This window comes from Balaenoptera borealis (genome assembly GCF_965194805.1).
Source record: "Balaenoptera borealis genome assembly, chromosome: 6".
NCBI classification, from domain to species: domain Eukaryota; kingdom Metazoa; phylum Chordata; class Mammalia; order Artiodactyla; family Balaenopteridae; genus Balaenoptera; species Balaenoptera borealis.
The window spans coordinates 28,915,038-29,123,230 of NC_138863.1; the positions used below are offsets into that span (position 1 = coordinate 28,915,038).

The window sequence follows — 208,193 nt, forward strand, 5'->3', positions numbered from 1 at the left end:
ATTTTGAAAAGTGATGATCTGGATGGACAAAGTTCCTCCTAATTCCTTCCTAAAAACTCTTAAAATGTCCCTTGGGTTTGTACCTCCCTTCAATTCTCAAACTCCCCTGGCTGTTTGGATTCTCTTTGCCAGATAGATAGATAGATAGATAGGTAGATAGATAGATAGATAGGTAGATAGATAGATAGCAACAACCTCTTAGATGTTTATTCTAATTTTTGCCTCTCTTTGGTCCAACCCATTCTAAAACCTGCTGGAATGCAACTGTCCTCAAGTGCAGAAACCATCATGTTACTCCTCTGATCAAGAATTTCCTATTGCTTACGATAAAAGTCCACATTCTTCACTTTAATATCAAGGTCCCTAACAAATGCCCTCTCACTGCAAGTAAACCCCTATCTCTACCCCTCTCTTTAATCATCAACATTTCTCCTTCCTCTCTACTCTCCACTATCTCCTAAGTAAAGTTCGTTTCTTCCTCTTCTGTGGTTTTCCATGAGATATCCCACTGCTCGAAAGCCCTATCACATCTCCCTTCCAAGCCACACCTTTCAAAGCGTAGGGTTTTTTAGATTATAAATTTAATGTGGTTGAAAGAACTAGCTATGCACTTAGACACCTTGTTTCCCTGGGACAATGGCTCCAGAGCCTGACAAGGAGGGATCATGGAGGACTGAGGAATGCTTGTGTAGGAGCCCCAGACACGGCAACAATGGAGCCCAACGTCCAACCCTCGCCCGCACCACCCCCTCCTTGGCAGGGAGCCGGTGTTGGCCAAATGCAGACATTAGTTCTGCAGGGCTGAGAAGGAATAGAGGATACTTTCCTCAGACAAGACCAAAAGCTGAGAACCATGAGCAGGGGAGCAATTTAAGCTAAAAAGGTACAGGAAAAGCCTATGCTCAAGCCCCAGAAACACCGTATCCCAACAACCAGTTCTGAGGTCAGAGGGCAAGGGTCACACAGCTGAGAGGTGTGAGGCGAGAGTCAGTCAGCAACAAAGAGTCCCTGGGAGCTGATGGTGTCTTTTAATGGTGGTGGTGGGGGTGGAAGGTATGTGGTGTGGGACAACACCCAGCCCCTTCCCAAGGGCAGTGACAGGGAACACAGTGACGGGAGGCTCCCTTCACGCTCTTGGCCTCTGGGGACTAGAGTGCTCCCTTGACATAGACAACCCTTTAGTCGGCCAGGTAAGCATTTATAACAGGGATTATTCCATCTACCTGATAAGGGAGCTTAGCTCTGTGAGACTACAGGCCAGATCTGTCTTATTCACCACCATGTCCCCAGAGTCGAGCAGGCCGCCTGGTACCATTTCTAATCAGTTTGTAGCTGCTGAGTGGGTAAGGTAGTTGAGAAAATTAAATGAAATCATATAGGGAAAGGTGCTATGGGCTGAATGTTTATGTCCCCTCAAAATTCATGCGTTGAAGCTCTAATTCCCAATGTGATGGTATTTGAAGATGGGGCCTTTGGGAGGTGATAAGGTTTGGATGAGGTCATGGGGGTGGAGTTCCCATGATGGGATTAGTGCCCTTATAAAGGGAAGAAGAGACCAGCTGCCTGTCAGTCTCTTTCTCCTTGGCCATGTGAGGGTACAGTAAGAATGCAGCTGTCTACAAACCAGGAAGCAGGCTCTCACCAGATACCAGATCTGCTGGTAGCTTGATCTTGAACTTCCGAGCCTCCAGAACTATGAGACATAAATGTTTGTTGTTTTAAGCCACCAGTCCATGGTATTTATATTATAGCAGTGTAAACCGGCTAAGAACAAAGGGCTTAGCCAAAAGTGAATCACATATTTTGAAAGGCTTGTTTAATGACATTAATTTGTGAACAGATCTAACTTGAAATTCCACATCCATATCTCAACAATGGGTAATATTTTTGCTATAATGTGATATATGTACTCCTAAAAAAGAACTTGTGTTCTGTAAAAGCCCATACCCAAAATAGCAGCACTTTTGGGAAAAATAAGATTGAGGCAGACCGACTAACACTGAGGTAACATTGTAAACAAAGTACTAATAAAACAGTAATTTCAATCAAATTTTAGTATTTTATAAATCAGTCATACTGTTTTCTTAATAAATATGCACTACAGCAAATATAAGACTTTAAAAATGAAGGTGGCTTGACGAAATGGATGTTCAAGGAAGTATTGAGTCTGTAGATAATGGTACAAGGCCAAAATACAAAAAGATTGGGGAGAACTGTGCAAATAATTTTTTTTTGCTCTGTCTTAGAAGTCAGTAATCACTTCTAAGACAGAGCAGGGTGGACGGACCACTACTGTATTCCTCTGTGACTTGTTGCATTGAGCTAGGCTAATATACTTTGCATCCAGCTGCCATTACCGTGTGACACAAAACATTAATGTGCTGGCAGAAAACTCTGTGAAAAATCAGTGTGTCATTTATGTTCTATTAACACAGTTCCCTTATTTACCACTCTTTTACATTCTGAAAACATGTTTTAAAGCAGAACAGACAAGATTTTCACATTTTGAATAAACGTGGACTGGAGAATTATTTCTCTTGACCATCATGAGTTTTACATTGAAGAAGGTTCATAATGGCTTATAGAAGTCTTTTGTGTGGCCTACAAAATATTTTTAAAAGTTTTGAATTGGTATGTCCAATATTCAAACATTTAGAGATTTTATGTAAGAAAGTGGATTTGCTGCTCCTTATTCCTATGCGGCAATAATTTGGCAGCCTGGGTAGAGGCTGCCTCCATTTAAAGAGTAGCTCTATTCATGTATTTTATTTTACCTGCATGATGCTGTAGGCATTGGGGTTGGCAAGACTGGTTATACCTTTTATTCTCCAGGTCTCTGCTCATATGCATGTGTGTTCATAAGTTGGATATTTGTAATTTAAGGAATGCCCGCATTTTATTTATATCCACAGTCCTTTCGTAGATTTTTCGTTACACTAAGATGTATACTCTTTAATTTAAAAGTGACCCAGATCCATACTAAACAGGTCACAGGTAAGTGAGATAAATGAATCCCAGAAATAGAAAAAGAAATAATGAGTTTTATAGGCAAATCAAACATTATCCTCCTAATTATCACAGTTAGATGCTTAAGAAAGATCTGTTGATCATCTTTGAGCAGTGAGTATTTTAGTGTATTCTTTTAAATTTAATTTGACTTGATTGCTGTTATTCTTGTGGAAAGACAAGTGTATATAATGGCAATGTAGTTTTATTAGTTGCCTCCCACACAATTGCTTTAAAATAAGCTAATTCTTCATTGCTACACCTTAAGGTTCTGTTATTATTATTATAAACACACACAGAGCATAAAGCCTTTAATTTTTGTGCGACAACTGTCTAATAATTATTTTTACTGTTGATCTTGTTATTGAGATGAAATCAATACACATTTACATAATTAGTTTTTATTTTTCAAACAAGACGATGAACACTTCTCTATATTAATCTAGAAGATAAAAACTGGCACTGGGCTACTTCTCAATATAATTCTTATGTTTAAAATGTTTTGCCTTGGAGTTTGGCATTTCTTTATATGTGATTCTTTTTTTTTTTTTTAATTAATTAATTTAATTTATTTATTTTTGGCTGCGTTGGGTCTTCATTGCTGCACGCGGGCTTTCTCTAGTTGCGGCTAGTGGGTGCTACTCTTCGTTGCAGTATGCAGGCTTCTCATTGCAGTGGCTTCTCTTGTTGCGGGGCATGGGCTCTAGGCGCGCGGGCTTCAGTAGTTGTGGCTCGTGGGCTCAGTAGTTGTGGCTCGCGGGCTCTAGAGCGCAGGCTCAGTAGTTGTGGCGCACGGGCTTCATTGCTCCGCGGCATGTGGGATCTTCCCGGACTCGAACCCATGTCCCCTGCATTGGCAGGCAGATTCTTAACCACTGCGCCACCAGGGAAGCCTATATGTGATTCTTATGGTATGTAAACCGCCCCCCCCCTCCGCCACCAAATAGAGTGAATAATCAAGAGCCCTGTTTCTGTGTTTGACCATGGAAGGGTTTGTATTATGTTTAAGCCTTATTTAAAACAGTTCCTATTCCTTGACTTGAATTTAATGGATGTGTGTTCACTGCATTAAATTCACCTTGTTCTGTTCCAACAATGATTGACAGCCTTAAGACCAGTAAGTTAAAGGCAGGTTGTTCAAAGATGGCCACTATTCCCTATCAGGATGTCAATGGTCTATAGAAGATATACAATCCATAACCTTGGTTGTAGCTTTTCAAACGAAGAGAGGAAATAAAGAGAGCATAAAAATATAAATATATTAAAATATTAATGTAGCAGGTTCTTTTCTCCTTCTGATTTTCTTTGGTTAAAAGATTATTGACACCAATTTGAGCAGTCATCTAGCATGAGATAATTAAGTGGATTATAACTGAATTTTTGCAAGTCATTATTAATTTAATACCCTACCAGACCTGGAAGCTCAACTTACTCTTCCTTTTGGTGTTATTGCTAATTAGTTGTGTTTTCAGGGTCAGAAATAGTCAATGCAGTTTTTTTCTGTCCTTCCACCACTGAAGTGTTATATAGATAAATATTTTTATAGAGTTTAGTTGTTGATTCTATAGGATAGTTGATTTACAATGTTGTTAATTTCTACTGTACAGCAAAATGATTCAGTTCAGTCTTATATATATATATTTTTTTCATAATCTTTTCCATTATGGCTTATCACAGATATTGAATATAGTTCCCTGTGCTATACAGTAGCACCTTGTTGTTTATCCATTCTATATATAATAGTTTACATCTATTAATCCTAAACTCCCAATCTATCCCTCCTCTAACCCGCTTCCTACACACACACACACACACACACACACACACACACACACACACATACCCTTGGTAACCACAAGTCTGTTCTCTCTGTCTGTGAGTCTGTTCTAACAAGAGTTTCTACTCTCACCTTTGGTAATTTTATTCATGATTATTAAATAAGTTCTTGAATAGATACATGACTTGCCAGTAAAACATTAAAAGAAATCACTTTCAAGGAATTTCCAGCTGGGAAGGAAGCCTGTAAGCGTGCACAGTACGCTGCTCACTACTGCAAGTCTTCACGACCGCAGGGACACAGCAGACACTGTCAGTGACCACGAAGTAACCGTGAACCCCAGGCTTCTGACACGCTAGCCTCTTCGGAGAGAACACTTGCACTGGGGGTTAGGAGAGCTGTTCTGCCCTTTACAGTGTAAATATTTAGTCCCCCGCCTCTTACCACAAATGGTTTGGGACAACTTACAACAATATTGCAACAATAATAAAGCCATAAATAGAAATAGTCAGGACAAATGAAAAGAAAAGAGAACCAGAAATGTGCCAAGTCTGGGGTTAGCAGAGTGGCTGTTGTTGAACTTGAAGTCAGAAGGACAAGGTTACCACCTAGGGTCCATCCACATCCTGGTGGCCTTGAGCAAGATGCTACATCTCTTTGCACTGTGACTTCCTCAACTAGAAAGTATAGGGATTACAATTCTTAGATGATTTGTGAACTATCATCCAGCTTTAAAATTCCAGGTTTCTAGGATTTAGGGCTTTCATGAATCATTCAGCTGAATATAAAGAAAAAAATGATTTTAGGGCTGAGGGTGTATCTTGTAAGTCTAGCCAGTTATCTTGCAGATGAGGGTACTGTTGTTTGTGGTGTAGACAGTGCAGGAGAATGCAGAAGTGTGGACCCTGTCTCCTCCGGTTGGGGGAAGGCCTCAAATCTGACCATGCTTTCATTTCCACAGGGATAGCCTGTGCAGTTAACCCCAAAAGAACAATGTCCTCTGCTTTGCTCTGATCTGCAAAGTCTCCTTTCAATTTTAGATGCAACTGATTTTTCAGATTTATTTATTCATTGACTTAGATATGAATATCTGACATTTCTTTTAAAGGAAAATTCCTTTATAGTTTTTATACAATGTACATAATGTTTTTATATTACAAAGATATTGTAAGTGATACGGAAGAGTAAAGGCAGAAAGTAAAAACAAAAAAAGGAAACAAGCAAAGAAAAACCACACTAAATCTCACAACCCAGAAATCAGAATCATTGATTGCTCAGGTAAAGATACTCTGAGAATAGATAAATAGAAATGTTTTTATAACGCTGGGTCATATTATACTTACTATTTTAAACAGGAAGAATCCATTTTAATTTAATTCAAATTTAATACAAATGAAAAGAAACTGAAGTGAAACAAAGGGAATTACTGAACTTAAAAATGAATGCTTACTCCCAAATATTTGTTGTGGGGAGGAGACCTCTGCCCTAGTTTATCCCACACATCTACGTTCACTTATAAGGAGGTACAGAGACCAAAACATTTAATGCTGAACTCGTTCCCATCACTTGATTATTTTCTTCTACTTTGATATTTCAGTGCAACCCATGACTATACCTTAGAGTGTAATTCCAGTTAAACTTGTGTATTTGGACCACTGGTACCATGGGGAAAGCTACCACCGAGCCAAAAGGAAAGAAAGCCCATGTGTTTGTGTTTAATGTCTGACCCTCAGGGAGTTTCTAGAGAGATGATATGGTGACCCTGAGTATAAGCAGTGCCTGGCACGTGCTCCTTTGCACAAACAAAGTTATTTACTTCCGAAAACTGGCGAGAGGCAGTGTGATCAAACAGATGTGCTGAAGGGAGCCCGAGGATCTGCCCCCCGTGGGGCTCTGCCCGATCTGCCCCACTCAATAATTCAGTGGTTTCCAAGGCAGAGAGGACACAGGAAAATCTGTGACAAGAAGACGAATGTTGAAGTCATTCTTACAAAATCTCTATTTTTAGTGCATGCTTTACAATGTACGTAATATATTACTGCAGTGAAACAAGTATATATCACTTACAAAGAAATGAATAAAAAGATATACTTCGAGGGTGCAGGCTTAAAATTTTCTTTGAGGTAGGTGTGCCCAGTCAAGGCCCCTGCATTAAATGGTGGGAGCAGTGCCAGTCTTTCTTTGCACCTCTGTCTCCTGATTTGTAAACGGAAGCTCTTCTCCCTTTTCTTTCTGCCCCCTCCCTTGCAGAGAAGTTGGGAGAGCCAAGGAGAGCACTGTTGCCCTAAAGAGCAAAAATTCCATAAACATTCTGCATTAACTGGGGTAATTTAATTCAGATTAAAAAATTGTTTTACAGCACTTATTTTAGTTCATATGTTAATGGTCTCCATTTCCTATGTTTAATTCATGTTTGTGGGCATTATCCCAAATATATATTCTGAGTTCAGTTAAGAAGCCAAAAAAAATGTCTAGGAGAGGCTTTTCACTGTACCCGACAGATTCGTATTAAATCCCTGTGTCTTAATATATGATTTAAGGGGAATAACATAAACGGACTCTGAATTTCTCCCATGTAGCTCATTTACAAAAGTACCTCGGCTTGCTAAGAATTCGCCTCTTGTTGGCCATTAGAACACTTACTAGAATATTTATTAGTTATTAACACAGAAAATGTGTTTGCATGTGTGTGTGTGTGTGTGCGAGCACATACTGAGAGAAACATAGCTCTCTAGGCACTTAATGGTGGGGCTAGCTTAGACTGTAATAGGTAATAGATGAATTTTTAAAAATAACTAAATTCAAGAGTGAATTGATGTGAGAGTCCGGAGTAGAGCTGATTGGTTGACTGGGGCAAAAGCGGAGAGAACCACCATGCCTAACATATCCTGTGTTTCTGGGATTCAGAATGCAATCCCCCAGTAAATCCAAGCTGTAGAACTAGTTATGCCTGACACCATGGCTGTATCAGTTTGCTTGGGCCCCATACAATGCACAACACACCGGGTGGCTTAAACAACAGAAATAATTTTCTCATAGTTCTGGAGCCTGGAGGTCTGAGATCAAGGTGTCAATAATGTTGTTTTCCTCTGATGTCTCTCTCCTTGTCTTGTAGATGACTACCTTCTCTCTGTGTCTTCACATGGTCTTCCCTCTGTGTCTATATCCTAATCTCCTCTTCTTTTAAGGACATACTATAAGAACATATACAATGTAAGGACATACAAGTCATATTGTAATAGGGTCCATCCTAGTGATTTCATTTCAACTCTCATTTTACCTCTTTAAAGACCCTATCTCCAAACATAGTAATTCTGAGATACTGGGAGTTAGGACTTCAACATATAAGTTTTGGGGGGACACAATTCAACTCATAAATAGTGGCCAAGGTCAGCTCAACAGCATTCCAGATAAGTTACAGATAAATTCACACTGAATAGTAGCATTTTTGGCCAGGACTATCTTTATACACTATTGTGAAATGCTTTATTGTGTGCTGTTAAATCAAGTTTGTTGCTCACCATGCCAGAAGTGGCCCTACTCCAGAAATGAATGAAATGTTTCCTGTGTCTTTTCTGTAATGAGAGATAGAGAGAAAAGAAAATTGGGGATAGTGCTGTCAGGTGCTATTATGAGGTATTTAGGAGTGCCAGTTTTAATTTATTTGTAGGTTTCATTTTCATGGAAAGAATTTGATTTCTACTTTAACATAAATTTGTTTTATTTTCCTCCTGAACTTGAACTCTTTAGAATACAGAGAAGAGGGTCAAAATACAATTGGTTTGCTAAGCTGTCACACAGATTCTCTTGCTAACATTTGCAGTATTTTCCTTGACTGACCAAGCACTTTTCTCCCTGGAAAGTAAACAGCAAACAGCTATCTATGAAATGGGTCAGAGCAAATATATTTGGTCAGGTGCAGGATAAATAGATCGTAGATTGACTAAAATAGCCCTAAACAAAACAGAACAAATCTCTAAGCCACACACATCCAACCTGAAGACTTTCAAAGGCAAAACAAACAAACAAAACAAAAACATCTAGTGTATTCATGACTAGTTCATATTTCTATTTAAAGTATGTTTCTTAAAGTTTTTTTCTCACAACTGTAGATGACCAGAGCAGCAACCTACCAACCCAAAACCGTGAGCCTGACAGAATTCTTACAAACTCTGATATCCCATGATGTCACAGACCAGAGAGGTGGTCTAGAGATTCTGGAACCCGCAAAATCACAGAGAACATAATGGAGTGATTGCTGCCTCAAGAGATAGGAGGAGAATAGAAGAGGTTGATAACTGAGTCTGGCATTTCAGATAATGATGAGTATTCTTTTAATAACCAGGAAAGAATTTGAGAAAATATATTTGTTCTCACTCGCCCCTGCTGCAGCAGGGGTCCCAGTAAAGCCTTGCCTGAATTTCTTGTCTGGCCTCTAGTCAATTACTATTGATTGGGCAAGGCCAAGAACGCTGGTCGGTATCAACTCAACCTCCCCATGGAGAGGACTGTGTGGTATGGAAGATGCCGCCTACCAACAACCAGCAGCAACTTGCCAGGCATGTGAGAGAGCCAAGCTGGAAGCAGATCTCCAGTCCCAGTCAAGCCTTCAGATGACTGCAGCCCCAACCAACATTTTGACTGTAATCCCATGAGAGAACCTGAATCAGAACCATCTAGCAAAGCCACTCTCAAACCTTGTGTCACAGAAACTATGTGAAATAATGTTTACTGTTGTTTGGGGACACTAAGTTTGGGGTCATGCAGCAAGTGTATAACCAATATTCCAACAAAGCCTAAAACTCCTCCTGTGTCCCCTTCTTCAGACATGTACACCACATTCTAATTTCAATAACTCACATAAGAAATAATGAGGACCCTGTTTAAAATAGTGGCAATAGATGTGGCAGGAAATGAAAGGACTAAATAGAAATTAAGGAAGTATATGATAGACTTGGTGATAGGCGGTGAGGAGGTAGAGAGTGACAGGAGTTTAGGATGAGAGGCTTGTTCATCGGTTCGTGTTTTACTATGCTCAATTCCAAAAGGAATGAAAGAAAAATACAGGCAAATAACCTTTAATGAGCTAGGTTTTCATACATCACTTTGCACAATTTCTTCACAGGAATCAGATTTTAAATATCATGATTGAAGAGGGAAAATAGCAAGAGGGGCTTACCTTTATGGTAGATCAACAATAATCTTTCATGCTTTCATAGTTCTGTTCCTACCCTTGAAATTTCCCTTATACGCGTTATCTCATTTGCTGCTTACAACAATATTGTGTATTAGCTCAATCAGTCTTTATGCAAATATGCAAAATATTGTGACAGAAGACCCAAATCAAACTGGCTTAAGCTGAAAAGGAATTTTATTACTAAAAGTGTAGGAATAGGTACAGCTTCGGGTCAGTATGATTCAGTCCTCAACAAAGCTGCCGTAAGGATCCATTTCTTGGCTCTGCTTCATTGATTCCTCTGGGCTGGCTCACTGTTAGCCTCTATGTGATATGGCTCAGTGGCCTTTGGCTCCTAGTATGACAACACTCAACACTCAGATTGATAAAGCTAGAGCAAGTCTCTTCAGGTAGCTTCTAGGGAAGTCCTGAGATTCAGTTCACATAATCCAGGGAAATATGAAATTCTGATGGGCCACGCTTAATTCACATGCTTCAGCTCTGGAGCTGAGAATGAATGAAGTCCATCCTGAAGCTCATGGGCTATGACTGGAAAAGAGGTAGTTCTCAGAGGAAAATCAGAGTAGGATTACCTATGCAGACAACTCAGGATGCTAGAGGACCAAAAATCAATAGCTGGCCTCTAGAACCATTATATGTAAAAGCAGGGAGCATATACCTGATGCACAGTCATTATCAAGAAAAAATGTTGTTAGGTCTAAATGTGAAAACCGCAGCAAAAAAAGCACCTAAGCTAGAGTTAAAACCCAGAGAGCCTGCGTGTTAGATTGATTCGTGCCGCTTCTACCCTGCCCCTGCTAAGGTGGGAGGTTAACAGTCTCACGGGTTGCAGATAGTGGATGCTTGCCCTCCCATCTCCACCCCATCTACCTTCTCGTTTCAGGGCTGGGTTGAATCATCCTGTATTCTAAATGCTGACAGTGGAGGTCATGGCCATACCCATATACTGTTATCTCTGAGCCTCCTGTGACTGCAAAGATCCCTGAGACTTGCAGAATAGAAGCAAAGTTGAAGGTGGGGAGTTGGTTCCAATGAATCAGGCAGCAACCTGGCGAGAAGGGACACCTCCACCCGAGCGCAGGGATCGGAACGGATGGCTGAGCAATGGATATATTGTGCATCCTTCATTAGTGCTGAGACTACTTCTAGCTTTGAGTCCCAGGGAAGGGAAATTTCCTTCTAATCCCACAGCGGGGAGCACAGTGTCAAGCGGGGATACTGCAGCAGAGTTGCAGCAAAAACTCTGAAGTCGTGTGGGAAAGTATGTTTCCAAGGAGGGGCCAAAGTGATTCTTCATAAGCGAGTGCTGGGAAAATATGAGTAAGAGGTGGATGAAGCAGGCAAGGCATGATCACTTAGTCATAGCATCACAAGAACTCTACTCAGAGACCTTACAAGATTATCCAGTAAATGCCCTGGCTCAGGTGGGTCAGCTTTGAAACCATCCAAAATACCCAGTCTTCCATGTTATGGTTAAAGGAATTTGGAAAGGAAGATTCCCTAATTTGGAAACGTGTTCTAATGCTGAAGGACTGTTTCAATTGAAAATTCTTTCTTACATATTACTGTACTCCATTTCCTGTCTTTAAAGAGAGCTAAATAATTTGAATACAGGAAGTGAATTGAAGGATCAATTTTTCGTGACTGTTTGACCTCACATTTTGTCACCTGGTTTTTTAGTGCCCTGACTTTTACATCTATAAATCAGAAATCATAAGTCACCTCCTTTATGGGAAGATAATGATGAGAAGGTATGCTATAAAAAAGTATATTGAGCCTGAAAGACAAAAAGTACTATTTAAACAAGTGTATTATTAAAATCTCCATTATTACTAATTATCACAGTTATAGTAATACTCCTATATGCAGGAAGAAGAGAGTAATTTCTAGTTTGAGCAAAAATGTACACACACACAAATTAAGAAAAGATGAGTAGTAACACTTAGCTGTCACTGGATTTTGCATTTGTTATAAGGAAACAATTGGGAATTTCTATCTTTTGGAATGTGTATTTGTGTGTGTGGGGGGGACTGTACAAAGAATTTGAAAAAGAATAGATACATGTATATGTATAACTAAATCACTTTTCAGTACACCTGAAACTATCACAACATTGTTAATCAACTATACTCCAATATAAAATAAAAAGTTAAAAAAAAGAATAAGCAATATTTTGCATTCAAGGCCAAAGCCGTAAATTGGGGTGACTTCAAGTTTTGTTCATTAATTTTCATACCTTTCTTACGATAGCCCCCAGGTTATTATGAGAGGTTAAAACTAATCTTTTATTGTCTAATTTGGGAGCACTTTCTGGTGTGGATGATCATAAATCTCTCAAAAGGAGTATTGCTCACTTCTTTTAAGAATTAATGGTGATTCGTGTTTTACTATGCTCAATTCCAAAAGGAATGAAAGAAAAATACAGCCAAATAATAGGTGGGATAGTCATGCATCATACCCACAAGCATTAGGTTTTTCCCAGCAGAGACGCTCAAAAGAAGTCTGGCAACTTTTGTAGTTGCCAGCAATTTCACGGTTACTGTCTGAAGCAGAAAGGGCACATCATCAGATTCTTCCTTCTAATGCAATCTTGTCTTCCTGGGATTTGTAATATTTTTCTACTATGGATAGGGAATATTTTTTGAGAGTGCACAGTCATGTTAAAGTAAATACCCTGGAGAAATACTTTCAATTAAAATTCAGAAGGTTTAAAAATCCAGGCTAGAAAGGATTTCCCTGACCTACAAAGCCTAATAAGATTTTTCCTTTCCATTTCTCCCTCCTCATCCTCTCTAAGTGTGTGGAGCCGTCCTGCTTTCTTACCTGGTGGCCCCATTTAGCTCTGCCCTCTAGACATTTAAGTCAGAAAATGGCTTTAAAGAATGTTTTGAGAAAACCTGACATACTGATCTACTCTGAAACTCAATGAATTTTTTTTTTTTAAGCTGGAAAAGAGTAAGAAACCACAAAAGCAAAGCAATAGTAAAATCTTTTAGTCAAGGAAGAAAAATCTGACCAGGAGATGAAGAGGTAGAACTTGTGGTGATTAAGGGGATTAAAACAAGAAAAGCTTGGAAAGCATGGATTTTGAGGCCTGAAGAGGGCGCAGGTGCCACAGGTGCAGCTGCGGCACTCCTGTTGGAATGGCCCTATCTTCTGTGGGGCTCGGGGCAAGTCATTTACTGTCTCTGGGACTCATCTACCAGGTGGGATATGGATGCCTAGACTGTAGAATTTCTTAGTGTGTTACACATAGTACACTACACAGCTTGGGCACATAGGTACTCACTTATTTGGAGTTATCATTGTAAAAAATTAAATGCCTGGGTAGGAAGGAAAGAAAATATCTTTTTCTGTAATTGTGTTCTTATCAGGATTATGGTGAAAAGTATAACTATTCAACTGAAATTAATAAAACATACAGTTTAGAAGCAAAAAGCAGACATGTAGCAACTGAAATGAATTTAAGGGGGTAATAGTCCATTAGAGATCATTCTTGCTCGGAGGCAGGGCTGGGACGAGGGTGAGGCAGGAGAATAGCCCAGGGCAAAAATTAAGAGGTGCTGACCCTGCACTGCCTGGTGCTGAGTGTAAGTGCCTCCTTAAATTTTCCCCCCGAGTTTCCCCTCCTGCCTTATTCTAGTCCTTGTCTTCGGAGACATCCCGCCTGGCTTGTTGGTAACTGCACCTTGCCCTCTCCCCAGCGCTTTCTTTCACACTTTCAGTATCTGGAGAAACAACAGTCACTGCTGTCAGACTTCTTTAACTTCCCCAAGAATTCCAAAAGAGATCATTACAGGATGTGGCGTGTGAAAGGGAACAGAGGTGCAGTTAAGACTATAAATTTTAACTGCAGAGATGATCTCATGTTCAGTCGTCAAAGAAGTATATGGAGGGACTTGCTAAAATTTCCACTGTTGAGGGTTACAAGTCATGACCTCATTTCTCACCCTAGAGCCTTAGTATAAGCGCTAAGAATAGCAAGCAGGATCTTTTTTATTGGCTTGTCAAGAACACCACTCGGGGCTGGAAGACCCATTCACCTTCAAGAACAAGCAACAAAAGGGAGTTGGATGGAAGTTGGTGGACAGCCTCCAACATACGTATTTTTCTTAGACATTGTTTTCCAGAATGTCTGCAAAGTTACGGTACTTTCATTATTCAATTCAGTCAACCCTGTTTTCAATCTAATCATTCGTAAACATAGCTTGATAATAACTAGCCATTTTACTCTGGATTAATTGGTATTATTTGATAAAATCACATAAAGCCAGTTCTTGGAAAATGTGATATAATAGGATGTGTTTAGCTATAAATAACAGAAAACCTGCTACAAGGACTTTTAGCATAGGGGTTAATTTGTCTCATGCAACAAGATGAAGAGTCAAGCAGCTCCTAATATTGGTTCGATTCCTTAGTTCTCTTGGTTTTTTGCTCTTAATCCCAATAAGGCTGGGCAGCTCCAGCCACTGAGACAGTATATAAGGCAGAAAGAAGGAAGGACAGTGGAAAGATGGCACACTGTGGCTGTCCCCTTTTATGGGGAAAGCAAAGTCTTCTCCAGAAGCCCATACTCGCCCCATGTTAGGGTTGAATTGTGTCCCCTTAAACAAGGTATGTTGAAGTACTAACCCCAAGTACCTCAGAATGTGACCTTATTTAGAGATAGGGTCTTTACAGAGGTAACCAAGTTAAAATGGGTCATTAGGGTGGGCTCTAGCCCAATGTGACTGATGTCTTTATGAAAAGAGGAAATTTGAACACAAAGATGCGCATACAGGGAGAACACCACGTGAACAGGAAGGCAGCCAACGCCAAACCAAGGAGAGATACCTGGAACTGATACTTCCTTCATAGCCCTTGGAAGGAACCAACCTGGCCAACACCTTGATTTCAGACTTCTAGCCTCCAAAGCAGTGAGATAATATATTTCTGTTGTTTAAGCCACCCAGTTTGTGGTGTTTTGTTATGGCAGCCCCAGCAAACTAATACATTCCACAAGACTTCTATTTACATCTTATTGGCCAGAAGTGTGCCCCTGGCCACCCCTAGGTACAAGGGAGGCTGGGCAAATATGTATGTAGCTGAACATGGTCCACCCAAAGCATTAGGATTCCGGCAGCAAATTTAAAACGGAAGTTGGGCATTGGGTAGATAAGCCAGAGCATTTTCCATAGGGGAGAGAGTATTTGCTTGGTGGTGCTAAGATGGGTAGCTCTCCCTCCAACACAGCTCAGAGATTTGAATTAATGCTTTGGCGAGCTGACCGAGCAGTGGCAAGAATACAAGGGGTCTGCACACTAGCACTGACGTTGCCACTACTTGCTATATGGTTTCAAGTTGCTTTAGTAACTAAGCTTCAGCTTTTTTATCTGACAAATGGGAATAATAACCTATACTCTGAGCATTTTAATGCTAGATAGAACTGTTGTGAGGACCAAGTAAAATAGCAGATACGAAAGTACCTTTGAACTTACATATAGTATGTTGTAAATAGTCTGTTCAGATATAAAAGGATAATTAAGGAGGAGGTAGTTCAGCTTCTATGTCTTGGAAATGAAGGAAAGTTGAAACAAAACAGACTTCTCTTAGAAGTTAGAGGAAGTGAAAGGGGAATGGTGGTTCCTCTAAATCTAATTCTTACCAAAAAGAAGGCACCAATTGATGAAGTGGCAGTGACACCACAGGAAACAACCCCATTATCTCAGAGTAAATTGGCAGGTGGGTGTAGCCAGATGGTACTGGCTCTAAGCTTCAGGAAGCCATTTTTAACAAGTTCAGAAAAAGAGAGGTGATGAGTCCTTGGCCTATAACAGTGCTTCTCAAACTTTACATGCACACAAATCACCTGGGGATTTTGTTAAAATGCAGATTGCAATTCAGTAGGTCTGGGGTATGGCTTGCCCTTCTGCAAGTCTCAGGTGTTGTCAGTGCTAGTGGTCCAAGGATCACACTTTGAATAGCAAGATCTACATCACTGAAAAGGAAGCTGAACCCAAAAAGGTTAGGAATTTTTCAGAACTGAAATTCTGACAACATATTGATGAATGACTCTACTAAGGAAAAAATTGTAAGGAATCTAAAGATACTGCCTTGACTGTCTTAGGGTAGCTTCAATAAGCTCAGATTCTAAAAGAATGTGTAGAAGTTGGAAGGAGAGACATATAATCAAGGAAAATTATAAACAAATGGTATAGACTTGTCTAGAAGGCATTAGAACAGAGTGAGCTGTTATTTAAAAGTTATTTTAATGTTATTTTAAAATTAGTTAAATTTTAAAAAGCAATGCTAGTGTACCCAGGAGATAGACCCATAGCCAAGAATCCTGTTTTCCTTAGTACCATGTGTATCCTTATAACAATCTATTTGGGGGTTTACCAAAATCCCCTCCTGGGTCAGATTGTATGTTGAATCTTGACACCATTTCTTAGCAAAATTCTAGAATTAATTATTAAACCAATAATTTGTATGGACCCAAAAGGAGAAGCCACAATACCCCGGAACCACCATCTATGCCCCAAGATGGAGTCAGGCCAAATAGCCCGGTGTCCTTGTTTAAGTGAGTGATGACCTAGCCAGAGGTAGAGGGACTGTGGACATAGTACATCTATGCAAAGCAGCCAATGAAATCATTCATGGTATCCTCATGGACAAGATGAAAGATATGTGTGATAACCAGTCCACTGACTTTATAGGTCCCCTAAGTGGGCTCAACGTGGAGGGTAGTCTCTAAAGGGTTCAGCATCCTCATCTTGTCTGTATAAATTGCCCTCAGAGATTTGAGGGAGCAAAGCACAGGGCAGTGACTAAGCATGCAGACTTAGGATTCAGATTTGGCCTATCACTTAGGAACTATGTGGTCCAGGGTTGGTTACTTAACCTCTCTGTACCTCCGGTTTTTTATGTATATAATGGGTATACAATTAGTACCTAATTCAGGGTATTATTATGAGCATGAAATAATACATGTAAAGCACCCAGAACAGTGCCTAGCACATGGGAAGCTTCATATATGTTAGCTGTTATTATTAGGCCTATCCAATTTGTAGGTGACATGGAATTGAGAGGAATAGCAAATGAGTTAGGTTATAAAATCAAGAACCTTTTAGATTTAGATTTTTTGACAGAAAGGAAACCTGAGCTGAATATAACAAAATTTTCCAGTGAATAACCATATATTCATCTAGATTCTACCATTACCATTTTGCTATACTTGTTTTGTTACATGTATATCTAAATATCACCTTTAAGTAGTACAAAACACATTTAAAAAATTTTATTGTGATATTGTCTTTAACGTACAGGATATTTAGTAGCATATTTCCTAATTTCCAAACACATGGGGACTTTACAGTTATCTTTTGCTGTTGATTTCTGGCTTAATTCCCAATATGGTAAGATAATCTATTCTGTATAGTTTTGCTCTTTGGAGTTTGCTGAGACTTGTGTATGGCACAACGTATGGTCTATTTTGGTAAATGTTCCATACGCACTTGAAAATATGTTTTCTATAGGCATTAATGCCATATTCTCTGTTTGACAATTAGACATCTTGTTGATCAAATTCTTTATACCCTTACTGATTTTTGTCTGTTTGTCCTATCAGTTACCAAGAAAAATTAAACTCTATCAGTATGATTATGTATTTTTCTACTTTTCCTTTAATTCTTCCATTTTACTTTATCATTTTGAGACTATATCATTTTGAGGCTACATTAATAGCTTTAGAAGTGTTCTCTCTTTTTGGTGGACTCATAAACTATTCTTTTTATGTCTAGCTTATTAACTTAAAGTCTAATTTCTCTAATCGTCTCATATTTGTACTAATTATTCTCTTTTTTCTCTCCTTTCCTAGATTAATAATTGTATTCCTCCCCCTTTATTAGCTTGTTATTTAATATTCTTAAATTATTCTTTTAGTGGTTACCTTAGAAATTATAACACTTCTCTTTGATTTGTTAAAGTTGGATACACATTTGAACTTTTTACATGTCCTGGGACCATGCAAGGGGTATGAGAATATTTTAACTTCAATTACTTCCCTACTTTTGTGCTATTTTAATTCCACATAATTTAAAACCTCATAGACCTTATGATTATTGTTTTATAGAATCAATATTTATATTCACTCTTCCCCACCTCCCCATCTCCATATCTTCATCTGGCACCATTATCTTTCTGCCTTCAGAACTCTCCTTAGTAATATTTTAGGGTTGGTCTGCCCCCAGCAATTTTTGAAGGACATTTTCACTGGGTATAGAAATCTAAATTGACAGTTATTTTCTTTCAGTACTTTGAATATGTCATTCCATTGCCTTCTGTTTCCAATGTTGCTGTTGAGAATAAAGAGTTCAATCTTATTTTTGTACTCTTGAAAGTAAAATACCGCTTCCTTAAATGCTTTTCAGATTTTTTCTTTGGTTGTCAGCAGTTTTTCTATGAATTGCTTAGAAATAGTTTTGCTGTATTTATCCATCTTGGGGTCTATATCTCTTTGTAGTCCGTGGTTTTTGATGTCTTTTGTTTAATTTTGGAAAACTCTCAGCCGTTATCCCCTTCTCTCCTGTTCTCTCTTTTCTCTTTTACAGAATCCAGTTATACATATGAGAGAATGTTTCATGTTGTCCCCTTGCCATTTGTGCTCTTTTTCCTTTTCACCAGTTTTGGCATCCCCAGGCTTTTGCCTGAATATTTTCTTCTAACCAACTTCCAATTCTCTCTTTATCCGTGTCTAATCTGTTGTTAAACTGTGGATTAGGGTTTTGTACAGAAACAGAACCAACAGGAGATATACATATAGATATCTATATCTATATCTATATCTATATATCTTGTCATTTAATTTTGTGATTATATTAATGACAGTTATTTTAAAGTATCAAAGGAAACCATGAACAAAATAAAAAGACAACCCATAGAATGGGAGAAAATATTTGCAAACGAAGTGACCGACAAGGGATTAATCTCCAAAATATACAAACAGCTCATGTAGCTCTATGTCAAAACAAAAACAAAATGAAACAAAAAAACCAAACAACCCAATCAAAAAATGTGCAGAAAATCTAAACAGACATTTCTCCAAAGAAGACATACAGATGGCCAAGAGGCACATGAAAAGATGCTCAACGTCACTAATTCTCAGAGAAATGCAAATCAAAACTACAATGAGGTATCAACTCACAGTGGTCAGAATGGCCATCATCAAAAAGTCTGCAAACAATCAATGCTGGAGAGGGTGTGGAGAAAAGGGAACCCTCCTACACTATTCATGGGAATGTAAATTGGTATAACCACTATGGAGAACAGTATGGAGGTTCCTTAAAAAACTTAAAATAGAACTACCATATGATCCAGCAAGCCCACTCCTGAGCATATATCTGGAGAAAACTGTAATTTGAAACAATACATGCACCCCAATGTTCACTGCAGCACTATTTACAATAGCCAAGACATGGCAGTAACCTAAATGTCCATCAACAGAGGAATGGATAAAGAAGATGTGGTACATATATATAATGGAATATTACTCAGCCATAAGAAAGAATGAAATAATGCCATTTGCAGCAACATGAATGGACCTAGAGATTATCATGCTACGTGAAGTCAGACAGAGAAAGACAAATATCCTATGATATCACTCATATGTGGAATCTAATATTAAAAATGATACAAATGAAGTTATTTACAAAACAGAAACAGACTTACAGATTTTGAAAACAAACTTATGGTTACCAAAGGGGAAATGAAGGGTGGGAGGGATAAATTAGGAGCTTGGGATTAACATACACACACTACTGTATATAAAATAGATAATCAATAAGGACCTACTGTATAGAACAGGGAACCCTACTCAAAATTCTGTAATAACCTATATGGGTAAAGAATCTGCAAAAGAATGAATATATGTATATGTATAACTGAATCACTTTGCTGTACACCTGAAACTAACACAACATTGTAAATCAACTACACTCCAATAAAATTTTTAAGAAATTAAAGTGTATGTCTGATAATGGCAATGTCTGGATTTCTTATGGGTCAATTTCGACTATCTGATTTTTTAAATACTGGTTTTGGGGAAGTTTTACCTTTTTATGCCTCTTTCTTTTTAATTGAGTGCTGGACATTAAGTATAAAAAATTTTGCAGATTAGTTCAAGGTTCTGAATTATATTTTTGCAGAGAGGATTTACTCTTTTCTTCTGAAGGGAGCTTGACTAGGGGCAGACTACTTTACTCCAATCAAGTATTGTGATATGTCAACGCCAGACTTCAGTCCTGGTAAGGTATAGCCTATTTCTGTCCTCCACACCTTCCCTCCCTCAACCTCCTGGTCAACTCTAAACTCTAATATTTATACTTCCAGCCTTTTGAATTTACTGAATCCTTTGCTCATCTTCCTTTTCAGTTGTGTTTTCTGCTCAGCTTCATAGCCTCTCAGCTTTCTCTTAGGTAATTACTTCCAGTGGGATAAAACCATGCTGATTTTTTAGTTTATCTCTTTGGGTCTCCTTTCTTTCCAGGATCTAGGCTTGATGAGTTATTGCTGCATTGTTATTTCGTAATATAATTTTTATATTTTGTCCAGATTTTCCAGGTGTTCTTTGGCATAGGGGAGGGCAGGGTTTATCCAATACCCGCTAGTCGACCTTTGCTGGAAGCACACATGATAATTTTTAAGCTCTTTCTAATATACAGCTAGTGCTGAGAATATTGAGTTTAAGAGTGCTCACTACCAGAAGTGATGTTGAATCTCACTTTCGCTTAGATTTTAGCTCAATAATTCCTTATTATCTTGTCAGCTCATCAAGACTTATATCCTAGCATTTTGGTTGTTTTTACATGGAGGGAGTCTGACCCAATAATCTAGTCTGCCATATTACTTATGTTACTTTTTATTTAAATCTCTCTTCACTTAACATGTTAGTTCCAGAAGGACAAGAATCATATCTCACTCATCCTTATAGTCCCATTCCCCAGCCTAGTGCTTGACAAAATAGGTACTCAATAATTGTTGAGTAAATGAAATGATGTGGCTTTAAATGAGACCACCTGGGCACATCTCAGTGGGTCCACCAGAACTGAAAAATATGAAGCTCAGTTTTGCCAGTTTAAAAACCAAATGACTACATTCACAGAAAGAAGATTCTCCGAATTGGTTCACGCTAGGCAAATTTACAAGGAAGTAGTTTATAAATAGCAACATACCTTGATCAGTGCTTAATGGGAGACACAGCTGGAATGATAATGGATACCTTCTATATTTCTTCTTCCCTTATTCTTTGGTACTTCTGTCTTTTCTTTAAGGCTAATAGTTTTCTGTATTACGTTTCCTGTGTTTTAATGTCTTTATTCATACTTCTCCTCTGGAAGTAGAAGAAATAATAAACAAGTAGGTAAATAAATAAAATTGATACTACATGTTTACAAAGGGCAATCTTGTATAAGTCAGTCCACTCAGAAGACCAAATTACAGATCAGAAGGTTGCCATGGTAAAGACAAGTCAGAAAGGGGAAATTCAAGGTTGCCAAATAACTTACTTTCAAGCTACTAAAGTAGATCTCTTTCTATTCTAAGTAATCTTTAAAGGTCATTTAGCATCAGGACATCCTCTACCCCAGGTCATTATAAAAGAAACTCAAATTTAAAAAATTCTATTCTCCAGCTTCCTTTTTGCTAACCTTCCCAGAAAAGTCTGTTATTACATCACTTTGTGAAATGTTACAATATTCAAGATTACAGTCTCTCTTAAAATGTAACAAATGTAACAGTGGCTGTTTCCTGATAGACTATGTAGTACCTTATTTAAAAATATACATTATCTGTGAATCACTCTGTAAAGTGGGTTCTTTGACAACATATCTCATATACTTTATGTAGATTTTGGTATTTAAAAAAATTTTTTTAAATTTATTTTAATTAATTAATTAATTTATTTATTGGCTGCATTGGGTCTTTGTTGCTGGGCATGGGCTTTTTCTAGTTGCAGCAAGCTGGGGCTACTCTTTGTTGTGGTGCAAGGGCTTCTGATTGCAGTGGCTTCTCTTGTTGTGGAGCACAGGCTCTAGGCATGAAGGCTTCAGTAGTTGTGGCACGTGGGCTCAGTAGTTGTGGTGCACGGGCTTAGTTGCTCCGTGGCATGTGGGATCTTCCCAGACCAGGGCTCAAACCCGTGTCCCCTGCATTGGCAGGCAGATTCTCAACCACTGCGCCACCAGGGAAGCCCAGATTTTGGTTTTTGTTTTTGTTTTTGTTTTTTAATTTATTTTAAATTATTTATTTATTTTTGGCTGCATTGGGTCTTTGTTGCTGCGTGTGGGCTTTCTCTAGTTGCGGCGAGCAGGGGCTACTCTTCGTTGCAGTGTGTGGGCTTCTCATTGTGGTGGCTTCTCTTGTTGCAGAGCACGGGCTCTAGGCACGTGGGCTTCAGTAGTTGTGGCATGTGGGCTCTAGAGCACAGGCTCAGTAGTTGTGGCACACGGGCTTAGTTGCTCCGCGGCATGTGGGATCTTCCCGGACCAGGGCTCGAACCTGTGTCCCCTGCATTGGCAGGCGGATTCTTAACCACTGCACCACTGGGGAAGTCCCCAGATTTTGGTATTTTAATTACAGAGAATTTTGCCAGGAGCCTTAGATCTTCTTTTTTCTTTCAACCATATTTGACATCATTTGAGGTAATGCCATTTCCTCCTGCTTAGGTCAACCTAACAGAAGCCAGCACAAACAATAGTGTCCTAACAATACCGGAGAAGGAGTAATATTGTTTTTAAATATTACTGAAAATATTTTGTATGCTCTTTTTAAAGTTAGTTTTAAAAAAATTTGTGCTTATCATAACAGATACTAGATTCTCTATAGGGTGATCAGACACATGTTCCCTAAGAATTTATCATCTCAAAAGGGCAATGATGCACATGAACATGTGGAAAGGACAATAACACTTAAGAGGGGTTTAACAAGAGCATCCTCAAGATCAAGAATTGATGTTGCAGAAAAGCAAAGGATAGGTTAATGTATGGCACAGAGGAGTTGGGTTGAATCTCACATTTGGGCAAATTGGGTGGAAGGAGTGAGCCTCTCTGAGTTATACTCACTGTTGGTCTTCATCAAATGGGATTTCCCTAGCTTCCCAGCAAAGCAGAGGAGCATGTCATACATGGGGACTAGCTTGGGCATGACCAAAATGTGATGACGCTGATGATTGCTTAGAACAATTTTTGAGCATTGCAAAGCAGTAGGGGGAGATGATGAGAGCTGGGAGAGGGTTGTGAAGCATTCTGAGGTGAACACTGAGGAATTTCCTCTGCCCCCTCCCATTTGGACTGCATAAATGGAAGTTTAGGGCATTTGCCTTGCTTACTCCTGAGAAAAGCAGTAACCAGTATTAAAAACTATGACTCAGCTGACTCTTCTAACCATTCAGATAAGCATCCTTCTGGTAAAGCAAAGTCGGTGAAATTCAAATGAGCAACCAGTCAGCAAAAAAACTGCTGCTGACATTATTAATCTTCCAAACTACCCAGATCTATCATCCACATAAAAACTTATCATTGGGCACTTGTGGAATAGGTATCCCTCACTTAAAGGAATGGTCATTGTCAGCAAAGTTAGCGGTCCAGACTTTCTATCAAATCAATCTTATTCTCTCATTGATTTCCATTACCAAATCTGAGATGCATTCTGCTGTTAAATCCCATTAAATGTGTACCAAACCCTTTGGAAATGGCATGTGTAAAAGAAAAATGATAATATCCTGATAAAACATTGACAGTGATATTTATATATTAATAGTAATGCTGTGCTGTATTCACCATGTCACAATAAAAATTGTTCAGGATGAAACATAACACAATCCTACAAACTGCCTCACACACTGCAAAGGACAATAATCCCTAAAACATTAGCAACTTAATTTCTCACTAGCTTCACAACTGTCTTGGCATTTCTATCATTACATAGCCAAAGGAATTCTTCTTTTTATTATTTAAAATCTTTTCTCATCTTCTACCAGTCTCTTTTCCAAAATCCTTGTCCAGAAACCCCTGAATAGCTTGTGATGCTATTCTCAGATGGGGAAAATTAGCCAGCCAGACTCAGTCATAGTGGTTTATCCCAGTGCCTGCTGGGATTTCCCCATCATTGGAGCAACGGGGCATCTCCTGGAAGGAATATTGTTGAGGGAAGCAGTGGACCTGTGAAAGTAGGACTAGATACTTCAAATGCTTTTTCTAAGTTCTGAGATACAGCTCTACCATCTGACATTGTTTACAGTGGTAAACATGTCTGTGTTTACCATTCTATTTTCAACCTATGCACTTTGCATAATATATGTTAAATGACCAAATGTTTTGCATAATATATGCCGAATGACTGAATGTTTTGCATAATATATGTTGAATGACTGATTGAATTTAGATGATGATTTTGTTTTTCATTGGAGAATATTGACACTTCTAAGTGCTCGTAGCTCAGGCTGGAAAAGTGGCTACCGTCATTAATCTCCATAGGAATTATGCGCCATAGGTCATAATGGCATTAAATGTCCAATGTTCTAAGGTCTGGACAGGACATTCCTGACAGTGAACTTTTGCTGAATTCTTGAGTTCCTTACCTTTATCATTGCGGTGAGTCAATTTTTTATTAAGCAATAAATAGCCTGCCTTCTTGCATCAGAACAACATGCCCATCACTGTTGATGCACCCCAGGTATTCCCCTTAATCCTTTTAGCATAGCCCACTGCAATGCAAAGTCAACATTCAGGGTTGACTTTACCATCTGATTAAAAAAATAAATGTTTTGATTAAACTATAACATACCCACAGAATTCTGAAGAGTCAGTGGCAAGATTGGGATGTTTTCTGGAGATCAGCAGGCTACGTGCCAAGAGTTTTTGGTTAATTCACTGAGAAAAGGGTTTTGCTGGTGGTGGTGTTTGTTTTTTTACCCATCATGTCCAGAAACCTCAACATGGAAGAATCTCAAAATTGAACACACCCAGGGAGTCAGACCCATGCTCACTGAACTCACGAGGAGCACACGTACAACTAAAAGGACTTTGTGTGGACAGAAACAACCAGAACTGTCACAATGACCACCAGGCTCCTGTGGTTGTAACCAGCACATTCTTTCCCTGCAGGCAGAACAAGTGGGAAGCCAAAGTATGAGCTGAAAGTAAGTAGAGAATGAAAACAAGAAGAGATGTGTATTCTCAAGGAATATTTTGTCCAGGACATGAGAGGCCTGAGGAAGCTGCCATTTTTTTTTTCAATCATGAAATAACTCTCTGGTTGTATGTATGTATGTATGTATGCATGTCATTGTATGTATGGCCACATACCTTTCCTTTCAGATTCTAACTGTCTCTCAGAGAGTCTTCGGCATTCTTTGGCATCTCCATCTCCATCTCCTTGTCACTCTGATTTTCTCTGATACAAACAAAGCCTGCTCCCTAAGCTCACACTTTGTTCCACTATAGTAAGATTGTAAAGAGAAGAAAAAGTCAATGGTATATGAAATTATTATTAATGATATGGCCACTTATAAATCAATCCCCCATTCAAACATCTCTTTTAAACATCTCCCCCCCCACACACACAATGATGGTGAACATTTACAGCACAATGCATATACATTCAGTTCTATTGCAAATCTTGCAAAAGGTGTAAGGTCAGTGAAAGTGAGGTTGGTAAAACTGGCACATGAGGATCTATGGAGTTAAACACATGAAGGTAAAATCAACTGGGCTGATGACTATATCGATACTACAGAAGAGAATAGTTTGAATATCAAAGAATTAATTGAGACCCTTGGGAAAACTGAAGAAACTCTGAAACATTTTTACAAAAAATGACCCTCTTTTTTATTATTCTCTGAAAGTCAAATATGAAATAAAGCATGTTGTAAGGTGCTTCACAATGCGTAGGAGAAAATTAAGCCAACAATAATCATCTTGATTTATTATTTATTCATTCTATAATTAGCACATAGTTGTACTTATCAATTTTGTTCAATATAGGATAGAATAAATGTGTTTTAAAAATGTTGAGTTTTATTTTCAAGACAAGTCCCCAGCAAACCTTTTTTCACTAACTGCTCTGAAACTTGGTCTGTGTTTTAAGTAGATTTACTTTAAGGAGGCTTTCCCAGTGCTAATCACAATAGGATATTAAGGACTTCCTGCACTAATGACACAGAACTTTTCTAGTAGTAAGTCTGATGTCTTGTTTCTATTTGCATATTGAATTTTTACTATTTTGTTCATAAAATATCCTCATTTCTCAGTTCTTGGGGGGTAACTTGTTATTTACTCTTAGGTGTTTCCTATAGGATCACTTCCAAAGGGTGATACTTTTAAAAGTATCATCAGTATCTTCTAAGGCAACACATGTGGAGGACATAGACTTTGGAGTCAACTTGGAGCCAGACCTATGTTTGAATCTGCTTTTGCCACTTAAGAGACATATGACAATGGGCAAATTATGTGCCCACTCTGAACTTTGGTATCTTCATCTGTGAAAATGGAGCAGTAATAGCTCCCTCACAAGATTGTGGTGAAGATTAGATGTGAACACGTGTAAATGCCAGGTACAGAGAAAGCATTCAGTATGCAGTAGTTGTAGCAGTGCTCTTTATTTTTGGTTTGTTTGGTGGCCAAATTTCCCTTGTGATCTTAATTTGTTGATTATTTTGTATATTCGGATTCTTTCCATGTGCTTTGCAATGTGAACCTAGGGTCTCTAGGCTATTAAAAGTAGCTAAATGTGACTAATACTGAAAATATGCCTTTAGGAGCGCCTTGTTACATAAATCTCTCAGAATGAATTCTAATCTATAAAGCTTTGGAAAAACTCATAATGAGGTCTTTAGGATTTACATTGTAAAATTTTGGTTGAGTTCTTCTATAAGTTGGATGGCTGATATTTACATGTGAAAAACCTCAATGGAAGCCTCCCTCTCCACACCCAAGCAATTTTTATAAACAAGTCTTGACTTAAAACCAAGAAACTCAAGTCTTTCACCTTGCAGAGAGCCCCATGCAGAGCACAGTCTTGGAAGTCAGGTGGTCCTGGATTTGAACCCCTGTTTGGCTGCTTCCTGGTTGTGTGATCTTGACCAACTTAGTATTTCCAAGCCTGGGTATCTTTATCCATAAAGTTGGGGATAATAAAAATACCTACCTTGGGGCTGTCATGAGGATGAAATGAGACACAGCATATAAAATGTTTATGTGCCCATACAGCTTGGCACATTGTGCTTAAAATCTTCAAAGTTAACAGGTATGTCATATTTTGTTGAAAATGGTAATAGTGTAACACAAAAAAAACAAAAAACAAGTTCAGTTGAGTCTCAAATTATGTTCTTTGGTCTTGCTCTGCTTTTTGCCTCTTGCATTTCCTACCTTTAAGATCCTTTCCCTCCCCTGGGTGGTGGTGGGATGAATTGGGAGACTGGGATTGACATGTATACACTAACATGTATAAAATAGATAACTAATAAGAACCTGCTATATAACAGAATAAATAAAATAAAATTCAAAAATAAATAAATAAATAAGATCCTTTCCCTCCCCTATTACTCCTGAACATGTCTTCTGCCCCAGTACTTCTCAGTGGTCTCTTCCCCATCCCCACACACAATCAGGATAGCATGTTGGGTTGCAGGGGAAGACATTATTCCAAACTGGCAAGAGGTTTCTACCTTCTTCTTCTCTGAGACTGGTATATCCCCCTACAAGTCTGATTGGTTCAGATATTATTTAATTTACTCAGCTAAAGTCAGGAGGTAATGATGGCTAACATTTAGTATTCACCTATTAGCACCAGATACACTATGCTAGGTGAGTTAACAAACATTATTTTATAACATTTTGACTGTTCATAACAATCAGGCAAGGCAGATACCACTTTTCCTGTGTCTGAGAAGGGTAGCCAGAGGGTCTGAGCCAGTAATTTGCTCAAAGTCACACAGTAGTAAGTGGCAGTATCAATGGCCATAAGGATCAAGTTAATGCATTAATTGGTATGTGATGGCTCTAAATGGTTTTCTGCTTCTGGGAAAGGCCCACGCAGACTTCTCATACTGGCACTTATATGTGTGCTATCATAATATCACTTTAATCGTGTAGGACTTTTACCCTTTTCATACCATTTATCCCCTAGCACCACGAATGTGTATAATACATAATACTAAATGTACCAAGATCCTTGTACATTCCATGCACACACACTTACAGTACATTCACCAATTATACACATACACTGGATGCTGGAGATCTGACCAACAGAATTCCAGACATCAAAAAGCAAATAAACTAGACTTTTCTCAACTCAATAATTCCCATTTAATTTCCCCTGGCAAATACTGAATTTCAAACTGTGTTTGGTCTATAAAGTAGAACTTTCGAAATATTGTGATATGGAGTCCCACATAATCAGAAGGAGAGACAGTTGAGAAAGGCGATTAAGGTGGATGTGTTTCTTCCATTATGAATTGAATTTAAGTTTCTCATTTCAGAATAAGTACCAAATTCTGCAATGATTCCAAAAGTGGAAGTTCAGCTCACACTGCATTTTGGGGAAGCTTTAACCACACTAACCATTTAAGGTCAAGCAAACAAGCGGTCAACCCTCACAACGTGCGTAGTTCAGCTAAGAGATAATAGGGTCTCTATCTATACATCTCTATATGTTAGCGCCATAACGCAATCCGGGTCCTCCTCTCACCACCGCAGCTAGGCAGACGGACACCCTCTCTCCAAGCCACATGGGAAGTCTCACGTTTAAGCCCCCAAGCAAGTTGCCGGCTCCTGCCTACACCCCGCGTCTACAAGGATTCCCTTTATTGTCTTTAACACACTCTCCAGCAAAACGTCCAGTTCCAATCATCTCCAACTGCGAGTGTGACCCCCGCCCGGCCCCCGGCGCCGGGTCAGAAGGCTGGGCGGGCGGGGCGGGGCGCGGCGGCACGCACAGGGGCGCCGGCGGGGCTGGGGGCGGGGACTGCGCGCGGCGCGCGAGGCGGGGGCAGGCTGCTGTTTTCGCGCATTCCCCTTTGTTCTGCTCCATTGTGTGGCGCTTCCTTCTCTGGCGCTTCTTCTCTGCACCCTGGCAGCCTGTGGGGAATTCGTGAAGGGGCTTTTGGTGACTTTTTCTTTCTTCCCCCCTCCCCCCAACCCCCCGGTTTATTTTTGAGGAAGTGAGGAACTCCTTTGCGCTGCCCCGCCCTCGCGGTTCCCTGTCCCCGGGTCTAGAAGGGAGGCGGAGTGGGAAGCGGCTTGCCCTCCTCCCCAAGCCGGCTTCTTCGTCCTCCCGCCTCGCTCTTCCTCCGGGAGGCATCCTAACCCCGCATTCTGGACTTTCACCTCCTGACCGGCCGCGTCCACGCCAGAACGGCGATACGCGACCCTCTCCCCTCTGAGGGGCGCAGGCTCCGGCCGCCTGGGGCTCCACCTGGCGCCCAAGGGAAGGTCGGAGGCCGGCGTGCGGCCCGAGCCCAGTCGCCTCGGCGTCCCGGGAGCCGGTGCAAGTGTCGCCGCTACCCTCCCAGTCCCTCGCGCTCGCACTCCCCGGCCACCGCACGGCCTCTTCGGCCCCCTTATATAGCCCTCTAAAAATAGCTCGCCTCGCACCGCCTTGTAAGGCAGCAGGGAGATTCGCAGCGTGCCAATCCGCGCCCGCCGCCAGGGCCAAGCCCCGCCCCAGGCCCTGCTCCACGCTGCCCATTGGTCCTCAGTGACTTCATGAGCCCCCTGTTTACCATACATGGTCACACGCGGCCTAATGGACGCCCTCCTCCGAGATCCCACGGCTGCGCGGAGAGCCGGGCGGAGGGAGGGAGTTTGGGGAGGGGGAAGAGCAGGAGGAGGAGAAAAGGAGGAGGGGGGGGGTGGAGAGACTACAAACTAGCAAGGGTGGGGGTGGGGGTGGGGAGGGAAGGAAAGGGGGGGAGAGAAGCGATCGCGAGAAAAAAAAAATGCCACCTCCCAAAATAAAGAGCAAAGATTGCATTAGGAGCGAACAGCGCTGCAGAAATAGATGGCAGCTTCGTGTCAGTGAGTTTGCATCCCCCTTCCTGATCCACGAGCTGGAGTGATTAGAGCCCTGGAAGGGAATTGTTACTCCCGTGAAGTCCCCTTTTCCTGGCAGCCGTCTGCACTGTACACGCTGGATGCCTCTCTCCATCCACCCCACTCAGTCTCTCCTCTCTCACCTCCTCTCTCCCTCTCTTCTGCATTGATTTTTTTTTTTTTTTTCCTTTTTAGTTGACTGAAACAAAACAAAACAAAAGGGCCACTGGATGTCTGCCTCCTTGGGGGGTGAGCCAGACAGACTGACAAACAAACAGACCCAACTGTGTTCGGGGGAGGGTTTCTCCTCCCGTTTTGCCCGGCAGCAGCAGCATGGACGTGTTGGCTAGTTATAGTATATTCCAGGAGCTACAACTTGTCCACGACACCGGCTACTTCTCAGCTTTGCCATCCCTGGAGGAGACCTGGCAGCAGGTGAATGATTTAAATTACTTGTGTAAATCGTGTGGTGGCGGCGGAGACGCAGGGGCTGCGTTGGTGTGGGCTTGGGGTTGAATTTTGTTTGTTTGTTTAATTCCCCCCCCCCCCTTTTTGGCTGTCTGTTGTTTAAAATGTTTTCGGAAACAGTCATATGCTTACCTCTCCACCCACCCCCTAACCCCTTAGTGTGCTGAGCTGAGCGGCCGGTCCGAGCTGCCTGCGTTTCAGTCACCAACACACATCCTTGCGCACACGTTGTGCGGCTCACTGCCCCCCAGCAGAGACCTGCCTAACTTCTGGGGTTCGGAGGAGCCGGGTGGGAAGGTGGTTTGGGGCTTTACGAGCCATTACAGACAGGTACCGCGTCCCTACATGCAGGAGCTCTACCTCCTTGGTACCTTAAATCCGGTTCATCTCTTTCAACTGGTGCTAACGACCGTCAGATGGGGGGGAGGGGGTAGGAGCAAAGCGGAGTGTTTTCCTAGTAATTAGCGAGTATCAGTAAAGAATAGGAACTTGATTTTGAGATTAGAAGGTGGGCAGGAGGACGAGGAGCCCAGTGATAAAGGATACTCAAAGATATCTAGGAAGAGGATGGGAAGATGTATCTATCTCATGCTGACCGTGCATTGTAGGTTTCCCCAGTGCGGTGTCTTCAGAAGGAGAACACCCTCTGTGGGTGTCCTTGCTTCTCTTTCGTTTGGTGTGCCTCTCCACTTGCACAACCTCCGACAAAGGGTGGTGTGTGCTTCCATGCCTCTGACTTTGTTTTAGAGGACTAGTCAAGAAACTCCTAAGATGCTGAAGGGCACCGATGCCAAGTTGGCTAGGTGTCCCAGTGAGGGGGAAGCGGGGCTGGTGACAAGTTCACTGGGCTTTGTGAAGTGGAATAAAGAAAGTGCTGGTTAGTGGAAAGTGCTAGATCTGCTGCGGAAACAGTGGTTTTCTCAGTAAGGATTAGGAGCTGCTGAGGGGACATTCTGCAGGAAAGATGGTGGGTGGGGATGGAGGGACACGAACATTCTTTCAGAATTCTACAGTGTGCATCGTGGAACGTGCAAGAAGACAGTTCGGATTTGCACATTGGAAGTGTGAACGTGCACAGTCCGTCTGGGAGAAACGTGCTTGCCCTTGGGGAGGGCGGCAAGAGGCTTGGTGTGTGGCTGCTCATGTAACTTCTCTGCTCCGTGACAGCAGCTTGTTAAGGCTAATGAACAGCTGAATTTCCTCTGCCAGGATCCAAAGCGGGATTTGCCAGTTTGAGCCTGGGATGTAACAGTTGCTGTTTTAGTGAGTCAGGTTTGGCTTTTGGTATAAAGAGCCTATCCTGTGTACCATTGTTGCTAGTTGCTGTTCTCCCCTGATTTTGAGGCTGGAGTTTCTCCAGGTACTGGCCTCTGGTGTCTGTGCTTCCACACATACATTCCTGCCCAAGGATGCTGGCAGATGTGTTTGACTTTGTCTTTCTCTAAACGCACGCACAGCTCACATGTTTCCAGCAGAAGGCATTTCTCCAGTGCATCCTTCCCCCCATCCTCGATGAGACTATCTCAGGAAGGGTCTCAGTAGAGCTTTTTCCTCCTTTTATTTCACATGCTAATTAAACCAAAAGGTTGCCAGAATTTCATTTTCTGAAATAGTCTTCATTTCACACTGTCAGCCCACTGGTGTTGAATGGGTTGCCTATTAACAACTGTCTAGACAGGTTAGGGAAGAGAATCTGTTGATTTAGTCAGCCTGCCCAAGGCAGCCCTTGTTTGTGACTAACTGTTAAGCAGGGTTGGAGGGAAGAAAGTTGGCTTTATCTGTTACAACGTTCCCTCCTGATGAATCACCCAACTTTGTTTTGGTTCAAGATTTCACAGTAGTAAAGCCTGCTTTGGGGGAAGGCCTCTCCAGAGGAAACCTGCTTTTCTAGATCTGGTTAGAGCATCCTTGAGAAAGTCTAGATCTGTAAAGAAACATCATTGGTTTGATAATGAGAAGATGTATTGGATCTTTTGTTTCCTTAGAAGCCTTCTCCGCTTCCCACCCACCTCATCCTTCATCTCACCTCCTTCAGGGCATCTCTAGCTTAGTTTGTATCTGTGGGCAAAGAAATTTTCACCCCCCTATTTCTTGCCTTAATCCTCTCCTACTGCCAACTGCCCTCAGCTTAAAACCCTTTGCCAAGCTCTTTCAGAGGCATGCTCATAATCCATACTGAAACATAACTTGTGAGGACACGGTCCTAAATGAGATATCATTCCAAGGAGCTTTCTTCTGTGGACTCTGTAGTCATGGATGCTTTCTGTAAAGGTGATTGTGACTCCAAGTTCATGCTGATGACATAACCTCCAACCTCTGTCTCTTCCTTCCTCCCTCTACCTGCCCCCTCCCTCTTGCCTCTTCTGAGTATAAAGGAGGGGAGTGTGGTTATATGCAACTGTTGGTTCTAAATCAACCATCACATGGTGAAATTTTAAGGCTCCTTTGCTCAAATCAGCTCAAGAAGGTTGCTACAAAGAACCCCAGGCAGGAGGAAGTTTCCTGATGCTCGGGGGTAATCAAATTTTAGAGGTCAAATGAGGAGCAGTTATTAGATGTAGTCCTGAAAGCGAACAGTGTACCTTGAGGAGATGAGCCAAGTACAGAGATTCCAATAGTCTGATTTGGTTCGTAAGAAAGAGTGGCTTGGATGATAAACTCAAGAACAGCTGTGCATTTGAAAATTAAGGATGGACTCTTTGGAGATTTTATTTTAAACTCAAGTCTGAGGTAATTGTTCTGCTTAATAGTCAGTGAGCTTGTCATGGCCCTCCTGTCACAGGGGTCGTCATTTTGACATTGGGTTTTTGGGCAATAATGTCTTAGCCTCATACGGCTCCAACTATGAAAACCATTGTTGGTGTAATTTTAAAATCCACATGGACATCCTACATTAACAGCTCTCCATTCCTGGGCCCTGACTGCATACTTAAGCATTTGGCCCAAGTAACATCATCCTTGCCTGTCATATAACTGTAAATTACACTGTGCTTATGTGGTCTATTATTTTATGGAATTCCGCTGACGCACAACTCTTAAGGCTACCAGCCTTAAGCTCTTTGGAAACTTGCAGGAAAATTTCCAAGAGCTGTCTGAGCAAAAGTAGGAAAAAGTCAAAGGTAGGACAGAAACTAAGAGTAGCGTATAGGGTACCACTTGATGATGGATAAAGGGGGACCCATTCATGAGTTTTGTTGCCATTAGAAATCATGATTTTTCTGGACTCACTGCTGATTTGGAAAATAAAAAAGGATTTGGTACAATACTGATGGTTATTTTTCTTTGGGAAGCTACAAAGACTTTTAGAATTTGGATATATTCTTTATACCTAGACTGCTATTTCATGAGTGCAGGTCAAGTAATGATGTTCTAAGTCTTATTTGCACTTAGCTTTGCTTCATGCCATTGAGGAGCATGGTATGTTTACTTGAAAACTCTTATGGAATTATGCTTGTTGTTAATGCTGATTCATAATTGGCAGATGGGGTCAGTTTCAGGCCTCCTTTTTGCTCAGAGAAAATTTTCCACTGCTACTGGAAACAAATAAATAAATCATAGAACATTCTTCCCTCCTCCCCCATTCCCCCATTGTTTTAAACTAATGGCATACTTGGCTACTGTAAGAACTACAGTGTCCCCATAACACTGCAATTTCATCTTGGTTTCAGGCACCCTGAAACACTTTTTACAAGGGCCTTTGGTATGAAGCATCTCTAGGGGACAACTTACAAAAATGGTTGCCTGCCAAGAACAGCCTCATGGTGCAAGGGATGGGATTTGATCTGTGAGCTACATTGCTTCTCCTACGTTGGGATCTTGCCTTTGCACTGCCTTCTACAGGCCCGAGCAGCCGGGTGCTGTCTCAGCCAGAAAGACAAAGCAAACTGTAGGGTCCCTGCATCCGCAGGTTTGCCTCTGTCCCCAATTTGCAGAAAACCTTGTCATGAATTAGAATTTCTTGGCAACAGCACCACCCAGGGAAATTTGTAGACACAAAGGAGCCTTGCTAACCACACTGAAAGGATAAAATAGCTGGCTTTTTTTTTTCTTTTTTGTATGTGACTTGTGTGCTCTTTAGTTACCATAACTCTATTTTTTTTTTTTTAAATTTGAAACAGTGACTTGATAGATGAAAAAAAAAATCAGAACTGCCCCTGTTCTCCAGATTTTCTAAATAAGGATGCAGTCACTCAATAAATGTAGCTTTACAAATGAAAGCACATGTGAATGCCATCTATCACACAGTTGGCCTTTCCATGTTCTTTTTAATTTTAATTTCCATGTTCTTTTTAATAGATACATCTTTGTGTAGATTTAGGGACTCTCAAACATTATCACTCAGTCTACCTGTTTGCAGTTCGGTATTTTAAAGTGAGTGAATGTTACAACGCAGATGTTTTTACTACATCTGTCTTTAGTTGGGGGGATAAAGGAAGTGGTGACTTCTTTGTTCTCCATGAAACTCCCACCCCCACTCCCTACCCTGAGGAGGATGTGATGTTGGGGTCCAATCCATTTAAAGGGCAGAGCAGAAGATGTGACACCTCACCCTGAAATGATTTATGTATGGGGATGTCAGAGACCTTCAGCGTTCAAAATGTGCTCTTCCTCTCTCCCAGCCCATTCTAAATATAAATGCCAGTGGGGGCTATTTGCCTCTCCACTTAAATGGGAATAGTTTAGAGAAGGTCCTAATGGAGCTTTCAGTAGCCATTCTCTTATAAATCTTCAGATTCTTCTCCCTTCAGAGAATTCCTGTATTTTAACTTTTTGAGTACAAGAAGGCAATGCAGTCTTCTTTAATCACTGTGTGCTTATTTGGGAGAGAAGACAGTTTTCCTCTGGCCAGTCCGGACTGGCTCATGTTGATAGGATAGCTGGCCAGATGGGGTGGCAGACACCCACTATCTCTGCAGTTTGTCAGTAGTGTGCAACGGGTTTTAAATCACCTTTGCTGGACTCCATGATTCGTGGATGCAGAGAACGCCTCTGTGATTCCGGTTCACTCAGTCTATCAGTTAGCATGTATGTTTGGAATTGGGATTTGCTGAAAGTTTAGGACAGCTCCCCAACGTAACCTGAGCGGTGCCAGAAGGGTGAAGGGTGGAGATTTATCTCCCTACAAATAAACCCCTTTGTTTCCCCAAATTAGCTGAGTGCTTGCTTAGCATTAACAGGTGGAAATATTTTAACCCAAATTGCCAAATCTTACCTAGTACAGCGATGAGGAAGCTCTATAAGTACTAATGGTGTTAAAGTCGGTGGAACAAGATACACCATCTAATCGTTAATGTTACATGCAACATCCACAAGTGAAGAAACACTCCTCCGCCCAGTTACACTGTGTGCTCATTTTAGAGCATCCACATGAGAAGCTGTCCTAACTCAGTGTTCCCCAAATCAAATATTGCATGACTGGAACAGGCTTTTACCTAAGATTGGTCATGATCTTGTTGCTCTCCCTTCTTGTTCCTTGGCCTTCGTTTTCTGCTGCTAATTTGGAGAATCATTTCTCCTGCCTCGAATCCTTTTTGTTTTCCTCACTTGGTATTTTGCTGTGACCCTGAGAACTTGGTCCTGCTAAGTGTATTGTGTCCGTTGCACTCTCCATTAGAGCAGCTTCCAGCTGCCCCATCCACCACATGCGTGACATAGATGTGGACAGCAGGGGGTCAGCAGCAGCTTTGTGATCAGTCCAGAATCAGCCTGCTTGAGGTGGTGTGACTTCTGATTTCATAGTGATACCATTCCTGACTGAGCATTACTGGAACAGGCTTTTACCTAAGATTGGTCATGCCTCTGAGCTGGTAGAGGCAGTCAGTCACACCTTGTGGGCTTTTCTCTGTTTATATTAAAATATGGAAAATATTTCACAGTCAGTACTTCATTCCTTTGCTCTAGTTATGTGCAAAATACTGTTTGGGTGATGCGAATTTGAATTGGATATAGTTCTGCCCTCTATGAGCTTGACTGCAGTAGGGGAGAGTGAGCATGTCCAGAATTAAGTAATACAGTATTAGAACAGGATTGCCGAAAAAAAGGAGATTTTAAGTCCAGTATTTGAACACTGACCCATGCCTCTCTGTACTTACCCACCTCGTTACAACCTTGCTTATAAAACATGCTTGAGATTTACTAAGTTCTCTTAGGCTTTTTTAGCTAATGGTGTAATGGGGCTGGTGGCCCTTTTAGGGCAGATGAGTCGACAGTGTGAATGAACACACATGTCCGTAATGGCCAGGAAACAGCATCCGTGTCTGTGTCATTCGGAAATGATTATAGGTCATTAAAATAATTAATGCAATATCTATTTCTGAATATGGGTTTATTGACGTTTCCTGAGGTCATATTGAAAGTCAGGCCCCAGGCCTTGTACCAAAGCTAGACCCAGAGAATCTTAGAATTTCAAATCCTGAAAGGGTCTTGGTGTCTTTAACTCTAAAACACTATGCTAGGACCAAATGATTGTTGAAGCCAGATGAGGCATTGAACCTTCCAAGGTCACCCAGCTGTTGTTAACATGGATGGTGGTCCCAGGCCCAGTACTCTTTCAGATGCCCAAATCAGTTTGCTTGCTTTTCATCACACTGTTCTGTATATACTTTGAGTCACTTCTTATCTTTCCTCCTCTCTCTTTCCCCCTCTCCCCTTAAAGGGAAGCGAGAAAACCCCCATTTTACCTTGAACAATACTAGTGCACGGAAGTTTGGAATTGTCTGGGCCCTAAACCAAGCTATTGAATATCTTGGAGAAAGCTTATGTGTGTAATTTAATCTCTTTTCCATTTTTAATAATGTGTGGTAACCTGGAAAATGTACACTGTACTGAAAAAACAAAACAAAAGCCCCCAATTACAACTCCAGCCTTATGAAAAAAAGTACTGTCACTTAAATGATAACAAACGGAGTGAGACTAAGGAGGGTGCATTGAGATGTATGCGGTAGGGAGTTGGATGGATGATAGAACTGGGGTTTTATGTGGAAAGCGTCAAATGCGAAGTTTTGAAATGCTTTGTCTCTGACAACTTGCCAACAAAGGGACTGCGTGAAACTGTAGCAGTTATCATGTGCCAATTCAGAAAAATCTCTTTTGAAGTGTTTTAAAATTTCTTGAGAGGGTTGGATGGGCAGTGAGGTGGTAATGTTTCACAAATTTAAACAAAAAACATTGCACATTGTGATAAGCAGTTGGGAAGACAGTCAACTTCTGTGCGGTTTTTAAAAAGTCCTTATGGGGTGGGAGGGTGAAGCCAAGGCTCAATTTTCACAGTGTCCCTAGTGAGGAGAGGAAACGCAGGGCGCTCTTCACTCTGCTCAGTGACTTTTGGCCCTTCTCCACCCAATCTCTAGTGTAGTTATGATGGTGAAAATTCTCTCTTGGAACTTGGCTCACAGATTGGTTTCACCTCTAAGATCTTAGAAACTGAAGATTTCTTCCCAAATGGAGACTTCTTTATTTCTTCAAAGCTGTAATCTACAACTCCAACTCCAATATTTTCCTGAGTTTCAGGCCCACATTTTTGAACTGGCAACCTGGGGCTGACACTTAAGGCTTTTGAGGTTGTCCCATGAAGACCTCAGCTGAATATGTCCCAAAGCTTGAACTCATCAACTTCTTTCCTCCTTTTCCTGGCTTCCCTGTTTCTTTTATTGAGTTGACCTTTCTTCTGTGATCCAGGTTTGAAGGTCCAGCCATCTTTGGCTCCTCTCTTTCCCTTCACTCTGATTGGTTGAAAAATCCCATTGATTTGGTTCTTACAGTACTTCACCATGGTCTTCCACTGTCTTCTTGCTCTGCCATTGCCTCAGGGCAGCCCCATCACCTCCCCTGGACTGACTTACTACCTCCATCACCATGTTTCAAACTGTCAATGGAGCCCTCTTTTACATACGATGAGGCCAAACGTCTAAGAGTCACGATGTTCCAAGACTGGGTCTAGGTAGTAGTCACAAGTTTCCCCCTTTGTTACCATGTGTGGTAACTGCCATCCAAATCAAATGACTGTACTTTTCCTGCTTCTCTCTTCATTTATGTCATTTCCTTCAACCTTTTCCTTTTTCTTCCTCTTTGAGTCTCTTTGTCCAAATTCTACCCATTCTTTAACTTTCAGATGGTTGCCACATCTTCCAGGAAACTCCCTCCCTTTCCCTTGGCCAACAGTAATTGCTGCTGTTTCTATACTCTTTTCTTTTTTTTTTTTAATGTAGATTTGTCAGATTCTTCCGGCAGGTCTAACAATTTTTTTTTTAAAAGACTTTATTTTATTTTTTTTATTAACCCATTAACTTTAATTAATTAATTAATTAATTTATTTTATTTTTGGCTGTGTTGGGTCTTCGCTTTTTCTGTGCGAGGGCTTTCTCTAGTTGCGGCAAGCGGGGGCCACTCTTCATCGCGGTGCGCGGGCCTCTCACTGTCGCGGCCTCTCTTGTTGCGGAGCACAGGCTCCAGACGCGCAGGCTCAGTAATTGTGGCTCACGGGCCCAGTTGCTCCGCGGCATGTGGGATCTTCCCAGACCAGGGCTCGAACCCATGTCCCCTGCATTAGCAGGCAGACTCTCAACCACTGCGCCACCAGGGAAGCCCTCTATACTCTTGTGTAGAACTTTTTACTTCCTCATGATGCTTTTCAGTTTTGTCCTGTAGTATAGTTTTTCTTTTCTTTTTTTTCCCCATTGCCTTATTTTTCCAGTTAGGTTGTATGATTTAGAGCAGAGTCCATGCCTTGGTTATAATTTTGATAATAAACTTTGAATACATAACCCTTCAGGTTCTTAGAAAGCCTTGCACCTGGTAGATACTCAATAGATATTTAGGGCTTATGATGTGACTTAAGATTTGACTATGTCTGTAGTAATGGTTCACAACTGTGGCTGCACCCCAGACCAATTAAATCAGTATTCCTTTGGGTGGAACCCAGGTATCAGTGTTGTTTTGTTTTTGTTTTTTTATAAATTTTATTTATTTATTTTTGACTACATTGGGTCTTCGTTGCTGCGCATGGGCTTTCTCTAGTTGCAGTGAGCAGGGGCTACTCTTCGTTGCAGCGTGTGGGCTTCTCATTGCGGTGGCTTCTCTTGTTGCGGAGCATGGGCTCTAGGCGTGCAGGCTTCAGTAGTTGTGGCACATGGGCTCAGTAGTTGTGGCTTGCGGGCTCTAGATCGCAGGCTCAGTAACTGTGGCGCCCAGGCTTAGTTGCTCCACGGCATGTGGGATCTTCCTGGAACCCGTGTCCTCTGCATGGGCAGGTGGATTCTTAACCACTGCGCCACCAGGGAACTCCCTCAGTGTTTTTTTAAAGCTTCTGGGTGATTCCAATATGCAGCCAAGGCTTTGAGCCATTAATCTATAGAGGGTTAATATCAGAGATATCAGAGTTGCAGGTGGCTACTACTTATATGGAAATATTTCATTTCTTGTATAACTTGGAATCTAAGTGTAATAGAGGTTTACAATAAAGCAGGACAGTGGTGGATGTACTTCATCCAGCTCCCTGGTTAATAGCAACTGTCCAAGTGTTGTTTCATCTTTCTTGTTTTACTTTCCCTTACCCTAAAGTGTTTCTCATTTAGCTCACATTTCCTATGACCCACTAGAGGTTTGCTTAACCTGGTCAAATTCCATTTCTGGTACCTTTGTGGTGGTGGGCATTAAACTCCAACCATGCCGTGCTTCAAATAATTCATTCTCAGCAGGCTCTCGACCATGATTTTCCACTTACCTCAGCCTGCTCTGTGGTTTTAAAGGGATGGATGCATGCACGAACATTTGTTGGATGATGCCAGATAGGCATTAGGTAGCAGCTCTACATATTTCTTCCTGACCTCACTGTTTGCAAATAGACTCTGTTTATAAAGAATTTCAAAGGACCCATGTTTCTAGTAAGAGGAGCAAAAATAAACTGTGGAAGAATTGCCGCTGAGGACATTCAGGCAAGGAGGCTGCCTCCTCGTCCATAGAAGGCTTTAGCTCTTGTGGTAATGACTGTGGGCATGTGGCGATGTTCACAAAGAAGCCTTAGAAATGCCTCTATTTCAAACTGTGATGTTTGCAAAAATGTATGTACTGTAGCTACATCCTTTCATCTATAAACTGTCTTTGATGGGGGTATGGTTGGCAAGAGAGAACATCATGAGAGGAGCTCAGAGCTTAGGGTTGAAGGATGTCTTTTGGAAAGCTCAACCCAGCCGTGAAAATGGCAATTAGCTGTGGAGCAATTGCTCTGCAAGGAAGTGCCCGCCTGCTCCTGACCCCGCTTTCACACTCACCTTCCAGAGCCGAGGTAGCAGGAATTCAATGGAGTGGTCACAGTGCTGGCTCTTATTTTTGGAGAGGCGGCAAATTCGCTCATCACACAAAGGAGTGGAAATAGATTGCCCCATCCCTACCTTTTGAGCTCTTAGTGTTTGTTCATATGGCCACTGTAGACCCTGTTAATAGAGCACAGTTCCTGCCTAAGGGGTGAAGGGTGTCTTCTGTGAGGGGGCCTCTGTGCAGAACCGATTCTCCATGAGCTCCCTGAGATGCTGCTCAACGGCAGACCGCGTCTCTGGCTTTGCTTTCTGTGTTCCAAGATGGCTCGGCCCTCCCCTGTGCACTTGCCTCCCTATATCGAGGTTCTTGCTTTCTTTGATATGGACCAAGATATGATTTCCTCTGTGACGGAGGTGTTCATGTTGGCTTGTGAGAGTCTAACAAACATCTGTATTGAGCTTTTTTTCTTAAGGGCTCAGGGTGTTTTGCTCAGGATCTCTTGTCATTGGCACATTCTTTTTGTAACTAAGGAACAGACAGGTATTACAGAATTTCCCGTTCAGAGGTGAGAAAATTGGGGCAGAGGAAGATGAAGCAAGTTGTCTTAATGTGGCCGCAAAGCAAATGAGTTGCAAAACCAGTGGTGGAACACACTTCCCTCTTCCTTCTTTCCACTTGGCTATTCTGCCTATTATCATAATAAGCATCATAATAATATCTAATATCTGTCAAATATTTCCTAGAGATGATCTCATCTGAGCACTTTATGTGCATCATTTCATTTAATCCTCACACCAACCCTGTGAGATACATATTCTTCTTATCCCCACTTTACAGATGGAGATGTTGAGGTTCGAGTTATTAAATGACTTTGCCTAAAGTCACACAACTTGGAAGTGGTTGAGCCAGAATGCAAACCTGGGCAGTATGCTCAGGACTCCGAATTTTTACATTTATACTGACTCCTAGTTAGGCAGGAGACACCAGGGCAAGAGCCAAAGTTCATGGCCTGGGACTCAGTGGAACTGTACGGGTTTGAACAGCTTTCTGGTCTGCTTTCTGGGCCTTGGTTTTCTCATCTGAAAAAGAACTGGGTTGTGCTAGGGCTCCTAATGTCGTAGTGTTTGTAGTAGTCAAATTACACGAGGCGTTGAAATCAGGCAGAGCTGGAACCTTGAGAATGTCACCTAACGTCTCTGAGTCTCATTCTGTCATGAGTGGAATGGAGTTAATAATGCCTAGGTAAGGGCAGGCCTGTTGGCTCTCTGGCCCAGTGTCTGGTACATGGCATCCACTCAACAAATGCTCTTTCCTTCCCCGTTTTCAACCATCCTTCCTCCCGTTAAAAACAGTGCAGAGTGACACAATGCTCTTTTTCTAAATAGTATCACTGGTCTCTCTAAGATCCCAGTGATTTTGGAGTGTCTAAGAGAAGGTGAATGATGAAAGGCCAGGCCAGGGAGAATGCTGGGCATTGGACATGGTGTTCCTTTATCCATCCCACAAGAGAGCTCTCACGAAGTCACTGGTGCTTAGAAGTGGGGAAATACTAGCAATATCCATTGCCCCCCCAAAACTCAGCCTCCTTTGATATCCTTGGAATTTGCTTGACTTGCTCACACAAATGTCCAACTCGTTCCCTTTCTTTCCAGTCTTACTTCTGACTTACTTCCCTTAAGTTTTTCCAGCATGCGGTTATTTTTCTTTACGAGCCAGAATTAGGCACATATACTATAATATAGTGCTGGTTACTACACCTGCCTTCTCTGCCTTACCTGATGACTGAGCTTACAGCAGCTTATGAGAGTGAATCTGGTTTTATGAGATCTATAAATATCTCCGATAGGATTTTTATTTCATTTCCCCCCCTTCAAGTAAGACATAATGGAAGCAATCACATACACAAGGAATATTCTTTCTGTGATAAAGTGGGTGTTTTTGAATTGGCCTCTGAAAAGCAATAATTTGATGTGTTTGTTCATGTTGGGAGTTTTATGGGGGAGGGGGAAGGATCACGCATACGCTGCTATAAAACTCGAATGTTATTTCCTCATGTTGAAGGTTTAGCCCAGCACCTATGGGGAGATTTATGTCGGAGATGCCAGCCCTGTGTGCAGACTGTATTTCCTCCTCCTGAGGAGTGTGCATTTGTGTTTTCTTAGACACATAGAATCCAGGGAAGGAAAGTCCCATTGGCTGGCAGGAGGGGGCTCCCAGAAAGAAGGTTTCCAGTTCTTTGTCTCATCTGTTTCCAGCTGCCCCAAGGGAGGATGTTCTCATCCTTCTCTGCACTTCGTGGATTTCCTAGGAAGATTTCACACCACTTCACATATCTCAGTGAGATTTTTTTCCCTTGGTATTTCCCTTTTTAAAAAAAAGAGTCTTAAACTTATCCAATTTTTAAAAATGTACTATTCCCCAGTACCAAGTATGGAAAGGATTTTCCTTACCTTGCTCTTTGAGGAGTGTCTAGAAGGAACCTTGAACATGTAACTTTAAAGAATACATTAAAAAAAAAAAAAAAAAAAGCCATGCGAGTTCGATGTACCTCGTTTTTCCTGTCTGGAAAATGGAAGTCAGGAGCTCCATTTGCCATCTTACTCAGGACCATTGTGACAAAGTTAATTATGGATTTAACAATTGTTTTTGAAAAATTGAATATCTGACTCTGACTACTTAGGATTTTTTAATTTATTTTTTTGGTACAACCTCTCCTTGCATACATACATCTTCCCCCAGTTCTCAGAAGCTTTGTGTTTAGCTAGATGATAATATAATTTGGCCTCTGAAAGAATAACCCATGTGAACTTAGTACACCTGATCCAAGGGCATGCAGGATTTTTGCCTTAATGTCATTCCATTTTTTCTATTTAACTTCATCTCAGTGTGTAATATAATCCTATCATTTTGGCTCTGCTACCTACAAACACTATTCCGTGCTTATCATCAAATAATGTGACTTCTCTGGTCCTCAGTTTCCTCATGTGTATATAGTAGTGTAGAGTTAGGAATAGTCAGCGATCAGAGATACAAACAGGAAGGTCCTGGGATAAACTGGCTTCACGAGCTGTTTTATTTGGCCAGCATACATATTTCAATTTCTTTTTAATTGGAATGCTTTTAGACAGATATGCACTCTTCAATTAACCTTGTCTCCACTATTTCTACCTTGCTTATTAGTTTCTGATTTCTGGCCAGGTGAGCATGCATTTGGGTTTGTGACCCTCAGACTGGCAGCTCTCTAAGTCACCTTCCCCTCCAAAACGCTGTGATTTGGGGACAACCTTTATATATTTATCAGTCTCAAGCTGGCTTGATTACTACTCTTACCTGGAATCCATTTTCATTTCTTTTTAGATTTCTCTGCCTTGTTGAATGTCTTTGTTTGGGATTCTGTTTTATAAAGCAGATTCCAAATTGCTTCTCAATTTCTCCTAGTCATCCAGGTTCTGTTGTAGATCATCGAAATCTGGGTTGGAAAAGACCATCTGGTTTACCCCTCTCCCCGCCTGGGCTGAGCAGTGTCTGCAGAGCATGTTTATTACTTATTGGTATTTGCAACATTTTCCAATTTGGAAACTGACTCTATGTTTCCTGAGCTTGCAGCCTCTTCTTGGTGGAAATGGGAGTGAAATGGGACAATACCAAACAAAAAGTTCTTTTGGTCTAACAGCCCTCGTTAACAAATGACTGCCATTGTCACTGTTTCTTTTGTCACTCCTGAGACCCAACTGGTCAGTGGTGGGAAAAACTCCTTTTTGTGGTAGAAAAACATGTAACCATTTCTGAGGTTTCTTAGTCTTGACATAGAAGCATGTTGTACAGAACCCCATTAACTGCTTTAACTGCTTATTTTGTGTGGAAGTAGATTTTATATGACTTGTTTCACTGAGGAAGTGATGCTTTTTGTGTGAAGAACTCCAGGGCATTATAATAAAGTACTTTCCTGAGAATCAAGTAATTTGCATTTTTTCCTACGCTTGGCACTCAAATACTGCCAGCAAGGCACTTGGCCTTCATTTTCTAATGCTTTCAGGATGCTGGTCTACATTAGGGGTGTTTAAAAAAATTTATTCTTTTGTATTGGCTCCCTGATATTACTAAGGATATCATTTAGTTTGACCAGCTGGTGATTTTCAGGGTCATTCTTTTCCTGTTAAAAAAAACCCCGTCATTCCATTAAATTACTTGATGCAGGGTGTTTCTCCTTTTCTCCAATCTCCAATTACTTTTTCTTTCTTTCTTTTTTTTTTCTTTTTTAAAAACTCTGAGTGTTAAGTAAAGGTCCAGGTTCATTATCTTGTTAACATATATATTAATTAATTTTTTTAACTAATAGCTGTTTATCTTACTGCGTGAATTGGCAGCTATTAAAATATTTCTGAAAAAATATCCCTAGAAAGGAAGAAAGAAAGAAAAGAAAGATAGAAAATAAGGAAAAGAAAAGGAAAAAGGAAAGAAAGACATTATGTGGGCTTCAAATGTCCTTGCACAGTTCTTCTGTGAAAGAGAAGCAGAATGCAAACCATTTGTCTTCCTATCCAGGATGTGCCTGCCTACATTTTCCTCCTGTTTTTGCATTCATGATCTCTTTTTTTATGCTCCCTATTCATAGAGACTAGGATTTTACAAATATTAGAATTTGAGGACCATTAGACATTTCACTGCAATCTGTTTTCTTCTCCTCAATTTGTGGGTAACCTGCCTGAACTTTAGAGAACATTATTTAAGTCCAAGCCAGTAGTGGACCATCAAGAACTGTGAGCCCCCTTTCAATATTTTATTTATTTATTTTTCAAATTTTTATTGAAGTATAGTTGATTTACACTGTTGTGTTACTTTCAGGTGTACAGCAGTGATTCAGTTATACATACATACACACACACACACACACTTTTTCAGATTCTTTTCCATCATAGGCTATTTTAAGATACTGAGTATAGTTCCCTGTGCTATACAGTAGGTCCTTGTTGGTTATCTATTTTATATATAGTAGTTTGTATATGTTAATCCCAAACTCATCATTTACCCCTTTTCAGTATTTCAAATGCATTCTCATGTTAACACAATGCGTGGTATAGCATGGCTCAAGGCAGTGCTTCTCGAAGGGTGGGCTGCACTCGTGGGCTTCATGAGCACAGCCTTAAATAACAACAGAACCACCTTGGGAGGCCTTACTATTCCCTTTTTAGTTTTCTTTCAATCCTTCTGACTAACTCAAGGCGAAAGACTCAGCTTTGTGGTAGTATGTCTTTAAGGCTTGATAATCTTTTCTTCTCCTCCGCCTTCTCTGTCCTGTCCTCCCTCCCTTCCTTTGTTCCTTACTTCTTGCCTCTTTTTCTTTCCTCCCTCCCTCCCTTCCTTCCTTCCTTCCTTCCTTTCTTTCTTTCTTCCTTTCTTTCTTTCTCTTTCTCTCTCTTTCTTTCTTTCTTTCTTTCTTTCTCTCTCTCTCTTTCTTCCTCCCTCCCTCCCTCCCCCCTCCCTCCCCCCTTCCTCCCTCCCTCCCTTCCTTCCTTCCTACCTTCCTTCCTTCCTTCCTTCCTTCCTTCCTTCCTTCCTTCCTTCTGACAACAGATCCCAGACCCAGAGATTTTGACAGGCAAACATCCAGCTAAAAGTTAATAATATCATTTTGGCTTTATTGTTTTTAATTTTATGATTATCTTTTATTGATGAACATTTACAGGAAGAGTATTTTAAAATATATTCAGCCTTAATACATAGTGCCTTAGTGAGGCAATTAAAAATGTAAATAATAGGGAAATGATTACACAGATGGAATGCTGATTTGGTAAAAATGTATGAAGGTGGAATGAAATGAAGTTTGAGGAATGCTGGTGTGGTAGAAAATCAGGGGACCTGGAGTCAGAAAACTGGAATTATGCCTGACTTTGTAAGTATAAACCAGGGCAAATTGCTAAGCTGCATTTTCCCATCTGCAGTGTGGGGTTTATAATAATAGGATTCTTATAATCAAATGATATATGGCTGTGAAAGTGCTTTGTAAACTGTCATATGCTATATAATGTTATTGTTTTCTATTCTGTGACAGGGAAGGCTTTAGTTTCAAACCTTAAACTAGCACTCCTTGTTGACTTTCTTCTTCCTTATGATTTCTATTTAGTGTTCTCAGCAGGGATATAATAGCTTCTTACTTGTTCAAATGGGGCTATTACTTGTGCCTTAATTATGGCACTTTGAAAAATCTTCCTATTGGTTTTCTAGAAGTGGGGACATAATTTCTAATTTCTTTGTGTGTGTGTGCTAGCTTTTAAATAAATTTTGAAAAAGTAAACTTAGTATCTATAGTATGTCAGAACTTCTAGATTAAGATAATACATTTAGCTTAATTGATTTTTTAAGATAAATTTTTAAAAGTTAAAATATTTTACCACACTCATGAAACAATTGTGTGCATTTGTGTGTGTATGTGTGTTCGTGCCCAAGGATGAAGGAAGTTTGGATTTTGTGTAGAAAGGAGAACCCTGGGGACAGTTTGCTTCTGAAAGTGGAAGTCTGGGTGGCTAAAATGACTCATTCACAATGTCTGTCACATGTTGTTAGATGATAAGAAAATGGGGACTTGCCTGGATAGGAAGTCCTAGACTTACCGGGACCTTTCAGCTGACTTACAGGGAAACCCAGCTTCTGCTACACAAGGATTGGAGTGACAGAGCAGCGTGCATGCTGTCTGGGACATGGACTTTTATCCTGCCCAAGACAACCCTGGTAGGAGGTAACTGTAGATAAGAAGGGAGGTTGATCTCTCTGACATGAGGACCACACTATGTTGGTCAAGCTCCATGAACGCTTCAATTCAGGATGCTCAGATCTCCATGCTGCTTAAGACAGGTGCCCTATTGACAAGAATTTGGGGGCCTGGAGTGTCAGGTCCAAAGGCCCACTCTCATACTGCCTCATCTGGAGCACTGGTGGAAATGAAGGTACATCTGGATCACTGTCTATGAGGCCACTTAGGGTTTTAGCCCATCCCTGTTTTTGGGGGTTGAGTAGCTCTGTCTTTCTACGTTCCTTCAAAGCGAAGGCTTGCAGCTTTGATGGTCCTGGGGAGCAGCCCATGTGGAGGCTTGGCATGGGCCTCTCTTGCTCTGCCTGCCTGGGTCAGATGGCAGCCACGGCCCTCCCCTCACCCTAGCTAGAGTTGGAGGGGGTCCCCGAAGCTCACAGCTGCCTGTTTGCCCTGGCTGCAGATTTTCAAGGGGAAGTGGCGATGGAGAGGGACAGGAATCTACTTCTGTAGGGGTTTGTCAGGACATACCTTTGGCTCAACCTCCCACATGAGAAATTTGATTCTGGGGTCAGGAATGTGACAAAACACTTAGGTATGCAGCTGGATTTTTGCCATCAATGTGATTTGCAGGGAAGTGTGACCATAAAATGCTTGAGATCATGAATTGGATGGACTCCCCATCTGGAGAGCCATACCTTTCCCTGCAAAATTAAATATTTATGTACTTTTAAAGTTTAGTTTTGATTTTTTTAAAACAGGATAGAAGCGCACTCAACTATTAAGAAAAAAAACATGAATTGCTTCAGATCTAGTGGTAACATTTTCAAGTTTGCAACAAACAGCTTTATTGGAAAACATTGTTTTGTTCTTTAAAGAAAATCAAACCCATCCTAAGATGTTTCAAGACCCGGCTGATGCTATAGTCCTGGCCCGTGAACACCATGGAAGCAGCAGAGGCTGGGGCTGGCGTTGGCACATTATATTATCAGAGAGCTTTGTCGCCATCTGTTACTCCGTGTCCTCTCGCTTTCAGGTTCCTCCACTGTGGCTTTCCCCGTCAAGTGCTAACTTATTTCATTTTAAAAACACTTTTTATTTTGAAATAATTATAGACTCATAGTAAGTTGCAAAAACAATACAGAGTCCTGTGTTTCCCCCAGTGGCGACATCTTATTCTATAGCTATCAGATGACTTACTTCATTTTGAGGCATTTGCTCTGAGGGAGTCAGGCGGGTGTGGTAGGAGGGAACACCTTGGAAAGCAGGGTGACATCCTTTTGGGGCAAAGGGAGCTGTGGGCAGGGGGCAGAGGGGGAATCGAGAAGGAATCCAGGCCATCCCCTCCCCAGCCGCTTTGTACCTGGGACCTCTCAGCTGTCAAAATGAAAAGCCAATTACCTTCTGTGTAAATGAGGAAAAAAAGAAGTAAAACTGTCTATTTGCTGATATGCATAACATTTCAAATAAAAGGATATACATAAGTACTTATTGACAGTTTTGAGGAGAAGGAGGAGAGGGTGCTGGGAGATAGAAAAGGGAGATTTTACTTTTTATACCTTTTCTGTTCTGTTTAAATGTTTTTGACCTTCACGTATGGTCATTACTTTTAATTTTTTTAAGACAATCCTGGTGATGGAGTGATGGGCCACTTACATTTTCCTCGTGTTATACATATATATATATATAAATATATATATATTTTAGTCTTATGTTCATTTAAAAAATACCAAGCCTCTTGAGAAGATCAATAATTATCAACAATTTGGACTGTTGACAGTTGTCTATAATTATACCATGATTGCCGTTATTTTAGTGGGGCTCATAAATTAACCCCATCTCTCCCCTCCCTAACCTATTTGAGAAAACAGATACGGGAACCAGAGAGAGAGAGGTTAAATATCAGGTCTAAAATTGATAAAACTGGGTTTGGACCCCGCTGGGCGGTGCCACGTCACTCTGGCTTCCCAGTATTTACCATAGCCCTCCCGCTGGTGGCCTGCGGGCTGACCCGTCCACGGGAAGCGTGTGCTCCACAGAACAGCAGGTTGCCAGCCTTGCCTGCCTACCTGGCCCCTCCGTGCTTCCCCCGCGGCAGGTGGCAGAACCTTCCAGGAAGAGGTCAGGGCAACAAGAGAGGAGCATGGGCTCCAGTATGTTTTCTTTTCTTAATGTTTTTTCTCCCAGTATCACTGATCACTTTCTTTCTTGGGCAGGAGTGAGGGAAGGAAGTAAAAAGAAGTTTGGAAGCTTTACTTCCAGGATGTCCTGGGAGATATTTACTTCTGGAAGAGGGAGCCCTGTGGAAGGGCTGGAAGAGGGAACCCTGTGCCTCTGGAAGAATTCCAGAGGAGGGCAGGGAGAAGCCCAGCACAGCAAGGGGAGGGGCTCAGGATGCAGAAGGAAGACTGGAAGCTGCAGTGACAGTTTTACATTGACCTGACTCAGGGGCGGGGCTCAAGGGTCCATTGTCTTAGGCCCTTGTCCTCGAGGAACGCTGGCCGGAAAGGAACGAGGAGCAGTCAGGGAAGGGGAGTGACCCAGAGTGTGTTCGGTTCTAGTGTGTCCTGAATTCCCCCGACCTCACCCTGCAAGTAAAAATGGAAAGAATTTGAAGACTATAGGCAGGTAGCCTTAACAGAAGAGTGGCGGAGGTGGAGAGATGAGAACAGAAGAATCCTGTGTCTCCAAAACACTCTGGTTGTGGAGACGGCTTTGTCCCTTACCTCTCCACCTGCCCACTTACCTCTCCGTGGCCACTTCACGTCAGAACAGAACTCACTCCTAGTCCCTGAAGTCAGCTGGCCCTTGCTGATCAGAGTTTGTCATCCACCAACAAGGGGTGAAGGAGTCGGAATAGTCGCACTCGTCTGTAATAAACCATTGGGATTCTTGAGAAGGAAGTAGAGAATGCTCAATTCTGAAGTTGTGCTTCATTTCTCCTCTGTGAGTTTTGTTTGGTTCTCTTTCTTTAGGATTTTCTCAGTGATGTCTTGTCCATGAATAGTTGTTAGTTGTTCTTCTTGTGAAGTCTGAAACCACCTATATATCGCCATCTTAGTGATGTCACTCTTCTGGTTCTTTTTCTTTAATTTATTCATTTAATTCCTCTCTTTCTCCTTCTCTCCCTTCCTTGAGGGCTTTTGATGTGCCAAGCATTGTGCTAGGCGCTGAGAATGTACTCGTGACCCAAACAGATATTGTCCCTGCTGTCATTGGAGCTTAGAGTCTAGAGGTGGACCCAGAAGATAAATAGATACATATGGATGTATGCATTGTGATTGGCATATAAGGAAAAGAACAGGGTGTCAGGAGAGAACATTTGTTCAGTGACTTTCCCAGTCACATCTGAAATAGTTAAGGAATTTTCCTATTCATCTCATAGCTTTTTTATATACTTCCCAAAATGTTCTTCTCAAACCTTTTTCCTGGAAGTGTATAGTTACCACTCAAAAAGGAAATCTAAAATGGAACAGACATTTTGGGTTGAGGATACTTACAACCTTTAGACACCTGTATTTCATGTATTACTAGTCTCCTCCTGGGTATATAAATTCTCTTCTATGTATGCAGCTGGAGTTTTAACATCGCTAAACAAAGAGGTTGTCATGCTCTGTATCCTATATGTATTGTTACTGTTTGAGTAAGTATATTTTTGTTTAAAGGGTTTTTTTTTAACCTCAACTCTTTTTTCTAATAGATTTATTTTATTCCTTTCATAGGAAAAAAAAACGAGGGAAGTAAAGAAAAGGAAAAGCTAATGGGTCTTTTCATGTCACACAGCAAATTATGGCAGGCAAGAGATTTTGACTAAGCATGTCAGTTAAGGCTTTACTGATATGTTACTATACAGCACTTCCTTATAAAATCTGTATATGAAAAAGCAGTAGGTAATTTATGGTCATCAGTGGTGGCAGTTTTAAAAATATACAGATACGATGAACATTCTGTTCCTTAAGTTCTGCCTCAGGATTGGTGAGCTGCCATTGCATCCTGTTGAGTGATGTGAATAATATCGATAAACATATCGGGTCGTATTTGTCTGATTCTGGCTTGGTACATAGCTAAAGGGAAAAAAACCTTTCTGGGAAGAGTGATGCTTCTTTAACAGCAAATGGATTGAATTGATGTAAGTATGATTTGCAACAGGGGATGCTTAACCTTCTATCTAGAATCAAATGCCGGAATTAGAGACGCTGAAGACAACAGTGACTTTAACAGCAGTAAGACTTTTGCTTGATCTGCGTGATTGGAAGAAGGATTTGGGGATAAAGATGTATCTGAAAACTTAACTTTGCTTACCTTTAACATCTGCCAGTTTTCAGCCTTGCAGTGACAGTTACTGGCATTACCGAGGGATGGTGGCAGGGTACTGGAGAGACCAAGGTACACCTTCGTGTGAAGGAAAGCATGAAATGAACCTTGTTCATCGGGTGTGCATGAGATTTGTTGACACTGACTTGGTGATGGAGGCAGTTGAATTGGGTCATGTGACCTGTGAGAGGGAAGCAGTGACTCCCAGCTGGTTGGGAGTCCTAAGCAAATCAGAAGGGACACAAGCATAGGGCTGGTGGTTTCATTTCCATGTAGGTATAACAAAAGCTCTGTATTTTCTTCTGGTGAAAACATTGGAAAATGTTCATTTTGGTACTTGTAGGTGACCCAGGAAAACAAGTTAAAAGTTAGCTACAGTGGGATGCTGTAAAACTTGTGACTCAACATTTGTATGATGTTTTTGAAACTTTTGCCTTGGGTTAGCCCCCTGGCATGACTTTTTGGAAGTCTGCACTAAACAATAACTCTTTGTCATTCAGACCTAGCTTGGCTACCTGTACTTCCTTCCACTATGACAGCTCCTTGACCAAGGGCAAGATTTTTATGGGGGTGGGGGAGGTGCTATATCAATACTGGCTTCATCTGTAGAGCTTAAAGGCATTTGCCTCCTGAGAGTTAAGACTTTAATGAGGCATCCTTTCCCTTGGAGCCAGCCTGCCTTTCTGCCGTCTTTGCTCTCCACCAAGGCAGAGAGCAAAGCCTTCTGTTATGATATTGCGGAGTTAATAATGCTGCTCTATTGATTTTATGAGGCTCTCAGTCACAGGGGAATGTATGGGGGATGGGGCCAGCACTCACAGTGCGCTTCCTCCAACTCTCTTTCCAGCCCTGGAGCTTTTGTTTTGAATCTGGAAGCTTCCAACCAGGGCTGGATTTCCAAAGGTCAAATGTGCCTGCACATTTTGTCCTTAATGAGCTAGCTTTGCCCTGGAGCCCTCTCTGAACTTGCCAGCGTTCAACCTGAGTGGTAGCAGCAGCTTCATGACCAGATCCAATTGACGTTCCACCCTTGCGAGGTGCCAAAAGGAGCCACCTAGGGTTATTGGCCAGGAGAATGTGGTCATAAATGCATGTCTACAGGAATGGGCGAGGTTTCCTCTTTGCTTAGAAAGCCAGAAAAACATCAACAGAAAGGGGCTACAAAGGAAAAAAACACATCCAGGCACTGAACCTTTGGTCCCCTCACCAACAAAACAGCTGATGGTTTTAATGAGGAAATTTCACTTTTTTTAAAAAGGGGAGATAATCATCTTCTTTTTTCCTCTTGTTTTTTCTCTTTTATTCCACATTTTCTTGTCTTCCTCCTCTTCTTGCTTTAAAGGTGGCATACACAGGTCAACTGATATCTGAGGAAATGATGTTTCTTTTACTTGATGATGAGAATTTCTTAACTCAGTATTGATCTTTTTGCCTTGGCTACCAGGAAACTCAGGGCTGAATTTAATTCTGTGCATGATCCAGTAGCACTTTTTTAAGCTAAGATTTCTTTTTGGTAATATTTATCTTCTTTTGTTCTCATTTTAAGGTTTGTTATATGTACGTCTTAAATTAGTATGAATCTGAAACGGAAAATGCCTTAGATGACTTTGTAAAACATTTGGGTTCAGGAGTATTACTTGGTAGCATTAATATGACCATTGGGCCTCACTAGTATCTTTTGAGTTCTTGATCTTTCCCTGAATTATCACTGAGGATCTAGAGAAACAGCCATTGCTGTTTAGTAAGTATACTGGTAAAGCTGAACCTAGAACAAACCAGCAACGTCATTGTCAGCCAAAAACTGTTTGCATTTTCTAGGCCCTGGGGATGCATTTTTTGCTGCCCCTTTACAGATACCCCGTGTATCAGACCCCCTAGACTGCTCACCCTTTTCCAAGCACACAGTGGGGCTTTCATGTGTCTACATCATTGCTCATGTTGTGTGCTCTTTCTAGAATGTTATTGTTCCCTTTCTACATTTGACAAAAGCTCACTTATTTTCAAGGTCTAGCTCAAATGTGACTTCTTCACGGGGCTTTCACTGACGTCTCTAGGAGAGTGAGTTGGTTCCTTTGCTGTGTTGCCATAACACGTTGTTTGTCCTAGCTATTGGTCACACATATACCCTGTTCTCTTTAATTGTATGTGTTTCTATGCCTCTGTCCTTACTATACCATGGGCATCTTATAGGTAGATATTGAGCCCTAGGATTCCCCGAAATCTCTAGCAAAGTGTCTGATGTAAAGTGGAGGCTCAGTAAATAACTGTTAAATTAATTTAAAAGAAGTACAAATACAGTACCTGCCCCTGAAAGGCCAACAGAGTTCAAATGGGTATAACCTACATATCGTAGCAGAGTTCTTCCTCTCTGGCCGTTATCCTGCTAAGACAAAGCTACCAGTCTGATCCAGTCACCCTTGCGAAGAGCACAGAATGATAAGTAATAGTGGCTCCTAATCAAGATTTTTTAAAAAATTCATTTAGGAAGAATTTATTGAGCAGCTGTTGATTATACCGAGCACTGTGCTTAGCCCGAGGGAGGTTTAAAACTTGGTGCCAGACCTCCAGGCTCTTGTAGATTTGTTAGCGCTTACCCTCTCCTGCTTGACTTTTCGTGGTGACATCTCTGCAGATTTCCCTTTCTTGTGTCAAGATTCTTCTTGAGAGCAGGGATTCCAGCTGCGTGGTGCTGGGCAAGAGTAGCTGAGCAGGAGACGAAGGAAGGTGCTGCTCATTTGTGATTTCCTCCAGCTGGGTCTCTCCTCAAATAAGCAATTTCTTAGGAAAACTTGGTGGAAGTGTTTACCACAGTTCCCACCAGTCTCTGCTGTCATATTCTTTTCACTAATGTGTATTAGCCTCCTGTAGGTGTTTGAGTTTGTGAATCCTGACCTAGATTTATCAGGAAGGGCATTGATAACTACTAGAGGAGGGGATCCTTAGAAACAACACCTGCCTACCCCAGCATCTCAAGGACAACTATCTGGCCTTGTTTCATGGGACCTCACCTGCGAGGTTGGGCAGAAATTGCAGTCCAGAATCTGAAATCGAGATACCTGAAGACTCCTATAAACAGAGGGATCAGAATAGTAAATTTCATCTTCATCATGCCTTGCTTCCTTGAGGCAAGCAAGATTTGGTCACGAGAAACCAAGGATCAAAGAGGAAGTGACTTCAGGAAGGCCACAAAGCTAATTACATAGGAGGAGCTGAAAAAAGTCCTCCTGACTTTGGTCTGTGTTCTCTCCGTGACACCACATTGCCTTTGATTTTATATACCTATAAAAAGTCCCAAAGTTAAAAGATTTTGATATCCCAGATTGATTAGGTACCCCCTCCCAATAAGATGCTAAATTACTTGATTTTTAATAAAGATGGTCTTCCACAACTACACATTTCTGAATGGCAATAATAGTTCTTTCTTCTTAGTTTACTACCAAATGATTATAGATAAAACCACTTTAAAATTAAGGTTTAGATTCCATGTAGGGAGCAGGGCTAAGTGTCAGTTTTGCCCTTGTGTTGATTTGCTGCCCAAAGTTTGATGGATCCCCTTGGTTAGAGGTATGTCACCTGATAAGAGCTACTGGCATCCAGGATTTTTACACAGAAGTGAAATGCTTGCTGTTCATCTGTTTTCCATTACTACTATTTTTCCTCCCCTTCTTGCTGCTTCTAATCCTTCCATGTTCTTTTTCAAGCTGCATTTTCTATTTGAATCTCGAACAAAAGAAATGAGCGATTGATAATACTGGTGTTGAAAATGGGCTAAGATCCAGTATTCTGAAGGGCACTGGGTTGGGGGGGAGTGTTGAATCTGGTTTAGTGAAATATGCATTTTTATGTTTATTAAAACTAGGAAATTTGTTTTCAAATGTTGAATGACAAATTCAAATACCCCCTTTAAAAAAAGTGTATCACTTACAGTTTTCATATATTTGGTATTAATCCAATAAACAAGTAAAATTAGGTTCTTAGTAAACTGTAATTATAAATTTTCTCAGTTCAGATCTTAAAAAATGATACTGGTTCCATTTCTTTCTATCTCAGTGATGACACTTGATGTTGACAGATTGGAATGACAAATACTATTTACTTTTAACAATCCAACCAAGATTTGGAACAGTCAGAGAAAACTCAGAAATCTCTTAATAAAGGCTGTTGTCAAAACTAAGACCTCTTTTTGTTCTCACCAGGAGAAATTACATAGAAATTACATACGTAGATGAAAAGTTTGTGAAGTGAAATTTGGGATCGGGTATTGTGTTTACAATTTGGAAAGATCCTGAACCTTTTTCAGGAATCCTGTTGCTTCAAGGTTACTGCAGATGGTTTGTTGAATTTTTTAGAATGTTTTGAGATCGTGGTAGAGGGTTCAGATTTGGACCAGAAAAAAAGCCTAAGGGAAAAAGGCAAGAAACTTTTGGTTCTGTTTCTGGTCCATAGTGTGGCTATAGAAGTATGGAAAACCCAGTTTTCTTTACTAGCTTGGGTTCCCCATCAATAGGATGGGGATTTTAATCCTTGTTGTCTAGTTGGTCTCACAGGGGGACTTTGAGGTTACATGAAAATATTGACAACCATTTTCAGAAGCTTTTCACAAAAGAATTCTCTGTAAAAAAAGGTATATGTCATTTCATATGGATTGGATTGGAAAAGTCCCAGTTTCACCTGGCTGCTATAGTTATGATTTGTTCCCGATTCTGTCAGCCTGTTTTCTAGAGAAAATGGAAGGTTTCTGTAGATCTCTGATTCAGTGAATCGTGGGTTCAGAGCTCAGAGTATGCTTTTAAGAACAGCACAGATAAAGCATCCCTGCCTTAGCAAAAGTGATCCTTTCATTCATATAGTTGTTTGCAAATCCTGATAGTGGGGATGGCATTTTAATTTTATTTTTCCAAGAAACACATTCAAGAACTCAATTTATATACACTAATATGTATAAAATAGATAACTAATAAGAACTGCTGTATTAAAAATAAAATAAAATTTGGAAAAAAAGAACTCAATTTATTGAAGATCAAGCCAAATATAAGCAAATTTTATGGCAATTGCAGATATAGACACAACATCAAAATATCTCCTAAATTAAGGCTGTGGCTCTGCTGGGGCCCACATTCCAGGATTCTCAGTAGAGAAAACATGTTTTCTTTATAGGGGAGTTTTATTAGCAGCAATGTTCCGGTATGTGGTTCAGGTTAATTAATGATGTAGTCACACTGGTGTCTTGCCATGAGTTTTATTCCAGTAAGTAGGGCACTAGGAAGTCTCATTGGCATATCCTGTCATGCCAAAATGGAATCCTTAATTTGGACCATTAAAATACATCTCAGTGAGGTCTGTCAGCAAGGTAGTTTAAGAATTTTTAATGTGGATACTACCTTACACTGTGAATTCATTCACCATAAACTATTAAGTAGCATGTGCATTGGTTTCAATGAATGTATGCCATTCTAGAATATTTTGTTGGCTGAGATGATTGAGACGATTGAGACCTCAAAGACCCAGACCACCCACAAGCTCTGGTAGAGTTGACCTTCAATTGTGTAAGGAGATTTGTACTAAGAACCACCTTTTCCCCATGAGAGTTTCTATTAATTTTAAATCACGGTGGCGTTTTAAAACTTAATTTTATGTTGTGCATATGTAGCAACCTTCCTTGGAGGTTGAAACAACAAAGCAACTGGATTGGAAATTAGATTTTCCCCCTTATGCTGCTAATGTAGTTCTTGTTCCATTGGGATTTCCCTTTGCATGGGCTGATGATTTCTTTGAAACTGTATGGAAATTGGTTCAGACAGGAACAAAGGGGAGAGGGGATGGCATTGATGATTCAAATTAGTGTCTCTTCTTCAGTGAGAGTCTGGTGCACCTGAAAGTGCATGTCTTGCGGTACCAGGCGAGCCACCTAAGGTTAAATGAGATGCCAGAGCTACTGGAAACCAAACTTCAGGGCCTCAGCCCTTGATTCCTCCCTGTCCAGTTGGGTTGAGTTGTTAATTTGAAATCTGCAACATCAGAATGTGGTTCAGAAATGGGCCAAGCACAATTTTTCTTTTCTTTATGCGATGGAAAACCTTCTCTTTCTTTCTCCTTCATCTTTTTCCAGCCATCATGTGAAAGCTTCCTATTGCCTAACATAACAAACAGGAAAGGGAATGACTTTGTGACTCTGGGAACAATGACGGGTTTAGAGAAAGGCATCCGAAAGACATGAAAAAGAATCTACATTTCATTGTCAGTGGCATGTGCACACACACGCATACATGTGTTCATACACACACAGGGACCCTGTACAGCTTATATTCAATATTTTCACCCTTAGCTCTTGCCTAGTTTAAACGCCATACCCTCTTAATTGGATTTTGGCTTCCTTCCAGGTTCAGTGTTTGAGGGCTCTGTATCCGTGAAATAATGATACTGAAATAAATAGCATCTCTCAGTAGAGATATCTTTTTATGTAGAATTCTTAAAGGGAATGGAGAGGAACGAAATGCTTTGTGTTTAGGAATTTATGGGAAGGTCACCAGAATGGGCCAAAACAGGAATTTCCAAGGACCTCACCTATGTAAGTGAAGTGTGCGGCTATTTAGGATGACAGAAAACATGAGTCCTCCCTGCCTGCGAGATTTGAATGCACTGTTTCATCGAAATATCAGTGAATGTGGGATGCCCATGTTGGGAACCAAATGGATGTGACCCTCAAGTGCTTCAGAGACCAGTGGCCAGAGTTGCCTTTCTCAGGGAGGTCCTTTTGGGTAATAGAAATGGGAATAAATGATATAAGATGGTTGAGCCTCTATCTTTAATCTGTTCCCTCAGGGCACCAGTTAACAAGAACCTGGTTGCGGAGGCCAGGAGAGGGTGGGTTTGTTCATCTGAGTGACACTTGGAGCACATGATGCAATACAGACTCCTTAGAATAAATGCCCTCTTTGCATCTGTTTGAAATGGGCAGGTGTGAGGACCCAAGACTGATCTCTTTGTCTTGAGCAGAGATTCCATCTTACTGAGTCTGATGAGTATGAGTCAGTGAGTGCTTTCTCGGTGCTAAAATGTGAATGGAGGAGAAACATCGATGGAGCCCTCTGACCTAATAAGGTAGACATTTTAGGATAGCTTTCCTGGCTGGTGAGACCAGCTAATGTCCTCCCTGGAATTCCGGATTGACTAATGGCTTCATTGATTCATTTACCCATTAAACTAGTATGTTTAGATGCCTTTTCCAGGCCCTGTGCTGGGTGTGGAGATTCATTGGCACATAAGCCCAGGTCCCTACTCTGCTGGAACTTCCCTAATAGTAGGGAAAGATGGACAATAAACATGAAAACAAATAATTTAGATCTTTCCAGGGCTTGGTAAGTAACTAAAAAACAAATAAAACAAGGTAGTCTGAGGGAGAATGAATAGGGTGTTTGGGTTAGTTTATCTAGGCAGATCAAAGGACTCTCTGAATAGGTGGCAATTAAACCAAAACATAACAGATTAAAAGAAAACAGGTATGCCATGACCTGGGGAGTCTGGATTCTGGGGTGCAGGAATAGCAGGCACTATGGCTCTGCGCTTGGTGTGTTTGTGTGAATGGGAGGGGGGGTAAAAGGTGAAGAAAACAAGACTGGTTCACGTAGGATCTGATTTGCATGGCGAGGAAGTAAGTGTGATGGCAGGCCATTGAAGGACTATTGGCAAGAATTTGAGCTGGAAGGGGTCTTTGAGAGGGTGGTTCACTCACTTTGCGAGAAGGAAATGAACTCCCTGCTCAGGGTTAGTAGTTCAGTGGGAAGGGAAGAGGCAGTGTTGGAAAGGGAGGTGTTGAATCTGATTCCCAGGCCAGGTTCTTTTTACCAATACAAAATGAGAGTTGAACAGCATCTTGTCCACTTGTGTTTATGGCTTCTCTTCCTGGTGGTTTCTGGAGGCCAGAGGAGAAAAGATGAAGTGGCAGGAGGAAGAAGAACGCTCTCTGAGATGAGGAAATGGCTTTTACTTCCTACACAGGGCTGCCCTATGGCCTTGTAAGAATCTAAATGTGCCTCTCATTTGGGAATGCTGGGTGTATCCCAGACAGTAAGCATTTAAACTTTTTTTTTTTTCTTTAATGAAAAACATTGAAGAGACAAGTAAATATCACCTGTAATTAAATATTAAAATACTGCTGAAGCCTACAAGGACTGTTGTTGGTTATGTATGCATACATATTGTTTCTGGTGTTCTTTTGGTGAAGGAAGAAGAATTTTGGGCTTGTATCATGCTCTTCGACCCATGCCTGACCAGAATTGTGATCAAATGTGTTGACATTTTGACTGAATTGTTTGTTTGAGAGTTGCTTCATTCATTCATTCATTCATTCATTCATTCGACAAGACAAATGTTTGAATCAGGCCATGAGTCAAAAACAAGTCCGGGTGTCTTTGAGGAGCCCATATTCTAGTGAAGATTATATTTAGATGCTGGCGGGCTCATATCCATGGTGAACCAGAGAATTCATTTCATAGAATCTGTAAACCTGGGTTAGTGAGTGTCTTAAGCTTCATGAGTGAGGCCATGAGGTCCCTGTGAAGAGGCCAAAGACCACCTTCTTCTGGGTTTTGCAGCCTCCTTCCTTTCACCAGCCAGTTGGGCAGCAAAGCCATTGGTCTGTTCCTTCGAACCTGTTCTGAATGAGCCATTCCCATGTTTCTTTACCCTGCCACCACTATTTCATGGCCTCCTGGAACTCCAGACTAGTAGGTTCCTGAGAACCCCCATCCATTCACCTGGTAGGTGAGAAAACAGCCCAGTGAGGTCGATCATGCAGCCGGAGTCCCCTGCTCACTTAACCTTTTCCACTCAACAGCTTTGCTTTACATTGATAATTATTTGGTGTTTTTATCTTCTCTTTCCGTGCCCTTGATATATTTATTTCCTTCTTAGATGTGTAATGAAAAGAACACATTATATATTGGCTATAGCATCCATAGTGTGTGTTTCAGGCCCTGTTATAAGCACTTGACACTTGAGAGTGATTGAACTCTCACACACTTCTGCGTTGTAGGTTCTTCTGTTATCTCACTTTACAGATGAGGAAACTGAGGCAGAGGGGTCAAGTAACTTGCCCAGCAGTGATGTGAGCTAGTAAGTAGTGCAACCTGATTTTGGACCCAGGCAGTCTGTCTCCAGGGCCAACTCTTAACCCCCTTGCTTCTGCCTTTCAAGGTACACAGGGCCCGTTTCCTTAACTGGGGTGAGCAGCACAGTGGCACACCCACACAGACACCTTAAATATTTTGGGAAGTTGATTCCAAGGACCCTGAATTAAGTAAATGTACAGCCATCTATGTCAGGAAAAGCGGCTTAGGGCTTGGTTTCATTATGTCTTTGGTTGTCACTTTTCGAAGTCTGATGAGCAAAACAAACATTCCTCTTAGTGCCCCTACGTTGTCTTCAACATTCCACAGTGGAAGTTCTTAAACTCTCTTGGTTTTGAAAAGATCCTCTGTGATCACTAGCCACTAAATTGCATCTGCCACTGAGGGCCCCGATGGGATTTGAACCTGTTGTTCCTGGGAAATTCAAACTTCGAGTGGGTTTGTGTGTGTGTGTGTGTGTATACATTGTACACCTGGGCAGCTGTGCTTCGGGGTGAAAAACAATCATGTATGTATATGTATTTTTTATGGGAGGTAGAGGAAGGATATATTTAATTTACCCGACTGAGAAGGATATAACAATGGTCCAGAAGGGAGTCAATGAATTGAGCTTGCTTTAAAAAAAAAAAAAAAATCCCAGTAGCCTGAGTCAGCCTGTGCAAGTGATTTGGGAGAGGAAGGGGAGATGATGTCATGGGTTCGGCATGTTCCGATCTTGGCCACTCAGTGCAGAGGGGCCCGGGGAGTTTGGGGAGGGTGTGTGTGTGTGTGTGTGTGCAAAGTTCACAGGAGCGGGTAGGGGGGTGAGTAAGAGTGGGTTGTAAAACAGGATTAATAACCCCTTGTCAGACCTTTCCCTGTTACTGTGTTTTGCAGTAATTTTGGTTTGAATGAAGGCTCTCTAGCCAATTAACGTTTATTTGTTTCCTTTGGCAAGACCCGTTGGGGGAAGGGATGAGATTGGTGAATTTAAAATTTTTGTTTTGTTTTTGCATTTTGGAAGAAGAGGCAAGTAATGTGAGTGCGGGTTTTCAATGAAGGCTCCCCTGCCCACCCACCCCCTCCCAGCCCCAATCCACCCCTTTAAGAGGCAGGAGGCAAGACATGGCCAGCTGGTGCCTTGCACTGACACAGGTGCAGAGGCAGTGGGGGGGTGGCGAGCCAAGAATAATTACAGGTTTCTGAACCATCAGGCCCCTCCTGACACAAGCGCTCATCGCAAAAACTGCTCTTTATGGAGAATTAATGGTGAAGCTGAGCAACTGTCAGGGTCATTGTTCTTGCAAAGCATCACTCCTCGGGGGGAGGCCTTCTCCCGAGTCCTTGGGCTCTCATGAGTTGCTGGAGCAGGGTGCCCTTCTTCTCGAGCAAGGACTGCTTGGCCCTCTCCTGCACAGTGATGGGCTTTTCCTTTGGGGGTGTCTCTTGTGCATTTTGTTTCTTTTTTAAACCACACTCTCAGCCCAGATCTGGGTCTTTGCTCTAGCGTAGGATGGTTTTTCATTGACTATTAAGGCATGAACTTTATTTCGTCCATGGAAGTATAATAACTGAAGCAGAGACATCTAATGAAACTTATTTTCAAGCTCTAAAGTAACAAATGGGGTTTCCTCCAGTGTGTGTCAAGCTAAATGGAGACTTAGCTGGGAAGTAAGTTGATAGTGGACCCCAGCGTGTTCTGTGACCTAGCTGTGACGAGCAGTGGTGTCTCTGCACCACTCAGAAGTTGAATTTAGTTATAGTTCAGTGGCCAAGTGAGAGCGAGTGACCCTCCTTAAGGGCTGATGGAGGGTAGGTGCAGTAATTGTAGGTAGAGGCCAGAGTGATAGACTTCTCATTGGTGTGTTCTGAAAAGTAACATATGGAAAAACAACCCTGAACCAAGATAGGACGGCCTCTTGTGCATGGGCCACCTTATCCCTAGTGGACACTGAATTTTAAGGGTCACAGACACTGTGAAGGAGGAAAGAGCTCTTCCAGGTTGTGGGAGGCCTGGGGGACAAGGAGCACAAGACCTGGGCCCCAACTCTGCGCAGGTTACGTGGCTGTAAAATTCGCCTTAACTCTTAATTCGGATTTGAGTTGTTTGGTGTTTGTTGGTTTGTTTGTTTTTAATGTGCTGCAACTAAGGAATCTCTGGGAGATGAAAGGGGTATTTGAGGCTGTCTATTTCAAAGACGTCACCCTCTCCCCAGGTCTTTAATTTTGTCTCCTTTCTCCCCAGCCTCCCCAAAGGAAAAATATACAACAAATATTTTCTTTGTATGTTGAAAATCATTGGGGGAGGAGAAACACTAAAGGGGTTTTTGGTAGAGATTTCCCAACTTTCATGTTTGTTTAGAATTCAGTTAATTTGCATAGCACTGTCTCTCAGAATTTACGGATTACTAGAGGGAAATACTTAATTTGGTTCCAGCTCTGGCAACCAGCTGATGTGAGAGACAGTGGGAAGGAATGGCATTTACACTGGTTGCAGTACTCGGTGGTTTTGCGGAGTTCAGCAGTTCTGACAATGATGGGTAATACTGTTGTACCTCTGGGGTGTGCTATTGATGTGGGTTCTTTTTTTTTAACCTAATAGCTAAAAAACGCAGTAAGAGATTTTCACTTATACCATATACTTGCTCACCCACAATTTCTAGACAGAATTTATTCTCTCCTAACCTTCCACCCAAATATTTTCTGGCAGTGAAAGTCAAGAAAAAGTGAATGTTTGTTTAAAATCTATCTCTAGGTCTTACAAGTTTGATTCTTGTCACTGGTTCATACCTCCTCTCTGCCACGAGTTAGGTTCACTGTTACATTTCTCCTCCTCAGAACTGCTTTGAAATGTCGAAACCCAGGGAGATGGGCAAAACGTTGAGGTGCCTGTTATGTGAGGTTCTCGCATAGGCTTACTGAGTTTATCAATTATGGTGCTTCCTTTCCCTCCCCCAATCCCTCAGAAAAACGGTACCAGAACTCTGGCCATGCTTTCAACTTCCTTTCCCATCTTTCAACTCTGACCTAATTTAGAAAGACTAGAAATGTGTCAGAACCATTACATCATACCATCCTTTGAAGAGGGGGGAAAAAAAAAATCACAAAGTTCCCATAAATATCAATCTTTGCAATCCTATAGAGTTTTCAAGTTGGCTTGGAGTTAGAAGAATAAAGATTTTGCCAAAAAGTGTGAAGTGTGAACTTAGTTAATAATATGTTAGAAGGAATGAGTATTTTAGAAGATTGCTTTACAAAAGAAGCACAAATTACCCTACTGTCAGTAGCTTGTTTTGTGTCACTTTGAATTTCCATTCTGGGTTGTGTGTGAATTTCAGAGCACAGAAAAGTAATTAAGCTCTGGGACACTCCCAGGAGAAAGGTAAGAGGTTCGTCTCCCTGTTTCTATACTTCAGACTCTTTGGGGACTGTGGCACCATGGTTAATAGCACATGACAAAACCACACATAACAAATGTCAGGAAGGGGCTCCCATGGGCAGCCAAGTGCAGTTCACCTACGTGTGCAGTTACCTGGGTGAGCATTCTTTCTGGGAACCAAAATTCACCCCTTCCTTGCTGGAAGCATCGGCATCATCATTATCATCAGCATCAGTAGGTCAAGGTCTGATCTCAGAAGAAGCATGACTTTGCAAGTTTCCATGAAGGAGATTGCTGGTATCTCCCCATATTTTTGCCTCTATGTTCTTTCCCCAATTTGTTTGATCTCTTTGTTCTTTTAACTCTTGGATATTTTAGGTGAATGAAATAGGTAGAATACTTGGAATGAAGGGCAGCTGGCTAAAGGGAACACAAAAGACTGATAATTGATTATGAACATAGGTAGTAGTGTAGGTGGCACTTTATTTCAATGACTATATTATTCCAGAAAGTAATCATTAGCAAAATGCCATTTCTTTTATTTCTTCTATTTCTTTTTTGACTCACTAACTCAAGTATATGTGGATCCAAAGACTACAAATAACTACTCCTAATGACACAGTTATTGAGTGGTGGCAAGAATATTGGACCAATGGCTTTGTCTTATGTTCTAATTAAAAGACAGAAAAAGAACTAGAACTTTTTATGTTTTAAAAACATGGGTATAGTTTCAGCGGTGGTGATGGATGGGGGTTGTGAGGTAAGCTTATTTTTTAGAAAGTTCTTACAATGGTACACCACTTCAAATACTTAGACATATCTGCCATCTGAGATAGCAAAGGTAGAATTTAGCTCTAAAAGATTATTTTTATTGTTTGAGACCTATGTGATTTAAACAATATGGTCATTGCTTTTAAGGAGATCATAATCTTAATAAACCAGACATGCTACCAATTTATGGACCCTTAGATTCATTCTGGAGACACCGTTTAATTGTCCAGGATTGAGGAGGGTTGTCTTTCAACACTTGACAGCCAGCATATTTTCTTAACTCTGTGTTTCCTAAACCAGGCTTCCTGAAAGAGATAGACTTTATGCTGAACTTTGGATGAAAGAACGATTAGTGGGAGAGAAAATGAAAGATTGTGTCAAGCATATGGGCATGAGGGGAAGTTAAGGAGAGGAAAAATAGGTGAGGGAAACCCTTTAGGGGAGGGTTTTAGGGGAAATGGCAAAAGTGCCTGGAGATATTTGCAATCTTGACTGGCAAGTTTCATGTAAATTATGATGAGATAAGGACAGGTTGAACAAGAGCCATTTGGTAACCTTGGCATCATCATGCCCGCATATGACCAAGTTTCTTACATATTTCTTGATCCGTGAAAGTAACTACCTCTTGCCAACAACAGGGAGATTTTGGTGAACTTAATTTGTCCTGCAAGACTTGGATTATCCTGTTTTCTGTCAAATTCTGCCTGTGGATCCTATCGTAGAAGTAGCAGGTATGGCAGTAACAGGTTTGAATTTTTTTCTTTTTTTAAAACTAGGTCTTGGATTATCATTTTAATAAGCATGTTTCAACAAGAAGGCTATGAAGAGAATGGAGAGAGTATTTTAAAATATTTCAGGGTGATCATTTCAAAACCAAGTGCAGGTGATATTTGTTAGGAAACTAGAAGAAGCCATGCATTTCAAAATTGGGATATCGGAGAGCCTTCACAAAACTCATCTGTGACTCATAAATAATAAGAAAGTCACTTTGCACTTGGGTGCGTTTCCTCCCCATTGCTGACGGTAGTGGAGTTTTGAGAAGGTGGAGGCTGATCCAGTGGCTCAAGCCCTAAGTTGTATTGTTAGTTCAGGCTGAGGAAAGCCTCATTTCTCCAAGGTGGGGTACCAGACAGCCATGATTTATGTCATTAAATTGACATCTGCTGACTCCAATTTGGAGTTTGCTGGCTAGTGTCATTGGGACAGAGTAAATCTCTGGTTCTGGTGGACAAACAAACATTTGAACTCTGTATCGAAATTTGCAATCTGGAGACACTCCTAGTGTGCCGATGGGCATTTCTTTTCTCTCTCTCTCTCTCTTTTGAAAGTATTTAGACTTACAGTATGTTGCAAAATTTGTACATAGAGTTCCTGTATATACTCTTTGCAGCTTCCCTTAATGTTACATAATCATAATACAAGTATCAGAACAAGAAATTAACCTTGATAAAATACCATTAACTAATTTATACACTTTATTTGAATTACATTATTTTCCCACCGGTGTCCTTTTTCTCTTCCAGGATCCAGGCAGGGATCCATTGCATTTAGTTGTCTTATCTCCTTAGTTTCCTGCAATCTGTGACAGCTTCTCCTTTGTTCCTCATGACCTTCATACTTCTAAAGAATACTGGCCAGTTATTTTGTATAATGGCCCGCCCTCAATTTGTATTGGTCTCATGTTTTCTCATGATTAGATTGAAGTTAGGTACTTTTGGCAAGAATGGCACAGAATAATGTTGTGCCCTTTTCAGACTGTCATGTGCGGGGAGCATGATATCAATATGCTGCTAAATTTCATCATATGGTGAAGGTGGTGCATGCCAGGTTTCTCTACTGTAAAATTATTATTTTTGTCTTTGTGATTAATAAATGTCTTGTTGGGGGAGTGCTTTGAGACTAGGCAAATATCTTGTTTCTCATTATACCTTCATCTATTAATGTTAACATCCGTTGGTGATTCTTGCCTGTACTCATTACAACTTTGTTGTTTGACTAATGGCGATTTTCTATTTTAATACTTCTATTTCAATACTTCTATGTTTATTAATTGTAATTTTATTATAAGTAGGAGCTGATCTATCTCCTCCATTTATTTATTTATTCAACCATTTATTTATATCACTATGGATTCATGGATATTAATTGTATTCCGTGGGTTAGAATCTTTTATCATTATTCGTTTTTGTTGCTCACATTGCCTAGATTTGGGCTTTGAGAACTCCTTCACGTTGGCTCATGAGTCTTTTTGACATGCCTCCATCACTTTATGAGCACTTCCTTATCTTCTGATACGACCATATATTCTAGTCTCATCTTTATTTTCTTTGCCTCAGCCTTTCAATCAACTATTTCTCCAAGGCACCCTGGTTCCCTTTATTGGATAGTGATATTTAGAAACCAAGATCTTCATGCCAGGTGTGCTCACTGCTACTGGAGTGTCTTTGCTTGTAGACTCTTCTCATTGACAGAGCTAGGAAATACATGTATATATACACATACATGCATATACACATTTATTTCTATATATACCTCTGTGTGTATATGTAAAATTTAAAATCTCTGAGTAAATACTGATACCTTATATTCCAATTAAACATCATAGGCATTTCTTAAGGGAGTTCTTATAATTATTTTTCAAAAACATTGGCGATAAACTGTCTCTTTTGCTTGGAAATAATCTAACATTGAAATCCTCATCCTTAACATTTTAATCTCCAACACTCCTGATGAGTTTCTGGTTGACCAAGTCTTCTTTTCTATCTAAGCTTCATCACCAGCAAATATTACAAGAAGTAGATTTCTCAAGACAAAAGTATTCCATAATGATTTCAGAGGGCTACCCAGCACATTCTGATGGGTACTCATGCTTCTCTAACTCTCAGACGGAATAAGAATGCCTTGTATTAGGATTGCAAGTGATGGCCTCTCTTAAGTGGTCCAGATTTTCCCATATTTTAGTGATGGGAAGTATCTCCATCCTTAGATAATTAGTGTGATCCATGTGTTCTGGGATTCAAACTAGGGCATACTGGGTAGGTTATTTTTTATCCTCCCTGAAGAGTGTGTAAATGCATTTAAAATATCTCAGTTCCTTAGAACTCTGAATGTGAAGAGATCTGAGCTTCCTAATAATCACAACAATTTCTTAGTGACTTTTGATTCTTTGAGCTAAAAATATGTAAGATGACATGACATCCAAAAGCTCTATCCATAGACACTGGTGACTGTGGGTGTGAAATAGTCCTTGTGTGTGTGAGGCCGGGAACTGCCTCAAGGACCTCTTATAACCCATGATTCAGCTGATTTCTACCTGAAACATATCTGTGTCTCAAAGGTCTGGTTCTGCTCTTTGGGCAAAGCTAAAGGAGCATTACAATTATGTTCTAGAAGACATGTATTGGTGGTCGTTTCTAGGATTGCTAGCCTCAGCCTAGTCCAGGTTAGGGTCAGCAGGTGGCTTTTGTAGAGTGGAGTAGAATAGAATGATCAAAATAATAGCATAAAGTTGATTTTATCTTTGTTTGATAGACATTATGTACCTGATGGGTACCAGACACTGTACTTGGTAGATGATGGTTTAAAAAGGGAAGGGGAGGTTTAAGGGAGGTTTCAGGGCTAATATCTTATAATTCAGAAGTGAATTGGCTGGGGCTAACACTGAGGGTTTCAATATTGGAAAGAAGTAAATGATAATTTTTAGCAATGAGATGGAAAAATGGAAGGGAAAATCTCTGAAACATAGAATTCAGAAAAGGGGCAAATAAGGATAAGACAAATTCCTAGACCTGAGAAGGTGGTAGTACTTGTTTCGGATATAAAGTGGTGGGAAGCTACTCAGCAAGAGCTATTATTTAATCAATAAGCAAAATATAATCAAACTTAACTTTTCCAATAAGCTTTACTTGATTAATACCTCCATAATATAGAGTACAGAATTCATTGTCCACTCATCCCCTAAGAACTTATCAACATACTTTATTGTTATGTTATTTGGTACCACTTTGCTTATAAATTCATGTAATTTTTAGCTTGTAATTGTTTATTCTGCACCTACATCACATGGATCTATCACAGTCTTCTCCTTCTAACATACAGAAAGCCTTGCACCTTGCTGGGAACACAGTAGTTGAGTGAACACGTGTGACATGAGGGTTGAATGAAGATTGGAACCATTCATTAGTTTATCCTATTAAAAATCAATAGTGAGACCCAAAGGTGATTCATTGTTAAAAATCTGCTTTTCTTATTCAGTAATGCAGAGTTTTACCAGAAGGCTGATTAAAAACCAATCTTTTGAAATGTCACCAAAATAAAATCCTTGACAGATACAACACAACTCGGTATATCGTTAAAATAGATTCTTAACAGAATAAAAACCTAGAATCAGAACACTGGTTGAAAACATAGAAGCTCTACAGAGGCAGTACATTAGGAGCTAGTCACATTTAAAATTTGCCATCAGTGTTTCTTTGTTGAAGCCCCAGAAGTTAGAGCAAATTGAACTGATAATATAAGTTAGCACCATGGTTTTCTACCAGATTCTGGAAGAGTAGGATTAAGTGAGGAGAGCTTTTAGATTATAAACTTAAAATCCGCTTTGGCCATAAAAGCGCTTCCCCCATTACAAAGACTTACATGCACCATGGATGAAGATTTGTTGAAACTCTGAACCTTTCTGTTTTTTTTGGTTTCTTTTTCCTCACTTCTTTACCAGGTGAAAACTTTATATTGAAATAGATTGTGTCTTATCTTTAACAATTCAAATAGCTATGATTGAACTTATTTTTATCATGGAGTCAGAGATGTCAAACTATTATAATGGGACTCATGCTCCTTGCCACACAGTATGTAGCAATTGTATTTTGAATAACTTGCTGTAAACAATGGGGGTTTTGTCATGTGCATCAAAGGTTTTATACAAGGCGTTCTTTAGAACAGTGTCCATTCCTGCTGGTTAGGGAATCCATTCCCAAGGCAGGGCTTGCTGTTGGTTCAGCTCATGACTTAGTTTGGGTGGGCATGGTTTATTCTTCAGGTCAAGTTGGAAAATTGTCTTATTTTTGTGACTTGCTAAAGTCTATTTGAAAAATTAAGTTGGACTGTGGGGAGTCTTATCTCGATATGAAAACCTTGTCTGATTCTATTTGCTTCTTGCTTGCGTGGGAACTCCTAGGGAGGCTTAGAGCATCTCACCTGCTGAATTGGATTGTGGAGCATGAGACCATTTTAACATTAAATGTTCTCAGGGAACTTGATGGTGTGAGATAGCCCTTCTGGGCTTCTAGTTCCCCATTAACTATAGATGTGACCCTTGTGAACCCTTCAGAAGTGTCCAGGGAGGAAATAACAAGGTCAGACCTTTCAACAAGAGAATTTCAGATACGAGCCATGAAACATTCTCTGTTCCTTCCTGTATCTTCTTCCTCAGCCTGTCAACATGTGGTCTTATGGTGTTCTTTGCTTCTGATGGCTGTTTCTCTCCCTCCCTCCTTCCCCTCTGCAGACATGCCTTGAATTGGAACGCTACCTGCAGACGGAGCCTAGGAGGATCTCGGAGACCTTTGGGGAGGACTTGGACTGTTTCCTCCGTGCTTCTCCTCCCCCGTGCATTGAGGAAAGTTTCCGGCGCTTAGACCCCCTGCTGCTCCCTGTGGAAGCGACCATCTGTGAGAAGAGTTCGGCAGTGGACATTTTGCTCTCTCGGGACAAGTTGCTATCTGAGACCTGCCTCAGCCTCCAGCCAACCAGCTCTTCTCTAGACAGCTACACAGCCGTCAACCAGGCCCAGCTCAACGCAGTGACCTCATTAACGCCCCCCTCGTCCCCTGAGCTCAGCCGCCATCTGGTCAAAACCTCACAGACTCTCTCAGCCGTGGATGGCACAGTGACGTTGAAACTGGTGGCCAAGAAGGCTGCACTCAGCTCAGTAAAGGTGGGAGGGGTGGCGACAGCAGCGGCAGCCGTGGCGGCAGCTGGGACAGTTAAGAGTGGACAGAGCGACAGTGAACAAGGAGGAGTAGGGGCTGAGGCATGCCCCGAAAACAAGAAGAGGGTTCACCGCTGTCAGTTTAACGGGTGCCGGAAAGTTTATACAAAAAGCTCCCACTTAAAGGCCCACCAGAGGACTCACACAGGTAGTGGTACAAGTTGGCCGCACGTGGTTTCTTCTTTTTCCTCCTTTAGCCTCGTGGTGGGAAGGGCTTCTCTCTGTTCCGACAAGTGGCATCCATGCCAACTAGGAGGTGTAGAGAGGCAGGTGGGCCTGGGTGGGGAAGCAGGTGACTCACTCGCTACCTTAGGATCTCCAGGTGTCCTGAGCACAGGACATGGGTTTGTCACTCACTGGCTCGGAGACACTTTCAGAGGCAATGCCAACCACGGTGTAGAATCAGACACTACTGAGGATGCCTGAACAGGGGCTCTGGTGGTGTGACTCACAACCGTACGTGATATGTGCACTTGTCACTTTCCTGACACTTTTCATTGTTTTATCAGTGTCGTTCTGTAGTTTGGATCAACACTGGAATCCGAGGAGGTACATTTGAAATTCACAGTTGAACAAGGTAGCCAAGGTGTCCCTATTCACTCTTTTTCCAGCATCCGTGATTTTTCATCAAAGTCACCAACAGCAGGAGGGTTTCAGAGTTCATTAGAGGTGATCATTCTATAATTAATTGGCATCTCCTCTTTTGCATTGTTCTCTGGCGCATGCTTTAATGGAGAGATGGCAGAATTGCTTTTTAATGAGCTTGTTACTGAGAAGTTGCTAAAGTGATTACATTGCTATGTGTGTGGTAAGGGCGCTGGGGACCGGCGGGGACTGTATATTTTCCTCAGGACTTCTGTGGTGACTCCCAGGAATCATGTTGATCTTGGGAGTGATGGGATAATTTGGAAGAGTGGGGTTTGCAGAGAAAAGAGTGAGATTAGCATTTTCCTTGAATCTGGTCTTTGTTCTCTGGTTTGAGTTGGAAGCTTAGGGCTGGTGTCTCTTCTTGGGGTTAGCATCGTAGGAGCAATTACTGTCATTGGGGGTTTTTTAATGAGTCCCTGACAGTGTATTGCTGGTATGGTTTTTGCATACTGCGTGCACAGTACAAGCTGGACAGGGAAAAGCTCCGAAAGTATAAACAGCAGAATCAGAGTGTTGTCAGGGAGAAATAGGTGATTGGATCTAGGCTGGGAGATGTGTTGGTGAAAGTTCTTTTCGGGCTCACTGCTTGTCTTCCAGGTACTCTGTGGTGGTTTGTGGACTGTGTCACCAAGGAAGTGTACAGTGCAAAGTTCATTGGCTGGAAAATCAGGAAAACCTGGGTTCTATTCTAATGCTATTACTAACTAGCTTTGTGACCTTGAGCACATCACTTTACCTCACTGGCGGCCTCATTTTCCACATCTGCCAAACAATCTGGATCTTAAGGCCCCTCTCAGCTTTAATGTTCTGGGGGGAGGGGGTCTGCGAAATGTCTTTGTGCAGGACAGAGGAGCTTCCCTGAGGTAGGAGTGCATAATGTGTGACTAGAAGCCATCACCACCGTGAACCTGGAAGGTACTCCCACGGGAGGATGAGCGTGGACATTGCTTCCTCACACCACAGGACTTAGGCATGCTCTCCTCTAATTCCGAACTGACTTTCCCTTGTGCCCTCACTTGGTTCATGGGAAGGTCCCCTAAGGTAACTTTTGAACCCGTGGCTCAGGTTCGGGTGCCACTCAGGGTTCCCACTGGAGATTGGGTTCAAGTCCTTCAGTCCACATACATCAAGGCGAAAGCTTCCTGCTATTTTCAGCTTTTTTTCCCCTCTCTCTGATATTGTCCTGGAGGTCATTTTTATTTATATGTCTTTCTTTCTCAAGTCAGTGAGTAAAGTAACGAGAAGACATTGCAGTGCTCCCAGGCTCCAGCCATGACTCATCTCCTGTTCCCCGCAGGAAACCAGAGAAGGCAGGATGCGGCAAGAAGGCTGAGCTTTGTTGGGGGTGTGGGATTCATGCTTATGAGCGCATTTTTTCATTACTGACGTGAGACAGGCAATGTCCCGCCTAGTATGGAGACTGGACGGCTCTGGGGAAGCAGAGAGTCTTTTTTGGGGGTGAGTCCAGGGCATTTTCTTCTTTTCCCTCTCCCCTCTTTCCAGTGGATGTGTTAGAAGGATAACTCTGAGGCGTGATGCGTATTTTGTGCTTTGTTTTTTGGGCATTTTCTGTTCAGAGTGATTATCAAGGTGGAGCTCATTATGTTTCCCAGCACCTGCAACCCCTTGCCTTATAGTGGATTAAAGTGGAAAGACTCCTCCCCGTGGGGAATTTACCCAAGAAGGCACCATGCATTATTAGAAAGGCAGTACTGCAGAGTGGTTAAGAGCAGGGCTTTGCAGTCGGGGAGACTTGGGTTTGAATTCTGGCTCTACAACTTCCTAGATTTATGACCTGGATACATGATGTATCTTCCCTGAGCCTCAGTTTCCTCACCTGTAAAATAGGGATAATTTACCTCCTAGATTGTTTTGAAGATTAAATGAGTAAACATATGTAAAATACTTGGCAGATGGTAAGAGCTCATTAAGGATAGTAATAGGGTTGGTTGTAGTTGTGACTATTGCCGATGATATTGATTAGCAGTGATTTTGTGCAAAAACAGCTTTATGTAAACTAGAAATAAACCACTTAAAGTTAAATGCCACCAAAAAACAAGAAGCTTTTCTTTCCTCACTTCCATAATTTCAGGGTAGGGGTGATGATACAAGGACATTATTCATGGAGGGTGAAATTGGACATGCAGGCATTGGTCTGTTGAAGTTGGCAGTAATGTAGAGCATGACTTTCCTAAAACAACACATGAAGCAATGGCCTCGCACCCTCCAGAAGCATTTTGCCGGTAAAACCTTCTGCAGAGACAAGCATGGAGGGAAAAGTAGGTGCTATAAGAAAGAGAAACAGACAGGAGGGGAGGTAAAAGTGGAGATGGGGGATGAGGAGAGGGAATCTGAATTAATTTGGATGAAATGGATGAGAATCAGAAGTATTTATTTGGAACTGGTGTGAAGGGGGCACATGGGGAACTGAAAAAAACAAAAGTGATAATTTATGTGGTGTGGATGAACTAAGAATAATGAAAAAAGCATGAAGGATGGAATCAAATTAAGTGCAAACATATCAAGGAAGTAGACTAGTAAAAAGCTTGAGGGCCAAGGTATAGGGTGATGGGAATTCAGGTTGGAGACGAGTCTGCTGCTAGAAGTGAACGGAGTAGGGAGAGCCGCTGACCAAATGTTGAAATGAAGTTTAAAAAAATGGACTCTGGTTGGATTCAGGCAAGCTGTTTTAACACAGGGCTCACTTTAATTCAGTGAAAATATTTTCTTATCCATCAGCTGGGGAAGTGTTTTCGGACATAAAAAGAGAGAGAGAGAGAGAGAGAGAGAGAGAGAAAACCATCCAGGAGAAAGATGGGAAATATTGGCATTTTGTTCTCTAGAGTTATATATATGATCTATCTCTTCTACATGGTAATATGTTGAAAAAGAGACACACTTGCAAATGTGAAATAAAATGTGTGGGTCTCTGTCTATGCATAAAGAAAGACAATACTTTGTTGGTAACATGGATTTCCTTGCATTGAAGAATTTTTAAAAGTGTTATTCATTTAATCGTTATACAGATAGGATTTACTGAGCTGGAAAAGATATGCTTCTTCTTCCTCTTCTTTTTTTTTTTTTCCCTTCTGTGGCTGTTTTTTGAGGATGCTGAATCCTTCAAACTTTTTGCCCTGGAGGATGTTAGGCAATGAGGTGGTTTTTCTTTTTTTCAGGTAGCAGATGTTCAAGTTGGTAGCTAGGGCACAAATACTGGTTGCCCAAGGAGGTGAAGTGAGGGATGGGGGAGCCAGGCTGGGGGTGGCAGAAGATGAGGCAGGGACTGGGACAAAAGGAATATTGTGAAGTAGCAGAATCTTAGTGAAAGGAAGCATATAAAAATGGACATATGGTTTATTCATTGGGAAGAGCACTTAGTGCTGGCATGAGCGTAAAAATGTCCTTTAGCAGCCAAGCCATTACAGACCTTTCTCTCCCACTCTGTTTTCTGGTCTTTGTATAATATATTTTTCTTTCTCAATAAGTCAACCATTATGTTCATAGTTTTATTCATCTTCTTGGAGACAGCTAAATAATTCTTATATTTTGACGCAGGGGAATCCCTCACTTTCAATTTAAAAAAAAACCCCACTTTATTATGCTTATTTTCAGCAAAAATCAATTTGTTAAAATGTTAGTAGTTTCTATTCAAAATGAGAAAGAATAATATTCTACATTTCTTCTCGATCACTACTGAGTAGGAAAGGAAGAAAGTCTGTGATTGAAATGGTGCTTTGTGTTAAGTGAGCAGACTTTTCTAATATGGAAATTCATATAAAAGCATGTCCACATTTACACTATTAAGATGAGTCAGGTTGGTAAAGTCCGGACAAAGGCCAGCAATGGAATCTTTGGTTGTTCGTCACAGAGGAGGGAGAAAAGAGGCCACGTCCTCTCTTGTGCCACTTGGAGAACTCTCTATAGACTGGGGTTGCTTTAGCCTAATCCATGGGTGGTGATAGGACATTCTAGATTTTGCACTGAAAAATATAAAAGTATGCTTTCTAAGTGAAAAGATAAAACGAACGTGCAATTTACTTAGCATTTTATATCTGCTTTGGGGTGGTCATAGTGAATCAAGATGTGGCACAATCTCTAAGTTTAATTAGGATTTAGGGAAATTGTTTTTAAATGGAAAGGTGGGTAAAAACATTACAAACAAAAAGATGAGTGTAGTATTTAAGAGGCAAACAAAAGTGCTTATTTTATACATATAATGAAAGTTCTTTAAAGTTTGAAATATAATTTATTTTACTTATTCAACAAATACTTAAAAACACTTGCTATATGCCAGGTATTGTTCAGAGTATTAAGAAACAAAATTCAATTGAGTACATTTTAAAGATCTTACTGGCTTTATTCAGTGGTTCATGAATTGGGCAGCATCTCATCTAACAGACAGAAAGGAGCTCTGAAGCACTATACAAAACAAAAGACTTTTATAGACAGAAGGGGGCTGGACAAGGAAGTTGTACCGGCAAAGAGCTGATTGTTTGTGGCAAGGTCACCTTCCTTTAGGGGATGACAGGGGTCTATCAGGCAAATTACCTCACTAGTGCTGATCAGGTAATTCCAGATTGACTGGTTTAAGATTCCATTCTTGGGGCGGGTGAACCTATATTAAAATTGTAAGTTTCAGTTTGGTGAAGTGGGGCTTAGCACAAGTGACTCCATTTTGGGCCAGTTGTCTCTTTTTTTTAACAATTCTGCCCTTCTGATCCGACTCAGCCTGAGAGATGTGATCAAAATTTAACGCATTAATGCCACTCCCAGCTACTGCTCTGAAGATCTCACAGTTTTTGCTGATTCTCTGTGTGCTATTCACAGGTCATGACTTAAGGTTCACACTTTTTAAGTTGGTCATTCTCTTCATCCCTTTTCTGACATTTCAGTCTTAGGGTATTACTTGCTTGGTGGTTAGTGGCCATGAACATGCACTTAAACGTGCATTTAAAGTGCACCAGGAAGACTACTATGATTATTGTAAGCAAGACAATTCCCAGTATCTGGAGTGTACTTCAGAGCCATGCTCCCCAAGACCCAAACCAATCAAAATCAAATACGTCAAGGAAGACCTCGTTGAAGGAGTCACTTTTTAAAGCCAAGTGGTTTATTTAGTGATTTTATGTAGCTGAGTTTCAGCTTCCCCAGAAGTGTTAATCCAAGTGCAGAAAGTGGTATTGGACGCAGCACAGACACCTTATTGTTCAGCTAAAAGATAATCAAGGGCTATCCCATTATCAAGAACAACCTTGGTCAGAGAGTCTAAGGAATTTTCTTGGGCAGCTGTTGCTTTAGCAGTGGATTCTGCAGTACTTTCAAGAGTTAAGGAAGGTTCCTGATCATAGTCTCATTTGTACTCACTCCTAACCAGGGAAGTAGGTGCCTGCCAAAGGAAGCGAACCCTGAGTCCTGAAGCCTTCTGATAGGTCCCTTCTAACTTGACAATGTAAATCAGGGGAGTTGACCAATGAGGTGCCTCAGTTTGATTGTGGATGGTTAGGGGCACAGTTAGATAACCTAAGAGGCATTGCCTGGTTATGTACCAGCCATCTAGGCATGCATAAGCCCAAGGAGAATGATAATCACCACAGACAAAGATTAATCATGTCAGGGCACAAACCATTCCCATGAATGTGGCACTGTTAACGGATTCATTTGCAGGGATCGTTGCACTTGCCCATTCAAGCCAGGGGTCAGTTAGTTTTTCAGTGCATTTGGAAAGTAAATCTCCTCGCCCCAAATAAAAAGTTGTTCTAAATTCCTTGAAGAAATGGGTGCTGCTGGTAAGATCTTCTCATGATTGGGGTAAGATCTGATTTAGATAATCATAAGGATGTGAGGGTGCGAATATACTATGGTTTGTCTAGGTGTTGTGTCTAGTTGGGCAAGTACAGCTATAATCAGAGAAAAGTAAAAACAAGGCACTGAATGTCCTGGCCGTAAAAGTTAGACCCTCTAAGTGACTTCTAAGGGGGCTTCAATTGTAGTTTACAGGACATTAGGAATAGAAGAAAAATTGGTCGCAGGAAGGACCAGGGGGTCTCTAGCATTATGGACAGGTTGGAGTTTTTAATGGCAAATCCAGCAGTCTAAAAGGTTATCCCCCTTGGTAATGGCCTGGGAGATATGATGGTGTTGTCGTTCCAGGCCAATGCCACAGTAAAGGAAAGAAAGAGAAGAAGAAAGGGTTTTTAATGCTTAAAGTATGAAGTCTTGATTCAGCATCTTGGGTGGAAGCAGTCTATACTGATGTCAGCTACTTCTCTTCCTAGTTAGTTTGATTTGCAGGTCTCCAGAGTTTGCCCAGGAGCAGATGTCAGGTAGAGCCTTCTTCAGCTGTGAGATATGTACCCAAGGTTCAGTGCCTTCTAGTTTTGCAGCAGTGTCAGTGGTCAGGAGCACTTGGTAAGGTCCTTTCCATGAGTCTCACTTTTGCAAAAATATCAGAGTAAAACAATAACTGCCTGTAAATTATAAAAGACTTTAAAATGCCCACTGTTAAGATCTGATGAGAACTCATTTGCTAAGGAAGTGTATTTATTTCTGTGATATACATTTTAAGATAGTAACTGGAATTACGACTGATAACATTTTACCAGAACATTTAAGATTTCCAGGAATTTCATACGATTTCTGGAACACTTATAACATATACAAATACGAAATAGAGAAGACTTATTGTTACCTATTTGACAATGCTTCTCATTTAATTTAATGTATCAAATAAGCCTATTTAGTTTAACATCTTTCTTTTTATGAGGAGAGAGAACAAATCTCTTGAGATGTTCCAGGGGCCCTCTGGAAAATCCCAAAGAAAGTTTGAAGTCAAAAAACTTCACTTAGAATTTGATTTGGGGGGAAGTGTGTCAAAAATATCCATTTAATAGTGACAGTAGATATTGTTAAAGGCAAATACAGAAGGTTACATAGTTGTAAGCAAAACTTAGCTCTTTTAATATTGAGAAGATTGGGTTTTCTCAAGCAATCAAAGACCTGATAAAGACAGTGTGAAGCACGGTAAGTTACTGTGGTAAGACACAAAATCTTCACTGTCCAGGCAGATTACTTAAAAAATAAAGAAAATTTCACAATCCGTTATCAAAAGCAGACTAAAAGTCCAGTAAAGCCTTGTAATTTTAACAGAGAAAACCAAATTCTAATTTTGTACCAGTGTACTTTTGATATTAAAACTCATTTTTTTTAAACTTAAATAAATTCATTCTAATCTTAGCCAGCCTGACTACACATAAAATTTGTTTCCCAAGGTTCCTTTTCCACAAACTTTCTACAATTTTGTCCTATTTTTTTTTTCTCTTTCTCATTTTGGAACAATCAATCATTTTACTTTCCTTACCTACTTTTCATACACAGTTGTTTTCCTTCACCCTTATTTTTTTCTAAGTAGTTTTAATTACATATATTGATAATATTGAAAATAAGGAATACATCCTTAATTCATAGTGAAAACTAAGATGTAAGAAATTGTGGACTGTCTCTTATATGGGCATTCTGTGGATTGGCAGATTTATAAATACATTTCATAATTTCTAGAAGTATGTTCTTTCTCATAATAAATTTTCCAATGTGGCAAAAAACCCCATGTCTACTAATAAACCCAAGTTTCTCAGTAATAAGAAGCTAAAAGTAGATAAACCTATGTTCAGGACTAATGTTCCAGTATTTAAATGGAAATGATCTAGATAGTCAGTGACTATTCATCATTTAATTTAACTTAGCAAAGCTCTAAGGTTTCAAGTTACCAAAAAGATTGGGGAAACTATTTAAGTAGATATACCATAAACCATAGTTATTGCTGGAAAGTGGAAGCGCTTACCCACTTACATCTACTTAAATCACTTGTTCTTAACAGTTATGTTTAGATTACTCATGAAAATTTTATCATACCAAGTTATTTTTCTTGCTGAAAAATTTTGTAACGGAGATAACATGAACTTATTTGACTAGTAAACCCAGGTAGAGTAAAAGTTGTATGTCTGCATTATTTTCAATGTTGATAACTCTAAAGACATATCTATTTTAATTAAGCCAACAAACTTAAACTAGCTTTTATTTACTGAAGATTATCCTAGGTCATGTGAACTTGAAAAACATTTGAGTTAGTTTTCATATTTTTGAGACTATGTTCAATTTATATAACATTTGTTTTTAAACCAATTAAATGGAGCCGTTTACAAATTAATTTTAGCAATACCATCCAGAGGTAGAAAATACCACACATCTACAACACATATACAGTTGACCCTTGAACAATGTGGGGTTCAGGGGTGCCAGCCCTCTGCATAGTGGAAAATCTGTGTGTAACTCATCGTCCGCCCTCTGTATGCATGGTTCCTCTATATCTGCGGATTCAACCAACTGCAGATCATATAGTACTGAAATACTGACTGTTGGGAAAAACCTGCAAACAAGTGGATCCAAGCAGTTCAAATCTTTGTGGTTCAAGTGTCAACTGTGTATATAGACACACATAAACATACAGACAGACTCAGAGACCTTAAAGCTTCCATTCTCAAATTCTAGCCATGAATTAGGTACAGTAATACAAAACTCACTAGTTATATAAAATAAGTTGGATCAAAATTGTGTGTTTGGCAGACGGAATAAGTTAAGGCTCAGATGGCTAAAGCTTTTCACTAATATTTGTGAAGAAGACACTTAACATTTTTCATTTATCTTAGTTCCAAATAACTCCCTACCCCCCTTTTTTCCCTTTGATAAGAATTACCTCCCTGGAGTTTGCATTTCAAAGAGATATGGCCTAGATACGATTTCCTGGAGATGACCTGGTAGAACATTTACATCTCAAAGGCACAGGAAAAGAATGCAAGTTCTTCCAAGAAGGACTCTTGTTTCATAAGGCCAGAATTTTTACAATACCTACAAGTCTTTTGAGATGAATAGGGGAGGTTTGGGGATTGGGCTTCGAATTGTTTCTAGAGCTGCATTTCTGGTTTTGCAAAAATTTGTAAGATAGGGGCAGTTGCTTTTAATTTCTCAAAGAAGTGGATTGTAGCCTAAATGATTATCAAGGGGTTGATTTGCTTATTCAACCACATTATCTTCAATTTGCTTTTTTATACTGGGGAGAGGATTTCCAACTAAGATGGAAATGAAAATTTATGTTCTGGATTTAGAGCTGTTTGCCTTCGGAATGTTTTAGTAAATCCTTCCACAAAGGCATCAGAATGTTTTTTGTTTTATTTTTTTCCTCCTGGGTACATAGTTTCATTTCTCTTAGGGGAGAAGGTTTAAAAATTTTTTTCTATCAGGCTCTGAATATCAGCTTCCAGTTTGGCCAACTTCTGATCACAGAGCTACTTAAAAAATGCTTTCAAATATCTTGTCAGTTTTCAGCTGAAACACGCAATAAATATAAATAAATAAGATGAAATAAAAAATACTGGCAGTATTGAACAATCCTATGGACTCAAGAGGTGTCCCCAAAGAGGGTGCAAAAGTTATTACCCTCCCAAGATCCAGAGCCACTCCCAAAGATAGTCAAAAGGAGAAAGAAAGAAAAAAATAAAGACTTAGACAATTCCCCTGAGGGCTGGCTGTATACCCAAGCTGCAAATGGAGTCTAGCCCACATTTCTGTCCAGCCATATCTAGCAGCACATGGGATATAACCTACATTTCTGCCCAGTCATATCTTGAGGCCCTCAAATTGACAAGCCAAGTTCTCAGGACGTAAAATAAGACAAACAAGAAGGTAACAGCTGTCCTTGGGAGAGAAAGGATCAATAACCAGTGGATCTGGATTTAGAAAGGAAAGGGCAATGTGAAATTTTATTTTCCTCTCCCAACTGGGCATAACAGACAGAAATTCGGGAGAGCTCCCTCTGCTAAGAACTCTCACTCTTCGCTGGCTTCTGCCAGTTTCCCAGGATCCCATCTGCAGGCTGTAGTATCTACCAGAATTTGACAAGGTTTTTCCATTAATTTTAATTTTATTTTTCCTTGGCTGTTTAAGGAAGTAATGTAGCAGTTTACCAGAAAATCCCTCAGAGTCCTCTCAACTCTGGGAGGGGTGCATTTGGGGACCTTCCTTTGAGGGTAGATATGGGGGTGTCTGTATGGCCACTAACTTGGCAGACTTGTTCACAGTCCTGTAGTCTCTTCAGAATGGAAAGACAATTCAGACAGAAGACAGTAGAATGAATGCTCCAGTAAAGGAGGGTAGAGGGGAGCAGTCGGAGCTGTGTCCCTCATATGGTCCTTGGTTTTAGGTACCTCTTGAGTCTTTTCATTAGCCTTTTATAACAAATCTTTCAGTGAAGGTATCTTGGAACTTTGGAGCCTTTTGGAGCCTCTGCATGCCAATTACAGTAGGTATCCCATTCTGTTTGTTTGATTTGGGAACCCTTGTTTTAAGGCACGCTTTCTTAAATGATCATGTCTAATTGGAACATTCCCTATAACGGCCGTTGTAATTCTAGGTTGTCTTTAGTAAGGTTTTGCCATTGTTGTTAAGATATTTATAGCTTCCGGGACCATAGTTCTTAGACATAAAATAAGCAGGTGTGCCAGAGGTAGTGTACTCAGTTCTTTGAAACATAAGGATCCCAATTTTTTTTAGCTAAGCCTTGGGTCTCTCGGAGCCAACCATTAATACCCAAGAGGGATGTGGCACTGGGTTGGGGATTGTGTGGTGTTTTACAGCATACCTTGTTGTGTGGAAATTTTCTTGGGATTGGCAGGTGACCTGGTGTCAATCTAACCTGTTTTGTGACCAATTTATCCTAACACAGGAGTCTTTTGAGTTAGGTGACAAGCGCTCTAACAGCTTTTAAGTGCTCCACCACACCCATCAATTTTGTGACTTTTGTCTTCTGAGATTCCCATTAGCAATAGTCGTTACCTCATATGCACACTAACATACCAGCAGTAACCAAAGAGATGTTACTGCATACTGGCCAAGAGAAGGCGCTAGGTGGACACCACCAGCTGTTCCCAATGAGGAGATACAGACTAAACTAACAGTCCCTAATAAATGGGGATTGTGGACTAACCAAGGGCTAAGGATTGGCACTCGGTTAGAGCCTCCTGTCATACCAGACTGGCCCATGAACCCTGCACTGGAAAGCCAATTGGATCAGGAGCTCAATGCAAAGAGAGCAGAACTCAGAGCTGAGAGGAACTTACCCACAGCCCTTGAAAATAATGAGAAAGACAAAGAACTCAAAGGGTTTACAGGTACCAGTGCCTGTGTTTCTTGTTACTTCTGAAGCCATCAGAAGTTTCCTTTGGATCCCACCACTGCCTCCAAATCTGTTAAAAAACAAAATTCAACTGAGTAAATTTTAACGATCTTACTGGCTTTATTCAATGATTCAAGAAATGGGCAGCATCCCATCTGGCAAATAGCAAGGAGCTCTGAAGAGCTGTACAAAATGTAAGACTTTTATAGGCAGAAGGTGGCAGGACAAGGAAGTTATACCAGCACAGAGCTGTTTGTGGCAAGATCATCTTCCTTTAGGGGGGATGGCAGGGGTCTCTCAGGCAGATTACCTCACTAGTGCTGACCAGGTAATTCCAGATTGACTTGTTTAAGATTTCATTCTTGGGGGAGGCTAAAACTATAGTTAAGTTAGGTATTAAGTCTTGGTTTGATGATGTGGGGCTTAGGACAAATGACTCCATTTTGGGCCTGTTGTCTTTTTTTTTAACAAATCTTTTACAAATATAACCCTTTAAGCCATATTAATCTAATGACACAGGTGCTATTCTTATTTCACAGAGGAGAAAAATGAGACCAGGAGAGGTCAAGTAACTCGTCCAGTGTCACAGAGGTCCTAGATGGCTGGGCCAAGATTCAAATCAAACAGTATTGCTGCAGTCCGAGCTCTTAACTTCTGTGCTAACTCATGAGGGGAAAAGAAGTCATACAGATATTTTTCTTCATAACCCATTATTCAGAGGAAATGAGAAGCTTATAGTTTAAATACAAATTGACAATGAAAACTACTTTAAGTGTCTTCTAAATAGGTAAGAACTGGGAGAATCCTTAAACATACTGCCTCATCAAGTGACTAAGAGCCAGAACAAGGAAATTACAAAGGAATGATCTTCCGTTTCCAGTCCCATTATTGTTACTGCAATAGTTACTATTATTATGGTCATTATTATTAAACCGTTTTTTTTTTTTACTTTAAAATTAAAGAGAGACTTTCTTATAACATTCCCAATTCACTCACTAAAATGACAAATGTTAATACTCTATCCATATGAAATAATAAAATCAAGCATTATCACATATAGTGGAAACTGAGGACCAAAACTGTAAAAATGCCTTAGTCCAGGATATACAACCTGCCACTGGCAGTATTAAAATTTGTACCATGTCCCTTAGGCTTGCATTCTATTTAGTAGAATTTAGTAGTAGTCTTATTTACTTTGTTCATTCAGTCATTCTACAAACAGGTATTAAGTGCCCGTAGATGTCAGGTGCTGTGCCACAGAAATGACCAGCAGTTAAGAAGGGAAGAGCCGGTCAGATAAGGAGTTCTAAAGGAAGACAGGGCATTAAATGAGATCAGGGCTCCTGTCAGTGGTCAGAAGCAGCATGGATGATTCAGAGATACGAAGTCACTCTTCTCTTTCTGGAAAGGGTGTTTTTTATTGATGCTGTTCATCTTTTAAAATGATGCCAATGTGATAATACACTAATTTATATAAAATAGAAACCCTAATTCAAGGTCAGGCGTATCAGCAGGATGAAATTAAATACCTCAGTCTGGAACTGTAGGGGGCCCATCGACCACTTTCAACCTCCTCAGCGCCATAGATAAGAATTCTTTGAATTTATACAATAGCAACTGAAATAGGGCAATTTTAAGACATTAAAGGGCCTTTAATATGCTGAGACACATGGCTGCTAATGAAGTTTATCCATGTGTTGAGGCAGAAACTCATTAAACCCCTATTATGGGATGGAAACTAGCATAAGGGTTAACTGTTCAGTTCACAAGGTGGAGAGAGTTTAATAGGAGGGTTTGATAGTTTGGATTTAGCATATTCAGGGGCTTAAGAGAAAGAGTTCGAAAGAAGGGGCGTGAATGAGGTGGTGAAAAACAATTGATGGGAGAATTTTATGATTCAGGAAAATCTTAGAGCTTCCCCACATGATAATTTAGCAATATGCTAGCTCTTAACATTTATGAAGATAAATTTAGGTAAACATATATTGAGTAGAATGGCTTAAACTCAGCATATACACAGCAAACACATTTATTTTATTATTATAATATGGTAATAACTATAGGCTTTGTGGGATGCCTATTCCAGATGTCCTTTTAATGGATAATTGGTAGTCACAAAGTAAATAAATATGTTAAAATAAGAATTGAGGAGAAAGAAAAAACCATGAAATTAAAAAGTATTTCACCATAAACAATATTTATTGAACACCCACTATACTAGATACTGTTCCTTCCCCCACCTCTGAGAACCTCATTTTTTGATGCAAAAGCCTGAAATATGGTTTCATAAAGCCATTATATTTAGAACCTGATTTCAAAAGAGAATAGAGCATGGATTGGGGATGGGAGGGAGGAAGAGGGAAAAGAAAAGAGGAATCTCATTTCAGAAAAGGCAGTGGAAGTAATCGAATTTTATAAATTCTAAGATTTAAAGGTTAGGCCAGCTCTGTTTGCTAAAGAGGAAAAGAGGGTCATGAGAAGTCTGTGCAAATGAAGGAATGGCATTGGGAAGGCCAAGTGTGAACCTGAAAAAAACTGTTCCCTTTAATAAATAATTAATGTATAGATGCTGTTTCTAATACAGTAAGAATATTAATAACCATGATCATTATGGTTATCCTGTATATATTATATTGGGAGGTTGGAGGAAAGTTAAACGGAGCTTTTTTTAAAAAAAATTTATTTATTTATTTATTTTTGGCTGTGTTGGGTCTTCGTTTCTGTGCGTGGGCTTTCTCTAGTTGCGGCGAGCGGGGGCCACTCTTCATCGCGGTGCGCGGGCCTCTCAGTGTCGCGGCCTCTCTTGTTGCGGAGCACAGGCTCCAGACGCGCAGGCTCAGTAGTTGTGGCTCACGGGCCTAGTTGCTCCGCGGCATGTGGGATCTTCCCAGACCAGGGCTCGAACCCGTGTCCCTTGCATTGGCAGGCAGATTCTCAACCACTGCACCACCAGGGAAGCCCCTAAACGGAGCTTTGTAAAGAGTGCAGGCAAAGATAATATTGTAAGAATTAATTGGTGGTAGGCAATAGTTTTTTTATGTCTCCTGAAGTTGAAACAGTAATGGAGTGATTCTGTTAGAATCAGGAAACAAAGGGGAGTTCAAGAAAGTCATGTGTAATAAAACCAAAACCAAAACCTTTTTTTTTTTAAGCTTTGGAATAATCCTTTTGAAAAAATTAGTTGAAATACAAGGACAGATGAAAAAGTATTTGTAAAATGATGTGCCTTTCTTTGAAAAATATTCAGTTTGAATTTTGTAGAAATTGTAGTTGAAACCTTGAATATGGATCATGAGGAAACAAACTTTTCATATAAAGAGGTTAATTCTGGTAAGCAAATGGAACTCTTTGGGAATCCAGCCTACTATGGATATATGTGTAATGGGACTCAGAGCCAGGCTATCAGGTACCAAATGGAGAGAGCGTGACCCTTTGAACCAGGCAGTTTCAATTTGTCCCCAGTCTAATGGAGGCGATCTGGATGGCGGCAAATTTGTTTTCTAAAAATCTCAGTTCCTTCCTTCTTCATGCCTCACCAAAGAATCTTATACTTGATGCTTTCCTATACTGAGTCACTTCCTGCCTTTTTTAGCCTTCCTTTACCCTCCCTTACATCAGGAAGGATCTGGTACACTATTGATTGGTGGATGACATATCCATCAACCAGTATAAAACACTGAAATCTTTTATTATGTTTTGAATCTTCAATTATAGGAGACTTAATGGAATTTCAGGAATCTGCAAGCAAGCAGGGAGTCAAGATGGGGGCGCGTCGGAAGCTGGAGCAGCATTCTGCAGCTCCCACTCTTCCCCCTTCCCCTGCTACTGGATTTTCTACATTTTCTAAGAGTAACCTCTTTTCAGCCATTTTTTAAAGTAATATACTGACAGGACAGTTATTAAGCTAAACGTTAATAGAAGGAAGACCATTCAAAATAAACAAAAGTTAGTGACTTTTTAATGTGCTGGCTATTTGGCCAACCAGTGACAGAGTCACCCCCCATTCCTGCAGTGTCTCCATATTTGGTTGCCAGTGTTAGGACCTGACTAGCTTATATAATGCAAGTCAACCTACTTAAATTATTTAAGGGTGTCTGCAGAGAGAATATACTTTCTGTGGTCTGTCCCATATTTATGTTCACCTTGCCTCCTCCTTTATTATCTGTGCTTATTGAGGTAGGTGAGTTGGGGACTGACCCAGGATGGAAGCCAATAAGTTCTGGGGGATGGAAGACCATGGCGCCCCATTACTAATTCCTTATGGATCCTAGGTCCAGCTTTGTCTTAAACCAGGCATACTTGGCAGACTTTCTTCCTTTTTGGACTTTGCATCTTTTCCTTTCTTCCCTTCAAAAGTTACCTGCAGTCAGGTTAGACTCCTTTTATTTTATTTGCAAAATAAAAATGCACTTACAATTTAAAACTCATTTTATATGATAAGCCACTCATCTGGTGTCAGCAAGCATATACTTTAGACTTCTTTTGTTGTTTTTGTCTTCAGAATGTATCCTCTTTCCATTACTGTAATTGACATTTAATTTACGGAATTCAGTAAAGTAAAACGGTATTATGCATACTGTTTTCAAGCAAACAATATAAAAATTTTAAAAATCCCAAATCTGTTGGGATACAATAGTTTCAACCATTCCACTAGGTGAGCTAAAGTTGACAAAAGGCATCAATCCTTTTGTTGTGGGCAGGAAGCCAGAAGCCATCCTCAATGGAGAAAGTCCTTTTCCTTCATGGAAGAGTGTTGCCCAGTGAAGTGTGTTATGGTGTCTAATGTCTTCTTCTGGAGCCCTTGGAGTTTTCATAGCAGGGGAATTTTGTCAGAAGGGTGATAGATTGTTCCAATATTGAAGGTACTGTTAAAATGAGACAGGTTCTAGGAGTCTAAAGGATTCCCTAAAAATGTGAAATTATATAATATGTGCCCTGATGACTAGAACCCAGGAAAAAGGTTGACGCCAGTACATATTCTAGTATATAAGATGGGCAGTGTGCAGTTGGAAATATTTTAGAATAGCTGCACGATAGTCATGTTTAAATGTTTTCTGTCTTCATTTTGTATGTTCATGAGGTTTAATATCACCTCACTGGAATTCATTACTGTGATTTTGAACTTACAACATGGCGTTTGAATCCCCTTACTGCGGTATTCACACACTCTTCACCTGTACTCAACTTCTATTGTAGAAAGGAAATAATGATTCCTCATACCGAATTCTCCATTGGTCATGAGCCTATTGAACGTAGTATCAGTATTTTAAAAAGAGCAACAAAAGATACATCTCCCTTCTCTGATACAGGTAATAAGACATTTTATGTTCCCAGTGTTCAGGAGAGAGTATCAGAAAATCAATATGAATAAATTCAAGTACACAGAAGATTCAACCTATTCGAAAATATAGTGTATGGCAGAATGATGGTATGCATTATTAAATGTTTCTTGCCTCACTCACATGTGAATAGTAGCATGAAGAAAAGGTACCATAGGCTACTTATAAATTTAGGCAGAAGGCGATTTGCTGGCTTTTTGTTTTTTTCGTTCTTTGTTGTTGTTGTTTAGTGTCTCAAGGCTTACAGCTAATCTGAATTTGAAACTAAATACTGTCATTACAGAAGATTTTTTTCCGAGTTCTTCCAATTTCTCTGGGGACAAAATAATGGCTGCTTGAAGCAGTGGAGAAACAGTAATTAGGGCAAATAGTAATACTGTGCATGATTGAGGAAAATGTGAGGAAGGGAGGGAGAAAATGCAACAGACAGACTTGTACAGCCTGTTACTAGGAAACCACATCAGCATTAAATACAGTGTGCTAATTGGCTATCCTGTTTCTGCCTGGGTACCAGCCTGGGCCTGCTACACAGCTGTTTCTGCTCTTTCTGGTTGCTAGGTAACTGCATCAATTTTTTTCCCCCTCTTTGTATTCTGGAGGCTAATTGGCTACTTCTGCTCCTGGTGTTGCTGCTGGGTACCAGTCTGGGCCTGCTGCTCTGCTGTTTTCCAAAGGGATTTAATGGGGGGAGGGGAGGAAAAAGGGAAAGGAAGATATGCTGGCAATTAATGGAGCATAAGTGCAAATTCTACACAATGTCTGGCACCTGCGTCCCTTCAGCCTGCTTTCTCAACTAACTCCTTTAGCTATGAAAACACATTAGAATCTTGAAGTCTTTCTTCTCTCTGCTTACCTTTTGAATATAGTTTAAAAGAAAAAAGACGTTTGAAGACTTATTACTTCAGTGATGGATTTGATCTTAAGAAAGAACGGGCAAATTATTACACATCTATAGTTGATATGGGCACTAATAGAATTTGTGCAAACATGAACATTTCTAACTTAATAACAAAGCAGCATCTTTAACATCTTAAGGAGAGTACCACTTTATCTCTTAAATGGGCCAAATTCCTTTGTAGCCGTTCTTCTTGATATCATACATAGTATAAAGTAAGAAATCAAATGGACTAAAAGCAACTATAGGATTTTCCCAACTGTTTTATTCATTAAGAAAGAGTGAAGGGAAGCTTCTAGACCCATGCCTTTCCATTATGGATTTCATTCCTCTGATGTGCAGAGCGCATGTCCTAAGTACTCTTTGGTGATACATTGCATTTACATAGAAATAAGCATGTTTGCACACCTTATTTTTCTTTCCTTATAGCAAACAAACAAATGTGGTGCAAAGTAAACCTAAAATCAGTTTTGTGATTTTTTTTTAAAAGTGTAATTACTTTCCATATCATTTTTATTTCCTATCTAAGTAGAGGTTTCCATTTCATCATTTTTGAAATTCTCCCTGGAAGTATGGGGAGGAAGATTCTTCAGAAGTGAAATGATGCTTCAAGGAGGTTTCACTTTAAATGGTTGGGAAAGTATATGTAAATTGAGGCCCCTTGTAGAGGCAACTTCATCCCCCTGGGAAGAAGCTGTTTTATTGAGAAAACTCAGAACATGTTGTGTGACTGTGCACAGAAATAGTTAGCAGAGGCAACTCTTACTCAACGCTAATGGCTGGTACTGGCTTCCCATACTAATGAGATCTACCCTCCTCTATTGAAAGTGAAGCAGGAGAAGCTCTATTCTGAGCAACAGCCCTGCCGCTAGTAGATCAGATCAGGCTCTATGGAATCATTTCTGTTTAAAGTATCCTTAAAATAGGTAGAAGGCCTCAAACTAGGCTAGGATGATGGAGAGAATAGTGCAGTGTTCCATAGATCTTAAGGAAACCAGCTAGCTGTTAGTAGCAATCGAACTGCAAAAGAAAACCTTATGATCAGAGGATAACTACAGAGCAGGTGTAGTATTATCTCTGCTGTCTCTATTAAAAGGACCGTTGTTAATCACTCCGAAATATTATGGGTCATCTGCAGTCAACTGAAGCAGGATATGGAGGAAAAGTCCAAGGAAGCCCTGGCTGTTTTTGTCCATTCCTCTTCATCCGTGGATTGGACGTATCTGTATCCTGGCTCTGGTAAGACCTGAGAAACCAAGGCAGAGGTCTTGGAAGACTGAAGTAGTCATGATTAGCCCTAGCCATAAACAAACACCGGGACCCACTTCCTAGCTTCTTCTCTTCCTGCTCTTCAGGCAGGCAGATCTTTATTCTTCTCATGGCTCCCTAGTGAAAGCAATAGTGGGAGTGCAAGCATGCTTTGGGGGTTGAGGAAAGGAGATGTTCCATGCAGCTGCTTCAAACTTTCGATTCTCCTCGGTCACAAAAAAACCTGCTTTGCTAATTCTCATCTGCACGCAATGTTGCTGCCTCTTGTATGAGGTACATCAGTTGATGAACCTGGAAAAGAGGAATCTGATGGCTGCTAGCTGCCCAGTAGGGCTGCGGCTAACCCATAGCATGCTTTTGTGTGAATCAGAAAAAGGTGCGCCTTCCGTGGGGCAGATGTGGCCCGTGCTTGAGCAGCAGAGCTGGATTCAGCCCTCCTCCGCCCTTCAGCTGGCCACCCTGTGTGCACAACCTCACATGGCTGCCTACTCACCACGGGAGCTGATCCACTCGGCGGGCCTTCCCTGACCCTCCAAGAACTTGAGCAGCTAATGAGGTGCCGGCAGGAACATGAAAGTCGCATGACTGTTCGGGGTGGGGGTGGGTATTGGAACCTCCTCTCAGTGGCGGAAGAGGCCGCCCATTATGTGTGAGAGTAAACCTTTTAGCCCAGTCGCACTCCCCAAATGTGAGATCATTAGTTGCCTAATGCTCTGATTCTCAACTTGGGCCCATTTTCCCCCTTGGGGCATTTGGCAATGTCTGGAGACACTTTGGGTTGTCACATCTTGGAGGGGGATTGCTACTGGCATCTGGTACGTGGAGGGCAGGAATGCTGGTAAACGCACTACAGTGCACAGGACGGCCTCCACAAAGGAGACTCATGGGGCCCAAGCGTCCACAGGACCGAGATTGAGAAACCCTGGCCTAATGCAACCTTAGCCGTCCTTCGCTCCTTCTCTTTGGGTTCCTCTGCACCACTTGCAAAATATTTCCTCATCCTTTTAAGACTACCAGCCAGGTCTTGCCTTTCCTTTTGTGCTATTTTTTTTAAAAAATTATTTATTTATTTATTTATTTTGGCTGTGTTGGGTCTTCGTTTCTGTGCGAGGGCTTTCTCTAGTTGCGGCAAGCGGGGGCCACTCTTCATCGCGGTGCGCGGGCCTCTCACTATCGCGGCTTCTCTTGTTGCGGAGCACAGGCTCCAGACGCGCAGGCTCAGCAGTTGTGGCTCACGGGCCTAGTTGCTCCACGGCATGTGGGATCTTCCCAGACCAGGGCTCGAACCCGTGTCCCCTGCATTGGCAGGCAGATCCTCAACCACTGCGCCACCAGGGAAGCCCCCTTTTGTGCTCTTTTAAAAATTGACAGAATATAACTACTGTATAATGTATTATTTCTTTTGGGTCTTAGAAGATGTTCTATTCCCCCACCCCCCCACTTATGATATAGGGAAATCTCTCCACCTCTCCCCGATGCTTAGCTTTCTAGAATTAACATTCATGATTGTAGCTCCTCACAAGCGACATCCCCTCCCCTCTTGCTGAAGGCTCCTGACCTGTAATAATTTGAGCTTTTGCTGAGGCAGGGATTTAAATCACATGGGCTGCCAGGCTGGTAGGTGGGAGAGAGGCTTTTAGCCAGGAAATGGGTCCAGCTGACCAGGCACTGACGATCATTTTCTACCCGTCCTCTCATGTACAGCAGTCTCGCCAAATTGTAACAATTGTTTCCTTATTATCAAAGAGAAAGTTGACTGTTAGGGCAGAAATAAGGCTGAGAATAAATATTTTCAGTCAGAAAATGGACCTTTTATTGGGAAAACTGTATTATACTGGTATGTGCTACCTCAGTGCACTTGCTGTCGTTCACTGTCTGGTTCACACCAGCATCGTGAGGAAAGTACCGTGAAGCACTGTGAGTTCCCAGGGAGAAAGGTGCTACCTCACGTAAAAGGATTTTAAGTGGCATTATCTAATGGACACATACTTCATGCTAGCATTTTGTCAGGAGATGTGAATTATGCATTGGCCCTTTCAGCTGCAATCACATGCATAGAAAATAACATTGTCAGACATGTCATCCCAAGATACAATGGACAATATGCTATTATAATTGTGTGGCATTGTCCTTGCTGTTTGGAGATAATACTGCTGACATTATTCCTCTCATACATGTGAATGTGGCTATAGGGAGGACGTGACATCTGTGTCTTTCACACAGATTAGCTTATCCCTTGCCACTTGGAGAGATTGCGATTAGTGGGCTGGCCTCCTGGGGTCATGGTAAGTGCCATGTTTTGGATCACAGTTGTTATCGGACCTTAGTTTTAGGTCCAGCAGGGAATTAGTAATATTTATCTTGATGACCTGAAGAGGCAGTGGTTATTTAGTCAGCTCCCCAGAGCAGATGTACTAAAGAAAGGGTAGGCTGAGGCATTCCTGCTCAGATTGGCTTTGGAAATGAGAAGGCAGTTGGGGACCAAGCCTGGATGGCTACTTAACACATTATTGCTTTATCCAAGGAAGTAAGCAATAAGATATCACTTGTATTGGTTGTCATAGCTCACCAAGTGCTTTTACATACCTCATTTGATTTAACCCTCACTTACCTATGGGGTAAATGTTCTCATTATTCCCATTTTAGAGATGAGGAGACTAAGGCTCTGAGAATGATTTTTCTGTGATGAACTCTACAGCATACCCCATTCTGTTTGTCCTTTGGAAATCAGTTATTTTGCGGGGATGGGGCTAAATTCAAACAATATAAATGAATTTAGTTGTGTTTATGGTTCAGCAAAATAAATGGCTTAACGTTTGCCATCCTTCTTATCTCACACATATGCTAAGTAACAGGTGAGTTGTTATATATCCAGTATGACAAGTTTAGAATAGCTAAGAGAACTGAAAGTTTGTCTAATCTATTCCTATATTCTATTTAGATTGAACTTAAGAATCTTTAATCTTGGTTGTTTTTTTCTATTTTAAGAAAGAAAGCTTTGAAGACGCCAGCAAGTGCAAGGCATTGATTCTTGAAGTGATAGCTCAGTACTAGCGCATTTGCATATTTTAGAAAATGTATGGAGAGAAATCATAAATGAAAACTTCTCCTGACCCCTTACAAGAATGCACCTTAGTCCTCTTTCCTTACTAAACTGGAAAATCCAAATGGAGTGCCTTAGAGAAGAGGTGGGAGAAGCTGTGGATGGCTGGATCTTGGTGTGTAGGTTACTCGTTACTGTCTTAGGTATACCAGAGCTTTGCTTGGGGAGTTTGAACAAATAATTTGTGCTCTTATTTTTATTTGTATGATAATTATGGAGTTAAAAAGTAATCCTGTTTAGCCCTCTTTTGCCCCACTTTTTGGAGGCTATTTATGGACGTGTTAAACGTCTTAAGGAGAAAAACACTTGATCGATACAGTAATTATAAATCCCCTAGTGGGCAAAGATCCCAAACTCAGGTGAAGATTCTGCTGCTGTGTGCAGCCATCTCCCCTCTGTATTCACAAAAGCACGTGGTGAAGAATAGCTGCTTTCTAGCATTCTGCCAAAAGGATCTATAGGAACCTCTGAGTGACAAGCACTTGCATTGTCTTCTGGAGAGCTGAAGAAAGAAAAGGTTTTAACACCAAAAGACAAATTCCTGGAAAGTGGAAGGAACAGCACACATGAACCCTGAGGGCTCTACTTTTTGAGGATTGTTTGCCTGTAGATTTAATTTTGTCTGATCTTGGGTTCCTGTGCATCTTCATATTTTCAAATTTACTTCCCCCTTTTATTTATTCTACCTGCCAAAGAAATAATCGTAACAAATCATTAGAACTGGCAGGGCCCTCATCCTCATTTGATATGAGCTTCTTGTTTGCTTAGAATTTGCTGCTAAGCATTAGAACGCTTTCTAACCCATGTGCGTCTTTTCCCCCCTCCCACAGTCAGATCTTGAAGTTTTTCCTGTGGTTTTCCTTGGTGTCCATCTTTTCCACAAGGAATGTTAAATAAGCAACGACAGGGACTGGAAATAATCCTTTCAACTAAGGAAAACCTTTCATGCATCTTTCCCACTAGTGTCATCGCACGAGTTAGAAGGACCATAGGCACAAAGTTTATGGGATCAATTACAATGAGTTGACTGTTAAACATTTTTTAAAAAATCTGTTGTGAGAAGAATAAAGCAATAATTAAAATTAACTGAACAGCTTTTGCTCTATTGAGGCGTTAAACCTTTGTGTAAACACAATCATATTGTGCAAACATGGGTCTTTTCACTTGGCTGATTCAGACAGTGAAACCGCTAAAGTTTTGAGGTCTCGGGGTCAAGGGCCCATTTTGGCGTGGCTTGAAAGGTCACCTGCTCATTTGTGTCTCTGCTGCGCCGCACACAGGGCCGTGAGCAGGTATGATTCCTTGCCCGCCGCGGCACAGAGAGGAGCTGGCAGATCTCAGGTCTGAGGCCGGCACGTGAAGACAGCGTGCTGCCCACGGGGCGGGTGTGGGCGCCTGCTGGCCGCTGGGGCCCAGGCAGTGAGCCGGCTCGAGTGTGGAGAAAACAGCAGTTCTAAAATATAAATGTGTTTATTATTACACTGGGCCCCATGCTATATGATTTCACACACACTCATATTTGTGATTTATGGCCACAGCTTCATATGGAGGAAAAACTTGCTAATTTACCCAAATTGATAGGGAGGCCTCTGAAGATGATCAAATTGGAAGGAGCGGGGTAACGGAGAAAAACTGGTCTCCTAAAACAACCAAAAAAAAAGTGGCTGCTGTGTCGGAGGCATCCTTTGTTCATTTATTTTGATTAGCAGAGCTTTGCCTTAATTATTCATGATAATGCTGGCCCTGCAAGGAGTGTCCCTCCCCTGTCCTGGCAGCCTTGGCTCGGTGCTGGGTTCTCCGTGAGGTTAATGCCAAAAACACCCAGCCCAGCTTTTCTTGAGATGGTGTCATGCTTTCACCTGTGAGAGGTGAGACGGATGACGATTGGGAGGTTCACGCACACCTGCCACCCGCGCCTTTTTGGGAGACGGATGTTGAGTGGGTTGAAGGAGGGGAGGCCTCAGCCCCGGTTTGAGGCACTACTGTGCTAATCAGGCTGCTTGCTGGTGCTGTACCTGTGTCCCTGCCCTGAATCCTCCCAAGGTGGGTGGTGATTTTCCCATCTCAGCGAGGAAAAATAGAGGCCTAGAAGAGCCCAGGGATACCCAGCTAATAAGGAGCTAAGCTGACTGGAAGTCAAGATCTGACTCCAAAGTCGGTTCTCCTGCAGTATTCTGCTGGAATTTTCTAGGAGAGAAGCCAGGAAGGGGCATAGGAGCAAAGACCCCACCCAGCTTCCACCATAGCCCATCCCATTGGCTGTGCTTTCAGCCCATTTCCTGATCGTAGCAGCAATAAACATCATCGTTTCCGACAGCTTTCCAAAGTGATTCTTGTCTTGGCAGAATCTTGAGTTACTTGTTCTGGGAGCTCTTCAGAAGGAAAGCACTTTGGAATGGCATACGCTAGTTCCAGAGCACTCAGAGCGTCCATGATTCATGCCTCTTGCAGAAGAACTTCGTGCAGGCAGAATACTGCGACCCCGGGATAACTTGATGGGCTATTTTTACTTGGATGTACAATTACTAGAGAGTGGATACTGAATGGCCCACCCACTCTATTCATAGCAGAACCTTGGGAGTCATCCCTGTACACAACCTTTTGTTTCCCCCTTATTCAATCATTTTCTATAACTTTTTGGCATTACTTTCTAACTATGTTTTGTATTTGTTCACTTCTCTCCTTCTCTGCTGCTAGGGACAATGCCATCCATGTTCCAGCCACAGTCTTCTCTCTCCCAGACTGTTGTAGAGCCTCCTAGAGAGTCTGCCACAACATCAGCTTATTTCCCTCTGCAGCCCATTCTCCGTTTTGTAGCCAGGGTGATATTTTAAAGATTCAAATCTGATCGTGGTATGCCTCTGCTTAAAAGCTCACAGTAGCTGCCATTGTTCTTAGGATAATGTCCAAATCCTTACACGTGGTGTGTAAGATGACTGTCCAATAGAAATATGTAATACAAGCCACATGTGTGTTTATATATACATATCCTGGCAGCTTTATTTTAGAAGCAATTAATTATACTAATTAATTAATTTTAATACTAGACTTTAAAATAATTTCAACATGTAATCAATATTAACATTTATTAATGAACTACTTTACATTTTTTCCCATAGTAAGTCTTTTTTTTTATTTTTTTATTTTTATTTTTGGCTGCGTTGGGTCTTCGTTGCTGTGTGTGGGCTTTCTCTAGTTGCGGTGAGCAGGGGCTACTCCTCGTTGTGGTGCGTGGGCTTCTCATTGCGGTGGCTTCTTTTGTTGCGGAGCACGGGCTCTAGGCGCGTGGGCTTCAGTAGTTGTGGCTCACGGGCTCAGTAGTTGTGGCTCACGGGCTCAGTAGTTGTGGCTCGTGGGCTCTAGAGTGCAGGCTCAGTAGTTGTGGCACATGGGCTTAGTTGCTCTGCGGCATGTGGGATCTTCCCGGGCCAGGGATTGAACCCGTGTCCCCTGCATTGGCAGGCGGATTCTTAACCACTACGCCACCAGAGAAGTCCCCATAGTAAGTCTTTGATATCCAGCATGTATTTTACACTTAGAGCACATCTATATTCAGATTGCTCACCTTTCAAATGCTCGGAAGGCACATGGGACTAGTGGCTTCCAGATTGGACCCAGCAGTCTGGCCCCATACTGATTTCTCCAGTCCCATTGTGTTGCTCTCTCCCTGCAGGACACACCAGATCCTCCTCTGTGGGCTTCTGGGCTAGGTATGGGAGAGGATGTGGCAGAGAGGTAGGAGTTTGAGGAGATAGCCCAACACAGAGCCATCTTCAGTCTACCTTTGGACCTGCAGAGCTTTCAGGCAGTCGGAGGTATGGGTTAAGAATGAAGCCGTTGCTTTTCTGTTGGCCTTGGGGGTTTCCATTTTGGTTTATCTAGGGCTGTGTCAGGCTAAACTGATGCCTTTTTGAGAAAGTGAAGGGAATTAAATGGAAAACCACTGGTAAAGTTGATATGTGGTATCACCTTTGCCTGCCTACCCCACACAGAGGTCCTGTAGGGAGTAGTACCATTATATGAGCTAAAGATGAGACTGTGGGGGACTTGACAGGGGTGAGTGAGGGGTAGTTCACATCCCTGGCTTCTAGTCTCAGTGGATAATATTCCTTCATTTATTCATTTTTTAAAAGTTACAACAGCTACTGTATGGGTGCCTCTAAAGAGTTCTGGCCTTCTTTCCAGTTGAAAGATTTATTTTATCAGAAAATATTTCCAAAAGGAATATGAACATTTATTTTTATTGTTGGCATTTAAATAAGAGGCAGAGTGAGATAAGGGTTAATCATGTGGACTCAAGGTGAGCCTGCCTGGGTTTAAATCTTGACTGTACCACTCATAAGCTGGTGAACTTGGGGACTGGCTTAATTTCTCTTACCCTCAGTTTCTCATCTATAAAATGGGGGAGGATGATAGCATGTATCTCATAGGGCTGTTGAGAGGATTAAAGGAGAGAATAGCCTTGAAGCCCTTAGAGTGCTGCAGTGCCAGCCCATAATGAGTGCTGGGTAAATATTAGCCAGTAGCCTGTTTCCCCAGGATTTATAAAATATCATCATCGATTGAGGATTGATGGAATTGGGCCACAAGTCTTGGCTCAGGATGATCATGCAAGATGTTTTCTTGGGAAAGATACATTTATTGTCTGTTTGTGTATAACGTTTTGTGTTTTTCTCTCTCACTTGGTTTCTGCTATATGTACATCTATGTGAGGAAGGAAAATAGAGACATCTTATCAGGATTTGATTCTGCCGTACGTGTATCTAACAGAAAGAGCCGAACATATTTTAGTGCATGAGGTGTGTGGCATGGTGAGATGTATACCATATTTAGTGGTACATGGACTGTGAGCTATTTTTCTATTAAAAAAAGTTGTGCTGTTTGGTCCAAACCCTTTGTGTTTCTAATCAGTGACACAGTGCAAGTTGAGAAGTTGGGGTTTAGGGTGACATCTCTGATCATTAACTGAAAGACTAGCACCAGGAGGTGGTCTGCTCCTAACACCATACACTGATCTCTAACCATGTTAGCTAGAAACAGGTGATTGCAGACCTTTTGTTCACCAAGAAGGTACATCCGGCTACTGGGTGTTGATATGAGCCACCTTGCATAAAGAAGGATGTTTGTTGGGAATATTTTAATAATAAGTTTGCTTACATAATACAAAGCACTTGCCCAGCCATCATCTCTCTTCATACTTCATAAAAGTCCTGTGAGGCCAACATCAAAGAAGAGATTAGCCCCATTTGTTTCTGGTTTTATGTTTATCTTAGTATAGTATTTAGTGCTTATTATCATTGGTGGATTTGTTTATTGGTTTGGTTGCTCTCTTCCTTTTATATATATATATATGTTCTTTTTTTTTCTTTTTCTCTTTTTGTGTGTATGTGTATGCTTTTATATATATATATATATATATATTTATATATATATATATATATATTCTTTTTTTTTCCTTTTTCTCTTTTTGTAAGTGTGTATGTGTATGCTTTTTGTGATTTTATCTGTATAGGTTTGCTTTTACCATTTGTCCTAGGGTTCTGTCTGTTTGTTTTTTTCTTTCTTTTTTTTGTTTTTTGTTTTTTCTCTCTTCCCTTTCTTCTGAGCTGTGTGGCTGTCAGGGTCTTGGTGCTCTGGCCGGTTGTCAGGCCTGAGCCTCTGAGGAGAGAGGGCCGAGTCCAGGACATTGGACACCAGAAACCTCCTGGCCCCACGTAATATCAATCGGCGAGAGCTCTCCCAGAGATCTCTGTCTCAACACTAAGACCCAGCTCCACCCAACGGCCAGAAAGCTCCAGTGCTGGACACCCCATGCCAAACAACTAGCAAGAAAGGAACACAACCCCACCCATTAGCAGAGAGGCTGCCTAAAGTCATACTAAGTTCACAGACACTCCAAAACACACCTCTGGACGCGGCCCTGCCCACCAGAAGGACAAGATACAGCCCCACCCACCAGAACACAGGCACCAGTCCCCACTACCAGGAAGCCTACACAAGCCACTGAACCAACCTCACCCACTGGGGACACACACCAAAAAGAACAGGCACTACAAACCTGCAGCCTGCAAAAAGGAGACCCCAAACACAGTAAGTTAAACAGAATGAGAAAACAGAGAAATATGCAGCAGATGAAGGAGCAAGGTAAAAATCCACCAGACCAAACAAAGGAAGAGGAAATAGGCAGTCTACCTGAAAAAGAATTCAGAGTAATGATAGTAAAGATGATCCAAAATCTTGGAAACAGAATGGAGAAAACGCAAGAAACATTTAACAAGGATCTAGAAGAGCTAAAGAGCAAACAAACAATGATAAACAACACAATAAATGAAATATAAAATACTCTAGAAGAAATCAATAGCAGAATAACTGAAGCAGAAGAACGGATAAGTGACCTGGAAGATAAACTAGTGGAAATAATTGCCACAGAGCAGAATAAAGAAGAAAGAATGAAAAGAATTGAGGACAGTCTCAGAGACCTCTGGGACAACATTAAACACAACAACATTTGAATTATAGGGGTCCCAGAAGAAGAAAAGAAACAGAAAGGGTCAGAGAAAATATTTGAAGAGACTGTAGTTGAAAACTTCCCTAACATGGGAAAGGAAATAATCAAGTCCAAGGAAATAATCAAGTCCAGGAAGTGCAGAGAGTCCCACACAGGATAAATCCAAGGAGAAACATGCCAAGACACGTATTAATCAAACTATCAAAAATTAAATACAAAGAAAAAATATTAAAAGCAGAAAGGGAAAAGCAACAAATAACTTACAAGGGAAACACCATAAGGTTAACAGCTGATCTTTCAGCAGAAACTCTGCAAGCCAGAAGGCAGTGGTAGAACATATTTAAAGTGATGAACGGGAAAAACCTACAACCAAGATTACTCTACCTGGGAAGGATTTCATTCAGATTCGACGGAGAACTTAAAACCTTTACAGACAAGCAAAAGTTAAGAGAAATCAGCAACACAAAATCAGCTTTACAACAAATGATAAAGGAACATCTCTAGGCAGGAAACACAAGAGAAGGAAAAGACCTACAATAACAAACCCAAAACAGTTAAGACAATGGTAATAGGAAAGTAGATATTGATAATTACCTTAAATGTAAATAGAGTAAATGCTCCAACCAAATGACACAGACTGGCTGAATGGATGCAAAAACAGACCCATATATTTGCTGTCTACAAGAGACCCACTTCAGACCTAGGGACACATACAGACTGAAAGTGAGGGGATGGAAAAAGGTATTCCGTGCAAATGGAAATCAAAAGAAAGCTGGAGTAGCAATTCTCCTATCAGACAAAATAGACATTAAAATAAAGACTATTAAAAGAGACAAAGAAGGACACTACATAATGATCAAGGGATCAATCCAAGAAGAAGATATAAAAATTGTAAATATTTCTGCACCCAACATAGGAGCACCTCAATACATAAGGCAAATGCTAACAGCCATAAAAGGGGAAATCGACAGTAACACAATCAGAGTATGGGACTTGAACATTCCACTCTCAACAGTGGACATGTCATCCAAAACGAAAATAAATAAAGAAACACAAGCTTTAAATGACACTTTAAACAATATGGGCTTAATTGATATTCATAGGACATTACAACAAAAAACAACAGAATACACTTTCTTCTCAAGTGCTCATGGAACATTCTCCAAGATAGAGCATAAATTCGGTCACAAATCAAGCCTCGGTAAATTTAAGAAAATTGAAATCGTATCAAGTATCTTTTCCGACCACAATGCCATGAGACTAGATACCAATTACAGGAAAAAATCTGTAAAAAAATACAAACACATGGAGGCTAAACAATACACTACTAAATAACCAAGAGATAACTGAAGGAATCAAAGAGGAAATTAAAAAATACCTAGAAACAAATGACAATGGAAACACAACTACCTAAAACCTATGGGATGCAGCAAAAGCAGTTCTAAGAGGGAAGTTTATAGCAATACAATCCTACCTCAAGAAACATCTCAAATAAACAACCTAACCTTACACCTAAAGCAATTAGAGAAAGAAGAACAAAAAACCCCCAAAGTTAGCAGAAGAAAAGAAATCATGAAGATCGCATCAGAAATAAATGAAAAAGAAATGAAGGAAACAGTAGCAAAGATCAATAAAACTAAAAGCTCGTTCTCTGAGAAGATAAACAAAATTGATAAACCATTAGCCAAACTCATCAGGAAAAAAAGGGAGAAGACTCAGATCAACAGATTTAGAAATGAAAAAGAAGTAACAACTGACACTACAGAACACAAAGGATCATGAGAGGCTACTACAGGCAACTCTACGCCAATAAAATGAACAACCTGGAAGAAATGGACAATTTCTTAGAAAGGTACAACCTTCCAAGACTGAACCAGGAAGAAATAGGAAATATGAACAGACTGAAATTTCAGACAAGCACTGAAATTGAAACTGTGATTTAAAATATTCCAACCAACAAAAGCCCAGGACCAGATGGCTTCACAGGTGAATTCTATCAAACATTTAGAGAAGACCTAACACCCATCCTTCTCAAACTCTTCCAAAATGTAGCAGAGGGAGGAACACTCCCAAACTCATTCTATGAGGCCACCATCACCCTGATACCAAAACCAAAGATGTCACACAAAAAAATTACAGACCAATATCACTGATGAACATAGATGCAAAAATCCTCAACAAAATACTAGCAAATAGAATCCACCAGCACATTAAAAGGATCATACACCATGATCAAGTGGGGTTTATCCCAGAAATGCAAGGATTCTTCAATATACGTAAATCAATCAATGTGATAAACCATATTAACAAACTGAAGGAGAAAAACTGTATGTTCTCAATAGATGCAGAAAAAGCTTTCAACAAAATTCAACACCCGTTTATGATAAAAACTCTCCAGAAAGTGAGCATAGAGGGAACCCACCTCAACATAATAAAGGCCATGTATGACAAACCCTCAGCCAACATCATTCTTAATGGTGAAAGACTGAAACCATTTCCTCTAAGATCAGGAACAAGACAAGGTTGCCCACTCTCACCACTATTATTCCACATAGTTTTGGAAGTTTTAACCATAGCAATCAGAGAAGAAAAAGAAATAAAAGGAAAAGAAATAAAGTCCAAATCGGAAAAGAAGAAGTAAAACTGTCACTGTTTGCAGATGACATGATCCTATACATAGAGAATCCTCAAGATGCTACCAGAAAACTACTAGAGCTAATCAATGAATTTGGTAAAGTAGCAGGATACAAATTAAATGCACAGAAATGTCTTGAATTCCTATATACTAGCGATGAAAAATCTGAAAGAGAAATTAACAATCCCATTTACCACTGCAACAAAAAGAATAAAATATCTAGGAATAAACCTTCCTAAGGAGACAAAAGACCTGTATGCAGAAAACTATAAGACACTGATGAAAGAAATTAAAGATGGTACAAACAGATGGAGAGATATACCATGTTTTGGATTGGAAGAATCAACATTGTGAAAATGACTATACTACCCAAAGCAATCTACAGATTCAGTGCAATCCCTATCAAGCTACTAATGGCATTTTTCATAGAACTAGAACAAAAAATTTTACAATGTGTATGGAAACACAAAAGACCCCAAATAGCCAAAGCAATCTTGAGAAAGACAAACGGAGCTGGGGGAATGAGGATCCCAAACTTCAGACTATACTATAAAGCTACAGTAATAAAGACAGTATGTTACTGGCACAAAAACAGAAATAGAGATCAATGGAACAGGCTAGAAAGCCCAGAGATAAACCCACACACATATGGTCACCTTATCTTTGACAAAGGAGGCAAGAATATACAATGGAGAAAAGACAGCCTCTTCAATAAGCGGTGCTGGGAAAACTGAACAGCTACATGTAAAAGAATGAAATTAGAGCACTTCCTAACACCATACACAAAAGTAAACTCCAAATGGATTAAAGTCCTAAATGTAAGGCCAGACACTATAAAACTCTTAGAGGAAAACATAGGCAGAACACTCTATGACATAAATCACAGCAAGATCCTTTTTGAACCACCTCGTAGAGAAATGGAAATAAAGACAAAAATAAACAAATGGGACCTAATGAATCTTAAAAGCTTTTGCACAGCAAAGGAAACCATAAACAAGACAAAAAGGCAACCCTCAGAATGGGAGAAAATATTTGCAAATGATGCAACTGACAAAGGATTAATCTCCAAAATATACAATCAGCTCATGCAGCTCAATATAAACAACCCAATCCAGAAATGCACGGAAGACCTAAATAGACATTTCTCCAAAGAAGATATACAGATTGCCAACAAACACATGAAAGGATTCTCAGCATCACTAATCATTAGAGAAATGCAAATCAAAACTACAATGAGGTATCACCTCACAGTGGTCAGAATGGCCATCATCAAAAAATCTACAAATAATAAATGCTGGAGAGGGTTTGGAGAAAAGGGAACCCTCCTGCACTGTTGGTGGGAATGTAAATTGATACAGCCACTATGGAGAACAGTATGGAGGTTCCTTACAAAACTAAAAACAGAACTACCATATGACCCAGCAATCCCACTACTGGGCATATACCCTGAGAAAACCATAATTCAAAAAGAGACATGTACCACAATGTTCATTGCAACACTATTTACAATAGCCAGGACATGGAAGCAACCTAAGTGTCCATTGATAGATGAATGGACAAAGAAGATGTGGCACATATATACAATAGAATATTACTCGGCCATAAAAAGAAACAAAATTGAGTTATTTGTAGTGAGGTGGATGGACCTAGAGTCTGTCATACAGAGTGAAGTAAGTCAGAAAGAGAAAAACAAATACCGTATGCTAACACATATATATGGAATCTAAAAAAAAAAAAAAAAAAAAAAAAGAGTTCTGAAGAACCTAGGGGCAGGACAGGAATAAAGACGCAGAGGTACAGGATGGACTTGAGGACACGGCGAGGGGGAAGGGTAAGCTGGGACGAAGTGAAAGAGTAGCATTGACATATACACACTACCAAATGTAAAATAGATAGCTAGTGGGAAGCAGCTGTAGAGCACAGGGAGATCAGCTCTGTGCTTTGTGACCACCTAGAGGGGTGGGATAGGGTGGGATAAGGAGGGTGAGAGGGAGGGGATATGGAGATATATGTATACATATAACTGATTAACTTTGTTACACAGCAGAAACTAACACAACATTTTAAAGCAATTATACTTCAATGAAGATATTAATTTAAAAAAAGAGGTTAGCCCCATTTTGCAGAGGAGGAAAGTGAGACTCAAAGAGTATGTAACTTTCTAAGAGCAAATAGTAAGTAGTAAGAGTAAACACTAGAACCCAGGTCTCCTGATTGTGAGTCGTGTGTGTGTGTGTGTGTGTATGTATGTGTGTGTGTGTGTGTGTGTGCGTGCGCATATGTATTTTCCACTGAACTATACTTGCAAACATGATACTCCATTTCCAGAAGTTCTGGCAACCTTTCTGAATAAAACAAAAAGTGAAATTGAGATGTGAAATAATGCTTTTACTGCAAATTTTCCATTTGGGCATGTATCATTTTCATTCATTGCTTTCTGTTTACCCTTTGAATTAATAAGAAGATAAATGAAGCTCTTTGTGACAGAGACCCAAGCTAACAGAGGCTTAAAAGAAGATGGAAGATTTTTTTTCTCTTTCACATAAAAGTCCAGGCTCTGAGGCAGGTGTGCTCTGAGAAGTTTTCAAAAGCCCAGACTCCTTCTGTCCTGTTGGTCCCTCCCCCATCCCAAGGGTTTCTGTCCTTAAGGGATCGCCCATGTCCATGCAATTCAAGATGGCTACTCCCAGCCCTGCTTTATAGCAACCTAGTTTTCATGCAACTATTTTGAAAGTGGGAAGGGGAGAGGATGTCCCAACCTTTAAAAGTACAGCTTGGAATTGCACTTATCACTTCCACTCACATCTCATCAGCCAGAAGTTAGTTATATGTCGATATGCAACTGCAAAGGAGCTGGGAAGTAGAATTCTCATTCTAGGTGGCAATGAGCATGACTAAAATCTGGGGATTCTCTTATAATAGAAAAAGGGAGAATGAGTATAGAAGGACAACTGGCTGTTGCTGCTCTGCTCTGAGTCTTAAGAATAGCCTCTTTTTAAGACATTTAAACATGAAGCACTTCGGTTCAGAAATTCTAAAAGTATAATATGGTAAGAAAAAAAATCCTAGTGCATTTTAGTTTGTGGCACATTGCACAGTCAAAATAACTGCAGGAAAACTAGCTTCCTGTGGTATTCCAGAAGTTCTGAATGGAAATTTAATTTACATTTTGCATTTTGTGAGAATATTGCATTATTGGCATAATATGAAGTGACTGGGAAATGAATAACTTTGAGAAAGTAAGCCTATAGGGTCAAATTAACCACATCTTAATATTCTTGCACTTTTTTCTTTCCAAAGTATCAAGTCACATTGCACTGACATTTTCATCCCAAGATGAAAATTTAGTAGAAGAATGAAGAGAAAAGTATTTTGTAGCTGTGGGTTTAGCGCAGACAAAATTAAGGCTGTTTGAGGTTAGAGGTATATAGTCTGACAGATTGTGTGGGGATGTTTTTACATATGTGGGTGTCAACATGTTTGTGCTGAATTGTTTGCAGATTTGGGGGAGAGGTGGTTTTGTGTGTGTGTGTGTGTGTGTGTGTATGTGTGTGTGTGTTAATGTAGACTCCATGGGTGGCTTCAATCATTGTGTTTTCTTCCTAATTCCTATTACAAAGCAGCAGAAGGAGGTTGTAGGAGGATCTAAGCTACAGTGCTTGAAGGAAGGTTTGAACTAAGGACTAGTCATAGATGCATGTTTGTTCGATCAAGTTAATTGACGGTCTTTGAAATGTCTCCACTGTTTTAAATGTCTTGGAAATACTAAGGTAAATAAACCTGGCCTCTGCCCTTGCAGGACCAGTTGGTTTTGTGAGGCGACAGCGTGTAAACAAATCACTCAAGCAGTAAGATAAGACTCTCCTGAAGAAGTTATAGGATCAGAGAGGAAGGGGCACCCAGTTCTACCAGAGTTGGTCTAGAATCGCTTCCCAGAGGATACGCTTTGTGAGGTACTGGTGCCACACATTAGGCTAGGCTCTGATGATACAGCTATGTAAAGACATGAACTCTCACTTCAAGGAAATCAGTCTCCTGAGAGGGGGGTGGCTTGTCATCAAGGCCCCTAAGGGTGTGGTTCTTACTTCTTTCCAGTCCATTCTTGAAATTCCTCTTCATATCCTCCCCCTTCACCTCAGCTGTGACACCCCCCTGTTCCTCATCTGTGGCCCTTTGCACCTGCTGTTCCTTCTCCCTGAGATGCCCACTACCCTTGTCCCTGGCATCCTTCAAGTTTCAGTGAGGCTTCTCTCTTCTGGGATGCCTACCCTGAGGGTCCTACAGAGTCTAGGGATGGCCTTCTCCACACATCCACGCACACGCACTGATCAGACACATCCGGCTTTTGTTGTTTGTGTGCACGTGTGGGGCTTCCCCACCTGGAAACCCCTCTAAAACAGAGACTCTTTACTTTTTTGCTTTTATCTCCGACACTGTCATTGCTTGGTGCATATAAGAACCAACAAGTAATGTTGGTTGAATCTAGGTTGTCACACTGAAGAGGCTGATGGTATTTTCACCATCAGTGAGTTAGACCAGAAGTCTTTGTATCTGACTTTGCCTGCTCACTTGTGGACAGAGATGAGGTGTGTCGGAAACAGTGCATGTTAGGATTTATGAATCTGGAAGGCAGGATGTTACTGTTGATTTCTGATTGATCACTGACCTGTTCATTAGTAAGTGTCATTCTGAGTGCACTATAGGCACTGAGAATGCCTGAGCGGGTACTCGACAGTGGGAGATGACAAAGAGGCAAGCGAGAAAGCATCTAGCTCTGTTCCTAGACACATTGGATATTCAGGCAGGGCAAAAGATCAAGGCATAAAAAGATAAATATCTATAGGAAATAGCAAACAAGTGGCCAAAGAGTGAAAACTCGCACAAAACTATAGTTTTCTGAGGAGGAGAAATACTTTGGGCTGGGGTGACATGTAGAAGACAGACACATCTTGACTTGAGGACATCCCCGTAAGCAAGAAGGGCTGGGGAGGGCTGCTTGGGAATGTTGGAGAGTGAGGGGTTTGTGGAAGGAGTAGTGGATAGATAAGGGTAGGAAAAAAAGTGAGACGGTTTTGTGGACATCTTTTCCGAAGTACATAGGCAGTGGTATTTGAAGAGCATCTTGCGTAAGTTATCATTTGTCAAAATAAGAGACTAATATTTTCCTTTTGAGTTTTTTTTTCTTAAACTTCATACTTGGGTAGGTACATATGTGGGATGGCTTAGCTAATGGGGAAATTCAGTCTCTGGGAAAAAAGGGGGTTAATCTTGGGAGAGTTAAGTTATATAGACAAATTGATGTTTTAAGTCTTGACTTGAAACCTCTAGGGAATTGGGTCCATATCTATTCAACCTGAATGGTAGCTGGTCCAGGTGAGGGCCCATATCTCCATCATCTGTATGTAAATGATACAATTTGGGCTTTTTGAGGATTGATAAAGTTACCTTTTTGTTTTTTAATTTAAGACAAATTACCTTATCCAGTATTGATTTGCTTAGACCACTTCTCTACCATCTGCATTTGTATAATCAGGGAATAACAATTAATGATTGTGTTAGCTGAATCAGAACAAATTAAGGATGCTGACACTAGTCATTTGATAATTTCCAAAATCAGATCTAACATGGTTTTTTGATTATCTAGTCTTATGGTTTTCTATACCACCAGTCCATCTCTTTTCATACATATCACATATGTAGCAGAAAATTAACTCTGTACCCTAATATATGTGTTTCAAGCTTATATTATCCAATTTTTAGTTAGCAAAAAAGGAAAATTCAGTGTATCTAAGACAATAAATTAGGCATCATCTACTAATGTGATATGTGCCAGTTGATGACTACCATGTGTTCTGGATCCGGTGAGATTTGTTTTAGCCTCCCCTCCTGACACAGTGGTACTGGACCTCCATGCCTCTCTTTTTTTCACAAATCCCAGATACACAATCCTCTCCCACTGCCCTCAGGTTCTCCCAAATCCTCACCAGTAGGTATCAGGCCTATTCTCATTCAAAGCTCTGTGCTACCCATTATTCTTTTTCTTACTACCTCCCTTCATGCTAGAAGAATAAATTCCTGCCAATACTCACTTGAAGTTGTATACCTGAGTTGCCAGCCTCTGAAATTCACTGGACCTCTGGGGGGAAGGGTTCCTGTTCTATGTTGGTTTGCTTCTGAAGGGCACACTCCTGCATTAGAGATATTATTACTTTCACAGTGGCTTGGTGATACTTTTCATATCAACTAAGCTTGGAACATGTTGATTGGGGCTAAAGTTACATTTTTTTCCCCTTCATTTTTAAAATTAAATTTTTTTTAAATGATTCAAAAATTAATAGTTTGGGCATGGTTGTGATAGTAATAGACTGTTCCTGCATGTATCCTTTGCAATCATGCTATATTTACATTTGAATGCAAAAATCAAAGATTGGCCATGAGTTTGAAATTCATAGTTCTTAATCAAATTCTTACCTAAATACATCACATTGAATTGTGGAGACCTGGCTTACAGAGTAATATCTTTATTGCTAAATGGAGGAAATGCCCTACAAATTAGTTTCAAATAAATTCACATGGTGTAGTTATTGTGACAGGAAAAGAGACAAATGTTTTGACAATTTTTTTCTTTAAATTTAATTTCTATCTAGCTTTTAACTTTTATTGTAACTTTGGTAATCACCAAAATGTACTTAAATTTCCAAATTGATGTTAAACTTTCCTTGAATTTATCCTTAAAAAGCTGATAAAAATAATTTTTAAAATTAATATTGGACAATAGCAACAAAAAGAAGCCATTAAGAGTCAAAGCAAAATAAGAAAAAATTAACCATGGTGCCAGAAAAACATTTAGTTCCCCAAATGGTCATACTTGCCTATTTTACAGCTTGAGAACATATAACTTCAGGTATGAGTGTTGAATTTTTAAGTGAGTTTACAATCTTTTGAGAATTACTCTCCTAAGAGTTGTGGAATTTTGTTTTTGTTTTGCTGGGGGAAGGGAATTAATTGTAACTTAATGAAAATATTAGAATGCTGTATGCATTTTGATAAAATAAAAAATCAATTTGACTTTGAGAATATTATGATACCCCTAGCCTTATGGGACACATGCTGTGGTATCTAAAAACAAATGTATTGGACTCACAGGTTGCACATTTGCAAAAACTCTATAATTGCTGAGAGCTATACTTGTTCCAGCATCTGTGATGGTTTCCCATTTTCATGACCAATTCAGTCTTCCTTCAGCATTTCAAACAAAATTCACCAAGAATCTAACAGTTCACCTCCAAAGGAACGTTTTAGAAAAAGTTAACAGTCATTAAAAATGGAATATGTCCCCAAAGACTTGTTTAATCCTGTGTATTTCCAGGCCATGTTTCACAAAGCTAGGTGGGTCTGAGAAGTGATTCATTGCGATGCTTGGGCTCCAGTTTAAGTTTCATGGAGAAGCCCTTGTGCCCTTGCCCTGCATACAGAGGTGACAGAAGTCTCTGTTCCCATAGTCTTCTCTGGCCTCCTGCACACCTGCAAACTCCATTTTGATATCACCATCATTGTCAATACACCCTTTATCCATTTGGGACTTCATAATTGACCACTTTTATGTACTAGATTCCATTGAATCTTCATAACTACAAGAGAAGCAGGAAGATGTTTTAAAATTTCTTTTCTACGTGGTTAAGAACAGTAAATCCAGAAGAAGAAGTTAACTGACTCTACAAGGCTATATTGCTAGTATGTGGTAAAGCCAGAACTAAAAGAATCTGTTTTTGGATGACTAGTCCTTTTTCTCTCCACCAGACCAATGATTCAAGTTTCATCGAGGCATTGAGGGAAGCCTACCCTGAGGGTCCTACAGAGTCTAGGGATGGCCTCCTCCACACATCCACGCACACACATCGATCAGATGCATTGGGCTTGTGTTGTTCGTGTTCACGCATGGGGCTTCCCCACCTGGGAACTCCTTTAGTGCCGAGACCATTTACTTTTGCTTTAATCTCTAGCACTGTCATTGCTCGGTGCATATTAGAACCAACAATTAATGTTGGCTGAATCCAGGTTGTCACACTGAAGAGGCTGATGGTACTTTCACTATCAGTGAGTTAGACCAGAAGCATCAGTATTTGACTTTGCCTCCTTACCTGCAGACAGAGATGAGTTGTTTTGGATGATGTGTGCTAGGGTTTGTGAATCTGGATAGCAGGGTGGTAACATAGCTTTTGGGGCTGGGCATTGGTAAGAGTTTAGAAAGGATGAGCCCTTACACTTGAATTAATGTTGGGAATTCTACATAGAAGCTATATTTTAAACTAGTGCTGTCTAAAATAGAAATATATGCAAGCCATGTATGTGATTTAAAATTTTCTAGTAACCACATTTTTAAAAAAGTAAATAGAAATAGGTAATAGTAATTTTAATAATATATTTTATCTAAACCAATATATCCAAAATATTTTTTCAACATAAATCAATATGAAAAAATTATTGAGCTATATTTTATGTATTCTTTTTATTAATAAGTCTTCCATATCCGGTGTATTCTATACTTATTGCATACCTAAATCCATATGCTAAATTTTCAGCGGTTAAAGTTACATACAGTCCTACCAAAAGAAGAGTATAAAATATTCTTTATATTGCTTCAGTTTTCAAATTTTAATTTACATTAAATTAAATCAGAAGTTCAGTTCTTTAGTTGCCTTAGCCACATTTCAAGTGCTCACAGCCACATGTGGTTTGTGACTACTGTATTGGACACTGCAGTTGTTGACAGCTGTGGGATTAAGTCAAAATCCTTTCTCACCTCCCTCCATATTCTGAAGTAGGAGCTATACCTCATTAAGGATATAAGGTTTAAATTTTAATTTATAAATTTTTAAACAACCGTTTTAAGGTGGTGATCCAGGCAATGAGGAGTTAACCTAACCTAGGCCAGTTATTATTTTATTAGTTATTTTAAAAATTAAAAAAAAAGTAGAGTAAATGTTTGTATGGTCTGTAAAGTGTCTGGTGCTTTGCATAAATTCAGTAACTCAGGCCCTAGCACCTAGTTGGCTTTTGGGTGAGCAAGTAAATGGATGAATGAGAAAAATCAACATGGAGCATAAATAAATGAGTACATATTTTATTTTATGTAATAGTTATAAATGCTTTTGAAATTCTGGAAAATAAAGCCCTTGTCTCATTTTTCCATCACTCCCCTAATCTAAAAACCTTGGGAAAAAAAAAAAATTTAAAATTCAGCTGGAATCTAAGAGGAACTCTGAGACAGTTTTCCAAAGCAGAGTTAATAACATGGAGTATTTTTTAGTTGTAGCACATACACCCTGAGAAGGGACTGCCAAACTATGGAGTGATGTTTACTGGTTACTCTTTTTCCAGTTTTTTTTTTTTTAATGTTTATTTATTTATTTATTTATTTTCTTATTAGTCATCCATTTTATACACATGAGTGTATACATGTCAATCCCAGTCTCCCAATTCATCCCAGCACCACCACCACCCCCCACCGCTTTCCCCCCTTGCTGTCCATACGTTTGTTCTCTACTTCTGTGTCTCAATTTCTACTCTGCAAACCGGTTCATCTGTACCATTTTCTAGGTTCCACATATATGTGTTAATATACGATATTTGTTTTTCTCTTTCTGACTTACTTCACTCTGTATGATAGTCTCTAGATGCATCCATGTCTCTACAAATGACCCAATTTCGTTCCTTTTTATGGCTGAGTAATATTCCATTGTATATATGTACCACATCTTCTTTATCCATTCATCTGTCAGTGGACATTTAGGTTGCTTCCATGACCTGGCTATTGTAAATGGTGCTGCGGTGAACACTGGGGTGCATGTGTCTTTTTGAATTATGGTTTTCTCTGGGTATATGCCCAGTAGTGGGATTGCTGGGTCATATAGTAATTCCATTTTTAGTTCTTTAAGGAACCTCCATACTGTTCTCCATAGTGGCTGTATCAATTTACATTCTCACCAACAGTGCAAGAGGGTTCCCTTTTCTCCACACCCTCTCCAGTATTTGTTGTTTGTAGATTTTCTGATGATGCCCATTCTAACTGGTGTGAGGTGATACCTTGTAGTTTTGATTTGCATTTCTCTAATAATTAGTGATGTTGAGCAGCTTTTCATGTGCTTCTTGGCCATCTGTATGTCTTCTATGGAGAAATGTCTGTTTAGGTCTTCTGCCCATTTTTTGATTGGGTTGTTTGTTTCTTTAATATTGAGCTGCATGAGCTGTTTATATATTTTGGAGATTAATCCTTTGTCTGATGATTCATTTGCAAATATTTTCTCCCATTTTGAGGGTTGTCTTTTCGTCTTGTTTATGGTTTCCTTTGCTGTGCAAAAGCTTTGAAGTTTCATTAAGTCCCATTTGTTTATTTTTGCTTTTATTTTCATTACTCTAGGAGGTGGATCAAAAAAGATCTTGCTGTGATTGATGTCAAAGAGTGTTCTTCCTATGTTTTTCTCTAAGAGTTTTATAGTGCCTGGTCTTACATTTAGGTCTCTAATCCATTTTGAGTTTATTTTTGTGTATGGTGTTAGGGAGTGTTCTAATTTCATTCTTTTACATGTAGCTGTCCAGTTTTCCCAGCACCACTTATTGAAGAGACTGTCTTTTCTCCATTGTATACCCTTGCCTCCTTTGTCATAGATTAGTTGACCATAGGTGCATGGGTTTATCTCTGGGCTTTCTATCCTGTTCCATTGATCTATATTTCTGTTTTTGTGTCAGTACCATATTGTCTTGATTACTGTAGCTTTGTAGTATAGTCTGAAGTCAGGGAGTCTGATTCCTCCAGCTCTGTTTTTTTCCTTCAAGACTGCTTTGGCTATTCGGGGTCTTTTGTGTCTCCATACAAATTTTAAGATTTTTTGTTCTAGTTCTGTAAAAAATGCCATTGGTAATTTGATAAGGATTGCATTGAATCTGTAGATTGCTTTGGTTAGTATAGTCATTTTCACAATTTGATTCTTCCATCCAAGAACATGGTATATCTCTCCATCTGTTGGTATCATCTTTAATTTCTTTCATCAGTGTCTTATAGTTTTCTGCATACAGGTCTTTTGTCTCCCTAGGTAGGTTTATTCCTAGGTATTTTATTCGTTTTGTTGCAGTGGTAAATGGGAGTGTTTTCTTAATTTCTCTTTCAGATTTTTCATCATTAGTGGAGAGGAATGCAAGAGACTTCTGTGCATTAATTTTGTATCCTGCTACTTTACCAAATTCATTGATTAGCTCTAGTAGTTTTCTGGTGGCATTTTTAGGATTCTCTATGTATAGTATCATGTCATCTGCAAACAGTGACAGTTTTACTTCTTCTTGGAAAAGAAGATTGGAAGATTTGGATTCCTTTTATTTCTTTTTCTTCTCTGATTGCCGTGGCTAGGACTTCCAAAACTATGTTGAATAATAGTGGTGAGAGTGAACATCCTTGTCTCGTTCCTGATCTTAGAGGAAATGCTTTCACTTTTTCACCATTGAGAATGATGTTTGCTGTGGGTTTGTCGTATATGGCCTTTATTATGTTGAAGTAGGTTCCCTCTATGCCCACTTTCCGGAGAGTTTTTATCATAAATGGTGTTGAATTTTGTCAAAAGCTTTTTCTGCATCTGTTGAGATAATCATATGGTTTTTTGTTTTTTGTTTTTTTTTAATTTATTTATTTATTTTTGGCTGTGTTGGGTCTTCGTTTCTGTGTGAGGGCTTTCTCTAGTTGCGGCGAGTGGGGGCCACTCTGCATCGCGGTACGTGGGCCTCTCACTATCGCGGCCTCTCCCATTGCAGAGCACAGGCTCCAGACGCGCAGGCTCAGTAGTTGTGGCTCACAGGCTTAGTTGCTCCGTGGCATGTGGGATCTTCCCAGACCAGGGCTCGAACCCGTGTCCCCTGCATTGGCAGGCAGATTCTTAACCACTGCGCCACCAGGGAAGCCCAATCATATGGTTTTTATTCTGCAATTTGTTAATATGGTGTGCCACGTTGATTGATTTGCATATATTGAAGAATCCTTGCATCTCTGGGATAAATCCCACTTGATCATGGCGTATGATCCTTTTAATGTGTTGTTGGATTCTGTTTGCTAGTATTTTGTTGAGGATTTTTGCATCTATATTCATCAGTGATATTGGTCTGTAATTTTCTTTTTTTGTAGTATCTTTGTCTGGTTTTGTTATCAGCGTGATGGTGGCCTCACAGAATATGTTTGGGAGTTTTACTTCCTCTGCAATTTTTTGGAAGAGTTTGGGAAGGATGGGTGTTAGCTCTTCTCTAAATGTTTGATAGAATTCACCTGTGAAGCCATGTGGTCCTGGACTTTTGTTTGTTGGAAGATTTTTAATCACAGTTTCAATTTCATTACTTGTGATTGGTCTGTTCATATTTTCTGTTTCTTCCTGGTTCAATCTTGGAAGGTTATACCTTTCTAAGAATTTGTCCATTTCTTCCAGGTTGTCCATTTTATTGGCATAGAGTTGCTTGTAGTAGTCTCTTAGGATGCTTTGTATTTCTGTGGTGTCTATTGTAACTTCTCCTTTTCCATTTCTAATTTTATTGATTTGAGTCCTCTCCCTCTTTTTCTTGATGAGTCTGGCTAATGGTTTATCAGTTTTGTTTATCTTCTCAAGAACCAGCTTTTAGTTTTATTGATCTTTGCTATTATTTTCTGTGTTTCTATTTCATTTATTTCTGCTCTGAAAATTCCAATTCCAATTTTTGTTTGTTCTTCTTTCTCTAGTTCCCTTAGGTGTAACGTTAGATTGTTTATTTGAGATTTTTCTTGTTTCTTTAGGTAGGCTTGTATAGCTATAAACTTCCTTCTTAGAACTGCTTTTGCTGCATCCCATAGGTTTTGGATTGTCGTGTTTTCTTTGTCATTTGTCTCTAGGTATTTTTTGGTTTCCTCTTTGATTTCTTCAGTGATCTCTTGGTTATTTAGTAACGTATTGTTTAGCCTCCATGTGTTTTGTGTTTTTTACATTTTTTTCCCTGTAATTGATTTCTGATCTCATAGCATTGTGGTCAGAAAAGTGCACACTTGAGAAGAAAGTGTAATCTACTGTTTTTGGATGGAATGTCCTATAAATATCAATTAAATCTATCTGGTCTATTGTGTCATTTAAAGCTTCTGTTTCCTTAGTAATTTTCTGTTTGGATGATCTGTCCATTGGTGTAAGTGACGTGTTAAAGTCCCCCCTATTATTGTGTTACTGTCGATTTCCTCTTTTAGAGCTGTTAGCAGTTGCCTTATGTATTGAGGTGCTTCTATGTTGGGTGCATATATATTTATAATTGTTATATCTTCTTCTTGGATTGATCCCTTGATCATTACATAGTGTCCTTCCTTGTCTCTTGTAACATTCTTTATTTTAAAGTCTATTTTATCTGATATGAGTGTTGCTACTCCAGCTTTCTTTTGATTTACATTTGCATGGAATATCTTTTTCCATCCCCTCACTTTCAGTCTGTATGTTTCCCTAGGTCTAAAGTGGGTCTCTTATAGACAGCATATACATGGGTCTTGTTTTTGTTTCCATTAAGCAAGCCTGTGTCTTTTGGTTGGAACATTTAATCCATTCACGTTTAAGGTAATTATCGATATGTATGTTCCTATTACCATTTTCTTAATTGTTTTGGGTTTGTTTTTGTAGGTCCTTTTCTTCTCTTCTCTTTCCCACTTAGAGAATTTCCTTTAGCATTTGTTGTAGAGCTGGTTTGGTGGTGCTGAATTCTCTTAGCTTTTGCTTGTCTCTAAAGCTTTTGATTTCTCCATCAAATCTGAATGAGATCCTTGCCGGGTAGAGTAATCTTGGTTGTAGGTTCTTCCCTTTCATTACTTTAAGTATATCATGCCACTCCCTTCTGGCTTGTAGAGTTTCTGCTGAGAAATCAGCTGTTAACCTTATGGGAGTTCCCTTGTATGTTATTTGTCATTTTTCCCTTGCTGCTTTCCATAATTTTTCTTTGTCTTTAATTTTTGCCACTTTGATTACTATGTGTCTCGGCGTGTTTCTCCTTGGGTTTATCCTGTATGGGACTCTCTGCGCTTCCTGGACTTGGCTGGTTATTTCCTTTCCCATGTTAGGGAAGTTTTTGACTATAATCTCTTCAAATACTTCCTCAGGTCCTTTCTCTCTTCTCCTTCTGGGACCCCTATAATGCGCATGTTGTTGTGTTTAATGTTGTCCCAGAGGTCTCTTAGGCTGTCTCCATTTATTTTCATTCTTTTTTCTTTATTCTGTTCCGCAGCAGTGAATTCTACCATTCTGTCTTCCAGGTCACTTGCCCGTTCTTCTGCCTCAGTTATTCTGCTATTGATTCCTTCTAGTGTAGTTTTCATTTCACTTATTGTATTGTTCATCTCTGTTTGTTTGTTCTTTAATTCTTCTAGATCTTTTTAAAACATTTCTTGCATCTTCTCAATCTTTGCCTCCATTCTTTTTCTGAGGTCCTGGACCATCTTCACTATCATTATTCTGAATTATTTTTCTGGAAGATTGCCTATCTCCATTTCATTTAGTTGTTTTTCTGGGCTTTTATCTTGTTCCTTCATCTGGTACATAGCCCTCTGCCTTTTCGTCTTGTCTGTCTTTCTGTGAATGTGGTTTTTGTTCCACAGGCTGCAGGATTGTAGTTCTTCTTGCTTCTGCTGTCTGCCCTCTGGTGGATGAGCCTCTTTTTCCAATGTTAAGAAAGCTTTGTGACATTTTCTCTCTCAGTGTCTTTTTTCCCCAGGTGGTTTAAATTCTCTAGTGTTGCTGAGTGTGATGTGAAAGCAATTGATGGGTCTTTGCTGGTTTCCTCTAGATGTGCTAGGTGATAATATAAACCCATTACAGAGTACCCTTTCTCCTTTCCAATTTGCTTTTTCATTTCCTGATCTGCAGAATTTCAAATTCCTAATCCAAGTCCTAAGGAGACTAGGACCCTAACATGCCCGATAACAGAAATCTAGTAGCTACATTTTTTAAACAAATAAAAAGAAATAGATAGAATTAGTTTTAACAGAAACCCAGGTACATCAACGTCCTAGTCTCCTTAGGAAATGGATTAGGAACTTGAAATTTTGCAGATCAGGAAATGAATGCAGAAAATTTGCATTAGCAATGTTTATTTTCAAGAGACTTTTAATGCAACATTCTGACACCTGTTCATATTTCATGCAACAATCTATATCTTAAAGGCAAATGTATAGTGCAGTACGTTTGACATATCACTTATGCTCTCCCAAACCCATCTTCAGTGAGAACCTCTACCAGTGAGTTCCGTAAAATGATGCACTTGGTTTCCCAGAGGGGATGTTGCTCAGGAGACTGATCCCAGGGTTGAGATGAAGGTTACAGGAAGATTTTCAGGATACTCCTTTTTTAGGCTCGCGCAGATAGGGAAGAAGTGGGAAGTGATCTTTGATGGTGAAGGAATAGTTAATCCATTGTAGAGTTTCACATTGTAGTCCCTGTCACAGAGGCGTGGCCAGGTTTAAACAAGCAAGCAAACATTTTCTACTCTTATGCCAGTTCAGTACATAGAGAGGGACTGAAATCACTCAGGCTGTCCTGCCCCTCTGCTGTACCTGGGTCTTTGTTGCAAATCAGGATGCTTTATTCATGCAGTGTGTTTTACAGGATTGAGCCAGGCCCTGCTTTAGTGCTGTTGGTATCACAATGAACAAAAGAGATGCCTGCATGAAGCTTATACTCTCCTAGGGGAAGCAGACAGTAGTACACACAAACAATATGCAGTCTAATTTCAGAGCGACTAAGTAGTATATAGAAGGTGACAGAATCTGCTGTTCAGCAGAGGATGGGGAGGGTAGGTCTCTCTAAGGTGGAGACATTTGAACATTGACCTGAATGAAGTGAGGCAACAAGAGTGTTCCAGGTAGCAAGTGCAGAGGTTCTGAGGTGGGAGCAGCCAGATAGGGTGTGGGGAATCAGGTTGGCGGGGGCAGATCATGTAGACTCTGTACTACAGGACCTTATAGGCTTTTGACTTTTATTCTAAAAGCAATAGGAAACCATTGGAGCATTTACACTTTAATATCTTCTTAACCATTTTTGGGTCATGAACTTCTTTGGCAGTCTGGTGAAGCCTGTGGAACCCTCTGCAGAATAATGTTTTTAAATGCATAAAATAAAATCCAGGGGATGTTAAAGAAAAAAATTATATGGAAATATAAAGATTGAAGCCCTCTGTAAGGGACACACATGCTCTGATTTACATTTTCAAAGGGTTGTTCTGACTGCTGCAGCGAGAATAGACCGTAGGGGCCAAGGATAGAAGCACAGAGACCAGTGAGCTTGGAGCCAAGCTGTTTTCATCTACCCTGTAGGGCAATGGTCTCGAAATAGGGTTGTGCAACACAGTCTTTTTGAGTGCAGGAAGAAAAATTTATAACTTCTATTTATATTTAATTGACCCTAATTCTTTTAAATTTCTATATTGAGTGTATGTTTTATAATATCCTAATATATTAGGACATTAGTACATTTATATAATTCATGAATAAATCTACATGTATTGGAGGTACATGTTCAAAAGGTAATGGTGACAATATATTTTGATCAATCAAATGTGATGATTGTGATGTAGGAAGAGTTACTCTGTAAGAAACTAAAAAAAAAAATGCCACACTGCTTTAGACCACATTCCATTTCAGAGGCCATTTTGTGGGGAAGCATGAATTTGTGCCATGATTCAGCCTTGCTAAATGTCAGTCCTGTTTCTCAAGCATCCTTAACTCTCCTTAAGAGCCCTCATATGGCTATAAATCTATTTACACCTGATTAGACCTACTATCACGTCTGACGTGACACATACTCCCCCAGGGAAATGTTTCCTGGGGTTAATAACTTCCAGAAAGGAAAAGTAGTTCTTGATGTTCCCCCTAAAATTCAGAGGATTCTGAAGAGCATCTTCTACTGCGGGCCCTGTGAACCGTGCAGGCACTGTCGTGCTCTCCTGTACATCCTCTTTGTCACGTGCTCGCCTTCATTCACACACTCCTTCAGGACTTGAGTCCTGATGTTTGAAGCCTGTCTCCCATCTGCCTGTCTCACAGACACCTCTCTTGAACATTTTTGTTCACTCTTGAGATGCAGTGAGCCAAATGCTGGGCATTCTAGGTGCCGCAAGTGTAGCGTGGGTCAGGGGTATGACATTTTCTGTTTTATACCCAGGAATAGGACCTGGAGTGGAGCAAGGAGAGAAGGGAGGGTGAGGCAGATGAGCTGATTTTGCATGAATCTGCTCAGTTATTACTGAACTGCCTTTTTTATTTCTTTCTTTCTCCCTCCCTCCCTCCTTCCCTTCTTCTCTATCTCCCACTCTCTTTCTTTTCCTCCCTCCCTCCCTGCCTCCCTCCCTTCCTTCCTTCCTTCCTTCCTTTCTCCCACAACCCTTTCGCCCCCTGTCTTTTTTTTCTAAAAGACTTTGTTTTCTTTTATAAAGAAAGCCGTTCTTTTCTAAAGAAGGAAACCCAAACCTTTCATAAAATGAGCAGAAATCCTCAGGTACGGTGTTAGGATAAAAACTAATGCGTTGTGGGTGTAGGTTGTTCTGCCCCCAAGATCCAGCAGTCAGGTGTTGGTGTCTGGGGGATGTAATCTTGGCCATGCAAAGTACTGATGGAAGAATTTCACTGACTTGAGGGTAGATATTAGTTTGTGGAAGTGGGTACAGAACCCAGAAACTAGGCCAGCCTAACCACACTATTTGTGAGCTTTAGATAGGAAATTGTATTCCCAATTCTTTGTATTTTTTCCTGTCCCTCTAATTTCTGAACTCTCCCTGTTTCAGGCACTACTCCTTCATTTGGCTGAGTTCTTTCTTGGTTATTTTAAATTTCTTATTAGTGAGTATTTGCGGAAATGGCAACTGGTAGGTCAATTAATCAGGAGCTAGAAAAATAACTTGATGAATCACCGTAGTATAACTTGGCTAAACGAGCAGGGCACAGAGGGTCTTGTCCTTAGTGTTATTCTGTATAGACCTGCTGCAAGCAGGAAACAATGTTAGGTGACACGATTCAGAGCTAAGTCAAGCTGTTTGTAGTTTCTGTTTGTGCAGTGGCAAAAGGGACACAGCCACTGGAAGGACACTGAAATAGCTACTGGGAAGAGGATGGTTGGTTTGTGCCAGGAATTAACAGAGCATCTACATTATTTTCTGGGAAATAACTAAATCCTTGATATTATTTGTCAGAATAAAACAGAACAAAACTGGCTAAAAAAAATTCAGCAAGGGGAAAAGCAAACACTTGGAAGTTTTTTAAAAAAATACCCAAAGACATCTACTTTAATCTCCCTCATTTTCTCTCTGTCCTTCCTGTGTCCTTCAGAATGTGGTTGCCTATGATGAACGGGTCTGTTCGATTGTGGGATTGATTTTGGGGACTGGATGTCTCTGCTTGTTGCTGTAGGATGTCATGGGATTTCCAGATGCCTTGTTGCATTTGGGGTATGCTTGGTACCCAAGGTTCCAGGACCCTCCAATTTTACTTGCATTTGAAGGCCTTTGGGGGTGGAGGGTATTTTGAATTTCTGAAGTCTTTGGTGCCTCATTCTCCGTTTCTTGTTGTTGTTTGTGCCAGATATCCTTGAAGTAACAGAGCCTCGTGGGTGATCAATAACATTAAGTAAATGATGCCAACAGGCCTCTCTGAGAGGGCACTTCTCTCTCCTACTTGGGTCTCTTATTTCCCCTTCAGCATCCCACTCATTCAGAGCAGATCTAAAGAGCACAGTTTTTCTGGTCCATTCTCCATCAGTATACTGAGAAAATACTTAAAACTTAAAAAGACTCTCTGTTTTCCAATATTTAGTTTGCCCAGAGTGACTCCAAACCCAGCTGTCTGGAGCCTGAGCCCTGGAAGTTTGTACTGACGGCCAGTGAGACCTGTCTCCTCAGCAGCCTCTGAGAATATAGGCGAACGGAGAGGAAAGGGGGTTCAGATTAATTGAACATTTACCTTGTGCCAGGCTCTGGAAATGCCTTATACACAACAACTTATGTGAACCTCACGATAAACACAGGCATCTCACCCCCATTTGACAGATAAGGACACTGAGGCCTGGTGTCTGCAACGAATGAATAAGATCCCAGGTGTGCTAACTCCAAAGCTGACTTGACCCCTCCACTCTTCACCTTCTCTGCAGCAGGCGCATTTTTCCAAAATTGTGGCTTTAAGGATCCAGAAGGTGAACTTTTAACACCGCTCAGTGATTCTTTTTTTTTTTTTTTTTTCTGGTTTCCAAAACTGAATGGGTTTCCTCCTGTGCTTCTGGCCCTCCTTCATGTCCTCTTGGTTCGATTGAAAAGAAATGCCTGTGTTTCTCATTCCTCTTCTCCATGGGTTTTACAGAGCAGCAGCCCACTAGGGCACCAATTTAATGAAATGAAATTTTCAATCATGTTTGGTTCAATTCTAGGTGATACAAATAAAGGATCGTGAATGCTTTGTAGTTAGGTTCAAAGGGAAGGAAAAAGGTGGAAAGAAGAAAGTGGGTCAAGTATAGTACCTGGGCAATGTCTCCTTAAGTGCTGCCTAGTGAAGGTTGAGCTATTAAAAATGGAGAAATAATGGGGCAGCCGTACTACTTTGGCACTTGTGTATCTGGAAATTTCAGGTTTGGCGGTTTATAATACTTACCTATACTAGGCGTTGTTCTAATTTATATATAGTACATATGTATATTAATTTATCCTCTCCAAACCCTTTAAGGTACATATCTCTAAGAAAACAGAGGCACAGAGATGTTGATTAACTTGCCCAAGGATAGACAGTTAAGAGCAGAACCAAAAGTTGAGCCTAGGAAGGTTGGCTTCAGAGCTGTTGACTGCTATGCTAACCAGGCTCTCAGTTACAGGGCTCAGTAACTCTCATGATTTCAAAGATCATTTTTCTTCTTATTAGAACCAGCCCACCATACAGTTGGAAGGGTAAATATTTGTCATGTTTGAAGACAGACGTTGATGGGTTAAAAAAAAAGGTCTTAGGAAAAGTCATGTACTTTCTCTTCCATATTCCTCCATCTGTATTTACTGTGCGAAAAGGTCACTTGAGCACAGAGCTTGAATTTCGTGCTTCTAAGCAGCTTCACCGTGGCTGAACCCTTGCTCTACAAATTGACTTTAAAAATATTTTGTAATAATGTGTATCACGCTCAAATATGAACGCTCTGGAGTCATTAAGTGATGAGCTTCTTAAATAGGACTTTTGCAACTGTATTTTACATAAATGCCGGGAATCGTTAAGTGATTTTTGTTTTACTCTCAAATCGTAGCCTTTCCTCGTGACTGTCCATCCACTTACATTTACTGGAAGGAACTGGGGTTCTGGGAGACCTGAGCTCTTTGCCTTGTCAGTCAGCTGCCTGGCTACAGTGTGTGGTAGGAGGGAAGAGAGGGGAGAAGACTAAAAAGGCCAAAATGGTAAATTACTGTAGGTTCTGGAGAAAAATAGAATTAGAAGCATTTGTGGTTCAGATGAAAATAGCACATTTCCTTTCTGCTTGGAGTCGGGGGAAGGGGGTCAAAGTGCTCCAGGGAATACAAAATAAATAAAAATTGATCCCTCACCAGTTGAAGGAAATGCTCTGACTCTGGGAACTGAAATGACAGCTCCAGATTTGAAGATCTTGTGAAACCACTTTTGAAGGTTAAAAAATAAAATAAAATAAAATAACAACAAGAAAAACACCAGGAGACTAAAAAAAAAAAAAAAAAGTGACATACTGTGTTAGGAAATGCAGTCTTTCAAGAATGATTTCACAGCCCTTTTCCAAGACTGTAGAATAGGTAGCAGACCCTGATCAGGTGTGTGCCCGTTTTGTTCCTGTCGCTGACCATGGTCATTCCATCTCTTCTTGCAGGTGAGAAGCCTTATAAGTGCTCATGGGAAGGGTGTGAGTGGCGTTTTGCACGAAGCGATGAGCTCACAAGGCACTACAGGAAACACACAGGTGCAAAGCCCTTTAAATGCAACCACTGCGACAGGTAAAGAAACTTAGAAGCTGCTGGGATGGGGAAGGGAGATGCTGAAATGGGTGGGAGGGGGCGCTGGTCGTGTGCTCTTGGGTTTATCACAAGCCTCTCTTGCAGAGACTCAGGCCTGGGAATGCCTTTTACTTCTCCATGGAGAAAACCAATTAGATAAGTGTGCCTCCTTGCATGTAACCAAGAGATGATATGAATTCTTGGGTCAGTTACATAAGTATTTAATGAGCACCAGAGCTGTGATAGTCACTGGGTATCAATAAGACATAGCTCCTACCCTCAAGGGGATGATGTGACAGATAATTTTAGTATAATAGGAAAAGTGATAGGATAGAGAATGGTCACCTGTAGCTTCTGATCTTTTTATTAACATCAATACTATTTTTCCTCATCCTTAGTAACGTGAAAGAATAGAAAGCCTGCTTAATGGAGGGAAGGTTAGTTATAAGGCTTTCCTTTAAAGCACTATTAGAAATGAATTTGCTGAAGAGAGTTCCCATCCTTTGAGGGGCCTGAACCATCCTTTCTTCTTTGAAAATAGGTACAAAGGTCTAAAAGTTGGTGAGGCTTTGAGAACTTATCCTATAATTCAATTTCAAACCTTCAGCATTTGATAGTGGAAGAAAGAGCACGTAGCAGCAGATACTACGCAAGTAATAGTATCTGACAGCCCTGGCATTATCAACCAATAAACCCCAAAATGGAGACTCTGCAGGCCAAGGTGAAGGCAGGATTAGGTTTAGACATAATCAAATAATGGGCTTGCATCTGAGCGTGTTAGCCTTCTAATCCTATTTCTGTGTTTAAAAGGAAGCTTAAGAAAATTAACCATCTTTTTAATGCACTACTAAAGGTCTCGGTTATGATGAGAAAAATGCTTCTAATACGATAAAAGCCCTGAAAGCCTCAGGGTTCCCCGGCTCAGCCAGCAGTTCGCAGGCTGGCAGGAGGGGTGTGCAGGATGTCTGCAGAGGCCTGGCTCTCCGTCGGAGGAAATGCGATGGTTTTCACATCCTGCCCCCCTCATCACTGTGCCGGCACCTCCCTCACCAGACCTTCCTCTGGAGTAGTGCCTGTTTGTTTGGAGAGCAGGGCAAGAGTGGCCAGATCTCATGGGTGGCCAGTTGGCTTGGAGCTCCTTTAAGATGCTTATAAAGGAGCATTCAGGTTTTTCCTCCTTTTTTTTTTTCCTTTTTCCTGAAGAGGCTATTTTCCTCTTATCTTCATTCTTGAAGAACTAAATAAAGCCCCCCATGCCTCCTGGAGCCCAAAGATAACCTCCCACCCCAGGGCTGAGGAAGTACATTCCATGAAGCTGTTGTCTCTCATTCCCTTGGAGCTCTCTTCTGCTACCTAAAAACACAACCTGTTTTTTCATTTCTATCCCATTACCTCAAAGTCCCCCTAAATGTATGTGAATCAGCAGCTGTTCTTCTACAGATTATATTTCAGTGATGTTTCTCCTTATTTGATATCTTCTCTCGACTCCCATCCCAAGTTCATTCCTCTCTAACCCTGGCTACTAATAAAGAAGTTATATGGATGGTGACTCTTTGACCACAGTCCTTTGAGGAAGAGCCTTATATCAGTGGGGATGAAGAGGATCCTTTGTGAGTTATCAAAGTGTGGTGGTAGTAGGTGCACACGAGTCGCCTTGCCCTGTAGGGCGGTGAGGCTATTCCTTGGAGGTGGTGCGCTATGGATGGCCATGATCCGGGGAAATTGCCCGAGTTAGTATTCCTCTCTTTAGGTCCACCGAGTTCCTAAGCAGTATGCAACTGTCCAGCACTTGACACATTAGGATTAAAGCTGACCATTTGTGTGGTTTATATGGAGAAATATTTCAAACCGACTGGATATTTCAGTGAAGGAGATGTCAGGGATGGGTAATTTGGTTAGTCTTTTGCTTTATTTTCCTCATTGAAATATACTCTGGTTTCTGGAGTTAGAAATTTGAGGAGCAGGTGGTACAGATTCTGTGACGTGGTATTTGGGAGAGCTGGTGAGTAGCTCAGCGTCCTGTGACATGGGCCAAGAGTCAGTGCATTTCAACAGGGTCAGAAATCAGGGGGAAGAGTCTCATTCGTGTCTCCTGACAGGCAGCACCTTGTACTTTAGTTGCAGGAATTAAGCTAAGAATAGAGCAGGTCTGGGAGGTGGCGCGGGGAGTTGGAGTGGTCCCAAAGCCTATGGAAGGAAAGCCTGGAGTGACCGCGGACTTGGCATTCCTTAGAAGACTTTACCTTCAGAAACAGAGGGCATCTGTAGCCCTTAGCAGGACACTGAATCCTATTGGTCCCAAAGGGTGTATGAGCCCAAGAAACCTATCTCTTGCCTCGTATAATTTAGCAATCAGACCACCCTACTTAGAGGCTGAACTAGGATTAGGGTTTCTTGTCCTTAAAGCAGGTACCAAGTCTAACTTATACTTTTATTTTGCCTGGAGGGTAGATTAAAAATACATGAGTTTTTGTTTGTTTTGCTAACATTTAAAATTGCTAAGTGCCACAGAAATCTCTATTCCTGGCTTTGTCTGAAAAACTCGGAAGATCTGGTAACGGTGGGCTCACATTCCCACGTGGCCGTGATTTTCTGGCGCTGAAGAATCATCACTACCTTTCAGTGATGGCCCTGTGGTCACTCATTTCTCACTGTCCCTCCTCCCCCACCACAGTCTCCCCAGTGAGAAGGCAGAGCATCAATCGCCGTGTATCATCACACTTCTCGTTATGTCCTCTCAATCCATGCCTTATCAGAAGTGGAATCACATAGTTTAACATAGTTTAACTGTGTGTTTCTTACACTTCACCCATTGCACCCATTTACTTTATCTGCCTGGCCCCTGAAGACATTGGGTTTTGTGACCTCTGGCTTCAGGTTTGGGTTAGAGGAGAAAGCAGTGAGGTGGCTCTGCCATTTTCTTACCGTCAAATTCAACAGTGCAGCCCACTCAGTGATCAGCTGCTTACAGGGCTGAATCTTGTTTCCCAGCCCATAGAGCATGAGTCTGCTGATGGTGGTAGTCAGGGCTGTTTCCACAAGTGCTCATATGCAGATACAATCCAGGGAGACTGCTCCCGGGGTAGTACCTCCAAGATCCTGGGAAGTTTAGAGGAGGCATTTTGATCTTTGATCTCTAAGTTAGCTCAGTCAGTAAGAGGTGGTGACAAATACCAACCCCTATCTGGCCCTTCAGTGCCCTGGAGGATTGCTATCAGCTTAATGCCCATGTGACTTTAGTGGGCCTTTTTCATAAGCAGCAGAAACTACAATAGGGGTTTGACTAGTTCTCTGTAATGAACAAATTTCAATCATTAAGGACCTTCTTATTCAAGGTCATCTGACTGCTGTAGAGTCACAAATACCCTCTGGGGGTATATTACCCTTACAATTATTTGATTCTGCATTTCTAGATGCTGAGTTTATTACTTTTTACTTTACTATTCCTATGTGGAACTCAGTAAGTATAAATTAATAAATATAAATTAATCATGACTAAGTATCTTGCTGGTGTACTGGATTTAAATAAAACCTCAGTGGTGAGGGACCTAGTCTAATTTTTTTTTTAATGTCTTTATTGGAGTATAATTGCTTTACAATGGTTTGTTAGTTTCTGCTTCATAACAAAGTGAATCAGCTGTACATACACATATATCCCCATATCTCTTCGCTTTGCATCTCCCTCCCACCCTCCCTATCCCACCACTCTAGGTGGTCACAAAGCACCGAGCTGATCTCCCTGTGCTATGTGGCTGCTTCCCACTAGTTATCTATTTTACATTTGGTAGTGTATATATGTCAATGCCACTCTCTCACTTCGTCCCAGCTTACCCTTCCCACTCCCCATGTCCTCAAGTCCATTCTCTACGTATGCGTCTTTATTCCTGTCCTGCCCCTAGGTTCTTCAGAACCTTTTTTTTTTTTTTTTTTTAGATTCCATATATATATATGCTGGCATATGGTATTTGTTTTTCTCTTTCTGACTCACTTCACTCTGTATGACAGACTCTAGGTCCATCCACCTCACTACAAATAACTCAATTTTGTTTCTTTTATGGCTGAGTAATATTCCATTGTATATATGTGCCACATCTTCTTTATCCATTCATCCAATGATGGACACTTAGGTTGCTTCCGTGTCCTGGCTATTGTAAATAGAGCTGCAATGAACATTGTGGTACATGACTCTTTTTGAATTATGGATTTCCCAGGGTATATGCCCAGTAGTGGGATTGCTGGGTCATATGGTAGTTCTATTTTTAGTTTTTTAATGAACCTCCATACTGTTCTCCATAGTGGCTGTATCAATTTACATTCCTACCAACAGTGCAAGAGGGTTCCCTTTTCTCCACACCCTCTCCAGCATTTATTGTTTATAGATTTTTTGATGGTGGCCATTCTGACCAGTGTGAGGTGATGCCTCACCTCACATGGAGGCAAGAATATACAATGGAGAAAAGACAGCCTCTTCAATAATATTGTGATGATCATATGTTTTTCTCCTTCCATTTGTTAATATGGTTTATCACATTGATTGATCTGTGTATATTGAAGAATCCTTGCATTCCTGGGATAAATCCCACTTGATCATGTTGTATGATCCTTTTAATATGCTGTTGGATTCTGTTTGCTAGTATTTTGTTGAGGATTTTTGCATCTATGTTCATCAGAGATATTGGCCCGTAGTTTTCTTTCTTTGTGACATCTTTGTCTGGTTTTGGTATCAGAGTGATGGTGGCCTCGTAGAATGAGTTTGGGAGTGTTCCTCCCTCTGCTACATTTTGGAAGAGTTTGAGAAGGATAGGTGTTAGCTCTTTTCTAAATGTTTGATAGACTTCACCTGTGAAACCATCTGGTCCTGGGCTTTTGTTTGTTGGAAGACTTTTCATCAGAGTCTCAACTTCAGTGCTTGTGATTGGTCTGTTTATATTTTCTATTTCTTCCTGGTTCAGTCTCAGAAGGTTGTGCTTTTCTAAGAATTTGTCCATTTCTTCCAGGTTGTCCATTTTATTGGCATAGAGTTGCTTGTAGTAATCTCTCATGATCCTTTATTTCTGCAGTGTAAATTGTTACTTCTCCTTTTTCATTTCTAATTCTGTTGAATTGAGTCTTCTCCCTTTTTTTCTTGATGAGTCTGGCTAATGGTTTATCAATTTTGTTTATCTTCTCAAAGAGCCAGCTTTTAGTTTTATTGATCTTTGCTATCGTTTCCTTCATTTATTTTTCATTTATTTCTGATCTGATCTTTATGATTTCTTTCCTTCTGCTAATTTTTGGGGTTTTTTTGTTCTTCTTTCTCTAATTGTTTTAGGTGTAAGGTTAGGTTGTTTATTTGAGATGTTTCTTGTTTCTTGAGGTAGGATTGTATTGCTATAAACTTCCCTCTTAGAACTGCTTTTGCTGCATCCCATAGGTTTTGGGTCGTAGTGTTTTGATTGTCATTTGTTTCTAGGTATTTTTTGATTTCCTCTTTGATTTCTTCAGTGATCTCTTGGTTATTTAGTAGTGTATTGTTTAGCCTCCATGTGTTTGTATTTTTTACAGATTTTTTCCTGTAATTGATATCTAGTCTCATGACATTGTAGTCGGAAAAGATACTTGATACGATTTCAATTTTCTTAAATTTACCAAGGCTTGATTTGTGACCCAAGGTATGATCTATTCTGGAGAATGTTCCATGAGCACTTGAGAAGAAAGTGTATCCTGTTGTTTTTTGTTGGAATGTCCTATAAATATCAATTAAGTCCACCTTGTTTAATGTATCATTTAAAGTTTCTGTTTCCTTATTTATTTTCATTTTGGATGATCTGTCCATTTGTGAAAGTGGGGTGTTCAAGTCCCCTACTCTGATTGTGTTACAGTTGATTTCCCCTTTTATGGCTGCTAGCATTTGCCTTATGTATTGAGGTGCTCCTATGTTGGGTGCATAAATATTTACAATTGTTATATCTTCTTCTTGGATTGATCGCTTGATCATTATGTAGTGTCCTTCTTTGTCTCTTTTAATAGTCTTTATTTTAAAGTCTATTTTGTCTGATATGAGTATTGCTACTCCAGCTTTCTTTTAATTTCCATTTGCATGGAATATCTTTTTCCATCCCCTCACTTTCAGTCTGTATGTGTCCCTAGGTCTGAAGTGGGTCTCTTGTAGACAGCATATATATGGGTCTTGTTTTTGTATCCATTCAGCCAGTCTATGTCTTTTGGTTGGAGCATTTAATCCATTTACATTTAAAGTAATTATTGATACGTATGTTCCTATTACCATTTTCTTAATTGTTTTGGGTTTGTTATTGTAGGTCTTTTCCTTCTCTTGTGTTTCCTGCCTAGAGAAGTTCCTTTAGCATTTGTTGTAAAGCTGGTTTGGTGGTGCTGAATTCTCTTAGCTTTTGCTTGTCTGAAAAGCTTTTGATTTCTCTGTCAAATCTGAATGAGATCCTTGCTGTGTAGAGTAATCTTGGTTGTCGGTTTTTCACTTTTATCACTTTAAATGTGTCCTGCCACCCCCTTCTGGCTTGAAGAGTTTCTGCTGACAGATCAGCTGTTAACCTATGGGGATTCCCTTGTGTGTTATTTGTTGTTTTTCCCTTGCTGCTTTTAATATTTTTTCTTTGTATTTAATTTTTGATAGTTTGATTAATACGTGTCTTGGCGTGTTTCTCCTTGGATTTATCCTGTATGGGACTCTCTGTGCTTCCTGGACTTGATTGACTATTTCCTTTCCCATAGTAGGGAAGTTTTCAACTATAATCTTTTCAAATATTTTCTCGGTCCCTTTCTTTTTCTTTTCTTCTTCTGGGACCCCTATAATTCGAATGTTGGTGCATTTAATGTTGTCCCAGAGGTCTCTGAGACTGTCCTCAATTCTTTTCATTCTCTTTTCTTTATCCTGCTCTATGGTAATTATTTCCACTCTTTTATCTTCCAGGTCACTTATCCGTTCTTCTGCCTCATTTATTCTGCTATTGATTCCTTCTAGAGAATTTTTAATTTCATTTATTGTGTTGTTCATCATTGTTTGTTTGCTCTTTAGTTCTTCTAGATCCTTCTTAAACATTTCTTGTATTTTCTGCATTCTATTTCCAAGATTTTGGATCATCTTTACTATCATTACTCTGAATTCTTTTTCAGGTAGACTGCCTATTTCCTCTTCATTTGTTTGGTCTGATGGGTTTTTACCTTGCTCCTTCATCTGCTGTGTGCTTCTCTCTCTTCTGATTTTGCTTAACTTACTGTGTTTGGGGTCTCCTTTTCACAGGCTGCAGGTTCATAGTTCCCGTTGTTTTTGGTGTCTGCCCCCAGTGGCTAAGGTTGGTTCAGTGGGTTGTGTAGGCTTCCTGGTGGAGGGGACTGGTGCCTGTGTTCTGGTGGATGAGGCTAGGTCTTGTCTTTCTGGTGGGCAGGACCATGTCTGGGGGTGTGTTTTGGGGTGTCTGTGAACTTATTATGATTTTAGGCAGCCTTTCTGCTGATGGGTGGGGTTGTGTTCCTGTCTTGCTAGTTGTTTGGCATAGGGTGTCTAGCACTGTAGCTTGCTGGTCGTTGAGTGGAGCTGCATCTTAGTGTTGAGATGGAGATCTCTGGGAGAGCTTTCGCTGTTTTATATTGTGTGGACCCGGGAGGTCTCTGGTGGACCAGTGTCCTAAACTTGGCTCTCCCACCTCAGAGGCACAGGCCTGACACCTGGCCGGAGCACCAAGACCCTGTCAGCCATACAGCAGTGAAAATCTGCAATCTTTTCCTCTACGATCAGGAACAAGACAAGGATGCCTCCTCTTAACTACTTCTATTCATATAGCACCGGAAGTCCTTTTTGGACAGAAAGGTCTTGCTCCTGGATTGTCATAATGACTTGATGATGATCAGTTAACCAAAATTTGACTTATTCAGGAAGTCCGGAGTGCAGTCCTGTAAAAGTTATATCCTAGGGCAAGTTATTGAACTTCTCTGTATATCAATTCCTCATCTTCTTCAACTGTTTTATAAAAATGTTAGCCACCCCTCTTCAGATTTATGGTTTTCAGTAACACCGTCTTGATCTCTCAAGAATGATGGTGCTGATAAAGAGTTCAAAGAAGTAGTCATTAGAATGCTTGCCAGGCTTGGGAGAAGAAAGGAGGAACTCAGTGAGAACTTCAGCGAAGACCTCTGAATGCAAAGGCCATACTGCCTGTGGTTTATCTTCCCATATTTCTGTAGGTCAGAAATCCAGCCTGGCCTGGCTAGGTTCTCTCCTCAGAGTATCATAAGGCTTCTTGCTATGGTAGGCCTGAAGTCCTATTTCCTTGTTTGCTATCAGCCAGAACCACTCTTAGCTCCTAGAGGCTGCCCACTCTCCTTGCCCTGCAGCCTTCTTCATCTCCAGTTCAGAAACCACCTAGTCCAATTCTAAACATCATGTACTTCCTAGAATTTTAACAAATAATGATGCTAGTTTGATTCAGGAGGAGTGCAGTTACGTTTCATACCATGTCAAAGATTTGGTTTACTTTTTTCTGAAAGAACTTCAAGGGTAAAGATAGTTGCTTGTACATATATTGCTAGATACCCAGCACGGGCTAGGCAAGTGGTAAAAGCAGAATAAAAGTATGGAACACATACATTATGGAGTGGTAATTTCAAATGAAGTCCTATATCAAGAATACTGTTGTCTTGTATGTTCTCAGGATATGGAAAGGAAAGGAAAGAGGTTTTGTACTGCCATGACTTATACTTTGCTTCTTACTGTCTCAAATCCCCATGTGCCTCTTTTGGACAGGCAGGATTCTTAGTACCTGCTCTCTTGCTTTCTTATAAGTAGGTCCTTACTGCTCAGGCCTGACCAGATTAACTTCTGGATTAGTTTTCTAGCTGCTGCCATTACCAATTGCCACAAATTTATATCACCCTTATTTATCTTTATAAATTATTATCTTACAGCTCTGTAGGTTAGAAGTCCAACACAGGTCTCACTGGGGACAAAATCAAGATGGGGGCTGTGCTCTGTTGCTTTCTGGAGTCTCAAGGGGAGAATCCATTTCCTTGTCTTTTCCAGCTTTCAGCTTTGCCCACATTCCTTGGCCCCTGACCCCATTCCTTCATCATCAAAGCTGTTGAGTCCTTCTCATGCTGCCATCTCTCTGGTTTTCTCTTTTAATTCCCTCTTCCACTTTTGAAGACCCTTGTGGTGACACTGGGCCTACCCAGATAAATCAGAGTAACCTCCCTATCTTAAGATCAGTTGATCAGCAAATTAATTCCATCCACAACCTTAACTCCCCTTTGTCTTTGAACCTAACATATTCACAAGTCCTGGGGATGAGGTGTAGATATCTGGGGAGGACCATCCGTTATTCTGCCTACTACAAACTCTTTAAATTGACAGCTCAGCTTGACCTTCTTTTCAGCCTAAAAAGCAGATATGGCTAAGAGCATGTGCTCTGGAGTCAGGCTACTTGGGTTCAGATTTTGGCTTTGCCTCTTTTTGATGAGTATCTCATCTGGTAGTGGGGATAAGAATGGTACCGTCTTTATATAGAGTTCTTGTGAGGATGTTAACTTTAAAAAGGAAATACCTACAAAAAGAACTGCCTGGCTTAGATCTTCTTCCTCAAGGCTGTTGAGATGAAGGACGGAGAAAAGAAAGAAGGGAGGAAGGGAGGGAGGGAGGGAAAGAAAGAGAAGAGGCAGTGGGCAGTACTAAGTGTGCCTTCAGGACAGGACAGAGTCGTGCAAGTCAAATACTAAATTCCCTGCAGGCTGTATTGCTTTTTCTTGTACCAGTGACATCAAGTACTTGCTTTTAAAGAAAATTTATCACTGTCTTACAGGAAATCAAATCCCCTTTCAGTGGAACTCTAAGGGATTATCCAAGTATCTTGCTCATACCAAATCAGAGCCTGAAATAAGTGATTATAGTTAGAATTACTATTATTCAACACGTTATTGGATTAGATCATTTTCTACTGTACTTTTCCCTTTTTTTTTTCATTTTACCTTTGTTCTGTTTTGCTTCATTTCCTTGAGGTTCTATCCTGCATGTGTACCTGTTTACGAAATGAACACAAAAGGTGTGTAGAGAAATGTTGGGATCAGGGGATAGGGCCGGTTTTTGTTTTTGTTTGTTTGTTTTAGGAATGAACAAATACAGGGAAATTCTGCACTGAACAGGAAACCTTGCTAACCTGAGCAGGACAGCTTGCTAACATCCCAACAAGAGTTTTGGACTGTGAGGGTATCTCAGGCCTCAGGGAATCCTGGGAACATTCTCCCAAGTAGGAGGGTGGCCGGTTTCTAGAAGAGGATCTGAGGGAGGACGTACACCCAGAGCTAAGAATGACTGCTGTCTGAGGTGCTGACTTCACTGGGATTCCAGCCAGAACCTGAGATTGTATGTAGGCTTTGGGGATATGGAAATGGCCACTCTATTAGTTATAAGTACAGAACCCTGATTCAGACTGGTGTTAGCTTCCAAGGGTATTTATTAGCTCTAATAACTAAGAAGAATAGAATTGGATTTGTCTTTTGGCTTGGCTGGGTCCAGGTTCTCAGATGTTTTTCATCAGGACTAGAAACTCTGTCTTCCTTTCTACCCCCTGGCCCCATTTTTCTCTGTTGACTTTGTTCCCAAGCAGGCTCTTTCCCACATGGCCATATGGACACCAGCAGCTCCAGGCTTCAGTATTAGTATCTTAACCCCAGTGGAAAGAGAGCTTCTCTCTTCCAATAGTTTCAGCAAATGTCCCAGAGCTGGCTCTCGTTGACCTTTGTGGGTCACATGACTGTCACTAAGCAGATCACTGTGGCCATAAAACTTCAGCCTTAGGAGGAGGGTCAGGCCCATACAATTGAGAATGCAGAAGAGTTGCTGTCCCGGGCAAGATCAAGTTGGTGGTGTCAGAAGAAGGGGGAAGGAGTGAAAACAACCACTGCATCAGCTCTGAGGCTGACAAAGGCACTCAGCGGTGGACCTTGGGTACCAAGAAACAGTTCAAAAGAGTGGGCTTACAGATCTGCCTGGGTTCTCACCCCATGGCTGCCACTCACTGGCTGTGTGACGCAAGCCTCAGTGTCCTTAGCACATGCACACAAAAGGGGTGCGAAGATTTACCATGGAAGGCTGCTGAGGATATTACTGGGGTGAGATTGGGGAAATAGCCAGCACGTGCCTGCATATGATACCATCCTTAATAAACATGAGCTTTTTCTCGACTTGAATATAGAATGTCTATATAGACCTGCAGGTATCACAGGCAGCATTTCTGGGCTTCCATTGTAAAGCTTAGGACTGAAATCTGGGTGTTGAAATGTTAGAGTTTCATCATTCAATGGTACAGGCTAATCATTCTTTATTTACCCTATACGGGCATGACACGTCATTTCCAACACACTTTTACATTAGTTTCTTCTTTAATAATGACAATTTCGATAATAATAGTTAATATTCATCGAGATCTTACCATATGCCAGAGAATTTTCTAAGCACTTTACATAGATCATCTCATTTAATCCTCACAACCAATCTATGAAGTAAGTGCTATAATTGTCCCCGTTTTATTGAGGAGGAATTAAGGCACAGAGAGGTTAAAGTGCTCAGAGTCACACAGCTATTGGAAGAGCTGGGATTTGAACCCAAGCAGTCTGACTCCTGAGCTCACCTTCCCTACACACCTTATTTCTCAACACATACGCACTGCCTCTCTTCAAGGTAGGGCTAATCGTTTTCTAAGGGGTGATAGAAGTTGAGTTCTTTACCCAGATCTCTCTAATATCCTCGTTATTTTTATGTTTCCTAGGTGTTTTTCCAGGTCTGACCATCTTGCCCTCCATATGAAGAGACATATCTAAAAAACCTAAAGGCCACAGTTGCCATGGCGCCAGCCGTTGTCTGAAGGAAATGCCATGAGGCAGGGGGCTGGACTTCAGGCGGGGACCCATTGCCTCGCAGAAGAAAGTTCTCACTTATTAAACCTCTGTGTACACACACGCACAGACACACACAGACACGCACACACGCACTCACACATAGACACACACACACGCGCGCACACACACTGTCATGCACTCAGCTATATTTAAAATATATACGTCTATTCTTTATGCCTTGCCCTAGCCAGATGGTAGAAGACGAAGAAGAAGGAAACCAGGTGAACTCAGCAAGGCAGTCTGGCTGCTTACTTCAGCACTATTGGAATTATTTCCCGCTGTTGCCAATGGAAATCAAAGAAAATGGATGTGACGTCTCTGCAGGTGGACGGCAGTAAGAGGGGCTTATTTAACTTGCTTCTCAGTGCAACTTGATAGGAGAATACAACGTCTTAAAGTTGCATATGTGTAGCACTAATGTTTCTTTTTAAATAGTTGGGGGAAAATGACCTAGAAAACCAAATTGCAGTTTGGTAGCCAAAATTAACTCTTGGTTTATTTGTCCTTTGTGTGTGAAAAGTCCTACTATTCCGTGCGTCCGACTTCCTCACAGAACTGTTGATCAGTTTTGGTTCTTCTTAGTACTATTGAGATCTATCCAGTTGATACCAACGGCCTTAGCGGCGGCAGACTCTGGAATAACTCCTTACACCTTTCTGGCCTGCATTTCTCTAGACTTCACTCTCCAGGGAGGAGTTTTCTTTTCTTACTTTTTGACTCTCTTGCACACCATATGCACTAGGGATTCTGGAAACTTCTAGCATGACTGCAAAGTGGCCAAGAGAATAAAGTCCTTGATGATAAATCACAGTATATCCCTTGAGCCTCACCTTATTGCCAGTGCTAGATTTTTTCTTTTTAATCTCTGTTTTTTGCTAACGAAAACTTGAAAAGCTTATTTGGAAGCTTAAATGTTTTATCTTTTCTCCATGGACTAAACCTCTCCAGGACTCTCTCTCGGCACCTGGATGTCCAGCTCTCGAAGCAGCCAATCAGATGGGACATCACACTTTTCTCATCCCCCTTGAGGCATCCTGACCTCAGCTTACAGTGATCAACCCTGTGCTGTATGTCATTGCTACCCTATAACCAGTTTCAGCATAGATGTTGCTAGTCTCAAAGGGCAGCTGCATATTTAACCTAACTCTGGGTTACGACCTGACAAAAAGCCAAAAATATCACTCTTTCCAGGAGTGGGGAGAACAGAGGATGCCTCCCAAGTCTAGTGACTTCAAAAACCATCACCCTTTCTTCCTCTCTCATACCCACTGAGTCCTATCACCCCACTTGTTAAAACACACAGTTCAAAATGCCATTGTGGGAATGCAGGGTGGACATTTAAAGAAAGGGTTGAGATATTTCTCTCACGCTCTGTCTAAAAAGAGAGACATATTTCTGATTTTTTTTTTTTTTTTTTTTGGCTAGGCCCACCATGCCTTGTGACCTAGAGCACCCGGGATCCACAGAGGCCTCACTCTTACTCTGCAAGCTGACGCCGAGGGGGTTACATGCCTCACTTTCCATCCCACACACACATCCAATATCGGCCTCCATCTACCCGCATTCTTAGCTAGCTGGCACTGGCCTCAACTCCAAAGACTGCCTTTAGGACCATTAAATGGCCTATGCAAGCAAGCGGGGTGGTTTTAGGGCAGATTGTATATTTTGTATATTCTGGGACCATCCCTTCAAGACGCGCGTCTGAAAAAACAAAAATGGCATGTGGTCCGCCCATGGTTGCTGCTCCTTCATACCAGCTGGCTCCCCTCCTGCCCTCCTTGACTGTTTGACTCCTTGACTGTTAAAATGCCACCCCATACCTATTTGGGATGCAACAGTGAAGTCCTTGAAAGGAAATAATAATATAAGAAACACAGATGCATTTATGACAGCAACCTTCAAGATCCTTGGCATTTGGTTTCTCAGCTTTCTGCAAACTTTGATTTCACTGAAATGTTGAAACTACTCGTCTGAGGGCAAAGGAGCCTCCTTATCACAAATGCTGTAGCTGCCAATTGGACACTTGGGGCATTCTGAGGTCTGGCCCTTAACGTTTTGTTTCCCTTTTTCCTTTTTTCAATTTAGACCAAAAAAAAAAGAAAAAAAAGAAAAAAAAAAAAAAAATGAAACAACAACAAAAAAACAGCAAAAAAAGAAAAACCACCCTAAACACACATACACACAAAATCTGCCCATTTGCCAGAGGCAATTATGTATATGTTAGTCGGAGGGTATTTAAAAAAATCAGTTTTATTCCAAAGATTTAAAACTAGACATGACTTAGAAACCATTTCTGGAGCACTGCTTGCTGACAATCTCATAGTTCCCGACTGCATTCGAGTGCATTTGTAGCCAGTCCATCAGGGCGGACCATGGGATTATATTTGAATGTGTGGTGCATCCTTTCTCGATGAAGGATGTGTGAGGGACCTTGACCCTCAGCTGTATTAGACTGTAGCGCCTCCAGTCAGTGCACTAGATGAAACTTTAGACACCCCAGGTTTTGTTGGTTCGTTGATTTCCCTTTCTAGAGCAGCCTCCAGCATGACTGCACGCACACACCAGTGATGGCGTTAGCCATGGCTGCCACGATTTACAAACGTTCTCTCCCCAGCTGGAGTTGCTCTTGCCTCTCGAAATGCTATTATTATTAAGGGTTTATAATACTTAATTTAATTTTTGAACTGACCAATGCAAGGCTCTATTAAAAAGAAAGTTTAAAAAAAATGCAAAAGAGTAATCATTGCTTGCTCACTCCCGGTTGTCATCTGTGGTCTTGAAAAGATCTCATTTGAACGTGGCAGAACAAAGGGCATTTGGTCTTCATCAGCGTCTGAAATGTTCGGCAGTTTCTCTCTCTTTTGTATCAGTGAGGTCCTTTGTAATCTGCTCCTGACCTTTCTCTTAGCAGGGTGCACTGAACCTCGATGGTGGGGCTGGCTTGCTTGCTTCAGGTATTTGTTGACTGTGAGAATTGGCCTGAGAATTTGGTGGGCACTAAGTGTATGGCTTTGAAACTGTTCTTCTCTAGCCCGATTGACACCTCTGAATGATAACCAGTCCTGTCCGTGGTGGGTGGGGTGGGGGGCAGTAGCCCCAATCATTTTGGAAATGGATTTGTGATCATGTGTCCATCATCTCTGAAACGGCAGAGATGGTTGGAAAGAGCCTGCTGGCGTGAACAGGCTTTCCAAGAAATAACCTGAAGCTAGTTCGCTTCCAAGAGGACAGGTTATTTAGAACAGTGCTTTAATGGACCTTTGAAATACAGTAAACCGCTTTCTCGTTTAAATTGTTACCTCCCAACATTCCAGGGGATCTCAAATTTGAAAGGAAAAACCTGGCATGGTGTTTCTTGTGGTTGTCCTCTCAAGCTCGGTTTATCCAGGGTTCAGAGTTTGACATATAGGAAAAGAGTGTTTCGAAGCCATTGACAGTTTTCTTTATTTCAATTTGTGCTTCTTTCTCCTACCACACGGCTGTAAGTCAAAGATGTGGAAACCTGAAAATATAATGCTGCTCCTGGCTACTGGCCTCCTGCCCCATTGATGGTTCATTGCCCAGCTTAATGCCTGGTGGTGATGAGTATTATGTCCAGAGAAAGAGATGTTTGGATTCTATGACAGAGCTGCATTTTATAAAAATATCGGAGACCCCCAGAATGAACTTCATGCTGACCATTTCCTTCTCCTCTCTGTGCTCTCCCCTGCAAAGCCCTTCAAGTATCCCCTTTCCTCCCCTCCTGCACCTCTTGTGCCCTTTTTACATCTTTGATTGCCTGATGATAACAGGGTAAAAAAAGACAGCCAACCTCACGCATGATTAGCAGAACTGATTCCTATGTTTTAAAAAATCTTCTTTGAATCTAGAAGCCAGAGAAGATTTTTTTTTAAGGATTTCAGTTTGAGATAAGCTTCCAGATTAGCCATGTCTGTTTGCATCAAAGGGGAAATAAATGGGACTTTCAGGGCGGCTCAGCCAGTGCATTCAGAACATTCTGCCTATAGCCCCAACTCCTGAATTCTACGGCAAAGTCAAAAGAAATGAACTCAAATGGCAAGAACAACAAATCTTAATGATTAGTTTTATTGGTTCAAAATGGTTTCCTCTATGGAAGTCACTTCATAAAATATAAAATATAGTGCAAAGTGCTTTTGGCTTTTCTTTTGCCTGAGTTGGTTTTAGGAGAAGGAAGAAGGTTGGGAAAGTCAGAGACGCAACATATTTAACTACAAAAATCAGGTTCATTGTTTCTTTTTAAAAAAAATCTTATGAGGGCCAGCATTTCTGGCCACAGTTTTGCACCCAGATCTTTGCCAAAGTGAAAATTCGTTAAGTAGAACCTGGTTGAAATGTACTTGCGGAAGCTTCCTCTGGCATCTTCCGGAAGTGGCCACTGCCAAGTGTGGGGTGGAGGGAGGAGGAGAGAATTTGCATTCCGGGTCTGGATTACATTTCGGTAAACATGGTGATATCTCAGTTTGAAAAGGGGCTGGCCTGAGTATACATCGATGCCTCTTTGATGGCCTACTTTCCTCAATGAGGATCTTTGGGAAGACTTGAGATGGAACAACGAAAATGTGTCAAAGGAAGCAAAAACTGCTTGTAAATGTGAGATCCCATGACGAACTGCCTGAGGCTTCAGGGTTTTCTCTTGCTTTTAACACTCGCTTAAATCTCCTCTGTTGATTCCTAATAGATCCTGGAAAAGGGAAAAGTAAAGCTGCAATTACCTTTCTTCCGCGCACCCTTCCAATAGAGTACTGTATTCTTCAGGTGTTTTGCATTTACGTATAAGTCCTCGGGAAACAGGTATCAAAAATGGAGAGAGAAATCCTAGGCCGTCACTTCACAAATATCCCAAACGAGATACTCTTTTCAAACAGGGCTCCCTCTCAGCAGTCACGAGGGAAGGTTGATGTGTTCTTTGTTGGGGACTGTTTATACAATTTTTTTCAACTGTGAGCTTTGGAATCGTAAACTGCTTTGACTCCAGCTTCTGTCTACTGCCATAAAATGCACCCCACGTCAGAATAATGAGGGTGGTGTGTGTGCACGCAGCTAGACACGTGTGCATGTGTACCTAATGTACCTTCGCAGAAGGAAAACAGTTAGGCTACTGACGTTTACGAGGAGTAGCCACCAGTGCCTAATATCTTTTGGGGGGGATGGATGCTTATAATTGCCAGTATATTGAAAACACACTGGGAGTTCCACGTAGAGGGGAGGGGCTGAGGGTGGGGAGAGGGGACATTTTAATCCTAGGCCTTTGGACCCGAGGCAGAATGATTTCTGCAAGTCTAGGTCCCGAAAGGCTTTGGGGCTCACTGGCTGGTCCTCAACCTTTTTGTTTTTGTTTTTCTCAGCATGCATTTTCTATTTCAACCCAGACTTAGTTGAATTTCTTGATCTTTCACTTCTGCTTCATTCCAGGGAGGAAAAATACACCTGTTATGGCCAAGATCTCCTTGCTAACACAGAGGCAAAAATAAATGTTTAATGTTTTTGAAGCCTCCCCCTTCCTTTCCATAAATGCCCCCCAAACTCCTTCTCTCCTGTCACCCTCTCCCTCCTCCTACCATGCAACCTCCCAGCCACTGCCACTTTTCTTTCAACTCTCTATCATTCTCGTAACAGTTGCTTGAAGAACTTTATTTTTGCACTGTACGTTTTCTTTTTGCCAGACGTGTCTAACAAGTGTGTTTGGAGAGACCTACTCCCAGCCCTACCCCTCCCACACCTCCCTCGGTCACATGCTCTCAGGCCTTCTCTGGTATTTATAATATATCACAGAAGTACCCAGTCTTATAGCCCTCGGTTATGCCTTTTTTTGACATTTTATTTTTTTTAAGCTTTTTATATATATATATAAATATATTACTTTGTCAAGTTTTTTTGCTGTACAAAAGTCTTAAGATTTAAAACTATTATTTGTATTATATGATGGTGGTATGTTAATGTTACAAAATTATTAATGAAGAAAAAATTTATTTTTGTTACTGGTCTGTTTCATAATTCTTTTTTAAATTGGTATATTGTAAGATATCTATGCAAAAAATGTTATGTGACGCATTTTTATTTAAGAATGTAATATGTGTAATAAACAGTAGAATGTGTTTGGCCTTGGAATGCCTTACTGTATTTCTCCTTAGCTTATCTCACCAGGGAGAAAAAAAAATCCTCAAAGAGATCCAAATGGGTCCTTATATACCTCATGAGAGTTTTCTTTCTCAGAGAGAAAAAGGGAAGGCAAAAGATTGTATTAGGTCATTTTTCTTCATTTGGGAGGCTGTTGGGTGTGTGTGTGTGTGTGTGTGTGTGTGTGTGTGTGTGTGTGTGTGTGTATTTTATGGTTTCAGTGAGGTAGCTCAGAGCCCAGATAAGAAGGAACACTAAAGACAGTTTATTTCTTCAAGGGGAGGTAGAGAGCGGATGGTTGGAGGTTATGCAAAGCAATACTTCAGAACGAGGTGGACTGTGGGATGTTATTTGTTTAGGGGGTTAGGAGCAGCTTATTGAAAGCAGTTTATTTGGTGAGAGAAGGGGAAAGTTTGTTCCGGGATAGCATTAAATGGAGCAGCTTTGGAAAGGGTAACTAGAAGCAGTTGGTGGAGGAGAGAAGAAGGCAAATGTGAGAAGGAGTAATTGAGGTGAGGGGTTGAGGGATCAATTTATAGGAGTTTGGTGACAAAGTGGGGAAGAGAAGGCTAACCAGAGGCAGAGCCACATGGGTGGCTAGGCTTAAGTACGAGAAGGTAGATGCAGATATAAGCAGCCGCAAACACTGACAAGAGGGAGATGGAAGGCCTAGGGGAAATTCTCAGAACTGAAAAGAACACTTACTAAAATCTTCTCTTCCCCACACAACTTCCAGGAAAGAACATCCAAGTAAGCGGAAAGGTAGAGAACCTAACTGGTCTTACAATCCCAGCACCCCTTGCAGGGCGAATCTCCGAGAAAAGTGGTATCATTAACTGGGAGCAACAAACGGACACATTTGTCACCTACACTGGACACAGTGCTACTCAAGCTTTCTTTTCACGCTTTGGACTTAAGGAAATGGATACAGTGGTGAATCAATTCTATCCCTCCTCAGACAAACGTGACGAGAAACTTTTCGATCAATTTTCACATTAAAGATCGTGACTATGGTGACCAAACTTGCTGCCTGGGCACATGCATATCTCTGAACAGGAAAACGGGTGTGAGGAGTGTTGCAGTGGGCTGGGAAGGGAGGCTGAGTGATTGTGGCCTCACCCTAATAAAACTTAAGGGAAAGAGAATGGTAGATGCGTCAGGGGTCAGGAAAATGGTTTTGAAAGTTGTAAAGATCTGCGGCCACATCTTTCAAGTAAGCAAGTGAGCTGGGCAAAAGGGCAGCCCCCAAAGCCAGCTGACAAGAGCTACAGGCTCCAGTGGGAAGCGCACCAGCCCTGGAGTCCACAGCCCCACCTCCTGGTCCCTGGCCATTTAGTAGGTCCATGCCTAGCGGAGTAATTTAACCATCTCATAACCAAAGTCATTGGCTTAGAAATTTCTTTGCACGAGGAAGGATAAGATAGTTTTTCAGTGTTACTTAGAGCACGGCTTATTTTTCCGTAAGATTAAATCTGACATGTCAAAGCATATCAAATTGAACATTTTAGGTGGGGGACAACCTACACCCCGCTGAGATGATAAGAGGGGAAGCTGGTAAGTCTAATCTTTTTGCCATAAGGAAAGGAGATGGTTTACATAAGTGAATATTCTAGATGACTGAAGCTTCCACATTTAGAGACATAACTTTTGTTTAAAATATGTCTAAAAATACATTACCCACTTCACAATTTTTCTAGCATCCGTTTTTGCCATGTAACATAATTCAGGGATGATTCCAGACTGTCAGGTTGTCTGACCCCCAAACTAAATGACTCCAGTCTTTACCCCGAGTGACTCTACTTCCTCTGCTGTGTCCTCCCTATTTGCAAGTTGCAAGTTCTTTGTGTTGCCTTCTAGCAATATTTATCTCCTTGTCAACTCACAGATCAGAGAAGCAAGCTTGGTCACTTAGTAAGTGCAAAATATAATTCTAGTTCAACAGGCAGTAGTCAGAAAGTGTAACCTGGGTAACCTAGGGGAGTAAAGTGCATAGGCTTTGTGACAGCTCTAATCTGAGGTTATGTATCCGATTGGAAATTCTGTGCTAATGGAAAGGAACCTTGTAAAAAGCAGAGCTCGGTGGAATTGATAAGTAATTTATTATAGCTAGATCATCTTCCACTTAGGATTATAGGTTTAGAAGGGGAGATGGTTAAAACTTTTAACTGAAATGAGAGTTTGAGGTGACTGGTGAATGATGATGGTTTTTTGGGTTACCCATGATAAGCCAATTTGTGATTCCTTCTTCAACATTAAACATTTTATCGCAGCTGTTCAAAACTATCAATACTGACTGGCTTGAACATCAATTCAACCTATTGTTTTCTTAAAATTCTGCCTGATCTTAAAATTAACATAATTATACATACCACCCCACTACCTTTAAAAATACTGAAGTGACAAAAGAGCTACAAGGTTGGGGGAGAACAAGATTTGTTTGATTAGAATTTTCCCTTCGTGTACACTGCATTTGAGCCGTCCAGGAAGACTGCATAGTAATGGAATAGATATCATTCACAACCGTGACCCTTTGCCTTCACAAATAGAGAAACTGGGACTGAAAGAGGGCATGTGACTTTGTGAAGACTCAGGGGACACAGTAAGTGACAGCGCTGGCTCGTAGGTCCCCTGACTCTGGACTTTCCTCTACCCCTCACTGCTCCTCGGTGACCCAGGAGCCAACTTGATGCTTATGTGTGTCTATCCATAACATCACCATTGGCAACACTGACTTTATTTCCCAATTTCCTTGCCTTTAGTCACAGATGGTAACCTACAATAGAGATAAAGCATCACCTGCTAGAATTGGAAGGGATCTTGGAGATCTCCTTCAATGCACCATTGTACTTGAGTATACTGGGGCTCAGAGAGGTGGCAACCTGCCCAATGTCATATAGCATGTTCTCTGCAGAACAGGAGTCAACCCAGGGTTGTTGATATGCAGTAATGCTCAACCAGTCTTGATGTTGTTTCTTAAACTTTAGTCACTTGAGTATGGCCCTCAAGGTTCTTGGGATATCTTTGCTCTAATACTTCCTTAATATTTTTCTTTAAATCGACCTACTTTTTAAAATCTTAAATACCTGTTTTAGCTTTGTCCTAAGCAAAAATTTCCTGAAACCACTGATCTGACTGTTTCTTCTTTAAATATAAATGAAAATAAATGTATAATTCAAAATAAAAACACACATAATTGTGTTACATTGAAAGACAATTACTCTTGGTGGTATTGGAGAGGCATCATTCTGTGCCATTCTCTAAAATCTTTTCTGTACCATTTCTCTTTAGCTAATTATTTAGTCCATATGATGCTCCTTGGAGCACATTTCAAATTGAATCTAAAACTAAGTGCATGTGAAAATTTAATAAAGACTGATTTGATGACTGGGAAGTTACTTAAGGACCCAGAGGTCTCTTAGGAGGAAGAAGATAATGCAGCCGTGAGCGGAGTGAGCATGCATTCTCTGCCTTGCTTTCCCATCCTTGGAACACCCATCTTCCCTCAGGGCAAGGCACTCTCAGTGGATGGGCTCATGGCCAGGTCATGCCATTATTCTGGGAATGGAGCTCTGAACACTGGGCGTTGACTGCATCAAGGAAATCACCCTTTCCTTGTGTCCCCCAATCAACAATCAATGCCTAGAAACAAATGCATGCTATGAAACATGGCATCAAAAGATGTGTTCACTTTCACGGCATGTTTCTTTGGATCCGCAGCCCACCACCTGTACATGCACACAACTCAGCCCCCAAAATATTCTTCCAACCAGCTTCCAGGCACCTGATATTCTACTAGTAAATTTTTTTTTTTTGCCTAAACACTTCCCTATTTTAAAACTTCAGCTAGCCAGGAAGAGGTAACTCTATACTTTATCCATGATGTGTATCTTAATGTGAATGAGTGTATTCCAACCTTTCACAAGAAAAGACTTTAAGTGCAAGTAAGATGAGAGACATGGGGACTATGGATAGGAAAGTAGGCGGCTAACTTCAGGCCTCAGGAAGCGGGAGGGGTAAGGAGTCAGGCAGGCAGTTCTTTGCCCATCACCGCGGAGCCACAGTGTAGGCAAATGACTTCATAAAGGGACCGAAGCAAAGAACAGCCCCATCTGAGCGACTTCCAAGGAGGTAGCTGATCAGGTTAAGTCCCAGGAACCTTCTCCTGAAAATGTGTTGAGATGGACCTTCTCTGGGTCTTTTCTTAGATAAGACCTCTGGTGGTAACTCTGGGGATAGTGCGTTTTGATTTTGTTGCTTTTGACTCAATCCTCTCAGTTGGCCTTGGCAGCTCATGCCCTGTGCTAAGATGGTCCCTGGCAGAGGTCCTAACCAGGGCATAAGAATGCCAGCCTGTTACTAGGACCTAACAACTTACCCACTTTGGGCTTAAGACCCCAGACTGGGCCCTGACCTTGGCTTCTGAGACACCAATGACACCCTCTCTGGGTCAAGTCCTATTTGTTTCTTAAACCTTTGCCGCCTTTATGCAATTGAAGTTCATCCTTCAAGCAGAAGTCCCCTGGGACTGAGAGCTTGGAGGAGCCCATGTGAGTCTGCTGTCTGTCAGCAAAGCCCCTTGAGCTAAGCTCAGTTTTACATCCATATTTTATCAACTGAAGGAGAAGAAAGAATTCATGTCACAGTTGGAGAGTATGGGCTTTTCTATATTCTGAGGAAGCTATTCTAAAAATAGGCCTGTGGAAGACCTAGCAGGGAAAAATAGGAGCAAAGAAGGAATTTTAAAAATGATTGTGAAAGCTCTTCCTGAAAATGTACAGATACAGATTCCTGCTTATCTCCTTCCTCTGACCCACAGCACCCCAGGGATGAGGCAGGTAGCTCAGGGAACAGGAAGAGAATTGCCATAAATCTGAGCTAATTTGGAAAGGGAAGGAAGAAGCAGATACTCTGCAATCAATAGAGCGACGATTTGTTTTGTGGTAAATGTTTACGGCTCTGTTGCTGGAATGAAATCCTGCTGCATCAGAACATGGACCATTAGAGGTGAAATGAGTTCACCTAATGCCCTCGGTGTGTAATTGGTATGCATCCCTCCTCCACTAACAGCAGCCCAAAGTCCCTGGCTTCCAACTACAGAAAAGATTTTAGATGATTCTTGACATCCTCTTTACCTTTTTATTACTTCAGGATTCCCAAGAAAGAGAGAAAAATGACCGATGTCTCTTTCCTTAGCCCATGCTTGCAGAACGGGATGTACAAACGGCACTTAACGTTTCCTTCCACTCCTGAAAGTGCTGTTCGGGAGCAAACGAGGAAATGAAAACAATGAGAACAGGGGCTGGTTTGTTCCTCCACTGACTGAACTCAAGAAGTGATGCCTTGCTCAGCCGCAGAGGGGAAAAGAAGCAACGCTTGTGTTTCCTTGTCATGCAAAAGGGGAGAGTGTGAAAAATGCTTGACTGAAAGCAGAGTGCACTAATTGATTGTTAATGAAGACGCAACCCTAAATGTCTGGAATTTGGTTTAGATTCAATGTAATTTGACATTTGCCAACCATTATTAAATCCCTTTGATGCTCTCCCTGTGCAGCAGTGATGAGCAGCTGATTGGCTCTTGGGGTTGAAAATGCGGCTGGCTGGGCACTGAGTCAGTGGGGTATCTGGAAGGCAGCCGCCTTCACCCAACTCCCCTCAGCTCCACCAGCCTCACCAGTGCTGGCGCTCCCGGTGCCTTGTCTTCTCCATCCCCTTCCTCTCTCTGCAGGCTCTCTTCCGTTTCCCCTCATTCTCCAGGTCATATTCCCTTTCCAGCTCCGGTTCACCTGCCCCTTTAAAAGCAAACCATCCTCTGCTCAATCGGTTTCTCTAACTCAAAAGCCACCCTCTCTCTGAAAAGCACAAAAACGTACTACAATTGCATCGTGATTAAAGGATTAATTAAAAAGTTGCAGGAGGATTTCATGAAAACCCATTGTGGGAAAAAATAGTCCCTGAGAGAATTTGAGAGTCCTTGCCTCCCTCATGTTTCATTTCTGTTTTCCTTTGCCTGTTCGCTCGTCCTTCCACAAACAAGCTTCTCTGCTTCCTCATCCGTTGTGTACTGTCCAACGTACCTTTCACCAGAGCCACCCCCGAGTAACTCCCTTAGTTCCAGCCTCTGCAGAACCCATCTCCTGGCTCCCCACAGGAACTGACATAGTCTCAGGGTCCCAATTCTAATTTCCCATGAGAAAGAATTTCATTGGCCAGGCTCCGGTCTAGGGCTCATCACTGGCTGAATCAGCTGTTGCTGGGGGCGGTGAAGTGGGGAGCAGGGGCAAGGCAAGTAAAGTTCATTTTTCCAGAGCTGAGAGGGGGAAGCAGGAAAAGACGGCAGCCCCGGTGCAGTGTCCAAGAGCCAACCTCTTCATATTGGGGTCAACTATCTTGGAATATCCAACATGGCCTTGCAAATAGTTTTCTATGTTCATAATTTTTAATATACTCCAACACTTGCATTCACCCACTTACTTTACCAGAACCAATTCCTCCCCATCCACACTTCTGCTACATCTCCTTTCAAAAGATTTAGGAGGAGGAAAAAAAATCAGAAAACATTTTAAGACAGATCCATGGGAATCAAGAGAAGAGCTGTGGCAATGAGAGAAAAAACACATGATTCCATTACAGTAAGGACAAAGCGGAATTTCCTTATCCATCCGTCTCTGAAGCAGCATGAAAGGGGTTCAGGCAGAAAGGACACTGGAGGAGGGAGTCAGGAAACATTTTCCTAGTTCTAACTATGCCTCCAGAGAGCTGTGTGACCTGAGGCAAATCAGTTAACTTTTCTGGGCCTCTATTTTCCTTTCTTGAAAATTAAAAAGAATAAATTAGATGAATCTTAAGTCCTTTCCTCTTCTTCAATTCTGTGATAATATAACTTCAAGAAATATTTGATACAGAAATCATAGAACAGCAAAAGAATTTGAATGGTTTCAAAGAAGTATTCGTCTTTCCATTCATTCTTTTAATTCATCAAGCAAAAATTAATGTCTTATGTTTTAATTCACTTAATTAATTAATGTTTTAATGCTAGCTAATCTCTGGGCTAGGCTCTGGTTATGCAAATGGCAATATGCAGATATGATCCCTACACTCACAAAAGGCACAATTTAGCACATTAAGGAAAATCTTTATCATCTACATTGCAGTATTTCTGAGATAAACCTTCTTTTATGTATAATGCTGTTTTCTCCTGTAGAACTCTTCATACACTGATGATCTATGGCTTCTTTCTCTTCGTCTACCTGGAATGGGAGACTTCCCTCTCTCGGGGAGACACTACGAAACCCCAACACTTAGCTGCTACAGAAAAACATGGCCATGACCGGATAGAGAAATTGGCCTGATTTTCCAGCTCCTTCTGTGTCAGGTCTTTGTGTGTATGTGTGTGTGTGTGTGTGTGTGTGTGTGTGTGTGTGTGTGTGTGTGTGTGTGTCAGGTCTTTCTAACAGGACTTCCTCTTCAGGTTCGGAATAAGTTCCAAAACATCGGAAGACTTTATATTCAAAGATAAATGTAAAAGCATCATGAAACACAAGCAGACACTAATTATGAATTATGCCCCATGTTGACCATCCCGTTCTCTCTGAGCCACTGGAAGATCGTTTCAAGAATGACACGAGTGGACCCATGGCAATGAGAGTTGGGCCTGGCACATGTTATCTGCTCACTAGGTGCTGGCTGTCACTGTTGGTCCTAATAGAAAGCTGACACATTTCAGGGCAGAGTTTCTTAGGTCTGAATCTAATCCTAGTGCTTGAGAAAGCGGACCAGCTGCTCGCACTAACCCCAAGTCTTGGGGACCTCAGCTTTGGGCTCAGGGAAGGAGAGAGCTACAGCCTCCTTCTTTCCTCCTCTCCTGCAGCCACCCCAAGTGCGTGCCCCCCGGTCCTTGCCCAGCCCAGATTCTCCTTAACCGGTGACTCACCAGACAGGCCGGGGGGCCGGTGTTTCACAGGTTCAATCCTGCTCTCCATCCCCCCAAAGCAAGTCAGTGTGTTCTCAGAAAACACAACCCCGGTGGAAATGTTTGCCATTTTCTTGGCTAAGTGTTATTTTTTCCATATTAGAGGTCTGATTTCCTGCCATTCTTGGAGAGTACTGGGAGGAAGAAAGGTCAGGAAGCTGGGCCCAGAGGGGAACAGTGATTAAGCGCCCACTCATTTCCGTCCTTTTCCTTCACATCGGCGGGCAAGGGCTCTGAGGTGTTTCCGCATGGGTTATTTTTGCACAGAAAAGAACAGTGTCTTTGTTAAGGGGTCCTAGATGATATGCATGGGAGAGTCAGCGTTTTCCCCTCGCTTCTGTCCCTCACAAGCGGTGCGGCTTTCCGGAGCACCGGCTCACTGGGCCGGTTTCCTCAGCCCTTAAAAGGAGACAATACTTGCTTGTGAAATGACTTGGATTTCCTTCCAAATAAAATGCCAGGCAAGTCTAACGTACTATTATTATTGTAAAAGGTCTCTGTCTTGAGAAGTAGCACTCAGTGAGAGGTGAAAAAAGGAGAGGGCAATCTTGAGGAGGGAAAGGGACCAGACAGGGTCACAAAAGAATATTCCGAGACATTCTCCCCTCCACCCCTCCCCTCTCTCTAAGAGGAACTTTAGAGTGGTTTTCACCAACAAATCACAGGTTGTAGTACTTAGAAGAGTAAAGCTGTTATGGGCTAATGGAACTGATTGACTTGATTTGATTATATATATGTTTATATATATTTTGTTTGTTTGTTTGTTTATTTGGTCACACTTCATGGCACGTGGGATCCTAGTTCCCCGACCAGGGATTGAACTCACACCCCTTGCATTGGAAGTACAGAGCCCTAACCACTGGTCTGCCAGGGAAGTCCCTATGTATATTTTTAATAACAGCTCTCCACAGGTACAAAATAAAGAGAACATGATTTATCCAAGTGTTCACTAGTGATATAGTGGGATAATGAAGAAAGTATACTCCTTTTGATGATTGTTTTAATAGCTTGTCAATAGCTTTATTACCTCATTTAACATTCATAATAAACTTGTGCGGTCAGGAGGATAGACTTACGTAAGCCCAACTCCCTACCTCTTCTTTGTCTTTTGAATGAGGAAACTCAAACCCAGGGAGGTCAAGTGGCTGGCCCAATGTCACAAAAGTGCTAAGCAACAACACTGAGGTGAAAACATCTTTCTTCTAGTAATGCGCTTTCCCATCTACCATGTGCTGACCAGCGCCTTCATGAAGCAAATTCGGCCCTACTGTGAAGAGATGCCTGAATATTTGGTTCACTTAATAGTTGTTTATGTTTATACTGGAGCTATTATATTAATAGTATTCCAAAAGTTTGTTCAGAGATGAGTTTTACTATATTTTTATTAAAGTAACTAGTCCGTGTTTAAAGGTTAAAAACACAACTTCACTGTTATATTTGGTCCTTTATAGGATCAGGTGGTTTTATTCAGTATTATGAAAACTGTATGGCACAAGAATTGGGATAAGGCTTATTTAATTTACTAACTTATCTAATGAGTACAATAAGCTAAGACTGTGTTCAACATTGGGAGTCAAAAATGCCCGAGGCAATATATATTAGTTAGAACTGTATGTTTATGTTTGCTTATTTATTTTAGGTGGTGACAGAAATTCATCCTGTGGTCTGTGCACAAAGGGGAATTCATTATAAGAATTGTGGTATAATTTATTGTAGGAATACTAAAGTATCCTTGTGGAAACCCTAGAAGTGGAACATGATTTCTAGAACCACTAGAAATAGGGATTCAAGAGCTCAGAGCCCTCCACCCCAGCTCTCTTCCTCTCAGCTCATTTATTTCATTCTTCTCTTTCTCAAGACTCCCATTTTTTTGCTCTGATATCTGAAAACATGGCTGTCAGTAACACATGGCTTCAAAACCAAAAGAGATTGAGTTCCTTTTCTCAGTTCCAGTTCCCACATTGGACCAGGAGCTCACCCTAAACCAAATGACTCTGCCCTTCAGGATGGTATACTCTGCTTCGGTCAGGTACTCACTCCCAACCAATCCACCCGTGCGGGTAAGGGGAGGGATTACATTGGACTAGCACGGAGGGTCCTCTGATAACCACATGGGTGTAGGGGAAATGATCTGCCGCTAGAAGAGGGATGTGGAAAAGACAATCCCGTGAAGAATGGACAGTCCCTACCCTCACGAAGCTCCCAATCTCATCATCTATACACAGATAACGACACTACAGTTACATGAACTGTTAGAGAAATATATCAGATGGTTCTAAAAACAGAAGGAGCAATGACTCTGCCTAAAAGGAATCAGGAAGTTTGTACAGAGAAAGTCAGGTTCAAGCTAAGTCTCAAAAAGATCATCAGTGAGGAAAGGGCATTCCAGACAGAGGGAACAACTTGTCCAAAGGCTCGGGGGCAGGAAACCGTGACACAAAGGAGTGAAAAGATGAGGCTGGAAAGGGGAAGAGCCCCCTGTGCGCCTTCGTACCTAAGACCCATTTGCCTTCCCCATCCTCTAAGGAACAAATGATGTCCTGAAATGATAGAGGCACATTATATGGAACTTCTGGCTTTTTATCTACATAATAGAGCACTTTTATATAAATTCTTTCATTGGGTTCACACAATTTTGCCATGATGTAGGTAAGACTCACATTTTCCCCCAATTTTGTTGATGAGAAAAGAAATTCTTAAAGCACTGTGACTTGGCTAAGTTTAGTTTAGGCATAGAACCAGAACCGGATCCCAGGTTTTCAATTCCCAACTCAGTGTTCTTTCGGCCTCTTCTTGGGGTTTTCCTTTAATGTCAACTTAAGGAATCACATCTGTGTCACTAATAATTCAGTCTACTGTGACAAACCACTCAGATGCTCCCAAATGAATTATGTATATTTTATTTTGGTCAGTTATTAGCTTGTAAAATCTCCATTCCAGAAATTATCTGAAAGAGAAGATCCTTGTCACCTGGAATGGGAGGGGAGGAGGACAAAGAAGTGACCTTTCAATAACTTGTTTATTCTTATGATTCTTCTGTTATAATCAGTACATGAAGATTTAAACAAATCTCATAAGTACATAAAATGAACTGGTGATCTATTTTCACCATCCAAAAGACCTGCTAGATTTTAAGCTACCTGAAGACAGGGAATGTATCACATTTTTCAAAAGCCAGAATTTGCCCAGCGTTGCTGTTGTGCCTGGCCCTTACTTTGTAAATTCTCAATAAACGTTTGATAAATGAATGCATAAATAAACAAATGAACACAGGGAATTTTTAAAAATAAGAACACAACATAGATCTATGATGAAGAGCAGGCCTTGGTGTCAGATATATTTGGGATCAAATTTTGGCTGTACCACCTACTAAACGTGAAGTAATCGGCAAGTTATTATCTAAGCCTCCATCTCCTTAGTTGTGAAATGAAAATATAATGGAACTTACTCCTGAGGTTGTTTTTTTATTGAATAAAAATTTATTGAGCATCTACTATATGCCAGGCACTGTTCAAGGTTCAGGAAGATAGCTCAGAAAACACAGGTGACAAGCGCAGTAGACAATAAACAAGGCAATAAATCAGTGAATGAGTTAATTTTAATTGTGATGCAGTGCCGTGAAGGAAGAAAACAGGGTAGTGCAGACTCGATCATGGACATGTGGACTGCTTTAGATAGAATGGTAAGAAAAGACTTCTCTACGGAGGTGACATTTGGACAAAGACCCAGGGAGAAGAGAGTGAGCATGCAAAGGGAGATCCAAGGAAGGGCTTTCTGGGCAAAGGAAGCAAGAGCCAAGCAGAGGGAGGGGGCAGGATTGCAGAGCTGGAAGAAAAGCAAGGAGGTCCCTGGGGCCAGGGGTACGAGGTAGGAGAGAGGCTGGAAATTGGCCAGGTCCCTAAGTGCCTTGTAGGGCAAAGTCAGGGATTGGGGCTTTGCTCTCAGAGCAATGGGGGTCCACTGAGGAATTTAAACAGAGGGGTACCCTTACCCGATTCACAGTTTTAGAAAAGCACTCTGCCTCAGTAAAGGGCATCAGCATCTGTCTAACAGCTTATATGAAAAACCTAAGTCCTTTTTGGCTCCTCAATTTCCCTTTCCCTTCCCATCAACAAATCCAGTGAACTGGCCCTCTAAAATGTATCCCCAGAATCTTAATTTCTCTCCTCTTCGACTAAAACTACCTTCATCTAAGTTACCTTCCCTGGTCTGGGCTATTGCAAGGCTAAATTAGATACTGTAAAGTGTGAGAACTGACCAGACTTTCAAGGGGAGAGGTGAAGTAGGTAGCTGAACATTTAAAACTAAATCTCAAGTTGGGAGTTACATGACATAGCACACATAAACACTTGACACAGCACCCAGCTTCAAGAATGTCCTTAATGCACATTTAAAAACATTATTACTCATCCTCCTGGTGCTTTTCAACATGAAGGAAAGATCAAGGGATTTGGAGCAGGAGACTTGGGTTGATGTCTTAGTTTAAAAGAATTGTGGCTTTGGACAAATCCTAATTCTCTGAGCTGCTTTTTTTTCCCTCTGAGGAATGACGATGTAAACACCTGTTCTTTCCATTATACAGGGCTGTTATGAGCGTCAAATATGGTGATGGATATGAAAGTGCTTTGTAATCTGAAAAGCATCTTTTCATGAGTGATCAACTATATGAAATTACATTTAATTCAGTTTCCCTTTGTGTGTGACTTCTCAGGTTCCTATACTGTAAGACAATATTACAAAAGAAATTTTATTATAGGACACTGGCGTCTTCAGCTTACAGGAAGACTGAGTGCCAGATTCTTGAACCTCTGCCTTGTATAGTCAAAACCAGTGCTATCCAATAGACCTCTCTGCTGAAATGGAAATGTGTATCTCTGCTCTCCAACAGGGTAGTCACTAGCCATTGTGGTTACTGAGCACTTGAAACATGGCCAGTGTGACAAAGGAACACTACATTTAATTTTTTAGTTTTTTAATTTAAATTTAAATAGCCACATGTGGTTAGTGGCTACGGTATTGCACAGGACAAGTCCAAAAGCTCTACTTTCTCAGGGTCCTCATCTATAAAATGAGGACCCACTAAGGTCCTTTCTAGTTCTATCAATGCTTCTACGTACATAATTCAGAAATAGGTAAGCCAATTTGGATAAAATAAAAGCTGAATCCAGAGTCACTTTTCTTATTCTTGAGTCAAAGATAATCCTAGATTTTTTAAAAAAAGTTCATAGCTGCTTTATTAATCAACAGGAGGAAAGACTTTGAAACAATGACAACACAATCTCAAGTAAAAGGCAATCCTAGAAGATGAACTATTATACTCAAGGAATACATTCTCCTGGGAGCTATATTTTGGTATCAAGTAGAATACTTGTTCCAAAGTTAACATTCTCCATTTCTCATTAAGAAAAATTGCCAGGGAAAAATGTTTGGAATTGAATAAATAAACGGATGGCTGCCGTGGGGATTGTTTATGTGATGCTGACAGTTGCCAGGTCATAAGGGGTTTCCATGATGAAGCTGGCACTAATTTTGTCTCTTTGTATAAGAACTGTCTTCCTATTAGGTGGAGACAGAACATAAGGTGAAATACAGAGAGAAACAGACAGAAAATGAAGGTAACATGATTGAATTGTTTGGGGGGAAAAATGAGAGCTCCACAGAAAAGAAACCCAAGACAACTGAAAGGACGAGCGATGAAAGATGGCAAGAAGTGAGAAAAGCATTTGAAGGGGAGAAATGCATATGGAACTGAAATCAAGAAGACAGAGAGGGAACAGATTGGGGTAGGCGGAGTGAGGATAAGAGAAGAAATTCCAGATCCATTTGTGAACGACACCAGGAGCTAAGCCTGCCTGTGAGGAAAAAAATAAGAAAGACCAGAAAAAAAAAATTACTTTGGAAAGAAAGAGAGTGACAAGGTAGTGAGGACAAGGAGGGACAGCTGTCATCTCATTTAATTAAGAAATTATTAATGGAACAGACGGGCCAGCCACAATGAGCCTTTACTGATGAGATGCTACTAAAACTCCAGATAATAACAGCTGAAAAGTTATTGAGAGCAAAGTGGTAAGAATGCTAATTTAATTGGTAATAACATTATACTTAACACAATGCTTCGGAATCTAAAAATCACACATTAACTAAATTTCAATGACTCTGGTTATCATCTAACTATGATTGTTTAAATAATATCATACAATTAAATGTAAAAAAGAAGCCTTAATAATTTTAAGTGATCACTCTCATGCTCTGAATTCTCCTTTTAGGCATTTACCGTTCAATCCTGCAGTCCTGGTGGAGGTAATAATACCCTGCTGGCTACATCTTTACCAAACAGAGATAGTTGTTGGATCAGAAGAAGATAAATGGCAAACGTAGCTTCTAAATGCCTTATTTTTTTCTTCTCCATCCTTTATTTTTCCATTATCAGAATAGGTGGCTTCTTTCTTCAAACAACTACCTTGTTTCCTTCTCCTTCCTCCTCTCACCAAGCAGGTCCTCTGACAACACCTCCCTGCCTTCATTACAAGAAAATATGGCATCAATCCTGTTAGACTAAACATAATACAGGTCATGTAGGAGCTCAGTCATGCAAGGTCCCTTCACAAAATGTTGTCGAGATTGCAGCACTGAGAGCCAAGAACCATAGCCCTGTGGCCATGACTATGTTACTGATGGTTGTTGGAGAAGAGAAAGATATTTTGCTCACCTGACTCCTTCATGGGCAATCCATCCAGAAGTTCTTCTCATAGTGGGTGGAAAGAAAAAGGCAAAGCAACTGATTTATTTGAAAATATCTTTATTTTTCTAACTGTACATGAATGTTGTAAATTATTCCCCCAATACAGAGAAAGTTAAAGGTCTTATAACCCTACCTGGACCATCACTATCAAGAATTTGATGCATGTTTCCAGAAATCAACATACATATGAACATAAATGGGATCTTATTTAGGTAGTGTTCTGTAGGAGCCTTTTTAAACTTCATGTATGGTGGCCTTCCTTCCATGTCAATATGCCATACTTCACTGAGTGAAAGATGCCTGTGATTGTAAGATTATGTACCTGTAAGAAGAAAAAAATGCTACAGATATAATTGGTAGGTTCTGTAGACTCTGAGACACATCCTAATTTCAAAGATATTGAGATATTAAAGAGGCATCTTATAAATAATGAAATACAGTATTAAAATTTTTACTTAATCTTTGTGAGAACAGCATAATATTGCATTGTATGACAATATCATAAATTACCTAACAAATCCCCCATTAGTAGACATTTGTGCTGCTTCCAGTGTTTTCAAATTTTCATGACTTTCCTTAATGTCTGTCTTTGCATACTTGTCCTATTACTTCCTCAGGTTGAATTCCTAGAAGTGGAATTGATGGATTAAATAAGGCTGTTAATCTTGTCTGCATCAGGTGATACTGATTTACACTCTTACCAGTTGTGTTTCAGAGTGCTTACTTCCTCAGGTCCTCAGCAACTGATATATCTGGCCTGGACCTCAGGTAAGAAAGATCCAAAGTCTAACACCTCAACTGCTATCCATTATCATGCTTATCTTTCTTCTTGGTGTTTCCAATATTCAAGAAACTTCAGGAACTTGAAATGGTGATGTCCATAGATGATTCCTCCCGTAATGAACAAAGCCCAGATCTACTTATTGGCAAAGACCCACCCTTAGCAGCAGGGCTGTGTTCAATGATCTACTTTACTGCTCTTCATCTTTCTGCCAGAGATAAGGCCTAAGGGTCACACCTTTGGATGTGATTTAATATTATTAGCACCAGTAATTAGGAATTAAACTGGGACTACTTTCCTGAACTCTTTTGTTCATTTGATCTGAAATCAGTGAACCCAAACTGTGCACTAAGCTGTGGGGAGACAAAGATGAACAGCTTACATTTCCTGCCCGAGGAGCCTACAATCGAACGAGGGAGATGAGATTCACTCATGTAAACTTATAGAACAACAGAAGACAAGATCATTGATTTCATGAGACAGGACATGATTCAGTGTCAAATATGCAGACATTAAGTCCAGAATTTGAATGAAATCTGGTGACAGAATGCCCTGTCCCTTTGAGAGGCACCAGGACCAATGCTAATGTGCCGTGACCCTCTGAACGCACGAGGATGACACATGGTCGATCTTTTCTAGGCAGCATCTGCGTCCTATACCGTCCCTCAGGAGTCTAAGGCACAGCAACAAATGCTCTGTCTTTTCCTGGAGCACCAGAGGCCAGCTGTCCCAGCTCCCTGTGTGTCCTGGAGGGGAGAAACCAGACCTTTTGACTTCAGCCCCTCTTCTGGAGGAGCGCCCTGAGGGCAACACACAGAGCTCCAGGATGGGGGGTGCGGGGGAGGGTTGAAGTGTTAAGAAAGTGGAAATTCACCTCTCACAGTTCTTTGCCCAGTGGCATAGGAACTAAAGTCTGTTTGTAAAGCAAGCTTCCCAGTTCATCAGCAACTCAAGTTTGGGCACATATGCCTCCCAAACCAAATTTCAAGACAGAGAAAGAGAGAGGGAGAGAGATGGCCCTTTTCTTTTATTGTTTCTGAAATCAGATACACATGGCTTTTAGGAGGCCCCACCTCGTGTCCTGCTTCCGGGCTCTGATTTAATAAGGGTGGCAAGAAACAAACGACTTGCTTGCTAATATTGGAAAAGCGCAAACACACCTGCCCCAGGCCCTCCAGGTCAGGGCATGTGTTTGTAACTGACACTCGGGTTGTGAGCCGGTGGGAGGAGACCTGGACAGAGACCCAGCAGAGCCAACTGGACCCCATCGGTGGATCTTAATCAAAACTGGGGGTCAGAATCCCAGAAACCCTTTCAGAATAGATGCAGGTTTGGACACACCCAGACCTCCTGAATCAGACTCTTGGGGTGGATGGGGCATTGTTTTTCCAGAAATTCCACCAGAGACTCAGATGTGCTTCTCTTGTTGAAAAATTACTAAACTAGGTAATCTCTAGCCAGGTACTCAGAATCATTTCTGACATTTTGGGGCATTTATGTAATTTTAAAAAATGAAGGAAAGTCAAAATGGGGCTTGAAAATCATTTAAAAAGTTAGCACATCTTGAATCCCACAACTTGTGTTTGTATTTAACCTAACAACACTTAAATAGGATTGTAATGCAATTTAATCTCACAAGATAATTAAACATTTATGAAAAATATTCATTCTTGGGGAACCATAGGCAGTCTGATCTGAAAATAGAACACAAGTTTAAGGTTGTTTGATGAATGGCTTCTTATAGTCCTGTCAGGGTGACTCTGAGCCTGAAGATGCCACCTCATTTGATGAAATGATTGAAGTATCAATTTGAGCCTCTTCATTAGTGGGAAGCCCAGGCCCATGGTCATCCTGCCTTCTCTCCCCCATCCCTGCGCCCCATACAAAGTCCTGGGCTTCAGCTGTAATGATCAACGACCCCGTGGTCTAATATTAGTCATGATGTTTCTAGGCTGAGGACTTTATCCCCGCGGGGGAAAGTTGTTAATGATAATATTAATAAGAACAGCTAACATCTGCTGAACTCTTACTAAGTTTCAGGTGCTATGCTCGGGGCAGAAAATAGATTTTCCTTTCTATGCCATGAATCCGTGTCCCTGAGAGTTTACTATTCAAGAGAAGCTGTCTGTTTTCCAGAACAGGCTCCATATTAATCGTATTACGAGAGTCAAATACCGTTCTTTTCTACTCTTTCAACCAGTGTATTGGCTTTCACGTGATTCTCATCTCTTTCTAGGATATTCAAACACCATTCAGGCCCCGAGACCTTGACATTGGACACAATCTTATGATTTGGTGACCAAGAAATACATGGAGCTGGTGGGGCAAGACTAGATAAGTGAACATGAGCATCCAAATGAAATGAGAATAAGAGGGAGATGGGATGGTTCCCAAGTGTGCAGCCTCAAGGGCGACTGTGGTCCTGTGGGGTTAGAGCTACGCCACCTGCTCCTAGAGTGGCACCCTTCCCTCCTTCTCACATCCTCTACCTCTCTTGGAGTCACAGTTATGTTTCCCTTCACTGAAGTCTCATAGGAAGAGTCCCTCAGCCCCAACCTGTGTCCTTCATACCAACCCCTCCCAAATTCTCCTCCAGACATTTTCACATTCCTCATTCCTTCTGTCTTACGGCCTCAGTAGGGTCCTCCTCACCACATCCACATACCCTCAAGACTCCAGGTGAGAACAGACTTCTCCTTCCCCTATGACGCTCTCTACCCACTCACGTAGCTTTCAACTTTTCACCTTAGCATTTTTTTGTGGGGGAAGAAAAGGATTCTGCAGTTACTGATTTCACATACTTGTCATGTCACCAGTGTGAAATCTGGTTTCTACTCCTACTGGGCTCCAAAGTGCCACATGCCTTAGCTCTGTCAGATTCCCTGACCCAAGGCCCCTCCTCCTGGGCCTCTTCACAGGATTTGGGACACTCGGTTCCTGGTTCCACACCACCTGCCATTTTGGTTCTCACAGATGACTCCCCTGTCCCTTTTGGACTCTATTCTTCCTCCTGATCTCTAAAACTGTAGCGATTTCAAAAGATTCTGCCCATTTGTTCTCTCTCTATCCCCTCTCTTATCAATTTTATCTACTCTCACCACTTCACTGTAAACAAATCACATCCCCAATCTGGTCCTAAGCTCTGGGTTAGCTTTTCCAACTTCCTTTGAGACACCTTCAACTGAACACATCTCTGAAACTTCATACTCTACTCTCTAATACCAAACTTATCAGTGTTCTCCATACCCAAACCTAAACCATTTTTTCTCCTACCTTCCCTATTTCTGTTCATTTCTTGATCTAGAAACATTTCTTAATCTAGCAACAGCTCAAGGTGGAAACATCAGCCCTGACCCCCACCCCACCCCGCCCCCGGCAGGACAGAGGTGGAGTAAGGGTGGGCTCTGCTCTAACTGCCGTTCAGGGGCCAGATAGACGGTGGTCCTGCCACCTTCAATGCATGCATGCCTTCCAAGGAGGGGTCTCAGGAGCTGACATCCAGATGCCAAGAGAAGAAAGGGCATTGAGACTCTTGTGTGGGAGGTTTGCACAGACCAGGTCCAGAAGTGGCACACATCATTCTGCTCACATCCCATTGGCTAGAACTTGGCCACATGACCTAGTTGCAAAGGAGCCTGGGTAATGTTGTCTATCTGTGTGTCCAGAGGGAGATGGGTTTAAGTGAGTATTCTCCCTGTAACCTGTATTCAAAACCTCAAAGGAGGTAACCCCTACTTCTTCTTCTGATCTCCTTCCTTTTTCCCGTTAGTCACAGGTCCTGTTGATATTTCCTCCACAATGCCACTCATCATATCCAATACCACCATCTTAGCTAGGCCATCATAAGCTCTAACTGGGGGACTATAATGGCCTTCTAATCGAAATCTTTCCCCTTCTAATCTCTCATTTATTCAACAAATATTTATTAAGTACTATAGTCCAGGCATGATGTTAAGTGGCTAGGGGGAAATGAGAAAATGGATAGACCTTGTCCCTGCATTTATAATCTCATGGGGAATATAGATGAATAAATGGCTCTTCAACCACATTGGATTGTTATTACCTGTGATGGGGAAGTGTAGGGTACAAAAGAAATATGTGGGAGGGGGGCTTCCCTGGTGGCACAATGGTTAAGAATCCACCTGCCAATGCAGGGGACACGGGTTCGAGCCCTGGTCCGGGAAGATCCCACATGCCACGGAGCAACTAAGCCCATGCGCCACAACTGCTGAGCCTGAGCTCTAGAGCCCACGAGCCACAACTACTGAAGCCCGTGCACCTAGAGCCCGTGCTCCGCAACAAGAGAAGCCACCGCAATGAGAAGTCCGTGCACTACAACAAAGAGTAGCCTCCGCCTGCCGCAACTAGAGAAAGCCCATGTGCAGCAACAAAGACCCAACGCAGCCAAAAATAAGCAATTAATTAATTAATTTTAAAAAAGAAAAGAAATATGTGGAAGGGGCCCCAACCTCCCCTGAACACCCTGCTCAAGCCGGGCACAACTCTTCCCTACGCACTGAACCCCTCATTGCCCTCGTTGGTCCCTAGCCCACCATCCTGTTTTATTTTCATCACAGTCCTTAATGCCATCTGAAATGATCGTGCATATTTATGTCTCTATTTGCTGGTTTTGCGTTTTGTCCCACCAAAATGGGAGCTCCACCAAGAGCAGGGACCATGGCTAATTTGTCAGCAGCATATACACAAGGTCCAGAAAAGTGCTGAAATGTAGTAGGAAAGGACCTAGTCTAGAGGGGTCATTAGGTTTCTAGAAGAAACGATCTGGAAGAAATGGTCTGAAGGATACATAGGAGTTAATCAGGTCTTCTGGTGGTAGGGGAATGGTGGGGGTGGGAGGAGTTATTGTTCTAAATGGGGAGGAGAGAGCATGGTTGAAGGTCAGTGTTGGGAAAGGGGAGAGTTGGGGATGGAGGTGTGAGTTTGGATCTGCATGTGTGGGTTTGGATTTTCTCCTAAAACTGTTCATTGTTTTAACTTGTGGAGCTACATTAGGATCCAATTAGAGCTTTAGATCCCTCTGCTTCTCTTTGTGGAAGAGATTGGGGGAGGGCAGGACTGAGGGCAGGACAGCCGGCGAGAACCCAGGGGAGACATCCTGGTAGCATGAGCCAGAAGAGAACATTTCAGATTAATTTTTCAAAAGTATTAGCTCAGATGATATCATTCCCTCAGAAATGTCTCCAAACGGTGAACATTGCAAAAAGTTGGGTAATTACTATATTTTTCCACTTCTGTTTTATCTCCACTTCCAACTCAAGTCTTACCTCCTCCTTGAAGCTTTCCATGATTTACCCCTTCCCTGAATTGTTGTAAAATTTCACATTTATCTACTTCATTTTGCACAGATGCACGGTCCTATATTTTTTGTAACCTTTACAGTCATGCCCAGGCTTCCCCCAGTCAATTGCCAGCGTCTTCAAAAAGTGACCTTGGTATATTATTTCATAAACATGTGCTTATAGAAATGTAATTTAAACAAACTGATTCACACTCGGGTGTTTGTCACTGATTATGACAGCTTCCCCTATGATATTGGCATCTTAAAAGAGGAAAAATAGTTCTTGGGAGAATAAGAAATGTTTAGTCTAAAGAGAAATCCTGTCTCCTTAGGATGCTCTGAAGTGCAGATATGGCCCATTGTTTACCCCAATGCTACAAACCAATCTTCATGGAATTTCTGAAACCCCTGGGGAGAGATTTTAGGTGAAGATATCCTATAGACGGTCCCTCCGCCTGGACCCTGAAGCCAGGCGCCAGCCATTTCCCAGAGACCAGTACATCCTTCTTGCCTCAGGCACATTTTGATGCAGACCATCAGGCACTCCAGCAGGTCTAAATTGGTCCAAGTAGCAAGAGGCCTGATGTCTAGGTCTTGTTGACAGGCTCACAGAGCTGGGGAATATGTTTTCATTTCAGGTGATGTTGGAGTGTCGCCCAGTTCTGAAAAGGAGATTTTTCTCTTAAAGGCAGCCTCTCTCTTCCTATTTCCATCCTCCAAACTCTAGATACATCAAGGCCAAACCTGCAATTCAGAGAAAGAAGAGCACCAGAGGACCTGGTAGGATTTTTATTAAGTGCTTGTTCTGTGAGAGGTCGAAGGGGGTAGGGAAGAGTGTTTGGAGAGGGCAGAGTAATTGTCACCTGGCAAGCCAGTTATTCATGAACTCCAGGAAGTAAAAATGAAAAAGCCCTTTTACATCAATCCACTTCTCCCCCTGTCAGGGAAGAATGTGCCGGTGATAATCGCTGCTGAGTTGAGCATCTCAATGCCAAGACATCATTTATTCCACTTTCCTTTGTCTTTCAATCCACATGTATGTTTCTTCAGCTTTCTCCATCTGCTATTTTTCTTTTTAATAATAATTAAAATAGGAGGCATCTATCTTCTGTAGGATTTATCTTTGGATTTTGTTTTCGTTTTTCATTTTATACCATCCTTATATTTATATGTAGATGCCCTGCTTTCATAAAAACTGCATTCTCCGTGGCTCTTATGATTGCAGTGTTAAATCATCGTGGCATTTGTTGGCTTTGGGTGTGAAAAGATGTGCCTGTGGGGCTGCTCAGGCACTAACACACACGTACCATTCACCAGTTTGTGCAAGAAGGTCAGCAAGATTATCTTTTTACCCCTTTTTTCCCCTTCATACAGTCAAAATGAAAATATGGTGTCTGTTAAATGCAGAAATCAAAACAGGAATTTATGGGAAGGGTCACCTATATCTACTGATTTTTTGGTATTCAAAAACAACTTTTTGTGCACTCGAAAAAAAAAAAAAAAAAAAAAAAAAACAAGGACAGCTAAACAAGCAACACTGGTGTTGCTTAGAAGCCAGCAAATAATAGTTGGCCAATCTGCTAGCATTTCTCAAGTCTTTCCCATTGCCCGCCTTTCTGGAAGAGGTGTTGAAGGCAAGTAGCTAGTGGGAGAAACAAAATCAAAGGATTTTCATCTATCACAGACTGGGTAAGCTGCCCCCCAACAATAGAAACTTGACCGTTCTTATTTCTGGCCACACCCTTGGGCTGAAGGACCAAAAACATTTTGTACACTTCAAAGTAAGCGGGGGCTTGCAGCTTCTCACCAATGCCTACTTCCCGGAGGCCAAGGCAGCATGTTCATATGCTGCGTGACCATTCTGGACTTCATACTTGGCAGGTTGTCATTGCTTTTGCTCAAAACCAGACCCTGAGAGGAACATGAACTTGATCCATGCCATAAATCAAGTTTTAATACAGGGTGAGAACCTTAACCCCTCCCCTCCCAGCTCCCACTCCTGCGCTCCTCCACGTGACTCCGATGCTATTGAAATGATTCAGCGAGCCGGCCTGTTATTTTTATCACTCAGTCCCAAAGGTAAAATGGTTGGCTAATTTGGTTCTTATTCCCAACCCCCGCCATATTTAGACATGGAAGGGGAAAGACTAAGAAAAGAATGCTTAGGCAAATCAGTCTGAAAACAAAGCTTAGGAAAAAATGGAAAGAGAAAAAAGGGAAAAGAGCCAGCAGAGAGGATGCAGCCTGTGTCTAGACAATCCCCCTTTGTTTTCAGAAGCCTCCCCTCCTCCTCTTATGACTGTTTCTTCCTTCACTCTTATTAATTTTTCTCTGCAGCTTATCTCTCAGCCCTGAGGTGGGGAAAGATCAGAGTCTATGCACCGGCTCCAGAGGCGGGCCGCTCTCCAGGCAGCGGGGACCTGCAGGGAGCTCAGGAAACACACTCACTTGGCAGCCACGAGGCCAGCAGGCACCCCAGCTGCCCTCCTGGAGTAGAAGGTGATTTTCTCATCCCTCACAAGCACCCTGAGGGAGATTAATAGCCATCTTCAGCTTTGGGCGTTTGTTCTCTTCCCTGTGTCCTTGACACATACAAAAGATCCGCTTTAATGCCTCTGAGCAGAAGGAATAACCCCAAAGCGTTAAGGCCGGGAATGGACAGTGTTATTCAAAGACACGCTGCGTGGGACCCTTAATGATTACACTCTGGAGTGCTATGCCTTCACTACGTGGCGTTGATTGTCATCGAAAGGTTCGGAGGGGTTAAAAACCAAGGGCTCGAAATGAACATGCTTTCAGATCAACGTTTTGATACCTGTTATCTGCATGACCTTGATCAAGTTACTTAAACTCTCTCAGCCTCAGCCTCTACATCTAGAAAATGGGGAGGATAATAATAATAACACTTAGCTCAGAAGGTTTTGAGAGAATAAGATGAGTTAATGTGAGTGACGTGCTTAGCGTAATACTGGCTGCATGTAAGGACACCGCAAACTAGGGCTGAGTGGCGAGAAATGCTATTATTACTGTCGTGAATGTGTTATTAATTTTAATTATTGGCGAGGTGACCTGAAATATGATTAAGGTGTAATCTGTGTCTGTATCCAATGAAGAGTCTCAGAAAAGAACAGACTAGACTGTGAGTTCAGGGTCCAGTCAAGAAGACAGTATCCATTCCAACTATTTTAAATGGAGGGAATTTAATACAAGAACTGATTATGCAGGTGGTGGAAGAGAGGAGAAGCCAAAACAGAAGATGGGGAAGCAACCCAGAGACGAACAACAGCAGGAAGCTGATGCCACCCTTAGGACGGAAGAAACACAGGAAAAAGGTGATGTGACAAAGGCCAGAAGCCAGGGGTTACCTGGTGGGAGCTGGGACCTCAGAGTGAGGGGCAGTCGGGACGGCAGCTTAAACTGCAGAGGAGTTCAACCACTACTGTAAACTGTCACCTGAAGCAGAAAGACAGACCCACACAGGTCCTCCCTTCCTTCTATCCTCCCGTGCATTGACTGAACCTGGCCAGAAGCCTATTGATGAGGCAGTCTGGGAAATGTAGTTTGCAGACTCATCAACAGCTATAGATTCAACAGAGATATATTCCAAGCATGGAGGAGAAAACTCTTCATACCTATGAGGTTGAAGGAAAAACTGCTTGATATACTGAGGAGAAACCATCTAGATTCTGGCTTTCAGCTTTTAGCTGGAATGCCTAAAGATCCAAAAGTTTAAAGCCAGGTGATGATTTTGTGATGAACGTTACCTGAGATGTAAGATATTAGGAACACAGAAAAGGAGGAAAGCTGACAATCTCACACCTTTGAGGAAGCTCCTTTTATTCCTTTTCTTTCTTTCTTTTTTTTTTTTTTTCTTATCTAGAGAGCCCTTATCCACAATGATTTCAATAACTTTCACCAGAAACGCTCCATTATTATTTATTGAGGCTGGTTGTGTAAGTTATTGATCAAACCACTATTGGCCACAAGGAGAAAATGACTTTGCCATCGTAGAAGGCCAACAGTGATTCTTTGGCGCATTAAAGAGTGCAAAGGGGAAAGAAAAATTGTCAGTATCTTTGCTTTCTGCAGAGTTGCTTTCAAGCTGAGGGATGTCCCTTTGAAAATGTATCAGTCTTAAAGTATGAGAGAGTGCACTAGATAAAGACTCAATCTGACACATGCTGGAAATGTTCACCTAGCGCTTTGGCTTCATCTCTCTGTCCTAGACCGTAACACTTGTTTCTTATAAAGTGCTGGGCTCTGGCTCTCTTCCCAGCACAGAATGGCCTCCCTAGCCATTTCATTACCAGAAATTACAATGATCATCTGCCTAACTGGGAATAGCATTATCTGAAACACAATTATAAGTAAGCTCACGGAAAGTCTAGGTGGCCTGGTGATGACTAATCAGAAATATTACTGCCTGGCACCTCACACCAGATCATAACTCAGGATCATCACAGATACTCATCATTTTCAGAAGCACCTCAATTACCATGAACGTGGCTGGAAGGAATGAAGCAGTTACTAATATGTTCGACTTTGGTGTCTAGGAATTAAAGCACACAAAGGTCCAGGGACATTAGGATCAAAAGCCCTGGTCAAAACATGTTCTTAACTACATGAACGTGATAATGATTCGATCTGGTGTGATTCCAACTCTGGGATTCTCACCCAGTGGGAGTGGGAAGAAAGTAACCCCGAAAAATGGGACTGTTCAGGGCTAGAGCAGCACCCACTAATTTAATGAGGTAGCAGGGCACACGCTTCAGGAGATGCAAGCTACAGGGATTTCCCAGAAGACAGAAAGCACTGGAATATGGCTCTATTTGCATCTGGAAATAAATGTAGTTATAAAGTCATCTCCATAGGACTTATGGGGACCTAGCCTCAAGGTCACTGATTCTGCCAAGGCCAAGTCTTTCCTTTCTAAGCCAAAACAAACTAACCAAAAACGTAACCGCTCACGTGTTTGCCACGATGGAAGAGAATATTTCAAAGTAGATTGTATGTGTTTAGCCTTACAATAATGCCTTACCAACATGACAGCAGAATGATTCCTTGTTGTGTTTTAAGTCTGAACTTTGGGCCAAAGGTTGGTTCAGGTTAACTCAGAAGACTGAGGACCAAGATGTCAGACAGGAAAGTCAGCTGCTATATCTAATGTAGTCCAGAGAGTAGGATCAAGAACCTTGACCATCTGTGGCCCAAGCCACTCTACTTTCTCTCTAAACTGCAGGGATCATCAGAAGAGGTGGCGATAGCATCAATGGTGGTAGCACCATCAATGCAGCACTTCTGGAGCCGCCTAAGGACAGTCATGGTGGCTGGTAAGTCAAGCCATCCCTGTGACCAAAGCAAGGGTAAAGAATAATAAAATGAAGATTTAGTTTGTATTGGCACTCCCCATGCATTAAATATAAGAGAAGTGTCCCCAAACGAATTTCAGTCTTTTTGAAAATGATGCTCTAGGAAGAAGAGCAAATATTGACACTTCAATAATGTTTGCCCAGAAATCAGTGAGCTGTATACAGCACTCAGGGTATCTATGTTACTGGAATCAATTAGGAAAATGGAGAATTGATATCCTCCAATGAGAAATATATGGTAACTGCTGACATTACAGGTAACGTCAGCTCTGCAAATCATCTCTGAAGTCATAGGCCTACCCAATACTGTCATCGATGTTTGGGGAATCTGTCTGAGAACACAGCCCTTACTTCAGTTATGCTGTCCTTTGCTCTTACCAGACACTGTCTCCCGCAATGTGCAGTTTCCATACCCTGAAACTAACTCTTTCTATTCATTCATTCATTCATTCAGTAAGTTTGTTGAGAACCTACCTTGTGGTAGCATTATTTTAGGATGGACAGAATCTCTGGTTCCAGTAGGGGAATAAAAACAATGAAAAAGCACAAAGTTAGATATTTTCATAGGATAATGAAAATGAACGAGTCGTGTGAAGACCTCCTTACCCGAGTAAGGAGTATTCCAGCTAGAGGACCAATGAATGCAAAGGCCCTGGGGTATATACAACTGCCTTCTCTTTACCCTCCTGGTGTGTTTAGTTGTTCTCTAGTCTCTGGTTGCTTCTCAGGCTTTTCGCTCCTTCCTTCTTTCTTTCCTTTGTCCCCACCTTCTTCCTTCCTTCCTTTCTTTTATTTTATTATTTATACTGTCAGAGGTCTTTTAAGAAGTCTTATGGCCATGAAGATCTTACATCTTAAAGCCTTCTCTTCCCAAACAGAATTTTGTTGTCATTGTTCAGATGCCTCTCTCTCTTCCCACATAGATTTTAAGTTCTTTGAAATAAGGACACACTGAAGTGTCTTAGATCTTTATGGATTTCCCAAAATGCCTACTATAACAAGGGGCATATAGGAGAGGTTCAGAATAATGAATGTTGGCTCAAACTACAATGTTTCTAGCTGGAGAAGGTTGTTGAGATAAATTTGCCCACCCAAGACATTTTTTAACTATACATTCCTGGTCTCTCTCTTTCTCTTATTTTTTTTTTTTTCTCTTATTTATTTGTATTCAGTTTATCTCCAGAGAACTAAAAAATTTTAAAGTACTGTGGGGAAGAAATGCTTAGATATTGCTAATGGTTTTTATTTGGGGTATCAATTCTTATCCTGTGAAGTAACTGATAAAGTCTTTATTGATAAAGGCAGTCCAGTAACAAGTAGTTTTTATGCAAGGAATACATATGTACAGTGTAATCGGGCTGGCCTAAGGTTGAAAGCTAAAGTTCGTTAGCTTCTCTTAATAAGACATGATTCCAAAGGGCCAACCAGTGATTTATAATGTGTTTGGGAAAAGCCCTAATCCTTAACTTTTAGAACCAGAGAACAGTTTTTTTTCTCACTTCTCTTTTGAAAGAGGAGAGACGTGATCCTGGGTGAGATGGAGGGGTGCGTTAATGTAAATTCTCAGCCTGTGGCTTTCAGGGTCACAGCTTCAGCCACCTAACCTCAAACTAGCGCCAATGAAAAGGGCTTTTAGAGCAGGAGGCTGGTACCATAGTGATAGGATGGTTGCTAAGGATGTCATTATCACTCTGATTGCAGGAATCGGTGAGTTAATTGGCATGACCTCATTCAAGTCCTCAGGGCCTACCTGTTCACAAATTACAAAGGAGACAGAAAGTTGATCTTTTTATAGTGTCAGGAGGCAGCACCTGTTAACATTTAAAATAACATTTGAAACAAGGTGTAACACACACTATGTATCTACCTGTTACCTTTTTCTCACACTGCATCCTCCCTTCTCCTCTTTACTACATAGAATTAAGACTTGCCCTTCTCAAAAAAATTTTTTTAAAATTGTACTATTGTTCCTGTTCCCTCTAGCGTAAGGGGGAATTATTTATTTATTTATTTATGGTCTGAGAATCAGCCATTAAACTGAAGAAGAAGGTTCAAGGAAATGAACAGAAATGTCTTATAGGAAGAAAAATAGCAGTATGAAGATGAAAAAAAAAAAAAGTCCAGGATAATGGAGATTGATCACTTGATCTATCTATGGCCTCAAATAAAACTGATTGAATTTAACATGTTAGGTTACAGTTAAAAGGCTTAGTTGTTTCAGTCAGGGTAATATAGTTTCAGATTTTCATAGGGAGCCATTTATTTATTTTTGCATTTGTGAGTCATTTAGTCATTCCCTTGTGAGTGAGAATACATTTATTTTCCAACTCCCTGCTGTTAGGTGTTCTATTAATACCACACTAGTTGAAATAAATGGAGCAGTAGAAACTGTTTGGTGGTGAATTTGTTTTTCAGATTTTTTTTTGATACTGCTATTTTGGTAAGTTGGTTTCCCAACCTCTCCAGCAGTTTAAATAGTCTTAAATTCTCACCCTTTCCCCTCTCTAGCTGCACATTTGATTGTTGCTTTTGCCTCTATATTGACAACTTCAAGGCCACCTGAAGCATTAGAACCCAAGAAATGCATAAAAGAGAGGGTGTATGGTAAAATAATTCTAGTCAAGCGATAGGGCTGTCAAAAGATAGCGTTGCCAAAAATTATGGACAAAGTGACAGTTTTCTTAAACACAAGTTTTCTCTCCACCCCTTTGTACTCTACCCCGAAAATCCAACCTAATAAAGAGGAAAATGGGCTCTACAGGTTATAAGGAAGTGGCAAGGGTCATATTTTCCAGGATTCTAAAAGGGAATTTTCAAATGTACTTCAATTGTGCTTGAGCGCAGTAAGGTTTGCTCATGCGCCTTTGGAGTAAAGCTGGGCAAAGATAACGTCCTTGTTATTCTGGGCAGCTAATTACTGTCAGTAATTGTTGTCTGTAGTGAACACGATGCGGCTTAAAGGGGGGGATGGTGGGGAGGAGTGCTGGGAGGCGGGTCCGCTCGGCTTTGAACAACATCCAGCCCTCGCAGGCTGATTCGAAGGAGCCGCAGGAGGGCTTCTTTGGGGACAAGTTCAGAAAGGCCCCAAAGGGGCACTGGAGGAAAGCATGTGGATCTCCATACGTTCCGGCACTGGCAAAGGTCAGGCAAATAATCGAATCACTCTTCCTCGGCTTTCATTTCATCGGCTGCACTCGTGAGGATGGGGGGGGAGGCTGGAGAGGGGCGGTAGTAGGTGGCCCGTGCTCCTCCCGGTGAGGGGGAGGGAGCTGGTCAAGGACATTCCATCCCATTCTCTACTCTCACCGAAGCCTCGGGAAGGAACAAAGAAAGAATGACAAGGATACAGACATGCTGGGCACGTGCATTCACAAACACACACACACAGGCAGAACTGGCAGTAAGGAGTCAATAGGAGCAAGGATAATTTATGCTGAGCCTGGAGACACTGAGAGAAAACCAGCACAGAAGTGTAATGTGGGGAGGAGAGAGAGGATGAAGACAATCCCTTGCATTTCTTAGGGACCGCTCTCCAAGATCTTAAACTACATCCATGCCGGAGATACTGATAAAAGGAGTATCACCTGAAACTGACAAAGGAGGAAACTGAGGCTCAGAGAAAGGAAGTAAATCCTTCAAGGACGCAGATCAAATATTCCAGGAAGTAACGACTGCAGCTCGGGTCTGTGAGCTGGTATCCTGACACCACAGGGTCCCACGCAGGTGGCAGCAGCTAAAAGCAGCACGGTGGAGGGAGGGATGCGAGATGGGGGGCCCACGGGGCAGGCTTCAAACTGCTTCATAAAGAGACTTGCATCCTGGTGAGGCTCTGGACTTTCTCCGATTTCTTTCACTTGTTTTATGAAACCAATAAAGTGAAGTCAGTGAAACATTTTACTGGCAGCTCTGGGTGTATTCTAATTGGCCTGTAGTTGGAATTCCCGTCATTGCCAGGGAGAAAGCAACCGCTCCAATTCCCTGAAGATTATTTAGGGGTAGATTTATGAAGGGGAAACAGGAACAGGGGTAGAGACTCAACTTCCTAAAGCCATTTCCTTTGATTGGGGTGGGGAGAGTTTTGCCACCAGTTTCCTGCCTACATTCCTAAACATTTTTACCAAGGTCCCTCCTCCATTCCCATTTTCATCAACGGACTTGATGAGACCTGAGACAGATCTCATTCACTTTCCACCTCTGTCCACCAGCCAGGCTGGCTGCTGGCTGGGAGAACTGGGTTCTAGTGTTTTCCCCAGCCCAGCCTCCCCCAGGGTTAGTGAATGAAGCTGAAAAGGAACTCCCTGCCTCTGCTGCCCAGGGCCACAGTGACTTTGCATTATGCTGGGACAATGAGGGTAGTGTTTGTGGCTGGGACTCTCTCAAGCAAATGCTACTGAATACATTTGGAAGGGGCATGCTTAGTTGGACACTGCCATGCTGTAGGAACCAAAACCAACTGGAAAAGGAAGAGTGTAGAAGAGTTTAATTTCTTCAACTTCATCGTACAGGGTCTGAACTTGGACCTAGGTTCAGATTTCAGCTAAAGTAGACTTTGAATCTTGTTCAAGTTATTTCACATCTTTTGTGCCTCAGTTTCCTTATCTGCTAAAAACCAAAGCAAACATAGCATTTGTACCCAATTTACAAGTGTATTATGAGGATGCAATTATATTATTTGTGTGAAGCAATTAGCACAGAGTTTGAAACATAATTAGTACTTGACAAATGTTAAACAAGCCTCGCTAGCTCCCTACGTGTTCCTCATATCTGTTACCCTTTCAGCTCTTCAGTCTGTAGAACTTAACTAATACCTTATAGGTAGAGTCATCCTGAGGAAATGAAGAATAGAAAAGGATTTAACTTTTGACTTTGGTATTTTGTTGTTGTTGATGTTTTTTCTAAATACCACTCATTGAAGAGTTAGAATAACTGTTGCAAAATGAGAGAAGCTTTTATAAAGCCTGACAAATGTTGACTTTCCAATTCTGCTTAATCTCATGATTTGGTTCAATCAAATGTGATGTCTTGTGTATGATGGGTTTATCATCATTAAATAGACATTGTCAAGTGCCCGTGTAGTCACCACATATTTTTAATGTTTAGCAGCTTTGTGGTCAAAATGAGCAGATTCCATTTTGGCAGGGTGTGGAATCATCCGGTCTCTCATTTAGACATGACTCCATTTACTGCAGGAAGTGAGAGCAAACAGGAGGCATCCAGCCTGCTTCTGGGCAGATTTTTTTTTTTTTTAATTTTTTTTAATTTATTTTTATTTTATGGCTGTGTTGGGTCTTCGTTTCTGTGCGAGGGCTTTCTCTAGTTGCGACAAGTGGGGGCCACTCTTCATCGCGGTGCGCGGGCTTCTCACTGTCGTGGCCTCTCTTGTTGCGGAGCACAGGCTCCAGACGCGCAGGCTCAGTAATTGTGGCTCACGGGCCGAGTTGCTCCGCGGCATGTGGGATCCTCCCAGACCAGGGCTCGAACCCGCGTTCCCCGCATTGGCAGGCAGACTCCCAACCACTGCGCCACCAGGGAAGCCCATGGGCAGATTTTTGAAGGACACTCCAGCTACTGAGACATGGAGCAAGTCCATTCTGGCTGTCAGGTGGCAGGTAATAGCCCAGTCGTTTGCCATCACTGGAAGTGTTAACACAGAGGATCATCATGTGACACCATGAGAAGGTAGAGCCCAGAGGTAGAGAGTTCAAAGCATTTGCGCAACCTGGCAGGTGGGCAGCATCATGGATGTCTTTGGGGAGATAGCAGGGCCACAGACACTGGGTTCCCTTCCATGACAATGGTTTGAGATTGTAGAGAGAGTCTGGTATGGGTCTTGGTTTTAAAGAAACTAAATACTAGGCAAGCTAGCAAGACAAGGGGTTCAGGCTTGAATTAGGAATCAGCTGCCAGTATTGGAAAGCAGGTGGGGACCAATCCATATGCTTTGGCTGTGTTAATCCCCACAATAAGCCTGTGGGTTGGGCACTATTATCATTATGCCCATTTTTCAGAGGAAGAAACTGAGGCTTGGAGAGTAACTTGCCCAAGGATGCATAGCAAGTAGCAGAGATCAACCCAGGCAGTCTGGCTCCAGTGTTCATATTCAACCAATGCATCCAACACCCCTCAAAGCAGATGCTCCTTTAAGTGTTACAGAGTTTGAGAAGCTTGACCAGGGTTGACCCTGCAGGTGAGTATTGAAGGCCCTAAGCTATGGGGTGGGTGGAACCCAGGGTGCAGGAGTTAGGCTTGGCCTGATACTATGTCCCAGTGCCCCTTGGAGAAAAGCTTCCTAGCTCTTCCCAATATATGGCAGTTTCTGTCCCAGTCAGGAGTTTCCTGTTTCAGTTCAGACCTAGGAATTTTGGCTAGGTTCTCAGTCCTTTCTAACTCAGAAATCCTCCCAGGAAACCAGATAATTTCTGGCACTGATCTATAGAATTTAAGGCAGCTCTCAGCAGACTCAAATATCCATCTGCCATGTGGTTAGACCATACTGGAATTCCAGAGAGAAAGGGAGCAGTATTTGTCTGCATTCCAATGTATAAATCCTTTTCTTTGAAGAAGGGAACTTGAATTTATTGAGGTCCTACTATGCACTTTACATAAGTAATTGCTTTTAATATTTACAATGAATTAATTTCCCATGGCTGCTGTACCACCAACTGGGTCACTTAGAACAAGAGAAATTCATTGTCTCACAGTTCTGGAGGCTGGAAGTCTGAAATCAAGATTATGGGAGGGCCATCCTCCCTCAGACACCTGGAGGGGAAATATCCTTCCTTGCCTCTTCCTAGCTTCTGGTGGTTCTCAGCAATCCTTGACATTCCTTGGCTTGCAGATTCATTACTCCAATCCTGCATCTTCACATGGTGTTCCTTCTGTGTCCCTTCACATGTCTTCCCTCTGCGCATGTCTCTCTGTGTCCAAATTTCCTCTTTTTATAAGGACATCAGTCATGTTGCATTAGAGCCCATCTTAACGATCTCATGTTAGCTTGACTACATCTGCAAAGACCCGATTTCCAAGGAAAGTCACATTTGGAAGTTCTGGAGGTTAGGAGTTTGGGGGGCACATACAATAACCCCATTAGTACCCCCTCCTCTGTTTTGCAGACAAGGAAAGTGAGGCTGAAGTTCACTCAGCTAGTAAGTGTTGGAGAACAAGAATCAAATCAAGTCTAATTCCAAGGTTGCGCTCTTCCTATCCACATCATGCTGCCTTCTCAGGATAGCAAGCAGTTTATTCCTCTCCTTAAGTGACACCTTTTAAGAACCAATGTGTTTGCTTATGACGTGTCTCAATCTTGTTAGTGACCTGGAAGGTCTGGGGCCCACTCAACACTTGTTCTTCAAATGAGCCTCCTGTCCTTGCTGCTGAATAAATATGATGTACACCTGTGTTATCGAGGGGAGCCATAGATGAACACCTGCTGGGTACCCCTACAGGTAGATGTGACATCCCAAGAAGTCTACACTGCTCAGGAGAGTTTCTCATACTGTACAAACAGCAGATGCCATACGATGTGTTTTACCTTGGAAAGATTTATTTGTGGTACAAAGAGTCAGAAACTCACAGAGATAATCCCACATTGGCACCTGATGCCTCACAATGAAGTGTGTGTCCTGAGGCGACTCACTTAACGTCTCAGCCTCACCATCTGCGACCTGGAAGTAATGATGGCCAGCTCCTTTTAGGCATCATTTGAGGCAGCTTCAGAAATGGCCTGGAAGACTGTGGCAAATGGAAATGCTATATTGACAGCAAGAACATTAACTGAAAATAATCGGTACTTATAGAATGCCATTCTTAAGGATCCTAAATTTCTTGTGGCTGTCATTCCCAAGCCTTGGGAATTGGAAGTATTGACCTAGAATGTGGTGAAAATGTTCACTCCTCCCCCATCTTCCTTGCCGTTCTGTTTTCAGTTAGAATCACAATTTGAGTTCTCGCCAAAAACAGAACACTGGGTCAAGGGGGGAGGTTTGGGATTATTAACCACCATCCATCTTCTGAGAGTGAATGTGCTTCTGCAACAAAGTCTTCTTTCGATTTCTTTCTTTGATAAAATGTATTCAACAACCAGGCTCTGAGGCAGACACTCCTCTCCCTTAGTCTTCCTCCCTCAGTCAAGTTATTTAATTATATTGTTTTTACTATCCCTTACTGTCTGGCTTTTGGATACCCATGTAATTATTTGATTAGCTCCTATGTAAAATCCTTGCTTTTGGTTTTCCTTCCAATATGCTAAAGATACTTCTAGTGGCAAAGAGCTGGCACTGGTACATTAAGTAGCCCAGAATAGAGTGGAGCCAGATGAAAAAGGGTCTCATCTAACTTTATATTAGAGCTCCAGAGCTGGAGAGACTCTTTCTTGCCCATGTTGAAGATCTGCTTGGAAGAGATCCACACCATAGCACTATTTTGCAGCATGGGTCCCATTTACCTTTATTAATAAACAGCACAGTTACAGGTTCCAAATAAAGAGGGCAGTGCAATTCCATTACACTAATTGTTCCCTATGATGAGTAGGAAGAGTCTAATTAAAATTATTTGAGGTACCACCTTTATGTTCTGTCAGAACTTTCTACTTGCTTAGGGTTCATGCCCTTCTCGGTGTCTCTGTTTGTTTAAAAGAAGACCGAGAAAGATTTGGAGCTGCCTGACTTGTGTCGGAACGTTTTTAGCCTGCACATTTCCTGGCAATCAGCTATTTGGTCAGATACGTAGAGTTATTTGATTGGGTGTTTAGTCCTCAAATGATGGTCACTGCGTGGGAACAAAGAGAAAACGATTTAACTTACACAAATGCCGTTGTTTAATCACTCATCTGCTGTAAACTTGTTTCAGAACGAATGGAATATCTCTCTAGACCAGCACTGTTCCACTGCTGCATATAAATGAATAATTAGCCAAGAGAATCTATAAATGGCATTATTTTCTACCATTCTAGTTCGCTTTCTGTTGCTGGACTTCTTTGAGAACTTGAAAATATACTTTCTGATCATAGCACTTTTCCAAGAAGTAGAGAGAATTGTTAGAGGGACCCAAATGGCTGTTTATTTGTTATCTGAGGTAGACAGAATTGAGATAATTCATGAAACACTATCATTCTTGAAGACCCCTATTTTATTTTATATTTTATTTCATCTTATTTTGTTTCTGCCTTGGTCTCCATCCCTAATACCCCCAGCACTCCCATCAACACCTTTTTAAAAGAGTTTTTACATAGATTCTTCTAATTCACCTTCCATGTGTTTATTTAGTTTATTAGTGTTTATTTGGAGATTTTTTGTGTCATTTTTGTATGCATTTTAAAGTTATATAAATGGTAATGTGCTATACATCTCATTCTCTTTCTGACTTTTCATCGGAAAGAGTGTTTTGACAGCTACACATTTTTCTCTGTATAAATCCAGTTCATTGCTTCTGAGTCCTACAGATTATTTCAATATCAATGCGTATACCATTTCTGACTCTTGCATAGAGCCCATTTTACTTATTCATTTCCCTAGTGGATATCTAACAGGTACTTAGATTCTCTAGAGGGTACTTGATTGCTTTCAACTTTTTGGTACCACAAATAATGCTACAACAATACTCTATCATCATGTTTCCTTATGGATTTCTGAGCAAGAGATTCTCTAGAGTTTATTCCCAAGAGTGGAGCTTCTGAGTTGTAAGGGTATATACATACTTAACTTCATTAAGTACTTTCAGATTGCTATACAGAATGTTTGCACCAATTTCACCACCAGTGAGGGTGAAATTTCCCCACATCCTTGCCAGCACTTTCTAATTTTTGCCAATTTGGTAGGTAGAAAATAATATCTCATTTTTAAAATTTTGCATGTCTCTGATTACTAATGAGGATGTATATCTTTCATATACTATAGCAGCTGTTTCCATTTCCCCATCTGTCAATTGCCTGTACATATACATTGCCCATTTTTTTTCTTTTAAATTTGCTCTCTTTTTCTTATTTGTTTGTGAAGTTTCTTATATATTCTAGATACCAATTCCACGTCTCTTTTGTAAATATCTTTTTCACAATATTTTGCTGATTTGTCAGTAATGGAAGTCTTTAATTTAGATGTGGTCATAGCTACCAAATTCTTTTCCATTAACAGATTTTCATGAGCAGCCTCTGTGTAAAATCTTTGTTTGTTTTTCATTCTGATATGCTAAATGTGTATGTAGTAGCAAAGAGCTGGCTTTGGTACCTTAAGCAGCCCAGAATAGAGTGGTATCAGAGCAGGTCTCATCTCACTTTATATTGGGGGTCCAAAGCTTTAGACACTCTCCCTCATGTTGCTGCATTGTTTAGAAAAAAGCCACATCATAGCTTATTTAGCAGTGTGGATTCCACTTATTTTTGTAAATAAGCAGCACATTTACATGTTCCAAATAAGGACGATAATACATTCTCTTTGTACTATTGTTCTCTATAATGAGTATGGAGATGACTAATTAGAATATTTTGCAGTGCCACCCTTGATGTTCAGTCTGAACTTTCTACTCACTTATTGTTCTGTTTTGCACTGTTTGTTTTGGTTTTACTTTGGTTTGGTTTTTTGGAACTTAGGTGTACATTGTTGATCAATCATACTCCTCAGTTTATGGATTATTATCATTACTTGTCCATGCAAAACTCCTCTTCATTTCTTTGTTTTTTTAAGAATGTATGTACGTATGTATCTATGTATAGACATAACCACACACATAACACCTATCTACCTATCACAGTAAATGGAATTATTGATTCCAAAAATTAAAATTTCCTATACTGGTATTATATGTCTACATCCTTGCCATAGCCTCCTGGTGGGTGGGGCATTTTTCCTGATACTTGACTTGGGCTTGGCCATATGACTTGCTTTGGCCAATAGGATATTGGTCCCATTGCATCAACCTGGTTAAATTCACACGCTTTAGCTCCTGCTCTTCATCACAAGAAGAACATACCTTGGGTAGCCGCTAGTCTAGGGAAGATGAGAAGAAACATATGGAACAGATCTGGACTCAACCTGTAGCTTTTAACCAAGCTCCCAGTCTAGATCAGCCAACCCCCAGCTGACCTGCACATGCATGAGAAATAAATGTTTGTTGTAAGCCACTGAAATTCTAATATTTGTTATGCATTATTATTGCAAAAATAGCTAACTAATATGTCTTTATTCCTCCCTCCATCCGTCCCTCCCTCCCTCTCTCCCTTCCATTTTCCTTTCCATTCCCCCCTCCTCCCTCCCTCCCTTCCTTCCTTCCTTCCTTCCTCTATTTATGTATCCCATTTTATCCTCATACCACTACCATTTCCCTCCAGCCAGATTAATGTGTTTTATGTGTATCTTTATGTACTTTTGAGTGTATATAATTTTTAAATTTTTGTAAATAATACCGTATTATACATCTTCTTCTGTTTCCAACTTTTTTCACCGAGCGAGTGAAAATCTAGTCCTTTAATTCTAATTGTTATATAATACTTCATGATGTGTACCAATCACATTTTTCCTATTCTCATTCACCGTGATAAATACCCAGGGCACTCCAAATCCCTTTTGTGTCCCCTTATAGACCCAAAGAATCATTTCCTTGGGATACATGCTCAAGTGGAATTACTGGCTCATAAGGCAAATGCCTACTTAATAAGGCTAAGTACTGATAAATTGACACCAGCCTGCCATTGCTCTAGCAATGTATAAAGGTCCCTCTGTCCCCATATCCTCACTGATACTTGGCATTATCCAACTTTCTCTTTTTTGCCAATCTAATTGTTTTAATTTGCATTTCACTGATGACCAATGGTTTTGAGCACCTTGATGAATGCTTATTAACTTCCTGGGTTTGCTCTTCTGTAAATTGCCTTGCCCATTTTATCTATCAGAGTTATTACCTTATTGATTTTTAGGAGTTATTTGTATGTTCACAAATTTATCCTTTATTGGTTTAGATGCCACAAATATCTTTTCCCTTTTTGGTTGGTGTAGGAGCTTTGTGCGTAGTGCTCTCAATTGAACTAAAATTCTTAATTTTGATGTTAAAATTTAGTTTAGATGTTTTGTTCTGACTTGTGATTTATGCTTTTGAAGTTTTGTTTAAGAAGTCATTCTCCCCTCCTACACTGTTGGTGGGAATGTAAGTTGGTGCAGCCACTGTGGAAAACGGTATGGAGGTTCCTCAGAAAACTAAAAATAGAATTGCCATATCATCCAGCAATCCACTCCTGGGCATATAAGTGGACAAAATTATAATTCAAAAAGATACACACACCCCTATGTTCATAGCAGCACTATTCACAATAGTCAAGACGTGGAAGCAACCTAAATGTCCATCGACAGATGAATAGATAAAGAAGATGTGGTACATGTATACAATGTAATACTATTCAGCCATAAATAAGAATGAAATAATGCTATTTGCAGCAACATGGTTGCAACTAGAGATTATCGCACTAAGCGAGTTAAGTCAGAAAGAGAAAGACAAATACCACATGATATCATTATATGTAGAATCTAAAATATGATACAAATGAACCTATTTATGAAACAGAAACAGAATCACGGACATAGAGAACAGATTGGTGGTTGCCAAGGGGGAGGGGGTTGGTGGAGGGAGGGAGTGAGAGTTTGGGATTAGCAGATGTAAGTGTTTATATATAGAATGGATAAACAGCAAGGTCCTACTGCATAGCACAGAGAACTATATTCAATATCCTATGATAAACCACAATGGAAAAGAATATTAAAAAATGTATATATATGTATAACTGAATTATTTTTCTGTACAGCAGCAATTAACACAATATTGTAAATCAACTATATGTCAATTAAAAAAAAATGTCATTCTCTGCCCTAAGTCACAAAGATGTTACATTACATTTTGTTCTTTTAACCTAATTGTTTTATTTATCACATTTAGCTATTTTTCTTATTTTTTAAAAGTTTTCTCAAATTATAAATGTAAGTACTGAACTTTATCAAACTGTTTTGTATCTGAAATGATCAGGTGATTTTCTATTTTTTTCCATTAAAGTGGTGAACTGTATTTATAGACTGTCTGATCACTCATTCTTCTATTCCAAGGATAAACTTGACTTAATTATAAAATTTTTGGTATGCTATTGGATTAAGTTATTTAAGATTATTACACCTCTGTTAATACATGAGGTTGACCTATAAATATCTTTATTATACTGTAACAAATCAGTGCTTATTCAATTAAATTCTTATTCATTTTTGATATCAAGGATATACTAATTTCATGAAATGTGTTGGTCAGTGTTATGAGCTGAATTGTGTCTCACCAAAATTCATATTTTGAAGTTCTAACCCTCAGAACCTCTGAATGTGAACTTATTTGGAGTTAGGATCTTTACAGAGGTAATTAAGTTAAAGTAAGGTCAGTAGGGTGGGCTTAATCCAATATGCCTGGTGTCCTTCTAAAAAGGGGTGATTTGGATACTGTATACATGGAAAATGCCACAAGACCAGGAAGACAGCCATCTATAAGCCATGGAGAGATGCTTGGAAGAGATTCCTCCCTCACAGCCTTCAGAAGGAACCGACCCTGCCAACATCTTGCTTTTGGACTCCCAGCCCACAGAACTGCAAGATAGTAAGTGTCTGTCATTTAAGCCACCCAGTTTGTGGTACTTTGTTATGGCAGCACCATCAAACTAATACAGTCAGGTTTCCCTTTTTCCATTTTTGGACACAATTTATGTAAAATGGAGATTATTCAAAACTAAGCATTGTAATCTGTTCTCATATTTTCTTTCTTGTACAAGTTTTTCTTTTCCTTAGCATTAATAATTGATTTGGTTTTTACTTGCTTAGTTTTGTAGGCACTGAACACCAATTCACCCCTAAAATTTCTGCCACGATTAAGTCTCTTCTCAATACATTCAAACATATCAGATATTCTGAAATTTCATTTTCTTGGAGGAATTTCTCCCAGAACCCTCCTCTGATCGCCTTCTCTAATATTAACTGGTTGCTCCCTAGCTCTGCCACATGACAGTCATCCTGGAATCTCCTCTCCCCATTAACTCAAGAATCTCGTTTGCTTCTCTCCTGATATGAAACTCTTATTTCCTGGATCCCATGTCTTTTTTTTTCTTGGTCAACTCTTTTTAGTAGATCACGTACTACAGCAGTACAGGACAAATAGTGCAAAGCACATATTTTTCCTTTAATTTTAGGAAATTCTTCACCATTACTTTTCGAATATTTTCTTTTCTCCATATGGAAGCTGATTTATCTCCATCTTCAATTCATAATTGATGGAGCCTATTACTTCTAGTTCTATCTTCCATATTACTTAACTTCTACTTCATTCTCTCCAACTTTTATCCCTTTCTAATGACTTTTAGGATAGTCTTTATATATAATTTTCTAGCTCACTAATTCTCTCTTCAGCTATGCTTATTCACTCTGCTATTCAAGCTACTCATTGAGTTCTTGATATTTTGAACTCTAACTGTTTTTGCCTTCACACTCCCAATAGTTTACTGGGCTGCATTACTGCCCTGAGGTTATACCACCTTGGACTAACACTGGCTTGCCTTGAGGCAGCAGCGTGTGAGCAGGGATCTGACAAGACAATGTGGAGGAGAGAAAGCTCTCTTTGCCCTCTGACCTAGCTTCCAAGGCTGTTCTTCTTAACACTTTTGTCCTTCCAAGGGCTACTTGCAGTTAGTGATAAATAATGAAGGCTTTGTGCTCCTTTACCTACTTAAACTCTCATGTGGCATCTCCAAGGCTGAGTTGCATTAGGGTGGTTGGGAGAAGTCAATAATCTGTGCTAACTCACTGTCTTGTCTGGACCATTAAACCCAGATGATCATCTCTTCTTTGTTCATTCTAGGATCTTCATTAAGTAATCTTATTAAGCTTTGGGGTTTTTTTCTTTCTATATTTTAAATGAGAGTGATATATGATTTGTTAATTGAGAGTGAATATCTATTTTCAATTTTATAGGAATCTTGAGAATATTAAAATCATAAAATTGAGAATTATAAAATTCCTTTACTACACTGAGAAATGGTTCTAATTATGAAAATTCCCAAGAACGTTGTCCTGATGCTAAAACATTGAAAAAACAGGTTCTATTCTGGTTCTTGGTCTCATTTTCATGTCAGGAAAAGTGACCCTAACCTAGACAATGTTCTATGGGAGGCATATTAGCTATGGTATAGGCTTCATGAACAGATGGACCTGGGTTTAATTCATGTACCTGCCGTTTACTCCTACATCTTAGTCATCTTTTTATTTCCAGGGCCCAGCACAACTCCTGGCACATGGTAAATCTTCAATAAATGTGTATTAAACAAAAATATTTAGCATTTCTAAGCCTCAGTTTTCTTCACTTAAAAAATGGGGATAATAACTTTCTAACATAATATTTGGCAAGGAATATGTGTTCAATAAATATTTGTTTTCTTTCCTACTATCCCCTCCTTGTGGTCTCAGCCATTATATTACCCAAGTAGCTTATCTCAGTGCCCAGGGAAACCTGTGCTAACTTGTTATTACCTCAATTCTTAGAACAGAGCAGGGAGAATGATTTTCTCCAGCTGTTATTCATACAATAATTTCCTAAAGAGTAAATTATGAATGAACCCAAATGACAAAATGCACCCTAAAGTCTGAATCAGGTTAGAAGATACATTAAAGCTAATGAAATACCTAATTTGGAAACAGATTTTGGAATCTGCAAAGCTAAGGAATTGGCATGGTCTGATACAGAGTTCAAAATTATTTTCATTCATAAATCCCCAATGTTGCCTTTTGAAGGGACACTGATGAAAAATGTCAGATGGAAATCTAACCTGGTTTTGTTTTTTTGTTAAGTGATATATTTTGTTTACTTTTTATAACAGAATTGGCTTGGATACAGAGTCTACCATCCAAGTTACAGAATACAAAAAGGCATATACTAGAAAGTGTTCGCCTTGACTCCTTCTTCAAGAGATTCGGTAGCTAATGAAAAGATTCCATTGTAATGTTTTTTTCTTGCCTAAATGTTTTTAAAACAATATAAGGGAGAAATGAGATCAAAGCCAGAAGTATTTAAAACAAGTCATCCACATCCCTGGCCCAGTTAGACCTTGGTCTTGACATCATAACTTCCAGTTGATTTTAGCATCTTGAGACCTTGTATTAGAGTATGTGGTTACAACAAAAGGAATGGATTCTGGCCAACTTACACAAAATGGGAATTTACAAGGGGGCAGAGGGGAGTTCCACTGAGGGAGGCTCACAGAATGGAAGGCAAAACTCAGGAACTGGACTGATTAAGTGTAAAAAAAAGGAAGCGAATTGCTTTAGAATTCTGTTTCAAGATTTACTTGACCATCTCCCCAGGCTCTGCTGCCAAGATGTGTGCGTGCCACCCACAAGAAACTTAGAAGAGAGGCTCTGATCGACATGGCTTTTTTTTTTTTTTCTTTTCTATCACTCTTCTAGAGGAGGGCAGAGAGGCTTCATTTACAGTCCCACCCACGATATACATTTTGGGGGAAATATACTTTCCCTAAAAGGAATTGGGTTTCTCTCACCAAAAGACAAGGGGCTGGATTCTGAATAATCAAATAAAGAAAAATTGTCCACTGTATATCATTCCAAAATGCAATTTAAGAGAAGACTCTTTTAAATCAGAAAGCTTCTTCAGTCTATTAATGAATTTAAAATTCAAAGTCATGCCTTAAATTTAGTGTTCTCTTATTTGAATTATTGGGAATGATTTGAGAACATGCCATAGTCTTTATAGATTGGATTAAAGATGGGAATAATTTCCTCAAAGAATAATTTCGGGTGGAGAGAAAGGATAGTAGTTGTAGTGGTAAACAAGTTGACCTTCTGGGCTTGCCTACTAACCCACTTTATAATCAACAGTGAGTAATTCAATTTACCCAGCCTTGCAAATCATTAAAACATAAATAAATAAAGAGGCCTGCAAAAATTCTGCCTGGCCTGCAAAATGTGCTTGGCTGTCATCCATATTGCCAATACTTCTGATCTCTATGGCTTCTCTCATGGACCACTAAGAACATACAAGCTTTGATACACTCAAGCATACTCAAACATCTTCCCTGCGTCAATTCCTGGGAACCAACCCACACCCAAAAAAGAACAGAAATGGGGGGAGGAGTGTGGAGGGAGGGAGGTGATTATTTTCTCATGAGGTTTCATATAATTTCTTTTCCACCCAGAGCATGTGACGGAAGGTGATTTTTGCAAATAAATTAACCTTTGTGCTCTTCAGGGTCAATAATACTTTCCTATTTTACTGGGGAATTTGAATTATTGACTGTCTTGTGTCTTCATTCCCTAGAAGGTGAATTGAAGGAAATAGGTTTTTGAAGTAGTTTTGATTTTTTAAAAATTGTTTATATCTTTTTAATAATTAATATTTTGCTAGTATTATTTTATTCATCTTTGACTGCTTTGCAAAATGAGACAGTAACTAAAATCACTAATCCCACTTTCTAGGGAGGCACAGAGAAGGTACACCGGGACTTTGAGAAACAAACTGGTTTCAAAATATTCATAGAACCCTCTAGCACAAACTGGTCCAGCATGGGACATATTAAGTTCATATTAAGTTCTATATTCATATTAAGTTTTACATTCCCCTGGCAGCTAATTTCTAGGACTTTAGGGGAGAGGCTGTCTTCCAAACTGATCACATGCCAATTTTCTAAGACCCGTTTTGACTAGTTGTGCCTTTAAAATCCAACTTAAATATTTGGAGCACACTGGAAAGGAGAGAATAAATGATCAGACATCTCAGTACTTATCTGAGAGCCTAGATACCTATTTAACAACAACAACAAAAAAAACATATTTTAGAATGCTATGTTTGAACTCTTTATTAAAGCAAACAGACAGCAACAATAAAATATCTTTACAAGTTGTTGAAAAAAGACTAGTGATGCAGAATAAAAAATGGGAGGCTTGGAATTCCAGATAAAACATCCAGCTCTGCCTCTTGCTAGCTGTGGGCAAATTTTCTGTTTCCTCTTAAAGCTTCAGTTTCCTCGTTTATAAAATGAGGAAAATAGTGCAGGTTTTGCAGTGAAAATTAAATAAGGCTAATGTAGTCAAAGAACTTGTGAACTCCCTGCATACAATATAAATTCAATAAATGATACCTATCAGAAAAGAGACTCCAAGCCTACCATGCAAGCTAAAGTGACTTGGGATTTAATATCTAATATTTGGGATTTAATTATAATATCTATTTTATCTTTTACAGGAAGTAGATCACCACTTTTTCTCTTGGTGAAGAGTGAATGGGGTCAAAATAAATCACTGGTTCATCACACACCCTAAGACAACTCTCCAGGAAACGGAGATTTTTGCCCTCTTTGCAAGGTCAGTTTCTTTTCATTTTTTTCCTCGTCTCTCCCCACCCCAATACCCACGTCTCCTTTAGATGTTTATTTATTTCACAGCGCTTCCCTATAGTCTGTGTTTTATGCCTCTTCCCCTCCGTGTAAGAAAGAAAGCTTACTTGATATTTCTCATTCACTAAAGAAAGTGGTAAGTCAATCAGCGATAGGGTCTGAAGAGGTGACTCTCCCCCTATCAGAAGAGCCAATGGCTAATAGACATCGTGCGAACTTTAAACACAGATTATTATTATTATTGAGCTTATAGCACCTTGGCTGTTTGCCCAGCATGTCCTTGCTAACTCAGGGTCACAAAAAAAGAGTAATTCTCTGCCACAACTCAGTAAGACATGGGATCTGCATGATTAAAATGGCCTTAGTGTTTGGAATCCTGAAATAATGGCGCTCCAAATTAAATTTAAAATGGGTTAGATGGCTTTCAGTGAAGAATTGCTATTACTCTGTTACCTTTCTTCTTGCTCCCCTCCAAAGTCTTTATTGATTTCACTGTTGCTCAGGTCTGATAACATCTGTCCTATTGTTTGGAGGAATTGAAGATGCTTACAAAGTCTTAATCAAATTAATGAATTAATGGAGGGAGTTTGGAGAAACAAAGAAAATGAGGTGATTTAAATATGTATCCAGACACACATCCTTAACAGAGGTTGCTGCTGTGGTAGACACTTTTTTGATAAAACCAGAGCAGAATTCTTTGTTCAGTAGTCACTTTCTGGGTAAATGTGTTTAGTCAGGACGTGAGACCACTGGCCCTTGGACAACTCCAGCTCGTTTGCTCCACAGTGACCACGGTGCCCACACAGACCATTTTGCTAATTAAATTCCCAGAAAACCTGTTCTGAATCACCCAATAATTGACTAAATTTGTATTTGGATGCCGTTGCTGATGAGAATAAAGCACCATGCGATAATGCTTTCCCTTTCACCGTAATTTTATTACCTTATTGGACCACCAGGGACCTGGTACATCCCAGAGGGAATACTTTTCAATTTAATTAAACTGCAGACATTTAGCTTAAAGAATAATAAATAATAGACAAATACTCCTGTTTCCCCTATTTGTCTCTTATAGAGAATTAACTGCTAATACTATAATAATTGAAATCCAAAATAAAACTACACAGCCAGGGAGGTGATCAGACCATGCGGTGGGTGGAGAGTCCAGCTGTAGAGGGTGAGTGGGGACGTCTGGACACTAGATATGGTGAAATAAGGGTCTCCTTTGCTTTAAGCTGCTAACTCGGAGGCAGGGAAGAGAGAATTATTTACTTTCACGGGTAAGATTTCAGGAGTCTCACCAAGGGACCCCTACTTGCACGGCCTACTTCCTTCCCAGCACACTGAGCCTTTAACCAGAAACAAAGCCGTTCTTCCTATTGTTACATAAAAGGCTTGGAATGCGAAGTCTTCCTGGTGAGGGAGGGGATGACGTAAGCTCATTAACAATGAGAGGCAAACGACTGATGTCACATCCTCTCCTGAGAGCTGATTTCGATGATGAAAAGAGGAGAGAAGGTCTGGGCCTTGGAGAGGGATGGGGAGGGAAACAGGGTCTGGGGTTTGTCATACTTCACACTTTCACCTAGGGCTGTTTGGTTGGTGAAACATCATCTGAAAGGAACGTTACTGGTATGTGGATCTGGATTAAGAATTTACTGGGTGCCAGGTTCTGTGAGAGGTATTTTCCCACACACTATCATAATTATCACAACACAGCTGCAAAATAGGATTTCTAGTCCCCTTTTGCTGGATAAGAAACTGAGGCTGGTATACATAAACTTCTTCTTCTTTTTTTTTTTTTGGCTGCACAGCATGTGGTATCCTAGTGCCCCGACCAGGGTTGGATCCTGGGCCCCCTGCCTTGGAAGCAGAGTCTTATCCACTGGACCGCCAGGGAAGTCCTCATCTGGCTTCTTAATAGCAGAACAAGGATTAGCATCAAGGTCAGCCTGAGTCCAAACATATGCTTTTCACTCGCACCATGATAACTCAGAGCCTGATCTAAAATTTGGAGATGATTTTTTTTGTTGTTTTCAAAATGCACATCAAGTCAAATTTTTGCCATTAACTTTGGAATATTTTGGTGAAAGAAATCAGAAAGATTGAGTTCATTTTACAGATGACACTGAAAAAGAATATGCAGGAACCAAGCCAAGTTTCTACAGCAAAGAATGAAGTAATTAGGATTCCGTGTTCTGATGTTATACCCAATTGCCTATTTGGTCTCTCCTATTGGGTAACTCAATTCCTTAGGTACCTCAACTCAGTCTGTGCAAAACTAAACCCAGGGTCTTGTATCTGCCCATTATCCATACCCCTTTCCTGCCCTAACCTAACTGTAAGAGGGAACTCTTATAGTTCCTCTCCTGTTTACTGGACATCATCATCATCTTTAGTCACTTAAGACAGGAATCTAAAAGTACATCCACATTTCTCCCTCTGCTGTACTTCCCTGTTGTGCGCCCCACATCTAACCAGTCTTATTGAGTATACTTCCCAAATTTCTCTCAAATCAGTTTCCTTTTTCCTTTTGTTCATCTCCAGTGTCAACACCTTTGTTCATGCCCCAGTCATTTCTCCTCTGTCTTAATGCTAGAATCTCCTAGGTGAATTGGCCACACTGCATTCTACGTTGCAATAAGTCCCCGATTATACTCAAACTGAATGCAGATTGGTTCCCTTAAAACCGAAAGTCTGGTACATAGAGAATGCTGAATGAATGAATGAATGAATGAATAAAATAAAAAAACCAAAAAGAGATCTACTCTCAAGTACAAATACTAGAATAGCAACAAATCAACTAGAAAAAATACAAGCTGTTTATACTCCTTTAAATTGAGGTAAGATATACACGGTGAGATATGAATCTTAAGTGTAAAGTTCAATCAGTTTTGTCAAAATAGATACCTATGTAAACAACACTTCAATCAAGATATAGAACATTTCCATCATACTAGAAATTTCCTTCATGGCTTTCCTTCATGATTAATGAGGCTGAGGATTTTCTCATGTGCTTACTGGCCATCCTTATACCTGCTTTTGTGGAATATCTATTTGTGCTTTTCACCTGTGTTTAAATTTGGTTGTTTATAATTGCAGCTTTGTAGGAGTTCTTCATAAATATGGATGAGACCTTTGTCAGGTAAAACGAAGGGGAATATTTTTTCTCAGGCTTACCTTTTCACTTACTGCAGTTTTTGAGAAGGAGAAAAATTTGAAATTTGATAAAGTCTACGTGATCAATTCTTCTCTTTTATAGTTAGTGCTTTTTGTGTCTTCTCTAAGAAATCTTTGCCAACCCCAGGATTCAATGATACTCTTTTTTTTCCCCTAGAAATTTGAAACTTTCAGCAGTTATGTTTAGGTCTGGAAGCCATTTAAAATCAATTTTGTGTATGGTGAGAGGTTATTTTTTTTCACACATGGATATCCAGCCCCATTTGTTGAAAAGATTTCCTTTCCCCATTGAATTGCCTTGGTGCCTTTGTTGAAAATCAGCTGACTTTCTATGTGTCTATTTCTGGATTCTGTTATGTTCTACTATCCTGATACCACTTTCACAGTGTAGGTTAATATACCTTTATAGTAAGTTTTAAAACTGATAGGACAATTACTCCAACTTTCTCAAAATTGTTTCGGCTATTCTAAGTCCTTTGGCTTTTCCTATATATTTAAAGTAATTATCCTGTAAATTTTCACAAAGAAAAATCAATTGAGATTTTGACTGAGAGTGTGTAGAAAACTTTAGATCTCTTTGAGGGAGAATTAACATCTTTAGCAGTAGTGACTTTTCCAATCCATGAGCAATGGTATATTTCTCTATTTCTTTAGGTTTTATTTATTTTCTCATAGGTATAGGTCTTGCACATCTTTCATCAGATTTATTCTTAGCTATTTGGTGTTCTTTATGCTATTTTAAATATTGTTTTTAAAATTTCATTCTCCAGTTGTTTGTTACTGGCATATAGAAATATTTCAGAATATTCTACATAAATAATAAATGTAAATAGATGAATAAACTGAGTTTTGATTTTTCTTTCCAATCTTTATGCTCTTTATTTCTTTCTCTTTCTTTAAGACAATTTTCATAGATGCGATGAAATTTGGATTCTCTCAATGTTAGAGAGAAGAGATCCAGTGATTCACCACTGAACATGGTGTTAGCTTTAGGCTTTTTGTGGATGCAGATGTAGATCAGGCTAAGAGCGTTCCCTATTTTCAGTTTACTGGAAGTTCTTTACCATAAATGAGTGTTGAATTATATCAAATATTTTCCTGCCTCTAATAAGATGGTCATGTCATTACTCTCTTTTTTTACTTGTTGGCATGGTGAATTATATTGAATGATTTTTAAATATTAAACCAGCCTCATGTTCCTGGGATAAACCTCACTTGGTCATGATGTGTCACTCTTCTTATATTTCACTGAAATCAATTTGCTAATATTTTATTAAGGACTTTTTGCATCCATGCTCATGAGAGATATTGGTCTGTAATTTTCTTTATTTGTAATGTCTTCATCAGGTTTTCATTATCAGGAATTGAGTGGCATCATAAAATGAGTTAAGGAGTATTTACTTCTATATTCTTTTCTATTGATCTCTGTTGCCTTAGAAACACATCTTTATAATTTTTGGTTTGCTTTTTGTTGCTCTAAGGCAGTAATTCTCAAACCACCTAGAGATTTTGTTAAAACAAAAATTGACAGGCCCCTTACCCCAGAGTTTCTGATTCAGTAATTCTGGGTAGAGACCAATAATTTGCATTTTTAGCAAATTCCTAAGTGATGCTGATATGGTTAGTCTGCAAACCAAACTGTGAAGACTACTTTTCTAGGGATTAAAACATGCATCTTTAATTTATCATAATTTACTTAGAGTTAATATTGTAACACTTCACATAAAATGTATGAAAGTTTCAAAAAAATGTTCTATTTAGTCACTATCCTTTGTGCTGTTGTTGTCATGTGTTTTATAAGTACCTCAGTAATAAAAAGAAAGTATGATTTTATTATTAAAGAATAAACTGTTTTTCAGCAAAATTAAGAGAGGGAAAATATATCTTTTATATTTATCCCTTATTTACCATTTTAGATTCTCTTCATTCCTTCTTGTAGATCCATATTTTTAACTGGTATTTTTTTATTCAGATTGAGAAACTTCCTTTAGTATATCTTGTAGTGCCCATACACTGGAGTCCTCTCAACTTTCATTTATCTGAATGTGTCTATATTTCACTCTCATTTTTAAAGGTTATTTTTATTGCATATAGACTTCTGGTAGAAAATTGTTGCTGTTGCTGTTTCCACCACATTAACGATGTCATTTCATTGTCTTTTTACCTCAGTTGTTTCTGGGGAGAAATCATACATTTTCACATTATTATTCTCTTGAATGTAAGACACCTCCTTGTTTGGCTGATTTTAAAATTTTCTCTTTATCTTTGTTTTCAGTAGTTTGCTATGATGTGCCTATATGATCTATTTTAAAAATTATTTTTCTTGGGTTTGTCAAGATTCTTGGATTTATAAATTGACATTTTTACACAAATTGAGGAACATTTTGGCATTAATTATTTATATATTTCTTCGTATTTTCCCCCATTCTCTCTCCTTCCCTTTGTATCTCCAATTATACGTATATTAGCCTGTGTGACATTGTCCTACAAATCAATAAATCTTTGTTAATTTTTCCCCTCTGTTTTTCAGATTGGATAATTTTTCTTCATCTATCTTCATATTCACTCACTCTGTAGTTTCCAGTATTCCAACTGCTAAGCCTATCCAGTGAATTTTTCATTATAGGATTTGTATTTTTCAGTTCTGGAATTTTATTCATTCTTTTTATGGTTTCCATTTTTCTGTTGAGATTTCCCATATTTTCCATTAAGCCTCTGAGTACATTTATGGTAGCTGCTTTCATGGGCTCATTTGTCTTGTCTAGGCTATCCAGGGATCTGTTTCTTTTTACTGCTTTTGCTCCTTATTATGGGTCACATTTTCCTGCCTCTTCCCATATTTCTTAATTTTGTACTGTATGATGAACCTTGTGGATGATTTGTTTTGGGGACCTAAATTATGTCATCTTCTTTTAAAGAATGTTGAGTTTTGTTTAGGGAAGCTGTTAAATAACTAGAAGCTCTTTTAGGTTCTGTTAGGCTTTGTTTAATTCCTTTATAAGGACAAGTCTTTTTTGGTTTTGACCTTAAACTTGTGGATAGCCTTACTCTCAGATATGATTCTTACTCCAGAAATGTGGTCTTTTGTGGTTCTCAACTGAATGTCCAAGGCACTCGCTGAGGTCTCCTCACTCTGTACGCAGCAGAGCTTTAATGTTTCTTAGCACTACACAACTTCCTGTTTCTCCAGTCAGCTCTCAGCCCTGTAGCAGCTGGTCTCTACAAGATTTTCTTGAGTCTTGTCCTGCAAAGTCCCAGCCCAGCCTTCAGCCAAGGACATATGGTGAATCCCACACAGACTTTTGGAACACCCACTTTTGGAGCTCCCTCCTTCCTAGTACCATAAAAAATTCCAAGGACTTCCACAGTCTAGAATTCTGATCTCTGCTTTTTCAACCCAGCAAAAGTGCCCCTCCAGTTGGGCTCCAATTTCCTACCTTGCAGCAGAAGAAATGCCCCCAGAAGAAAACCATGAAGGTTCACCTCATGTGTTTCTTTTCTCTCAGGTAACACAATCCTTTACTGTGTGTTAATGCTTAAAAACAGATACTTCATATACTTTGACCATCTTTATACTTGTTTATGGTGGCAGGGCAAATCTGGTATCAGTTATTGCCTTATAGTTGGGAGCAGAAGTTTGAAAGCTGTTTGTATCCTTAAGTAAAGATTTTATAACTAACCACAAATGTGTTTGGTGAAAATAATGCTGTAGAAACTGAAGCCTTTCTCACTGCCCCGACCCCTCATACCCTTAGACACATACACATACACCAATCATCTGCAAATTCTAAGCTCTGATTACCACTGGGTGTTCCAGTGTGGCTAAGGTCTGCACTCCAGTGGTGTTTTAAATATTTTCATGAGTTGCCATTAATTAAAAAGTTGAGAAGACTGATATAAAAATCCACAGTTTCTACTTCTGTTTTAAGATGGAAAGATCTGGTGGCACTAAATGAGCATTGCAACAATAGCCTGGAACAGAGTAGTGGTTGCCTTCTTTAGAGAGGATATGTGTTTTCTGGTCGGCCACAGCCTCAAGCTAGTCCATTTTACTCAGTTATGTTGTCTGCCTGATCCCTGTAGTTATTTATATATATGATCCTGGCACGTGGGCAGATAATCTTACACATAAGTAGCATGCCCGTGATATCCAATGTGATCTGCCCCATCACTGCCACATTCCCCATGAGAGCTTTACTCCATGAATGTACCCAGTTTTCCCAAGCTCCTTCTGGGGATGTAAATATCTCAATAGAGAAAAGAAATAAAGAGACAGGGAGCAGATATGTGGAATGAAGTTAAATTTGGCCAGTGTACCTTGGTCTTCATGCAGGTAGAAGTTCATCAATAAGTGATCAGGGGCCAGCCATGCTGTCTGCTCCCATTCTGATTGCAAGATTAAGATGTGTTTATGCCTTTCAGCCAGCAAACCTCTCTCTTGCTTAAAAGCTTCTCAGATATTACTTTCCTGGAAATTCAATTTGGTCCTGCTCTGAATTTTATACCCATGGTTTTGCTTGAAACTCAAAGAAATGAAAAACCATAATTGTTTTCCTTATGCAATAGGGAAATTGTCTTTGTGTTTCATAATCAAAACATTTTTTTTCTTGAATTCATTGTTTGTGTGTGTATGTGTTTTGAGGGATAATAATATTACCCAACATGTTTTGGATACTTACTATGTACTAGGAACTCTGCTAAGCATTTCCTATGAAAGATGAAATTTTATCTTCAACCACAATCCAGTGAGGTAAGAAGGAATGTTCTCTTCATTTTACAGATGAGAAAGTGAGGCACAGAGAGGTTAAGCACCTTGCCTGAGATCAAATGGCAAGTAAGTGGTGACATTGGAATTTGAAATCTCTGAAGTGAAAATGAAATACGTGAACCAAGTGCTAACCAGTTTGTGTCCTTTGACTTCCTGAGTGTGATGGTCACCAGCAAGTGTGTCGAAGTCACTTTTACAGTGCAGATTCCCCACCCATCATCACACTAGCAAGCTCCTGGTTTGCACAATCCAGAGGGGTCTCTCATACCTTTCATACTTTTATATTCAAGTATTAACTATGAAGAGGAACCCCTGCAAGTGCATGCCTCTTTTGCATAGAAGTCAGCAAAACCTGCAGAATGAACCACAAAGTGTCACAATGAAATGTGCAAATCCCACAGGAAGTGAATTTCACCTGCTGTGCTCTACACTGACTATGCAGCTCATCCCTGTGTATTGACCTCACAGCTCTTAGACTCAGAAAGCAGGCAGGACAGAGGCATAAAGAAAACCCCTTTAGTCTCAGGGCCAAAAGACCTGCAAAGTCTTGGCTGAGGGGACCAGGTAAACGTTGAGGAGTATTCTTTCTTCTTACTCAGGGTCATAAAACATGAAAGCTAGAAGGGCCCAGGGAGATGTTTTCCTCCAGTCCTCTCATTTTACAGATGGGGCAACTGAAGTCCAGAGATGGGGTCTGATTCCCCAGCTGCTAAGTCAGTGATGGCAGAATAGAATTCCCCAGTACCCAGACCTCGTGGTTCCCTTACACACACAGTGCCTCTGCTGGGCAGGACTTAAGGGTCTGCTCAGGTGACTCTACTCCACCTTCTGGCTGCAGGAGCAGAGGGAAAGCAATGCATCCACGAAGAAGGAGCTGGCAGTGGAAGAACAATGACGATTCAATCAAGAGCCAAAATACCAAGTTATTAGAAATAGAGCTAACTTTTCCCCTTCTACTACCACTCAAACTTTCATATACATTTCCGAGCTTTCTCCCAAGAGATTTGAAGCAATAGGAAACAGAGGATATTGTTTTATTTTGTTGGTTCCTTCTCTGATGATTAGTGCCAAGAAACAGAGAAATTACAATTGTGAGGGTCCTGAGGAGGACGCACTGGCATAGATCACCGCAATTGTTTTGTACTTTGACGTGGTACTTGCTGCTTGGCCTCTTTTATGTGTAGTGCAGTGTCCTGTTGTCATAAGTGAAGAATATGGGCTGGCAGAAGTCAACAGATTTTCTGAAGTCTGCTTATCTACTAAGTTCAAAGGCAGGACCTAGAACCTCTGCATTTCCAGTCTTTCCTTCTGTTAGATGGGCCACCATCAAATGAAACACATTGAACCTTAAAGGAGACATCAGTCTGGGGAAGTAAACTTTGAGTAGTGGACAGAGCTGGGATATATTCTACCCATGGACAAATGTCGACTCACTAGCTGCATGACTATGGCCAGCCACTCAACTTCTCTAAGCTTTCATTTTCTCATCTGCAAAATAACAACAATAACAGCTGCCTTATGGGACTAATGTAAGAATCCCATGGTTATCCTTATATTACATAAAGTGGTTGTCATGTAGTAAATGTTCAAGAAATGTTAGAGCATGTTCTCTCCAATATCCTCTGTCAACACTCAAAATATTCAAGAGTAACCAGAACAAAAGATCTATAACTAGTTAGGGATAATCAAGGTATCAACAGAAATACCAAACCATGACTGCAGTATGGCCTCTGATCAGACTTTTCCATAGCACAGATTTGTTCCCCTCTTTTGATGACTTTTCGGATATTCTTATTGGCATGCAATAAGGCAGAATATGGTTTTTTAATCTTTTCCAAACCTCCCTATTTAAATCCTTCTTATAAAACTTTACCTCTCCTCACTTTGTTATGCTGATTTAGTGTGTGTATGGGTTTTAAAGAAAGAACAGTTGAAAAGAATAAAGACTATAGATAGGCCCTCTTCTGAGGCTATAGACTTTGACACATACTATGTCAGTCATGCTCTCAGATTTTGGAAATGGGAAACAGAATTCCAAGAGGTTAGTTCTACATGTCAGTGGTAACTCACAAACTCTAGTTCAGGATAAGGTTATCTTTTATGAGCTTGTAACCACAGAAATGATCCTAAATAAAAGTATTTAGTAAACTAACAAAATTAATATAACAAATTGTATCCAGATATTATAGTAGAAGACCTTTTGGTGTGTCTGCCTAGCCTCCATTTCACCATTTTTCTAAGAATTATCCACCCACCCAAATGGATGGGCTTTTGTAGCTGTATGTATACCGACTGACACTTCTTTCACTGGTCATAGCTGATTGGTTCAGAGATGGACAGTGGACCCAATCTAAGCTAACGAGATTCTCCCTTAGGATTTTAGATCTAGGGTAGTAATCAATTAGTTGGAAGCCTTGATGCTGGGAGGTGATGTGGTTCTAGGGCTGGGCATGTGATGTTCCACCACCTGCAAAAGGAGCTGGTGTAAAGAGAGAAAAAAATAAAATAGGCACTTGTAGAGTAGGGGCAAATGACCTCACAATCACAGATAGCTTGGCAATAGCCCTCTTGGTTCTGATAGATTGTCCAGTCCCTATTTCCTTTTTTCCTGGAGCCTAAGGGTTGTTGAGTTCTATGAGATACACAGGGATCTTTCCAACAAAGTCTAACTTTCACACACCTGAGTCTGTTTGTTACTTGTACTAAAAATCTCTTAACTGAGGTAGTGTGTATGATGATTAAGTGGTCAATGTTATTATCCAGCTACTCTGTACCTAAGATATCTTGTTGGGAAGGATGAGTTTCTCATGCTCCCTCCAAGAGAGCAGGGCCTCTGCCAGAATAGAGCTACAACAATCTCTTTGTTCAAGTTCACTTGCCGTGTAGTTCTATTTTCCCTTCCACGTATGTGTATTCTCTCCAGCGAAACTGGAAGTTTCTTTAGGGAGATGACTGTCCGTATTCATCTTTTCATCCCCCATAGCACCTGGACTCTGCTGCTATGGAATTTGCTGATGGTGTTCATGGAGAAAGAAAAAGAAAAAATAAACCTTCTACTTCAATAATTTTCCATTTGGGCAAAGCTTCTGTTACCTTGATTTAGGAAATAATCACATTTCTTTCTCTTTTTTTTTTGTCATAACCGATCTCTCTTCTCAGCTTTGTGTCAATGAGGAGATAGGTTTATTTAGCCAGTAATTTCCACTGCAGAAAATCTTGGTCCCAGATTGCCCTGCAAAAGCAATATGTTCTGTTTTATTTTTATATTACATTATATTTATTTTAATTGCATTCTCCATCTGGTCAAAGATAGCATTAGGCACCATAGATGGAGAAAAGAAACAAAGAGATATCTAACCATGATAATAACTGGAATTATTATTTTTAAAAACTATCCAGGGGTACTATAACCTCCAGGAATGAGGCAAAAAAAAAAAAAATAGCCCTCTTGTTAGAGAGCTCTAGAAGGATTCTGGAGAGGAAGAGAGATGAGGAGAAATGGACCAAATCAGGACTCCTGGTGTCCCCTGAGTGGCCCAGAGTGGACTGTTACAATGAGCCCACACTTGGAACCAGTTCCAGGACAGTGTGGACCACAGTGCGAAATGACACATACAAGCCCTAAGCTACCTTGAGCACTTTTACTATTTCCCAACTAGTTTCAGCGGGACATTAATACACAGTTTCAATCACATGTTTTATTAATAAACTTTAGAAGAGACCCCCCCCAAGGGGGAGGTCATTTTCTTCTCATTTCAGAAGATGTTTCTGCAAAACTCTGCTAGCAATTGGAGGTCTTCCAAATGAAGCTAATATTATGTCAATGGTTTCGTATACTAGAAACCAAATCCTAAAATTGGATGCCTACAGTGGATGGCTAAGCACTCGGCTTCCAGGTTAGGATGCTGGGTGAGGGGTTATCAGGGATGCTGGATCATCTATTCCTGCTTTTAAATCTGAAAATGATGGGATTGAGGGGAAGGTTTACACATGAAAGTTTGCCAGAAAACAGTGAGTGGCGACATTCCCTGATGAGAATCCATTCCCCCAGCCACTCCCTGGAGTCTACCACTTAGGATAGTTTATGTTTCAGAAAACAAAAACCCATTTGAAACTGGCTTGGGTAAATAATGGCATTTGTTAGTTCACAGACTGACAATTTGGGGGCATATAGCTTCCGGTGTAGTTTGACACAGAGATTCACCATATACTCAGGGGCTCCATTGATCTGAAAGTCTTTTGTTCACCTTTAGTGTCAGATCTTTTCTTCAGGCGGATCCCAGGCTCAGGTACCAGAAATGGTTTCACGGCTTGAACATTACTACCTTTCCCCATGACAGAAGAAGAGAAAGCATCTTTCCTAATCTTTAATAAGAGCAGGGAAGCATTTTCCTCTGAAACCTCAAGGTAAAGGCTCTTTGCATTTTATTCGTCCAACTGGGTCATGTGCTCATCTCTAAGGCAATCCTTGTGCCCGGGAAGGAATGGTGGATGGGTTTTGCAGATTGGCTTAAGCTTATCAGAGCTCATCCTTGGGTCACTTCCACTGGGAGTGGGACTTTTACCCAATGAAAATCTGGGATGCTATCATCGTGACAGAGGAGGAAATGGATACAGGAACAAAATCCCAGGTACCTCCTACAATATTCAGAGCCATGACAAGTACCACTGCCCACCCCCTGCACTAAATGGTCCCCTTTCACCTAACTGTTACTACTCTTGATGCCAATTTCAGTATATTTCACAGAAAAATGAAAGAATGAATATAACAACAAAAGGTAGAAAAGGACATCTGGTATTCATCAGGTGGGGTACTTCGTGTCCTGTGAGGTCTGATAGGAACTATCCTTGAAAGCGCATGCAAGAACAATAAAGATGAATTTAATAATTAGAATATTTAGAAGGCTGTCATAGGCACAATCGGTGCCCTACCCATATACTTGTCACCAGGCTCAGGGGTCCTTCCCCAGCTGCTATGGGAAGCGCTGCTAACAGCTAGTAGTCATCCTGTTCTTCAGGGAATTGCTGTTGGCTGATGGGAGCTGCCTTGCTCAGGAAGTTAACCCCTGCTCCCTCCCTGACCCCCAGCCAATCGGTGACTAATGGAATACAAAAGTCTTGCCCCCTTTCCTCAAGCTGAGACAAATCCATGGAGCAGTTCATCTCCTGAGCCCCCTGGGCGTCTGGCCAAGGCTAGGTGTTAGCTGAGACCACCTCTGTCCTCAGCTCTTTTCCCTTTCTCTGATCCCCTCACTCCCCTTACAACTTCTTTCTGAAGAGCAGTCCCTCAGATCACACCACCCAGATCTCTGTCTCAGGCTCTGGTTCTCGAGAGCCTGACTTAAAAGAGGCCACTTGGTGTAGAGGGGGAAAAAAACAATACACAGATGAACAAACAAATGGAAGTCAAGGGCTGTGGTTCCAGGTGAGTTTGATGAGCTAATGGGTTACAAGAATTAGAAGGTGCTTGGAATAATTTAGGACTTTGCTGTTTCCAAGTAACAGCTCCCACCCCAAAGTGTGTCAAATGTAAAAGGGAGGATGCCTTACAGAGAATGGAGGTGGCACAGAGGAGCTCAGGGCTGCAGGCCAGACTCAGTAGAGGCCACTCGCATTACCGGCCTCAGCTGCTCCTCTCCTCCTCTCTCTCATCTCTGCATCTGCTTCACTGTTTCCTTCTCTAGTCCCCAGGCCACATGGGGGTATATCACAGTCATGCCAGAGCTCTGAATAGTTCTCTTTTGCACCTAAGATTGGACAGGACTCCACTGTCCCAATGTTCTTCTTCAAGACAAGGAACTTTAATTGGCTCACTTGTATCACGTAAGCCCTGGACCAATCAAGGACTGGGGCCAGTGGAGGCTTGACCTGTCCCGTGCTGGCGTGATCACAGTGGCAGTGGGCAGAAAGCGTGGCAAATTGTGCACTGGCTCTTGGAACTTCTGCCTAGAAATGATACAGGTTCCTTCCACTCACATTTCTTTGGCCAACACATGGTCATACCCTACTTCAAAGAAAGTGATGAAATGCAATCATATCACAAGACCAGAGGTGGAAAGCCATACAGATTTGGGATTACACTGATGAGCTCCACAATAGGATTTTGATAAAAGTAAATATTAACGGTTGATATTAAGATGACATGAAGTAACTATGATAATGAAGAATTCGTCAAGGAAACTGTGAAAAGATAGTGTAGAATTTATTCCCCCCAAATTTGGGGGATAATAAATTAAGTCTAATCATCTGAGTTTGCCAGAAGATGAACCAAGTTGGTTGTTTTCATCGTGTGCTATGGATGGAATGCCTCTGCCTTTGATGCCTCCATAAGAGGTTAGGGATGGGGTTTTGGGTACCCCTCCCTTTCTCTCCTTCACTATTTTCATCTGTTTTATTTGGTGCCTGAGTGTGTGGGTGTGAGGGGGGTGTTTGATGGATTTTGCTTCTTAGCATCCATTCCTCCTCAGCACTCCAATTTCCATTTGGAAAATTACTTCTTCCATGCTGTATGCAGCCCCAAAATGTCCTGCCCATCAGCCACAGAGGCTACTGGCTCCTCCTACCAGAAGCTCTCACCACTTGGTACAGCCAAGCATGTTACCCAAGCTTAATCAGACTCTCTCCTGGATTTTGACCCTTAGACCAGTAACTACAAAGGCAAAAGTAATGGTGGGAGTTTATCCAGCACCACTTCTGTTCCTGCTATTTTGTATATTCTCAGCCTCATTCTTCCATCCTCCCTTCAATCACATGAAAGCACTAATACCTTTCCAGTACATTCCCTTATGCTTTATTTAGCTCATTAGTTTCTGTTGCCTACAACAAAATAACCCTAGGTGGATAAAGTTTCATTAAGATTTGTTTTTGTTTGTTTATTTTTTTACAGAGTTCCACTGCTAAAATATTAGAGTTTGGACCAGATAATTTTCAATGTTGTTCCTAGTCCTGTGTGTTCAAGCTTGAAAAACAATAACAGAAGAAAATGCTTATTGCAGATCTGGCAGCTGACTCAATGCAAATGTTACCACCAACAGGAACCACAAAGAAACCTAGGTCAGTAATAGCTCGTGTAAAACATTTCTCAATAGCTTTCCCACCAGCCTTCCTGTGCTGGCCTCTGAAATTTAACCCTTTCTAACATCCAAATATTCAAAAGCTGCAGACTTGCACATCTGGAACTGTGTCATCTCAGTGTTGCTTGTGAACCTCACTCTAAACTTCTCTATGTGATGGAGGACCAAGAACATTGTCTCATGCACTTGCTGAATTGGAATGAGGTTTGCGCCATTTCTGTAAAATAGAGACACCATTTTTGGTGAATGATTTGTATAATCCTGGCACCATCTCCTCAGTCTTCCTGGCTGATATTTACGAGTTTAAATATGGCTAATGATACAACATTCCTGCCAGATGGTCAATAGGAACTACATGGATTCAGATATTTGAGCATCAGACAAATGCTTGATACCTTCGATTGAGACTCAAACACAAAGTCTTTTTTGGAAAATAATTTAAGTCTGAGAGTTCATAAGCATTATGAGAAGTAGACAGAAGTAGCCAGCCCAGATAAATGTAACAAGAATGAGTTTAGCATGGACCCTGCATTCTTTTCACCAGGGTTGGTAATTGATGTCTCAGCAGGGCTGGTCCACGTCTTAGGACTCTATTTGTGTGTTCTGTCTAGAACACCTGTTATTACATAGGTTGCAGGGAGTTAACATGCATTGCCTCTGTGATCTGCCCAATGTTCACTGATTTTGTTTATAGGACTTTGCTGCCTCCCACTATAAACATTTATGGGTTTTCCCGATCATTTTCATTGCCTGCATGGCCTCCACCGCCTTCCTCCCGTAAAGCATTCTCTGGCCGTAGTCTGAGCACTCCGTCTCATGCTGGCCAGGGGAATCTCCACTTCACTCCGTCCCTCTGCTGAGTCTCCACCCCGCATGCTGGCCCGTTCTGTAGTCCTCCCAGCCTCCTTCTCCCTCCCTCCCTCACTTGATTATTGGTGATGCTCCTTGAACAGCCACCACCCATGATAAACAGCCTGGTTGTGCGCTCTGTGAACTTTTTCTCACTCTCTGCAAAATGAGCACTTCTTCCTCCGTACCCAGAAAGCAGGCTGGTTTCCCCCGGGAAAGACTGGCGTCTTGGAAGAACATCGCCCCAGCGCTCAAAACGAAATTTTAATTAATGAATTTTTGTTTGTTTGTTTGCTTTGTTCTCTAACTTTTAAAGTATCACTTGGCTGTGGCGAAGGCAGACACATTTCAAGCGCTAGCAGCAAAGAGTAGAAGCGCTACTGTGTATTTATTGTCTACCCTTCACAGGCTCTAAGGGAGAGTGACTCTTAGAATTAGGTAAGAGGGTGGAGTTTCATGGAGGAGAGGATTTGCAGAAAATATAGAACAGAGCTCCAGTGGAAGAGGGTTAAGGAAAACAGAAAGCAACTAGTTTTGTACAAAAATTAAAAGGAAGCCACACACAGACTCTGGAGGTCAGAGCCGTTTAAAGACTGGCCTCTTTTTCTTTATGTGTCAATTTCCTTCACACAGATTACCGAAGCAGTCCACCTGGCTGACCTCACTGCTCTCTCCTCCACATGTAGGTCTCTGGCAAAGTCCCAGGAGCGCTAAACAAAAATACAAATAAGAGGCCCTGGAAATAGAGATTCACCCCTTAAGCTATGAACACAGCTAGTAAATTATGTGACATTACTGAAGAGTCACTGCGGTCCTTCTGGCCTTGATCTTATCGGGCCCATTCATTCCTATAAACGTGCCTGCGTAAACCAGCACCTCAGCCAACAGCCTCTTGCAGGGGAATGCTCTTTGCCTACTCTGTCTCTCATTCCTCTGTCCCTAGGTCTGTCCTGAGATGTCATTGCCAGGTCCTGGGAATTACAGGATCTGCCTTATCAGTAATGCAGTCGAGTGTGAGTGCATTTCTTATGTGTGCGTCACACAGGGCAATTCTGTCAATGGCCAGTATTCTCCATTCGCGCCCCTGCCCGCCATCACCCCCGCACTGCCATTCCCCTAACTGTCTGGAATCTGGGCCAGCCTCGGGAACAGCCCTGCCTCTCAGGGGAGAGACCGATTTGCTACGCTCTTCACCCTGAACAAGGAGATCTTTCATTTCCAAAGGGAAGATGTTTTATTTCCACCCCCCAGAATTAGAATAATGAAACGTTTCTTGTAAACCTGAAAATTAAAATGCAGACAGTACATGTCCTTCAGTTTCCTTTTATTGGTCTTCAGAGGTGAACCCAGGGAGAATTGTAAATGTGTATCAGGGTAGCGCCTGGCCTGGAGGTACTGAAACTCCACTGACAGCAATGCCAAATGTCACTGTCTGGCGTCTCCAAGGGCCCCCTCCCATTTCTCCCCACCCTCCATCTCCCTTCCATCTCTCTACCCTGTTTACAGTGACTTTGAGGCTGGTAAGAAGCATTTTGAGGTGACACTCGAGCAGCTGTGTGGTCCAGAATGCATTATCATGTTATGTCTCAATTACAATATTCTTCGGTTGATGCGGAAGACAGGCACAGCCAGGATCCAGCCTTAGAGAGCACTGCCATCTCCTGGAAAACCCTCTATACTCGGGGCCTGCTCTCAAGGCTCCTTCAATGCCACCAGGAGGAAAACAAAGCCTTAGTCGTGGGTTTCTATCTTTAGAACCCAAGATCTGGGTACACAGAGCTATCTTCTCCTGCCCCTTCCAACTGGAACGCTCCAATTCCCTGAAGGACACGAAAAGGTGTTGTATTGTCATCTTAATTAAAAACAAGTAACTAGGCTGGGGAGGCCACTGGTGCTGAGACTGTGATCATTACTCCCACCTTCTGCTCCTGAGGCTGGTAACAGACGCTGCTTCCTGTAAATGAGTGCCTGGCACCAGTACAATCCTGCCCTTGGGATCTTCGGAAGAAGCGCTAGCCTTATTTACACCGTTAAGCATGGCGCTGAGGACTTGGGACAGAAGTTACCTGCTCAGGCAGAGCTTCGGAGAGGAGACAGCCCCAAGTTCTGTGGCAATTGCTTATTGAGATTCCACCTTACAGGCATGTTGGGATAACTAATGAGATATTTTCAAAAAGCACTGAGGACACAGAAAAGCCCCTATGAGTTTCCATTTAAACTCACAGCATATGAAAGCCAGCACACATGACTGTGTCTTACAGGATCTTCTAAAACACAGCTTTATTGATTAGAGCTGGCTCGTTGTCAGGTTTGGGCGAGAAGATCAAAATACATTTGGAAAGATATCAGCCTCACCATCACGAACAAGAATGGGGTAACGGATTTCTCCACAAACAGCTTTGCTTTGAAATAACAAGGAAATGATTATCTGCATAAAGACAAATAAGAAAATATTCTCATTAACTGAATTAATTGATTTCAGATCATTAACAGAATTCTTTAAATTCAACTAGTGTCCCTCGGAATCAGTAGTTCTTATCTTTTGGAAGACCCTTTGAACAATGTGAAAATATTGGCATCCTTTCCCCAGAAAAATGCATACACATTCTGCATATGATTTAACAAACGTCATCACCACCTGCACAAAGCCAGAGTGATCTTAACAGCACTCAATTTAAAAATGCCCTTTGTAGCCAGACTTCTTTGCAAGCCCAGGTTTAAGTTTTGGGCTTCCTGATTATTTGGGGGAGAAATGGGGGCCACAGGAATGTTTGCAAATGAGCTGACCCGTGGGTTGGCACCTACAAGGAATGGCAAGGGGTATTCCCTTCTCTTCCATTCTCTGGCCTCATATTGAAAGTGGGTTTAAATGTTCATCCTTTGAAAATCCTGGGCTTGCAGAGGCACACATCTGAAAAGCTCTGATAATGACTTGCTTCAGCCTGGCTCCAGGAAAACAAAGCTGAATCAAGGGTTCTGCCATGGCACCTGTTTAGACATGTCCTATGTCCCCACCCCTGGAGAGAAACCCTAATGAAAGTGATTTGGGAACACAGCCTTCCACGTGGCAAGAAGGTGCGACACCACCTCTTCTGACAAAGTCCTGGCTGTAGACCCGCGACCTACCAGGGGACTGTCGTGTATGAAACAAAGGGCAAATTTCACGGCACAAAAGTGAAATGAATTGTAAGAACTCTGTTGAAATAGCAGTAAAATATGGACATACAGGATTTATTCCAGGGATCCAGGCTTCTAACCCAAGGCTTGTGTCCTTGACTCCTTGTTTTTATCTTTATCATCAGTTTCTGGAAGGAAGCTTTTTCTCTTCTCTTCCTGATTTGTTGGCAGAAGCTGTGTGGTCACATGGGTAGTTTCTGGATTGAGCTTCCAAAGAAGTTTCACCCTCCAGCTTCTCTTGGGCCTGGGCCACTTCAGCAGGTCCCTGGGAACTCACCGTTGTTTCTGTCCCTGAAACTGATGGCAATGGCAGAGTCTCATACTTATATAGTCCTTTCAAGTTTTTTGGAATTTCACCAATTTAAACCTGATCTCTCTCTGCTTAGCAGATGGGAAAACTGAGGCACACATAGATGAGGATAATGAACATAAACTCCGGGCACATAGTAATGATAACAACAGATAAGTATTGATTGGTTCTTGTGTATCAGACAGTTTATTTAGCAACTCATATGCATTCTCTCATTTACTCTCCCCAGCAACCCTATAAAAAGTACAATTATGATCCCTTCTTTTCAAATTATTTGAGAGAAAACTCAGACAATGAGAGAAGGTTCAGTTAGCTATTATTGCAATGATGCTGTGTCACAAACAACTACACATTCTCCATGTCAGACAGCAGTTAAGCACCTAGTTAGGCCATGCATCTCTGGGTTTACAGGAGGTTAGCTGCGCTAAGCTGTATTCGGCTGGGGTGGTTCTGTTTCTTGCGTTTTTCATCCTTTCTGGACCAGTGGGCTGGCTGGGGCATGTTCTTCTCATAGTGATGGTAGAGATAAAAACAGCAGTGGAAACATATGAGGCCACTGAAGTCTTAGGCTCAGAACTAACACAGGGACACCTCTACCTACATAAAAATTAGCCAAAGCAAGTCATATGGGTGAGTCTAAAGTCTAGCAATGGGAACTACACCCTGCCTAAGGTGAAACCATGGCAAAGTAGATGCAGAAGAAGGTAAAGAACTGGAACCCAAACTAGCTAAGGGGCAGGATTGGAATTTGAACCAAGGTAGCCTGGCTTTAAAACCTAAGTTCTGAAACTAATACAACATTGTTAATCAACTATACTTCAATATAAAATAAAAAGTTTTAAAAAATAAATAAATAAAAGAGAAAAAACCCCAAACCTAATTTCTTAACTACTGTGCTATATCATGGGGACTTAACAAAAGGCCACTATTGCTTTCTTAAAAACTCAGCTTGTCCCTCCATAGACTGGTGGAATTAATGTAGACAAACAAGTGAGAAGAGGAGAGAAAAGCTATTAATAAGAAGAAATGATGGAAGAATAAGAAATGGGACAGAGAGAGAGGTTGTAACTATCACGTTAAATCACAATTACCAATATTCACTATTTACTGACTACTTGCTCATATTTTACATCATCATTTCAGAGCAAACAAACAAAATGTCTCATTTTGTCTCCTGAGTGTCTATACTGGCATGTGTCAAATGTTTTGAGACTCAAAGCCACTTTTCAGTAGTAATTTGGGAGTTGTATCCCTTTGTAGTGTTGTAAACCCTCACTTTGGACAGGTCAGGACCACTGTGCTCTTTTGGAAAGAGTGCCAGGGCCAGAAACATCAGGATCCAAACTCACAAGGAGCAGCAAGAGAGCAATGCCAGCATCAGGGAACAAGATGAAGACAAATCGAAGGGACACTGCCTTAGAATGACCTTTGAGAACAAATAGGATTGGAATAAAATAAAGGCAATGGATAAAGAGTAGATAACTGAACACATGAGAAACCTTTATCTCCCAGAGGCAGATGATCTTGTTTCTCTAAATTTGGACCTCAACTCAGAGCTAGATTGCTGGTGGCAACTACAAATAGTCTGACAAGGGAGAGCAACCTTGTCAAGACCAGACATCAAAATCCAACCCTCTAGCTTGAAGTCAGTGAAGCCTGGAGAAGAGGTCATTGTGAAGAGAAGTGACCTACTCCCCAGCCATCCAGCACATTCCCACTGGGTTTATGACATTCTCCTCTTCCTCCCTTTTTGGGAAGCAATCTATGTGGATAACCTCAGACACTGATCCTATACTATCCATTTTATTATTCTCCTAACCTGAAATAATATTTAAAAAACTGATATAGAGCTTCAAGATGGTGGAAGAGTAAGACATGGAGATCACCTTCATCTCCACAAATACATCAGAAATACATCTACATGTGGAACAGCTCCTACAGAACACCTACTGAACGGTGGCAGAAGACCTCAGACCTCCCAAAAGGCAAGAAAGAGATTAACAGCACTGCTTAAAGGAGCTCCAGAGACAGGCGCGAGCTGCGGCCATCAGCGCAGACCCCAGAGATGGGCATGAGACGCTAAGGCCACAGCAATCAGAGAAGAAAAAGAAATAAAAGGAATCCAAATCAGAAAAGAAGAAGTAAAGCTGTCACTGTTTGCAGATGACATGATACTACACATAGAGAATCCTAAAGATGCTACCAGAAAACTACTAGAGCTAATCAATGAATTTGGTAAGGTAGCAGGATACAAAATTAATGCACAGAAATCTCTAGTATTCCTATACACTAATGATGAAAAATCTGAAAGTGAAATTAAGGAAACACTCCCATTTACCATTGCAACAAAAAGAATAAAATATCTAGGAGTAAACCTACCTAAGGAGACAAAAGACCTGTATGCAGAAAACTATAAGACACTGATGAAAGAAATTAAAGATTATACAAATAGATGGAGAGATATACCATGTTCTTGGATTGGAAGAATCAACATTGTGAAAATGACTCTACTACCCAAAGCAA

At 40.9% G+C, this 208,193-nt stretch overlaps 2 protein-coding genes across 14 annotated transcripts; one reads left to right on the forward strand and one right to left on the reverse strand.

The window, feature by feature from the left end:
• Nucleotides 1–28,758: 28,758 nt before the first annotated feature.
• LOC309631108 (uncharacterized protein) lies at nt 28,759–29,797 on the reverse strand. Its single transcript, XM_082397181.1, has 2 exons — nt 29,342–29,797; nt 28,759–29,092 (listed from the first exon to the last, which is right to left on the reverse strand). The coding sequence occupies exons 1-2, from the start codon at nt 29,700–29,702 to the stop codon at nt 28,791–28,793; spliced, it is 663 nt and encodes a 220-aa protein (XP_082253307.1). The 5' UTR covers nt 29,703–29,797; the 3' UTR covers nt 28,759–28,790.
• KLF7 (KLF transcription factor 7) lies at nt 29,039–137,770 on the forward strand. 13 transcript variants are annotated; one of them, XM_082397177.1, is made up of 5 exons: nt 29,039–29,120; nt 30,242–30,481; nt 70,594–71,227; nt 123,583–123,706; nt 135,481–137,770. In XM_082397177.1, exons 2-5 carry the CDS (start codon nt 30,380–30,382, stop codon nt 135,530–135,532), a joined length of 912 nt encoding a protein of 303 aa, XP_082253303.1. In that variant the 5' UTR covers nt 29,039–29,120; nt 30,242–30,379; the 3' UTR covers nt 135,533–137,770. The 13 variants fall into 13 exon arrangements, 7 of the variants coding, with proteins under 7 accessions (XP_082253303.1, XP_082253304.1, XP_082253302.1 ...); XR_014246065.1 differs by lacking the exon at nt 29,039–29,120 and having other exon boundaries at nt 29,910–30,481; nt 135,481–136,677; nt 137,036–137,770; XR_014246066.1 differs by lacking the exon at nt 29,039–29,120 and having other exon boundaries at nt 29,910–30,481; nt 135,481–135,944; nt 136,559–137,770.
• The last annotated feature ends 70,423 nt before the right edge of the window (nt 137,771–208,193 follow it).

Excerpts from the sequence above, each read along its gene's own strand:
- KLF7 (XM_082397177.1), top strand. The coding sequence starts at position 30,380 with ATGGACGTGTTGGCTAGTTATAGTATATTCCAGGAGCTACAACTTGTC. Across the intron at positions 71,228-123,582 it reads CCAGAGGACTCACACAGGTA|GTGAGAAGCCTTATAAGTGC; the intron begins GTGGTACAAGTT and ends CTCTTCTTGCAG. Across the intron at positions 123,707-135,480 it reads AAATGCAACCACTGCGACAG|GTGTTTTTCCAGGTCTGACC; the intron begins GTAAAGAAACTT and ends TATGTTTCCTAG.
- LOC309631108 (XM_082397181.1), bottom strand. The coding sequence starts at position 29,702 with ATGGGCAGCGTGGAGCAGGGCCTGGGGCGGGGCTTGGCCCTGGCGGCG. Across the intron at positions 29,093-29,341 it reads TGGACGCGGCCGGTCAGGAG|GCTGCCAGGGTGCAGAGAAG; the intron begins GTGAAAGTCCAG and ends AATTCCCCACAG.